Source organism: Macaca thibetana, chromosome X (genome assembly GCF_024542745.1).
Source record: "Macaca thibetana thibetana isolate TM-01 chromosome X, ASM2454274v1, whole genome shotgun sequence".
Lineage (NCBI taxonomy): Eukaryota > Metazoa > Chordata > Mammalia > Primates > Cercopithecidae > Macaca > Macaca thibetana.
The window spans coordinates 106,815,982-107,104,339 of record NC_065598.1 but is presented as its reverse complement, the minus strand read 5'-3'; the positions used below and the strand labels follow the sequence as shown (position 1 = coordinate 107,104,339).

At 39.4% G+C, this 288,358-nt stretch overlaps 3 protein-coding genes and 2 pseudogenes across 9 annotated transcripts in view; 3 read left to right on the top strand and 2 right to left on the bottom strand.

Annotated features, from left to right (window-relative positions):
• The window catches only part of SERTM2 (serine rich and transmembrane domain containing 2), a 10,761-nt gene extending 4,184 nt beyond the window's left edge, over positions 1-6,577 (bottom strand). For 2 of the 3 annotated variants that reach the window (XM_050776784.1, XM_050776785.1), the window contains exons 1-4: positions 6,386-6,577; positions 6,126-6,222; positions 3,634-3,689; positions 1-149 (exon numbers count right to left, since the gene is read on the bottom strand). The exon at positions 1-149 is cut by the window's left edge. The gene's annotated coding sequence lies outside the window, so the exon portion shown is untranslated. The remainder of the gene's footprint in view (positions 150-3,633; positions 3,690-6,125; positions 6,223-6,385) is intronic. The other variant, XM_050776783.1, reaches the window with a different exon arrangement.
• Positions 6,578-90,536: 83,959 nt separating this feature from the next.
• On the bottom strand, positions 90,537-91,117 carry LOC126945870 (high mobility group protein B1-like; annotated as a pseudogene).
• Positions 91,118-104,305: 13,188 nt separating this feature from the next.
• Positions 104,306-104,405, top strand: LOC126946995 (uncharacterized; annotated as a pseudogene).
• A 9,083-nt stretch (positions 104,406-113,488) lies between these two features.
• Positions 113,489-238,818, top strand: DCX (doublecortin). Of its 5 annotated transcripts, none has more exons than XM_050776769.1 (7): positions 113,489-113,767; positions 115,324-115,709; positions 124,413-124,753; positions 199,590-199,692; positions 201,693-201,815; positions 219,026-219,120; positions 230,853-238,818. In XM_050776769.1, the coding sequence occupies exons 2-7, from the start codon at positions 115,346-115,348 to the stop codon at positions 230,907-230,909; spliced, it is 1,083 nt and encodes a 360-aa protein (XP_050632726.1). In that variant the 5' UTR covers positions 113,489-113,767; positions 115,324-115,345; the 3' UTR covers positions 230,910-238,818. The 5 variants fall into 5 exon arrangements, with proteins under 5 accessions (XP_050632726.1, XP_050632724.1, XP_050632725.1 ...); XM_050776767.1 differs by having other exon boundaries at positions 201,693-201,830; XM_050776768.1 differs by having other exon boundaries at positions 113,490-113,601.
• A 23,765-nt stretch (positions 238,819-262,583) lies between these two features.
• Positions 262,584-287,739, top strand: CAPN6 (calpain 6). Its single transcript, XM_050776764.1, has 13 exons — positions 262,584-262,771; positions 269,164-269,343; positions 278,476-278,607; positions 279,682-279,890; positions 280,399-280,591; positions 281,146-281,339; positions 281,607-281,684; positions 281,790-281,976; positions 283,800-283,922; positions 284,080-284,282; positions 284,860-284,981; positions 285,348-285,484; positions 286,094-287,739. Exons 2-13 carry the CDS (start codon positions 269,179-269,181, stop codon positions 286,274-286,276), a joined length of 1,926 nt encoding a protein of 641 aa, XP_050632721.1. The 5' UTR covers positions 262,584-262,771; positions 269,164-269,178; the 3' UTR covers positions 286,277-287,739.
• Positions 287,740-288,358: the final 619 nt, after the last annotated feature.

Below are 288,358 nucleotides of genomic sequence, written 5' to 3'. Positions count from 1 at the left end.
CTTTGTTGACATCCCTCACTGTAGGCTGGACGGAAAGTGTTGTGAGACCTGGTAATTCTCAGGTAAGAGAGGTCTCAGAGACGCTGACAGCAGTAGGCCCAGGCTCAGGAGATTTGGCTCTTCAGATTCTCCAACAGATATTGATTTTCCTGAAAATCGAAAACAAAAATAAAGATTCGGTTATCTCTAAGAAAAACAAATGGCAATGTATTTTGAAATAAAAATAAATTGATAAATTGCAAAATGGTTTACTATATGCAAACTGATTTTAGAATGCTTTTTCTTCTGTGTAGAAGATAGCTTTTAAAAGGTTAAAGAAAAAAAATCAGATCACTAAACGGCAGCTAATAACTAACCTAGATTAGAACAATGTTTTCTAAACCGACTGATCATAAGATTTACTTGGGGGTACTTATTAATATACAGATCCTGGGCCCAAATCTAGACTTCCTGAATCATAATCTCCACAGTAGGGGCCTGGGCACCACTCTAGAGATTCAGACTTTATTGGTCTGGGACGAGACCGAAGCACTACTATTTAAAAAAAAAATAGCCACCCATATTCAAAGTTCATGTTTAGAATGCCAAGTTAAATCATTTTGGAAGACTGCAGCAGTAAATAGTTGACCCTATTTACATGGTGGAATGCTTTTGCCAACAAAAAGAAGGTTCTATCTTTACCAATGATGAAGGATGCATTTATTTGCTTGGAATAGGCCCACCCTCTCAATTCCTTCTGGGTCTACAAACATTGGGGAAAAATGTCTATTTTTACCCCACATATCTAAATAAGAGAGATAGAAGAAAAGCAATAAAGTCTTTTCCAAGTAACTTCGAAGTGCAGCCAGGACTAAGAACCATTGATCTAGTTGAACCAGGAAAGCCTAGCACTGAAACGAAGGAATCCTAATTTTAAGGAATTGTTTTTCAATCTCCAGATCCCAGTGACAATTGTTACTTTAATGAATCAGGGGAATGTTCAGGAATGCAGGCTTCCCCTAATTTTGTTTTTGGTGTATCTCTCTCATTTAGATCTGTAGGGTGGAAATAGACATTTCCCCCCAATAGTTGTACACCAGAAGGAATTGAGAGAGTATGCCTATTCTGAGCAAATAAATGCATTGCATGCTTTATCATTGGTAAAGCTAGAACTTTCTTTTTATTGGCAAAAACATTCCACTGTGTAAATAGGTTCAAACTATTTACTGCTGAAGCCTTCCAAAATGATTTAACTTACCATTCTAAACATGAATTTTGAATGTGGGTGGCTAAAATAAATGATATAAATAACCATCACCTGTCACACTTCTATGTACTATAGTAGATTGCTAACAGTGTAGCCTAGTTTTGTCTGTTGTTAACATACCCAAGGAGAGTTCGTAGAACTAGCTCCAACAGTCACATTATTTTTCCTATCATCTTGAATTTTGCCCCCAGCCTGAGAACACTTCAGCTTAAAGTTTGTATTCCCTAGCCCACGTTACTATACTTTCCATAATCCATATTTTTCTTAGTCTACCTACTTACTGTTCCTATTGCCCACACTTGATTCATAAGAAACAAGAACAGAGAGAGAGAGAGAGAGAGAATATCTTTCCACTGTATTTGGAGCAGTGGTCTAGGAAACATTTTTCTATCCTTGCAAGTACAGCTATTTTGATTTTTGATTAGCTGGGATCAAGGCCCAGGAATATGCATACTAAACACAAGCTTTTCAAGTGTTTCTTTGCATACTGAGCTTTGAGAGTTAATTATTGTTTTTTCTCTCTAGATAGCCCAGCTAAAGAATACAGCTAATCTATCTTATTGGTTGTTTGGAGGCTCTACTTTTAAAAGCATTTAAAACAATGTTATGGGTTGAATAGTGTCACCCCCCCAAAAATGGTGAAATCCTAACCCCCAGTAACTGTGAATGTAACCTTATTTGGAAATAAGACCTTGTAGATGTAATCAAGTCAATATATTAGGTTGGCCCTAATCTAATGACTGGTGTCCTCACAAGAAGAGGAGAAGACAGAGGCATACAAGGAGAAGATAGAGGTAGAGATTAGAGTGATGTATCTACCAGCCAAGGAATGCTGAAGATTGCCAGCAAATACCAGAGGCTCGAAGTGGCAAGGAAGGAGTCTACCCTACAGATTTCAGAGAGTGCATGGCCCTACTGATACCATGATTCCAGACTTCTATACTCCAGGCCTGAAAGAATAAATTTCTGTTGTTTTAAGCCACCTAGCTTATATAATTTTTTTATGGCAGTTTTAGGAAGCAAATACATAGAGTAATCACCCTGAAACCCTAGTGTTTTGGAACCTTTGGGGTAATGTTTCTCAGAGTGGTCAAGGGAAGTCCCTTAACCAGAATCACCTACAGGGTGTTTATTATGAATAAAAACATGGACTCTTTCCCAGAGCCTTCCCTTGTTTCTTAGATTAGAATCTCTGGGGACAGTATCCTGGAATCAATGTTTGAAACAAGTTACCCACTTGTTTCTAAGCACATTCTTCAGGGAATGCTTTTCAGTCCTTGCTGTACTTTAGTATTACTTAGTATGCTTTTTGAAAATATATATAACTGGGTCTTTTCTTCAGGGTTTCTGATTCAGTAGCTCTGTATGGGGCATGAACATCTGTATTGCTTAAAAGCTCCACAGGTGATTTTGATATGCAGCCAGGGCTGAAAAACATCAGTCTACAAATAGAACAGAGCACTTCAAATCAGGACTCTAACAGTCCCAGACAGCCCACACAGCTCAACTGCTTCACTACATATTCAAGTGCTTCACGTATAGGTTGTCAGTCTGACTGGCCTTCCTCCTCACCACTTCTCCCAGCAGCTCCTTTTCTTAAGAATGGTAGTAACCTAGAGATAAGAGCTTAATGGATTTTTCATCCATGTATCTCCTAAGTTACTTTTTTACCTGCCTTCCAGAAAAGAAGGGTAAGGAAAAATGAACACTCACTGCTAGTGCAAGCCAAGTGGGAGAAACCTCTGTACTATCATAGTATCTTTATACTCCCTTTGAACCCCAAGTACACAGAATCAGGTAAGTCATACTCTTTGGTTTATGGTACATTGTCATCATTGGTAAATTTGAGCACTTTTTTATTCACTTATTTAATAATATATTGAACACTCATGGACAAACATCTGTGGGCAAACATCTAGCAACTTTAAGATTGAGAATGACTAATAATTTACATGACATATACCTATGCTCTTCCCATCTCATCCTCTTACCTATCCTTCTCCAGAAATAACCAATAACCAATATTCTGAAATTTGTGACTCATTACCTTCCTTTTATTTACACACACACACACACACACACACACCCCCCTATGCCTAAACAATGTTAGTATTATTTGTTTTGAACTTTATAAAAAGAATGCCAAACTGTGTGTAATCTTCAACTTGCTATTTTATTCTATATTTTATTACTATATGCTTTATTTATAACTAGTCTAGTGGAATGTAAAAGGAAAAAGAAATAAAATGTGGAAGTCCCCATGTTGCCTTTGGATTTTACTCCATTCTCCTTAGCTTGACATTTAAGGCTGTCAATGCTCTGGCCCTGGCTTACCTTAATTCCTTCCATTACCCTCTTTCCAATAAAACTGTAATGTTCACTCTTACCTACTTCCCTGCTTCCATATTTTTGTTTGACCAGTTTCTTCTATCTTCACACATCTCTGGGTGAGGAAATAATACAATTCTTTAAGATTCAGTTCATGAAGCTGATCTTGACTTTCCACCCTAACCCTAATTTCCGCAATGCTTTGTATTTCTCCTAGAGGAATTAAATTTGACAAATATTGCAGATATCTATTTGATATGTTTTCTTCTAAATTCTAGTTTACAAAATTCTTGAGGATCATTTTCAGCAGTCTATCCCTTATACAGCTTTGCTTGCAGTAGCTGCTCAAGAATTATTGAATAAATGCATGGGTATGATGAAGAAATGTACCTAATATTTAGAGTTCGAAGAGAAGCATGGTCTTATCTCTGATCCGATTGCTAATATAGCTTGAAGAAGAACATAAATTTCTCTTTTCTTTTTATTCCTTTCCTCCACTCTTCAATTTCTTACTGGAGAATAATTCCAGATTATAATCCAGAGTTAAGAAATTATCACCTTGTTAGAAACTCTGTTGATGAAGTGCTATTTCACTTACAAGATTTTAAAGGAAAACTATATGGGATGGGTTAAATTTTAAATTTAAGTTTTAGAAAGTTCACTTGTGTCTACAGATAATTTTCAATAATAATTGATAGTTCATTTTCTGCCTCCTATGCAATTGACCCTGAATCTTCCTTAGGTCTGAATACTTATTCAATATTTATTAGAATTCTAAGAAGCTTGGAGAAGCTTAGAGAACAATGATCTCAGCTACAGTTGTCAATTTCTTTAAACATTTCCTTTGAAATTTTGGAAAACTAACTAATCACATATTTCTTAAAACCTCTATAGTCTTCAGGAGACCAAACAGTCTGGTCAATTCAGGGAGGTTTATCGATTTAATTCCTTAAGGACTTTGAAATGAATAAATACAATGTTTAGATATTGGGAAATCCTCTTTTTCGTTACTCTGCTCCTATATCTGTGACTACTTCTCATAAAAGCTTTTCAAACAGGATTGTCATGGCTCTCTTTGCTAACTAATTAATGAGTTGCACAGATAATATGATTGCTCTGTTAAAAGCTCTGCACCATTTGGAAAGAAAAACAACCATGCAATTTCAAAAAGAATTCAAATTCTATTAATTCTGAAGGATATGATTTTTTGTGGAAAGAATTATTTTAGTATCCTGCAGTTCTTTCTGGAAAGCTCATACAATAAAAATCAGTTTCTAGTCTTTGTAAAAGTGATTGAAAGCTGTTGAGGGATAAGGAGGAGGGTGAGGAATGGAAAAGGGGGTAAGGAATTCGGGAAAGAAAGAAAGGAAGATAGAGGAAGAGGGAAGGGAGAGAGGAGGAAAAGAAAGAAATGTGAGAAATGAGTAAAGACTATGAGGGATGTGGGATGGAGACAAGATGGGGCAGGAAATGAGTGATTATGGGGGGGGTGAAGGAAGGGAAGGAGGTAATATTGAGAAAGAATGGAGGAAAAAAAGAGGACGAGAAGTTTGGGGGAAAGGGAAAAGAGGAAGTGTTTAATTTAATAACTGGCCAATGTCCAATATTAACTTGTGCCTCTGGTTTACTTCAATTCTAATGTAAATCAAAATACTCACAAGCGACATAAATGCACCTTTGGTTTTCTGATTGTATATTTTGTCATTCATTTGGTAAATAAAATCTTAGTAAAAAAAAAAAGTCTTCTGTTTTTAGTGTAAACATTGAAATGTCAAATTCTCACTAATTTTTGACATTAGCATAGTATATATAACCTCACAGGAGCAAAATAACATACACTCCTAGATCATGAATTTTGCTCCCCAGAATGATAAGGGAATAGCTGTTTGCATCAATCAAACCCGAGAGCAATTCCTTGAGTGAAACTTATTTGTAACAAGAGTAACCAAGTTCTGCACAGGTCTCCAAAATCAGATTAACATTTCTTTGGTAAACATTTATTGAGTGCCAATCAAGTTCCAGACACTTTTTTAGGTGCTGGAGATATAAAATAAGAGTACCCTGATCTCTATTTGGTTCTCAGGGTGCTCCTAGTAGTTACTTTTATTTTCTTTAACATGATAAGGTTCTGGGAACACCCCACTGGTAATTTTACATTTTTCTACATGACACCTGCCTATATAATTCCAGAGCTGAAATCTCACCAAGTACTTAAGGAAAATGTTCAGTGGAACAATTCAGAAAAGAAATTAAAAACTATGAACTGCTATCAGCTTTTAAGAGTTAATACATTCTATCTATATTTATCTTCCTAGCTGGGGAGAAAAAACTAAGAGAGATAAGTGTATCGAGTTCCACATCACCCTATGAAAAAACGATTCCAGCAGCAAATGCTTCTTCAGTGGCTGGAGCCATTAAGTAATAAGCTTGCTCAAGTAGGAGTTGCTGTATCTTCTGCAGCAGATGGTGCCTATTTGTCACACCTGCCGATAAATAAAATAATGCCTCTCACCTCACCGGGAATAACATCATATTTCCAAATATCTCTTACCTCTCCTGGCCCACAGTATGAATATGATGGGTCACTTAAGTATCCCTTTTGAAGCTTTCACCAACAGGTAAGTTGTTCAGGAACATCCCTGGAACAGCTGGAAAATAGAACGAAAGCCTTGTTTTGCCAAAGAAGCAGGACTATGTTCATGCAAAGTATGGTTTCTCTTTCATCTTCCTAAAGAGTAATCCCTTTGCAGAAAAACAGAAAAACACCTTCTATTACTTAAAATGTTACTTAAAATGCCAGTTACCACTTACAGCTTCAGAGTGCAGCTTCAGATGCCTGCTCCTTATAAGCTCTGAAAAGCAAAGAGAAGTCTGTTTGGATGTGTGTGTGCCCTCTGGAACATTTGAATGAAAGCAGCCTGAATTAGTCTAAGTCCCCAGTTCCTCTTTCGCAGGCAACAGTTTAGAGTATGCGGGAAAGGTAGTGATTCAGCTCTGCTCTGTCTCAGCGGTGTGGAGAGGGAGGAGATAAGAGAGGCTGAGAAGCAAAGTTTGTATAAGCTTTCTACTTTAACCCCTTCGAGGCTTCCTCATAAATCTGTAAGACTAGCTGAGGCTCCCTATCTTTATAAAAGCTGCTTCATATGTCATTTAAGAGGATCAAATCTCTAGCTAAATTCAGGAGGTTTTTCATCCTAGGTCTTACAGTAATACATGCTTAGAATTGAAACCAAACATTCCAGGATGTGATAGTGCTTAAATAATTCCATCTTTACAAATAGAATATTTGCATGTTATATTTCTAGGTTTGAAAAGGATTTTTTAGGCACCAACTTAATATATTTGATTTAAATATTTTGTGGAAATTTAACATCAGCCTTATTTTTTGGTTGGGGTTCTAAGATTAAAGTAGAACATTTTCTAAGTAGTCATATCTAGCCAGGGTATATATTCCACTATAAGTTATTCATCCATTTGTAGTCAAAGGCCCTTATCATCTTTTATATATTGTGGCAGGAGGAAGGAGATTAACATTTCTTGAGTGCCTACTCTATATTAAACATTTAACATAAAGAACTTAATTTAATCCTCACAACAGCCCTGTGATTTGGGTATTATGATCCTCATTTTACAAATGGGGAACCTGAGACTTAGAGAGAAAGTATATCATGTAGTTTAGTAAGCCTAGAGCTAGCACTGGAAAACAAGGCCATGTGATCCCAAAATCTCTGCTCTTTTCTCTGTAGCAGTGTTTCTTAACCTTTGTCGATCTTGGATTCCTTTGAGAGTCTAAGGAAAGCTACAGACCTTCCCCTTCCTCAGAAATAGGGATAAAATTTCTGTGCTCCACGGCCTCCAGGTTAAGAACAGCTGAATGTCCCCATGTTACTTCTCCAATATTATACCATCATTAGTGCATTGTTCATCCAACAACACATGATCGTAAACAATTTTTATTATGGTATCAATAATCACAATAGTATTAGTTATAGTGTCATGCCAATCTTTAAGAAATTACTGCAGTGATTTTCACTTTATTCCCAAATTCTCCTTAACAATTCTCGTATATTACGTCTTTCCATTTCCCTCATTCCAGTGGTTAAAATGAGTTGAGGCTGTCCTTGAAATCCTTGCCTTACCAGCATATTCCAGTACCTTCTTTCTCAAACTGAGGAATATGCTGGCACTTCTCAAACTAGAGTAGTATGCTCAAGGAAGTACAGGATAAACATAGTGTATTTTCCTAGATGATTAAATTTACTTGAATATTTAGACAAGGAGAACATAGATAGTTTAAGTGATAATTTTAAACATAGCTTATATGATAATAAACATATAGAATAGAATGCAAATTTATGCATTTTATGATCAAGCATGAGATTTCAGAGAAATTTTGCACTTGTGGTAGGGCCTTTTTGGGTCACCCAGACTTCCCCAGGGATACGTGTTGACTCTCCTCTGCCATTCGGGACTTTTGGATGAAAAAGTTCAAAGATCATGGTGTAGTAGAAAGATGAGGGACTTTGAAATCATAATGACCTGGGTTTTCACCTTAGCTTTGATCTATATTTTCTGGATTACCTTAAGAAGGTCAATTAATTTCTCTGAGGCTCAGTTTTCACCTATAAAAGAGGGAAAATTATAAAAAGGGTGTTAGATGAGAAAATCTCTCTAAAGCATATGCTACAGATGTTCAACAAATCTTAATGTTGTTGCTTCAAATTGGTAGATATCAATAGATGATGAGGCTATGTGAATCTAACCAGAGGTTTCACCATGGATAATTTACCTTTTCTTACCTAATTAGAAAAAATAAGCCTTATTTAACATAATATTAAATTCGAGTTTCCAGGAAGACATGATAAATGACCAACAATAGTTGGGAATTCCAAAGCCAGGCCATCATATACAAAATTTACAATGGAAATGCTCCAGAAGAGGTTCCAAGAAATAAAAGGGAGTCAGATTGTGAAAGGGAGTGGGAAGGGAAATTTGTGAAAATGTTTCTTTACCCAGAGCTGTTGCTAGGCCAAGACTCCACTTCACCTTCCAAAACGAGTAGAAGCCTAGTGGGTATTTCACTGGATCACTCACAGAGCTTGACATTTATTCCCTGTGGTAGAAGGGGAGCGAATTGGAACTGTACTCCTTTCTGAGAAAGCTAATGGGGCCCTTGGCAGGAGAACAGGATTGACTGTGTTGAGATTGGCCTTCATTCCCAGAGTTTGTTAGGGCAGGTATGTTTGATTTTTTCCTAGGAACCAAATGGGGGTCATGCAAGAAAGAGAGCCAGGGTAGGGTCATCCTGAACCCTTTTCAATATGGCCATCTGCAGGGGAGAAAGGACCCCATCAACAGGAAGCTGAAGACAATTTCTGGATTCCCAGAGGCTGAGGAAAGAGTTGTTAACTACCAACCTAAACAAAAATGCATCAACCCAGGCCTCCCAAATTACAGGAGAGGGGTCTTCTGTGATGGAGGTCTTTGAAGAACCCACAGAAGAGCCAAAGACCCAGAGAGTGGGAAGCCATTCCACCAAGGAAGAAATGACCAATCCCTTACCTCTCTTCCCTACTCCTATTTCCACCCTGGTGAGGATCCAAATAGAAACTGGCAAGTGGAGAGAGAAAGAAGAAAATCTATCACTCTTCCTTTTCCAAAGGCATTTAGCCACCACTACAGGTCTTAGCATGGGCTTAGTGGGAAACAAAGCCTCACCATTGAGTGAAGATTGAGAAAGTTGAGTAATATGTTGGATGGAATACATTCTAATTACTAAATCAAGGTTGTGTTTTGTGACTTAGAGTGACCTATGGACGGTCTATTTTTGAAGAAGTGAGCAGAAAATCATGTGCTCTATCCAAACTTCCATCTATGGCTAGGAAAAGGTTACCTCAATGGGGTACATTTTATTGGAACATGGGGAGACAAAATAAAGTTGTGTTTTGATTCTATGATAAATAATACTGTAGAAAATACTGGTTGTACTAACTAATTCATCCCTTCAACAAGCATGTGATTCCTTTCATGCGTCAGACATTGTGCTAGGAATAGGACATACAGTGAAATAAAACATAGTTCTTGCACTCAAATTACTTATGATATATGGCAGGGGTCAGCAAATTTTTCTCTAAAGAGCCAGATAATAAATATTTTAGGCATTAAGGGACACATACAATCTCAATTGCATATTCTACTTATTTTTGTAACTAACCTTTTAAAAATGCAAAAACCATTCTTAGTTTGAAGGCTGTACTAAAAGAGGCCATGGGTCAGATTTGGCCTGTGCACTCTAATTGCTGGCTCCTAAATGATCGAAGTAACAAATTTTTATAAACCACCAATTAGCATACATTTATTATGATTGAAGATGTGTTTAGGGCACTTGGGGGAGGAGACACAGAAGAGCATTTGCTAATTCTGACTGGGAAATCAGGGTTTCCAGGAAGAGGCAGTGTTGATTTGAAACCTGAAGGATGAGTAAGAATTAATCAGAGTTAGAGGAGGTGAGTGGTAAGCTACCTGTACAGAGGCACCAAAGCTTGAGAGCTTGGTTTACTTAAGAAACTACAAAAAGGGAAAACTGAACCTTAGAGAGGTTAAGTATTTTTCTGAAGGTCACACAACTAGTAAGTGATGGAGCCTAACCTCTTAACTCAGGTATGTCTGACTCCAAACCTGTCCTGTTAGCCACTGTTATCATATTCCTGCCCTAGTATTGAAGCTATGTCTAAGGTCTACTTCTAGTATCTACAAATCAGCAGCTCTGCTTGGCTCATTTCTAATTTCCCTGGGGGTAAAAATGACAAAGTTCTAAAAGGGCTTGCAGACCATATTTTTAAATAAGACAGTGAATCAATAATGTTGGGTTGTCTAAATTAGAACTTGAATTTTCCTTTTCAAAAATAACCCCCTGCCCCAATAAAACCTAGTGCACATTGTTCAAATAATCTGCTTGTTTCATCCTTGCAGAAGAGTTTTTTTTTTTCTTTTTTTTCTTTTTTTCCTGGTAGCTAAGCTCTGGCACTGCTATAATGTAATTTCTTACCTTCTCATTATAGATGCAGACATTTATAAGGAATGGCAACATCTGGCTTAGACTATATCCTATGATTGATCCAAATACTGTTCCCATCTTCATCATTCACATTGATGACCTTGGGCAAGTGAGTTCACTCAGCACGGATGAACCTGTCAATGTTGTGTACATTGCTTGGTGGATTTTTACTGAGGTAGTATAGTTTAGAAAGCTAGATTAACCATGTAGCAACTACTCTCTGAACAATACTGCCATTAAAGATTGCCATGTACTCTTGGAGTCAGCAAGAATAGGGATTGAAATGAGGAGAAACAGGGAATGAGAATAGCCCAACTCGCTGTTGCTGGACTTCCAGTGGTCAGTGGTTCTTAACCATAGTTGTACTTTTCACTCAGGGGGCTCTTTCAAAACACAGAGTATTGGCCCTATCCCAGACCTTCTGCAGAGCTGAGGCCTGAGAATATGTATTTTTAACAAGCTCCTCAGTTTAAGAATCTTAAGAACCACTACCCTGAGGGAACAAATAGACAGGTATCTAATGAACTGACTGTACTAAATAACATACCAGACACTCTTGGACTATGCACAGAAATTCTACTTAAGAAATAAATATACACAAGCCAGGCACGGTGGCTCATGCCTGTAATCCCAGCACTTTGGGAGGCTGAGGTGGGTGGATCATCTGAGGTCAGGAGTTCAAGACCAGCCTGGTCAACACTGTGAAACCTTGTCTTTACTGAAAATACAAAAATTAGCTGGGCGTGGTGGTGCACGCCTGTAGTCCCAGCTACTGGAGGCTGAGGCAGGAGAATCGCTTGAACCCAGGAGGTGGAGGTTGCAGAGAGCTGAGAGTGAAACTCTGTTAAACAAAAAAAAAAAAGGAAAAAAAAAGCATATATTCAAGTTTATTGTTCTAATGTTTCAGTGTGTTACACTGTAAAATGGGTTTTTATTGCCAAATCAGTTTGATGCTATCACAGCAATGAGTATGATGTTATTTAGTGCTCTACTTTCAGAAGAAATAGAAAAAAAAAAGCAAAGTGAGAGTTTAAGTTGTAATTGAAATAAGTTTATGTATTTCAATGAGTTAATGATGGAATACAGATTATATGCATGTATTGCCTCTACATCCCAAGATAGCAAAGGAATACAAAAGATATAATTTCACAACAATGAAGAAAATGGGAAAGAGACCATTGATAAATGAACGTTGGATGAAAGCTAAAAAGTAGATGAAGGAGTGGTAATTGATGAAGCAGAACAGGAGACGCCACAGTTTAGAATACTTTAAGTGTGTTGATAGAATGAGAGGAAGTCAGCCTTCCCTGCATAAACGCTAGGGTTGACAAAGAAACCAGGTGAGATATAAGGCAGAAGGGGGAGGATGAAGCCATTTTTACACAGCTAATACTCCCACTGTCCTCCTCAATCTGGTGTACAGAATGCCCTGTAGCCGGCTATATCCTCCATGAGCGCCAAAATATTAGTGTTATTCTTGAAAGAAATTGAGAGATCCAAGAGAAAAATCATCTGTATTTCTGCATTTAGGCAACCCCTGAACAAAATGGCCAACTCCCTACCTATGTATATGAAGCTTCCAATCACTTTTTATTGCACCATTCTTCTACGTAAACAAAATATCAATGATTAGCAAATATTTGAAGAAAACTTCCAACATGAAACAGAATGGTAAACAAACAGAAAAAAAAGAAAAGACAGTTAAGACAGAAAAAAAGAAAAGAGAGACAAAACACTAGAATTAGTATACTTAGATTCAATAAAACATTGCATTCATATAACACAAATAGGATATTTGAAAATATATATTAAGAGGGCAAGAGGGACCTCTTGGAAATAAAAATAGGAGTGCAGAGATCAAATTCAAAGGAAGAGTTGGAAGACAGACTTGAGGAAATATTTAAAAAAAGTAGAACAGAAAGACTAAGAAAGGAAGATAAGACAGAAGGTAATCCTGGAGATCTAACATTTGACTAATAGAAATTTAAGAGAGAGAGAAGAGCTGGGCGCGGTGGCTCAAGCCTGTAATCCCAGCACTTTGGGAGGCCGAGACGGGCAGATCACGAGGTCAGGAGATCGAGACCATCCTGGCTAACACGATGAAACCCCCGTCTCTACTAAAAATACAAAAAACTAGCCGGGCGAGGTGGTGGGCGCCTGTAGTCCCAGCTACTCGGGAGGCTGAGGCAGGAGAATGGCGTAAACCCGGAAGGCGGAGCTTGCAGTGAGCTGAGATCCGGCCACTGCACTCCAGCCTGGGCTACAGAGCGAGACTCCGTCTCAAAAAAAAAAAAAAAAAAAAAAAAAGAGAGAAGAAAGGAGAAGGAATTATCAAAGAAACAATACAAGATCATTTTCATGTGAAATGTACATTCATGCGAAAGTACAATTCATGTGACTTGTACATTCATGTGAAATTTCAGAATACAAAGTATAGAGATAACCTAAAGCTTCCAGAGAGAAAAGCAAGCAAACTACAAAGAGATGAAAATGATATTGACATCAGATTTCTCATCGTCAGTCTCACAGGAGACAACATTGGAGCAATACCTTCACAGTTCTGAAGGAAAATGACTTTCTTCAGCACAACATTCTAAAATCAGTTAAACTATCAGTCAAGTGTGAGAATAAAATAAAAGCATTTTCAGATACAAGATGACTCCTGTAATTACTCTGCAACAAATACTTTTAAAGGAAATTGAAGATTTAGTCCAGTGAAAAAGAGGAAATAAACCAAGAAAGAGGAAGACATGAATTCTTGAAAAGAGCACATCCAACCGCGGGAAGCAGTGACGTCGCAGAATGGTAGCTTTAGAGTAAGTCTAAAGAGCAACTGGCCTACAATAGAGCCTGAGGTTGGAGGCCATGGGAAGTGAATTTCCAGGAAAAAAAGGGGCTTCACCTGTTATGACGAAGACTTTGAAAAGAAACGAACAAACTGAGCATATGACACAGGCAAATAGTGTGGGGTGGGGGGAAAGCTATTAGAATGTCCAGGAAATTTAAAACCTGTACAAAGAAGAAAACATAATTTAATTATTATCCCTGAAGTGAACACTATTGACATGGTCACAAAAGTGTAAACACTGGTGACTATTTTTAACTTTTAAGCTAACTGTAGTTATAGAAATAATGCAATAGAAAAGTACAAATGAAGAAAGTTGGGAGGTAAAAGGAAGAGAAGAGAGCTGAAGGAACATGTAATAAACATTCTACATCCAAGAAATTAAAATTTAAAATAACTGATAGAGGAGTCAACATAACTATATAATTATATTAGATGAATGGAAGAAGGGAGAAGAAATTATTTCAGTAAGACCCAGTGGTCTAGGCATTTTATGTAGAGGTAGTAACTATAAGAAGAAACAGCTTTAAACAAGTTAAAGGTGTTGCCCCTGGAGAGCAAGCATATGCACTGTGACATGATGGAGCAGAAGTGTTGTTTTCCATTATAAGTCCTCCTGTATTTTATTATGTTTTGATACTGTGTGTGTATTACTTCAATAAATAATTTGTAACTGTTTAAGAAATTGATCTATTAGGTTTTGTCAGGTTTTTGTCCAATGAAGATGGTTACCATGGATAATGGAATTTAGATCAGAAGAAATCAAGCAATAAGCACTTGTTGAACACTTGTTATGTGCCAAGAACCCTGCCAGGTTCTAAAGGGAGCTCCAAGGCTGTTTAAGACACAGTCTCTGTCCACAAAATACTTTTAAAACTCTAGTTTGGCAAAGCAAACTAATACAAGAACAATTAGAGAATTAAAATACATGGTAAAAGGCTGAACCGTTAGAATGCTAAATTATGCCCAGTAGAAAATATGACAGCGAGAAAATGAAATGAGTTTGGATTGAAATTAGGGAAGGCTTTGGGTAGAGCTAGGGCTTGTTTTTGGCATAAAATGATGGAAAAGATAGGAATAGGTCACGAAAGGAAGAAGCCTTAGAGGAATAAAAGGCAACATGAGCAATGTTGGCCTGGAGAAGAATTTTTTCTACTTAGTTATGTATTATTAGGTAGAAACTTTTATCCTCTCTAATATCACAGAAAAGGTCTTTCTCTTTAAATCTTCCTAATGTAACAACTTTCTCTGAGTGGATTATTTTTTCTTGCTGACAGTGCAGTAAATTTTCTGTCACTTTGCAGAATGGGAACTGCCATTTACTAAATGAGCTCTTCTCTTTTCTGTGCTCCCTTGGTGCCAAGTCTTAATAGTAAGACAGATGGGTTTCCCCCATCGTGCTGCTGCTTCCCATCTCAGGCTGATGAATATGAGACTGAGAGCCTGACCCCTTCATTGTCAAGTAATGTAAAAGCCTTCATCCTTATTTATTGCCATACTTTAATTACTAAGGGGAAGTATCAATTAAGGGACAAAGATTTTAAAAAATCATTTCAACAAAACCAGGATGTCTGAGCAAATTAAAATCTTTTTGCCTTTGTATTTTCTCTTCTTTGGTAGTGGAGGGGAAAAGGTAGTGGGATATTTGGTGTTGTTTAGGTTAAATTTAATTAATAGGAACTCAGAGTAGAATGTTCCATGGAAGAATGCACATGTCAAACACCATGTCATCATAGGAGGTTATCAATTCAAATATTTGGGCTCAATTCAGTGAAAAATTTAGCCAAGTTATTAGACTTTACTGGTCATTCGAGAAACCTTTTATAGATATGAGGGAGTCTGAGCATCACTTTTGAGTGGTTTCCTGGTACTAAACCTGAAGATTTAGAAAGTCATTGACTCCGTAACCCATTTGAGAGAAGGGGTTTGCTCCCCATATATTGTAATGTAATGTGGAAACATCAAGAATATGCCTTGTCCCCAATCCACATTAAAATATTTCTGACTTGTTTCTAACTGCCTGAAATCTAAAATGTTATTCATTCATTCATTCATTCATTCATTCATTCATTCATTCACTGGTGGTAGGATTTTGCATCTCTATAGAGCCTCAGCTAAATTATATCTGCTCCCAGGTCGGATTTTATAGCTTCAATCAGCTTCTAACGTGTTAATATGAATCAGTTTGTCTGATTGTGTGTGTGTGTGTGTGTAATGATTGTTTTCAGGATAACATAAATGTTTTTCTTTTGTTTAAATTTTTAGTTATGAATTCTATAATGTAATTTGCATGTATGAAATCTATTGTATACATGAGAGCATATGCAACATAATGCTTATTGTTTAAAGAATAATAATGAAATGAATACTCATTTACCCAACTACCCAGACTAAAAAAACAGAATTAACCCAAATCCTTGAAGCATCTGGATGTCCCTTCCTCGTCTCCAGAAGTAACTACTACTCTAAATTTTGTGTTTGTCATTCCCTTCCTCTTTTTCATGTGTGTATCTCTAAACAATGTTGCTTAGGGTTTATGCATGTTTTGGATCTTTACATACATGGATCCACACTGTGTATATTTTTCTGAAACTCTTCTCAACATTATGTTTGAGATTCATCCATGTTGACATGTAAGGCTATAATTCATCTGTTTTAATGCCTAACTATTCTATTGTACAGATATACTATAATTTATCCATTCTATCAGATGCTTACTTTGGGTGAGAAGGCTTTTTAACAAGATAATACATGCTTATGATTAAAAAAAACCTGAATCAACATGTAAATATATAAAGAGAACATCCTCTCCACTCTTCCCCCTCACCTCTACAGAAGTAACCACTGTTAATAGTTTAGTCTCTAGATTTTCTCTATGAACATACAAGTATATTTGTGTAGATATAAAAATAGGATTACACACACATTGTTCTACAGTTTTTTCATTCAACCACATTATATGGACAGCTTTCTATGTCATGACATATATATTTATCTTGTTTTTTAAAATGTTTTTCATTCATTCCTTAGCATTTATGTACCTTAATTGATTTAATAAATATCCTCTTGATGAACACTAGGTTGCTCATCAATAGTAAAATAAATTGCTATTATAATAAGGTTGCAATGTTTGTCCTTATACATATAGATGTCTGCACAGAAAAGTAGAATTATTGGGTTGAAGATATTCAAGTTTAAAAATTTTATTGATACAACCAATTGCCTTCCGAAAAGGGGTCACTAATTTACACTGTATGGGAACAATCCTTTTCCTCATGCTCCCTCCGGTGATGGATAAGAGCTGACTCAATGCTTTTTGTTTCTGATTATAAGAAGACAATATTTCATTTATAGATACATTTGGAAAAAACAAAAAAGATTACTAAGGAATAACCAAAATAGCTTTTATTCCCATTAATCAGCAAGAACTATCATTACTCTTTTGGTGTAGTTAATTTCTACTCTTTTTTCTTTTGTATATTGACAACCTTTAACATTCAAGGGAGATATGTCCTGAGACATTGACAACTCCCCAAAGTCTTGAATATGTCTACAACATATTTCCTTCACAAAACACAGTTTCTGCACTGACTGTATTCCTCTCACTGAAGTTTTCTAATCACTTCTACTTATCTCCATATATAACATACAGTGAACTTGTTTATATCAAAGATCCATGCCATCATCAAATCCAAACAACTCTACTTTGTTATTTATTTAAAACTTCCATCACTGGAAATTGTATTTGTTTTTTTTAAGGCTACTTTACAAAAAATGGAAAATCATGCCTGTTTGTTTTCATTCTATTTTTTTCATTCATTTGTCTTTGAATGCTCACATGTTTTCTGGTATAATATGACACTATAATTCTAAGTTATTCCAGATTTCTCTATTCTTTCATGTATTTGGGATACATTTTTCAAAATTCCTAGGCCTGAGGTAATAGAACTATTATTTATTGCCCTAATAACCTCTCAGAATATATGAGTCATCCCTGTGTCATCTAATACAAAAATAGATTTTTAAAGTGCCAAGTATTTTTTTCATTTTTAGGATTGGGTCTACTGTGCAAAACTGATCATGTTACTTTTCTAACTTAATTGTCCTTTTTAAATGTTTTCACCAAAATGGTATCATACTAGACATATTATTATATAATTTGCTTTTTCATTTGATAATTCCTGTAGTCATCTTTTCTATTTAATATATATTTACCTCATTTTTTAAGTAGGTAGATAGTATTCTATAAAATGATGTCTCATAATTTACTCAAGTATTACCCTATTGATGAACATTTAGTTAGTTTTTTTTTGTTTTTCTGTTCTTTGCTTACTGTAAACAATACTCTTTGGGTTTCCAACTTGTTTCCGGTCATCTGCGACTTTACTGGTTTAAGCACTGAAAGTCGCATTCTGAGGAAATTCTTCAGTCTTGGGAAAACTGGGACAGCTGGTCACTCTACTCTAACATCTTCCTACATCTGTTTTTATCACCTGGCAATTTGTATCTGTCACATCCATTCCCAGAAGTGGGATTGTCAGGTCACCTGACTGCTTTCCTACATGACACTTTTTGTAGGAAGTCCTATTGCAATGCGACTCAGGTAATTTATAGAGTGGGAGATGTGGAGAGGGAGTCACAAAGTAGAGATCTGGTCCATATTAGAAGCCATAAGTAAAGTATTTTAGCATTATGCCATTTGAGCAGAAGAGGAGAGAATCATAGAAAGGGCATGAAGATTGCTGAATGGGTAAAGAAAAACGCAGAAGGGCCCAAAGACAAATTTCACCTTTGTATTTTTACCTAGAATCAGTCCTGCTATGTAGACCCTCTATGCAGTTTAAGGACATAGCACTGAGTTGAAAATTTGGAAACCTGTCTTGTTTAATATGGTTGTGTCTCAATTTTTAAAATTCACATAGGAAGGATTAAAGATTTGCCCCTTTCTTATAACTTGGGTGTGTTAGAAGGCTAAGTTCCAGTGTTTATAAAAGTACCATGAACTACTTAAATTATAAGGGTTATACAAATAGGAAATACTTGTCCCAGTATCCACAGATATCTTCTTGACTTGTTCACAGATGCTGGGTTATATTAGCATCACTTAATTAATATTGAGCAAACAAGGTTTCAATAGGCCTATTTAATAGATATACGTACAGCTTCTTCTGCCATCTGAGGTAGTGCATTTCAGAGATAAGATTCTCAATAGTGGCTGAGTGCCATGGCTCATATTTGTAATCTCAACACTTTGGGAGGCTGAGGCAGGAGAATGGTTTGAGACCAGGAGTTTGAGACCAGCCTGGACAAAATAGCAAGACCCTATCTCTACAAAAATAAAATAAAGTAAATTAGCCGGGCTTGGTGGCATGTGCCTGTAGTTCCACCTACATGGGGGCTGAGGTGGGAGGACCCCTTGAGTCCAGGAGTTCAAGGCTGCAGTGAATCATGATCATGTCACTGTATTACAGCCTGGGAGATGAGCAAGACCCCAACTCAAAAAGAAAAAAAAAAAGAAAGATTCTCAATATTGTTTGCTTTTAGTTAGGCAGCAATTAAGGAAGAAAGAACATGTGCTTTCCAGGACCTTGTACTCATCCGTCACTTTTAAAATAGTTTCAAGGAGATTTGTTAGGTAGTGCTGGCTGAATTACTGGGTTTCCTTTGATTATTGCCAACGTATTTCCTGTAAGTCCTGAAGAGGGAGCGGGTAAGGGTTAGAGAGAAACAGTCCAGGGCTATTTATTTCTTATAATCTTCTTAGATCAACTCTTTAGAAATTGTTAGCTTTGGAATACCAGAAAAGAACAGCAAATAATTCACCAAACTGTTGTGTAATAACCAAAGACTAAAAAAGTGTCTTTGAGTTACCTATTTGACAATGAGGTAGAACTACAAAAGGCCTTGCAAACTAAAGTCCCAAACCACAGGACAGTCTCTATGGTAAGGGGTCAGGTAGCCTAGTAAAAATAAAAATTTAGGGACTCTGAATTTGGGACCTATTTCTGCTGAGCAACTGTGGCACCTCAGCCACTGGACACCAGTTTCTCATCTGTTAGATGTACTTAATACAGGTTGAGCATCCCGAATCTGAAAATCCAAAATCTGAAATGCTTCAGAATCCAAAACTTTTAGATTGCCAACCTGATACCATAAGTGGAAAATTCTACACATGCATACTTAAAACTTTATTTCATGCACAAAATTATTTAAAATACTGCATAAAATTACCCACAGGTTATGTGCATAAGGTATATATGAAACCTAAATGAATTTCATGCTTATATTTCGTTCCCATCCTCAGGATATCTTGTTATATATGTGACTATTCCAAGTACAATAAAATCCAAAATCAGATACATTTCTGCTCCCACCCATTTCAGATAAGTAATACTTAACCTGTATCATTGTGTCTGGAGATGCGGTATCAGATGGGAGTGCAGGCCACAGAACCAAAATGCACGGTTCTGAATCTTGGCTGTGTCACTGATTTGCTGTGTTACTTGGACAAGTAAATTAATCCTCAACTACAGCTTGCTTGCTTTCTCTCTCTCTCTTTCTTTCTTTCTTTCTTTCTTTCTTTCTTTCTTTCTTTCTTTCTTTCTTTTTCTTTTCTTTCACAGGGTCTCAATACATTGCCTAGGCTGGTCTTGAACTCCTGGGTTCAAGTAATTCTGCTTTTTCAGCTTCCCAAAACACTGCGATTACAGGCACGGTCCACCACACTCAGTTATTTCCCTTTTTCTCCCCTTGAGAATTAGTTTCTTAATCTGTCAAATATAGTTAATAATGGTATTGGCTCCCAAGGATTGTTGAAGGATCATTATGAGATAATTAATGAGAAGTGCTTAGAACTGTGTCTTGCACCTTTTTCCATCAACATAGGTGAAGCTTGAAATCACAGGGTCAGGATTCAGCCAGCCTGTATCCAAATCCTGATTCTGCCAATAAATGACCTTGGAAAATTATTTTACCTCTCGGTGCCTCAGTATTTTCATTTATAAAATTGGAATAGTAATTGTAATAGCCTAAGAGGGTTATTTCCTGAAACAATCCATGTAAAGGCTTAGAACAGTGCAGGGCACACAGTATTTAATAATAATTATTATTATTACCTAAGAGTCTTGATGTAGGCCAAGCTTATATTTAGGGCTTTTCTTTTTCTGACCTCACTCATCCCTACTCTTTGGTGTTAGCCTTTTTCTATGGCCCAATATCTTCATCACTGTTTCTTTTTTCCTTTTGTTTATAACAAAACCTGTTTCCAGATTCTTCTTTAATGCTCCATAAAAGTTTGATTGTCATTGAGGCTTTCAATTTAGCTGATCTGCAAGCTGGAACTAAAGGGAATTTCAGATTTCAGATTGAGGATGAAGACTGTGAAGCTTTTAGAAGGAAATTACACCACTTGGAATTTAACCTCATAGGCACTGTTTAGTATTCCATAGTTATTAGATAAAAACATGAACTATTAATTCATGCAAAAATCCAAAACTATCAAGTATATGCCAAACACTCAAGGGACAAGACTCTTCATTACCCACCAGCCTTTGCTGACAACTCATAATCATGGATTACAGATACTATTAAATTCATGCTTCCTGTGTGCTGAGCTCTTCATCATTTCAGTGTTCCATTACGATAATCCAATGTGGTAGACAACTCCATTTTACAGTTTAAAAAAATAGATAAATACTTCAAGAATCTTAAGTAATTTGTACCAACTTCACATAGTGAGCTTCCACAAATGATAAAGCCAAGATTTAAGCTCAGATTTATCAAATTTCAAACACCCCAATCTTTTTACTTCACCACATTAAAAGAGTTTTTATTCTCAGAACACAGTGTCACTGAGTACAAATCACTTTGGGAACTCAGAGGCTTGTCTGGTAGCCTGGCTGAAGAAGAAGCAGAGACTGCTAAACATTTTTCTTATTATTGCATCTCCCCATACAGTCTCTTCTGCTATTCAGCCAAGAGGACTGTAGTGGTGAATACCTTGATATTCATTTTAGAACTTATGTTCCCAACGTCCCAACTGAGCCCAGATATTAGACTAAACTGATTCAAAGTGCTTATTTTAGAAGTTTGATGTTTGCAAGGATATGTCTGAAATAATGAAAGAAGGGAATCCAGTTGATGACTGGGTAGGTTGCTCTTCCCTTGAGCCCTACCAGACTGAAATAAGAGCCAGATCAAGATGGTGTTCCTCCCAACAACTGTGTGTTGGAAATATGTGGCTACTCATCTAACTTCACTTCTATGTTTGAGCCCAGACACCAGTTGATTATGAAGCTAGCTGATAAGATGGGAAAAGCTATGCTCCACACATTTTCCTAAAATCCCTTCTTTTCCATGAAGATAGGAAGAACAGATTTTGAGGAATAGGTAATAGACATAAGCATATATTTTAGTGGTGGTTGGCTAATGTTTTCTAAGGAGTATACTGGAAACTTTCCATAATACTTTTTTTAGATTTCAGAGGTACATCTTAAGGAGGGCTTTCTGTGCTTGCAATACAAACACTCCATTGGATGAAGCACAGATAGCCTTTTTTTTCAAACAGGATCTCACTCTGTTACTCCAGGCTGTAGTGCAGTGGCATGATATTGACTCACTGCAATCTCCACCTCCAAGATTCAAGTGATTCTCCTGCCTCAGCCTCCTGAGTAGCTGGGACTACAGGCATGCACCACCACTCCTGACTAATTTTTGTATTTGTAGTAGAGACGGGATTTTGCCATTTTGGCCAGACTGGTCTCCAATTCCTGACCTCAAGTGATCCGCCCACCTCGGCCTCCCAAAGTTCTGGGATTACAGGCATGAACCACTGTACCTGGCCTACTCTTTTGTTAAATATAATACTGGTTCGTGGTGTATTAAGTCTTTGGAGGACTTTTTGACTCAATCAATGCATGTTTTATCTGTGGTGAATAAGAAAAAAGAATGACTGTTTACCTTTTCCCCAAATAATATAATGGGATGAGGACCACTTTGAACAAAGAGACATGAGGGCTGGGAGATTCTATGTTTTGAACAAAAATGAACTAACATCTGCCCCCAGACCACAAATTGTTCACAATATAGTGGAAGAGACAATTATATAAACAGTCTTCATACAAAACAGAATGAAATGCATGCTAGACAGATTTACCAGTGCTAAGCAAAGTGCTGTGAAAATATAGAGGAAAGTTAAGTTAGTTCTGCCTGAAGAAATTAGGGATGGCTTCACACAAGAGTTAGCTATTCATGTGGGCCTTGGAAAATGAGTCCAGTTTGGTAAAGAAGATGCAGGAAGAATATTCCAGGCTGAGGGAATCTCATAATCAAAGGTACAAATATGTGGAAGCAAATGCCACCTTTTGTTTGTTTTTTCCCTTTGACAATAGTGAGATACAGCTATGTGGTTGGAGTATATAGTATGTGCAGTCACCTGGGCAGGCTGGTGAATCTGAGTGTGGAAGTGGGAGTTAAGTACTGAACTGCAGTGATGCTTACAACTCTATTCCTGGACTTTGCTTTGGAACCTACTGGGGGGGAACATGCTGGAGTAGTTGGTGATCCTCCTGTTTCCAGAATTGGCTCTTACACTTGGAAAAGTTGGGAATTAGGGGGCCAGCAGTTATCTTATGTAATATCTAGTTTTGCCATAGAATAAACTCTTGCTTATGCAGGAAATCATTAGTCAATTGAATATACAAATGGATCTAAAATTAAGTTTTATCTCATTATTTCAATTTCTTCCCTTACCTGACTCTTTCTGTAACTGTTTAAATGATAAATGCATTGGTCTTTTATTTACAGTGCATCCCTCTACACATTTCAGGTGAAGGTAAAGGACCGAATGATGTCCCTGAGGGTAAATAAGGATTCTGGAAACCCACAAAATGAATATGATAGTTTACTAATGAATTAAAGGGCCTAGGTGCAGTATCCAACACATTTCTATGTCAGACAGACAAGAAGCACAGCTCAAATAATACCTCTGATCATCTTCCAAACAGTTTAGGAGACATGACAATTATCCCTGTACATGGATTATGTGTAAGATTCTTTAAATATTTTTTCTTGGTATAAAACTTAATGTTAAGATTTGTTAATAAAGCTAAAGTGTTTTTTTAGATTGGCTGAATTTATTAGTGCCAATAATTAGTACTTAAATATTTCAAAGTATGTTACTTGCGGAGTATTTAAATGAAGGGGCTACTTACTTATAGCAGTGTTGTAGTTTGGACTAAAATACATGTCAAATATATAGACAGATGTATTCATTGTTTTTCTAACATGCTAATATAATTGAACTCATTCTTTACGATCCAAAAAAAGCAATGAATGAGAATTTAGGCAATTTTTCTTGTAAATTGTAAATAGTAAATAGTGGAGACCTATCTTACTTGGGGGTTGGGTTCTTAGCTCAGTTGATAAGGCAAAAATCACTGTGGCAGAGACTACTAATTGCCTACCCAATATCTACTTTTCTCTTCCTCATTAATGGCAGGACCTGACCCTGTTGTGTGTGTGTGTGTGTGGTTTTTTTTTTTTTTTTTTCTGGATAGTAATGTGCTTATCAAAATCTATATTTCTGAGCTAGAAATGGTTAATGGAATCTAAGTGGACCTTATTAGGAGGGACTTGCAGGAAAGCTATTGAAAATTGAACAGAATGCTGGTGAATGCCCTTATTGCCCGCTACCCCTCATATTTCCTGCTTGGAATGCAAAATTGATGACTAGAGCTCTAGCAGCCATCATGGACCATGAAGTGACTTTGAGGATGGCAGTTAGCACTAAGGATGGTGAAGCAGAAAGATAGGAACTTGAGTCTCTGATAACATTTGAAACCATTACATCATCCCTGTACTTACTTCATATGAGGGAATAAGTTCTTATTTTTCAAATGTTGTGGTTGGGTCTCTGTTATTAGTGACCAAATGCATCTCCTGATATAATTGTGTATAATCAAAATTACATTCAAAAATAATTTAGGAAGGTGCCATGTTAGAGAGCAACATATCTCCCAATAAGTCAGTTTTCCCTTCAGTATTGGAACACCTTACTATTTCTATGTTTGAGCACTGGATTTACATATAACACTGTCACATGATACTGGAAAATACTTGAAAAAACAAGAGTCATATTTTTCATACCTCCATTCACTCTGGGTGCAGGCACATTGAATGGGATAGGATAGGTTGCCAAATTTAGTAAACAAAATGAAACGGGAAGCCCAGTTAAACTTGAATATTGGATAAACAACCAATACTTTTTTAGTATAAAAATGTAATAATTATATTTTAAATTTTTTTGATTTTTTTAATCTGAAATTCAAATTAACTTTGTGTCCTATATTTTATTTAACAACTCTAGATGGGGGAAAGAATCGCCAATGCTGTTTAAATGATCATTTTTCTCTCTCTATTTTTGTTATTTCTTCCTTTCTTCTTCTTCTTTCTATTTCATATCATATAGTTAAATTTGTGTAAGTTAAAAATGTATCTAAGGCTCAGCCAATTAAGTTCCAATGCAGATGAAGGGAGAAAATGCCAGAATACAAAAATTTTGATTCCTTTTTATGTAATTTTCAAAACAAGGCAAAATTATTCAATGCATCTTTTAGGAAATCACACATAGGCAGCAAAAATTATAAACAAAAGTGAGGGAATAATTAGCATAATATACAGGGTTGTAGTTACCCCTGGGAATTTAGAGTTGCTATAGAGGGTACACCAAGGACCTCTAAGGTATTGATAATATACTACTTTTTAACCTGAGTGATAGATACAGAAATGGTTGCTTTATTTTTTACTATTAATCTTTAAACTATAGGCAGGCTTAATCTTTCTTTGTAAATGACATATTTCACAGTAAAAAAAAAAAACTATGCTTTTATAACCACACTTAATCTTATGCTAATAGTTATTCCCTGTTTGTGGACTATCTGCCCAAGTTCAGTCTTTGACTGAGACACATTTTTTTTTCTAACTAAATGAAAATGAAAATTTAAAATTATCTTTATTGCTATTTAATGTTTAAATCAAACTTTTGTCTTCTTGTTCAGGTGTGTTTGCCAATTCATAGATGGGCAAGTTTTCATAAATAGATATTCTTGTTTTACGTAAAGTAGCAATATAAATCACCTAATGTGCCTTATATTTAACACATAATAGCTGTGTGACAGGCACCAACTGGATAGATGCCATTTGTTAAGTGGCTGTGATGTATATCAATCTCTGCGGTTAAATCAGAGGTGGCTTATGCAAAATTGCATTTGCACCATTCAACCTTGAAATTGGCCATTAGGCACAGGAAGTAATATATCAAACTTCAGTGATTACATCACATTTAGGGGAAAACATAAACAGTATCCAACAGACAGACCTAGAAGATTAAGTCCTTGACTCGATCTTTTAGTGGGATCAGATAAAATGTACTTTACTTTAGGCTGAGGCCTCAGGAAGTATACTCTAGGAGCATAATAATGAAGCCTTCTATGTGAGCAGATCACTCAACTGCTCGAAACGCCAGTTTCCTCTTCTGTAAATATAAAGGACTTAATGAAGTGATATCTAAAGTCACTTTGATGCCAGCATGTTTGGTTCCATAACTGTAATAACACTTTCCATTTATCAAAGTTTCTTGGCATATGATATTTCATTTGACTTCCCACTAACTCTCTGAGGTAGTTAGGGCAAGGTATTGTTATCCCCAGTTTAAGGATGAGAAAACCAAGGCTCAGAGGGTGTGGTGACCCCAAGGCATACAATTTAATTGAATACATTTACCAAGAGGACAAAATACAGGTTCCAGAGACAGATTTTATATTGAAAGTATTGTATAACACTTGATATATAACAGAAGTAATATTGCAAAACTGTAGGGCAAGCTTGGAATATTTAATAAACACTGCTGAAACAAAAGATTGTCCATATGGAAAAAGTGAAATTAGATCTCTACTTCACACTCTATACAGTGATCAATTCCAGATGGTTTAGGGGCTTAAGTGTAATAGACAAAACTTTTAGAATAAAGTATAGGAGAATATTTTTGTAATCTTGCAGCAGGGAATGATTTCATCCACAAAGCAAAATATGTAAACTATAAAAAGGAAAATATTAACAAATATCATAAAAACCAAGTGAATGGATTAAGAAATGAAGGCTTAAGTGTATTAATTGAAGTTTATACAACTAATATAAAAACTAAAAGCTATAATAGAAATTTCAAGGGGAGAAAAAAGAGAGGTAGGATTAATGAGTTAGGGTCTTGGTCACCTCATGAGAGAGGATGAGGGAGCCAAATCTATCATCTTTTTTAGTGGGAAGTCTCAGTACAGATTAAAATTGATAAACTGAGAACTAGAGGCTCTAGTTAATCAAAAGTATGAAAAAACAGAAAATTCAAATGTCTAAAGGGATTTTTCTGGGAGCAAGGGGCAGGAAGGGAGCATTTTACTTGTCATTTTGTACCATTCTGTAGTGCTTAAATTTTTATTTCCTATGTATTTCCCATATACTTTTTTAAAAATTTAATTAAATGAGCAGGAAGAACAAATATGACAAAGTTGGATGCTTTGACCTCATTTTCTAACCAGAACTTTCTATGTTACATGAGAGGATCAGGTTGGCAGGTCAAATCTTAACCATTGCATCTGTTAAGTCTCTGGACAGTTGATTGCATTTTTGAAATAAGGCAGAACCAGGTTGGAAAGTGTTTAAATCTTTCTGTCAAGTCTTCTCTGTTTACATGATTCATAGGGAACAGATGGCCCAGCTGTCTGTATTTAACAGAAGTGGGTGGTTCATGGTTTGCAATCAATGAAGCAATAATTACAATTTTGAGTAAACTAGTCCCCAGAAAATGTTGTTTTAATTTGTGAATGAGATGGAGGCACAAAGAGAAGGTAGGCTGATTGGAATGTAATTGCAACATATTTAGGAAAGGGTCTTTAAAATAGAAACAGCTAAAAACCTCACTAAACCCTCTCACCAATATACTGGGAAAATGAACTTTGTCTTTGAGTACTATCAGACCACAACCTAACCAAGGTAACAGTGAGGCTGTTACTTTGTTCGAAACTCACAGATTCCCTTCCCTCAAGGCCCAGGAAACATTATTGCTGCTTAGAGTGTACTGGAGTTGGCTGATTTTGAGATTTGGGGAGAAGACCTTTACTTCTACCACCCAGTACCCCTAAGCACATTGAAATCTTGTTATTTGAATACTGTTAACCCACTCCCTCCTGAGAGTGCTTCTCAGAAATGAGAATGAGGATGTTTTGTGCCTCTCTTAAATAAATGGTGGATAAATGTAGAAAAGGTAGGAGTTGTAAGAATTAAAAGCACTGACGAAAATAAATTATTCTCACTTTGAAAGCTTTGGAACATATAAATACATTTACACCATTCTTAAGGGTGTCTTTTATTTATTGAGTGTTTAAAATGTCTTATCAGCAGGTTAATAGCAGTTTTAAAGTGTAGGTTACCAGCTGCTAATGCATGCTTAATGACCCATTTTGTTCACTATAGAGCTGCATATTTCAGCTGTGTATTTACGATTGTAGCAAATTTGTTCACTTAAGTTGGCCACAGCTTGGTAGGAGGGTCAGCCTTCCACAGGATGGGAAATGGTGGGAGATGGAATTATGTAAGTTTCTATTTTTTGGGGAGCTCATCATCTTAGGCTAACACTTGGGAGCTTGTGGAAAGGCCCTGTTTACAGGGAGGTAACAGATTTTCTCAAGGGAAGAGATCTTAGTCCATGAACTGTAGACTTGGAAGAGGACTAACTCCTGGATTGCACTGAAGCGCCTTAGCTAGGCACTGCCTGCCACTTCTTCCATATACCCTGTACTCAAGCTACATTGGACTATCAGTGGCTCTTGAGAACTTTTACTACACTCCTGGGGGTGTTTAAAAGTGTACGGTGGTAGTTTTGGTTATCATAAGTTTGGCGCTCCAGCTCTTAAGTAGGCAGTGTTATTTTTATTTTTTAAAATTTTTAAAATTATTTTTGAGATGGAGTCTTGCCGTCACCCAGGCTGGAGTGCAGTGGTGTGATCTCGGCTCACTGCAACCTCTGCCTCCCGGGTTCAAGTGATTCTCCTACCTCAGCCTCCTGAGTAGATGAGATTACAGGTGCGTGCCACCATGCCCGGATAATTTTTGTATTTTTAGTAGAGATAGGGTTTCACCATGTTGGTCAGGCTGGTCTCCAACTCCTGACCTCGTGATCCGCCTGCTTTGGTCTCCCATAGTGCTGGGATTACAGGCATGAGCCATTTATTTTTTTAAAAAAAATTTATTTGTATACAATTTACACATTGTATAATTCAATGGTTTTTAGTAAAGGTCTTGCTTTTTCTACCTCCATATCTCTGCTCAACCTCTGCCTCTGATCTTTCCATCTATAACCCTCTTTCCTCTCTTATACACCTGAAAAAATGAGACTAATTCTAATATTTCCAATTCAGACATCATCATTTTGATGCTTTCCTGGTTACCTCAAACAGATTTAACTTCTATAAGGCAGAAGTCCGCAAACTTTTTCTGTAAAGGGCCAGGGAATTACTACTTTTGGTTTTGCAAGCCATAGTCTCTCTTGCAACAACTCTGCCATTGTAGTGCAAAAGTGGCTACAGACAGCAAGTGAATGAATGGGTGTGGCTGTATTCCTTTATTCACCAAAACAGGTAGCCAGTAGTTTGCAAACCTCCGCACTAATCACTTTGTTCATACGTTAATTACATCACTCAAAACATTATAATGCATTCAGTAATATATGTACTTGCCTCTTTCATGAGATAGGAATGTCTTTTTCATCAATGTAACCACAGTGATTAATATAGTGCCTGGAACATAGTGGGTGATCAATCTACACTGGTTGGTTGAATAAACACTGGTGCAGAGAGCACTGGAAGAAATACTTTTAGATTGCTATCAAGGTAATCAAACCTTCTGGCTATTTTACATATAACTGACTTTGTATAAGAATGCATTCATCAGAACAAATCCTGAGTTTCAGCCTCAAATCTTAAGCCCCTTGATTTGACCAACTCTCAAGAAGCTTTGTAATACTAGCTCATTGAAAGAAATCACAACCAGGATACTGCCTGACACCTAGAAGGCATTTGTTATGCCCAGACCGTTTATTCCCCGAAGAAGACCACCAGAGTCCAGAGTCAAAGCTAAACAGCAAGGATCTTTATTACAGGTTCGAACCTGGAGCTCTCACTTGCTCGTGAAACGAGACGGGCAGGAGAGCTCCCCCACTGAGCTCCGAACAATGTTATATAGTCTAAGGAAAGTAGGCATAGAATCATTATACAAATTAGAGGTATGATTGGCTGGAGTTTGAACAAAGCGATTTGGCAAACTATGATTGGTTCCCGCCATTTCTGATATTTCAGTACAACCCTTGAGGCGGAAGAGCAGTTTTACACAAAGGCAGTTAATTATATTGCGTCAGGTTGCACAACCAGTTTATGGCTATCTTGCTTAAACACACCTTGTGACCTGGCTATCTTACTTAAACATTCCTTGTGACCTGGCCTCAGAAAGAAAAACATGTACTTACAGAACTTATGAAACCTCTGGTACGTGCAGAGATTAGAAAGCAGAACAAAGAGTTTAGCAACATCGGGGGGAGGAAGGGAGGGTACGCATTTTTGTATCTTTGTGTCCTTTCATTTCCCCCTCCCATAAGTAACTGGATGTCCAATCTTGGATTTCCAGAGTCTTATAATGTAGCCTCACTTTCTGGATGCAGGAGAGGCTGGTGATGGCTACGGAGGACCATTAGTTGGATGGTATCAAACCTTTCTCAGACAAATTGTAAAATTTTATTTACCACACAGGGGCCTATAGTGAATAGAAGTAGTAAAGACATTAGGGGGCCTAAAAGGGGTGCCAGAAGGGAAAACATTGAAGAGCTCCACCAATTGTTAGCGGCTGTAGTGAATTGTTGCTTTTTCATTTCTAAGCTTAGTTTGTGTAGGTGTTGGACCCTTTCCTCAACTAACCCTGACTCATTTATATAGAAACAGCATTCTTCTTTGAGGAACATACAGGTACCTCCTTTCTCAGCCGTGAGTAAGTCTAAGGCTCTGCGGTTTTGAAGGGTGACCTGTGCTAGGGAGGTGAGCTGCCGCTGAAGGGAGGCTAGGGAATAGGCGGAGTCTTCCATAGCAACAGAGAATTGTTGTAACAGCTTGTCGTTTTCTATCATGGAGTGTTGTAGGGCCCCTCCTGCTAACCCCGCTGCGACGACAGAGGTGGTTAAGGATATTCTGGCAATTAGTGGTAGAAAAACTGCTCGTCTATGTCGCACAGTTTTAGTTGGGGCGGTCCCTGCCCAGCCTATGAACTCTGCCGGGGTTAGCAGTGTCAGTCGGGGAACTAGGGTAACAGGGATACACAACTGTCCGTCAGAGATGCTTTTGGACAGAGTTTTTAACAGAGTCATATTACACCAGAAGAACACACCAGGGGGAGCATATATGGGACTATTAGGGTATGTAGCCGATTGGTTACAGAGGCTGTTGCTAAATGCCGAATAACAATAGGGGTATTTCTCTTGGTATGGGTCACGGTACAGGGCCACATCAGGTATCGTGACTATTGATGAGTTAAAACCTGTATAGTTTGTGGGAGGGGAGGATAGAGGAACAGCCGTTAATGGTGGTCTTCCTAGGGTTGCACACATAAAGCAAGAGGACAGGTCGCCTAAACTGGTGAGGCTGGCGAATGCTAGCCCTTCCTGTAGTAGGGTTAGCCAGGAGAAGGGCTGCAAGTCTTGTGATAGCTTGGTTTCTTGCCTGTGGATTTGTGTATGGATTAAGGGTTGAATCTGGAGTAGACTTCTCCACAGATATAAATGGCTACTGGGCCAGGTACTAGTTGATGAGTAATATACTCCCCCATGTTGTGGGGTTGTCCACCGAGAGTCCCATGGGTCTCTAATTATCCAAGTGTAAGTGACGGGAGACTCAGTTTTGTAAAAATACCACCCTTGTTGTTCTCTCCAGTATCAGACAGAGTGCGTCTTACAGTAGCTATATGGGCAACCTGCACTCTGGTGCCACCAATAATTTTTACAATTATATTCAGTTTGATCATATTCAAAACAGATCATGGGTATTGCTGGTTGGGCAATCTGGAACCTAGTGAAATTGAGGTAAACTATAGTATTACACCCTGAGGGGGGGCAGTCTGCGCTAGCTAGCAGTTTACCCACTTGGGGGGTTTCCCCGGGGTGAGTTTTGTTCTCATAGAGCCAGAACCTCCAGACATAGGGATTAGACGGTGCAGCAGTGAGAAGAGTCAGATGCATAAGGCATAAAAGCATAGGTAAGCTAGACATGGTTACGGTTATGGGGATGACAGCGCAGGGTTAGCTTTAAGGGATTGTTCTTAGCTTTGTCTACAGTCCATGTAACCGGTGCTCCAGACGGCCCGAGAAGGTCGGATGCTGGGTCCACTGGTTTGACGTGTGTGTAGTGGATCCACGAAGCGATGCCTTCTACCTTGAGAGGGGTGGGAGTAGTCAGGAGTACTTGCAGTGGTCCTTTCCACCTGGGTTGAAGAGTTTCTTGCCGGTGGTGCTTGACTAGGACTCAGTCTCCCGGCTGGAACGGATGAGGCGTCGGCGGAGGTCCTGCCTCGTACAGTTCTCGTAGTCTGGGCCAAATTTCCTGGTGAATTTTCTGTAAGGCTTGTAAGGAGAACAAGAGCTCAGAGACATTTTCAGTTTCAGGTTTGAGTAAGTCATCTTTTAGACTGGGGACCAGGGGTGGGGGTCTGCCATACATGATTTCATATGGTGTGAGGCCCAGTCTGTAAGGGGTATTTCGGGCCCGGAACAGAGCGTAGGGGAGAAGTACTACCCAATTAGCGCCAGTCTCCATGGTCAATTTAGTTAAGGTCTCCTTCAGAGTCCGATTCATCCTTTCTACCTGTCCTGAGCTTTGGGGCCTATAAGCACAATGTAATTTCCAATTTGCCCCAAGAATGGAAGCCAAATCCTGACTTACCTTAGCAACGAAGGCTGGTCCATTGTCTGACCCTATTTGGATGGGAAAGCCATACCTGGGGAGGATTTCTTCCAAAATTTTCTTTGCTACAACCTGAGCAGTTTCTCTCTTAGTTGGGAACGCTTCTGTCCATCCTGAAAAAGTATCTACAAAGACAAGTAAGTACTGATACCCATATTTTCCAGGCTTTATCTCAGTAAAGTCTATTTCCCAATAGATACCAGGCCTAGTTCCTCTACACCTGATTCCTGCAGCGGTCTGGGTTTGGGGGCAAGCGTTGTTCAGTTGGCAGGCTTTGCAATTTGTTGTGACATCGCTGGCCAGTTCAGCTATGCGTCTGATTCTGAACTTGGCGTGCCTGATTAAGTCTATCATTCGCCGGGCACCCAGGTGGGTTGTCCGGTGGATATGTTCCAACACCTGCCGTCCTAATTTTTCTGGTAGGATGGTTTGGTCATTTATATCAGTCCACCACCCATTTTGAACCTGTTTTAGGGGAAGCGTGTCCATCCATTCGTGATCCTGTTCGGTATAGTCGGGAAAACATGGCAAATTTCGCAGGCCAGGATCAGGGAGCTGGTGCGCGAGGAGCTGACTGGGAGCTTTTGCTATGCTCTTTGCGGTTTGGTCAGCTAAGAAGTTGCCTCGAGCAATTGGCGTAGTTGGTTTCTGATGCCCAGGGCAATGTATAATAGCCAATTTCTTTGGTTTCCACAAAGCAGTTAATAGAGCTAGGATCTCTTGCTTGTTTTTTATTTCTTTGCCTTCAGCTGTTAATAGTCCCCTCTCTCTGTAGATGGCCCCATGTATGTGCGCAGTAGCGAAAGCATAGTGGCTATCCGTGTATACTGTTAGTTTTTTCTCTGCCCCTAGGGTGAGGGCCTGTGTGAGTGCTATCAACTCGGCTCTTTGGGCCGATGTCCCTGGAGGCAAGGGTTCCGCCCAGATTACCTCAGTCTCTGACGTTACAGCTGCTCCTGCATACCGCTGGCCTTGGTGGACGTAGCTGCTGCCATCAGTGAACCAGATGAGTTCTGTGTCGGGGAGCGGACGATCTTGCAGGTCCTCCCGCACCCCATGCACCTGAGCCAGTATCTCAGTGCACTCATGGGACGGGGCGTCCAAGTCTGGATTTGGCAGCAGTGAAGCAGGGTTTAAAGAGGTTGGGGGCAGAAAAGTTATTCTGAGGGGGTTTAACAGCAGTCCTTGATAGTGGGTGAGCCAGGCGTTACTCATCCATCGGTCCGGCGGCTGCCGGAGGACGCCTTCAATGGCATGCGGGGTTATAACGCGCAACTCTTGCCCCATGATAAGTTTATCAGCGTCTCGGACCATTAGGGCGGTCGCCGCAATTATCCGGAGGCAGGGTGGCCAGCCAGCAGCCACTGAATCTAATTTTTTTGACAAATAGGCAACTGGCCTCTGCCAGGGGCCTAGGTACTGTGTTAACACGGCTTTTGCAACACCCTTACTTTCATCCACGTATAAGTGGAAGGGCTTGGAGACATCAGGGAGCCCCAGCGTGGGGGCTGATAACAAGGCAGTTTTGATTTGCTGAAAGGCCAGCTCAGCCTCTTCTGTCCAATTGAAGGGCTGCCGTTCCTTTGTTGCCTGGTATAGGGGCTTGGCTAACTCAGCAAATCCAGGTATCCATAACCTACAGAACCCTGCCTACCCCAGGAATTCTCTCACTTGCCGTGTTGACTGGGGTCTAGGGATGCGTAGGACTGTTTCCTTTCGGGCTTTGGTTAGCCAGCGTTGCCCCCCTTTTAATAGGTACCCCAGATAAGTTACCTCCGACTTGCAGATCTGAGCCTTTGTTGCTGAGGCTCAGTAGCCTAGCTCCCCCAGAGTCTTCAGGAGGTCCTCAGTCCCTTGAACACAAGTTTCTGGGGACCTGGCCGCTATTAAGAGATCATCAACATATTGCAAAAGAGTTATTTCAGGGTGTTGCCGCCGGTACTCACCCAGATCTTCATGAAGGGCTTCATCGAACAGGGTTGGCGAGTTCTTGAACCCTTGTGGCAGTCTGGTCCATGTTAGCTGACCGTTGATGCCCCTCTCAGGATCCGTCCATTGAAATGCAAAGAGTTCTTGACTTTTGGGAGCCAGAGGAAGGCTGAAGAAAGCGTCTTTTAGATCAAGAACGGTATACCACTGTTTTTCGGGATGTAAGGCACTCAGAAGGGTGTATGGATTGGGCACAGTGGGATGTATGTCCATGACCCTTTTATTAACTTCTCTTAAATCCTGTACTGGCCTGTAGTCCGTACTGTTGGGTTTACGAACAGGTAACAGTGGAGTATTCCAGGATGAGTGGCAAGCCCGTAGGACTCCCTGTCTAGGATTCGGTGGATATGGGGCATAATTCCTTCTCTTGCCTCCAGGGGCATAGGATATTGCCGAACCCGAACCGGGTCCGTCCCTGGCTTAACTTCCACAAATATGGCAGGTCGATGTTTAGCTAGCCCCAAGCCCCCAGTTTCTGCCCATGCTTCAGGGAAACGCTGGAGCCAAGAGTCAATTTCCTGATCGGGGGGCTTTTGCTCTTGATGGAGTCGGTACTCATCTTCTAAGGTGACAGTCAGGATAGATATTGGCCTGTTTTGGGAATCAGTTATCTTGGGCCCTTCTGGCTCAAAGTGGATTTGGGCCCCCATCTTTGTCAGCAAGTCCCTCCCTAGTAGAGGGCAGGGGCTCTCTGGGATGACTAGGAAGGAATGGGAGACTTTTCCCATTCCTAAGTCTACAGTCCTCTGGGTTGTCCAGGGGTATTTTTTAATGCCTGTGGCCCCGTGCACCCATGATGTTTTCTTAGACATTTTTCCAATTGGTTTGGTTAGGACTGAGCGTTCCGCCCCAGTATCGACCAAAAAGCGAACTGGGGACCCCTCCACTTGCAAAGTTACCCTGGGTTTGGGGAGGGGGTCCGAACCCCGTCCTCCCTAGTCAGAGTCCTGGGTAACGAGTACGGAGGTAGGGTTAGCTGGTCTCTGTTTCTTTGGGCAGTCTTTAATCCAGTGACCACGTTCCTTGCAATAAGCACACTGATCTTTTTCTAATCCTTGCCTAGGGCCTTGCTTTTTCTGCTTTCTGTTTTGGCCATTTCCTGCCTGGGGGAAAGCTGCTACTAAGACTTTGGTCATTTCTTTGGTTGCCTTGAACTGTTTTTCTTCTGGAGTATCCCTATTATTATAAACTCGCTGGGCCATCTGAAGGAGGTCCTGAATCTGCTTTCCCTCTAAACCTTCTAATTTCTGGAGTTTTCTTTTAATATCTGGTGTTGCCTGGTTTACAAAGGACATTACTACCGCTGCCTGATTTTCCGGTGCTTCCGGGTCCATAGGGGTAAACTGTCTGAAGGCTTCTATTAATCTCTCTAAATACACAGCGGGGCTTTCTGTCTTACCTTGTAACACAGAATATACTTTAGCCAAATTGGTGGGCTTGCGAGCTGCAGCCCGGAGATCTGCCATTAGAGTCTGGCGATAAATGAGCAGTCGTCCCCTACCTTCTGCCGTGTTGTAGTCCCATCTGGGCTGGGTCAAAGGAAAAGCCGCGTTAATGAGGTCAGGATTTGCAGTTGGCTGGCCGTCATCTCCTGGAACCAGCTTTCTGGCCTCAACTTGGATTCTTTCCCACTCCTCCGTGGTGAACAGGATTTGGAGGAGCTGTTGACAGTCATCCCAGGTCGGCTGGTGAGTAAACATGACACTGTCTAACAACGAGGTTAGATCTTTGGGATTATCTGAGAACCGAGCATTTTGGGACTTCCAATTGTATAAATCACTGGTGGAAAAAGGCCAATACATGAGACGGGAGAGCCCGGTATCATTGAGCGATCCTATTTCTCTGAGAGGCAGGGCTACAGTGGAGTCAGGGAGTCGGGAAGCTTGGTCCCGCTGTACGCGGCCTCGTGTTCGGCCGGCCGGCCCCCCCAGGTTACTTTCGCTCTCGGCTGCTTCCGCTTCTCGGTTTCCCTCTACGGAAGCACCACCCTGGGGGACTGGGTCCTGCGGGATAAGGTGCGGATATGGTGGGGGAAATGTGGGTTCAAACGTTAGGGGGTCCTGGCTGTCTGGCAGCACAGGGGCCGAGGGAGCAGAGGGAGTCCTTTGTCTTGTAGGTCGCGTTACTAGGACCTTGCAAGGCTCAAGGATGAATGGAGTTATCCAGGGCGGTGGGTCTTCCACAAGATTTTGCCACACTAGAATATAAGGAATTTGATCAGGATGTCCTGACTGCCCTGGCAGGAAAATCTTAGTTTTTACCTTAGTAATAATAGAGAGACAGAAAGTTCCTTCGGAGGGCCACCCTACGCCGAAAGAGGGCCATTCCGAATGGCAGAAAGTAACTAGCTTTCCTTTCTTTAGCTCTACACTTAAGTTATGCCCCCGACCCTTCACATCCTTAAAATTGGTAACAAGGAGTGAGAGCGGCATGCTCTGGTTGTTGCCCATCTTTGGACTGCTCCTACAAAGAGAAGGGGGGATGAAAATGATTGTGAAGCAGAGGGGAGTATCTAACAGGTCCGGTCCTGGAAGGGGAAGAAAAGGTTTTATGTTTCGTTTTGGGCTTACACTTAACACTTAACAATAACGGACAGACAGTGATAGTGATGAGCATTCGTGAGCGTGTGTCGGACTTCCGACCTGAGTCAGACGGGGCAACCAAGGATGGAGGCCCCCAGATGGGCACTGGGGAACGTCTCCCACCAGTCCCGAGTGGCTGTCTTCTAGCGCATCCGCCAAGACCGTGCCACTTACAGAACAGACCAATACAGATTACAGATTACGGATTTCGCGAAATTTCAGGGAGACAGACAGAGACAAAGACAGAGACAGTGACAAAGCCGGCTTACCTACAGATTAAGATCTGTTGACTTGGGGGTCTGGTGGGCTTGGGGGAAATCCCGGACGAGCCCCCATTTGTTATGCCCAGACCGTTTATTCCCCGAAGAAGACCACCAGAGTCCAGAGTCAAAGCTAAACAGCAAGGATCTTTATTACAGGTTCGAACCTGGAGCTCTCACTTGCTCGTGAAACGAGACGGGCAGGAGAGCTCCCCCACTGAGCTCCGAACAATGTTATATAGTCTAAGGAAAGTAGGCATAGAATCATTATACAAATTAGAGGTATGATTGGCTGGAGTTTGAACAAAGCGATTTGGCAAACTATGATTGGTTCCCGCCATTTCTGATATTTCAGTACAACCCTTGAGGCGGAAGAGCAGTTTTACACAAAGGCAGTTAATTATATTGCGTCAGGTTGCACAACCAGTTTATGGCTATCTTGCTTAAACACACCTTGTGACCTGGCTATCTTACTTAAACATTCCTTGTGACCTGGCCTCAGAAAGAAAAACATGTACTTACAGAACTTATGAAACCTCTGGTACGTGCAGAGATTAGAAAGCAGAACAAAGAGTTTAGCAACATCGGGGGGAGGAAGGGAGGGTACGCATTTTTGTATCTTTTTGTCCTTTCAATTCAATAAAAGTTTGTGGAATTGTATTTCAGTAATAGAAACTATCTTTGTTGGGATCTTTGCTACAGACAAATAAAATATATAACAAGTTTAAGTGTCTTCCCATCTCCCACCTACCACCTCTGGAAAGAAAAAAAGGAAGGAAGGAAGGAAGAGAGAGAATGAGAAAGAGAAGAGGAAGGAAAGAAAAAAGGAAAGAAGAAAGGAAGGAAAGAAAGAAAAGAAAGAGAAAAGAAGGAAGGAAGGAAGGAGAGAAGGAGAAAAAAGAAAGGAGGGAGAAAAAAAGACAGACCTAGACTGGAAGATAGCAAACATTTTCATAGCATACTAAAACTGGGGTACTAATTCATAAGAAATAGAGTCCTAGTTATGTTAAGAAAGAAAGCGCATTTCTCATAACCAGTGAAGGGTCTATTTTATTGCAGACATTTTAGAGGGTGAACAAGCCTACGGGCTTGAGTGGAAAATCATCAGTATGCCCTATCCCCTTTGTGACCAATGCTTATCCTTGAGAAAGTCTACCCAGGACACTGCAGACCAGCAGGAAAGAGAAAAGGAGAAAAAACGTTGACATTAGTGGATCCTTTGAGACTGTGAAATTTATAGGTTCAAAGTGAGAGTTGATGGGTCTTGAGGTTTGATTATTTCTATTGGGATAAATAACTGAGAGGGGAAAGTAGCAAGTAGAGGAGACTGGGACAAAGAAGGAGGAAAGGATTGAGGACTGTGGGAAGGGAATGGAAAGAGAGAAAGTTGAGGAATGAGGGAGGTCCATGTGGAAAACTCTCCAAAGTCCCAGAGAGCATCCAGTTGGGGTCACCCTACCCTGCTTCTGAGGCCTAGAACGTAAGGTTCATTCCTTGTGTAGTAGGAGACACTGAGGTAGCTAGTCCAATATCACAATGTCTAATTTCAGACACTGGCAACCAAATTTAGATGGCTTTGGACAAATAACTGCTTAAACTTTCCTGAGATCCAGTTAATAGTTTCTCCAAGGAAAGGCACGGAAATCTCGCTTTTTTCCCAGCCAGATATGATAGTATAGGAGCCTCCTCTTTGTGGACTATTAGATACAATATTGACTAGAACAACATCTGTACCTTGGAGTAGTTTATAGTATGATAAGGGAGATGGACCTGCACATAGGATGTTCCATTATAATGTGGTAGATATATATATATGATAAGACACGTAGAGGTAGAACAAAGGGTGGTAGAGCAGATGACATTCAAGGCAGATCTTGAAACATGGACACTCAGCTCTCTACGAAGAGAAGCAGAGTGAAGGCATTCTAGGCAGAAGGAACAAACAAGGCATAAAAGTCATAAAATACAAAGGGTAATTTAGGCTTTTCCAATAGCATGATATGGCTGAAACTATAGAGTAGGAGGGAATGGGAAGAAAGAGAAGGAGGAGGAGAAGCAGGAGAGGAACCAAGAGATAAGACTGGAGTCAAGTGACAAAGAGCCTTGCTAAGTGGTTTGGCTGTTCTCTTTTAGATAAGGCATAGAGAAAAGCAAGCTGACTGTTTTTATAGGAAAGCACTGTGTTTTGTTTTGTTTGTTCGTTTTTTACATTTAAAAAAATTCAAATTTGAATGCATTTAAGCAGCGTTTACTCTTCAATTGGCCACTAAACCCACCATTCAAAAATTGTCTTGCATCTCAAACTTCACACATTTGCATGACTTAACTTGCCTCTAGAGGCAGTTAAGTTTGTGATTTCCTGCTTAGAATAGGGAAACACGGAAGTAGTGATGGAAAATTGGTACTTTTATAAAATATTTCTAATGATAGTGGGAAGAGCATAGGGAATGATGGAGGTAGAAACTATTCAGTCAGAATGCTATTGCAGTAGTTTAAACAAGAGATAACAAGGAGTCTGTCAATAGATGAATGGACAAACAAGATGTGGTCTATCAACACAGTTGAATACTATTCAGTAACAGAAAGGAATGAAGTAATAATTCATGCTCCAACATGGATGAGCATTGAAAACATGCTAAGTGAAAAAAGCTAGCCACGAAAGACCACATATTATATTATACCATGTATATGAAGTATCTGGAAAGGCAAATTCACAGACATAAAGCAGATTAGTGGTTACCAAGGCTTTGGATAGGAAAGAATGGGGAGTGATTGCTAAGGGGCATGGGGAAAATATTCTAAAATCAGACTGTGGGGATGGTGTCACACCTCTGTAAATATACTAGAAACCATTGTATGTGCACTATTTAAGTGCATTAATTTTATGATATGCAAATTATATTTTAATAAAACTGTGATTTAAAGAAAAAGATAATGTAGACCTGAATTATGGCACCAGAAGTGGAGGTGAAGAGGCCAGGAGGCTGGATGTGTTCCAGAGACACTCAAAGACATGTGAATGATGCAGATGCAGTGCTTGAATTCAGGTGAAGGCAGTCTAAAACAGCCAGAGCATAGACAGAAGTAAAGCAGTAAAACGAGCCTGGCATACAATAATTGCTCAAGATATGTTAACTCTTAATATTATTATTCTCTCTTGTAACCAGGGTTTTCTCCAGAACTTTCTGGACATGGTGCTGCTTTCCATCTTTACCATATTGAGCGTGTTAGAAAGAGCACTGGACTTCAAATGAGAAAACTTGAATTTTAGATCTTGATTTACTACATGCTGTATAACTTTGGGCAAGTCAATTTATTTCTCTGGACCTCAGTTTCTTCATCAGCAAATTGGGGGAGTTGATTAGAACTGTAGTTTTAAAATTGTGCTACCCACTTTCACTACTGTTATTCAGCATACTACTAGAAGTCCTTGCTAGTGCAATCAGACAAGAGAAAGAAAGGAAGGGTGTCTAAATTGAAAAGGAAGAAAAATTATCTTTGTTTGGAGACGATAGGATCTTATACTTGGAAAAACCTAAAGGCTCCACCAAAAAACTATTAGAACTGATACAACAAATTCAGTAAAGTTGCAGAATACTAAATCAACATAAAAAAATCAGTAGCATTTCTATATGCCTATAGCAAACAATCTGAAAAAGAAATATAAAAGTAATCCCATTTACAATAGCCACATGTAAAATTAAAGACCTAGGAATTAACCAAAGAAGTGAAAGATCTTCTCTAATGAAAACTATAAAACACTGACAAAGTAAACTGAAGAGGACAACCAAAAATGGAAAGATTTTCCATGTTCGTGGATTGGAAGAATCAATGTCATTAAAATATTCATACTACTGAAAGCAGTCTATAAAATGAATGCAAGCCCTATCAAAATACCAATGACATTCTTCACAGAAATAGGAAAACAATCCTAAAATTTTTATGGAACCACAAAAGCCCCAGAAAAGCCAAAGCTACCCTCAGCAAAAATAACAAAACTGGAGGAATCACATTACCTAATGCCAAATTATACTATAGAGCTATAGTAACCAAAACAGCACGGTACTTGCATAAAAACAGACACATAGACCAATGGAACAGAAGAGAGAACCCACAAATAAATCCATATATCTAAAGTGAACTCATTTTCAACAAAGTTGTCAAGAACATACATTGGAGAAAAGACAGTCTATTCATAAATGGTGCTAGGAAAACTGGATGTCCATAAGCAGAAGAATAAAATTGAATCCCCATCTCTCATCATAAACAAAAATCAAATCAAAATAGATTAAAGACTTAAATCTAAGACCTTAAAGTATGAATCTACTACAAGAAAACTTTGGGGAAGATCTCCAGGACGTTGGTTTGGGCAAAAACTTCTTGAGCAATATCCCACGAGCACAGGTAACCAAAGTAAAAATGGACAAATGGGATCATATCAGGTTAAAAAGTTTCTGCACAGCAAAGGAAACAATATAAAAAAAATGAAGAGACAACCCACATAATGCAAAAATGTATTTACAAACTATCCATTTGACAAGGGATTAATAACAGAATATATAAGGAGCTCAAACAATTCAAGAGGAGAAAATCTAATAATACAATTTAAAAATGGGCAAACGATGTTAATAGACATTTCTCAAAAGAAGACATACAAATGGCAGACAGGCAGATGAAAAGGAGAGTATATATCTGTGGATTAAGACTGATAATGTGATAGTGTAATGGTAGTAAATATACGGAGATTATGGAATTGCTCAGTGCCTATATTGCTTCAATCTTTTCTATCCAGGAAAATGATGGCTAGGTTTTAAAAAGTAGAAAAGCATTAGTATGATGGAACTAAAGACCAAGAGAGGGATGGAAATTATTAGAGCAAGACTCTTGGTTTGACAGAGGTCTCTATCAAGGTGCTGAGAAAAATTATGCATAGCTCATTGGTGTGATGAATAGAAATGGTATGTCCTTTGAAGCCACTGGTCTGGCTTTGAATCTTAGCAAATTTCTAGCTGTGTGACCTTTGGCCAATCATTGAAATGCTATGAGCCTCAAGTTTCCTCATCTGTAAAATGGGGATAGTACATATCTCACAGAATTGTTGCAAAGACAAAATTCTTCTAGATGAGGCTAAGGCGGTGGTTTTCAACCTTGGCTATGCCTCAAAAATCATAGGAAAAACTATTTTTTAATATGTAAATACACATGCCCTATTTCCAGGAACTCTTAGTAGATCTGGGATAGGACTTGCTTATCTAGATTTTTTAAAAATGTATTCCTTGGGTAATTCTGGTTTGTAGACATTGTTGAGAACCAATTGAGTAGATATTCTGGACAGGTTAGACAGCAGGGTAGGTGTCAATGAAGAGATAAAAATAGCAATTATTAATGAATAGCACACATCACTGTTAAAGATATTAAGCAGCCAAATCCATCAGAATTAAAGATCTTTTCAAAATTTTCAGGCAGCCTGCTTCAGAAGTTTTGGAATCTTTCAGCTCATTAACTTTCTCTTTCTCTTGGGTCTTATTTGGCTGTTTTGTCATTCAGCGTGATGGTGATACTGAGCAGTAGGTATACCACCCCTGCAAACTGCATATTGTCTTTGTGTGAGAGGAGGAGGGCAAAGCTGGTGATGAGGTGGAAACCCCAAGGGAAAAAGCTTAGAATAAAAAATGTGCTTCCAAAGCTCAAGCAGAGCCAAGTATCTGTAAATCAGTCACTGCCCGGTCAGGTGGAACCTCACTGCAGGATCTGTTGCTTGTCATCTGCAATAAATTTGCTTGTGAAGCAATGCACGCCCTTCTCACAAGGGTGTGTCGGCCCAAGACTGAATTTCACCAACTGTTAAATTAAGAGGGCAAAAAACCATACCATCTACCTGGTCGACTGAAGCTGACGGATATCAAGGGGTTCTCTCTCTTTCTGCATTAGTTTAGAGCATCCCAAATTTTAAACTCCATTTTAATGCTCATCTTCTCACTCACCTATATCTACTACCTTCTCAGTAAGAAAACTCCACGGCAGAAAGCATCAGGGGCCTTTGTCAGACTGCCTTGTGGGTATAAAACAAAGAGAGAAATTTTCCTCCAGGGAGATGCAAACTAGGAATTTCCACAGAGACCCAATAAACAACTTTCAAACCTCTGATTCTCACTGTCATTTAAAACCTAATGCTTCAAGGCCTCATACCTCTGAGTGTGTAGGCTTTTTGAAGTTGTGACCATACTTCCTATCATAAGTGACTTTACAACTAGAATGTAGCCAAAACAGTGTGGGCAAAACAATACGGACATCATGAGACCCTTTCCCTCTCCCAAACCTTTCTTCCAAAAACGTTCATCAAATGACTTAGTTTAAAATTTTCCCAATATTAGAAATTAATTTGGAGGAAACTGATCTTCTTTTAAAATTCAGAGTCCCATGATTACTCAAGAATTTTCAATCATCCCTACCTTACCTTTGAATTAGTTCAATCAGATTGACTTCCTCCTCATATTTAGGTGAATCTGCACCTTAAAGAACATATATTTTATGATGAGCAGGAAGAATAGAAGCTGAACTTTTAAAAATGGGGGATGGAAAAGATTTTGGTGGAAAGAAATAAAAGAAAGGCCAACTAGAGAGCAGAACTGGGGAGATGAGAACAAGGAGGCTGAGAGCACAATTCTAAATTTTAAAAGAAACAAATGCAATTCTTTTCAGGGTTCACATCAAGCTCTGACCAATACTTATTATCCTTTGGATTCATGAATTATTTTTAATTATTATAAGCAGCAAATAGAGGAAATCATTTCATTAGAGTGTCTCAAATATTCATAAGACCATCAGAGGTTTCCTCTAAGGTTGAAATACAAGGCTGCTATTAGCTTTCCTTGCCTTTGACTTACTCATTCTACCACTTCCACATGACTGTACCCACATCCAATACCCAGGTTGCTTTACTAAGCAACACTTGGCTGGCACAAGGGATCTGTTGCTATTTGGCTTTCTCTCCCATGCCCTTTTGTTTCTGAGGTTTTCCATGCTTGGTAATGAGAGATTTGTGGAGGGGAGATTTCCTATTTAGGGCTTTATCCCCCAAACTCCATTTAAATACTCAAGTGTCCTAAAGCCCATTTCTCTTGATTTAGAAAATAGACTAAATAAAGAGCAGAGAATGAAGGAGTCGGTGCTACACATCAGTTTATCCTAAATGGTTTTGCTGTAGGGCTTCCTACAGACTGAGGAACGAACTAAGATCCACATGGCCTGCCAAAAGCCCCTGCAATGCACTTGATCCTCTGGTTCTAAGAGAAATTGCTCTGTGCTTTTTCAGGCTGTTACAATGTTGGATGCTGTGATTCCCAGTTTGTTCCCAGTGGCTTCAGTGATGATTTTCCTAAGCTCAAGCTTTGAGAAGACTAGCAGTAGGCAGAGTGTTTTACCAGCCATCAACCCAACACAACTGCCCTAGAACCAGATGCCGCCAGAGATCAGACTGTCCTTAAGGGGTCTGGAGATGGACACAGCAGGGATGTGCATATACAGTTCTGACTCTTCCCTAGCTGTTTCTAATAAGTGAAACCTAAGAGCAGAATAGACACCAACAGAAAAACATGATGCAACGTTGCTACACTCGTTTCTCACAAAACAGTTATCCCAAGCAACCTGCATGTTTTCTGTTTAAACACCTAAGAAGGGCTTTACATTGCAAAATGTCAAATGTATTTTAAAAGCAATTTTATTTATTCATATATCCAACCAGGGAAATTGTAGTCCCCATTTTATTGTGTGAGAATTTCCATTTAAATCTAGTTTCTTTAAAGAGGGTACTCTACATTCAAGCAAATGCCCGACTGACTCTAATCATGCAAACCGAGAGGTTACAGCCTATTTCATATGTATTTGATTATAAATACCACTGGATGTAGGACCCTCACATATTTCTATATGGTGTTATAATGATGATCGACACTTACTAAGTTCTGACAATGTGTTGGGCACATTTCTAAGCGCTTTATATGAATTAATTTATTCAGTTTTCACAAGAATCCTTTGAAGTAGGTACTACAGTATTATGATCTTCATTTATCAAACAAGAAGACTGAGTGACAGAGATTCAAGTAACTTGTCTAAGGTTAAATCTGGTGGTAGAACTGGAAACTGAAAGCAGGTAGTTTAGCTCTAGAGCCAATACTCTTTATCTCTATGCCATGGAGCATACTGTGGCACCAACCACGCAGTAGGCACTTAAGAAATAAAAGTCGTGGTTTTAAAGAAATGAAACTAATTTTGGAACAAACAAACATGAGCCAATGTTTTTAATGCTCTAGAGTTATGGCATCAAGAGGCTATACTGATTCCTATAATGCTATCATAAATAATCCCTTATACTTGTGTTATATTCCCCACTTCAAGAGAGTTTTTCTTGCAATTTTCACGTAAAAAAATCATGTAAAAAATCCTGTAACATACAATGACTATTGTTCTTCCCATCTGAGAAATAAAGCAGGTGAAACCAGGCAGATTAAATGACTTGCCCTAGCATCCCATGTTCATGGATTAGAAGACTTAACATGGCTATAATGGCAATATTCCTCAAAGCAACCTACAGATTTAAAACAATCTCTATCAAAATTGTAGCTGCTTTATTTTTGCAGAAGTTGAGAAGCTGATTACAAAATTCATATGGAAACGCAAGGAAATCAGAAGAGTCAACATAGTCTTGAAAATGAAGAACAAAGTTTGAAGACTTATACCTCGATTTCAAAACTTACTACAAAGCAATAGTAATCAGGACAGTGAGTTCTGGCATAGGATATAGATATAGACACATATACAATCAATGGAACAGAATTGAGAACTGAGAAATAAAAACTTACATTTTTGGTTAACTGATTTTTCTCAAGAATGCCAAGACAATTCAATGGGGGAAAAATCATCTTTTTAACTAACGGTACTGGGACTACTAGAATATCCACATACAAATGATTAAAGTTGAACCCCAACCTGTCACTATACATAAAAATTAACTCAAAATGGATGACAGACCTAAATGTACAGGCTAAAACTACACAACTGTTAGAAGAAAGCATAGATGCACATCTTCTTGATCTTGGATTAGAAGTTTCTTAGATATGACACCAAAAGCACAAGAAATCAAAGAAGAAATAAATAATGGGATGTTCTCATAATTAAAAACATTCATGCTTCAAAGGAAACAATCAAGAAAGTGAAAAGACAACTGACAGAATGATAGAAAATATTTGCAAATCACATATTTTACAAGGGACTTGTGGAATCTAAACAAAAAAAAAGTCTCATAAAATAGACAGTATAACAGTGGTTACCAGAGACTGGGGAGGGGATAAGGAAGGGAAAAATGGAGAAGGGTTGGCGAATGAGTACAAAGTTACTATTAGACATGAAGAATAGGTTCTGGTGTTCTGTTGCACAGTAGAGTAACTATGGTGGATAGTTATACTCTTTATTGCATGCTACAAAATAGCTAGAAAATAGGTTTTTTTAATGTTCTCACCACAAATAAATGATAAATAAATCATGTGATGAATATGCTATTTGATTTGATCATTTTACAACAGATATGTGTATTGAAACATCAAATTGTACCCCATAAATAACTATGATTATAATGTATCCATTAGAATGTTTAAAGAAATTGACCAATGTCACAGAGGTAATGCATAGCAGAGATGGGACTTTTATTCAGCACAGCTCTCTTCTAACCTGCATTTTGAATCTCTATTAGTCATTCTAAAATCACAGCTTTTGTTGTGACTTTCCTCTGATTAAAATCCTCTGGGGTACTTCTCATCAAATAGAAACTCCTCATGATGATATTCAGCCTTATTTTACCTTGCAATCTTAATTTCCACTAATAATTTATTTCTTAAACGTTAACTGAACACCTCCCATGGACATCTCGACTTGCTAGGACTGAAGATTAAAAGTTTGGGTACCTGTCCTTAATTTTAAAGTACTACTTTAAAGTTAAAGTACTAGTTGGGATAACCCCCCATCAAATAACTATAATACAAGCTAAAATTGATAAGTGTCACATGAACTAGAGTAATATTAGTGGTGTGGTAAGTTTTAAACATGAGACAGCTTTTAGTTAGTGTTTGAGCATATTTGTAGGTGCACGGGGTTGGTAGAGGGAAGGATTTGTGCAGAGGAAGTAGCATTTGAATTGAGCCTTGATAAAGAAAGGACTCACCATCTAGAAAAACACACAGACACAGGCAGTAGAATATAGGCATATCTTGTTTTATTGAATTTCACTTTATTGCACTTTACAGATACTGCATTTTAAATAAATTGAAGGTTTGTGGCAACCCTGCATTGAGCAATGCAATCAGCACCATTTTTCCAACACCATGCGTTCACTTTGTGTCTCTGTGGCACATTTTGGTAATTCTCACAATATTTCAAACTTTTTCATTATTCTTGTATCTGTTATGGTGATCAGTGATCAATGATCTTTGATGTTATGGATTGCAATTGTTTTGGGGCACCACAAGCCACACCCAGATAAGATGGTAAACTTAATAGATAAATGTATGTGTTCTGACTGCTTCACCATCCAGCCATTCCCCCATCTATCTCCCTCTTTTCAGGCCTTCCTGTTCCCTGAGAAACAGCAATACTGAAATTAGGCCAACTAATTACCCTATCTATGATGGCCTCTATGCGTTCAAGTGAAAAGAAGTCTTACATCTCTCACTCGAAATCAAAAGCTAGAAATAACCTTAGTGAGAAAGGCACATTGAAAGGTGATATAGGCCAAAATCTATGCCTCTTGTGCCAAATAGCCGAGTTGTGAATGCAGTGGAAAAGTTCTCAGAGGAAATTAGACGTGCCACTCCAGTAAACACATGAATGACAAGAAAGCTAAATATCTTGATATGGTTTGGCTGTGTCCCCACCCAAATCTTATCTTGAATTTTAACTCCCATAATTCCCACGTGTCATGGGAGGAACTCAATGGGAGGTAATTGAATCATGGGGGTGGGCCTTTCCCATGCTGTTCTCGTGATAGTGAATAAGTCTCATGAGATCTGATGGCTTTATAAAGGAGAGTTCCCTGCACATGCTCTTTTTTTAAATTGTTCTTTCAAGGATTTTTAAAAACAGTTTTACTTTTTTTTTTAATTTTCATTTTTTTTATTTTACTTTAAGTTCTGGGATACATGTGCAGAATGTGCCATGGTGGTTTGCTGCACTTATCAACCCATCATCTAGGTTTTAAGCCCCACATGCATTAGGTATTTGTCCTAATGCTCTCCCTCTCCTTGCCCCTACCCCCTGACAGTCCCTGATGTGTGACGCTCCCCACCCCGTGTCCATGTGTTCTAATTGTTCAACTCCCACTTACAAGTGAGAACATGCAGTGTTTGGTCTTCTGTTTCTGTGTTAGTTTGCTGAAAATGATGGCTTCCTGCTTCATCCATGTCCCTGCAAAGGACATGTACTCATTATTTTTTATGGCCACATAGTATTCCACGGTGTATATGTGCCACATTTCCTTTATCCAGTCTATCATTGATGGGCATTTGAGTTGGTTCCAAGTCTTTGCTATTGTAAATAGTGCTGCAATAAACATACGTGCCCTGCACATGTTCTTATTGCCTGCCACCATGTAAGAAGTGACTTTGCTCCTCCTTTGCCTTCTGCCATAATTGTGAGGCCTCTCCAGCCATGTGGAACTATGAGTCAATTAAGTCTCTTTCCTTTATAAATTACTTAGTCTCTGGTATGTCTTTATTAACAGCATGAGAACAGACTATCACAAGCCTCATTGCTGATATAGAGAAAATTTTGGTGGTCTTGATAGAAGACCAAACAACCCACAACACTCCTTTAAGCCAAAGCCTAATCCAGAGCAAGCCTCTAATTCTTCAAGGCTGAGACAGGAGGGAAAACTGCAGAAGAAATGTTGGAAGCTAGCAGAGGTTGGTTCATGAAGTTCAAGGAAAGAAGCCACCTCCACAACAGAAAAGTGCAAGATGAAGCAGCAAGTGCTGATAGAGAAGCTGCAACATGTTACCCAGAAGGTCTAGCTAAGATGATTGATGAAGGTGGTTAGATTAAACAACAGATTTTCAGTGGAGATAAAACAGCCTTCTAATGGAAGAACATGCCATCTAGGACTTTCATAGCTAGAGAGGAGAAATCAATGCCTGGCTTCAAAGGAAAGGCTAATTTTTGTTACAGCCTAATGCAGCTGGTGAATTTAAGTTTGAAGTAAATGCTCACTTACTATTCCAAAAATCCTATAAGAATTATGCTAAATCGATTCTGCCTGTGCTCTATAAATGAACCAACAAAGCCTGGGTAACAGTACATCTGTTTACAGCATGGCTTACTATTTTAAGCCATTGTTGAGATCTACTGCTCAGAACATTCTTTCAAAATATTATTGCTTGTTGACAATGCATCTAGTCACTTAAATGCTCTGATGGAGATGTACAAAAAGATTAATGTTGTTTTCATGCCTGCTAACACAGTATCCATTCTGCAGCACATGGATCCAGGAGTAATTTTGACTTTTAAGTCTTATTAAGAAATACATTTCATAAGGCCATAGCTGCCATATGCAGTGATTTCTCTGATGGATCTAGGCAAAGTAAATTGAAAGTCTTCTGGAAAAAATTCACCATTCTAGATATCATTAAGAATGTCCATGGCTCATGGGAGGAGGTCAAAATATCAACATTAACAGGAGTTTGGAAGAAGTTAATTCCAACCCTCATGGATGACTTTGAAGGGTTCAAGGTTTCAGGTGAGGAAGTAACTGCAGATGTGGTGGAAATGGCAAGAAAACTAGAATTAGAATTTGAGTATGAAGATGTGACTGAATTTCTGCAATCTTACGATTAAACTTTGATAAATGAGGAGTTGCTTCTCATGGATAAACAAAGTAGTTTCTTGAGATGGAATCTAATCCCAGTGTAGATTTACTGGAATGACCACAAAAAATTTAGAATATTTCATAAAGTTAGTTGGTAAAACAGTGGCAGGATTTGAGAGGATTGACTCAAATTTTTTATCAGTATGTAACATTTTACATATTTATATGGGTACATGTGATATTTTGCTACATGCATAGAATGTGTAATAATCAAATCAGGGCATTTGGAGTATCCATCACCTTGAGTATTTATCATTTCTATGTGTTGGGTACAGTTCAAGTTCTCTTCTGTAGCTACTTTGAAATATACAATAAATTGTTGTTAAATATAGTCACACTACTCTATCATCAAACAGTTGACTCTAATTTTGAAAGAACTTCTACTGTAGATAAAATGTTGTCAAACAGCATTGCATGCTACAGAGAAATCCTTTGTAAAGGGAAGTGTCAATTGATGCAGAAAACTTCACTCTTGCCTTATTTTAAGAAATTGCCACAGCCACTCCAACTTTCAGCAACCACCACACCGATGAGTCAGCAGCCATCAACATTGAGGCAAGACCTTCCACCAGCAAATGATTATGACTCTCTGAAGGCTTAGACTATTATTAGCAATAAAGTATTTTTAAATTAAAGTATGTATATATTTTAGACATAATGCTATTGCACACAGTAGACTACAGTATAATGTAAACATAATTTCTATATGCACTTGGAAACCAATACTGCATGATTTACTTTACTCTAATATTTGCTTTATTGTGGTCGTCCAGAACTAAATCTACAAAGTCTGCAAGGTACACCTGTACAGGGTATGTTTCAGAAGTGGCAAGTTGTCTTTATAGGCAGGAGTAGAGTGGACAGAAGGAGGAGTGATGTGAGATAGAATGGAAAAGTAATGGAGGTAGATTATGGAAGACTTCGATCACCAACAAAAGGTATTTGGACTATATTCTGACATGGTATGAAGGCAAAAGACCATGGATTTTGGAAACAAATGTACCTGAGTTCAAATCCTGGCTGAGTCACTAAACAGGCCAGTGACTTCCAGTAAATTATGTTCCTAATTTCCAAAATGGGAATAAGGATATTTATTGTATTTGGGTTGTTGTGAAAACTAAATGTGATAACTAGCTATTAGGTGTTGGGAGAACCATTGATAGATTTAGGGGAAGGATAGAAGAGGTGATTAAAACTATGTTTTAGAAAGGTTCCTTTATTAGCAAGGGGAATAGGGAGGAGCTGGGTAATGAAATAAGTCAGGAAGGCTGCTATAGTTCAGATAAGAGATTATATACTGATTCTCAAAAGGTAGCTATAAAAGAATCCCTTACACTGATGAAAATCTAAACAAGGATGGTGATATACAAAGACCTTCCATAAGATGAATCAACCAAGATATTTGACTGATAAGCTGCATGAAAAAAGGGGAAAAAAGAGTTAAAGAGGACCTTGGGCTTTCTAACTTAAATGAATAAGAATTTTATTTCTACTGACAGAGCTTGGAAAGTCAGAAAGCAGAACAGTCTTGGAATAAAGGTGAATGAGCTAGATTTTGGACGTCTCTGAGGAAATATTAACTTGATTGAGGGTGAGGGTGAATAGGAATTTTGAAAGCCATGGGAGACTGGAGATGCTAAAGCAGTTTAGAAAGCTGTCAAGCTCTGGGTCTTAGGACAGCCTAAAAGGCCCGGAAAAGGTGCAGAAAGGCAAGTGGGTATTTTTCAGAAACCATGTGGCATGTTTGAAAATTTGCCTTAGGCAGGCCAGAACTATTCCCAAGGGAAGAGCAGGCACTGTGGAATTCTCTTCCTCTTTCTTCTTCTTCTCCTCTTTCATTCTGTATTACATAGGCCCTATTAACCAGAAGTGAGAATTCCAACTAATACTACAGTATTACACCTCAGCTACACTGGAGGATTAATAGGCTTTTTTAATGGGCTGATTTGGAACCTGAGAATTAATGTATAGCATTAAATCTATGGGAAAATGTGTTTTGAGTTCCAAATCACTAAATCTTTGGAACACATCTCATTTGTAAGCTGAAGACTGCCTGTATTAAAATCATAGTTATAATTCCTCTTGTTCCACTGGATTCAGCCTTTTCAGAAAGCTAGATAGTATTTAAAGCACATAGGAAAACGATCTGTTTTGTGTGGAAGGTCCAATATCAGCTTAATCAGATGGTTGGCTGCTCGTCCATCTGCTTTAAGGGCCCTAGCCATCCACAGCTCTTGAAGGCATTATGCAAATGAGCTTCTTAACAGGTGTTAGCCGTTTCATTCATAGCCCCTTGGCTCCCATCTAGAAAGAAACTTCTGGGTCACAAATTATCTCTGTTTCTCTGAGCCTCTAGCTACTGCCTTCTTCTAGCAAAAGCCAGTTGGTAGAGGAATTCTTTGGTTTAGTTGCCATTCTGCAAGCCTGGGAACATGCTGGGCACAGGCATTCAGTGCCCTTTCAGAAACCTTCTGTACCCTGATATATGGAATGTCTTTTTAATGCCCTCTTACTGGCTGTTTGTAGTTTCCTACAGTCCTGCCTTGTCAATTAGCCAGCTGGCAAGTGTCTCTAATCTCTCCATGTCCTTTCTTCTGAACATTAGCTTTCTGTGCCACCTGAGAAGCTAATTGACAGTTAACTGGTGGTGGGGATCACAGTAATGTTCAAGGACGAAACAGCATTGGACTGATGTTACTGAACCAGGGCCTTTCCTCTTGGAGAGCAGCCATTGTACTAGAAATACTTGTTAACTGGTTTCCCATTTTTTTCTCCTACTTCCATATTCTAAATACATTTCTTGGGGGCAGGGGCAAAATAATACCAGACTTGTTTGACTGTAGGAATAAAAACTTCAAGGACAGCAGTAGAAATCACACTAAAGTTAAAATGATATTGTGTCAAACAGCAACTGACCAAGGATTATTGAGACTCTGAGATCCCTATGCTTCCAAGGAAATAAACAAAAAACATAAGGACCAGACCACTGCCAAAGCTCCAAGCAGAACTGATTGCTCCTTTCTCCATCAACCCAAAGTAATTTGTGGCATTGAATTATAGTAACCCTGTAACTACATATCCAATAACCAATTTCCTCTACTAGATTATAGTCTTAATACTTCATTCAGTCACTCTTCCTATGAGAAAATTATCCAGAGATCTGATGTGAAAACTTGAATCAATCACAGATTCACAGATTATAGAAATCAGAAAATTTTATATATCTATATAAAACTGCTTTCTGAAAAAAAATCAGAAATGTGAACAAAGTTTTATGTATAAGGATAATATAGTATTATTTATTAATGGTAATATGATTTGGATGTTTGTCCCTCTAAACCTCATGTTGAAATGTAATCTCCAGTGTTGGAGGTAGGGCCTGGTGGGAGCTGTTTGGATCATGGGAGTGGATTCCTCATGAATGGCTTAGCGGCATCCCCTTGGTGATGAGTGATTTCTCACTCTGAGTTCACACAGTATCTGATTATTTAAAGGAGTCTGGGACCACCCTGTTTGCTCTCTCTCACTCTCACTCTTGCCATATGATGCAATTATTCCCCGTTTGCCTTCTGCCATGATTATAAGCTTCCTGAGGCCTCACCAGAAGCCAAGCAGATGCTGGCACCATGCTTCCTGTACAGCCTGTAGAACTGTGAGCCAAATAAACCTTTTTTGTTTATAAATTACCCAGCCTCAGATATTTCTTTATAGTGATGCAAGAATGGACTAATACAGAAAATTGGTACTGAGGAGTGGGGCATTGCTACAAAGATACCTAAATATGTGGAAGCAACTTTGGAAATGGGCAATGGGCAGAGGATGGCAGAGTATGGACAGATTAAAAGAAGACAGGAAGATGAGGGAAAGTTTGGAACATCTTAGAGACTGATTAAATGGTTGTGACCAAATGCTGATAGAAATATGGACAGTGATGGTCAGACTGACAAGGTCTCATATGGAAATGAGGAAATTTTTGGGAACTAGAGTCAAGGTTACCCCAGTTATGCCCTAGCAAAGAGCTTTGGAACTGGGTAATGGGCAAAGGTTGGAAGAGGGCTGCATTGTGTTAATGCCACAGGAATCTATAGAAGTTTGAACTTAAAAGTGATGACCTAGTTTATCTGATGGAATAAATTTCTAAATGTTCAAGAGAGGGCCTAGTTGCTTCTTACAGCCTATGATCAGATACAGGAGCAAACAAATGACTTAAAATAGGAACATATACTTAAAAGGGAAGTAGAACATAAAAGTTTGGAAAATTTGCCTCCTGGTCCTGTGGTAGAGGAAGAATTCAAGTGGGCTGTGGAGCAACCACTTGCTAGAGAGATCAGTGTGACTAAAAGGGAGCCAAGTGCTAATATCCAAGACAATGGGAAAAAGACTTCAAAATCATGTCAGAAATCTTGGCCTCAGCCCTTCCCATCACAGGCCCAGAAGCCTAGGAGGAAAGAATGGTTTCAGGGGTAAGGTCTAGGGCCCTGATGACCTATGCAGCCTGAGGAGGTTACTCCTCAAATCTCGGCTTTTCCAGCTCCAGCCTCAGCTCGAAGGTGCCCAGGTATAGCTCAGGCCACCACTCCAGAAGGTGCAAGCCAGAAGCCTTGGTGGCTTCCATGTAGTGTTAAGCCTGTAGATATGTGGATTGCAAGAGTAAATGAGGCTTGGCAGCTTCCCCCTAGATTTCAGAGGATGTATAAGAAAGCCTGGGTGCCCAAACAGAAGCCTGCTACAGGGGTGGAATCCCCACAGGGAACCTCTACTAAGGCAGTACAGAAGGGAAATATGGAGTTGGAGCACCCACACAACCTCACAACTGGAGCACAGCCTAGTGGAGCTGTGGGAAGGGGACTACTGCCTTCCCAGACTCAAGAATAGTAGATTCACCAGCAGCTTGCATCCTGAGCCTGGAAAAGCCACAGGGACTCAACTTCAACCCGTAAGAGCAGCCGTGGAGGTTAAGCCCCACAAAGCCACAGGGGTGGAACTGCCCAAGTTCTTGGGAGCCCACCTCTTGCATCAGTGTGGCCTGGGTGTGTGACATGAAATCAAAGGAGATTATTTTGAAGCTTTAAGGTTTAGTGACCTTCCTGCTGGCTTTCAGACTTGCATGGGGCTTATAGCCCCTTTCTTTTGGCTGATTTCTCCCTTTTAGAATGGTAATGTTTACCTAATACCTGTATCACCATGTATCTTGGGAATAAATAACTTGTTTTGATTTTATAGGCTCATAAATGGAAGCAGATGAGTCTCACATGAGAGGACTTTGGGCTTGATGTTGAAATGTTTTGAGGACTATTGTCAGGGGATGATTGTATTTTGCAATGTGAGAAGAACATACGATTTAGGGGCAAAAATGATATGGTTTGGATGCTTGTATCCTCCAAATTTAATGTTGAAATGTAATCCCCAATGTTGGAAGTGGGGCCTGGTGGGAGTTGATTTGATCATGGGGGCAGATCTCTCATGAATGGCTTAGTACCACCCCCTTGGTGACAAGTGAGTTCTTGCTTTTAGTTCATGTGAGATCTGGTTATTTAAAAGAATCTGGGACCTTCCCCTGTGCTCTGTCTCATACCTGCTTTCACGATGGGATGTACCTGCTCCTCCTTTGCCTTCCATTATAATTGTAGTCTTCCTGAGGCCTCACCAAGAGCAGATGCTGGCACCATACTTCCTGTACAGCCTGCAGAACCATGAGCCAATTAAATCTCTATTCTTTATAAATTACCCAGCCTCAGATATTTCTTTATAGTGAGGCAAGAATGAACTAATACAAGTGCTGATAAACTAGAAGCCATTTGAATGCCCAGCAATGGGGGAATTATTAAATGAGCTAAGTTATAGATACAAGGTGGAAAATTATACTGCCATTAAGAAGCACTATTTGAGAGTGGATAATGATATGGAAAATGTCCATGAAATACAAAGCAAGATATACAACTACAAACAGAGTATGATCCCTGTTTGAGGAAACACACACACACACACACACACACACACACACACACACACACACAGAGAGAGAGAGAGAGAGAGAGAGAGAGAGAGAGAGAGAATGAGAGAGAGAGAAAGAGAGAGAAATTTCTAACCATTAGGGATAGGTGATCAGGTTCCTGAAGATTCATTTTCTTTCTTGATACTTTTTTATGTTTTTTAAGTTTTCCACTGTGGACAGGTATTACATATGTTCTACAAAATGCACTAAATATCATATGAAACATCAATGGTATATATAATAGAAATGGAAAAGACTCCCTCTATACTAACCTTTTTTTCCATTATGTTCTTATAGTTTTGAATTTTCTTTTTTGTTGTTGGTCCTTATATTAGTCTGTTCTCTTGCTGCTAATAAAGACATACCCAAGACTGGGTAATTTATAAAGAAAAAGAGGTTTAATGGATTCACAGTTCCACTGGCTGGGGAGGCCTCACAATCATGGTGCAAGGTGAAGAAGGAACAAAGGCACGTCTTACATAGTGGCAGGCAAGAGTGCATGTGCAGGGGATCTGCCCTTCATGAAACCATCAGTTCTTGTGGCTTATTCTCAAGACTTATTCACTATCAGGACAACAGCATGGGAAAAACCTGCCCCCATGATTCAATTACCTCCCGTGGTGTCTCTCCCATGACATATGGGGATTATGGGAGCTACAATTCAATATGAGATTTAGGTGAGGACACAGCCAAACCATATCAGTCGTATTTACTCAATCCATGAGAGACAAGGAAGATTTGCCAAAGCTTTTATAAAATTAACAGAGTCAATTAATGGGATAATACATAACGTTGGTGAGGAATGTTTAAAAGAATGAGATCTGTGGAGAAGATAACCCACAGGGATGGAATATGACCAGTTAGCAACTGGAAGATGTACAATGGGAAGACTTGTTTCCCACTGAAGACTAAATAACAGAAGATTAAATTGCAGCTAGGGGAATTTAGGATAGAGACATTGCAAATATTATTGGTAGTAAAGACTGTTAAACTTTCAAGTGGGTCACTAAGAAATGACTAGATAATCAGCTGTGTGAAGTGATTTTAAGTCTAGATTTATTTACAGGTGGGGGATAGACAAAATGACTTCATGTAATTTTTTCTAGCCATAAAATACTATGACTTTATGCTAGATCAGGGTATAGAAATGATGGTAACAGCTTTTTTTTTTTTTTTTTTCTTTAGAGACAGAGTCTTGCTCTGTCACCCTGGCTGAAGTGGCAAGCTCATACCTTGCCACAGCCTTGAACTCCTAGGCTCAAGGGATCCTCCCTCCTCAGCCTCCCAAGTAGCTGGGACTACAGGTGCATGGCATCATGCTTGTCTGTTTATTTTTATTTTTGTAGAGACATGGTCTTGCTATGTGGCTCAGACTGGTCTCAAACTCCTGGCCTGAAGTGATCCTCCAGCCTTAGCCTCTCAAAGCATTGGGATTACAGGCAGGAGCCACCACTCCTAGCCTGGTAACATATTTTAAAAGGGAGAATGAGCATTTAGAAGTGATTGGGAGCCTGTAATCCCAGCACTTTGGGAGGCTGAGGTGGGCAAATCACCTGAGGTTGGGAGTTCAAGACCAGCTTGGCCAAAATGGTGAAACCCTGTCTTTACTAAAAATACAAAAATTATCCAGTCCGTGGTGGCACACACCTGTAATACCAGCTACTCGGGAGGCCGAGGCAGGAGAATCACTTGAACCTGGGAGGCGGAGGTTGCGGTGAGCCGAGATCATGCTATTGCACTCCAGCTTTGGCGACAAAGTGAAACTCTGTCTCCAAAAAACAAAACAAACAAAAAAGTGATTGGGAGCTGGTAGTCATTTGTATTTTTATCTCTACCTTCTGGCATGTCAATTGGTAAGAGATTTGGATATAATCAGGGCTCAATCAAGCATAATTTTTGACCACAATGCAACGAATAAATCTCAAAAATTTCAGATTAGGCTTTTACTAGCTCTTAAAATATACCATCCCCAAGGAATTCTAAGTGCCAGCATCCTTCAAACAGTAACTCTTGGAACTAGAGCTCTGGGAGGTTGGCTCAGGCCCAGGGACCCATTTAGCTGATGTTGTATTCTGAAATCACTCTGCAGAGCTTCTAAGTGCCAGATCTCAGACAACTCAACGAGTTGACTCTGCAAAGCTAACAGGAACCCAGGAAGCCCATTGGCAGCACTGTTAGTTATTACTGTTTTTCAGCTAGGGAATTGTTACCATTACAAATCTCTATGCTCCAGAAAAAAAAAAAAAAAAAACAGGGAGCCCAAAGGGACTGCTTATCTTTGAGCAGAGAAACTCAAAAGTATGAGGCTAAGTAACCTCCTGGATGTAACATCAGGAGCAATGTGAAAGTCCTCCTTACTTCTGAAGAAATTCTGGCTTAGATTAATGGATACCTGAAATGTCTTTAGTAGAAAAACGCCATTTTTCTACAATCACAGATAAATATTGCTATGCAAACACTCTCGGGTGAGGAAATAAGTTAATGGCATAACTCATCCATACTGAGGTGAATGTACAGGCAGAAAACTTTAATGGGAAGATATCTGAAGTAGTGGGTATGCACAGAAGCAGTGAGAGGCACTGGGATGGCATGGCGGAATTACCCCCTCTCCAACTTTGGCCCCAGGGCAGCATTATCAGAATCCAAGTGCATGTGTTGGTATGTATGGGTACTCCTGTGTGAGTGCACATGGGCCCAGGCCTATTATATTTAAAGATTGTGAAGAAATATTAACACCTGCTGAGCACCCGAGAGTGCTAGACACTGTACACCTATTATCTCACTCCATCCTTACAAAGTAGTTATTATTCCCATTGTCAGAAAACTGATGCACAGAGAGGTTAAATTGCTTGCTCAAGATTTTAGAACATGATGAAATCTGGAAATAAAATCAGTTTGGGGATGGAGAGTGGCCTAGGCTTCTACCTAGATTAACAACATCTCTATATGAGATCACAGAACTAGTCATTGAGTTAATGTGTGTATTTGAAGTGTTAATTTGTTAAATATAATAATTTTTGAATAGTTCATACTGTTTTTGGCTTATTCTATAATTTCCTTTTTTTTTTTTTTTTTTTGATTATGCCAAGAGCCTTCATAAAATGGAACTGGACTGAGCTTCCCTGAGCTCTCAGAGGTCTTGTCTCTATTGCTTCAGAGTAGCCACCACCTGGTCAATAAATGATGTCTCTATAACACACATCTGCTCTTGTCATTCACTTACTTAAACCCCTTCATCGGCAATCATTTTAATCTGTTTAAAGGACAAAGTCCTTAACATTTTCTTTACTAATCTGACTCTACGTGAACAGCCTGCCATATTACTTCATACATCCTCTGAGAGCCTTGCTGAACTTCTGGTTGGCTATACCCTAAATGTGTTGTGCTGACGATTTTGGTTCCTCTGCCTGGAATCTCTCTGTCTACTTTTCCACCTAGATAACTGCCACTCCTTCTCTAAAATCATTGTTTAAGGTGCCAGGATGAGGTAAGGATGGGGATGTGGGATGCACGTTAGAGGCAGCAATGTAATATTTAACTACATGTAGTCATAACTACTCTGAAAAATGTATTAAACACCCCAAAGTACATGATACATTGTTTTGTTTGAAAATGTATTAAACACCTCATAGTACATGATACAACTTTGTACCTAAATACGTAGGTAAAAAATATGTATAATTAAACACTAGAATCATATTCAGAGCAGTGTGGTGAGATGCCAAAACTGCAAAAGTAAGGAACTAAGATCCTGTGGGACAATCACAAATGCATTTCTGCTGTCTCACACTCACATAATTCTGCACTCACTAAGTCTTCTTGGTAGTCTGAATTATTAAAATTCTTCCTCTTTTTTTCTCTTTTCAATGTGGATGCACCCCTGTAATGTTACTTCACTATAGCCAAAAACTCTGTGAAACTTTTTCTGACTCCCTGTGGCAGTATCAGCTTCGTAGAATTATATTCATGTCTCTACTACAGCACTAGTTTGTCTAGCTGTAATTAAAGTATCTGTTCTTTCAAATAGACTGTGAACTTCTCAACAGTGTGACCCATATCATCTTTATTACTCTACTCATAGCACTGAGGATAATTCTTAGTAAAGATGAGGCCAAAGCTTCTCTAAGAATATCTGTGGATCAATATCAGAATTACCTAGGAAACCTCTTAAGATGCAAATTCATTAAGAGAAATAACAATTTTTATTTAAGGTTCAGATTCAGCATTTCTTGGGTTAGCTCCTGGAATTCCTATTTTCAAAGCACTTCACAGGCACATCCACATTTATATATGGAAGCAAATATAAATGTGGCCTCTTGTGATGCCTTCTCTGTTCACTCCCTGTCTGTCCTCCATAGATGTGGCCTTTCCTGTTGTAATAGGATGAGATCTGAAGAGGCATCAGAACTGAAATGCAGAGAAGTGTTGCAGGCACTGGAATGAAACAGCTGTGAAGGAACTGGAAGGAGAGCTTGAATTTTGCACAGAGGTTTTGTATCCTAGTCTGTGCACTTGAGTTGAGGTTGCTCCACAAGTTGTAAATTGGAAGTAGTGGACATTGTGGTTGACTCCCTAGGACTCATTTTCTTCCTCTCCTATTGAATTGCAGCAATGCAAGTTGGAGAATTGATTTCAGCTCAAAGGGTGAGCCTGGTTGGTCTGAGGATAAATTTATATCATTTTCCAGCTATGGTTCAGATACTCAACCTGCCTGAAATTCAAGGAGAAGTATATTGGAAGCTTTGCGGGAACTGTCTTTGGTTTTAGGAGAAAGGCTCTTCCCTCGGTTGTAAGCAAGAAAACATACAGCTCTGATTGTTGTTGTCTATCATGACCACGAGGAGATTCTAGCTTTAGAAAGCAATGAATGCTCTAGATAACAGAGTATAGTGACAAAAAAAGAATCTGGACCAGGCGCAGCGGCTCACACCTGTAATCCTAACACTTTGGGAGACTGAGGTAGGAGGATCACTTGACCCCAGAAGTTCGAGACCAGACTGGGCAACATAGTGAAACTCTGTCTCTACAAAAAATAAATAAATAAATAAATAAATAAATAAATAAATAAATAAAAAATTAACTGGGTGCTGTGGCCCATGCCTGTAGTTCCAGCTACTTGGGAGGCTGAGGTGGGAGGATTGTTTGGGCCCTGGAGATCTAGGCAGAAGTGAGCCATGATCATGCCACAGCACTCCAGACTGGGTGACAGAGTGAGACCCTGTCAAAAAAACAAAACAAAACAAAACAACAACAACAACAACAAAAGAATCTGGGTCCTTCATGGCTTTTTTTATTGGTAAAATACACAGAACATACATTTTATCATCGTAACCATTTTTAAGTGTACAGTTTAGTGGTATTAAGTATTCATATTCTTGTGCAACCATCACTACCATCCATCTCCAGAACTTTATCTTTCTCAACTGAAAGTCTGTCCTCATTAAATAATACCTCTGATATTTCCCACTCCCCTAGCCTCTGGCAACCACCATTTTGTTTTCTGTTTTTATGAATTTGACTACACGATGCACTTCATATAAAAGAAATCAGGCCGGGCGTGGTGGCTCATGCCTGTAATCCCAGAACTTTGGGAGGCTGAGGTGGGTGGATCACCTGAGGTCAGGAGTTCAAGACCAGCCTGGCCAACATGGTGAAACCCCGTCTTTACTAACAATACAAAAAAATTAGCTGAGTGTGCACACACCTGTAATCCCAGCTACTTGAAAGGCTGAGGCAGAAGAATCGCTTGAACCCAGGAGGCAGAGGTTGCAGTGAGCCAAGATCATGCCATTGCACTCCAGCCTGGGCGACAAAAGCGAAACTCTATCTCAAAAAAATAAAAAAAGTTAAACAAATCATACAATATTCGCCCTTTTGTTACTGGCTTATTTTATTTAGCACACTGTCTTCAAGGTTCATTCATGATGTAGTGTGTGTCAAAATGCCCTTCCTTTTTATGGCTAAATAATATTCCATTTTGTGAATATACAACATTTTGTTTATCCCTTCATCTGTTGATGGACACTCAGGTTGCTTCCACCTTTTGGCTATTGTGAATAATGCTGCTATGAACATATATGTATAAATATCTGTTTAAGTCCTTGCTTGCGATTCTTTAGAAGTATTTACAAGGAAGGGGAACATCACACACTGAGGCCTGTTGTGGGGTAGGGGTAAGGGGGAGGGGGTAGGGATAGCATTAGGACATATACCTAATGTAAAAGACGAGTTAATGGGTACAGCACACCAACATGGCACATGTATACATATGTAACAAACTTGCACGTTGTACACATGTACCCTAGAACTTAAAGTATAATAAAAAATTAAAAACTAAATAAATTAAAAAATAAAAAGCAATCAGGAAGAGTAAAAAAAAAAGAAGTATATACAAGAAAGAGGAGTTGCTGGGTAATATGATAATTCTATTTTTAATTTTTTCTACAGAGGCCGTACCACTTTATATGCCAGCCAAGAATGCACAAGGGTTCCAATTTGTCTGCATCCTTGCCAACACTAGTTATTTTCTGTTTTTATTTTTATTTTTTTCTTTTTTTAATAGTGGCCATCCTAATGGTTGTGAGGTGGTATCTCATTATGGCTTTGATGTGCATTTTCCTAATGACTAGTAATGTTGAGTATCTTATCGTGTGTTTATTGGTTATTTGTATATTTTTTTGAGAAATGTTTCTTCAATTTCCTTGATCATTTAGATACTCTTTCCTGTTCTTTAATGTTATGCTATGTTTTACATTATTAGAGATAGGGTCTCACTCTGTCACCAGGCTATAGTGCAATGTTACAATCATAGCTCACTGCATCCTCAGATTCCTTGGCTCAAGGGATCATCCTACCTCAGCCTCCTGAATAGCTAGGACTACAGGGTCATGCCACCATGCCCAGCTAAATTTTGTCCACTTTTAAAATAAAGTTGTTTGGTGTTGAGTTGTCCTCGATGATAGTTTTAAATGTTTGAATCAACCAACAACAAAGTCTCCTCTAACTTTGTACCCCCAATGTGTAATCCAGTAAACTACCTATGGTAGACAGAATAATGGCCCACCAAAGATGTTCATGTCCTAATCTTTGAAATCTGTGAATATATTCTCTTACATGGCAAAAGGGACTTTGAAGATGTGATTAAGTTAAGGATCCTGTTATATGAAGATTATCCTGGATTATCCTGGAGGGCCCAATCAAATTACAAAAGTCTTTATAACAGGAAAGCAGTAGAGTCAAGAGTTACAGAGAGCTACAACAATGAAAGCAAAGGTCAGTGTGATACATGTCCATGAGCCAAGGACTGTGGGAAGCCTCTAGAAGCTGAAAATGGAAGGGAATGGAATTTTCCCTAGAGCCTTCTGAGGGAAGGCAGCTCTGCCAACACTTTGATTTTACTCCGGAAAGATTTATTTAAGATTTATGACCTCTGGAACTGTAAGATAACAAATTTGTGTTGTTTTAAGTATTAAGGTTTGTGGTAATTTGTTACAGCAGCAATAGGAAACAAATACGCTACCTTATTGTTTAAGCCAGTTTGAGTTGAGTTTTCTGTTATTTACAGCGAAGAACATCTTAATTGACAGAAAAAATAAACCAATAATATAAGGTAGCCAATCCCAGACTTTTAATGAATTCTAACTACATAGCAACCATGTTCAGGAAGGTTGATAATAGGCAGTCATTGCATGACAGGAGACAGGCTGGGAAAAGAATTTCCGATGTACGTTATGGTTAAAGAACAACTGGAATAGCACTTAATAAATGTTTGATTAATGAATGATATTTTTGTTTAGTTTAAATATTGGTGTTTATAATTTCCTCTCTGGTTTAATGATTCTGTGGTACTGACTGACAGGGCTGTGTATTTCTCACCAGGCTTGGCTTGCATGTATGTTGGAGGATGAATATACATAGGAGTTGATTGTTGCCCCAGAGACTTGTCTTAGAAACTTAGGCTATTTGCAGACTCCATCTTGCCTCCCTCAGGGACCTTTTCCTTCTCCGTTATTTTTGTTAAATAGCTAGGCTGAGCTAAGCACCCAAACAACAGATCTTTCTCATTAGGACCCAGAGGAAAGAGGTTTGGACTACTCACCTTAGACCCTTCTGTCCCTAGGCCCTAAACCACCAATGAAACATAAGTTCCCTAGGCCAGGGTCTTGATTCCATCCTGGATGAGCAGAGCTCTTGCCTTAAAACAAAAAAATCAAAATTAATAGGCTTGTTTTCCTTCCTCTCTTGATGTTTAGAGTTGATGTTAAAACTAGGTTTCCTGTTGTTACTTTCAGATAGGAGTGTGGGGAATTACAGAGCAGTGCTGAAAAGATCATTAAAGACCCTGAAGATTGCTTTAAAGTGAAAATAACACTTCCTGGAAATCATATAAGCAAGTGCTGAGAATATAAGTAAAGCTGTTTCCTGGAATAAAATTTCCATTAATCAGATATCCCTTTCCCCAGGATGAGCTCCAAACAACTAGAGATACAATCATCTTTCTTTCTAAGCTAGCTGATGATCTAAGTTGTGGATTACTCAGAAACTTGGCATCTCCTCAACCTCTCCATGGGCTGCTGGATTTTTGGACTTTTCACAGCAGGTCAGTATCCCCAGTAAAGCTAAAATATCATCCTCAACAACTACCACCCAGATCTCAAGAACAGTGAGAAATTGGATGTTTATGTGAAAACAGGTCTCCAATTAACTGCTTGACTCCAAGTTTCAGGGCTTGAAAGGTGAATCAGCCTCTGGAAGCAGGTCTGTCCCATCTCACGTCCTTCACAAATTAACTTCAGGCACAGAACTTAACTTTCAGCCTGTGCTTCGGAGGAAGACAAGTCTGGGTTCAAGTCTTGGCTCTCTCATAATACTAGCTTAAGGTAGTTTTGAGGTTGTTTAAACATTCCAAGCCTCAATTTCATCATCTGCAAGAGGGGGATTACAGGATCGTTCTGAGCATGAAATGAGATTATATGTATATAAGTGCTCCGTAAATGTTAAAGGAATTGGAAAATGTTTGTATTGGCCACTTGGGGGTCAAGTTCTCGGCCTATGATACTCTAGAGTTGGCTGATAAAATCATCATTCCTGGCTGGACCCTTGCAGTAAACTCTTGATAATCATCTCAAACTGCAACTTAAATTCTACCATGAGAGTACACAGCCCTTGCTCTGTTGTATTATGTCTGTTTGAGACAAAATACCACAGAAATATTCATTGTCTGAAAAAATGAGTTTCATTCAGTTCCACCAGGTGTGACTTATGATAGTTTATCTTAGGGAGCAGGCAGCTTCTTTGCAGCAAAGTAAGCATTAGGCCTAACAGGTATCAGGTAACTATTGAATGTACAGAATCACTAATCCTACTGCCCAATTTGAGGAAACAGACATTCCATTTCAATTGTTTTATCTCTTATGCCAGTGACCCCCAGGGCTAACTCAGCCAGTCAGGTGGAGTAAACCCACCTGGCTAAACAGGTGGTCCCTTCCTCTCCCACTGTTCCATTTGTTGTGTCATATTAACTTCTTTTCTTGGGAATATTAAGGCTCAAGGGGAATATAAATCTATTCCTGCTTGAACTGTAAACTATGGAAAGTAAGGTCGAGGTCTATTTCATTCCAGTTCCAGAGTGGTATATTAACATCAGTTTCCTAATCCAAAAGAGGCATTTGAGTTCATTTAAATGATTAATACAACCTCCAAGAGTACCTAATGTTCACCTGGAGAATGATATTAAGTTAAAAAGGAATTGGTCTCCTTACCATCATTCAATAGGAGGGCACAATGGACCTTAAATAAATTTCAGACCTCAGTAATTGTGCCTTTCTAGCATCACTTGTCCTTAACTTGGTAATGAGAAAAAAATATTTATACATATACAGTTGACCCTTGAACAACACAAGAGTTAAGGGTGCCAACTCCCTGCACAGCCAAAATCCGTGTATAACTTTTGACTCCCCCAGAACTTACCTATGAATAGTCTGCTCTTGACTGGAAGCCTTACTGATAACATAAACAGTCAACTAATACACATATTTTATGTGTCATATACTGTATTCTTACAATAAAGTAAGCTATGGAAAAGAAAATGTTACTAAGAAAATCATAAGGAAGAGAAAGTATATTTACTGTTCATTAAGTAGAAGTGGATCATCATAAAGGTCTTCATCCTCTTCACCTTGTTACTGAGTAGGCTGAGGAGGAGGAGAAAGAAGAGGGGTTGGTCTTGCTGTCTCAGGGATGGCAGAGACAGAAGAGGCAGAAGAGGTGGAAGGGGAGGGAGGAGAGGCAGGAACACTCAGGATAACTTTTGTTGAAAAAATTGCACAGATAAACAGACCCGTGCAGTTCAACCTCATGTCAAGGGTCAACTGTACATATATGAGACTTAGGTGAGCCAAAAATCATAGCAAGAAGAGAAACCCACAAAACCCTCCTATATTTGGATATAGTTTTGGCTGTTTGTAATAGAGACCTAAATTGACAATGGCTTTAACAAGTAGAAGGTGATTTCTCTCTCGCATTACAGTCTGCAGGTAGGTAATCTAGGGCTGCATGAGGTTGTCTAGGAATACAGATGTTTCATATCCTGTGGTTCAATCAATCTCAGGGTATTTCCTTTGTCCATGGGGATCAAAATGGTTCTCCACAATGTCTCAAAACCAAGCAGTGGGGTAAAGGAAGCAGGAGATATTCTCTTCCTTTAAGAGTTAGATCAGGGGTGCTTCAAATCTCTTCCAGCTGCATCCCATTGGCAATAGCTTAATCATATGACCAGAACTAGCTGCAAGAAAGGTTGCAGAATGTGCTCTTTGCCTAGGTGGTCATGTGTCCAGCCAATAATCCTTTTACTTTGGAAGAAGAGGAGAATGGATATTAGATAACAATGAACACTTCTGAGCAAATGGCCATGTCATCACTAATGTCCTCATGACGTGTAAAAGGAAAAAAATAATATGTTAAAAATGTTTTCATGTATTTGGTTTTTCAGGAGAAAAGCATAAACCTGCTTGCCTTCTAACCACACACATTCCTAGGCAGTATTTCTGATTATAAGCACCTCGAGACAGCATTTATAGCCAGTAAGACAGTGCTGACATTCAGCCGGTCTGTCCCACCAAGGCTGTTTCTGTTCAATTCTTGAAATCCTTTCCATACTGGTTGGTAAGTAGCTACTGCTTCAAGATCCCCACCATCCCCTCTGACCCTGCTCTATACTTTCCATGATCCAGCAACTAAAGACTTAGGGCGTGGCTCAGCAAGTGGCTTTGGAAACTGCTCCAGGACTAAGCTATTGCCCATTCTAATTAGTTAATGCAGGCCAATACAGGTGTTAACCTATTTTGACTATCACCCTGCACTAAAGATGAAGGGATGCTCCAGCAGGAAGTTAACTCCAGATTTTTCAGTTGCTTGATCATGCACACCTGAGACCTAGTATTAGCAACTATCCCACAAACCTGGCCATGGCTGACATTGTGTCTTGGTTTCTCTACCCCTAAAATGTGAGAGGTTTCCTTTGTAATTATGTCAGGAAACTGGCAAGAAAAGGAAACAGTGACATCATTAACGAGATGTACCAGTAAGGAATTTCATCCTGACCCTAGTCAAAGGGAAATTCAAGAGAGACCATTTCATAAAAGGGATTGGAGGAATCATCAAAACGAGGTTTGAAAATACAGAGTCTGGACTAGAGCTGGCAAAAAGAAGAGGTAGTTTTCTACAATAAAATATCATGAAAATGAGAAAGCTATATGGAGTCTCTCAGCAGCAATACTGGCTTCTTAAAAGACGAATTACAAATGACCACATTCTCCTTATTCAGAGAGAGAGAGGCCTGGTGATTGGCCTCTTCTCAGTTATTTCCTAGAGGAACACCAAACACAGAGTATGTGTGGAGATTCAAAATAATGTCATAAAGCTAATCAAAGTGCACACCCCAATGTGCACTTTGCTCCATCAATAATCAGTCTGCCTTCATATTCTGAAGGAAGCACAAGAAAATCAGGCTCAGGCAAGTTCCTTAACTCTCTGAGCCTTGAAGGTTTTCATTTGTAAAACAAAGGTTTTGCCTGCCTATCATGGCAGTTGTGAGGCTTACAGTGAGAAAATGCACATATGTATCCTGTGGCCTTGGTACATGGATAGTTGCTTAGAAATTTTGAGTTCTCTCACCATCAGCTCTTGGATATTTCTAGGTCACAGGTTATTAATAAAAGTAAGAATTTAAGCTCAGCACAGACTCCTACGTGATTTCTCCTTCTCAGTCTTTCTGAAAGAAAGCATTAAAATTAGCAAAGCTTCTACCCTATGAAACCCAACCCCAGATCATTCCACCTCACCTGCCATCTCTGATCCTTCCACAGGACTGTAGAGCTCTGCTCGAGATAGCCACATCAGTATGCCCATTGGTGCCATGTGATCTTCAAATTTAACTGACTCAACACAGAAACACCCTTTGATGTGTCCCACCTCCTCAGCAGTCTCTTATTCATCACCTTTCAACCTTTGTTAGTCTCTGCCTCACCACCATCCTCTCTCTATCATAGACCATCTCTTATCCTAGTCACTAAGAAAACTGATATTGCCTACAGGTATATCTGTATTCCTCCTTTATCTCTTTGCATCCTGATTTGACAGGAGAGGAATTCTGACTCCTGCCCACATTTAATCATCCCACCCCTACATGAATCCCATTCCTGTAAACACTGGGAACCATGTTCCATCGCTGATCTATTCTCTCTCTCTTTTTTTTTTTTTTTTTTTTGGTAATTTCGGCCACTAATTTTCTGCTAGCTTCTTCTCATCAGCATTATAAACATGTTTAAATATCTACTATCTTTTCAAAAAACTTCACAATCAGCACTTTGTTCCACTCTAGCCCCTGCCTTTATTTTTCCTTTACAGACAACCTTCTGGAAAGAAGCTCCTATTCATCTTTCAGCCATTTTATCTTCTGCTCCCAACACTCACTTTCCAAAGTCACCAATGGATTCCTTGTGTTAGATCCAAAGGGCAATTTTACTTTTTAAGATTTATTTATTTATTCTTTCCCTACTTTGTGATAAAGAAAAGGGATAGAAAAGTAGGTACTCTTACTATCTTCATTTTATAGATGAGGAAGCTGAGGCTCAGCAAAGTTAAGAAATGTACCCAGGGTCTAGTAGGTATTCAAGGTAAAACAGCTAGCAAGTAGAGAGCCAGGACTTGAACCTAGGTCTATCTCGTGGTATACACCTCATAGATTACCACTTCTCAGTCTCCTTTGCTGGTTCCTCTTCATCATTTGGCTGTTCTAGACCTCAATTCTCAGAAATTATGTTTCTCTATACTTACTCCCTTAGTCATCTCATCCAATCTCATGACTTTTTTTTTTTATTTTTAAAATGTTACTTTAAGTTTAGGGGTAGAGATGCAGGTTTATTACATCGGTAAACTTGTGTCATGGGGGTTTGTTTTACAGATTATTTCATCACCCAGGTATTAAGCCCAGTACCCATTAGTTATTTTTCCTGATCCTCTCCCTCCTCCCAACCTCTTCCCTCTGATAGAACTCAGTGTGTGTGTTTTCCACTCTGTGTGTCTATGTATTCTCATCATTTAGCTCTCACTTATAAGTGAGAACATTTGGTTTTCTGTTCCTGCATTAGTTTGCTAAGGATAGTGGCCTCCAGCTCCATCCATGTCTCTGCAAAGGACATGATCTCGTTCTTTCTTATGGCTGCATAGTATTCCGTGATGTATATGTATGACGTTTTCTTCAGTCTATCATTGATGGGCATTTAGGTTGATTCCATGTCTTTGCTATTGTGAATAGTGCTGCAATGAACATACGTGTGCATGTGTCTTTATAATAGAACAATTTATATTCATTTGGGTATATACCCAATAATGGGATTGCTGGGTATCATGATAGTTCTGTATTTAGGTCTTTGAGGAATCACCACAGTGTCTTCCACAATGGTTAAACAAATTCACACTCCCACCAACAGTGTTTAAGCACTCTTTTTTTTCTCCACAACCTCGCCAGCATCTGTTATATTTTGACTTTTTGAAAGTAGCCATTCTGACTGGTGTTAGATGGTATCTAATTGTGATTTTGATTTGCATTTCTCTAATAATTGATGATATTGAACATTTTTCATATGCCTGTTGATGCATATATGTCTTCTTTTGAAAAGTGTCTGTTTATGTCCTTTGCCCACTTTTTAATGAGGTTGTTTTTCTCTTGTAAATTTGCTTAAGTTCCTTATAGATGCTGGATATTACACCTTTTTCAGATGCATAGTTTTCAAAAGTTTTCTCCTATTCTGTATGTTGTCTGTTTACTCTGTTGATAGTTTCTTTTGCTGTTCAAAAGCGCTTAAATTCAATTAGATCCCATTTGTCAATTTTTCCTTTCGTTGTGATTGCTTTTGGCCTCTTCATCATAAAATTTTTGCCTGTGCCTATGTCCTGAATAGTATTGCCTAGGTTGTCTTCCAGCGTTTTTATAGTTTTGGGTTTTACATTTAAGTTTTTAATCCATCCTGAGTTAATTTTCGTATGTGGTGTAAGGAGGGGGGCCAGTTTTAATCTTCTGCATATGACTAGCCAGTCATCCCAGTACCATTTATCAAATAAGGAATCCTTTTCCCATTGCTTGTTTTTGCAATCTCATGACTTTAAATATTGTGATGCATTACCTACAAAGATGGCCACTGACAACCCCTCCCATTGTTGTATGTGCACCTTGTTCCTTCTGACAGGTGGTGAAGTCCATTTCTCCTCCTCCTTGAATCTTGGCTGGCCTTGTAACTTGCTTTGAACCATAGAATATGTGGAAATACAGTGAAATTAGAAGGTGCCAATTCTGAGACTAAGCATTAAGAGGCCTAGCAGCTTCTGCTTTTGCTTTCTTGGGAGCCAAGTCCCATGTATGAAGCTTGTGGTACATAAGTAAATGATGAGAGACCATATGGAGAGAAAGAGATGCCACATGAAGGAGAACTGGGGCACCCCATAAGATAGCCAGCACCAAGGCCCCAGACATGCATGTACCAGCTGTAGCTGAGCTTCCAGATAATTGCAGCTACACAAGCCACAAGAAACACACAAAATCATGACAAATAATAATTTATTGTCACTTTAAGCTACTAAGTCTTAGGGTGTCTTTTAACAGAGCAGTAGATAAAAACAAATGCCGTCAACATGCTGATGACTTTCAAGTTTATATCTCCAGTTTCAACTTCTCCCCTGAACTTTAGACTTACATATTCAACTGCTTACTAGATAGCTAAGAAGCATCTAATAGGTCTAACAAATACTCAATTTTTGGCAATGGTTTTATTGAGATATAGGTCGTACATATACCATACAATTCACCCATTTACAGTGTACAATTCAATAGTTTTTAGTATATTCATGGAGATGTAGTGCAGACCTTTGATTCCCACCTCACCACCCCCAAAAACTCTACCCCTATTCTTATTTGCTTTGCTACGTGTTTTTAAGCCCCAAATCTAGGAATCACCATTGGTTCCTCTCTTTATGTCCTACTCCTCATCTGACCCATTAGCAAGTTTTGACACACTTGTCTTTCAAACATATCACAAATCTAACTATCTCCTTTCACTTCCACCACTCTCGTCTTAGTTATGCCAACATCTCTTCTTTCCAGATTTACTGCAGTAGCCTCCTAATTAGTCTTCCTAACTCTCTTTCTAACTGATCATCCACTCAAGTGACACTCAGTCAAGTTTTCCACAAAACAGAATGATGATTAAAATACATAGATCTTGTCACACTCCTGCTCAAAACCCTTCATTGACTTCCATCATGGAATAGATTCCAAACCGCTCACCATAGCCCACTAGACCCACCCTTACTCATGCTGTTCCAGACACATTGGTCTTCCTTTTTTTACCTTCAAGCCATCAAACTTATTCCTGCCTCAGGGCCTTTTCACTAATTCCTCTACCTGGAACGCTTTCCTCAAACTTTCACATGGCTTCTTCCTTCCTTAATCAGGCCTCTGCACAAATGTCACCTTCTCAGAAAGGCTTTCAGTGACCATGTTATCTAAAATAAAAGTCCTCCCCCTTCCAAACAAAGTCACTTTTTATGGCCTTACCCTGATTTATATTTTTTTCTAGCACTTGTCTCTCTCTGACATTTATCCTACATTCAGTTGTCTATGTGTTTGTCATTTGTTTCCCCTATTGTGGCAGCTATGGAAATGCTCTTCTCAGATCTTCTTCAAATGAACACCTGGCAGGGAACGTGGAAACTTCACTAGCCTCTCAGAGCTTATTTCTTCATCCGTAAAGTGGGATAATCTAGCTCCTGTCCAGATTGCATAATTATGGTGAGGACAAGTCATATATTCTAAAACCTTTATGTAAATTTATTTTGTTAATTTTACAAAACTTTATACAAAGATAAGATTGTTTTTAAAGATCCATTACAGCCTGAGAATGCTGATCCATTCTTTGAACTGCTTTTTAAAATTCTGAGGCTACCTTTGATATGAGGATGCCCTCTGTTGTTCTCCTGTATATCTGATTCACAGTAAATATGAGACATGGTCTATATCATCATTCTATACAAGACTATCAGAGTAGGAATGATACTCAGAGAACACATAGTCTCATTTTAAAGATGAGAGAGCTAAGCACAGACATAATGATAAAGTGCCTAAAAGCAGTCAAACCAGGACCAGAAACCAGTATTCTTGACTCCAAGTTCAGTGTGCTTTAGTCAGAATGGCAATATACAAGTATGGAAATACTATTGAATCTGACTTAAATGTCCAAGTTGACTTCATTTTCTTGCCTTAACACTTGTTATTCCTCCCAATTTAATTATTCACATTAACAGAATTACTCTTGGTATCTACCCAGTCTCCCAAGACGGAAACCCTAAAGTCAGTTTTAATTCTGTTCTCTCCTTTATGCACCACATTTTGTTATGTGGTCTCATTAATTCTACCTTCTAAATCTCTTTCACCCTCTTCTCCATGTGGGCTGTCATCCCCTAAGCCTTCATCTTTTTAGGTCTGTTTTATTTCAATAGCCTCCTAAGTGTTTTGGCATCCTCCAGGCCCACTCACCCTTTTTTCATTCAATATCATTCTTGCTTAAAATTTTTATAATATTCCAGGGGTTAGGCTAGATATGGAGAATGAAAAGATGAAGTGGACATAGTGTGTGCTCTATAGGAACTAGAAATCTAACGGAGAGATGTAAACATGTAAATATTGATTTCTTATTACTCCAAAATATCATCAAAACAAACTGTTGACTAAACAAAGCTGAGTTTATTCTCTTTGCAGTAAGGGGTGGCACTACCTCAACAGACTTTAGTAGTATCTACACATGGTGAGGGTGGATTTGGGATATTTAAGAGTTTTGAAGTCTGGTTTAAGGCAGATCTTTCAATGGGAAGAGGGCATTGTTATAATTGATTAAGAATCATGACACAGTAGTTTAAGATTGGTATATCCAGCACATAAGGATTTTGAGGAGTGGAGTTCAAAGAATCCTTGCTTATAACTATTGCTTGATGTTCCTGATGAGTTGATCGTTTTTTCAGTAAGTCCCTGGAATAAAGTTGATTTACAACTTTCAGTTTCCTACGCAAAAGTTTCCTGGAATAGTAGAGTTATGTTGATGAAGACAGTAGAATAGTAAAATCATGTTGATTTAAGCATAAGACTGTGTGGTGGTAGATAGTTTCACTTCTTAAAAGTACAGCAATACATTATAGATACATGTGTGGAGTGCTGTGGGAGCATGAAGGAGGGGGTGGTCAATGATTCCTAAAGTCAGAGTGAGGAAGAATTAGAAAAGACTTTATGGACTTGAACTGTATCTTAAAAGGTAAATAATATTCCATTTATGGATATATCACATTTTGTCTATCCATTCATCAATTAATAAACATTTGGGTTGTTTCCACTTTGGGGCTACTACAAATAATGCTTCTATGAATACTCACATATACATTACACTTTTTTGTGAACATGTGTTTTCATTTCTCTTGGGTATACAGCTAGGAGTAAAATTGCTGGGTCATATGGTAACTCTATGCATAACTTTTTGAGGAACTGCCTAACTATTTTCCAAAGAGGCTGAACCATTTATATTTCTACCAACAATGTATAAGGGTTTAAATTTCTCCACATCCTTGTCAATGCTGGCTATTTTCTGTTTTGTTTGTTTGTTTGATTATAGCTATCCTAGTGGTGTGAAATTGTATCTCGTTGCGGTTTTGACTTGCATTTCCCTAATGACTAGTGATGTTGAACATCGTTTCATGTGCTTATTGGACATTTCCATATATTCTTTGAAGAACTGTGTTGTAAATACTTTGCCCATTTTTAATTGGGTTATTTGTATTTTTATTGTTGAGCTATAAAATTTCATTACTTTGGATACAATTTCCTTATCAGATATATGACTTGCAAATATTTCTCCCACTCTGGCTTGTATTTTCACTGTCTTGATGGTATTCTTTAAGCACAAACGTTTTACCTTTTCTTATTGAGGTGAAAGTCACATAACATAAAATCAATCATTTTAAAGTGAACAATTCAGTGGCATTTAGTGAATTTAAAATGTTGGGCAACCACAACCTCTGGTAACAAAATATTTTTATCATCTCCAAAGGAAACACTGTACCCATTAAGTAGTTGTTCTCCACTCCTCCTTTCCTCTAGCCCCTGGCATCTACCATTCTTTGTTCTGTCTGTGGATTACCTATTTTTGACAATTCAGATAAACGGAATGATACAATATGTGACCTTTTATATCTGGTTTCTTTTACTTACTATAATGTTTTTCAAGTTCTTTTACATTGTAGCATGTATCAATATTTCATGCCTTTAGATGGCCAAATAAATAGGGAAGTGTGTATCCTCTACCTTTGTCCTACTTTTTCAAAAATGTTTTGGGTATTTGGGGCCCCTTGCAATTCCATACTAATTTTAAAATTTGCTTTTCCATTTCTATGAAAAGGCCGTTGGAATTTTGATAGAGATTGCATGGAATCTGTAGATTCCTTTGGTAGTATTGCCATCTTAACAATATTAAGTCTTCCAATCCTTGAAAACAGGGTGTGTTTCCATTTCATTAGGTCTTTAATTTATTCTAGCAATGTTTTAGTTTTCAGTGTATAAGTCTTTTATCTCCTCGATTAAATTTATTCTTAAATATTTTATTCTTTTAATGCTATTGTAAGTAAAATTGTTTTCTTAACTTCCTTTTCATTGCCGGGGTATAGAAATACACTTGATTTTTTGTTTGTTTGTTTGCAGATCTTTTAACCTGTAACTTTACTGAATTTGGTTAACGCTCTTGTAGGTTTTTTGGTGGATTCTTTCAGATTTTCTATATATGGGATCATGTCATCTGCAAATAGAGATAGTTTTACTTTTCCCTTTCCAATTTGGATGCCTTTTATTTATTTTCTTGCCTGATTTATCTGACTAGAATTTCTAGTACAATGTTGAATAGTAGTGGTAAAAGCAGGCATCTTTGTCTTGCTCCTGATTTTAAGAGACTATTTTCAGTCTTTCATCATTGAGGAGGATGCTAGCTGTGGGTTTTTCATAAATGCCCTTTAGCATGCTGAGGAAGTTCTCTTCTACTCTTAATTTGTTGAAAGTTTTTATCAAAAAAGGGTGGCTAGACTTTGTCAAATGTTTTTCCTGCCTTAATTGAAATTATCATGTGTTTTTTTCCTTCTTTCTTTTAATGTAATACGTTACATTGATTAATTTTCTTATACTAAACAACCCTTTTGTTCCTGGGATAAATCCCACTTGCTCATGATGTGTAGTCCTCTTCATATGCCATTGAATTCAGTTTGATAGAATTTTATTGAGAATGTTTATACCTGTATTCACATGAGATAGTTGTAGTTTTCTTTTCCTGTGATGCCTTCATGTGGCTTTGGTATCAAGGGAAAACTGACTTCATAGAATATTCCCTTTTCTTCTGTTTCTTGGGAGAGTTTGAGAAAAAATTGGTATTAATTCTTCTTTATATGTTTAGTAGATTTCACCAGTGAAACCGTCTCGTCCTGGACTTTTCTTTTTTGGGAGTTTTTTTTTTTTTTTTTTTTAACTATTGATTCAAACTTTGTAATTGTTATAGGTGTGTTCAGATTTTCTATTTCTTTCTGAGTCTGTTTAGGTAATTTGTGTGTTTCTCAGAATTTATCCATTTTATCTAGGTTATCTAATTTGTTGCTGTACCAAACAAATTTTGATGAAGTCCAGTTTTTCTACTTTTTTCTTTTGTTGCTTATGCTTTCATTGTCATATTTAAGAAACCGTTGACTAACTCTAGGTAATAAAGAATTATGTTTATCATGTTTCCTAGGTTTTCCTATAAGACTTTTATAGTTTAACACCTACATTTAGGTCTATAATCCATTTTCAGTTAATTTTTGTATTAATATATGGTATGAGATAAGGGTTGAGATGTATTGTTTGTTTATTTCTGTATATGGATATACAATTGTTCCAGCATCACTTTTTTAAAATAATAGGAGTCTGATGCTCATTAGTTCCCCAAACTTGGTACAAACTTTAGCATCAGGGTGAGGATATTGCAGGGTGAGTTTTAGTTTGGTGTCGGTTTGACTGAGAGGGAAGTACAGCTATCTGGTAAAGGTTTTGCTTGTTGGGCAATTCAGAACAAGGAAGGACATACTGACATCTCTTTCATGTCTCAGACCTAAGGCAGGATGCAGCAGGTCGGCATTTGTGTTCATGGTAGTCATTTCAAGTGCTCATGCTGTACTCCAGCTGCCTGACATTTATCTAACATGCAGCAACTGAGTGGAGCTGACTTTTTAAATATTTATTTATTTATTTTTTAGACAGAGTCTTACTCTGTTGCCCAGGCTGGAATGCAGTGGCATGATCTTGACTCACTGTAACCTCTGCCTCCTGGGTTCAAGCAATTCGTGTGCCTCAGCCTCTTGAGTAGCTGGGACTATGGGTGCATGCCACCACACCTGGCTAATTTTTTGTATTTTAGTAGAGACGGAGTTTCGTCATGTTGCCCTGGCTGGTGTCGAACTGCTAAGCTCAATCCACCCGCCTTGGCCTCACAAAGTATTAGGATTATAGGCGTGAGCCACTGTGCCCTGCCCTAACTGACATTTTTTTTTTTCCTCTCTCATTTCCTTCTCTCAGGACTCTACCCTCTGCTTCCCAAAGTAGCTTCAGATAATCTGGGAGATTGGTTTTTGGTGGGGGGTGGGTAGTAGTAGTAGTACTAATAGTAGTAGCAGATAACAAGATGGAATCTGGAGAAATAAAGAAGATGTACTTGGCAGGAGGAGAAGAGGAGGAAGGAATAGTGGAACTAGAAAGCAGCTGGAATGACCAGGAAGGGTATCCAAAAACCCAGCCATGAGGCTTTAGTTTTTGCAGAAAGGAGACAGAGAGAACTTTAGTAGTGCACCAGCTGGCTGCTACAACATTCAAGCTGGGGAAAAGTCAGAGGGATGGGGCAGGGAAGACTGAGCACTCAGATGTATTAATAGAAGGGAAACAAGAGGAAAAAGGCAATTTCCATCTCACTGTAGAAAAAATTCAAGAAGAATGAACATAGGTGGGAAACAGCTTCTTCCTCTTCTTAGGCAAACACTGCTCACACTCTCTTGGGGCCCAATTTCTATTCTTAGGCCTTGCTAGAAGATCAAAGCCACTCTGATACTCTTGCTTTAATGTAATGGTTGAGAAAAATAGAATTTTGCCCTGCCCAGATAACGTGTACAGTTTATTAGGAACTGTGACAGGCCCGTGGAGATGATTAATTGGAGAAGAGGGTCTGTTTCCTTTGCATCATTCAAACTGCACTCTAGGGGGCAGTGTGGTGTAGTCGAAAGATCACAAGCTTTGTAGCCTGACAGACAAGGGTCCAAATCTAGGTTCTGCCATTTTACTCCTCGTGCACCTTTGGATGAGTTACTTAACCTGTCCGAGTTCTGATTTTTCTCTCTCCAAAAAAGCAGATTATGTGTACCTCATAGAGTTTTTCAGGGAATTAAATGAGAGAATGTCAGTAAAGCCCCTTGTACAATGTCTGGTACATATACTAGGAACTCAGTATGTGCCAGTTTCTCCCCCAGTGTCTTATCACTGACTGCATCGTAGGCACAAACTGAAGCTGTCTCCTGTTTTTAAAGACTTTGACCCCAAAGTTCTACTTTTAGTACTTTTATTAAATTTTGAAGTTGTATTAAAAAGAAACAATCCAAAGAACAGAAAACATTTTGTGGTTAAGGATGTTCACTGGGTTTGTTCATAGTAAAACAAAGAAAAAATATTCTGAGCCCCCCAAATGTAAGCAAATGTTATTTATTTAAAAAGACTTCCAGAAATAAAAATAAATTAAAAATGATATCCATGAGGATGTTTAATAACACAGTGATATGTTTACATTCTACTATTAAGGTAACAAAATTTATACATACAATTCTATATACAACTATCTTAATTGTTGAAAAAAATGTATCGAAACAATATTGAGATGAAAAACACCAAAATATTAATGATGGTTGATCTACCTTTGGGAAGAGGATTATGAGTTACTTTTTTAAAAACTTTCCTACCATGCACAAAACATGACTTTCATACTGAAAAAAACAAAATTTAATTTAACCACATACCAATTTTTTTTTTTTTGAGATGGAGTCTTGCTCTGTCACCCAGGCTGGAGTGCAGTGCACAATCTCAGCTCACTGCAACCTCCGCTTCCCAGGTTCAAGCGATTCTCCTGCCTCAGCCTTCTGAGTAGCTGGGATTACAGGTGCATGCTACCACACCCGGCTAATTTTTGTATTTTTAGTAGAGGTGGGGTTTCACTATGTCTGCTAGGCTGGTCTCGGACTCCTGACCTCAAGTGATCCACCCACCTAGGCCTCCCAAAGTGCTGGGGGTACAGGTGTGAACCACCATGCCCGGCCACCGCAGACCAATTTTTAAGAGGCTCTTGAGGAATACTCTACAGCAACAAGAATGATCTACAACTATATGCAACAATATGATACATAGAGAATACCTCAATTTCTATAAAGTACAAACACAAGCAAAATAAATCTATGCTGTTAGTCATGGGGATAGTGATAACCCAGGGCAGGGGGTGGGTACTAGCTTTTACATCTGGCCTTATTTTGCACAATGTTATATTTGTGAAATTCACTGTGAGTGTGGGTTGGGGGTGGGGAGCAGTGACTAAAAAGGGGCACAAGAGGGCTTGTGGGATCTAGTAGTGCTCTGTTTCATGATCTGAGTGCCAGATATGCTTAGTCTGTGAAAATTTAGCATCCTTATTAATGGTGAAATTTTCTATATGTATGTTATACTTCAATAAAAAATAAAAAATAGGATAGATAGATGATAGATACATAGATTATGAGCAGATGACAGAGATATAGATAAACAGATAGATTACAGATATACATAGATAGATAGCTATAGATAGATATACATACATACATAGATGATAATATACTGAATGAATGCACATCATCATTTGTTTCTTAGCTGGAGAGCCATCTTTAGAACAAAAAGACAAACTTGTTTTGACCACAAGATGGCAGCATTAGTTGCTTGGGAATCAAATTCCAGGGTGCTTCAGCACAAACATTTCAAGAACCAATTATGCAGTGGGTACATATGGACATAAAGACGGGAACAATAGACACTGGGGACTATAAGCGGGGAGGAAAAGGTTGAAAAATGACCTATTGGTTCCTGTGTTCACAACTTGGATGATGGGTTCAATCGTACTGTACTCCAAACCTCAGCATCATGCAATACATCCATGTAACAAACATGCACATGTAGCCCCCAAATCGAAAATAAAAGTTGAAAAAAAAAAGCAACATATATTTGTGTTAGTAGAAGATAATTTAGAGATTTTATACTCTGACCTTCTTTAATTTTCCAGATTAAAAAAAAATGCCATAGAAAGACTAGTTGCCCAAGGACGCACTGCTAGTTAGAAGATAACCTAGGCTGAAAACCCGGATTTCTGGGCTTGCTCTGCCACACTTAAAAACTCCTATTTTCAGCTATGGTTCCTTTCTATCCCACTGTGGAAGAGGAAGTTTATTAAGAAGAAGCACTCCTCCTTTTATAACTCCAGAAAACAGAAGTGTCAAACGGAATAGAAAATTCATGAGCAGAATTGGCAGTACTGACAGGCTGTAGCATGAAATTTCCTTATATGGACTTTTAAAAACATCACATGGCCAATTCTGCCTGAGCTCACTTAAGCTTCTACTTCCTTAGATGTAAAAGATAGACCCTGTGACCTCTCTGGGTTTTGTTTGTTCTCTCTCTCTCTCTCCTTCTCTCTCTTTCTTGTTTTGGGTTCATCCATATTTCATCATATAATTTTGCTTTTTATTTTCTTCTAAGGCAAGAAGCCAGTTCTGTTGAGTACTGAAGCCAGTTCTCAAAAAATTGAGTGCCAGCTATGCACAAAGAAGGCATAGCACTGTCACCAGAGACCCTCGAAGATCAGAATCGCAAGGTGAGAAGGTCAAACTTAGCTTGATGTTTCCCTTTCCTCTGCTCTCTTTTGTAAAATTGCAATGCAGGAATTTTAATCTAAATCTTTTCTAAAGAACAGCTAAGCATTCCCTGGCATCACTTATATTTCATAAATGGCCAAGGTCATTCCTGACACCTAATAAGAAAACATGATTGTCAACTACTCTGCAGCCCACTGAGTCCAGACTCCAGCTACTCCCACTCTTACCCTTAGTCTTACTTCTTGTCACCGACAAGCATAAAGGACACTGGCAGAAAAGCTTCTCAGAGGGAAAACACAGGTTACCAGAACTCTTGGTGGCTGAGAGAAAAGTTCTGGTTGATTTATTTTTCTGGGTAACCAAAAAAGGCTTCATTGTTTCAACTTTTGTGCTGAAAATCTTCTGTGTGCTCCTACTATGTTAGGAAGTAAGAGAACCTGGAGAACATAGTTGGAGCAGATGATTTCATGGATTTAGTCATTGTCTTGCACATCAATTACCATGTTCAAGGGATGAACATGGTAACTGAAATACAAGAGCTTTGGAAGTAGTCCAGTCCTTCATTTTACAAATTAGGGAACTGAGGCCCTGAGAAGGAAGTGAACTAGCCAAGGTAAGGTCACATGAGTCATAAAGCTGGGAAGGCAGAGAACTAGCTCCAGTGTGAGCTTATATCTTCTAAAATTGGGAAGGAAAATAACCCCACTTAATTTGAAGGTCCTGGCTTGCTTAAATAGAAGTCATAAGTTTCCCTGTTCATCTAGTTCTTCTCTAAGTACCAGCCAGAATCCTACTGACAAAGTAAAAGATTGAAGTAGTTTTCTGAACCATTTGGACTGAAACCCCATTGCATAGCTATAGCCTTTAAATATATGTGGTGTGGCTATAAAGCAGTGTGACCAGTTTCCACAAACCACAGAATAAAACTGGGCACACTACTATATATTCATACTTTATGCTTTGGATTTTCCATGAATACAGGGGACAGGAAATCCAGAAATAGCCCCCAAACTTATTTTGAAACCAGTTTCTACCTCCACCTTCAACAAACCTTTTGCAAAAGGCCACGAAGGAGAAGCACGTTGACTTAGTCATGACATCACATCTGCTATCTTTTCTCTTGTGCGTATTTCATTATTTACTGGTACTAATACCAAGGCAAGTGTCAAAATGGACAAATGAAAGCAGGGGTAATAAGGAGATGAAAAATGAAAAACAGTCTGTATCTCAAAGAAAGATGGTGAAATAAACATGCACAAGATAAAAGATAAGATAAGAAGAAATGTGATGGTATGGGTAAGTCAATTTTGTTTCTCCTTAGTAGCCTTTTGTAAAAGAGCCTCAAGTGATTTGTGTGCATATTGAAGTTTGTGAGGCACAGATGTAGTAAAAATAACTCTGGATTCAGACTTGGAAAACCAGGTTTCTTTCCTTGCTTCTGCCACTTTGTGGTTTAATAAATTTATCCAAGTGACTTCCTTTCCCTGAGCTTCAGTTTTCTCATGAGTAAAATGAAAGATTCAACCAGAAGGCTTCTGAAGGTATTTAAGCCCCAAAGTTCTAGGATTCTAATTAGCAGTGAACACTTGACCTTGGATGCTTCCTTGCAAATATGAATAGCTCAACTTCCTTCAGATTAATGAAGTTTATGATTGAAAACCAGGTGGTAAAACATTGGTTTGTTGGATATTTCCAATTCCTCCTTTCAGATTGCCTCAACTCCACTGGCCCTTCCAGGCATTCTGAGATGAGGTGTTCATGATTGTCACCATTCCAGTTTTGCAAAGTGAGCCCGCATGAAACTACAGGAGAGGGTAGCTGTGCTGATGGTGGGAAGAAACCAACATCTGAGGCTTTCCCCCCAGAGCTAGATTGAACAAAGGTAAATTCTCAAGGTAAAGAGAAATACAGACAAGTTCAGAAACTGATCCCAGTTCACCTGGCACTTCCTCTTCACAGGATCACTTAAGAATAAAGCATTAATTTTACCCTCAGTGTTGATTTTCCTCTTTCTGTTCTTCCATCTCTGAAATCAGGTCAAGTTGGCCCTACCACCATTTAACCATGGCAACAAGTTCCCATGTTTGGCCATGGCCTTATTTTTGTTTGCTTGTTTGTTTTTAAAATTATTTTATTTTAAATTTTGTGGGTACATAGTAGATATATAGATTTATAGGGTATATGAGTTTTTTGATACAGGCATGCAATGTGAAATAAGCACATCATGGAGAATAGGGTAGCCACAGATCCCACTTTTTGATGGAAGGAGTGACAATGAATTTGTGGCCATTTAAAAAAAAACCTCTATATTATCCAGGAGATAAATAGCACTGAAGGAACTCTCTTTATTCAATGCTAGATTGAAACATGTATACTGCCAGGGATTCCTTTTTCCCATCTAGCTTGGGGTTCACACAAGAAAGCAAGCTCAGCTCACATCATATCTTAGTTCACTGGATCTTAAAATTTTGGCCAAAAAGGAGAAAATAAGTGAGAACATAGAAAAAAAGTGTGCACACTCTCTCTCTGTCTCTCAATCTCTCTTTTTAAACGCCCTTTCCCCCTCTTTCTCTTTCTTGTTTTTCTAAGATCTAGATGAGCTAAACCACCCACTCTCTGTCTCCTTTCCCCTGAGCTGCACCCTGATCCCGCTCAAATTTTCAAGAGCTGTGGAATGGTGTCTTCCTGCACCAACCCACTGGGATCAGAAGGAATCAAAAGAGCAAACTATGCAGAAAAGAAGGGATCCAAGAGAGCCAAAAGAAAGCAAGGGTTTGTTTGCCTTAGACCAGTTCTATTTATATTTCCTATACTCCACCCTAGCAGGGTGGTCTAATTGTGTGGCTCTATGGACTCCAGAACTAAGCTTTATTTTTGATCCACACCAGAGCTCCTACTCTGAGCAGGAGGAGAGAATTTCAGTCCCGCATTTCTCTCCCTTTCCAGAGTTACTATGTGTGCCACTTAGCTAATATTTATTACTTACTCTGTGCCAAGCACTGTGCCAAATACTTTATAGCCATTATCCCATTTAAGCCTCACAGCAACTTTATGAGGTACATAAAATTATTCCTGATTACAGGTGAGAAAACCAAGACATGGTGAGCTGAAATAACTTGTTCTGGCTCACACTGTTAGTATAAAGTAGAACTTAGTTCAGAACCGACGCAATCTGACCACAAAGCCTGTGGCAATCTCTCTGTATTTATCTCAGCTGAGCAAGAGGGACAATAGTATTTATCATAAAGCTATAAGAACAGTATATTTATAGTCAATAAGACTTTTGTTTAAGGGCTGCATGCAACTAACTGGTAAAAATAACCAGTATCGATAAAAGTAGATTTTTAAGAGAGGCTGGGTAATTATAATAATGACAGTTAACATTAACCAAAAGCTTAAAATGTGCCAGGAGCTAATGAAATATTTTATTAACATATATTAATAAAATTAATTAATTAATTAACATATATTAATTTGTTAAATACAACAACCTAGGTCGGTAGTATCATTATTATATTTGATAATTGAGTAATATAGAGCATAGAGAAGGTAAGTAACTTGCCCACAATCAAACTCAAAGTAAAAGACACAGCAAGGATTTAAACACAGGCAGCTAAACTTGGAAGTAAATGCTCTTATATTATGCAATACTGCCTCCCTTGATTGCATCTGCTCTTGAAAGTTGAAATTATAGACACTATTAATCTTTCTGGGAAGATGAAGGTATATAGCCTACCCTAGAAGTACATAGTATTAAACACCTAAGAACTATTTTGGTCAAGGTCTTGCATCCTCACTGACAAGAGTTTTGTTTTATTTTGCTTTTTTATTAGTCTAGTAACAGTACTCGGCATGTAGCGGATGCTCAATAAACAATTTCATGATGGTATTATTTTATTCACTTAATCATATTCTATGAGGTTCAGGATCATGTGAACCAGCAAGCTAAATCAAAACAAATCATTTCTTTTCTGCTTAAATATGGTGAACATCATCAGTGCATGAGGCTGTGTACTTAGCATTCGTGGAGACACAAGATATAAAATCAGTCATTGATAGCTCCCCAAAAGACCTCATCTTATTATTTCTTGTATGTTTGCAGCACTACTCTTTTCCTCTAGGAAGATTATCTTTTTATATCTGATCTCCTAATTCTGGAGTTCTTAAGTTGTCACAAATTAGGTTTCTTTTCTTTTCTTTTCTTTTTTTTTTTTTTTTTTTTGAGACAGAGTTTCACTGTTATCACCCAGGCTAGAGTACAGTGGTGCAATCTTGGCTCATTGCAACCTCCGCCTCCCGGATTTGAGCGATTTTCTTGCCTCAGCCTCCCGAGTAGCTGGGACTACAGGCATGTGCCACTACGCCCGGCTATTTTTTGTATTTTTAGTAGAGATGGGGTTTCACCATTTTGGCCAGGCTGGTGTCCAACTTCTGACCTCAGGTGATCTACCCGCCTCGGCCTCCCAAAGTGTTGGGATTACAGGCGTGAGCCACCATGTCTGGCCCAGTTTTTTTTTGTTTGTTTTGTTTTCTTTACTCCTATCCCCACCACTTTTTAAGGTATGTTCCCTCCTATGTAGATGGCTCTCTGCCTTGTCATATTCCACAGACCATGCCTGGGGAGTTGCAGCTGCCAACCAGTTTGTTACAGGAGTGAGGACAGAAACCTAACATGGCTGCAGCTTGCCTTTTCTTTCATATGGTACTTTCAATGCCTATCACATCCAGTACAAATCTTTCTGATTTTTCAGTTCATTTATATCTGGCCCCACCCTAATTCACCAACCCCATTTCTCCCTGCTCCTATATAAAGATCTTCTGTCAGGCAGGCAGGCCTCTGTCACCAGAAATTACTTCATGCTCATTTCTACCCTCTTGTGATTGTTCACTCAATTTTTCCTTCTTCCTGCTACCATTAGCACTTGTACCAACTCAAGCTAACACTTGGTGGTATTCTTGTAATAAGCACTCATTATTTCATGTATCAACTTGGAGTTCCCAACTATATTGTCAATGCCGCTAAAACTCATGCTATCCTGCTGTAGCACCCTTGGTTCCTTTATGTCACCAACATCTACTATCCTCTCAAGCCTAGCATTTCATTTAAGTCAGCTGGTGTCTTTGGTGTAAGGTGTCTACTCCAGACTTACAAAATTGTTAATGAAAGGAAAGCATCACATATAGATTAAAAGAGAGGAAGGGTCTCAAATTAATAATCTAAACTCCTATGTCAAGTACCTAAAATAAGAACCAAATAAGCCTAGATTAAGCAAAAAGAAAGAAATAATGAAGAGGAGAAAAAAATGAAATTGGAAAAAAAATGGAAAAAAAGAAAAAAACAAAACCAATAGCTGGTCCTTTAGAAAGATAAATAAGATGGACAAATGTGTACCAAGACTGACAAAAAAGAGAAAACATACAGATTACTAATATCAAGAATGAAATAGAAGATATCACTATAGACCCTGCGGAAATCGAAAGGATAATAAGGGAATAGTATGAAAAATTCTAGCACATAAATTTGGCCACTCAGACTAAATGGACCACTTTCCTGGAAAACATAAAGTACCACAGTTTGCCTAATACAAAATATATCATTTGAATAATCCCATAACTAGTAATAATATTGAATTATTATTTTTATAACTCCAAAAAAACTTCCAAACCCAGAAAGTTTTACAGGAGAATTATACCAAATTTTAAAGAAGAATTAACACATTTCCACATAATCTCTTCCAGAAAATAAAAGGAGTATTTTCCAATTCATTTTGCAAAAGTAAAACTACCCTGGTAACAAAATAAAACAAAGATTGTTTTTAAAAAAGAGAAAAGAAACAGAAAGAAAGAGGAAAAGGAAGAAAACTACAGACCATTATCTTTCATGAATATAGATGTAAAAGTCCTTTAAAATATTAACAAATAAGGCTGGGCACGATGGTTCATGCCTATAATTCTAACACATTGGGAGGCTGAGGCAGTTGGATCCCTTGTACTCAGGAGACAGCCTGACCAACATGGTGAAATTCTCTCTTTAGAGGAAAAAATATGAAAACTATCCAGGCATGGTGGCATGTGTCTGTAGTCCAGCTCCTCCAGAGGCTGAGGTGGGAGGATCACTTGACCCCAGGAGGTTGAGGCTGCAGTAAGCTGTGATCATGCCACTGCACTCCAGTCTGGGCAACAGAGCGAGACCCTGTCTCGAAAAACGAATGAACAAACAAACAAAGTTAACAAATAAAATTCAGCAATGTAGAGAAAGAATTATACATCATGATCAGTGGGATTTACTCATGTTGTGATCATATGGGTAAACATAAAAGCCAGTATTATTGAACATTTTTGGTTTGTAACTCCTATTTTTTCCCTATGTGATTTAAAAAGCAAGTAAATAAAATGATAATTATAAATCTATCTTAATGGGCACACAATTGTATAAAGATGCAATTTGTGACAATAACAACATAAAGGGGGCATGGAGCTATAAAGCAGCAGTGTGTGTGTGTGGTTTTAGATAAAGTCTCACTCTGTCGCCCAGGCTGGAGTACAATGGTATGATCAAAGCTCACTGTAGCCTGGAACTCCTGGGCTCAAGTGACCCTTCTGCCTCAGCCTCCCAAGTAACTGGGTTTATAGGCATGAGCCACCATGCCCAGCTTTTTATTTTTTGTAGAACGGGGTCTCCCTATGTTGCCCAAGCTGGTTTCAAATTCCTAGGCTCGAGTGATGTTCCTCACCAGCATTCCAAAGACAGCAGCTTTTTTAATACTACTGAAACTTAAGTTTTTGTTAATTCAAATCTGATTGCTATAGTTAAGGGGTTAATTGCAATCCCCAGAGTGACTACAACAAAACAACTTAAAAACATAGGGAAAAAGGAACAAGAAGGGAATCATAACACTAGGGGGAAAAAAACAGTGAATCACACACAAAAAAAGGCAGTAATGGAAGCACTGAAGAAAAAAAGTTATAAGAAATGTAAAAGACAAAGCAAAATTACAGAAGTAAGCCTTTCCTTGTCAGTGGTTACTATAAATGTTAAGGGCTTAACTCTGCAACTAAAAGATAAAATTGATAGAATGGATAAAAAACATGATCCTGTCTACATATGCTGTGTACAAGAGACTCACTTTAGATCCAAAAATTACTAATACATGCAACAGCTTGTATGTGTTATTTGTGCAGATAAATGTGGGAATACTTGAAGTGTGCCTCGTCTTCTACCCCTCCTCACAAGACACCCAAATAACTTAAGCAGTCTCCCCACAAGGCTTTCACCCCACTCAACTCCACCCTATTCGCATTTAGATCTTGCATTTATGCTAGTCTACCTACCTACCTAGCAGGGATCAAAGCCATATCTCAAGGCTAGAATCTATGAATAGATTTCAGGTTTTAATATGAGGAAGAGACAGGGATAGGATTTGGAGTACTGGGGAAGGAGGAGTAGGGCAAAAGGACCTTTGCTACACCTATGATAAAACATACAATACACAGCCTGGGAAATAAAAAAAGGGCTCCTGGAATATGGTTGTACTTGTTTTTTCCTTTCTTTTCTTTTCTTTCTTTCTTTCTTTCTTTTTTTTTTTTTTGCACTTGCCCACACAGCTTTACAAATACATCAAGGAATAGGCACCTGGCTCTTTTTTCTAGTCTAGAAATGCTGATTCTTGTTTTCTGAGAAATGAGTGACTTTCTCTTCTCGTAAACAATAAAGCAAAGCTCTGCAAATTATCTGAAAGACAGCAAGGTTCTCCCTTGATTAATTTTCTTATTTCCCCTTGTTCTTCTTCCAAATGTGGAAAGCATGTGGTGTGCTTCAGTTTCAAATGAGAGCTGCTGGCTTGGATTCATGAAAGATTTTTCTTGTTACTTATTTTTTGCTTGAAGGAGAGGATTTCAGTTAAATTTTTTCCAATATTTTATTATGAAATTTCAAAAGATATAGAAAATTTGAAAGAATTTTACAGTGAACATTTGTCTACCTATCACCTAGATTCTACAATATTCCATTGTATGGATGTACCACAGTTTATCACTTATTGAAGGATATTTGTGTTGTTTCCAACTTTTGGCAATTTTTCTTGTTACTTATTTCTTGTTTGAAGGAGAGGATTTTAGTTAAGTTTTTTCCAATATTTTTCCAATTTTCCAATTTTTGGCAATTATTAATAGATGCCCAGAGTTTTTATGTATTATTATTTAGTATTTTATTCCAACTTTAAAAAAGCAAACTCTGCAATGATTAGTATATTAGTATCATCCATTACTTAGATTTTCAGCATTATTCCTAAAACTACATAAAAAATACAAATGGAAAAATGTAAGTCATAATTATTTAACAAAACAGCACTTCATCACAAAAGCTTGTAAAATTGCAAGAATGTCATTTTAAAATACTGGCACTTTAAGATAATGATAATCTCAAAACCCACAAAATTGTCAAATTTCCCTAAACTGCTAAGCAGAGAAGAAGCTGACTCTAATTAATAAGTTTAAAGAAAAATCAAATTTCATACTGAGATGCAAAGCTTAAATGTCTTCTTTCCTCACATCTATTTGATTTATAAAGAGGTAAACCGCACTATAGGAAAATATACCCTATTTTAAATCTGACATTGTCATTTTAAAAGCTGGCCCAATTAATTAGAAATACTTTTAATGGAGAGTCTCAAGTTTCCTGAGCAATCCATATTTAGAGAAATGGGAAAAGACCTTTACAGCCAGCACTCTCAGTCTTCACTGGAAGTAGCATCAACAAAAAAGTATTCAGTATGGTGGTCTTGTATTTTAAGTTCATGCTTTTGGGAATACATTCTCCGTTCTTCTTCAATGTAGGAACTGCAAAATATAACTACCATTACATGGTAATGGGAGTGAAAGAATATAGAGTCCTCATGTAAAAATTAAAACATACTTTTCTATTAGTCCTTCAAAAATAGACTTTCAAAATGTTTGATTCTCATAACCCCTTGCTATGAGTAGCTTGGTTACTCTTCACTTTGTAAATATAAGTGGGTTATATGAAGTTTGTTATCAACTGATCAAGATTTGGGGATTCAGTTATGGATGAAAACGGTCTCAATTTAACTTTTATTACTCCCATGATGAGAAGCAGGGTGTCTAGATAAAACCTTTTTATCAGCTAACTATATGAAAAGATAAACACTGTAATCATTCATGTGATACAAAATGGGCAAAAGCAAAAGGCTAGCTTCCCCCCCCCCGAAAGAAAAATTTCAGGCCTATGAAAAGGAAAGACAACAATATTAATTTTTAAAATTATATTTACTTAGAAGCATTTAGAATGTCAAACAAAACAGCTGCAACTTTTTGCAATTAAAAATTAGTATTTAGTAAACAAAACAACAGTTATTTTGTATAAGCTGCATCAGAGAGAACTGAAGATGAAAACACTGTCATCCCATATATAACTAATTTGTGCTGTGCACCAACATAAACCTGCTTTAAATTTCCATGCCAATTTGCAACCACTGTGCTGTAACAGGCAAGATTAGTGACTATTGAACATACCACCAGGATAGGGCTAGCTAACTACACATTTGGTAGTGTGCTAACTATACAAAAAAAGACACTGTATAGTTGTTAAATCTTATACAATATTACATTTCAATTTTTTTTTTAATTTAAAAGGAGTGAATTGTATACAGGGAGGTTAAATGCTTTGCAGACAAGAAAGAAAAAACTGCACTAGAACCAGCTTATTCATCATCATCTTCCTCCTCAACAATCATCCTCTTCATCTTCCTCCTCTTCATTCTTTTTCTTGCTTTTCTCAGCCCCGACGGCTTTCCTTTTTGCTGCATCAGGCTTTCCTTTAGCTCCGTGTGCAGTGAAATCCTTGTCATATTTTTCCTTCAGCTTTGCAGTCTTCCTTTCATATGGCTGCTTATCATCTGCAGCAGTGTTATTCCATATCTCTCCCAGTTTCTTTGCAACGTCACTAATGGATAGACTGCGATGTTATTTTTGATTTTTGGGCGGTACTCAGAACCGAACAAGACAAAGGCTCGAGAAGGCCTCTTGAGTGCATTGGGATCCTTGAACTTTTTTGTTTCCCTTTCAGTAGGGATTTAGGTTTCATTTCTGTTTTGTAACGGGCCTCACCGACTTTGCCACGTCTTCAAATTTTCCTTTCTTTTTTGCAGACAGGTTTCCACCTCTCTGAGCACTTCTTAGAAAACTCTGAGAAACTGACTGAATCTTCTGGGTGCTACTTTTTGTGCTCCTTCCTGGCAAGTTTGCACAAAGAATGCATATGATGACATTTTGCCTTTCAGCTTCTTAGGCTCTCCTTTGCCCATGTTTAGTTATTATTTCATCAGCAAGGCACAGAGTCGCCCAGTGCCCATCCAGCTCTCACTTGCCTAGGTGCTGTCTCTATGAAGCCAAATGTACTGCAATCCCATCTTATTTTTAACATCCCAAATTATTTAATATTTTTGTGGTGGGATTTTTAAAAATCAGTGGCTGTCTAGAATTCTACATAGATTAATTTATTTGTTCACTATGGAAGATTATATCTTCCAAGGATAGAGGTGACCATATCTCTTATCCCATATCCCACATGCTCTTTTGCAGTGTGACCTTGCCACTCCCCTATCAAGAGGTGCAGTCTAATTCTTTTCCCCTTGAATTTGGGCTGGCCTTAGTGACTTGTATTAATCAATAGAATGTGGTAGAAGTGACACTGAATGGATTCTGAGGCTAGGTCAGATACTGAGGCACAAAAGGCAATACAGCTTCCACCTGGTTCTCTTGGAATGCTCACTTCTGAACATTCCCATTTGTAGGTACTATGGTCAACAGTCTTCACTAAGCAGTCTTTGAGTTATCCCAGTTCATATGCCAGATATGTGAGTGAAGATGCTACCAGAGGCTTCCAGCCCACCAGATTTGAGTCATCCCCAGCTATTCAAGACATTCCAGCCACGGTCTCAGATACTATACAGCAGAGACAAGTCATTCTTGCTGCTTACTTAGGTTGTTGTGTGAACAGAAGTTTTCATTTCTCTGGAGTAAATACCCAGGAATGTGTTTAAAAAGAAAATTTCAACAAATTAGCGTAAAGATCTAATTGGATTTTGTTAGCAATTCACGAATTAGGGATCTTCTTCTATTTTTTTTTTTTTAAAGACAGGGTCTTGCTCTGTCGCCCAAGCTAGAGTGCAGTGGTGTGATGTCGGCTTACTGCAGCCCAGGTTCAAGTGATTCTCATGCCTTAGCCTCCGGAGTAGCTGGGATTACAGGAACATGCCGCCACACCTGGTTAGTTTTTGAATTTTTAGTGGAGCTGGGGTTTCACCATGTTGGCCAGACTGATCTCGAACTCCTGACCTCAAGTGATCTGCCCGCCTTGGCCTCCCAAAGTGCTAGGATTACAGGCGTGAACTACTGCACCCGGCCAAGGCAACATCTAATCTACAAGATAGAAAGGCACTCCACTGGGCACGGCAGAACAGTTGGTTTTTATAAGTTAGTTTAAGCAGAAACAAGAAAACTGATATCATAGTGTGAAAAGCAGATTGGTTAACATCAGGTTACTTCAGGTAACATTCCTTATAGGGTTAAAGCAGGGAAGGCTTCCTTATCATACCTGCTCAGGTTGACTGGGCCCCTTGGGATTGGTTGCTGTGAATCTCTTGTTCTTTTCAAAACTGGCCAGAGTTAAGTTCAGTTTGGTTACATGGCACTTAGTACAAGTGACTCAATTCTGCTTTGATCTGGTCTGTTGGGCCTAGTGCAGGAGCTCAGTCCAAAACAATGGCCTCCCTTAAATTCTATTTAACAAGTAGGATTACTCATTCATATGGCAAGTGTGCATTTAATTTTAAAAAAATGCCAAATTGGCCGGGTGCAGTGGCTCACGCCTGTAATCCCAGCACTTTGGGAGGCCGAGGTGGGCAGATCACGAGGTCAAGAGATCGAGACCATCCCGGCCAACATGGTGAAACCCCGTCTCTGCTAAAAATACAAAAATTAGCTGGGCGTGGTGGTGCACGCCTGTAGTCCCAGCTACTCGGGAGGCTAAGGCAGGAGAATCACGTGAACACAGCAGGCAGAGTTTGCAGTGAGCCGAGTTCGCACCACTGCATTCCAGCCTGGCGACAGAGTGAGACTCCGTCTCAAAAAAAAAAAAAAAAAAAGAAAATTAAAAAAAAAATGCCAAATTGTTTCCCAGGGTGGCTGTACAGTTCTATATTCCCACCAGTAATATATGAGAGGTCCTGTTGCTTTCAGTCTTCATCAGCACTTGGAATTGTCATTATTTTTAACTTTAGCCATTCTGATAGCATTCAGTGATAGCTCATTGTGACTTTATTTGCATTTTGCTAATTGAGAATAATGCTGAAAATATTTTCATGTGCTTATTTTCCATCCATATATCTGCTTTAGTAAAATGTTTAAGATTTTACCTACTTTTAATTGGTTGTTTCAGACTGACTTTTAAAAATTCAAATCTGATAATGTCCAACATCCCCCCTGCCCCCAACATGACATGTATTCTTCATTTTCTTTCCCATTCTGTTTTTCTTTTTGATGTGCATTCACTGAGTTTTGAGAAATGCATATACCCATGTAAACCAAACCCCTATGAAGTGATACAACATGATCATCACCCTATAACGTCCCCTCCTATTCCCCCTTTCCAGCTATTTTCTGCCCCCAACCCTCTCAAATGTAATTCATGTTCTAAATTTTTCCGCTGTAGATTTTTCCTGATTTAGAAATGTATATACATGAAATCATACAAAATGTACTCTTTTGTGTAAGACTTCTTAGCATAATGTTTTTGAGATTCATCCATCTTGCATGTATTAATAATGCATCCCTTTTTCTTGCTGAGTGGTATTCCATTGTATAAGTAAATCATAGTTTGTTTACCCATTATTCTGTTGATGAATACCTGAGCTGTCTCCACTTCGGGCTATTATGAATAAAGCTGATATGAACAATCATATTCAAGTCTTTTTCTGGGCATATGTTGTCATTTATCTTGGCTAAATACCTAGGAGGTGAATTGATGGATCACAAGATAGCTGTGTACATAAATTTATAAAAAACTGCCACAATTTTTCCAAAGTGTAGAAAAGTACTTCTATCATTCAAGATGCCTTTGGAATCTCTGACTCATGGGTTTCCTAGGAATAGAAGTGCCCTTTATTCTGGAAATTGTGGAGGTGGGATGATTCCCACCCCCTTCCTGTATCAGAATTGATTCAAGAATATGTGTGCCTCTCCTAGCAGCTCTGTTCTCACAGCTGTCAGCCCTGGTCAGGGAAAGGCGGGGATGTTTAATTATAATGTTCCTGACAGTTTCTGAGCAGACAGCCCAGTGCCTGCTGTGCCAACAGCTGAGCTTCGCCTGAAGCTGCCATGCTGAAGACTCACGTACCCGTATCTGGCTTTTCCTCTGTAGGCTTGCTTAATGGCAAACAAATCTCATGTTTCCACTTGCTCAGTGCTGGTCAGGTGCAGGTTGCAGGCACACTCCAGCTTAAGAGGCTTGCATTACTTTCCTCATCCTACCATTGGGTTAGCTGCCAGTGCATGATACAGCCCAGTAGAGCCCAAACTACCTAAGAATTCAGTCCTCGACATAACCCAGACTCTCAGAGTTCATCAGATTTGAACATACAGCCACTCACTGGTTCTACCGAAGTCCCTCTGGGATCCATTTATGTGTCTTCTGACTTGTTTCTCCTGTGGTTAATTAGGAGATCAGGGAAACAAAGATTCACTGAGAGATGGGGCACTCCCATATTTCCCTTTCCATAAATGCTCTTTACTTCTCCCCTGTATTAGACCGTTCTCACGCTGCTAATAAAGACATACCTAAGACTGGATAATTTATAAAGGAAAGAGGTTTAATGGACTCAGGGTCCAGCATGGCTGGGGAGGCCCAAGGAACTTACAGTCATGGCGGAAGGGGAAGCAAACACGTCCTTTTTCACATGACAGTAGCAAGGAGAAGTGCAGAGCAAAAGGGTGGAAAGCCCGTTATAAAACCATCAGATCTCGTGGGAACTCACTATCACGAAAACAGCACTGAGTGGGGACTGCCCCCATGATTCAATTACCTCCTACCGGGTCCCTCCCATGACACGTGGGGATTATGGGAACTACAATTCAAGGTGAGATTTCAGTGGGGACACAGAGCCAAACCATATGAGGGTGATTTAGAAATGTATATACATGAAATCATACAAAATGTACTCTTTTGTGTAAGGCTTCTTAGCGTAGTGTTTTTGAGATTCATCCATCTTGCACATATGAGGGTGATATGGTTTGGCTACGTGTCCCCATCCAAATCTCTTATGGCACTGAACACTTTCTACCTTGTATTACTATTATTTGAAGTTTTTTCTTTAGTTCATATCGTCCCAGAAATTGGAAGTGATTTGTAAGGGTAAATCAAATATAAACACACATCATATATTTAAAATGGAATTTTAAAAAAGCAAGGGTGGGGACATAAAATGGAGCCAGGAATGCTAATTTTGTGCATTTCTTAACCATCCTAATAAATAGTGAGAGCCATAACAGAAGGAATGCGTTTTATTCCTCTTTGTATTAATTGCAAGGCCCAACATATTCTTTTTTTAAAAATAGCTTTATTGAGATATAACTCACACACCACAAAATTCACGCACTTAAGTTTAAAATTCAACAGTTTTCAGTATATTCAGAGTTGTGCAATCATCATCACAATCCATTTTAGAACATTTTTACCACCCCAAAAGAAACCAGGTACCCATTAGCATAATTCCCTGTATCACCCTACCTCCAGCCCCAGGCAACCATTAACCTCCTTTCTGTCTCTATGGATTTGCCTATTCTGGACATTTCATAAAAATTGACTCATACAATATGTGGCATTTTGTGTCTGGCCTCCTTCACTTAGCATAATATTTTACAGTTCATCTATGTTGTAGCATGCATCAGTACTTGATTTTCTATGTCTACATAATATTCCATTTTATGGATATATCACATATTGTTTATCCATTCATCTATTGATGGGCATTGGGTTGTTTACAATTTTTGACTATTAATAATGCTGCAATGTACATGTGTGTACAAATTTTTCTGTGCACATTTGTTTTCATTTTTCTTAGGTATATACCTCAGTGTGGAATTTCTTGATCATATGGTAACCCTGTTTAATCACCTGAGGAACTGCCAGACTGTTTTCCAAATGCACCATTCCCACTACCAGTGTATGAGGGTTCCAATTTTTCCACATCCTAGCCAAAACTTTTTATTATCTGTCTTTTCTATTCTTTCTTTTTAGTGAGTGTGAAGTAGTATCTGATTTTGGCTTTCACTTCAATTTCCCTAAAGACTAATGGTGTTAATCATCTTTTCAGGTGCTTATTGGCCATTCCTATATCTTATTGGGAGAACTATTTATTTAGGTTATTTGCTTATTTAAAATTTTTTTTTTAAATTTTTCAGTTTCAAGAGTTCTTTATATTTTCTGGATACAAGCCTTTCATTGGCGACATGATTTGCCAATATTTTCCTCCATTCTGTGGATTATCTTTTCATTTTCTTCATGGTATCATTTGAGGCACAAAAATTTCTCATTGTGATCAAGTCCAAGGTATCTATTTTTGTTATATGGGCTTTTGATACGTGTAAGGTATTTTGCTTAGCCAAAGGTCATGAAGGTTTCTCGGCCCTTTCTTGCACAGACTGGACAAACAAATGTTTATTTACAACAACAGCACTATTTGTTCAGCACTTGATTTAAGCTTGGCGTCATGTTGTGCACTTGCCAGAGGGTACTGATGTCAATAACAGCAACAATAATAGCTAAATTTATTGAGCTCTTATTTGAATGATTTCATTTAATCCTCACAACTAATCTTTGAGGTAAATATGAATATCTCCAATTTACAGATAGGGAAACTGAGGATCAAAAATATTATCTTCATGTGATGCACAGAATTGTTGTAGCCATCTTCTGACTATGAAAGAAAGCACTGATGTCAAGTTGTGGAAGACAGAAGAGAAATATGGAAAGGACCAGCTACCAAATTAAAAGCCAAAATAACATAATCAGTCACAACATTAATAGCTGATATTTATTGAGGACTTTACGAGTATTATCTGTTATCTTATTTAATGATCATAACACTTCCTTGTAAAAAAAAAAAAAAAAAAAACTGTATCATGGGGATCCCCACCATGTGGCTCAGATATGTTAAGTATTGTGGCAAACTTTGTTGGTTTCTTTCACTAATTTCTCACTAACAGAACCTCATTTTTTTTCACCTTCCTCTCATCAGCTGTAATCTTCTGGAGAGACTGAATTTTCTCCCATTCTAAGGAGGTGAATCATGATCAAGTTTACTCAATCAGTGGTCTCATTCCTTTTGCCAATAATTGGCTAAGGCATGGAAATGGAAGAAATCCTGGCTAATGACCTGAAAGGAAGTCTGCTGAGCGGCTTCTAGGAAAGATTTTCATGGAGAATAAAAGCACATTTGTTGGAAGAAATGTCCTTGCTTTTGTTTAAAATGGTTGGTTCGGCCGGGCGCGTTGGCTCAAGCCTGTAATCCCAGCACTTTGGGAGGCCAAGACGGGTGGATCACGAGGTCAGGAGATCGAGACCATCCTGGCTAACACGGTGAAACCCCATCTCTACTAAAAAAATACAAAAAACTAGCCGAGCGAGGTGGCGGGCGCCTGTAGTCCCAGCTACTCGGGAGGCTGAGGCAGGAGAATGGCATAAATCCAGGAGGCAGAGCTTGCAGTGAGCTGAGATCCGGCCACTGCACTCCAGCCTGTGCGACAGAGCGAGACTCCATCTCAAAAAATAAAAATAAAAAATAATAAAATAAAATGGTTGGTTCTACACATAATGCCTAGAACATGTGTTATTTTGTAGCTCATGTGAGCAGGCACTGCTGATAAACTGGGGAAGAGAGAAGGGATATGTGAAAAGCAGTGGATCCCTGAAGAGCCACTGAATTAAAAATCTTGGAATTGCCCTACTTAGAGGCTTATTGTTTAAGCCACTCTTAGTTGTCCTTTCTGTCCCTGGCAGCTAAATTCATCCTGACTGATCTAAATACTTAGGTCGTAAATGGCTGAGTCAGGAATCAAATCAAGGTCTGTCGGACTCCAAAACGTATGAGCTTAATCCTTATACTAAAGTGTCTCTGTTCAAATGGGTGAATTTTCAATGCAGGACTAAGAGCCTGTGATGTTATATCACATACAATTCTATAGGGTGGAAATAATTTCATATTAGTAAATATGACATTTATGAGTTTGTCAACTGAAGAATGATGAAGTTGTCAAATTTGGAAAGGAGAGGTAATATTCTTTTTTCGGAGATGAGAAGTGGGCACCACTCCCAAGCACCACACCTAAACATCACAAAAGTATGATATCTCTCACCTGTTCTCCTAAGGGCTCATTTATTTCTCTAAAAACTCATTTAAATTTTTTTCAAGAAATGCCCTTTCTCCTTCTAAGAAGTCATTTATTCTCTCAGAAATGCCCCTCTGCTCCTCCCCATCCTTTATTAAGATGCTATACAAGCCTCCAATTCTAACCTCCTTCTTGAGTCACATTTCTTTGTGAACTCCCATGTGGATGTAATTAAATTTGTTATTTTCTCTTGCTGATATGTGTGTTGTCAGTTTAATTTTCAGGCCCCCAAACACTGAAATTAGAGGGTAGGGGAAAAGGTTTTTCTCTCCAACACCAGCCATCATAATGTGAGACAAACCAAATTAGCTAAAGTAGAGAAATCACATAGAGATGCTCGGTTATGGAGGGCAACTGAGGCCCCCAGCTGACAGCCAGCATCAACTGCCAGACATGCTCTGAGTGGACTAGACTAGAGATGATTCCAGTCCCTGGCCTGTGAGTATTCCAGCTGAGGCCCAGACATTATAGAGCAAAGACAAGTTATTTTCACTGTGTCTTGTTCAAATTTCCTTTCTTTCTTTCTTTCTTTCTTTCTTTCTTTCTTTCTTTCTTTCTTTCTTTCTTTCTTTCTTTCTTTCTTTCTTTCTTTCTTTCCTTCCTTCCTTCCTTCCTCTTCCTTCCTTCCTTCCTTCCTTCCTTCCTTCCTTCCTTTCTCTTTCTTTCTCTTTCTTTCTCTTTCTGTTTCCTTCTTTCCTTCTTTCTTCCTCTCCTCTCCTCTCCTCTCCTCTCCTCTCCTCTCCTTTCCTTTCTTTTCTTTTTCGAGACGGAGTCTTGCTGTGTCACCCAGACTGGAGTGTAATGGTGCCATCTCAGCTCACTGCAATCTCAGCCTCCCTGGTTCAGGCGATTCTCCTGCCTCAACCTCCCGAGTAGCTGGGATTACAGGTGGGCTCCACCGCACCCGGCTAATTTTTGTATTTTTAGTAGAGACGAGGTTTCACCATGTTGGTCAGGCTGGTCTCAAACTCCTGACCTCGTGATCCGCCTGCTTTGGCCTCCCAAAGTGCTGAGATTACAGGTGTGAGCCACCATGCCTGGCCATCTTGTCCAAATTTCTAACCCACAGGATCCGTGATAATAATGAATGATTGCTTCATGTTTCCAAGCTTTGGAGCAATTAGTTATGCAGCCATAGTAACTGGAATAGGTGACATACACACAAAAATTCAATAACGTGTCTGTAGGGTAATTTTTAAGTACAGGTCTATAAATCATGCCTATTATTAAATATCACCAACTATGGGCTGAGAACTTTATACTCATTATTTCATCTAATTCTTACAAATTGCCTACAGGTTTGGCTCTATTCTTACCCACATTATATAGCTGAGTAAACTGAAGCTCAGTGAGACTAAGTAATTTGCTTGGGGTCATACAGTTAAAGTCTACACTTTTTCCACCACACCACATGGTTTCCTCAGGAAGAACTATATTTTAAATATGCAATAAAAGATGGAATATCTAGGATTTGATTACAGAAATCTTACTCAAATTTCTGATGTTTATCCCTCTCAACTTCTATAAGGCTACTTTCACAAAGTGCCTGTAATTATTTCATTAGCTTCCAGATGGTTTCCCTGCTTTCAGGTTTTCAAGGTACAAAATCTTCCCATAGCCTGTACCACACTGAGATTCCTAAAACACTGGTAGTTTGGGTCTGTCTCTTATTGCTATCCTTGATGTAATAGCTTCATTAAAAATTCTTCATTTTTTCTGAAAGACTGAAGCACAAAGGCCATCTCTTCAAAGAGCAAGATCTGCCATTTCTTCTTTATTTGTCTTCTCATTTCTGTATTCCCCCTTGCACAGAGCCTGGCACATAGGAGAAGCTCAGAAACTATTTGATAGAATGAAATCTCTTGAGTACACTATTGTGTGGATCAGTTTTCTGCTTTCTTTCACTTTATGAACCACTTCCACTTTGCTTCATAAAAGGATATTTTAGACCAGAGATGATCCCTGGAACTAACTATAGATGAGCAGGTACTTTCTAGAAGTTGTTTCCTGGGAATTGACTTAGGCCAGTGACCACAGACACCCCTCATGCTCTTCTAAATGGCTGGAAAAGCTACATAAGTATTCATATCCCCTTTGTTGAGGTAAAATGAAAATGTTATGTTTTTCTTGGTTCAAGTAAAATTTATGGGTAACACACTTCACTGCTCTTACACTTGCAAAATTTTCTCCCAGATGGTAGATAGGTTATATCTCATTTTAAAAATTAGTTCTTACTTATATAAATAATACATAAATTATTAAGCATTATTCCCTTAACATCATTACTTTCCACAAATTATTTTTCTTCTTGCTGAAGTATATTCTCTAACAATTCTTTCTGAGGGTTTCTGTGGGTGGTAAGTTTTCTGGGTTCTTATATATCCAAAATGTCTTAATTTCTCCCTCCTACTTATATAATAGTTTGGCTCAGTATTAAATTCAAGTTTCAGCATTATTTTAACTCAACAGTTTGAAGATATTGCTGCATTGCTTTCCTGCATGTGATTTTGATAATGGAAAATGTGATGTCAAACAGATTCTTGTTCCACTGTAGGTGGTCTTTATTTTCTCTCTGAATGCTTTTAGTATTTTCATGTTATACTTGATGCTCTAAAATTTCATTGTGGTGTGTCTAATTTTAAGTCTTTTTAAAAAAATTACTTTTCTTGTTTTCATAAGTCATCCTGCTTGGCAATCAGAGGGTCCTTTCAATCTGAGGATTAATGATTTTGTGTCTGAAGAGGTTTTTCTTTTTGGCTATTCTTCAACTATTTCTCCCCACTCATTTTCTCCAATTTTATTCAATGGAACTCTTTTAGAAAAATGTGAAAATGTCTTGATTGGTCCTTCATGCCTCTAATTTCATCTATTATTTACTTTTAAAAGTCTCTTAAGTTTTCATATTTGCCTATTATTGTATTCATAATTGCTTGATCTTTCATTGATGTGATATCTTTTCTTATCATTTTGAGCTTATTATTGTATATTCGTGTTCTTAGGACTGTTACTGTAGTGAAAGTCTTTTAATTTGTTGAGTCTTTTTGTCTACATTTCATAGGATTTTCTTTGTCTAAATGTTTGGCAAGTCTCTTATTATATGCTTCTCTTTGTAGTTGAGATATCATATTAGACTGCTTCCCCTGGCTATGCAATCTATTTCAGAGAATAGGGGAAACAGACAGAGGTACTATTTTCAGTGAGAGTGAGTGAGATGGAGAACATGCCATAAGGAAGGGTAACTTGATGACTATATGTGCTTTGCTATTTCTCATAAATATTGTTATTTTCTTAGCCATTGCCCGTCATCATCACCCAAGGCACTACCCTGTCTCACAGCCTTAAGCTCCTGTACTTATTGCTTTCCCCTGAAGACAGATTCCTCTGTTACTGCTTGCTGGTCCATGTGGTGGGTAGAGGGATAAAAAGGGGCTGAGTTTTTTGGCTTTTCTTCCTGTTATACAAAGTGGCTGCCTCTAAGACCACTGCTTGGTTCTAGGTTTCACCTTTTGGTCTGGAGAACTCTTGGGATTATTTCACCATCTATAAGAATACTCTCCCATGTGTGCCCTGTGCTGTAGTTCCTTCTTCAATCAGAGCCTATCTACTTCCCGTCCTTCAGATTCTTCACAGTTTTTGACCCACCAACAGTGATTTAAAGCATGCCTATATTTAACATTTTTTCCTTTGTATTAGGTATAAGAGAGCCAATGAAAAAACTATAAATAACAGGGGTTCAATATATGTATAAGCTTATTTTTCTATGCCTTAAAAAACATTCGTAAGGAAGTTTTCCAGGGCTGATGTGGTTGTATTGTAATCACCAGGCTCCAGTTTATCTTGTTGCTCTGCCATTCTCAATACCTGGCGCCCACTTCCTGGTACAAGATGGCTGCTTGGGAACAAATTTTGTCATTCAAATTTTAACCAGCAGGAAGGAGAAGAGGATGAAAACATATGTGTTTTCGTTTTCTATGAATATTTCCTGTAAGTTGTACGAGATACTTCTATATTCTAAGTCTGATAAATATATCCTTTATATGTATCATAACTACTACTAGGTACTTTGCATCTGAGTCTAAAGTCCACATTGTTAAGTTTGTTCCACAATGCCAGTGGTTCTCAACATTGGCTGTACTTTAGAATCACCAGGGTAGCTTTGAAAAATAGTAATGCTTGAGACCACACCAGATCAATGAAACTACACCAGATCAATGAAATCATAGTTAAAAGTATGTTGTAAAAGCATCTCATCTGATTCTATTGTGAAGCCTAGGTTAAGTACTACTGAGCTACGCTTTACAAATTGCTTCTCTTTTTGACTACCAAGCTGTATGTCCTTCTGCCACACATTTTTCTGAGTAATTAATTGCTTACACTGTTTTACAAGTCTGTGTAATTTTTAAATTATTTTGAAGTACAGAAAAGTACCTTATTTCATATTTGCTTCAAGTTAAGAAAAAAAACTAAGAAATATATCAGACATTAAAAATGTTACAGATTTGAAAATTAATTTATGTAATAAACCATATTAACAGAATAAAGAAGAAAATTATATGATTGTATCAATGGATATGGAAAAAGCATTTGACAAAATTCAATGCCCATTCATAATTTTAAAAAAATTCCTCAGAAAACCCTAGAAATAAAGGGGAACTTGCTCAATTTGATACAGAACATCTACAAAAGAGCCTCTTACGGCTAACATCATACTAAAATGGTAAAGATTGAATGCTTTCTAGGTAAGATTAGAAACAAGTTAAGGAAGTCCATTCTCACCACTGCTACTCAATATAGTACTAGAGGTTTTAGCCAGTGTGATGGGGCAAGAAACAGAAACAAAAGGCATTGAGATTAGAAAGGGAGAAATAAAGCTATCTCTATTTAAAGATGGTATGGTGATCCATATAGAAAATCCCAAGGTAATGACAAAAAACTCCTGAAACTAATAAGTGAATTCAGCAGGGTGGGAAGATACAAGATCAGCATACACACATCAATTACATTTTTAGGTACTAATAGTGAACATAAGGAATGCAAAATTTAAACTACAATACAATACACAATCCTTTAAAAATGAGATATTTAATGAAAGTCCAACAAAACATGTATAGGACATGCATGCTAAAAATTACAAAATACTAAGGAAAGAAATCCAACCTAAATGAATGATGAGGAATATATTGTATATGGATGAGAAGATTCAATACAGTCAATTATCCCCAAATTGGTATATTGGTTTAACACAATTTCTATCAAAAATCCCAGCAAGAGTTTTTTTAGATATAGACAAGAGTATTATAAAATTTGTATGGAAACTCAAAAGACCTGGAATAGTCAACACAATTCTTAAGAATAAGAATAAAATGAGAGGAATCAGTACACCCAATTTCAAGAATTATTATGTAGTGACAGTAATCAAGACTTCAATATTGAAGGAGGCATAGATACATAAATCCATGGAATAGAATAGAGAACTCAGAAATAGACTCACACCAATATATCAAATTGATTTTTGACAAAGGTGCAAAAGCAACTCAATGGAAGATATTCTTTCCAACAAATGGCTCTAGAGCAAAACATATGAACAAAAAATATGAACAAAAAATGACATGTGAACAAAAAATTACAAAAATATGAACAAAAAATGACACATGAACAAAAAATATCACCAAAAAATGAACCACAACCTAAACCTCACACATTATACAAAAATTAACTCAAAATGGATCATAAGAATTAGGTAAAACATACGTTTATAAAAATTTTAGAATATAATATAAGAGAAAACTTTAGGACCTAGGCTTCATGAAGGGTTCTTAGGCATGACAACAAAACCACAATCCGTAAAGGAAAGAAATGAATAAATTAACAGCTTCTCCTCTGTGAAAGACCATGTGAAGAGGATGAAAAAATAGGCTATAGACTGAGAGAACCTGTTTGCAAACAACATATCTGACAAAGGACTGATATGAAAAATATATAGTGAATTCTCAAAACTCAAAATCAGAAAAAATAAACAGTCCTATTAGAAAATGGGTAAAAGGTCTGTTTGCTTCGGCAGCACATATACTAAAATTGGAACGATACGGACAGGATTAGCATGACCCCTGCACCAGAAAATGGGTAAAAGGGACAGAGTCATTTCATCAAAGAAAATATATAATTAACAAATAAGCACATGAAAATATGTTTAACATAATTAGACATTAGAAAAATGCAAACTTAAATCACAAAAAGATATTACTGCACATCTATTAGAATGGATAAAGAAAAAAATGACAGGTGATGCTAGTGAGGAGGCAGAGAAACTGAATCTCTCATACATTTCTGGTGGGAATGTAAAATCTCACAGCCACTCTGGAAAACAGCTTGTCAGTTTCTTATAAAACTATATATTGCAATTACCGTATGACCCAGTAATTGCAATCTTAGGCTTTTCATTTCCAGAGAAGTGAAAACTTATAGTTGCACAGAAACTTGCATACGATTGTTCACATAGCTTTATTTGTAGTAGCCCAAAACTGAAAACAACCAAAATGTCCCTCAATAGGTGAGTGTGTAAACAAACAGTGGTATATCCTTACCATTAAATACTATTCAACAATAAAAAGGTGTACATTTATGATACATGTAACAACTGGGATTTGTCTCAAGAACATTATGGTGAGTGAGGAAAAGCTAATCTCAAGAGGTTACATATTGTATGACTTCATTTACATAGCTTTCTCAAAATGATAAAGTTACAGAGCTGGAAAACAGATTAGTGGTGTCCAGGAGTTAGGAATGATGAAGGGATGGAGTATTGGGTGTGACTAATAAGAGGTAGCAATAGCAATCCTTGTGGTGATGGTATAGTTCTATATTTTGATTGTGGTAGCAGCTCCACTTAATATATACACAAAATAAAATGACATAGAATTAAATATATTTTGCCAATATCAAACTCCTGATTTTGATATTGTACTACAGTTTACTAATTTGCAACCATTGGGGGAAATTGAGTGAAGGGTACATGGGCTTCTGTACTATTTTTCCACCTTTTGTAAATCTATAATTATTTAAAAATAAAAAATAAAAAAATGTACAGAGAAAACTAGATGGACCACCCATATACCTACCACTGAGTTTTACCCAATCATAAAAATTTGCCATATTTAAACACCTCATTTTTAAATTAACATGCAATAAAATTGACTTTTTGGTGTATAGTTGGGTGAATGTTAACATATGTACAGATTTGTGTTAACAACACAATTAGAATTTGTGTGAACCACAATTAGAATCAAATACACTTTTGTCACCCCTCAAATCTCCTTTGCGCTATCCTTTTATAGTCACACCTTCACCCCACACCTAACCCCTGGCACACACTGCTATGTTCTTTGTCTCTATTTTTTGTCTTTCTAGAATGCCATATTAATGGTATCCTACACTATGCAGTCTATTTAGACTGACATCTTTTACTTAGCATAAGAATTTGAGAGTTATCCAAGTTGTTGTGTTTACCAGTAGTTTATTGATGTTATTGCTGAGTAGCAATTTATTGTGTGGATGTAGCTCAGAGTGTTTATCCATTTATTTGAGCGGTTGAAGGATACTTAGACTGTTTTTACTTTTTTGCAGATTATGAATAGAGTTGCTCCAAACATTTATGTATAAATTTTTATAGTTTTTCTATCGAGATACAATTCACACACCATAAAATCTGCTCCTTTAAAATGCACAATTTAGTGGGTTTGAGTATGTTTATAAGGTTGTGCAGCCATCTCTAACTACTATATAATTGCAGAACATTCCAACAAACAACCCCCGAAAAACCCATACCCATTAGCAGTCACTTCTTTCTCCCTACCACCAGTCCAAGACAACCACTAATGTACTTTTTGTCTCTTTAGATTTGCCTGTTTTGGACATTTCATATAAATAGAGTCATATAATGTGCGGCCTTTTGTGCCTGGCTTCATTCACTTAGCATAATGTTTTCAAGGCTCATCCACATTGTAGTATGTATCAGTAGTTTATTCCTTTTTATGGCTAAGTAATATTTCATTGTATGGATACACCATAATTTGTTTATCTGTTCATCAGTTGATGGACAGTTGTTTCTACTTTTTGGCTATTATGCATAATGCTGCTATGAACATTTAAGTACAATTTTTATGTGGACAGATGTTTGTGTTTCTCTTGATTATGCAGAATCAAATGTAGAATTGCTGAGTTATGTCGTAACTCTGTGTTTAATTTTTTGAGAAACTGCCAAAACATTTTCCAAAGTGGCTGTGTTAATTTATATTGTCACTAGTAATCAGGGTTCAATTTCTGCACATCCCCTTCAATGCTTGTTATTGTCTATATATATTTTTTTAATTCGTCATCCTGGTAGCTGTGAAATAATGTCTGACTATGGTTTTGATTTGCATTACCCTGATGGTTAATGGAATTGAGCATCTTTTCATGTGCTTAATGGCCACTTGTATATCATCTTTAGAGAAATATCTATTCAAATCCTTTGCCCATTTTCAAAATGGGTTGTTTGTCATTTTATTGTTGAGTTGCAAGAGCTCTTTTACATTCTGGAGAGAAGTCCTTTATTAAATATATAATTTGCCAATATTTTCTTCTATTACATATGTTGTCTTCTTCATTTATTCATGGTATCCTTTGATACTCAAAAGCTTTAAACTTTGATAAAATCCAATTCATATTTTCTTTAGTTGTTTGTGCTTTAGGTATTATATCTAAAGATACCATTGCCTAATCCAAGGTCAGTTACAAAGATTTATACCCCTGTTTTCTTCTAAGAGTTTTAGTTTTTAGTTCTTACATTTAGGCCTTTGACTCATTTTGAGTTAATTTGTTCATATGGTTGTTGTGGCATTTATAACTTTCTTTCTCCACTACATACTCCATATTTGCTAGGGATTTTTGTTTTTATTTTGCTTGTCTGTTTGGGTTTTTTGTCTGTTTGTTTATTTACCCTGTAGCATCATCCCAATTTTTATTTCAAGAAAAACTGAGCCTTTGATAGTTTGCCGGTATTGGATTGCTCTAACTTTCAAGTGATGGAAATACCATTCCCTTTGGAATTAAAAACCAAAACCACACCAAGTCCAAAGTTGCAGGGAGTGAAGCAACTTTTTGTGAGTGGGTCATTAGGTATAATAATGATTGATACCATCTCTATTTCCATTCTTTGATAGCCTGGCTGTAAGAGAAATATAGGTAGCTAGTTCAGAGCACAACTATATCCATAGAACAGTACTTCAACTTCACAAGGTGTAGCCTCCCAGTTAAGGCCATAAACTGATTCAGTGTTAGGTAATGCACCATTCAATAAGGCTAGCTGCTTCTGAGAGATGGCATCCATGGTAAGACCTGTGAAACCCATGAATATGAGGCTACTGTCTCTCTTTTTTGGCTGACAAATGAATTATTTAATTAGAACGAATGTTGCAAAGATACTGTGATGATGAATAAGATAGTCAGTAAATCCACGGATGGTGGTATGGCAGAAGCCTTGTGGATAGCCAATGTGAGCATGTATAAAAAATAGTTGTCTATTCCATTGAGGGCAAACATCTGCCTCCCAAATGACAGTTGTAATTATACTGTTACCAGGTAGGCATATGGTTATACTGGGTTATGGTTCCAAATTAGCAGTTCAGCAGTGGTCTCTGCTAGAGGCAGACTGGGCACTCAGCAGGGCTGGAGCCAGACTAGCTTTTTGATAAGAGGAACCTCATGTTGTTTAGCTATATGTATCTTCCACCCTTATCATCATGGACGTTTTATTCGTCAGCCATATTAACCAAGCTCTGATGTAGCTAGGCAAGGACATCTACAGATAAAACGTCTACTTTCTCAAAAAATTTTAGGACATGCGAAGTCCTGATTTTATATATCAGTTCTATTTGAAAAGGAAATGCTGCTGTGCATGTTCAACTTTATGTGCTGGCAGATCAAATAAAACCCATATACGATGGGAAGCTTGGGTTCCAGGGTCATTCTGTTTCCCATGGTCAGGCATTAAATTCTTGCCTAGAGCACACAAGAAAATCAAGAGCTACTTTACAATATAAGAGGCTTTTCTTCAAAACCTTTGAGGGATGGGGAGGGGGTTACACAAATTATTCTCCTATTAGGACTTGCCACCATCTCTATATAACAACCTGAGCTGCTATAGATATTTTTGAGCACCACTGGATCTGTTGGATAACATGAACCTTACAGGTTCGATCAGTATTATGTCCATTGGGATGGTATGATGATCAAGGTGCCTAGATTAAGCTAGAGATCCAGAAAGCTGGTGAACTGCTGAAATAAGACAATAAGCATGTACTGATGTCAGAGGGTATACTTAGGATATATACTAAGGGTAAACAGATGAAAGCTACTTGTTTTCTGTTTTATGGTTATTGGGATAGAGAAAATGTCCGATTGGTAACTGTACATGAGGTTCTAAGAGCTGTGTTTATTTGGTGAGGTAAACATATCCTCTATGTTGGATCAGGGCATCCTAATGGTATAGCTGCTATTAAGGGTTTGTTTGTTCAACAATTAAAGTCCTACATGATCTGAGTTCAGTGAACCACTTATCAATAGGACTGATAGGAGGACGATAGCTAGGATGACTTCATATGAAATTGTTTGGACTACTGCTCATAGTGCTATACACACACACACACACACACACACATATATATGTGATACCTACAATTTTACATATATATTTTTATATATAGCTGTATTCCAGCCATTCTTGCATTTCTATAAAGAAATTCCCAAGACTGGATAATTTATAAAGAAAAGAGGTTTAATTAGCTCATGGTTTTGTAGGCTGTACAGGAAGCATAGCTCCAACGTTAGCTTCTGGGGAGGCCTCAGGAAGCTTATCGTCATGGCAAAAGGCAAAGTGGGAGCAGGCACTTCACATGGCAAAAGCCGGAGCAAGAGCAAGAGAACAAGAGAGCGAGAGAATAAGAGAGCGAGCGTGCGAGAGAGAACATGCATGCATGAGTGTGTTGGAGGGGAGGTGCCACACACTTTTAAATGATCAAATCTCTAGAGAACTTACTATCAGGAAGACAGCACCAAGTCATGGGGGATCCAACCCCATGATCCAAATACCTCCCACCAGGTCCAGCATTGGGGATTACAATTCAACATGAGACTGGACAGAGACAAAAATCCAAACTATATCAACATCTATGTGTCATATATAGATATCAGGACACTAACTTTCTGTCAGATATCTAAGTTTCAAATATCTTTCTCAGTTTATTATTTATTTTTTAATGTTTAAATGCTGTCTTTTGCCTTTAGAAGCTGTAAATTTTTATGAAATCAATTTATCAATATTTTCATATAAGATCTCTGCTTTCTGTGTCTTAAATTCTTTTCTACCATAAGGATTTAAAGGAAACCTTTTTTGCTTCATTCTAATAATTTTAAAGTTTTGTTATTTATTCAGGTCTTTAAAACATCTGGAGATTATTTTTATGTATAGTGTGAGGGGAGTATCTAATTTGTTTTTTTTAATATGAAAGTTAATTGACTTAATGCTATCTATTGAATACTCTATGAGTTCCTTACTTTATACAGTTCAACAAATACCCAAACCTATTGTGTGTTAGATATTGTTCTAGGCACTTAAAATGCAATATTCAAAATATAGACAAAAGTAGTCCTATTGGTAATGTGAATTACATATACCATTAAAGCTGTTAGAATATTTCTACCCTGTTGAAGCTTATATTATACCTTGAGGAAATATGTAATTAATAAGTATATTATATAGTATGTTGGAGATGATAAATGTTATGGAAAAATAAAGAGAGTAAAAATTTTTGAACTGTTAGGTTGAGAGGGAAGGTTGTAACTTTAAATCAGGTAGTCTAGGTAGGCCTTGTTGAGAAGTCAACCTTTGGGTGAAGACTTGAAAGAAGTGAGGTAGTTGGCATATGAATATTCGGGGGATAATAAAAGTTAATACTTATACATACTATATGCCAGAGTCTGTTCTAAGCACTATACATATATTTGCTCATTTAATCCTCGTAACAACTGAGAATGCTACTGTTATTATCATCACCTTCGTGTGACAGATGGGTGAAGTGAAGCACAGAGGGTTAAGTACCTCACCCAAGGTCCCTAGCTAATAATTAGTAGAATCAGAATTTGAACCTAGGCAGCCTGGCTCTAGAGTCCATGCTTTCAGCATTACCTTATGATATAGCAAGTTCCTGTTTATGCTGATATCTGTTTTAATTAATCTTTTTCTGTCCTATAGGCCAACACCACACTATCTTCATTACTATAGCTTTATAACAAATTTTTTGTGGGCAGATATTGGCTTCTGATTTTTCTTTTCTACAATGATCTTGGCTACTCTTAGAGTTTTATATTCTTCCACAAAAATTTTGAAGTAATTTTTTGAGTTTCACAAAAATTCTTGTTAGGGCTTTTATTGTAATTTCTTCATATGTATAGATTCTTGGGGAGGACTGTTATCTTACATCATTGCATCTTGTTATCCATGAGCCTGGTCTGACTTTACATTTATTAACAGCTTCTGTTATGTTCTTTGATAGTTTTATGATCTTCTCAATAAAGGCCCTATGCATAAACAATCTTGTAATATGTTCCAACCTCACTTCCTGTTTGCTTACTCTGTCCCACACTGTATCCTACTCTTTGTGCTTCTGATTGGTAACATAAACTAATAATTTTTTGGTTTTTTTTTTTTTTTTTTTTTTTTTTTTGTGTGTGTGTGTGTGTGTGAGAGAGAGAGAGAGAGAGAGAGAGAGAGAGAGAGAGAGATGGAAGAGAGATTTCTCGACCCTGCTCTTTAAGCTGAGTTTGATTAACCCAGACTGCAGGATATCAAGAAAGATCTAAGCCTTTCTTCATGATTTTTGCAAGATGCTTAGTCTTGTGCTATCTCTTTTCCTCAATGAGTCATCAAGCCCCTCAGGGGCAGTGATGGATGTTTCCTTCAGTGTCTTGCCTGTGGTACAGGACACATGGTAAGTAACCAAAAGGTCTTATTGCTACATTTCCAACATGGAGTTGCTATTCTTTTTCTTAAATCATTTCGCTCCATTGAGCCCTCAACCGTGACTTTCCCTTGACTTTCAAAGTTGCCTTCCATATTTAAAGATGTACTTTTCCCCTGGACTCACATCTGAGACCTTCTCTTTTGCCAGTGGCCTGTTTCCTCTGAAGAAGTGAGAAAGAAGGTCTTGGTAAGTAGCTAAGAGTTCTTTGAGAAGAAATATCTTTGTGAGATGATCTAGTCCAATTTTTGCAAAAGTTTTTTTTTATCCCTGCAGAACATTAGTGCATGTTCTGGGGCAACCAAAATGTTCTGAGCTTTAAAAAATAAGTGGAAGCCCTGTATACCAAGTTGTTTTCTTTTTGAGACACATTTTATAGTTTATATTAAGGGCCCTGACAAGTTTTATGATAAGCAAAACTATCTTTGTTTAGCACATCACTTTTCAAACATTTTTGCCCACAGAATTTTTTTTCCTGTTTTTAAGGAACACCTCTTAATGCCCACATATCTCAAACAAGGTAATATTGATCCTGCCTCTCCCTCTGCTCTCTGGTATATATAAAGCAAACAAAGTCATTTATCTAAGGCTGGCTCATAAAGACATTTTTCAGCTTCCACAGTAGCATTGCAAAGCCTGTATTATGAGGAAATTTCCTCTAAAATACATTTCAAATGGTTCGTGTTTAAGTTTTATTATCCCATCCATTGTTGTATCTTCACTAGAAATAAAATGATTTTGAGTTCTGATGCAAAATTAATTGCTACATATTTACTGAATGCTTATGATGTGCAGGAAAGAATTTTTAAGACATTAACCTTGTTGGAATTTCCATATTTTCCTGTCCTTATTCCTTGATTTTTCTTTGCCTCTAGCCTGAATAATGCTGATTTTTCATGACGTTGCCACAAGGTAAGGTAAGGTAACGACACATGGAGGAAAACAGGGCAGAGACATGCATTCCCCTGAGGTACTTGTATGGTAACCAAGAAATCAGCAGCAAGTTGTTGGGGGGACTTAACTAGGTAGGTTGCACATTTGAGGCTGTCCACTCAACTAACAGACAGCTCCAGGCTTTGCTGAGTCAACATCTTTCACAGAAGAGAGACAATCATATTTTTTATCCTACTTGACTGCAGCTTACAATAAAACACATGCAAAGAAAGTGCTTAAATACAAAAGATCAACAGCACTATATAAAAGGAAGTGTTAATTATACTAGGAATCAGATATAAAATAATTACTGAGCATGGTATTAGCTCTGAGTTTCCTGGAAACCAAGCAAAAATAGAACCATGATAGTTCAAGGCTGCTACATATTGATGCATGTAGCCTCAATTGTGAAGATAGTAGCATCTCCCTACCCCATTCAACCTCTCACCTTTCTCTTTTGTTTTATAGTTCGGCCTGATCTAATTAGTTCAATTTGGATGCTTCCTTGAGATTTTTGTAACGTATTTTATATAAAGCAATCAGTTAGTGACAAATAAGCAGTTTGAGGAGAAATCTGTTAATATTTATTTTGTAGCCATCAGATTTACTTCACATAGAAAGGTCTTTGGGTTGGGTTTGAACTTCCAAACTGTCAAAGGTAAATGCCACATTAACCTTTCATTAACCAAATTCTTACAATAGGCTAAAAGGTTTGGGGTGTCGTTTTTACTTCTATCTTCCACAATATTCTAGAATTATTTTCCCTTGTTTTGTTCCTATCCTACTTCCTCTTAGTCTACTTTGTTGACTTCATTTAAAAAAAAAAAAAAAAAACCAAAAAAGCAGTTGTTGGACACTTGAGCTAAACTGCCTTAAAGAATCTGCAGATTTTATTTATTTTTTTTTTTCCACTCAAGAGGGTAAAAAGAAGAGAGCTACAATTTCTAAGCCTGGATTGGCTGTCTGAGTCTGGCCCCCAGGCAGATTAGGCCAAGGTTTTGGCCAAGTGAAATTGCCAGTTTTCTAAAAGAAAGGGCTAGCACATTGCTCATTAGAGCATTCTGATTTTGTCTGCGCAATCTTTTTGCTACCCTGCAATTTCCTGTTGGTTATAAATGAAACCTTTTTAGCTGTTAATGCAGCTTGTGAATTTTTTTAAAAGCATGTAATTAATCATAGGAGGTTGGGGGGATTCACCAAGCCTGAGTTACATGGGAGAAGCTAGACAAGGCACTAGGACCTAGAAGGCATCTATCCACCCTGGCAGGAATTTCTTGCTTGGAGCTCAGACAACAAAGGCATAGAGAGATTGGTTTTCTTTCTCTCAGCATCTCCACCCAACCAGCAGAAAACCGGTGAGTGGGGCTTTTAAGTGATTTTCAAGCAGAATGTAACAGATGTCAAACGGGAAAAGCACAAGGCAAAGCCTGCTCTCTCTGTCTCTGTCTCCTCTTCTCCTTTTTTGCCTTATTCTATCCGATTTTTTCCCTAAGCTTCTACCTGGGATTTTCCTTTGGAAAAGTGAGTTTGACGTTCCTTTGTTTTCATTGTGATGTTAATTTAGAATAATACTACCTCTGATCCTAAAGCAAAGCAAAGCCTTACTGGCATGCCTGGGGAAATGTTTGCTACTTGCCTTGAGGAGGTGGGGTCTCTTACCACTGCAGGTTGTCTGACAGAGACAATGCTGAGCTCAGCATAGGTCATGGTGACATTGGAAAAAAGGGGGAATTCAGCCTGGCAAACCCACTGGGCATCAGTCTTTCTTATTTCCTGTCCTCCTGGTCCCTTGCAAATATATTGATGTGGCAGTGTGTAGCAGCTGAGCCCTGCTTGCTTTGTGAGTCCTTTTATCTCCATCTGTGAGATGCATGTTAATAGTTTGGCTCTTAGGATGTCACTACATTTGCTAGCATTTGGGGCTTCAGTTGTATTGGGCTTCATATTTTGATTGTTTGGGGTTCTTGGTGGGGGAGGGGGTTCAACAGAAGGGAGAAAAGCAAAACCTGACAAATGACCATCTTTTCCTCAGCTAATGCACCTGGGCAACATACAAGTTTGGGGTGAATTGCCTTCTGTGAGGGTAAAATGTCACTTCAATTAGGGTAGAGACCCAGAACAATGAAAGGTGTGCTTCCTTCTAAAGGTCCCATATGCTGTTCGGAGACTCATTTGTGAATCTTTCAACAATTAAATTATTCCATTAAGAGGTGTTGCTGCATCGGTGGGGAGGGGGTGGAGCAACTGGGGAAAAAAAATAAAAAAGGATTTTGTGAACAAATGATACCGGGGGAAGACAGAGCTAATAACTTGTTAAATAACTTATTTTTCTAATCCTTTTTTCCCCCTAGCTTATTTCTTATGAATGTCGGATAGCTGCACCAGCTTGGTGGGGAAAGGGTTTGATGAATAGCACAAAGACACTGGCTGTTCCCTGGAGGCTGTCCCTTTAAAGGAGAATCTTAGTTTATTCTGGGGGGATGGGATGCACACATTAGAGTAGGAAAGAGGGCTTGGAATAAAATGAAAACACTCCCCCTTCATAGTCATTGTACTGAAATGCAAAGACTGCTTCCTAAGCTGGAGATGCTAACCTTGGCTAGCTCCTTCTGTTCTCTTCAAGGGGAATTTTGTCAGGCTATGGATTCATTTACAACTGTTAGTCATGTGGGCATGTGTGAGGAAACAGATGCCAGTTTTAATGTATTTAGCCCGAAGTTACAATTTGATAGGAGCCACTGTCAGTAAGTCTCAGGATTTTCAGCTATTTCAAAATCTCCCCCTCTCCTCTGTCTGGAACAGTGCCAAGAGTGCCTCCCTCTCTATCTCTTGCTCCCAACCCCCACAACCACCAGCACCCCCGCCCAGCCCCTCCTTCTTCTCTATTAAGATCAATATTCCTGCAGGTCAGGGGCAAGCAGCAGATGGGTCACAGGCTTTTTTCAACCAGTTCTTTTCACAAGCAGCAGATTGCAGATCTGGATCTGGCTAATATTTGAAATCCCTTCTTTTTTCCCTCTCCTGGTCCCTTTTTGTTTTTCCCTCTCTTCACCCCCATCCCTTTCTCCAACGCTCAGGTCTCTGAGGTTCCACCAAAATATGGAACTTGATTTTGGACACTTTGACGAAAGAGATAAGACATCCAGGAACATGCGAGGCTCCCGGATGAATGGGTTGCCTAGCCCCACTCACAGCGCCCACTGTAGCTTCTACCGAACCAGAACCTTGCAGGCACTGAGTAATGAGAAGAAAGCCAAGAAGGTACGTTTCTACCGCAATGGGGACCGCTACTTCAAGGGGATTGTGTACGCTGTGTCCTCTGACCGTTTTCGCAGCTTTGACGCCTTGCTGGCTGACCTGACACGATCTCTGTCTGACAACATCAACCTGCCTCAGGGAGTGCGTTACATTTACACCATTGATGGATCCAGGAAGATCGGAAGCATGGATGAACTGGAGGAAGGTAATTTAAATAGTGGGTGGTGGCCCTTGGTGGGAGGTGGCATCATTGATTATGGTTACATTCTTGGGTTGCTTTGAAAAAAATTAGGCAATGTATTTTTCAAAACACCGGGTTGATTGATGCTCAAATTTCTAATGCTATAGACATCAACAGAGCCATTAGTAATCACCCTTCAGTCTCTGCTGAGGTTGAAGTGTGAGTGGTGGTGATCATGCATTGTGCTTATCTGCCAGGGTATAAAAAGGAAAATCTTAATTGTAGCATTTACTCTAGATTTTGTTCATAATTAACTCTGAGTAGCACTATTGAGGCAGAACATGAAATCATTACGGTTATAACAAGGAAGGACATTTGGTTGGGTTAACAGAGAAAATATTATGCCCAAATTTTCTTTGAACTGCTGAGAAATTATTTGTGAATTGCAACTCATTGGAAATAAGCACCTTAAGAGCAGAATTTCCTGGACATATTCACAGAGAATTATTCTTTTAGGTAAGTGGTTGCTGCTCAGCTGTTGCTTCTAAAAAGCCTACTTTAGGGTGTGTCCCTAAGGCTGAGGTCATTGGGAGAAATACCAAAGAAAGCTGTAGGTATGTCTGGTATTTTAATAAAGACCATTCCTAATAGAATAGGAATTGACTTACTATACCTAAATCCCCTTATAACTTCTCTAGATTTTTGTATGGCAACTAAATTTTCTACGTAGATTGCCAAAAATCCCAACAACCTGTGTACCCACCTCAAAATAGGGAAAATCCCACCTCTTACCGGAACTTACCCAGCCATAGAGTCTTCTTCATGGTCATTTAGAAAATAGATCTTGGATCACATTTTTTAACGTTCTATATTATCAAATCAATTATACTGAGGATGCTTCCCTATTTTTAAATTGGTGGATGTAACACATGTGATCAATTTGACCTAATACAGTGCTTTAAAGAACAGCCTGAAGGAGTGGTGATAATTAATGTGTTCTTCCTCAAGCCCCTTCCCCATTATCCAGCCCACTCTCCTCACTCCTTTCTTTCCCTGAGCAAAGGTGAGTTTAAAGCAGGCAGATCTCTAGAGTAACCAAATTATGAAATAACTATCAAGGAAGGAGAAATAGCACCTTAAAGGATTTGATGTGGGAAAAACCTGCTTCTGCTTCACTGCTTCTAAGTTTCTTATGTTCCCAGACAAAGGAGAATGAGGGTTTCCTTTGTACAAGATCCTACTTCTCTCAAATAGCTGCTGTTGCCCAAGTAGTCAGGCAAAATGATTGGGACTAGTTACTTATAAGAGACAGCATCCATATGGTTGCTGCATCTCAGTCTCAGGTTCAAATTCGAGTTTCTTTCTCTCTTTCTTTCTTTCTTCCTTTCTTTCTTTGACAGAGTTTCGCTCTTGTTGCCCAGGTTAGAGTGCAATGGCATGATCTCGGTTCACCACAACCTCTGCCTCCCGGGTTCAAGCGATTCTCCTGCCTCAGCCTCCCGAGAAGCTGAGATTACAGGCATGTGCCGCCATGCCTGGCTAATTTTGTATTTTTAGTAGAGATGGGGTTTCTCCATGTTGGTCAGGCTGGCCTCGAACTCCTGACCTCAGGATCCACTCGCCTTGGCCTCCCAAAGTGCTGAGATTACAGGCGTGAGCCACCGTGCCCGGCTGAGATTTTTCTACGTAGATGACCTTGAAAAGCAATGTGCAGGAAGCTTAGATTATTTCATCGTGTGCTCAACGGACAGGCAGAGGTTAATCCTAGGCCCTTCCTGACCATCAAAGGATTGACCATCCTAGTGCTTGTCTTAAAATAAAGGAGAGTCACGGCAACCTCGGCAACCTCGAAGGGTTTGAAGCTAGGTCGAGGGAGCTGTCCAACAGAGTAATTGTTAGGGTGTCTGTCTTTTGTCACTGTAAAATCCACATCTCAGTCAAATTTCAGGGATTTCTCCATAAAAACTTTCACAGACAAAGCACCCTGTATCACCCAATATGTCCTCATGTCCATGGACTGTGATATTCTAAAGACCACAATAGACATTAGGAAAGAGTACTGAACCAAGTGACATTGTATTCAGACCAAGTATTAGAATATTCCTGTGTCTGATATAAGAGAGGTGATATGCACAAAATTTTCCCCCAAATCCATTTTTTACTATTGATTTTTCTCCCAAGATATGTGTGTGTGTGTGTGTGTGTGTGTGTGTGTGTGTGTATTGGTGTATTACGAGAGGGCTGGTGATAGTCTCTGTTCAACATAGGTAGGCAATAAATGTAATTTTGAAAAGACTGCAGCTTTCTATTGCCTTGATTCCCTTTGAGTCATATTAGATTGAACTCCTCTTATCTGTCACTCCCGGGTGCAGTGGTACTTCTTGGTGAATTCCCGGACTATGTGAAGTGTGAATAGGGCTCAGTTGCATTTGTTCACATGTCATCTACAACTACAAGGCACAGTGGACCTCAATACCCTTCTAGTCCTGGGTACTGCCTATTCAGTCAAGAAAATTCAGGGCTATCTCTGGGATAGTGTTAAGAAATGTGATCAATTTTCCCACTGACACAGAGCCAAATGGGAAAGGGCACTGGGATGAGGAGGATGAAGACAATGTGTCTTTTTCTCTCCTATTTTATATTTTAGAACTGCCCATCTGGGAATGGAGGACAGAAGTCCTTTGACTTTGTTCCCCTTCACAAGAGGTTGAACAAAAGATCAAAAAGTCATACACATTGCTTTCAGTTAGACTTCCCGGCGTGAAATATCAGGATATTGAGTTCTAGTCTTAGAAACAGCAGATTATAATGAAAAAAAGAAGTCTTTGGACTCCGATTTGGTTCAAATCCAGGATCTGTCAGTGCTAGCCTGTAAGACCTTGAGGAAACCATCTAGATTCCCTAAGCCTCAGTTTGTCATCTGTAAAGTGGGAATAATGGCTTTGAGGATTAAACAAGACAGTGGATATAAAGTGCATATTACTCTGCCTGGCACACAGTAGTGCTTAATAAAAGGTAGTTATTATTGTTTGAATTATCCTAGTTTATAGCTGGTTTAGCTACATGATCATAGACTTGTCCTTATCATTAATGTGACTCATGTTAATTATTTTTAAAATAACTCTTTAAAAAAACAAAGAACTGTATTAAGGTATAATTTGCATAACATAAAATTTACCCATTCAAGCGTACAATGATTTTTAGAAGATTTATCAAGTGGTGCAACCATCATCATAACATAATTTTGGACCATTTTCATTTCCTCAAAAAGAAACCCTATTCCAATTAGTTGTCACTGAATATTTTCTTCAATCTCTCCAGCTCTAGACAATGATTAATCTACTTTCTGTCTCCACACTTTTGCCTATTCTGGGCACTTCATATAAATTGAATCAAATACTATGTGGTCTTTTGTGCTTCTTTCACTTAGAATAATGTTTTCAAATTTTATCTGTGTTGTCCATGTATTGGCACTTCATTCCTTTTTGTTGAAGAATAATATTTCATTGTATATGTAGACCACCACATTTGTGTATCTCTTGTGAGTAATATTTTTAACTGTAAAATGGGACTAGTAACACCTGCCTTCTCTATCCATCAGGGTGGTTGTAAAGTTAAACTTAAATAATAGATATGGAAACACATTGACAAGGTAAAATTATAGCTACAGGTACTATTATTATTAATGATGTAAAGACACTAATAATGGAAATAATAATAATAATGATTATGACAATGATGTTAGTAAGGGGTTGTAATGATCAGTGGTTCCTAAACCTGGCTGCCTTTCAAAATCTTTCAGAGCTTTAGAAAAATATTACATTCCTGGGCCACACCCAAGATCTATTGAATCAGAATCCCCAGGGGTAGGGACCCAGTGTTTGTGTTTTTACAAATCTCCTCACATGATTTTTATGAGCACTTAGACTTGGGAAGTATTAGACTGGATGATCTTGATGGTTCCATTCACCTCACTAAAGTGGTAGGAGTTTTGAGACATGCAGAAATCTGTTTTTATTTTTTTCTTTTTACATCTTAAAGGAATAATAGAGCATAGAACTCACTGTGTTTTCAAATGGCCACATTATTACATCTTTAGCCTAAAAATACATGAAAGTTTAAAATGATTGGTTAATAATCACTCTGGCCTATGGCACTCCTTTGTCTAGTGTCTCTAGTCTGCAGTTTTCTGCTAGATACAGAAAGTATCAAGGGCAGCATTTTGGATCAAAGGTTATTGATGTCAGTTTTCCCACAGTCCTTGGGTACACCGAGGGTCTTAGTGAAGTCATGTAGGATGTGGTCCTCATTAGCTGTATCCCAAGGAGGTCAATGAATAAAATCCACTGGTGGATTTTCCTTTTGTCATGTCTTTTTTTTTTTTTTTTTTTTTTTTTTTTTTTTTTTAAGAATCTTTCTCTTTCCCTTTATGGCTGGTCCAATTCTTTTCCCATTTTCTTGTATGTAAGTATCCAGATCAACTTTGGGGGTATCATTTATGACTAGCCAGTTTTTCTGAACTCAAATTGAGACAAGTTCAAGAGTTATTACACAGACCACGGGACAGAATATTTACAATTGGAACAGTCTTAGAAAATCTGAGCTGTGTAGTCACACTGGCTATGATCCAGTTATTTTACCATAGCTCATATGTTTCAATGAGATGAATCCACCTTCTCACTAATTTAATCTCTAACTACTAAAGCAAATACATTGTCAAACACAAGAATTTTAAGATACCTGGGAGGGATGCATTGCTAATAGATATGATAATATAATCAAATGTCATTTAATATTTTAATATAATACAGTAAAGTGTCATTTAATATATTCCTTCTTGAGTCAGGAAATCCTGGAGAAGAGGAGAAAACCCAGGCAGAAGTGCTTTTGTGCTGAGAAGATACAAATATATATATAATGCTTTTGAAAATGGAGCCTTCTTGAAGAGAAGGGAGGTAGACATTAGATCATCTCGAGCCCACAGCTTGTTTCATTTTTGCCCTTTCAGCTGTGCTTCCATGATTTCACTCCTTACCCCCTCACCCTAAAGCAGGTTTTTAGTTCCAGCCAATTTGCACCCTGCTTGGCTCTGAAGCCAGCTTTCCCTCTAGGCCCCCAACTGGTAGGAAATAGCCCTTGGAAGCTGTGGCAGGATGGGAACCCAGCTGTGTAAAGGTGCGACACACCTCATCCAGCTCCAAGTGCCAGGCAGCAGGATGTGCAGGAGGCACTGAGTGCTGGCAGCAGACATTGAAAATGTTGGCAAAATCAGAACAAGGAAGTCTTAGTCTAGTAAAGAAGCACATTTGATGTCTTTCTAGCATAGAAGTGGAGAGTCCTTGGAGGTGGGCAGCTATTTTCTTAACATTTAATTATCCTAACAGCTTTGTTTTCTCAAGCCTGTTTGAGATGGAAAAGAGAAGAAGATTCCTTCTTATGGACTCTTGGACCTAGAAGGGACTCAGGTGTCACCTAGTGCATTATCTTTGCTTTAGAGATGGCAAAGCTGAGACTCAGACAGATTAAGTGATTTCCCTAAGGTCACACAGCTTTTAAGTGCCTAGTTGAGATTTGAATCCAGGTCTGTGTGACTCCTGAGTCATCACTCTTGACGATGATAAATATCCTGCCCTCAGTGGGCCTCTGCTGTGGCAGCAGCGGCTTTGCTGGGTGTTAGCATAAATCTCCTATATTTGGCATTTGCCACAACTGGAAGCCTCCTCCCGACCAGCAGGAAATCTTATCCTTGAATCACAGGTCCCCAGCAGTGCTCATGTCGTATTGTAATCGCAGTTCAGTTCCTAGATGGTTGCCCTTGATACCTTCTCTTGTTTTTTCTCTTCAGCTTCTATTCCTCTTTTTAGTCTCTTTCTCTCAGGAATTTCTTCCTCTTTTTCCTCTTTGCTCTTTCCTTCTTGTTCTCTCCTCTATTCCATAAGATTAGGGGCTTAGTAATAATAGAAATTTATCAAGTGCTTACTATGCTCCAGATTCTGGGATCAGCGTTTTATTTTTATTTTATTTTATTTTATTTTGAGACGGAGTCTCACTGTCTCTGTCACCCAGGGTAGAGTGCAGTGGTGTGATCTTGGCTCACTGCAACCTCTGCCTCCCTGGTTCAAGCGATTCTCCTGCCTCAGCCTCCACAGTATCTGGGATTACAGGCATGTGCCACCATGCCTAGCTAATTTTTGTGTTTTTAGTAGAAATGGGGTTTCACCATGTTGCCAAGGCTGGTCTTGAACTTCTGATCTCAAGCGATCCACCTGCCTCAGCCTCCCAAAGTGCCAGGATGACAGGCATGTGCTGCCGTGCCTGGCCATGGGTTGAGCAGTTTTTATCCATCATCTGATTTATGCCCCACAACAACCCCACAAGGCAGGTGTTCTTATTATCACCCTTGCTTTGGAAAGAAGAAACTGAAGGGAAGGGAGGTTAGAGTGCACAACTAGGAAGTGTTGGGGACCCCATTCTGACTGACATCACATCAGCTGCGCTTTTTCCATTACTCCATATTCAGCCCAACGAGAGAGTGGAGTGACTAAAATGTACCACTGGAAGGTGCTCAACATAGATTTGGCTGAGGGCTGGGCCCTCTGGAAAGTTCTTGGGTGCTATATGATACTTTAACTGTCAGTCATCATGTTCATTTTCATCTGGAGATGGTTAATCATACTCATACTTCAGAGGCTTAAGAGGTTTAAGAGATGGGAGCAAAAAAGTCCAAAGTCCTAATAGGGCTACACAGCTGACTCTCCAGAGGAGACTGGATGAGTGAAATCATAAATATATAGCTTCACATTTCCACACCACCAGTTGTCTGACAGTTTTAAAGTACATGACAAGTTATGGAAAACATCTGACTCAAAGGCAGTGACCTCCTGCAAGGTGGCAATGAATCTGGTGAACTGCTAAGTGAAGAGACCGTTTCTAGGGTTATGGGAGTTATTGGCTGTGAATATATGGAGACACTAAAAAGGCCCCTTCCTTCATCCTTTTAAGTCAAAAATTAAAGACCCCAGCCTGTAATCACTTGGGTTCGGTTGAATTAACCAGCAAGGGAGTCAGAGAAATCAGAGCTTCTCTTGGCTGGGGTATTGACCATCTCATCCTGGGTGTCCATGTATGCACCAAGTGAGTAAGGGTGCCTATCCTCACTTAAAATCATCCCTTTGTCCCCTTGTCAAGATAGAACTCTGGGACTGAGGGCAGCTTTGGAAGCCACTTTGCTTATGTTGGATGCCACTTACCCTCCCCCTCCACACACACACACACACACACACACACACACACACACACACACACACACAAATGTCCTCAAAGGTACCCGAGAGATTTTGACTGAAACTTCTCTTAGCATTACTGAGAAATTTATTCATTAACATGTCTTAAAGGATTTGGTGCTATGGCAAAGCAATAAATATTTGCAAAGGGAGTGAATTATCCGCCTGGTGTTTCTGAATGCAGTTCTCCTGCTGAGACCAAAGGAGAGCCATCAGACTATAATTGTGTTTAATGCTTTCTGTGCACTGGCTAGGGTTTATTTATTTATTTAGGGTTATTACCGAAAACTTAAGCCTGATTAAATCACACTGTTTCTGCAGCTCAACCTCTCAATGAACTTCTAGATACCTTGAGGCTAATGTGTTTTACTCAATGAATTCAACCTTTTCCAATATTCTCTCTCCCAGGATGAGCCTATCTCTCTTCCTATTTTCTTTAGCTCATAGTCCCAGGTGTCCAATCCCTTCCTCTTGCCTCTGATCCCTGCATTTCTTTGGCTATATTAGTCATTTCCTGTAGCCCAAGGTAAATGTGAAAATTACACTAGATCCTTCCAATCCATAAATCAGGCTGTATAATGTATTCTCACTTCTTTACCTCATTACTTGTGGCAGCCAAGGGTGAGCACTGGTGAAGATGACCCTGAATACACAGATCTTATGTGCATCCTTTGAGAGGATGGAAAGATGAAGGGTGAGTGGTAGAAACAGGAGAGTATTTTTCAAGGAAGAGCTAGGGTGTTTATATGTACAGGTTGTTATTTAGACAGTTTCCCTACCTAGTGTAGTGTAAGGGGTAGAGGACACACTTATACACACATATAAACATTCAACATATGCACACACATTTCACATTTCAATATTCCATACTTGGCCATATACTCTGTGCAAAGGACGATCTGGTTTCTTATCAAGTATGTATGTATGCCTGATATACAAGGTTACTTGGTTCATTTTAACTTGGCATAAAAATGTTTTAAATTTGAAAGTTTTCCTTGGTTCATAATATAACAAAGGGATGGGACTTTGAGTCCAAAAATAGGACAGGGATTTTAAGAAATAGAGATGTTAAAAATGCTCCAGCAATGCCCCTGAAAGCTAAACATCCTAGAAACTAACATAAATGTTTAAATTCCAAAAAAACCATATCAAACTTGGAACTCCACTTGTTATATTAAATTTAGACATGCTCTTTGTCCTTAGAACCCTTAGCTTTACAGAGTTCTTCAACTAGGTGTGCCATTATATTGAAGGATGTTTTGAGAATTACTCTTGAATTTGGATGAGCCAAGTTTTTAGCCCAATTAGGAATTGCACGTTAGTTTGGTTAATATCACCATTTATTGAAAAGTTCCAATCCAGTGTCAGTGTGTATTTGTTTAGTTAGAATAATCCATATATCTGCTATTAAACTAATCACCTAATCACTTATTTCTTGCCTTAGGGGAAAGCTATGTCTGTTCCTCAGACAACTTCTTTAAAAAGGTGGAGTACACCAAGAATGTCAATCCCAACTGGTCTGTCAACGTAAAAACATCTGCCAATATGAAAGCCCCCCAGTCCTTGGCTAGCAGCAACAGTGCGCAGGCCAGGGAGAACAAGGACTTTGTGCGCCCCAAGCTGGTTACCATCATCCGCAGTGGGGTGAAGCCTCGGAAAGCTGTGCGTGTGCTTCTGAACAAGAAGACAGCCCACTCTTTTGAGCAAGTTCTCACTGATATCACGGAAGCCATCAAACTGGAGACCGGGGTTGTCAAAAAACTCTACACTCTGGATGGAAAACAGGTAGGTACTTTTTCAAAGTACTTTTCTCATTTTTTTCTAAATTCTTACATGATCATGTTATACCTAAAATATCATTTCTTGTAGATGGACTCTTCCTCCACATCTCATCATCACAACCTGATATTATGTGTTTCATTTGGAGAAAATGTATTTTCAGCAGGCAAAACAATGAATCAGGAATCTGAGGCTCTGAAATTCAATCTGCTTCTGATTTACCTTGCAGAATGGTCACTTAGCCTCACCTTCTTTATCTGCTATGAAAGATGTGTTAGAATCTAGGTTCTATGAATTCTTATGGATATGAATTTAGCTATTATATGATGCATTCTTTATTGTTCAATACACGTGACTGAAATGATATTTGCCCATTCATTACTTTTTAGATACCCTCACATTGGTGCTCAGCAACAATTTTGATAAACGGAAGTTGAAGTGACTTTCATATGCTCTGAAAGAAGTCAGATACGGGGAAAGTACTGAAGCCTCTGGCTCGTTGTCTTTGCCTCACACTAAACCATACTTATTCTCTTTCTCTTTTCCATATGACATAGCTGTCTTAATTTGGTTCCACTGATGGTTTGTGTGAGAAAGGGACTATTTCAGGATCCTAAAATTAGCCCAAGAAAGATGCTGCCATCTGTTCCCCCTCCAAATCAGGTTCTTCATGTCATTGGTTATACTACTAAAGTACCACCTATATTAATATCTGGGAAAGAATGCAGCCAGGCGTCTCCATCAGACAGATGCACCATTCTCTTGAGCATAGGGAGCTGTAAATATACAACAAAAATATTCCAAGGGAATTGGAACAGTGGCTGGTTCTGTTGGCTCTAAAGAGAATCCTGGTCTCCCATCAGAAAAGACAAGTGTGGATTAGTATCAGTCCATATATTCTACCTCTTAAAATGCCTTTGGTGTTTAAACAACTATATAGATTCTAAAAAGGTGGATTCACTATATATCAAAGTTACTGATGAGTGTTCAAATGCAGACCTGTGCCTCCTCCTATAATTTCTGATAATAATGTGTGCTCCAAGATTTTAAGTTTCAGGGAAAACCCACCCATGTACTGTGTACTTTGCAATTTTGAGAAATATGTGGCCTTTGTTTCCCATCATTTTGTGATCTGAGAGCTACCTGGATGCATTGGTTATACCTGACTTGTGTTTGTTGTACCAAAGCAATGGGTTTGTCTGTGATGTTGGGAAAATCTCCAATTCCCAAGCATTTCTCTAAGAGTGTCTAACTTCTAAGCACCATGTATGTATGTAATAAACAGGAGCTGTCTAAGTATAGGCCTGATTGCCAAAATCTCATCTCAGAGAAATAGGACATGTAAAGTTTGGAATCATTGGATCACAGAGTTGAGAATGACTTTAGAAGCCATGACATTTAATATTCCACCTAAGGCATAGATATCCTCTACAATCACTCTATAAGACTATAAGGCAGCTGATTTCACTGTTCAACGGCTGTGATTTTTAGAGTTTCTTTATATTAGGCATAAATCTAATTCCTTGTGCCTTCAGCCTTGTGAAGTAATATAGGAATATGCAAATCAAAAACATAAGACTGGGATTAAGAAGATTTGGACTCTAGTCTTGATATTGTCACTTAACCACTTAACTGTCCTGAACCTCACACTCCTCCTCTGTACAAAAGGACTGATCACACCTGCCCTGACCATGCTCACAGGGCTTTTATGAGGATCGAATCAAATAATGGATATGAAAGCACTTTGTAAATTGACACATGGAGATATATATATATATGCAATATATGCATACAATTCATCATTAAATGAGATTTTTGGCAATTTTTGTATGTTAATAAATGTTAGCTCTCTTACTCCCACTTTATTTATTTATTTATTTACTTTTGGAGACAGAGTCTCACTCTGTCACCCAGGCTGGAGTGCAGTGGTGTGAATTCGGCTCACTGCAACCTCTGCCTCCCGGGTTCAAGCAATTCTCCTGCCTCAGCCTCCCAAGTAGCTGGGACTACAGATACATGCTGCAACACCCGACTAATTTTTTGTATTTTAGTAGAAACGGGGTTTCACTGTGTTGCCCAGGCTGATCTCGAACTCCCAAGCTAAGGCAATCTGCCCACTTTGGCCTTCCAAAGTGCTAGGATTATAGACATGAGCCACCACGCCTAGCCTCTTCTCCCTACTTTATCTCTATCATTCTTATTATAAATTTCCAATATTTGTGAATATACACCATGCTTTGGCATTCTGCTTTTGTTCCAAATAACACATAAAGGGACACCTCCATCTTCTAGGGAAGCAAGCTCCAGTCCAGTGATGCACAGGGTTTTGTCCTTCAGCAGGTCATGCAGAGTGGCAAACTGTCTCAAACTCCTTTAAGCATCAGTTCCCTTTCTTTGGGGAACACATTACAAAATGCCAGTATATGATATGACATTTATATAGAGAAATAGAGTGATGCCCAGTGGATCTGAACAATGCCCTTTCAGGCATCTGTACCTCTGTATATACGTTCCCTTTCTTTAAAACGTCTTCCTCTGCCCACCCTGACCCCTGGAGGTCATCTTATAAGACCTGGTTCAAATGTCACTTTATTTTTGAAAATTTCTGTCTCTACTAAGGAGGGTAAAAGCAATCCTAACCTTTTTTTTAAATTAATGCTCAGCTCCTGGTATATTATGGATGCTCTATAAATGTTTGTTGATTGAATGAACTGACATAAACAGATTCTCTCATGGCCCAGGTAGATGTTTTGAGGACCCTTCTTCTTTCAATTCCCCGGACATTATCCTTAGGTCTTTCAGAAGAGATAGGGGGCTTCCAAAGGAGTGCATATTCCACCCAGGTGATTTCTAACTGGTGGTTTACTTGGAAGTCACTGAGGGCAGGCATTTAAAGCATTTCCCTAAATACAGTCTAAGGAGAAATGTCTCCATGTCCTCACCTCAAAAAGCTCTCCAAAAAGAATTCTGTGGGCAAATAAGGTTGTAAAATGCTGCAAATTGTGTGCCATTCTTAGAGATTCACAGTACTCACTGGCACATTGAATGCTCTGAGAAGTTCTACAGCAAGGAAATCCATCCCAATCCTACTTAACCACAAACATTTTTAATGAAACATACACACACACAAACCCACACATACATATATGTATATGTATGTATACACACACACACACACACACACACACACACAGCGTGCACTAGAAAATGTTGTTTACATAGGCCGGATGCGGTGGCTCATGCCTACAATCCCAGCACTTTGGGAGGCCGAGGCAGGCGGATCACGAGGTCAGGAGATCGAGACCATCCTGGCTAACACAGTGAAGCCCCGTATCTACTAAAAATACAAAAAATTAGCCGGGTGTGGTGGCAGGCGCCTGTAGTCCCAGCTACTTGGGAGGCTGAGGCAGGAGAATGGCGTGAACCCGGGAGGTGGAGCTGGCAGTGAGCAGAGATGGTGCCACTGCACTCCAGCCTGGGCGACAGAGCGAGACTCCACCTAAAAAAAAAAAAAAAAAAAAAAAAAAAAGAAAATGTTGTTTACATAAAACACTGATGATTAGGAACTAACTACCATAACTTTAATGGTAAGATTGGTAGGCACAGGGTAACCACAAATTAAACATTGTTGTTTTGTTACAGAAAGGACATTAAATAAAATTTGGGGGTACATGGACAAACCTACTAATTACAAAATAGATGCTGGGTATAGTGAAAGTTGTTGCCAAATTCAAAATTTTGGAGCTCAGCTCATTTCCCAGGTCTGGTGATGACAGCTCTAATGTTAACACCTGTCAATTACTTTGATTATTAGTGGGTATTCATACGCTTGCGAATATAATCCTTTTCGTGGAGACCGAAGTCACATGTATTGCAATAGCTTGACTTGCTTGGATGAGATTCCAATGCCTGTTTTTGGCTACACATGACACAAGGCACTTAGTTGAAAAGAACAAAGTATGGTTAAGGCTATTTGTTATGGAGTGATTTGTTCGTGAAATCAAGCCGTCGCTTGATTTCAGTGTTTACTATAACTGGATTCCAAATCGACCAAACCAAGTGGTTTTCCCTCTTCATATAAATAATATCAGCTAAAAGAGCCCAGTTGGTTATTGCAAATTTATTGTTGCTTCTGTAGTTGTGTGTACCATTTGACTGATTGGCTTACACTGATTGACAAGCAATCTGCAGACATGGCTCCTTTCTTTCTGTTTTTATTTTGTTTGGATGTGTCTTTTAGAGCCCTTGATCTTTTTAGCTTATATTTGATGTTATGGAAGATTGGTTTACTGACCTCTTGCCTCTGAGATATTTGTGGTCTGTGTAGACAGGAAAGCCAACCACTACTAGTAGGAAGACACCCCAATTGATTCCTCACCTCAATAAGAAGTTATTAATTGTATAAGAAGTAGTTGGTAGGGCTCTGGCCACTCCCAGGGATTAAAATAGATTTCTAAGAGGTCAAAGAGGACATGATAGAGGATTGGATGATGATGCATATGAGTTCACTTGCAGGTGAAAAGTGTTCTTTTGATTCCTTGGCAGCTGGAGTGGTTGTAGAGTGTTGACAAAATTATCCAATTACTAATTTCCATAACTAAAGTACACATTGATTTTCATGCATAAAAGTCATGGATATATAAAAACTAGGACCCAAATTTCTGGTTCACATGATAGTAGTAGTTTAATAGATACATGTTCTGGCCTGAAAATTAATTGCAGAGCTTTAATAATAGACTTTCAGCTTTTTGGCCTAATACACAGGGGTGCAGCTGGTCTTCACATCGTCCATTTTCATGCTACACTGATTGACATCTCTAGATTCAGTTTTGTCCACACCCAGAATCTGTGCAAGAAAAGATTCACTATTGCTTCAATATACATGCCTAAGGCATAAGTATGGCCTTTAGTGCTCGTTCTAGCTTTGTTAGGCCAATTTTCAATTGGATGGATTTATTTTATGTTTTTGTCTGTACCTTTATAGCACCGACTACTTGGACCTGGGATTACAGGTCTCAGAATAACAGAGGAGAAGTTTAAGCCAATTCCAAGATTATCCATAGCCTTGGAAACTAGTACAGGGGTTTTAAGGAAATGGTTGATGCATAATACACAGATGAGAGCATGAAGGATGTTTCAATTGCTGGTTAGTATTCTAGGAAAGACTTGCCCTTTCCACGTTGCCACACAAAAGAACTGGGTGCTGTAAGCACAAAGGCAATTGCAGGAAACACAGGAAGACAGATTGGATTTAACCTTGGAAACGTTGAATGCACTTACCAAGGTAGGCGTGTTTTTCGTTTGCCTACATAGCCAGTTTTTCTCTCCCCTGTTATCTCTGCTTTCCCCAGTAATATCTGATCTTATTTATACTCCCTGGCCTCCAGCTCTCTCAGAGTCAACCTCTCTCTCTTCTCCTAATGTTATGACCCTGTCAGTCAACATTGGGCTCATTAGAAAAGGCCACGTGGGCATAAATTATGCACCAAGAGGGAGGTCATTTATCATCGGCCTTCACTTAAGAAGATCAAGGCTGGAAAGTTGATGTTTTTATTACCAAAATTCTCCTTCCCCAACCTTTCAGAGGTTCCTAGAGAAAGGCTTTGGGAGGATTGGCTTGAGCATGAAGTGTAATAGAACAAAGGTGGAAAGCCAGGCTGGGCTCTGTGAAGGGAGACAGTTTGCAAACTACCATCTCATACATGGTGGTAGATTTCACACTTTAAAAGAGTGGCCAAACATTGAATATACTGCCCTTCTGGAAAGAAAGGACTAAGTGTAGCCTGGTGATCAGTTATTTCTTCAGTAATTTATCCTCTTAGAGTTTTATTATCGTTGAGATGCTCCTGGCTCTGAGCAGTGATAGAGGTGTGACTTGGCCAATTCAATCAAAAGCTTTGGCATAGAATTCCAGTCTCTTGTACTGACTAGTCTGTCACTGTCTAGCATTCAGCAAGTGGAAAGAGCCCTAGGCTGGGATTCAGAGGCCTGAGTTTTAGTCTTCACTCTGTTCTTCCCTAGCTATGTAATGTGGAGCCAATCACATCTCTTTTGGGGCCTTAATTTTTTAAGGAGGCTTAGTATATGACCTGGAAGAGTCCTTCTAGTTCCACAGTAACAGAGTATTCATCTCATAGAGTTGGTTCTGTCTAGATATGTTTTCACTCTTCTGAATGTACTCCACCTCTCTGTGCTCCTAAAGATTGTCAATGTGATGTAGTAATTACCTTGGTGGATACATTGCTTTCCAGGATGGCCTCTAAATGGTATTTGCATAATTCTTATATTCAGATCTTTCTTGCTGCCTGCAATGACATCACCAAAGAATATTTTCAAACTTGTAATTTTCATTTGACCCCCTTTTCTTCACATTGTGGATGGCATAAGGAGCAAAGGGCAGAGGACTCACAAAACAAAGCAAGACAAAAGCCAGCCTGCTAAAATTGTGGCAAGTGTTTGATGGTGCCATTATTAAGCTATTTCTATCGCAGTGGTGCTATTTTCAGTGCTGGGGAAGGATTATTGCTAATGGGGGTGGTTAGCACTGGCGCTAAATGCATTGCTATTTCTTGAGTAGACTGAAGAGATTCATCAAGTGGGGATTGATCTATCCAGGGATGCAGGCTGTTCCATTTAAAACTGTTGAAGCAACAGTCATTTTGTTCTTAGTTCTTTATTTTCATCTGTTTCATTATTGTCATTCCCTCAAAGTGGGAGAAAAAGCATTGTCTCCAAAAACAGTTTTTAAAAACAGCTTTATTGAAATATAATCCCCATATTACATACCTCACTCATTTTAAGTATAAAATTCAACAGCTTTTAGTATATTCACAGAGGTCTGCATCCATCACCACAATCAATTTTAGAATATTTTCATTATCCCTAAAAGAAACGCTGTGCCCTTTAGACATTGCCCTCTAGTTCTCTGATTCCACTTCCCCATCCCTAAACAATCACTTATCTACTTTTTGCTCTAAGGATTGTCCTATTCATGACATTTAATAATAATGGAATCATGTGGCCTTTTGTGCCTGGCTTGCTTGACTTAGCATAATGTTTTCAGGGTTCATCCATATTGTAGCATATATTGGTACTTCATTTCTTTTATGGGTGAATAACATTCTATTGTATGAACTTACCACACTGTATTTACTCATCTATCTATTAATGGACATTTGGGTTGTTTCTATCTTTTGGCTATTGTGATAATGCTACTATGAACATTCATGTACAGATTTTTATATAGATATATGTCTTCATTTATCTAGGGTAAATATCTCAAAATTGTATTGCTGGGCTGTATAGTGTGTTTAAAATTTTAAGAAACTGTCAAATGGTTTTCCAAAGTGGCTGCACCATTTTCCATCCCTATTTGCAATGTATGAGAGTTCCAGTTTCTTCACATCCTCACCAACACTTGTTATCATTTTTTTTATTAGATCCATCCTAGTGGGTTTGAAGTGGTATCTAATTGTGGTTTTTCTTGATTTGTTTGCATTTCCCTAGTGACTAATGATGTCACACATATTTTCACATGCTTATTGGACAATTGTATATCTTCTTTGGAAAAATGTCTATTCAGATCATTTGCCCATTCTTTAATTGAATTATTAGGCTTCTTATTAATGAGTTGTAAGAGTTCTCTATGTATTCTGGATACAAGTCCTTTGTCACATATGTGATTTGTAAGTATTTTCTGCCAGTCTGTAGCATGTCTTCATTTTCTTAATGGTTTTTTTAGTTTTTCAAGAGAAAAAAGTTTTCATTTTGATGAAGTCTGACTTATTAATTTTTCTTTTATGCATTATACCTTGGTGTCATATCTAAGAAATCTTTACCTAACCCAACGTCTCAAAAATTTTCTCCCATGTGTTCTTCTAGAAGTTTTATATTTTTAGCTCTTAGATTTAAATCTCTGATTCATTTTGTGTTAAATTTTGTGTACAGGTTAAGAGTCAAGGTTCTTTTGAGGGAGGGGCACATAGATATCTGATTTTTCTAGCACTATTTGTTGAAAAGAAAAGATAAGGCAGTTTTCTTAATTTAAACTAAATATGAGCAGTGGTTCATATAGCCAAGCCCTCTAAAGGTTTTTATAATTTTTAAGAACTGTAGGTGTGAACTAATGGAACACAGGAGCTTCTCCTATACAGATGTTGTGGAACAGTACTCTACTCAACAATACTCTAAAATACAAGTACTCTACAATACTCTAAGGCTGTATTAGTAAGGCTGGCTTAGTCTCATTTCGTAGGGAAAAAAGGGGGCTTGATAGGAGAGGCTAAAATGGGCTATTGTTCCTTGACAGTGCCCCTGCCATGTTCTAGACTCCTAGAGTTCCCACCCAGAACTATCTGAACTTCCCTGTCGCATATCCTATACCCTTCTGGTGATGCTAAACAGGACTGGGGGAGGGGAGTAAGGAGATGTCCAAAATTGTTGGGGTTATTTTCTTTTGTAACATCTTGAGATATAATTCACATATCACATATTTCCCTTATTCAAAGTGTATAGTTCAATGATTTTAATATGCTCACAGATGTGTGTGACCATCACCAAAGTCAATTTTAGAATATTTTTATTACCTCTCCTACCCTCTATCCTCCACAGCCCTAAGCAACCACCAATCTACTTCATAGTTCTATACATTTGCCTTTTCTGAACATTTTGTATAAATGAATCACATTTTATGATTCATACATATATGCTAAGTGACTAGCTTCTTTCACTTAACATAATATTTTCAAGTGTCATCCATGTTCTGTCATGTATCTATCTGTACTTTGTTCTTTTTTATCGCTGAATAATACTCCATTGTATGGATATACCACATTTTATTTATCCATTCATTTGTTGATGAACATTTGGGTTGCTCCATGTTTTGCCTATTAATAATGCTGCTATAAACATTTGTGCATGATTTAGGTATAGACATATATCTTCATTTCTCTTGAATATATATCTAGTAATAGAATTGCTGGGTGTTGAGGTTTCTTGATGTCCTATCCCCTAACCACCAAACTCATGTTTCTAAAACATGTACCCAAAGGCATGCTCCAAACAAAGAAATTCACAGTCTTTTCATTTCTATGTAGATATTTGTCCCCCAGAGTTCTTGCCTAAACAGTATAGAAGGAAACGTGAGGGTTTCTTTATTAACTTTTCTTAAAGCTAGAACAAATCCTAAGAAGCTATTTTGTTCTTTTTATCTGAGTCCTACCTTGGCCCTCCTAACTTTCCAGAATCAAAGATGCATTCTAAACAGTTGGGACCTTCAATCCAGTGGGTCACAGATTCTCCTCCGAACCACCAAAGTTTCTTATTTTGAAAAAGGAGCAGAAAAAGGAGCTTCTAGAATTCCAGTCTTATTAATTTTTCCTAGATTTAGAATACTTTCATAATCGATACCACATATTTTACCCTCTTCAGGTCTTGTGATGTTAGCTCATGAGATAAAAAGCAACTTGGGTGTAGGGAGCCACAGCAGGTCTTCATCGTTAGCCCAGTTGTCATCGACTAGGACAATTTGCTGTCCAGGGGACACTTGGTAGATATATTTTTGGTTGTCACAACTAGGGAAAGGGTGCTGCTGACATCTAGTTGGTATAGGCCAGGGATGCTGCTGAACATCTTACACTGCACAGAACAGCACTTCCCCCCACAAAATACAAGTGATCTGGTCCCAAATGTCTACAGTAGTTGAGAAACCCTGCATTACAGGTAAGGTGCTGGGCAGACACAGCAGAAGATGAAGCTGAAAAGAAGGCAAAGGCAATATTTAGCAATGACCTTGTAAACTGTGTTAAGGAACTTGTATTAGTCCATTTTCACACTGCTATAATGAACTATCTGAGACTGGGTAATTTATGAAAAAAAAAAAAAAAAAAAAAGAGGTTTAATTGACACACAGCTCCACAGGCTTAATAGGAAGCATGACTGGGAGGCCTCAGGAAACTAACAATCATGACAGAAGGTGAAAAGGAAGCAAGGACCTTCTTCACATGGTGGCAGGAGAGAGAGAGAGAGAGCAAAGGGGAAGTGCCAAACACTTTTAAACCGTCAGATCTCATGAGATCTCACTCACTATCATGAGAAAAGCATGGGAAAAATCTGTCCCCATGATTCACTCACCTCCCACCAAGTCCTTCTTCCAATATTGGGAACTACAATTCAACATGAAATTTGGGTTGGGGCACAGAGCCAAACCATATCAGAACTTGATTGTTACCATGTGTTAACAGAAGCCAGTAAAGGATTCTTTTTTCTTTTTTGGCAGGGTATCACTGTTGCCCAGGCTGGAATGCAGTGGTATGATTTTGGCTCACAGCAGCCTCATCCTCCTGGGCTCAAGCGATTTTCCCACCTCAGCCTCAGCTTCTTGAGTAGCTGGGACTACAGGCATGGACCACCACATATAGCTAATTTTTGTATTTTTTGTAGAGACAGGATCTCACCATGTCGGCCAGGCTGTCTCAAACTCCTGAGCTCAAGTGATCTGCCTGCCTCAGCCTCCCAAAGTGCTGGGATTACAGGTGTTAGCCACTGTGCCAGACCCCACTGAAGGATTTTAAGCAGGGGAATTATATTATCAGATATGCAGTTTGAGTAGGTCACTATTGTTTTGGATTTCAGGAAGACAAAACTAGTAAAGAGTCCAGATAGAGGCTGTGTGGTAGTACAGGCAGGAGAATAGAAGGATCTAAATCGAGGCAGCAGTAGTGGAAATAAAAAAGGAGAAAACAAAGCCAATAAATATTTGTGAGGTAGAAACTGGAGAACTTAGTGATTAATTGAATTTGAGGGTGTATTAATTGTCTATTGCTGTGTAATAAGTTACCACAAACATAGCAGCTCAGAACAACATTCATCTATTATGTCACAGTTCTATAGGTCAGAGTTAAAGGCTTAACTAGATTCTCTGCTTAGGGTCTCACAAGGGTGAAGTCAAGGTGTCAGATAAGATAGGCTTTATTTCTGGAGGCTCTGGGGATGAGTCTAGTTCCATGCTTGTTCAGGTTTGGGGCAGATTTCAATTCCCATGTCCTTCTTAGATGTCAGCTGAGAAATGTTTTCAGCTTCTAAAGGTTACCCACATTCTTCTCACATGTCCCCTTCCATTTTCAAGCCAACAACATACATCAGATTGTTCTCATGCTTAGAATCTCTCTGACTTCCTTTTCTGCCACTAGCCAGAGCAAATTTTCTGCTTTTAATGGGGTCATGTGATTAAATTGGTCCCAACTGGATAATCTCCCCTTTGATTAACCCAAAGTTAACTAATTAAGTAACATTAATTACATATAAAAAAGCCCTTTTTGCCATGAAACATAACATAATCATGGGAATGGCAACTCATAATTAAAATTCAAAGAGAGGAGAATATACAAAGGCAAGAGTCATTGGGGGGTCATTCTTAGAATTCTGCCTACCACAAGTGAGGGAATTGGAGGACTCAGGTGACTCTGAGGTTTATGGTTCAGTTATGTGGGTGGATGGTGGGGCCACTCACTGATGTAGGGAAAACCAGGGCAAGAAGTAGGGTTATTTATTTATTTATTGACAGGATCTTGTTCTATCACCCCGGCTGGAGTGCAGTGGCATGATCCTTGCTCACTGCTGCTTCAAACTCCGAGGCTCAAGTGATCCTTCCACTTTAGCCTCCCAAGTAACTGGGACAACAAGCGTGTCTCACCACACCTGGCTATGGGGTTTAGACGCATTGAACTTGGGGTCCTTTGCTACATCTAAGTGGAGAATCCAGAAGGTAGCGATAGATATGGATCTGGAAATCAAGAGAAAGGTCTGGGCTAGAGATTCAGGCTTGGGAGTAATCTTCAAACAATGGTAGTTAAAATCAGGTTACCAAGGGTGCATGTGAGAAACTGTCCAAGGAAAAGGCCCTGTAGACGTTTGCATTAAATGGGTGGGTAGGCATAAGAGCCTGGGAATTACTAGAGAGAACCATGGAGAACTAGATGAAGATGTATCCAGAGAACACTAAAAGGCAGGTGCGGGCAGCTGTGTCAAATGTAGCAGACAGGGTCTGTTTCAGATAAAGATTTAGGATAGTAAATCAATAAAATCCAGCTGATTTGAATAGTCCTTATTGCTGGGAACAGAAAGCAAAATTCTCCAGCAGACCAGAGGGCAAGCCTTGGCTCATAAAGACTCTCAGAGGTGACTAGGCAGATGGAGCTATGACTGGCTATTGGATCTGTCTCTTGGCAGCTTCCCATGCTCCAGATCTATCAAAACTTGTCTGTCCAGTGTCCCATTTTCTCTTTGCTAGCTCTTGTGTTATATGTAGTTGGTTGCTAAAATGTCCCGTGTAACTTACTTATGTCATGTATATGTTATAACATATAGAGCTAGCCCTTAGTCCAATTGTGCTCTTGTCTTATCACTTAAAGCCCTAACTCAGATAGATCAGACATTTTCTGAGTCTGATTTTCTCAGAGCCTTCATCATAGTTCATGGATTTAGTTGGTAAGGCTCTAACAAATCAATCCTCACTATGTTAGCGCCTATCAATTTAGACCACATTTCTCAAATTACGCTACATGTAACACTGGTCTGATCAAATATTGTGGTCAAATAAGTTTACTAACATTGTATAGTATAGTCTTCTCTTGGAAAAAAGACTCCAAGAATCCCTCTACAAAGAAACCTGCTTGTGTTTAGACCAGTATTCCCCAAACTTGTTTGAACACCAAACCTTAAAAATAAATCTATGACCATATGGTAGAATGTACTTTGGGAACCACTAGTCTTTGCCTCAGGTATTTATTTGCATTTTAATTAGAGAATCTTGAAGAGGAAAAACCTTCAAGGCTGAAAGGAATAATTAAATTGAAAGAAAACAGGCACCACTGCATTTTGATAGGGCTTATAAACTAAAACAAGAAGGGCTTTGTAGATAGAGTACCAACAATCACTGCAAAGGTAACACCTATTCACCCATGGTAAGGGCAGGACTTTAGAGCATCCATCTCTGAAATAAACTATAGAAGGAAAAGGAGAAATTGAACAAAAGGGGCAAATTTTCTAGAAGATGTTTGAATAGTCCCCCAAAGTTGTAAGAAGTTAGGAAAATCCTATTGGTTATAGGCATTAAAGTCTGGCTTCTCTAGCCTTAGTGGTAAAGAGGCAGTAAATATCAATTGCCAGGTTTAGAACCTTCACAATAGATTTAGTCCTATACAAACAAGCACTCCTTCCACTCACCACACCATGCTGCAGAGTCTCACTGGAGGAATCAGTCAGGTTTACTAATTAGACTTTAACTTCCATAAGTAGTGTTTACTATTTAAATAGACTGCATACTTTCTATTTCACCAAGCCCATACTTGTCCAGCTGGCAATAATTTGGAAGACCCTAAGGGTCTGAATGGCTCGCACAGCACGATAATATCCCTTAAGAGAGGTTTTGAGCCAGAGACCAGCACCTCTCTAAGTCTCTTTGTGTCTGCATACACACACTTGTGCCCCTGTTTCTTTTAAGTATTGGCTGTCTCATCTGATGAAGTCGTATATAAATATTTATATGTCAGAACATTTCTGGTCTTACTCACCGGAGACATTACAGCCTTGATAAAAAGCCTCCCTCTGGCAGTATTTGCCTCCACAGTTTATTTAATATGGCAGTTGATAGGTGAACTTCCTCTTGCTGTTTGCAAAGAGAATGGAGCCTTGCCTTGCTTGGAGTTTCAAGTGTTTGACTTGTCTCCTGCTGGGAATCGATGTTTGTGCTTTCCCAGATTTCTCTGATTAAAAGAAGTGTGAGTTCTCTAGCAGGTCATCCTACCCTTTAGATTTTGGATTTTTAGGAATATTTGATAAACTTAGGAATACATTATGCTTTTGGTGGGCCCTCGGCACTTTTGCCTTTGTGGATCTCTTCCTCCAGTAAAAAACAAACTACCATTGTGCTGATATAAAGATGAATATATTAATATTACATTTTACAGCATTTTTACCAACGAAAAAGTTTATGTTTCTGGTTTTCAAAGAAATTAAACCCTTTTCATGGGTACATAACAGTGCTGTGGGCCCTAGGCACTTTGCCTACTATACTTAACAGATAATCAACCCTGGATATACAGAGCTATCTGATTTCTGGGCTGGCATTGTGAGGTCACATGGATTAAGCAATGAATAAGAATGGTATGACTCACTGAAGGTTTAGTCTAAGAATGCGGTAGCTTCTTGGATGTACCAACTACTAATTGAGATGTACCAAGGAGGTCCCCTCCACTTCCTTTGTTCTAACACATTTTACCCACTCTACAGAGCATGGTAATAAAATGCTGTCAATAGGCATTTTTTTCTGGCTTGGTGGACTCAGAGTTGGGAATAGAAATCTGCCTCCTCAGCATCTTCCAGGAGAGGCTTCTGAGAATGATGAATGGTGTCATTCATTTTCAGGCTGAAACTGTTTCTGTCATTTAGCCTGTGGTCCTACAGAAGGCAGCTGAGTGAAGGTGGAGTGGAAGTTGATTAGCAATGAAATGGATTACTGCAGTTCATCCAGAGAAAAGAGGGTAGGGCTGGTTTTAATCCATGTCTATATTAGTGGTAGTTAATTTAGGCAGCTCTATGTCAACCCCAACCATAATCTTCCTTAGCAACAGCCACCCTACCCTGGAGTAGGGTTCTGAATCTGACCACTGCTATCACATTGACTGCTGAAGAGTTTGTCTCCTAACAATTTACCAATAAGCCCTATCTGGAAGCTGGTAGTGGTTGGGATTAAACATGGACTGATGTAAATAGAAGATAAGAATTTAGAGGGGACACTCTCATGGGGTTTTGCTTTACATTGCCACCTTGCTTGTAGATATTTTTCTGGCTTGGTCCGGGGCTAGCACTTGGACTTCAGAGGAAATAACTGTTACTGAGCAAGCTAAAAAAATTCACACACACATTTCCACTCAGCTTAACAGTGCTGGCTCTGGTTGAGTTCACCGAGCGGTATGGAGGTTGTCTTCTCCACAGGGACCTTGCTGAGACCTGAGGTCAGACAGCAATCATTCTCCTTCCCATCTTGCCAAGCAAAAAAAAAAAAAAAAAATTGTTTAAATCAATCAATAGGTTCCCATACCCCCAGCTGGATGTGGCTTTCAAGGATGACAGTATCTGCTCCATACTGCTCTTGCCCTTGTCAAGTCCCAGGCTGAAACAGAACAGAATGACGTGGGGTAGCTAGTTTGTGTATGTAACACATACAGCATAAACACGAAATAGATCCTGGAAATCTTCATACAAAAGGCAGAGCTAGTGAGAGATAGAAAACAAGAGTAATCAGATTGAAATATAATTAGAAAGAATTAAGGCTGATGGGAGTTTGCAGTCTCCAGGAAACTTCCCTTTGGAATACAAAGGAGAACCTGATTTTCCTTCCTTCCTTCCTTCCTTCCTTCCTTCCTTCCTTCCTTCCTTCCTTCCTTCCTTCCTCCCTCCCTCCCCCCTCCCTCCCCCCGTCCTTCCTTCCTTCCTTCCTTCCTTCCTTCCTTCCTCCCTCCCTCCCCCCTCACTCCCCCTTCCTTCCTTCCTTCCTTCCTTCCTTCCTTCCTTCCTTCCTTCCTTCCTTCCTTCCTTCCTCCCTCCCTCGCTCCCTCCCCCCTCCCTCCCCTGTCCTTCCTTCCTTCCTCCCTCCCTCCCCCCTCACTCCCCCTCCCTCCCTTCCTTCCTTCCTTCCTTCCTTCCTTCCTTCCTTCCTTCCTTCCTTCCTTCCTCCCTCCCTCCCTCTCTCTCTCTCTTTCTCTCTTTCTCTTTCTTTCTTTCCTTTCTTTCTTTCCTTTCTTTTTTTCCTTTCTTTCTTTCCCTTCCTTCCTTCCTTCCTTCCTTCCTTCCTTCCTTCCTTCCTTTCTTCCTTCCTTCCTTCCTTCCTTCCTTCCTTCCTTCCTTCCTTTCTTTCTTTCTTTCTTTCTTTCTTTCTTTTTCTTTCTTTCTTTCTTTCTTTCTTTCTTTTTTTTTCTTTCTTCTTTTTTGACAGATTCTCTATTGCCTAGGCTGGAGTGCAGTGGCACGATTCTGGCTCACTGCAATCCCTGCCTCCCAGGTTCAAGCAATTCTCCTGCCTCAGCCTCCCAAGTATCTGGGATTACAGGTGCCCACCACCACACCTGGCTAATTTTTGTATTTTTAGTAGAGACAGGGTTTCACCATACTGGCCAGGCTGGTCTCAAACCCCTGACCTCAGGTGATCTGCCCACCTCGGCCTTCCAAAGTGCTGGAATTACAGGCATGAGCCCCCATACCCGGCCAAGAACTTGATTTTCCATTAGTCAAAATACAATAGATCAGAGGTCAGCAAACTATAGGTTTTTTAAAAGGGACAAAAAATATACAACAGAGAAAATGTAGGACCACAAAACCCAACATATTTATTATATGGGCTTTTTTGGTCAGAGTTCTCCTGTGAAACAGGACCAATAGGATGTATATAAAGAGATTTATTTTATGAAATTGGCTCCCACAGTTTGTGAGGGCTGGCAAATCCAGGGCAGGCTAGCAGGCTGGAGACGCAGGAAGAGTTGATGTTTTAATCTGGAGTTCAAAGACACTGCCCTTTCCAGGGCATTTGCCAACCCCCGCAACACAGGAAAAAATTGTGGAAAAGAGCTTTGGTCAAGGGACCCAGAGACTCCTGCTTTGCCACTAAAGAGCTCGATAATCTACGAGAAACCATCACCTCTCTCTGGATCTCAGTTTCTGCTTTGGTAGAATATATTCCCAAAAGTTTCTTCCACAACGCAAACATTCTGTGCACTTCAGTCCTCCCTGTACATAAAGTTCCATGATAACATAACTCAAATTTCAAACATTCCAAATAGCCAATCTTAAGCTGCTTCCTGGCAATGTCTAGAAATAATTCCATGCTGGCAAGAGTCCCAGACATCAGTAAATTTTAATTATCTATTATACAAAGAATAAACAAAATACCCAATAGTTCCAATTTTTAGTGACTTTCTTAATAGTAGGTTCCATTAATAGCCTAATGTGATGGTCCTTTATAATCATTAAACTGCAATGCATCCGTTATTTGCAGAGTATTGTACTAGTACTTTGGGAGACTCTATAGGAATCAGAAAATAAAGTATCTAGTTTTGAGTTGCTTATAATCTAGTCAAGACGACAAGCTCCATACTTAGAGTAAAGTCTTATATCTTTAGAGTAACATATAAACAACTGTCAGGGGCAGAGGAATTATCATGTTCATAGATATATCCTCAGGACCTAAAACAGTGCCTGGAACATGGTATATGCTCAATATATATATTGAATGAATGAATGAATGGAGAGCGATTTAATAAGTAGTAAGTACTAAAAGAATGCATACACACTTAGATTAGGGCCGGGTGGAGGCTAATTCATGAAGGCCTTCTAATGGAGGAGAAGATATAGTGAGCTCAATACAGGAAGGCAATAGTCCAAGGGCAATATTTCTGAAATGTTGTATTTCTATAGATAAAGGTATAAAGGCTAAAGTCAGGGTTAATAACCATACAGATTTAGACATTTGGTAAACTAAAGGCAGCTTGAAACAAGGGTCTAAGCTTTGAAGTAGAAAGACATGGGTTAGGGTTTATCATCTATCTTAGAAGTGATTTAGTTGTTGACTTTCAGCAGTTATTTAACCCCTCTGTGTCTCAGTTACCTCATCCTTAAAATTGAAATGGCATCTATACTCAGAATATCAGAACCGTAAGAGACCTTAGTCCTCATCCAATCAAGTGGGTCTCAGTTTTGGCTGTCCACTACAAACCTTGGGGGAACTTTTAGAAGTTTCAATGCCTAGACCTGACTCCAGACTAATTATATCAAAATCCTCTGGAGTTGAGACCCAGGCACCAGTGTCAGTATTTTTTAAATCTCCTTAGGCAAGTCAATGTTCAGCCAAGATTGAGAACTACTGTTCTACTCTAACCCTCTCATTTTATAGATGAATAAGGTACAGAACAGATTAAGGGACCTTGCCTAACCTACCTCACAGGGCCATAAAGGACAATATTAGGTCATATAACTTCAGCACTGCAGACATCAAAATACCTGTGAAGGTGCTCTGAGTGACATAACCATTATTCATTTGTAAAGGATGATCGTGCCAACAGAATCAGAAAATACTAATTGGTAATCAGGCAAAGCATCCCCTCTGTCAATAAATTATACTAGTAGGAAAATGGATAAAACCTTTATTCTTTATTCTTTATTCATTTCCCAGGTCTCCTTGAATTAACAAATGAGTAAGTGCTCCATTTTAAAAGCTAGGATATGGATTATTGGATTAAAATTTTGGAAAATGAAGATGTCCTGAAAATTTATATTTTTTACCAAGAAGAAACATAAACATCTTGCACGAGGACACAAATCTATAGCAGGGAGTGCTGTTAGTCTAGTTCTAGCATATTTCTAGCCTACATCATCTGTTTGGGGCATAATCATGTCTGGAAGAAAAGGAATGAGGTTTGGGAATTTTAGCATGGTATCAGGCATTTTTGCTTAGGAAGGCCTTCATTTGCTCCTGGCTTGGGAGTCTTTGGCTTGCACTCAGCTTGTAGATGCCACATTTTGTAGAGGATGGAAACCAAGAGTAATTTTCATTCAAGATTCATGTCCCCATTCCCACCCTTTCCTTATTTAATCGGATGCACTCTCTGTGATTCATCCTTCTATACAAAAGTTGTTGAGTGTTAAGTGCATTTTCTGTTCTCCTGTTTAGCTCCATATTGTTGAGTTATCCTTTGTCTCAGAGACCATTTGTTGAATGACTCCTAGAAGAAAAAATGAAAAAAAAAATGTGAGATGATTCCCTATGCATGCCCATGGTCACCTCTTTTTGTGCAGTTTTCCAATTCACATACCTTGTTTGAACGTCAGGCATACTGAGAATGCCAGAGAGTTTGTCACTTCATTGTTTTGCAGTTATTTTTTTATGTGTGTTAGGTCTATCTCCCCAACAGATCCTGTCTTGCACTCTCTTGTATCTTTCCCTTCCCCCAGTTCCAGTATTTAACATGTTGTTTTTACAAAATCAATGCTTGAGCCACTTGTGTAAACAACTTCCAGTTGCTTGAGGCCTTTCAAAACCCTAGTAAAATGCTTCTCTGCTGGGCTCATTTGCCATTCACAGACATTTCTAAAGGATAACACATGACTGTATGTGAGGCGAGGTGGAGAGGTTGCGATAAAAGTATGTTGGGATAGCACTTGTCTAAAGCAATGTTTCCCAAACATGGCTGTGCATCAGAATCACTGGGAACTGAATTGTCAGGGGAGGGACCTGGAAATCTAGAAATTTGAAAGCTCCACAAGCAATTCTGATAACATCCAGGTCTAGAAACCACTGGCCTCAATGCTCTCTAGTGCTTCTCAAACTTTAATTTGTGTACAAGATTTTGCATTTTTAACAAGTTCCTAGGTGATGCTGATACTGTGGGCCAGAAGACCAAAGAAGGCTAGAAGGTAGTGGTCCTCAATGTGTGGTCCATGTGCCAGCAACATCAGCGTCATCTGGGAACTTGTTAGAAATACAAACTCTCAGTTCTCACTCTAGATCTACTGAATTCAAAACGGGTGGGGCCCAGCATTCTGGGTTTCAACAATTCTCGCCAGTAATTCTGACTATTGCCAAAGCGTGAGAACCACTGCTATACATAATATTCAAAATAAGGTACAGGGATGGTGCAGTGGATTTTAAAAATTTCAGTTAAAGTCTCAGTTGTGTCACTCAGCTACCTGTTACTCCCCCTGAACCTTAGTTTTCTCATCTATAAATCCAGGATAGAAATAATATACATTACTTCAACAAGCATTTATTTTGCCAGGCATTTCATTAGGTGCTGGGAATATATTAAGATGAGTAAGATACATTCTCTGCCCTTGAGGAATTCACTGTTTCCTTGCCTAATGCAAAAGGTTATTGCAGATCTTAAATGAGATAGTGCATGTGATAGTGTTCTGTGAACTCTAAGGTATTTTGCAAATGTTAGTTATGTTTCTGACTAAAACAATGAAATATGCCCCTTTTTTCTTACATTTTGTGTTCGTAGTAGTTCTGTGAAGTACTTAGGCCTTAGGAAACATTCCACTGGTAAAGATAAAAGAAGTAAATTGAATAGTAACAAAAGTATTTTAAACTTGTCTTGTATTTCATACTTGTAGGAGTCCTTTCACTTTTATTATCTGTTTGAATTGTCACAACAATCCTATGAGGTAACCTTGATGGATATGATTATCTCTATCTGAGAGATGTAGATTCTAATATTCTAGGAAGTGAAGGGATTCACTCAAGGTCACAGACCGGATCAATAGCAGAGCCAGAACTAGAATCAAGATCTCTCGACTCTTAGGTCAGTGTTCTTTCCCTCATACCATGCTGGCAGATCAAGTAAAAGTAGTTTCAGAGATTCTCCACATGCTAATTAGGTTACTGCAAGCACAGATGTGAAACAAGCTGAAACTTTCAAAAATCTTAAACCTGCCCAGATTTTACTCATCTGCTTGAGTTAAAGCGTATAGCAACTGTCAAAGAGACATAGCTAAACTCCTCTGTTTTGAATTTCTATGTATCAGAAGCCTTATCAAATGCTGGCACGCAGTTGGATTACATGTGCATTTTAAGAATCAAAGGCGGCTGGGCGCGGTGGCTCATGCCTATAATCCCAGCACTTTGGGAGGCCGAGGCAGGCGGATCACGAGGTCAGGAGATCGAGACCATCCTGGCTAACACGGTGAAACCCTGTCTCTACTAAAAAATGCAAAAAATTAGCCGGGCGTGGTGGCGGGTGCCTGTAGTCCCAGCTACTTGGGAGGCTGAGGCAGGAGAATGGCTTGAACCCGGGAGGCAGAGCTTGCAGTGAGCCGATATTGCGCCACTGCACTCCAGCCTGGGTGACAGAGTGAGATTCCGTCTCAAAAAAAAAAAAAAAAAAAAAAAAAAAAAAAAAAAAAAAAATCAAAGGCTTGCTTTAGATAGCTACATTAGAAAACCAGAGTAATATTCTTGCATTATCGATAGATAGCCCTTTAGAATGGATTAGAAATAAGAACCTATATCTTTAATACAAGCTGAAACTGTAGGCCTCCTCTCCTTTGTTGATTTTTGTTTTACGACACACAGCCTCATTTTCAGAGTAAGTCAGTGTTGAGGAATTTCAACTTTGGACAACTATAGTTACTGGGCGTTACGTCTTAATAGAGACATTTCCAATTTGCAAGTAAATGCTGGAGGAATGACATATTCTGCTTGGACACAAAAGACTAAGAGAGAAAATATGCTTGTTTTCTAAATAGGATTTCTTTGAAATAGATTCTGAGTAGAGTTGTTTTCTTCACAGAATAGGCAGAACAAATGGCTGCCTTCTTAAATCTTCAGGGCAATTCTGCACTCTTTCCTGTCAGCCTCCCCACCTCCTCCCATTAAAGTCTTACACCTATACCATTATGTACAGATAATTCTCTGTCATCCCAAATTCTGTTTAATGTCTCAATTGATATATATTCCTTTGGGGTTCTCTGTGTCATGGACTATGCTTCACTGGTACTTTCATTCAACATTATGTCCTGTCTAATCCTTTGCACTGTATTTTGGATTCCCCCATACCTTGATCCAAGAAACAAATGCCACAGAAATAATTCAACCTTGTTAAGTTTAGCTAAAATAAATATAAACTGAAAACACAAGGACATCATATTGGCAGAGTAGAGTTTGGAATACAGGAAAGAGGAAAAAAAGAGAAATTATATTCCAAGCAGAAACCTAGCAGAATTCTTTCCAAAACATCATTTCTACCATTTAAAAAATTTTAAGAAACAAAATGTTGATTGGTAAAAACATCTTTGATTGGGAGTCAAAATACCTAGGTTTTAGTCATAGCTCTATCATTAAGTTGCTGTTCAACCCATGCCAGTCACTTAACCTCTTGGGGTGTCAGTATCCGCATCTATGAAATGGAGGAAGTATCCTTGCTTTACCTAAATGACAGGTGTTAAAATATAATTTTCAGAAAAAAGGTAAAATCATAACACACAAATATAAAAATGAATATGTGTTAAAATTTTTATTTAACTCATAATAAATGAGAGAATCAGGCTGATGTTATAAACCAGTTCAAAAGAGAATGTATAATATTATTAATATAATAATATTCCCCAAATTGACCTACTGATTCAATGAAATTCCTATCAAAATACTGACTGACTTTGCAGAAATTGATAAACTAATCCTAAAATTCATTTGGAAATTCAAGGGATCCAGAATAGCAAAAACAATATTGAAAAAAAGAGCAATAAAGTAGAACTTATGCTTCCTAATTTCAAACTTACTACAAGTTTACAGTTATCAAAACAGTGTGGTACTGACATAAAGATAGACACATAAATCAAAGGAATAAAATTGAGAGTTCAAAAATAAACTCTTACATTTACGACCAATTGATTCTCAAAAATGTCAATATAATTCAATAGGGAAAAAATAGTATTTTCAGCAAACAGTGCTGGAACAACTGGATATCCACATGGACAAGAATGAAGTTAAATCCCCACGTCACACCATATACAAAAATTAACTCAAAATGGATCAAAGACCCAAATGTAAGCTATGAAATTCTTAATATGTATAAATCTTGAATTTAGATTAGGCAATGGTTTCTTAGATATGATACCAAAAACACAAGCAACCAAAGGAAAAATAGACAAATTGGACTTCATAAGAACTAAAAACTTCTGTGCTGCACATGATACATCAATAAAGTGGAAAGACAACTCAAAATGGAAGAAAATATTTGAAAATCATATATCTGACTAGGGACTTGTACCTAGAATATATACATAGAACTCTTACAAATCAATAATAAAAAGATAATAGCCCTATTTTAAAATGTGCAAAGCCTTAAATAGATATTTCTCCAAGGAGCACATACATGAAGAGATGCTCAACATAATTAGCCATAAGGTAAATGCAAATCGAAACTACAATGCGATACAACTTTACACCCTTAGGGTGGCAATAATAAAAAAGAGAATAATAAGCATTGGCAAGGAAGTTAAAAAAAAAGAAACCTCATACACTGGTGGTGGGAATATAAAATGGTGCAGCCACTTTGGAAGCAGTCTGTTATTTCCTTGAATGATTAAACAGTCACCATATGACCCAGCAATTCTACTCCAGAGAAATAAAAATGTATGTCTACAGAAAAACTTGCATGCAGATGTTCAAAACAGCATTATTCATAATAGCAAAAAGGTGAAAACAAACTAAATTCCCATCAATGAACGAATGGATAAGGAAAATGTGCTATATTCATGCAATGCAATATTATTCAGGCATAAAAAAATCAAGTAATGACATGCTATAACATGAATGAACAATAAAAACATTATGATAGGTGAAGGAAACCAGACACAAAAGACTATATATTGTATGATTCTATTTATATTAAATGTCCAGAATAGACAAATACATAGAAACAGAAAGTAGGTTTGTGGGTGCCTAGGGTTGGGAGGTTTGGGGAGAAATAGGGATTGACAGCTAATGGGCACAGGGGTTTTCGTTGGGGGTGATGAGAATGTTCTGAAATTGGTTGCAGTGATAGTTGCACAACTCTGTGTATGTACCAAAAACCATTTAATTGTACACTTAAAATCGGTGAATTGCATGGTATACAAATTATGTCTCAATAAAGCTGTTACTTAAAAGAAATACATTTCTAAAAATATTCAAATTCAGTAATATAGTTTATGCATGAATTATAATGTGTGCTTATGAACTAAAACTTCCATTTGTGCTGCTATAACAAACTACCTTAAACTAGGTAATTTATAAAAAGCAGACATTTGTTTTTTCACATTTCTAGAGGCAAGAAAGCTCAAGATCAAGGTGCTGGCAGGTTTGCTTATCTGGTGAGGGATGAATTTCCCAGAAGGGAGGAACACTGTCCTCACATGGCAGAAGGCAGAAGGGCAAGAGAGCCTAATGCTATGTGAAGCCTCTTCAAGGGCCTTAGTCCCATTCACAAAGGAGGAGCCTTCATGGCTTAATCACCTCTTAAAAGCTCCACCTATTAATAATATCACATTAGCAACCCCTGAATTTTGGAGGGAACACATTCATATCCTAGCAGCAGTCAGTTCAAAGCACATAGGAGTGCTTTGACCTTGTTTCAGGGCAATGGACTTACAGACAGAGATAAAATGGATGCTTACTAAACAGACAACTGTGGGTATAGTTGTGAGGCAAGCTACTAATGGCCCCTGAAGAGAATCTCCATGCCCATATACAGAAATTTGGTCTCTACCTAGCTGCACATATTAGAAAGTTGGGAGTTGTTTGTCTGTTAGCGAAGATTGGTAAGGAGGTGTGAAGAATATTATTTGATGATGTGAAAGTAAACTTTATGTCAAAGAGACACCATAAACCAGCATTTTGCAGTGTGTTGTTAATGGGCCACCTACATCAGAATTCATGTGGGTAGCTTGTTAAAAATGCAGATTTCCTGAGCCTCGCCCTAGACCTGCTAAATTAGATTTGCTAGAGGATACGACTCAGGACTTTGCATGTTAAGCAGCTAGCCAGGTAATTCACATAGATGCTAATGCTTGAAAACCACTAAGCTAATCCTTTACCTTCTGCGATATTGTGAGATTCTCAACACTAGCTGCATATTCTGAACACCTGTGAAGTTTTAAAACTAAAGATGGTTGGCCCCTCCCCAGATCAGTTACATTAAACTTTTTATATACATGTTCAATGCTTTTGCTTGACTTCTATGCTCCTTGATTCCTTGATCCCTGCCTGACTCTAGCCCATTGTCTCATCTCAACCATTGATTTTGGAGACTCTACCACATCAGGCTTGCTCCTGTGCTTGGCCCCTACGTTTTGTCCTGGGCCTTTCTTTGGTTTCCTGGTCCTGCCTTCTCACTGCTGCCCAAGTCTTACACACTGCTAAGAAAGAAAAGATTCTATGAGGTGTTCAAGATTAGGTAAGTCCTTTGGGCTCTTTGTGCCTTAGTTCCCACAGTTATATTATGAAGATAAGTGTCCCTAGTAGAAGGAGAGAGAGAGAGAGAAGGAGAAGGAGAACAGGAGGAGAAGGGAGGAAGTTAGAAGGAGAAAGGGAGGAAGAGGAAAGGAAGGAAGTGGACCAATCATTGACAATGTATATTGAAGATTGAACATGTGTTCCATTGTCAAAGAATAAAAGCCATGTGCACCATCCAGAGTATTTGACATCTCTGGGAAGCATTCCCACTCCTCCTTCAACCCTCTCATTTTCACACCTAGGATTGGTGGATAGAGCAGATGCAGGTGACAGAAAGCTGAACCCAAGCAGTCTGATTGGGAAATTGATTCTCAACAGGAAGGGGCTCCAATCTCTGCTTATCTTTTCTCACTCAAATGTAGCGTTAGACCCCAAGACAAAGCTCAGATTGATGCAGTCCCCACCCCACCCTTCTCCTGGCTTCTTTTCTGTAAGTAATGCTTTCAATGTTTGGAGTCTGGCAGCTGCAAGGCCTGGTTGCTAGGTAACAATTTCTCAGCACAAAGAACCTTCAGCTGGGAAGGTCAGGTCTGTCAGTGTGAAACAGCTGTAAAGAATTTTTATTTGTCTCCTCTTGTTTTGGTTAATCACAGGGCAGGGAACCAAAATCAAACTTTCCATAGAAATGAGAGATACTGGAGGGTACCAGTTTAGCTGCTGCTGCTGATTTTTCGCAGCTCTTCAAATCACAGCCTTTTTACGCTGGCTCAATAGAGCCCCAACAAGCCTGTCAGGCTGGAAGTGGAAGCGGGAGGAGGAGGGGTCAGGTGTTTCCTAGCCTCTTTAGTGTCTGAAGCAGGAAGGGCATAGCAAAACCATGAGCTGAGAAGTTAACTCCTTTTCTTCAAATTTACCAGCAATTTCTTGAGATTAGCATTGTCAGATTAAGTGTACGACAGACAGTTAAATTTGTTTTAGATAAGCAATGAGAAATTCAAATTTAACTGGGCATCCTGTATTTTTATTTGGTAAATCTGGCAACCCTACTATGCAATGCACTTGATATGAATTTTGTATGGGATTGTTACCAAAAGAGTAATAGAAATGGGAACAGAGGTTGGACTAAAGAGTGGCTTTCAAAGTGTGCTGCCTTCGTCATCAGCAGCATAAGTATCACCTGGGAATTTGTTAGAACTGCAGATTGTCAGGTTCCACCTCATACCTTCTGAATCGCAAACTCTGGGGGCTGGGCTCTGATGTCTGTTTTAACAAGCCCTCCTGGTAATTCCTGATGCAAATTCATGTTTAAGAACCACTGAGCTAGATAATCTTTAAGGGACCTCTCAGCTCTTATTTTCATTGGTTCTGCTTACTGATCAGCAAGCCCCAGTGGTCAGCTAGTTATTTGAAATGGCATATTCTCCTCATTCCTACCTTCCTCAGGGACTTATTCAGAATTAGTTCTTTTTGGGCTCTATATCATAGCACAGAAGTTTCCCTTATAGTTTCACCTTCATTTGATTTTGTAGCCTCTCATTTTCATACAGCAAGGACTTCTAAGGTCCACTTTGCAGCAGGCTGGTGCCAAGGTGAAGGTTTCTGCAAGAATCAGCAAAGACTCTGACTACTGCATGCATGCTTCATCTTACCACTAGACAAAGGACTCTGTCTGGGGTGTGTTACTACACAGGAATAACTGGCTAAGGACACACCTCAATCTGCTTAAGTTGTTTTGAACCACAGCTGCCTTCAGTTCTAATTTTTCCTTAAAAAACTGATATTTTCAATAGCCCCTCCCCTGGCTCATTCCTCATTCTTCCTATAAAATGGTAAGAACCCCACCCTATTGTCTTCCTAAATATCAGTTTACTAAAGAGAGTAAAGCAGAATCAAGAGGAGAAACTTAGGGAGCTAATAAACTTCGGAGCTTGTTTCTCTCAATAGCTGGCATCTGATAGTGTTGTCCATGGTGCTGAATGTGGTTGTTGCTCCTAAACTTGGAAATCTTCGTAGGAAATGTAGGCAAAGGAAGGGAAGCTGAATTGTTGTGGTAGTCTGTCATTTGCTTATTTCATTTCCCAATGGAGAAAACCTAATGAATTTGATAATCACATCATGCCACTTAGTCAAGATGACCAGGGCAATTATGTTGTTTAATATGCCAGTGCCTTTCTCTTGTGCTTTTCTAGTGGAGGAGCAGAGAAAGGTGCTCCTAGCTTGGGTAACTGATTTTATTCTGACATAGAGAGCTTAATGTAAAGTATGTTTTTGCTTAAGAACAATGGAACATCCTCCAAGTACTGCACTGTAAATATGAATGAGAGAGGATAACACTAGGATATAAAGTCAACAATCAAGAGCCTAGAGTAGGACTCACAAATTATCTTAACCATCAAGAAGCCTTAAGCACGAAGAGACTCAAGCATCCTGCCCTAGTACTGTCTAGACTACTCATGGAAATCTCCTTTTAATTTTTAAGAACTGTTTATTTTGAAATAATAATAGATTCACAAGAAGTTGTAAAAATTATGCAAAAAAAGCCACTATGTACCTTTCCCCCAGGTTTCTCCCAATGGTAACATCTTACATAACTATAGTACAGTCTGAAAACTAGGACATTGACATGAGTACAATCCACAGACCTTATTCATATTTCACCAGTGTTACATACATTCTTTTTTGTTTGTGTGTGTTTATGTAGTTGTATGCCTATGTAAAATTTTATCATGTGTAGATTTTTGTGTAGCCATCACCAGGATCAAGAAACAGAACTTCTCAGCTACCCTAAGAATCCCTCGTGCTGCCCCTTTATAGTCACATTCACCCTCCTACCCACCCCACTCCTGCCTTTAACCATTGGCAATCACTTATCTGTTCTCCATCTCATTGATTTTGTTATTTCTAGAGGGTTATATAAATTGAATCATCTAGTATGTCATATTTTGAGATTTTTTTTCATTCGTTATAACTCCCTTGAGGTCTAAGTTGTTTCATGTGTCAATAATTTCTTCCTTTTTATTGCTGAGTAGTATGGTGGCCAATAGCTGAGAAGCCTAACAGGAGATGGTGAGACAACCTATAAGTTAACAATAGCAGCAACTTTTACCACTCCTCCCTAGGACTGGCAGAACAAAGGGTTAGTGTCACCAGAGCTCAGGGTCAGGGTTACCTGGTAGAAGCTGGAATTATGACCGACTCTCCTGTGGGAACTGAATCCATGTGAGAGCTGTAGCCACCACAGGGTATGCTACTTGAGGTGAGGGTGGAGGAAGGTTCTAGTTGAGAAATACCTTGGCTTTTCCCTTCCTACTGCCTGTCATTTTCCCTCCATTGCCTTCCACTGGGTGAACCCAACTGGAAGGCAGATAACCTGGCTGCCCAAGATGAGTAGCCTCCAGCAGTCACCCTGCTGCAAAACTGAGCATATCAGGAGACAGCAAGGAATGGATCTGAGGGCAAACATGCCCAGGATCTGAACAGTAGCATATGTGAATATACAGTTTTACAAGATAATGCCACAGTGTTTTTAAGTATTGTATTAATGCACAACCCCATAAGCAATATAAAAAAATCCCATGGATTAATTTGTTCTCCAGTGCTTGGATCGTCTATGGATAACAGAAAGCTTCTTAAAGCTACTCTAGGCTATGCTCAAATAGGCAAATAGTGGGATCCAGAAAGCTAGAAGGGAATAGCCCAACCATAACATGCCCTTCAGTCCTGCCACAGGACCCTGGTTTGCTTCACTTCCTTTGGGGTTCTCATTATGACATGGGCTCTACTTTAATAACTTCTGGAGTAAGCTCCTGTGCGTCCATAGTGGCATTGTTCCCTACATGGGCACCTACTCTCAGATTTCAGTGTAATTTCATGAACACTACAATTACATGGAGGATCAAAATAGAAAAAGAACAGATTCAGGGAGCCCATAGCTGTTATTTTTAAGGAGCTTGGACTTGTCTAAGAGAGAATAAAATGGAATGCATTTAATTCCAAATCTCTTTAAAGTGTCACATCCAGTTATATACTGTGACTCTAAATAAGTTTGTAAGTTTCCTTGAGCCTCACTTTTATTATCTATAAAAATGGGTACAATAATAACGAATAGGTACTATTTGTTGAGTAGTTACTATATACCAGACACTATCCCTGCTTCAAAGGGTTCTTGTGATAATAAGATATGGCTGTTGTAAAGTACTTCGTGCATAGTAAGCACTCAAAAATGGCATATATTAATATTATTATTGACAACAAATATTTACTCCACTTGTACGGAGACCTATATTTATTTGGACCATGCATGGTGCCTCAGACTCTCTTCTTGGCCAGGAGTTGATTCTGCCTAATGTTAACTCTTGGCATGTCTGATAGATGTGTCCCAAGAGCCACAGTTATTCCTGGAAGCAAGAGTAAACACAACCAATTATTCCTATTTCTTGACTCAACAAACACCATTTTTTTGTGTGTGTACTAGTATTCTTGAATGACAACGAAAGCCATCCCTGAAATATTTGAATCTCTAGGTTGAGAGTCAGGATATCCGCAGACAAAATCTCCTAAAAGCCTGAGCCAGTCGTTGATGGTCAATATTCACACAAATATCTTGTATCTGTTCTGTAGAATCAGGGACCAGGGAAGGGATTTCTTGCAGCTTGAACTTGGTCCCTCTGTTCCTTCATCCCTATATCTAAATGGTGTGCTTAGCCCCTCTGGGGCTAGAAGGATAATGATAAAAGGTCAGCCTTGCTGTATTTTGGCCACAATTCCGGTAGCTGAAAGTGTCAAATCATAGTAGTGATTACACTGGGGACGTTAACTCTATGGGTTTTGCAATAATGGAACATTGACCTCCCTAACAGAAAACTTCATTTCATGTCATTTCATTTCATTTCATTTCATTTCATTTCATTTCATTTCATTTCATTGTGTTATCAGCTTTCCTCTGTTAGAAAGCATCCCTTGATTGCTGACTTCATCATAACCCCAGCCACTCATTTAGCTAAATTGCCAGCTATTTCCCCTCCCTGGTGGAAGAGTATCTGTAAGCCCTCACATGATTAAAATAACCCTGGCAGTCTGATATTCCAACGGAGCCACAAAGCTTGAAGTCTCAGCACCTTGTCTCATCCTCTTCTCACTCCCTTTGCTGCCTGTGGGCTAAATTGAGATTCCAAAGCTTTGAAACTGATTTACCAGCCATTTTTAGGCTTCCTGATAGTGATAAAAGAAGTTCTGTTTTCAGCTGTCACCATACTTCCTCTTAAGACTCGGCTACAGAGTTTACTACTAGATATCCATCTTCTGCCCTGCTCAGAGCATGCTGCTCTCTTCTTGGTGCCAAACAACTAGTATCATCTAGCCTGTGAGGGTAGGCTATTAGTCTGAGTAGCCCAATAGGGGAGACTGAGGAATAAGATGGCTCCATATGATGCTGCCTTACTTAGGAAAAAATGGACGACTCTGATGTACATAAACAGCCACCTCGAATGGGGTGTGGATAATTGCCCAATACAATGGGATTTTCATTAGGAGGAAGGGTAGCATAATGTAGCTTGAGTGAGCTCCAGGCCTGCCCATTCTCTGGTTCTGTGGAGATGTTAATAATCCTGCTTCTGCAAAGTCTGTCAGAGCCGAAGCCGATGATGTAACCGATTTTCCAGCAACCCTTTGTTTGAGCGACTACAGCACAGCTGCAGAACAGAGCGTCAGGGAGCTGAATGTGTTAATGGGAAAAAAAAAGCTCTTCCCCCAGTTCTTTATTCCACAGAGATGTTGTCACTGAGAGCTTTGTGTGTTGGTCAGCATGATGGCTTGTCTTATTGCTGATATTTCTCAAAGTCATGATGGAAAGTGCATTGTTAAGAACACAATAGATACAGATGCTCATACCAAGGTGTGAACCAGCAACATTGAGCTGCTGAGATTTCTAAGCTTTCTCTGTGTTTGGGTCAGAGGCTCCATGGCTTCATTTGAACTCTATAACTGAATAGATTAGACAAATTCTAGGGAAGTGTGTGTGTGTGTTTGTGTGTACACACATATCTATATAATACTATATGTATAAAATACAATGTGCATATAATTAACAAATAGTTTTTAGCTCTTACTCTGTGTATAATGCATAGAAAAGGAAGTGTGGTAGTCAACAGTGTGAGAATGTGGTTCTTAGAATCAAACCACTTTAAGTTATGTTCTGGCTCTTCCAATAATTAGCTATGTGATTTTGGGCAAGTTATTCTCTCTAAGCCTATTTTTTTCTATCTGTCATGGAGATGAAACAGTAGAGAGGATTATATGAGATAATCCATACAACTTGTTTAGTGCTTAACAAATTGTAAGCCCTTAATAAACATTAACTTTATTGCTAATTTACTTATATTATCTTATTTAAATCTCCCAAACAACCTTTTGTGGTAGGTACTATTATGATTCCTATTTTATAGATGAAGAAACTGAGATTTGCACAGGTTACCTTGCCTAAAATTTCACTGATAGCATTGGTTGAGCTGGATCTGGCCTCAAGCTTTTGGACTCCAGAGGTGTTAGCCAAAAGACTCCACTGCCTCAATTACAGAAAGCTGGGGAAGTGGAATTTGCCTATCTCCCTTTAAGGCATTTTCCACCCTGGCTACAACTTGGAATTACCTAGAAAAAAATCAGACGAGAACAGTGATTGCCTCTCAGGGGCAGGGATGGGTGTTTACTGGGAAGATGCATGAGAAAATGTTCTGTATCTTGATAAAGGTTTATATTATACAGGTGTATGTATGTCACAAAGGTAAAAATATCAAATGACATACTTACAATTTATGCATTTCACTGTATATAAAAGTTAACTAATAAAAATAGTGTTAAACAAATATTGAACTCTAATGATATGCCTGCAGAAATGTTTAAGGGTGAGTGTTCTAATATTGGTAACCTATTTTGAAACACATTAAAAGTAAGATGGATTGATACAGGGGTGGATAGAGGGATAGATATGTGATAAAGCAAATATAGCAAATGTTAATTGTAGAATCTAAGTGATGTAGACTTTACTATATGTTTGAAAATGTTCATTTAAAATGTTAGAAAAAAATTGGATCACCTTCTGGAGCTTTTAAAAAATACTGATGCTGGGGATTTCTTCAAAATTTCAGAAATAATTAGCCTGGAGTAGGGCACATGTATGTTTTTATTTTATTTTATTTTATTTTTTAAAAAAAAGCTCCCCAGGTGTACCTGACATCCAGCCAAGGTTGAAAACCATTGCTAGGGTAAGCCCAATTTTGGTGTGTGGACTTCTTAATGAATGATGTACCTTAGATCTTCAAAACAAACACTGGGTTCTCAAAGCCAGTTCCAAACTGAGAGCGTCCTGACAGACTAATTATTTCTGACACTATTGTGAGTGATATGCAAAGAACTGCCCCTCTCCCCACTGACCCCCTACTCCAAGAGAGAATTATACAGCCCAAAATGTCAGTAGTGCCAAGGTTGAGATATCATGCTATAGACAAGTGCTTCTCAAACGTAAAAGTATATATGAGTCACTTAGGAATCTTGTTAAATTACAGCTTTTGATTCAGTAAGTCTTAAGTGAAGTCTAAGATTCTGCATTTCTGACAAGCCCTTAGGTGATGTTCATGCTATCGGTCTATGGAACACTCGCTGAGCAATGGAGACCTGTAACTTCCCTCTTTATCTTTCTACCAAATCATGCCTATCTCAGAGTTCCGTCCTCTCAAGACTCTAAGATTGGCTATTAAAAGAAACTATTAAAGAGTAAAATGGCTGAAAATATATTAATGTGTTTCTTGTAATTAGTGGGGCCATCAAAGCCTTAAGCCAAAGACTAACTTCGATGAAATTTTCAGGAACTAAGCATAGTCAAAAAGATATATATTTTGTCTTTGGGCATGTTTTGGGGAATAGGGCAACATTTTTTTTAGCAGTTTTCCACAAAAGTCAGAGGTACCCAGGCTGGATTTATGGAAATGGTCTTATTTATTTTCATATCCCTGATGCCTAGCACAGTGCCTGGCTCAAAGTAGATGCTCAAAACCTGTTTGTGGAACCAATTGACAAATTGCCCATAGCGCTATAGATAGCTGCTAGAGAGCAAAGCAAAGTTATCTATTGAGGCAGGACTCTGTTGTGGACCCTAAAAGCCAGAAAAGAATGCCCTTCAGCAGATTTCCATTTGAAAGATGCGTACTCTGAGAATGCACCCTCCTCCTCACCCCCTGGATGGCAGCAAGATCAATTAAAATAGCTGCAGTACTGGCTTAATCTGTTGTCAGTGTATCCCTGCCCACTATCTTTGACTCTTGGAAATATGTGCTAATAGATTATGTGATTTGCAGTGTGCCAGTCATAGGGCCACCACTGCTTCTCATGTTCCCTATCATGGTACCTGAAAATGCCCCTTTGGGGACCATCCCCTTGGATAATGCAGATTTTCTAGAGGTCTCTGTTAAAATATATGAGTTACTGTATAGAGAGAAATAAATTGGTTGGTTGCCTAGTGCTGGAGAGAAATGGAAATTGACTGCTAAGGGGTTTCCTTTTGGAGTGATGAAATTGTCCTAAAATTGATTGTGGAGGTGGTTGCACAACTTTGTGAATATGCTAAAATCCATGGAATTGTATGCTTTCCATAAGTGAATTGTATAGTATACGTGATGGTTAATACTGAGGGTCAACTTGATTGGATTGAAGGATGCAAAGTATTGATCCTGGGTGTGTCTGTGAGGGTGTTGCCAAAGGAGATTAACATTTGAGTCAGTGGGCTGGGAAAGGCAGACTCACTCTTAATCTGGGTGGGCACCATCTAATCAGCTGGCAGCATGGCTAGAATATAAAGCAGGCAGAAAAACGTGAAAAGATGAGACTGGCCTAGCCTCCCAGTCTACATCTTTCTCCCATGCTGGATGCTTCCTACCCTTGAACACTGGACTCCAAGTTCTTCAGTTTTGGAGCTCAGACTGGTTCTCCTTGCTCCTCAGCCAAGCAGACAGCCTATTGTGGAAACTTGTGATCATGTGAGTTAATACTTAATGAATACACACACACACACACACACACACACACACACACACACACACATATATATATATATATATCCCCTATTAGTTCTGTCCCTCTAGAGAACCTTGACTAATACAGTATTTGAATTGTATCTCAATAAAATGGTTATAAAATTTATTAATATAAATGTGGTTAAATTAGGGATACAGATTAATTTAAGAGATAACTAGGGAAACCTTGGAATACCACCTGGAAAGTAACAAAGAATGCTCTGACTGACACAGAGAGAGAAATATTGAAACAAGAGATACAGGGCAAGAAATGGAATTCATTCTTCATTTTTTAACTCTCCATAAACTCATTTCTATTCTTTCGAAACCAGTTGCCAATGATCTCAATGTTATTAAGTCGTTCAACATTTGCTTATTTGCTTGGAAAAACAGCCAGGAAATGCTTGAATATAGTGAATAAAGACAGCCAGGTCCCCTAAGATAAAATAATCATGGTGTTATTAATGAAGCATAGGATTGGCACTACCCCAGTATTCTGGAAGCTCGTTAAATTAGATCAGGCCACTCAGACTACTGTTGCTTTCTATAAAGAAGTACAGGACCTGAGGTCTGAGAAAATTGGACTTTTTTCGTTGAAATGGAGACTATGGTTTTGGAAGAGCTGGTGTTAAAACCACAGTTATCTTATAAGCCTTGTGGCCAAAGGCTTCAAAACCACAGAGTGAGAACCCTTGTCTTTCCACATGTGGCTTTCCATGAACCCACTGTAATTTCAGAAGGTGGTATGGCACAATTGGGGGCATAAATTGCAAGCCTACTTCAATAAATTTTTTTTAAAAGCAGAAATGGCAGGCCTAGGACCTAGAACCCCTGTTCCTAGGTCTGAGATCATGCTAGTTGAACACACAAGTAGTATGGTTTCAAACATGGTAAAGAATTCTTCTGCCCCCTAGCCTGTGGCTTGAAATGTTTGGGGAGGAAAAAATAGCATACTTAGCTATTGTCAATGTTTATATCTCATTATGAATTAAGACTCTAAGGAGCAGGTCATGACGGTTTGGCTAATTTTGGGGAAAAGGGCCCACCACTGGGGCAAGATGATGCCAACTAAGAGGTTGGGGGTTAACAAAACAAACTTCATTTTTCTCAGTTTTGCTCTAGACTTCCCCTGGCTGTGACCATGGCCAGCAATTCCTAGACTTGGAAATATAAATTGAGAGGGGGCTATCATTGCTATGCAGAATTATAATGTCTGCCTCTGAGTACACTACTACGCAGCACATTGCTTATAATTTGTCACTCCCTTAGGCCCTACTATTGCTGCAGAAACCCAGGACAAAGGAAAGACTATAGAAAGACAAAGAGGATAGGCATTCAGTTATCAAATACGCATTTTACAGCAGAGCATTATCTCTATTGGATGCCAATTGGAGGTAGTCCAGCATTTAACCAGCGACTGACCTGGGTGTAATAAAACCTCAATTGTCAAGAAAGCATTGTGGAAACTCCTCTGATTGAACTCATCTCACTCTTCAGAGGACAGTGGGTTATTTGCAAGGCATAATGATATCCTGCAATGCCTTTTTTCCTGCTAAGAAGAGATTTTATCATCTCTCTAGATTTCACACCAGGGTCAGTCTTCCTTGGCTCCGTTTCCTTGTGTCTGCAGATCTCAAATAATCAGGGACCATCTTGTTAGGAAAAGGCCAGATGGGCAGGCAGGGAAGTGATTCAGCCCCTGAGGAAATAAAGTGTTCAGTTTGTCTCTGCTCCCCCATGGCACCAGCGAGTAAAGAACCAGACAGACAAAGATGCATAAGGGGTTACCTCCAACTTAGCTCAGACTGCAGAAACCAGGGCCAGATGAGAATTTTTGGAGTTTGGGGAGCAGGAAATTTACATTTTCAATGTAGTGAGCTCACATGGTAAAATCTGATACCGCCCTCTGTGCTCTGCAAATGAACTCAGTCTTCTCCTTGAATTGAGGTCTTGGAGCCACAGAGCCTCACAATACTATTCTCATTCTCCATATCTTACTGGATATTGGAGGCAAAGTGAAATACTGAAGACAAGCATGGATAGTGATACGTGGTCTAATTAAGTGCTCAAAATGAGGAGTGTTGTCACTGCCTTTATATTTCGATTACCTGATAGATATATTTCTCTGGAAGTTATGTGGTAATTTGATTTTAGACTAAGTCACTCCAGAGTCATCTTTTCATTGCCAGAGCCCAGCACAGTGCTTGATATGCAATGTTCATTAAATGTTTCTTAGGGGTAGGCCTGACACCTGGCGTTGACCTCTCCTTGTTCCTCGGGAATATAAGCATTGAGGTCTCGGTGTCATGTCCTCATCAGGCAAGTGCCAAATTTTCCATGGCCTATCTCTATGTCTGTCCTTTGGATTGACCATGCCCTGAGAGCCTGGGTAATGTCTAGATAAAGCAGAAAGGGAAGAAGGAAGCATTGTTTGCCAAGCAACCATGTTTTTGATTGTTCAGAGAGCTGATCCTGTGGTGGGCTCTGGTTGCCTTCCACTTCTTAGCCTTGACCATTAGCCCCATGACTTTAACCCTCAGCTATGTCTCTGGACTGATTACTTTTTACCGTGTTAATGGGTTTCCTGATTACTATCCCTGTTTTCTGACACATGATCTGAAATCAGTCTATGATGTCAGGGGAAGAAGCCTGGCTGTTACTGTTTAATTGCTTTAGTGGTGATGTCAGAGTACAGTCTGGGCTGAGGAATCCCCAACCAACTAGGAAAAGAGGTGTCAGAAAGCAAGGTCAGGTTATCAAGGCCAAGGTTAGACATACACAAATCAACATCTGGGAGAAAAACAGAGACTGGCATTAAGTTTGAAGGCCTGGGCAAGGTTATAAGGATTTATATAATGACATCATGCTAATTATGTATTCAACCAGTGGTTTTCAACCAGGAACAGTTTTGTCCAACAGGGGACATTTAACAATGTCCAGAGACATTTTTATTGTCATGACTGTGGGTATGCTACTGGCACCTAGTGGGTAGAGGCCCAGGATGCTACTAAGCATTCTACAATGCACAGGACAGCCCCTCAACCCCACAGCAAAGAATTACCCAAAAATGTCAATAGTGCCAAGGCTGAGAAACCCAGTGTTAAACAAAGAAGCAAGATACAAATTATAGATCACAATTATACACAATGTAAAGATAAAAAGACGAAAAGAATACACACCACACTTATAATAGTGGATTTGTCCAGGTGGCAGGACTATGCATCTTTTTTTTTTTCTTTTTTTCTTGTTTACAAATGTTCTAATATAACTATATTGCCTTTAAAATTTTAAAATGTTACCAGAGGCTGTTAAGGGTAGTGGGGGACTGGGAGCAGGGGAAGTGGGGATGGTTAATGGGTACAAAAAATAGAATAAATAAGAACTACTATTTGATACCACAATCCTCAATAATAACTTAATTGTACATTTTGAAATAACTTAAAGAGTGCAATTGGATTCTCTGTAACTCAAAGGATAAATGCTTGAGAAGACGGATACCCCATTCTTCAGGATGTGCTTTATTTCACATTGCATGCTTGTATCAGAACATCTCATGTACCCCATAAATATATACACCTACTATGTACCCACAAAGTTTTAAAAAAATTTTTAAAAATTAAAAAGCACCCACAAAAATTTTTAACATAATTTAAAATTAATTTTTAATTACATAAATAATAAGTGAACAGTTCTGCTTATAAAATATTACAGTATCACAAATAAGACTATGCCTGGCATGGTAGCTCATACTTGTAATCCCAGCATTTTGGGAGGTGAAGGCAGGCAGATCACTTGAGCTCAGCAGTTTAAGACCAGCCTGGGCAACATGCAAAACCCTGTCTCTCCAAAATAATAATAATATTAATAATAATAATACAAAAATTAGCTGAGCTTGGTGGTGGGCACCTGCAGTCCCATCTACTTGGGAGGTGGAGGTGGGAGGTTTGCTTCAGCCCAGGAGGTGAAGGCTGCAGTGAGCCTCACAGTGAGATCGCACCATGGCACTCCTGCCTGGGCAACAGAGTGAGACCCCGTCTCAAACAAAACAAAACAAAACACAGATAAATAATACTGAAAATGTCTTTGACCAACCCAGCTTCTCCCACCTCAGTCCACTTCCCAAGGGTAACCACTTTTGTGACTGTGGCCTTTCAGAGCTTATCTATGCATTTACACGTATATTATGTGCAGTCATACAAAATATAAACTATCTCATTCTTTTTAACAACTTGATAGTTATTCTGTAGTTCATCTGTTTTCCTACTGATGAAGATTTAGGTTGCTTCCAGTTTGAGGCTATTACAACAAATGCTATATTGTACACATTTCCTGGAACATGCTTGTAAAGGTGTTCTAAAGTAGGTATGGGAATTAAAAAATGCTGGTTTGTGGAACACACATATTTAAAATTTTATCAGCTACTATCAACTGACTTCCAAAATGGCCACCAATTTAATTTCCTGACATCTTCACCAATACCCAATACTTATCTTTGTTTTTCACATTTGCCAATCAGATAGTTGAGAAATAGTATCTTTTTTATATACTTTGCATTTACCCTGTTACTGATTAAGTTGTGCACCTTTTCATGTATTTGTTGAACCTGTCACATATTCTCTTGTGTGAACAGTGGTGTTCACCTCCTTTACTCACTTTTGTATTATGACTTTCCAATATTTTTAAGAACAAAACAGAAAAGGATCAGTTTCGCATAAAAACAAAGAAGTCAGCCTACCTAGTGTCTTGCGTATCCTCGCTAGGCAGATACTGAGTCCCACCCAGTCCAAAATGATCCTTACTTGCCATTACTAAGAACCTTAGAAAGCAGTTATTATTAGGAAACAAATTAGGCAGTCCTATTTCCACCACTGCACCATGATTCTCTGGCCTGTGTGCCTCCTTTACCGTGCTTGCATCTTCATGCCGAGCAGCCAGCAGGTACTGCCAGTCAGATTCATTCCATTCAAATACAAACCTGATATGTAGTAAGGCATAAAGGACCATGAAAGGCAGCGTGTGAACCTGATGGTATCTGCAGCCCATGCAAATGGCAATTAGTACCATTAAATTTCACTTAATCTTCATTAAGAACATCTGTTGTCTAGCCAATGAGAACACCAAAGATGAGGTTGAGTGATTGTGACCACTGCAAATAGGTAGTTTTATCAGCTAGTTTTTCCCCACCTTGGGCATAAACTGAAAAAAGATGTGATAAGGAAAATGTATAATATGTGATATGTGGTGGCTAAAGAATAAAACTAGATGGAAAGCTTCTTCAAGACTGTTCAGCATTATTTGAAACTAGGAGGTATGTAGGACATGCCCCTTTGTGGTGAAGGAGATGATTAATTCAGTGGTGGTGAGTTGCAGGATCAGAAGAACGGGTTCCAAAAACTCAAACAGAACAAGCCTTTGGCCAGATTGGGTATGGCTAAATCAGACCATACCCAATCTGACATTTCTTATCCCCTCCAGCCCTGTTGGTTGCCCCCATCCCATATACCCTCTTGAACTGTTTTCTTGGGGCCTTGTTCTCTGCTGGAGGACTATGGATTTAAAACACTTTAAATTCCTGCTACCAACATGTTGTCTGTCTGCCTCCCTTCCCCCAACAGATCGGGGGACATCTTCTGCCTGATCACCCTCCCCGTTGGCTTGTGTTCTGTGGTGAAGCAGACAGAGTCAGAACTGTTCACACCAGTTACAGAAGAGGTGTCAGGGAAAGGGCAGTGCTTTCTGCCCCTTAGCCTGAGTTTAGGCAGGTTAGGCTCTTCATGCCCATTTACAAGGTGATGGTCTTTTCTAAGTGAGTGGAAGGTTAGGTGGGAGATAGATAGGTAGATAAATGGCCTATATCATATTCTTTTGTCGTATACACCAAGTACCTCACCTTGAAGCCTTACTACAGTTGTAACTTTACATTTGTTTGGATGACTATTTGGTCAATATCAGTCTCCTCTACCAGCCTGTAAACAACATGAGAACAGGAGCCAAATCTTTTTTTTTTTTTTTTTTTTTTTTTTTTTAACTTTTATTTTGTTCATCAGTGAATTCCCAGCACTTAGCACAGGTCTCTATCAGGTAAGTGCTAATAAATGGCATTTGTTGGCTAAATAAACAAACAGTAGTAGCTCTGATGTTCTTAGGATGGAGGAAAGCCAGATATTTCGGCAGGAGGATGGGGAAAGGCATTTGTGAGAGACAGGGAATCTCTCCATCTCTCTACTTTCACAGGAGAGAGACATCTCACCCTGCGACTCCACAGTTCACCTTTGCATAAGGCTGTCTCCAGCCCCAGGCATCCTCTGAATCTGTCAACAGTGCCTTCTAACCTAGGAAGGTTGGAAATGACTGAGGATGAAACCTGCCTTTGATAGTTTACTATTTTCCCGTGATCTCAAAGCCACTGTCTTCTACAAGACAGATGCTCATTAGCAGGCACAGCGCCATCTCGTCCTTTGGAGACTAGGAGGAAAACTATGCCAATAAGTTGTGGAGTTAGGATGGTGGGGGAACTGAATGGCTTGAGGACTGCATTTCCATTAAATTTGAAACAAAGACACACTAGTGTATTTCTTATATCATAATTGCTCCAGTGATATATTGCCAATATATCACTCTTGAAGAGAACTGACATGCAAGGAGGAGAGGATGAAGAATGAAGGGTGTTGCAAAGATGCTGGAAATGGAAGAAAGTATTTTGAGGAAACTTTGACTCAAGCTCTGATTCAAGAGCATTCTTATGAATTAAAGCAATGATTTTTTTTCTGCATCTTTTTTCATCCATCTCATTTCACCTCTTTTCAAACCTTGCTCTTTTTTCACAGTCTTTCTCTTGATCTCTTATCTGTTGTCCTGAGTTCTTGAAAGGCCTTGTACCTCTGTCCATTGATAGCAAAAATAAGATTCCAACCGAATCCCCAGCCCCTCTCATATGACCCAGGATCCTGATGCAGAAATGAGGAGCAAGCTGAACCCACAAATGCTTTTACCACAGCAGCTTCACAGTTGCTACTAATTGGAATAGCCCTAATTCATGAAAACCAACCAAGAGTTTTCCAGTGAGACCATTGCTAATCCCATAACTCAGGAGCTAGATAAAGCAGTTGGCTTGGGTATCACTAATTTCATTTTCATGCTTATATTTACCATTATTCATTGAGGGACAAGAACAAGTCTGCTATGATAAGGGTAAACCCTAGATTAGCATTGTGCATTGTAGCTGTAAATTTTACTGTAAATGAAATGTACAGATGATTTAAAGCCAGGTATAGAGGAAACAAGAAGCTACAAATGAGCCTTTGATGGAAAATAACTTCGTTATTTGTTTGTTGAGTATTTGGGATTGGTTTATTTTTCCCTTTTTACAGGGATATAGTTCCCAATAGGCCTAATATTCAAATAATGGTAACAGTTTAGGAGTTTAGGTGAAGTTAATAAAGCCAAAAATCAAACTGTTCTGAAGTGAGAGTAAGTGAAGTCTGGCAATTCTCTTCTTTGAAGTATACAACTCTTTAGGGCCAAAGAATAGACTTTATGGGATCATCCAGTCTCATGTCCCATGCAAAACAAAAATTCCTCTTACTAGTGATTCTTTAAACTCTGATTATCTCCAGAGACAGAAAGCTCGTTGTTCCTTATTATTTTTTTAGGTACACATAATATATTAGTTCATTATCACTTTTAGGTAATTAAAGCAATCCAAAAGTATGTAGAGAATATGTAAAAGTTCTCTCTTCTCTCTTTTCCCACTGCCTCTTTCTCTCATTGGAGGTGACCATTGTTAACTGTTTTATGCATATCCTTCTAGCACTTTTCTGTACATTGATATCAGTGGTTCTCAACCAAAGCTATTTTGCCCCTCAAGGGGACATTTGGCAATATATAGAGACACTTGTGGTAATTACAGTTTGGGGTGGGTTGCTACTGGCACCTAGTGGGTAGAAGCCAGGGAGGGATGCTGCTGAACATCTTAAAGTGATCTTCCAACAAAAAAGAATTTTGCAGCCTCCAATGTCAGGAGCACCAAGGTTGAGAAACCCTTATTTACATATAAAGACAGAGAGCTGTATAAATATATCTTTTCTACTTAAATACATAGAATCACATAATCTCTATTTTCCTATAATCTACTTTTGTACCATTTAGAGCTCTTTCTTTGTGGGTGAATATATTTCCACTGCATTCTTTTTAATTTTTAAATTAATTTTTAGTTTTTGTGAGTGCATAGTAGATATATATTTATGGGGTACATGAAATGTTTTGATACAAGTATGCAACGTGTAATAATCACATTATGGAGAATGGAGTATCTATCCTCACAAGCATTTATCCTTTGTGTTACAAACAATCCAATTATACTCTTTTAGTTATTTTTAAATGTACGATTAAATTATTATTGACTGTAGTCACCCTGTTGTGCCATCAAATAGTAAGTCTGACTCGTTCTTTCTATTTTTTTGTACACATTAACCATCCCCATCTCACCCCCACCCCCACTACCCTTCCCAGTCTCAATTTTCATAAAAGTTCTATAGAGATTTTGATTTAGACTGCTTTGAATTTTATATCAAAGTTTAAGGAGAACTGACGTGTTTAAAGTATTTTAAAAATTAAAATATCTTCTATTTTCTTCTGTAAAGATTATATAATTTTCACCAAATAGGTATAATAGATTTATTGTAGACTTATTCCTAGGTCTTTTATAATTTTGCTTGCTGTTGTAACTGTGATACTTTTTCATAGCTTTTATATAATTGAATATTGCTGGAGTACAGAAAACCGATTACTTTTTATGTTGCTCTTGCCTTGTTGAACTATCTTATTGTAGCAATTTTAAAGCTCATTTCTGAGATTTTGTGAGTGGATAATCACGGAGTATGAAGATGTGATAATTTTTTCTTCTGTTTTGGAAAATTTATCCCTCATTTTTTTGTCCTTACAGCAAGATCATTTCTTCAAAGGCTGCATGTTTAATGTTCCTTCTTGTTTTAACTCAAAATCTGTTCTGAAAATTTTCTGTCCCTAGTTCTAATTTGGTTTTCTAGAGTTAAACAGAATAAGGCAAATTCTTCTTCTACAGGATAACTCTTGAAATGTTTGAATATGGTTATCATGTCCTTCCTCACATCTTCTGACTTCCAGGATAAGCAACTGTATTACCTTAAGCATATGGCGTGACTTCCTAGATCCTTTTTTCGCGTTGGTCATCTTTCCCTATATAAACTTCATTTTGTCAATATTCCCCTTAAAACATGGTGTTCTGAGTGAGAGTTCAAATATTGTCTGACGTTGCAGAGTATAGAGAAACTAATTTCATTAATTTGCACACAATGCTTCTATCAATGTAGTCTAAGATTGCAATGTTAGAGCTAAATGATTTAAAATTGTTTGTTGCAATGGAATCTTTTTAGAAATGAAATCTTAGTCAGAACTCCAATTCTGGCCGGGCACGTTGGCTCTCACCTGTAATCCCAGCACTTTTTGAGGCCGAGGAGGGCGGACCACCTGAGGCCAGGAGTTCGAGACCAGCCTGGCCAACATGATGAAACCCCACGTCTACTAAAAATACAAAAAATAGCCAGGTGTGGTGGCGCACACCTGTAGTCCCAGCTACTCAGGAGACTGAGGCAGAAGAATCCCTTGAACCCTGGAGGCAGAACTTGCAGTGAGCCGAGATCACTGCACTCCAGCCTGGCTGACAGAGTGAGACTCCGTCTGCAAAAATAAAAAATAAAAAATAAAAAGAACTCCAATTCCTTTTCTTTTTCTCTTTCTTTCTTTCTTCTTTTTTTTTTTTTTTTTTTTTTTTTGAGACATGCCTTGCTGTGATGCCCAGGCTGGAGTGTGGTGGTACAATCATGGCTCACTGCAGCCTCAACATCCTGGGCTTAAGGGATCCTCCCACCTCAGCCACCTGAGTAACTGGGACTAGAAGCAGGCACCATCATGCTCACGTAATTTTTTATTTTTTATTTTCTTTAGAGACAAAGTCTCACTATGTTGCCCAGGCTGGTCTCAAACTCCTGAGCTCAAGTGATTCCCCCAACCTTGGCCTCCCAAAGTGCTAGGATTACAGGTGTGAGCCCCTGTGCTGGGACAGAACTCCAATTCTTAAAACAGTTAAAAGTAGAATTTCTCTCATTGAAATGAAGAGAGTGAGAGGCTACAGAGCCTTCATCATTTCAACTTCTTTCTTCTCCCCAAAGGTAGCCCAAGAGGAATCCTAAGGAACCAAAGAACATAGTTTGAAACCACAAATTGAGTCCAACTTCTTCAGGGGTGGTGTGGTCCTGAGAGTAAAAATGACTTACCAAGATTACATAGTTACTTAGTGGACTAGATGGACCTAAACTTGGGTTTCCTATTTCCCATTTCAGAGATCTTTTCACTATGTCATGCTATTTCTCCCTATTAACCACTGCACCCACCTTGATGATTCATAATAACCTTGAGCTCAACTAAAATCCTAGAACTACTAGTACTATTTTTGTTCTACCATACACGGTTTAATATTAAAAACCTAAATGTGAAAACTTACAATTATTAAATGTATTACATGTAATCTCTCCCAGAATCCAAAGGGGCATTAAAAATCTTTTGCTTTGGCTCCAAAGTTCTGGTTTTTTAAAACTTTCTTCTGTTATCAACTTTTTATTTATTTATATTTTGTAGAAACAGGAATCTCGTTATATTGCCCAGGCTGGTCTCAAACTCCTGGCCTTAAGTAATCCTCTCATCTCAGTCTCGCAAAATTTAGAAACTTTCTAAATCTTGATTCTGTCATTCAACATCAATCTTTTGATTGATTTTTATTCTTTTGGCAGGACTGTTCAATTAAAGTTTTAATTCTTTGTTATAATTTTCACATTTAACTGCCAGTTTAATTTGCCAACAATTGTATAATCGACTCCTCACTTCAAAAACATCAGACTCATATTTTATTGCATTTTTCCTTCTTTACTTGGAGAACTCCTATTCAACTATTGAAACCCATTTCAAATGTCACTTCCTCTGTGAAGTGCTCCTAAGCTCTTACTCCCTGTCCTTAGAACAAAACCGATAGGTCCCATTTCTGTAATATAACAAAGTTATAATACCTAAATACTTTCTGTACTATGTTGTACATTCCCTAAGGGTCTTATGTATTCTCTGCATCCCCAGGCCCTGAGCCTGGGACAGCAGGTTGGTCTGCTGTGACTGCTTACTGAGAAAGAATGTGAGGTTGAATAAGAGCTCAATGGCAAGAGTGCTGTGAGGGGTTAATGATTTCTGCCATGGACTCTGGAAGGAGATGTTTTGCCAGTCCTAACCCAGGCCATGCCCACTCCTAGATGTCTAGTAAAGTTATCAAAAGAAAAGTTTGCAGGGCATGCCTTCCATCAACCCTTGTTTGTGTATACTGATTATAATTTCTCTTGAGTCCTCAAAAAATATATTCTAATAATCCCTTTTAAAATTTTTATCTGGGTATCGGCATCAAGTTAACTATTGGTTTATATTTCCTGAGATATACTTCTTCCCCTTTGCAAAAATTAGGACAACATTTCCTTGTCTTTAGCCTTCTGGCACCTCTTCCATTTTCCAAGAACTTTCCAGGTGGTGGTGACTCATTTGGAGAAAATGGCCTCTTTCACTCGGACCTTTCAACAGTATTGTTTGTAATGGTCAGGGGCCATGACTAGGAGATCTGTTTCTTGGAAAAAGTATATTTGAATTGGGCAAATCAGAGGCTGAAGTCAGGATGGCCAATAAATGTGTTATTGACAGAAGCCTGGCCTAGAAAGTGAGCCAAGTCTAGGAAGGCAGTTTTCTCTGAACCATGGCCCAATAAGCATTTTGGATGGCCCTCCCTTGTCTCTCTTCCTTTCCCCTTCTCTTGGCTCTATGTTCTTCTCTTTGCTGTACTTCATCTCCTCTGAGCTGAATTTGGATGGCTAAAGTGTAGCCTCAGTACAAAAATGACTAGAAGAATGCACATCTGTCCTTGAATTTCTGATTAGGGCATAGGTCAGTGACTGTTAGTAACAGAGATGATAAGCAAAACAGGAAATAATATCAAGAAATTAAAGATATTAATGAACTTTTACCCATTAAAGACAAATGTTATCTTTAATTAAGAAATTAAAGATGTTAGATTAATAATAGATGTATTTCAGGCTGCATATGTTTGAAAAAGAGAGGATATCAGCTATGTAGACACACACAAAATACCATAAAATGATGATTCATTGGAATTTAAAAAACAATAGTTTTTTTGTGGACTTACCGGTGTCCAGTCCTATGCTAGACTCTGAGTGGATACAAAGACATGATCCTAAATATGTAGCAATAATTTAAAAATATTTTTCTACCTTAATAAGAGAATGACAAACAGGGGTTCAATTTTAAAAAAAAAACTTTTTCTTTAACAAGATTCAGAACCAAAATATGTGAATTTTTTAGAAGGTGAGCCTCCAATTACTAGAAAATGAAATTCATCCAAACTCTTTCAACTATGTGTAGGTTAAACAACCCTTGATCTACTATAAATGTAAAGAAAATGAGACTGAAAAGGCTGCAGCTTGTCTCTTCACTTAGTGCTGTGGGTTGCTTTGTAGAGGTTGCAACAGGCCTGGTCTTCATTGGGATTAGGAAATCTCATTATGCAAGTTCCGTCCAGCTAAGGTTCCTGTCCCTCCGGCGTGAATCCTACCACCTACCTCAGTAAGAGGTACAGCGAGAAGGGGGCTTTGGCCCTCCAACAGATTGTCCTGCTGCTATAAACCATTGAAAGCTAGAATTCTGATCCCAGCAGGCTATGCAAGAGGTGAATTTAAACAGAGGCTGCTTTGCTTGAAGTGGAAAGGTTTGAGTTGAGCTCGTTCCAGGCAATCACACTGGCTGCCATTTTATACAGTCTATTTCTGTCTCCCTGTACACATCCCTCAATTTGCATTCCTGCTGAAACTTGCCACTGGTCTTGCCTTTCTGTGTGGGAGGTGGGATGGATTTGGAGGGTAAAAAGAAAGGCCTTTTTGTGAGGGAGGAGAATACAGGACTTTCACTAGCTGTTCCTCCTAGATGTCTTCAGAGAAACATTTTGTCTCTTGGTCTCTTTGAGAGTTGTTACAGAGACTCTCTTTAACACAGCCATCAGCCTTATTTCTTTATTTCTTTTACTTTTGACAGAGCTTGAACAAACTTAGCTCATTTTTTAAAGGGTAATTGGCATAATGGGAAGATGAACTATAGGGAAATAGAGACAGAATTCTAAAGATGGTTTACATACAGAGGGTGATTTGAAAGGACAATCAAAGGCCCTCGATATATTTCACCAGATTTTAAGGGATATGAGAATGTCAGCTATTAGAGATTTATTCCTTCAGATTCAGTTATGGCCCTTTCTAGGTATCCAAATCTTACCCAGGATTGGGGGAATGCCTAGAGAGAACCATAACTGAACATTCTAGCATGAATTAGCTTATCAAAAATTTGCAGTTGACTCATCCTTTCCCAGTAACCAGTTATTGTTCATTGCCAATATATTGGACTTGGATCTTTTTCTCCATTCTTAAGGGAAATGAACTTAATTGTGTAAGTACACAATCCTTAACAGGCTCAAAAAGTAACTGGTATGAGTCAAAACTTGGAATAGCCAAGCAGTTTCGATGATTGTATAAACAAGGTCCAAAAGTCAAATTTTTTAGACTATTAAATGTAGGTCAGATGCAAGAAGAGAATTAAATTGTAACAGAAGTGACTAAAATGAGAAACTTCCACCAGACTAATGGCTCCTTGAGGACAGGAGGCATGCCATGTTCTTCTCTGGGCCCTTAACAGTTATCATGGTGGCTGAATTATCATGAGCACTCAATGAATGTTACTCAGTAAGTGAATGAATTAAGACAACTTTCTTGAATGAAAGACCAATTCTAGAGTGTATTAATAATGTTGGGGAGTCCTTTATCATATAGATTTTGTAAAATAATAATAAAAAGGATAGTTACTACTATGCCAGGAATGTGGAAAGTGCTTCATAGGGACAGAGAAAAAGACAGGAGATTTCTCTCTTTTTTTCTTTTTGCCAAAACAAGATACACTTTGCCAGCCTTTCTTGTTCTTATCTTATCCAACTTCATTTTCCCTCAGGTCACACATCTTTTGTGATGTGTAACTATAATCTGTATTCATATAGCACTAATGATTTTCAAAGCATTTTATATGCACTGTTTCTTTTTGTTCTATAATTTTAAAAAATTATGAAGCACTCAAAGTAGTATTCACTCCATTTTTCAGGTCAGAAACCTGAGGCACACACCGTTTAAGTCTATGATCACACAGCATTGTGTGACTGAACAAGGACTAGAAGCCAGTCCCTTTCCACAATACTACCTGACTCTCAAAATTCAGGGATGGAGATTTGTTTGAAAAACATCAGTTGGTTCTACTGTCTTCATGGTCATACTTTTTGTTGTTGTTCCAAATTCCTCCTTTATAGCCCTTTCTAGGCATAAGAAGCTGACACTTGAGAAATGGCCAAACCAGACATTATCTCAACTTTGGGGTTTCAATTTGCTCTCTTTTTTTCTTCTTCAATACAGAATTGATGCTTAATTGGCTCTAAAACACCATTGTGTAAAACATCTTTCTACCTCTGCTTAAGCCAGTTGACACAATAGTCTTCTGAAATTTGTTACCCAGAATGCAATGCATCTTCTCTCTCTCTCTTTCTCTCTCTCTCTCTCTCTCTCTCTCTTTCCCTCTTTCCCTGTCTGTCTGCCTCAGCTTTCACTGACAGTCACAGGAGGAGCAACTGTTGCGCTAGCTGATAGTTCATTGAGGTGTTTCTTCCCTGGGGCTGGCACCTTTCTCACAGAGATTCAAAAGGTGGCAGGTCTAGTGTAATTGCCAGCCCAAACCCTATTTGGTGTTCCCGAATGAAATGAGTAGAGCAGTGTTGTACTGAAACCATCGATGAAGTTGGCTCTCAGAGCCTGGGAAGGATGCCAGGACTAGAAGAGCTTGCAAAAACCAGAGGTCTAGGCAGGCTGAGTCATTAATCATACAACAGTTAGCAACTAGGAAATAAGCTTCTATTAGGGATAAAGCAAGGCCAAGGGTCAAAAACTAAATAGCAATGAACAATAGTAACAGCAACAACACACTGGAAAATGAGATAAATTCTGCCTCAGCCCAGAAGCCTGCTGAGATGGAGCTGGTTCTTAGAGTAGTCAGCCTGGGATTCATAGGTGGAAGCAAGAAAGCCATCGTCAGAGGTGGGGAGTGAAGAGTATAATGGCCAGGGCTAACATAAATATCTTGACAGTCATCAAATGCCCTAGACAGGGCTTCTCAACCCTGGCACTATTGACATTTTGGCCCAGATAATTCTTTGTTGTAGGGAGCTGTCCTGTGCATTGTAGGACATTTAGCAGCATTCCAGGCCTCTATATCTTAGATGTCGTGGCACCCCTCCTCCGAGTTGTTACAACCAAAAATGTCTCCAGATATTGTCCAATGTTTTCTGGGAGGAGGATATTGGAGGGAGGCAAATCATCCCTGGTTAAGAACCATTGCAGGCCAGGCACAGTGGCTCACTCCTGTAATCTCCACGCTTTGGGAGGCTGAAGCAGGAGGATTGCATGAACCCAGGAGTTCCAGACCAGCCTGGGCAACATGGCAGAACCCCATCATTACGAAAAATACAAACATTAGCCTGGCCTGGTGGCTTGAGCCTGTATTTCCAGCTACACAGCAGGCTGAAGTAGGGAGGAAGGCTTGAGCCCAGGAGGCAGAGGTTGCAGTGAGATATGCTACTAAGGTAGCAGCTATAGGCATCTGCAATCTCATACTTCCCAAATGTTTTTTCATATCTAGTGCCTGGCTCATCACTTCCATTAGACTGTTGCAAATACTAATAACATTGAACATTTAGAGTTTTCCCCAAATTCCACTTAATTGCAAACTCAGTGGTGGATCTGCTCATGGTTTTCATTTCTGAGCACCTAATAGATGGTTTACATGCTAACTGGAACAAATACTTTTTACTTTTTGCGGTTGAATTCTAAAAGACATTTTATTTCTGTTTTCTTATTGTTTACCTTGAGCTTGTCATTTCTTCTTTTCATTTATTTCCCTACTTCCATTCAATCATATCTGTTACACTGGAAGTATATAGTTGATAAGGTGGAACACCCAGAGGCCAGAAGAGAGAAGAGGGAGACAGGATAGGGAATCTTGACTAAAGTCATTTGGCAAAAACTGGGTCTAAGAACCTCTGCTCTGGAAAGTGGTGAGTGCAAAGAACACTGTATCCTCTTACCTATCTTCCAACTCAGCTTGTTCCCTCATGACCCCACATACTGACTGGTATGGTTTGGCTGTGTCCTCACCCAAATCCCATCTTGAATGGTAGCTCCCATAATTCCCACGTGTTGTGGAAGGGACTCAGTGAGAGATAATTGAATCATGGGGGCGGTTTCCCCCATACTGTTCTCATGGTAGTGAATAAGTCTCACAAGATCTGATGGTTTTATAAGGGGGAAACCCCTTTCACTTGGTTCTCATTACCTCTTCCCTCCCACCACGTAGCTAAGATGTGACTTGCCCCTCCTTGCCTTCTGCTATGATTGTGAGGTCTCCCCAGTCAGGTGAAACTTTCTTTTATAATTGCCCAGTCTCTAGTATGTCTTTATTAGTAGTGTGAGAATGGACTACTACACTGACCCTTTCCTAAAAATGAGAGGAAGAAATGTATATACTTTTCCCCCTTATTGTTGCTCTTGTGGTGGAATTGACTGTGTGTCAGAAGAAGCAGGAGATCACTGAAGAACTATCAGAATAGCTCTGTGGACTAAGACAGGGTACAGAAGAGATAACATGATATAGTGGAAATGGTCCTAGACCAGGAGCTCAAACTCAAGTTCTAGTCCATGTTCTTTTTTTGTAGACATTTGGTCTTTGCAAATCACCTAAATTTGGTTGACCCTCAGTTTCGTTATCCATAAAAAAAACTACCTATTTGCCTACATGGTAACTATATGTTTCAGAGGAGACAATGGGGTAACTGAAGCACAAAATGCGTAAAGGCTTTTACAAATGCAAAATAGTATTATTATTATTGCTTAATCACTATTCACACATCTCTTATATTCTGGGCTATAAGAACAGCTCCTTCCTTTTGCCTACAGTGGCAGATCTACTCTCCAGGACTTCCCCTCCAGATCTCCATTCTACTCTCTATTCCACCCTGCTCTGTGTCCTGGGAAGCTGACTCTTATCAATAGGCTCCCTTGTTTTTTGGATTCCAGTTGTATTTAGCCAATGGGGAGCACTAACAAGGAGAAATGTGAGATTAGGGTATCTATTTCCAAGCACCTTGCCTGAGAGGTTGCTGGGCATCCCTTGACTGAAGGTCATAGCTCTTATCAGGGTGTTCTCTCTATATAATTGTCATTCTCTCTCCTTCCCTCTGAGTTCTGGTTCCTGACATCTCCCCTGTCTCCTTCAGGCCTAAGAGTGGTAACGAACTTCACTATTACTATTCCCAAAATTCTACAGTGCCCACTATGGTTCTTCTTTTTTTTTTTTTTTTTTTTTTTTAAATTTATTTATTATTATTACACTTTAAGTTGTAGGGTACATGTGCATAACGTGCAGGTTTGTTACATATGTATACTTGTGCCTTGTTGGTGTGCTGCACCCATCAACTCGTCATTTACATCAGGTATAACTCCCAATACAATCCCTCCCCCCTCCCCCCTCCCCATGATAGGCCCCGGTGTGTGATGTTCCCCTTCCCGAGTCCAAGTGATCTCATTGTTCAGTTCCCACCTATGAGTGAGAACATGCGGTGTTTGGTTTTCTGTTCTTGTGATAGTTTGCTAAGAATGATGGTTTCCAGCTGCATCCATGTCCCTACAAAGGACACAAACTCATCCTTTTTTATGGCTGCATAGTATTCCATGGTGTATATGTGCCACATTTTCTTAATCCAATCTGTCACTGATGGACATTTGGGTTGATTCCAAGTCTTTGCTATTGTGAATAGTGCCGCAATAAACATACGTGTGCATGTGTCTTTATAGCAGCATAATTTATAATCCTTTGGGTATATACCCAGTAATGGGATGGCTGGGTCATATGGTACATCTAGTTCTAGATCCTTGAGGAATCGCCATACTGTTTTCCATAATGGTTGAACTAGTTTACAATCCCACCAACAGTGTAAAAGTGTTCCTATTTCTCCACATCCTCTCCAGCACCTGTTGTTTCCTGACTTTTTAATGATCGCCATTCTAACTGGTGTGAGATGGTATCTCATTGTGGTTTTGATTTGCATTTCTCTGATGGCCAGTGATGATGAGAGCATTTTTTCATGTGTCTGTTGGCTGTATGAATGTCTTCTTTTGAGAAATGTCTGTTCATATCCTTTGCCCACTTTTGGATGGGGTTGTTTGTTTTTTTCTTGTAAATTTGTTTGAGTTCTTTGTAGGTTCTGGATATTAGCCCTTTGTCAGATGAGTAGATTGCAAAAATTTTCTCGCATTCTGTAGGTTGCCTGTTCACTCTGATGGTAGTTTCTTTTGCTGTGCAGAAGCTCTTTAGTTTAATGAGATCCCATTTGTCAATTTTGGCTTTTGCTGCCATTGCTTTTGGTGTTTTAGACATGAAGTCTTTGCCCATGCCTATGTCCTGAATGGTACTACCTAGGTTTTCCTCTAGGATTTTTATGTTATTAGGTCTAACATTTAAGTCTCTAATCCATCTTGAATTAATTTTCGTATAAGGAGTAAGGAAAGGATCCAGTTTCAGCTTTCTACTTATGGCTAGCCAATTTTCCCAGCACCATTTATTAAATAGGGAATCCTTTCCCCATTTCTTGTTTCTCTCAGGTTTGTCAAAGATCAGATGGCTGTAGATGTGTGGTATTATTTCTGAGGACTCTGTTCTGTTCCATTGGTCTATATCTCTGTTTTGGTACCAGTACCATGCTGTTTTAGTTACTGTAGCCTTGTAGTATAGTTTGAAGTCAGGTAGCGTGATGCCTCCAGCTTTGTTCTTTTGACTTAGGATTGTCTTGGAGATGCGGGCTCTTTTTTGGTTCCATATGAACTTTAAAGCAGTTTTTTCCAATTCTGTGAAGAAACTCGTTGGTAGCTTGATGGGGATGGCATTGAATCTATAAATTACCTTGGGCAGTATGGCCATTTTCATGATATTGATTCTTCCTATCCATGAGCATGGTATGTTCTTCCATTTGTTTGTGTCTTCTTTTATTTCACTGAGCAGTGGTTTGTAGTTCTCCTTGAAGAGGTCCTTTACATCCCTTGTAAGTTGGATTCCTAGGTATTTTATTCTCTTTGAAGCAATTGTGAATGGAAGTTCATTCCTGATTTGGCTCTCTGTTTGTCTGTTACTGGTGTATAAGAATGCTTGTGATTTTTACACATTAATTTTGTATCCTGAGACTTTGCTGAAGTTGCTTATCAGCTTAAGGAGATTTTGGGCTGAGACAATGGGGTTTTCTAAATATACAATCATGTCATCTGCAAACAGGGACAATTTGACTTCTTCTTTTCCTAACTGAATACCCTTGATTTCTTTCTCTTGCCTAATTGCCCTAGCCAGAACTTCCAACACTATGTTGAATAGGAGTGGTGAGAGAGGGCATCCCTGTCTTGTGCCAGTTTTCAAAGGGAATTTTTCCAGTTTTTGCCCATTCAGTATGATATTGGCTGTGGGTTTGTCATAGATAGCTCTTATTATTTTGAGGTACGTTCCATCAATACCGAATTTATTGAGCGTTTTTAGCATGAAGGGCTGTTGAATTTTGTCAAAAGCCTTTTCTGCATCTATTGAGATAACCATGTGGTTCTTGTCTTTGGTTCTTTTTATATGCTGGATTATGTTTATTGATTTGCGAATGTTGAACCAGCCTTGCATCCCAGGGATGAAGCCCACTTGATCATGGTGGATAAGCTTTTTGATGTGTTGCTGAATCCGGTTTGCCAGTACTTTATTGAGGATTTTTGCATCGATGTTCATCAGGGATATTGGTCTAAAATTCTCTTTTTTTGTTGTGTCTCTGCCAGGCTTTGGTATCAGGATGATGTTGGCCTCATCAAATGAGTTAGGGAGGATTCCCTCTTTTTCTATTGATTGGAATAGTTTCAGAAGGAATGGTACCAACTCCTCCTTGTACATCTGGTAGAATTCAGCTGTGAATCCATCTGGTCCTGGACTTTTTTTGGTTGGTAGGCTATTAATTATTGCCTCAATTTCAGAGCCTGCTATTGGTCTGTTCGGGGATTCAACTTCTTCCTGGTTTAGTCTTGGAAGAGTGTAAGTGTCCAGGAAATTATCCATTTCTTCTAGATTTTCCAGTTTATTTGCGTAGAGGTGTTTATAGTATTCTCTGATGGTAGTTTGTATTTCTGTGGGGTCGGTGGTGATATCCCCTTTATCATTTTTAATTGCGTCGATTTGATTCTTCTCTCTTTTCTTCTTTATTAGTCTTGCTAGTGGTCTGTCAATTTTGTTGATCTTTTCAAAAAACCAACTCCTGGATTCATAGATTTTTTGGAGGGTTTTTTGTGTTCCTATCTCCTTCAGTTCTGCTCTGATCTTAGTTATTTCTTGCCTTCTGCTAGCTTTCAAATGTGTTTGCTCTTGCTTCTCTAGTTCTTTTAATTGCGATGTTAGAGTGTCAATTTTAGATCTTTCCTGCTTTCTCTTGTGGGCATTTAGTGCTATAAATTTCCCTCTACACACTGCTTTAAATGTGTCCCAGAGATTCTGGTATGTTGTATCTTTGTTCTCATTGGTTTCAAAGAACATCTTTATTTCTGCCTTCATTTCGTTATGTACCCAGTAGTCATTCAGGAGCAGGTTGTTCAGTTTCCATGTAGTTGAGCGGTTTTGATTGAGTTTCTTAGTCCTGAGTTCTAGTTTGATTGCACTGTGGTCTGAGAGACAGTTTGTTATAATTTCTGTTCTTGTACATTTGCTGAGGAGTGCTTTACTTCCAATTACGTGGTCAATTTTGGAGTAAGTATGATGTGGTGCTGAGAAGAATGTATATTCTGTTGATTTGGGGTGGAGAGTTCTATAGATGTCTATTAGGTCTGCTTGCTGCAGAGATGAGTTCAATTCCTGGATATCCTTGTTAACTTTCTGTCTCGTTGATCTGTCTAATGTTGACAGTGGAGTGTTGAAGTCTCCCATTATTATTGTATGGGAGTCTAAGTCTCTTTGTAAGTCTCTAAGGACTTGCTTTATGAATCTGGGTGCTCCTGTATTGGGTGCATATATATTTAGGATAGTTAGCTCTTCCTGTTGAATTGATCCCTTTACCATTATGTAATGGCCTTCTTTGTCTCTTTTGATCTTTGATGGTTTAAAGTCTGTTTTATCAGAGACTAGTATTGCAACCCCCGCTTTTTTTTGTTCTCCATTTGCTTGGTAAATCTTCCTCCATCCCTTTATTTTGAGCCTATGTATGTCTCTGCATGTGAGATGGGTCTCCTGAATACAGCAGACTGATGGGTCTTGACTCTTTATCCAGTTTGCCAGTCTGTGTCTTTTAATTGGAGCATTTAGTCCATTTACATTTAAGGTTAAGATTGTTATGTGTGAACTTGATCCTGCCATTATGATATTAACTGTTTATTTTGCTCGTTAGTTGATGCAGTTTCTTCCTTGCCTCGATGGTCTTTACGTTTTGGCATGTTTTTGCAATGGCTGGTACCGGTTGTTCCTTTCCATGTTTAGTGCTTCCTTCAGGGTCTCTTGTAAGGCAGGCCTAGTGGTGACAAAATCTCTAAGCATTTGCTTATCTGTAAAGGATTTTATTTCTCCTTCACTTATGAAACTTAGTTTGGCTGGATATGAAATTCTGGGTTTAAAATTCTTTTCTTTAAGAATGTTGAATATTGGCCCCCACTCTCTTCTGGCTTGTAGAGTTTCTGCCGAGAGATCTGCTGTTAGTCTGATGGGCTTCCCTTTGTGGGTAACCCGACCTTTCTCTCTGGCTGCCCTTAAGATTTTTTCCTTCATTTCAACTTTGGTGAATCTGGCAATTATGTGTCTTGGAGTTGCTCTTCTCGAGAAGTATCTTTGTGGCGTTCTCTGTATTTCCTGGATTTGAATGTTGGCCTGCCCTACTAGGTTGGGGAAGTTCTCCTGGATGATATCCTGAAGAGTGTTTTCCAACTTGGTTCCATTTTCCCCCTCACTTTCAGGCACCCCAATCAGACGTAGATTTGGTCTTTTTATATAATCCCATACTTCTTGCAGGCTTTGTTCATTTCTTTTTCTTCTTTTTTCTTTTGGTTTCTCTTCTCACTTCATTTCATTCATTTGATCCTCAATCGCTGATACTCTTTCTTCCAGTTGATCGAGTCGGTTACTGAAGCTTGTGCATTTGTCACGTATTTCTCGTGTCATGGTTTTCATCTCTTTCATTTCGTTTATGACCTTCTCTGCATTAATTACTCTAGCCATCAATTCTTCCACTTTTTTTTCAAGATTTTTAGTTTCTTTGCGCTGGGTACGTAATTCCTCCTTTAGCTCTGAGAAATTTGATGGACTGAAGCCTTCTTCTCTCATCTCGTCAAAGTCATTCTCCATCCAGCTTTGATCCGTTGCTGGCGATGAGCTGCGCTCCTTTGCCAGGGGAGATGTGCTCTTATTTTTTGAATTTCCAGCTTTTCTGCCCTGCTTTTCCCCCATCTTTGTGGTTTTATCTGCCTCTGGTCTTTGATGATGGTGATGTACTGATGGGGTTTTGGTGTAGGTGTCCTTCCTGTTTGATAGTTTTCCTTCTAACAGTCAGGACCCTCAGCTGTAGGTCTGTTGGAGATTGCTTGAGGTCCACTCCAGACCCTGTTTGCCTGGGTATCAGCAGCAGAGGCTGCTGAAGATAGAATATTTCTGAACAGCGAGTGTACCTGTCTGATTCTTGCTTTGGAAGCTTCCTCTCAGGGGTGTACTCCACCCTGTGAGGTGTGGGGTGTCAGACTGCCCCTAGTGGGGGATGTCTCCCAGTTAGGCTGCTCAGGGGTCAGGGACCCACTTGAGCAGGGAGTCTGTCCCTTCTCAGATCTCAACCTCCGTGTTGGGAGATCCACTGCTCTCTTCAAAGCTGTCAGACAGAGTCGTTTGCGTCTGCTGAGTTTTCTGCTGCGTTTGTTATTGTTTACTGTGCCCTGTCCCCAGAGGTGGAGTCTACAGAGACAGGCAGGTTTCCTTGAGCTGCTGTGAGCTCCACCCAGTTTGAGCTTCTCAGCGGCTTTGTTTACCTACTTAAGCCTCAGCAATGGCGGGCGCCCCTCCCCCAGCCTCGCTGCTGCCTTGCCAGTAGATCACAGACTGCTGTGCTAGCAATGAGGGAGGCTCCGTGGGTGTGGGACCCTCCCGGCCAGGTGTGGGATATGATCTCCTGGTGTGCCTGTTTGCTTAAAGCGCAGTATTGGGGTGGGAGTTACCCGATTTTCCAGGTGTTGTGTGTCTCAGTTCCCCTGGCTAGGAAAAGGGATTCCCTTCCCCCTTGCGCTTCCCAGGTGAGGCAATGCCTCCCCCTGCTTCAGCTCTCGCTGGTCGGGCTGCAGCAGCTGACCTGCACCGATCGTCCGGCACTCCCCAGTGAGATGAACCCAGTACCTCAGTTGAAAATGCAGAAATCACCGGTCTTCTGTGTCGCTCGCACTGGGAGTTGGAGACTGGAGCTGTTCCTATTCGGCCATCTTCCACACAGCTCCACTATGGTTCTTCTATACCCTGCCCATACTTTTGTAATCAATCCCCTTTAGTAAACCCCAATCAATTTATCCACTCCAGGAGTGTCAGGTATTTCCTACTGGTACCCTGACTGATGGTTGATGTACCCATGAGAACTCGTCCTTTCTTCTCTCCTAACCTCCTTCTTGAGTAGCAAAATATACACTTACAGAGTAGGGGATATTATGTAAGGAAATGCAATATGTTTATGGTCATTAGTATTCTGTCCAGCCATGTTGAGGTTAGCTCCTAAGTAACAATTTCAGAATATCTATAATCAAGCTGTATGTCCCTTACCAACTGGGCAGTCATGCTTTTTTTTCCTATCCTCAACCAACCACTAAGGAACATTTAGAGGTCATGACTCTCATGCCTACACTCTCCTGAAAAGTTAGCATCCTTCCTAAATTCTAGCAACCTGGGAGGCAATGGATCCGATGCACACTCTAGTTTTTGGTTTGCTGTAAATCAGTTTGCACTCCTTTGCTTCCCTTGGACTCAGTTTGCAGAGAATGAGCTTACATCCTTTTGCTTCCTTTGGACTGGAGTCTCAGGAAGCCTGGGAAGGGGGGTACAGTTAAGCCTCTGGGATTCCACGACAGCTGCCAGCATTCTGGCCCGGGTGTCACTGCTCATTAACTGTGTCCAACCTGGAATGTTTCATAGACTATCAGGGCTAGAAGAGACCTCAGAAATCAACTAGTCTAGGGACTCTTAATTTGGGATCTATAGACAAGCTTCAAAGAAATCCTTAACACCCCTAAACTATATGGAAAACTAGCTATCTATGGGCATATATGCATTTTTTCTAGGGAGAAGACTGACAGCTTTCATCAAATTCTCAAAAGAGCTTGTGACACAAAAAAGACATAGACCTCAAAAGGCTCTAGACCAGCACCTTCTCCTTATAGCAGAAGAAACAGACCCAGAGAGAAAGCAGTGAGCCAGTGTCAAGTTGTAACCTAGAGTGCAGGTAGACAATAACTTCTTTTCCTTTTTTTTTTTTCAAGAAAATTTTCCTTCCCCTACGGGGTTCAAAAGCCATATCCCTCCCATGCTTTGTGTGTAGCAGACACCAGGAAACTGTTAAATGCAACAGATAACTGTAATGGGCCCTACAAGCACACTCTCTTATTTTAATTGACCTTACTAAATAGAACCTAGAGTTGTGTGGGACCCAGAGCCAACCTTAGAGCTTAATGGTGCCAAGGGATCAAGCAGGGTTTTTCCACCCCAGTTCTTTCTGATGAATGGAGTTCTGTCTTGTCGCTGTTTCTCTGAGCCAACTTGTCCCCAGGGCCTTGTGGAAGGGCAGGTGTCAGTCCTGGGCATGTACTCAACAGCCCAACTCCAGCGCCTCTGCAGCTGTTCTCATCCTTGAGAGGCCCCCAGTGGGAGCTGACACAGACTCTTGGAAAAATGGCAAAGGAAAAGTAATGAAAAAACACCCTTGAGCATTGAGGGGCTGCCAGCCTTCCAATCAGGCTGGTATTGCCTACCTCAGGTTATTAAATCACCACCAGCTCCAGGTAAAATAGAGTAGAAAGCCTTATTCCTTCCCATCTCCCCTCCGTGCCCCTCTTTCCCATACCACTGGTATTTTCATGCTACTCAGAGTCTCCTGCTGTTTTTCCTTACCTGGGTCTCCCCTGTCTAGGAAATGCCTTTGCAGTATAACTTAGGTACCTAGTGTGTCAGAATAAATTAGACAATCTTGAGTTCTAGTATCAGCTTTGTCACTAATCAGCAACGTGACCTTGTACAGGTCACTGAACCTTCATGGACCTTGACATTTCATTTATTAAAAATTAGGCGAATCAACCAAATACGGTAATGAAGATAAGGGCACCTGACACATATAAAACAGCAAAAGCTATGTAGGATCATTATGGCCCTTCACCATTCAAAGATAAATTATTTTAAAGGTTGAAAACAATAAATTTGAGGACCAATATCTCAGCTGAGATCTGACAGCCAAGATTTAGTATAACTGGGTTGCCTGGGGGAAATTCTAGAATGGGGAGAGGAGAGTCACCATTGGCTGTGGGGCTAAGAAGATCAGTGGAAAAAAATGAGTTGACAGAACACGATCTATTTGAAGAGTTTCTCATGGTACTTTATAGCCAAAAGACCAATGTAAAGAGCTTCTGAGGACCAGTCACTCTTCACCAGGCAAGAGTGGAGAGCGATTCAGTCAGATCTAGATTAGTCAGTCTCAATATGACTTGCTATAGGAATAGGTAAACTGGCTGCACAGGGGCTGGGAATTCCCAGAAAATGGTACAGGTAGTAGGAAAAGAATATCAATTTTTCCCCCACAATCAGTTAGTCAACACTGTTTCTTAAGGCCCTGGGATGGGTCATATTCTGTAGCTAAGCCCCACAAGGCAAGCCAAAGAAAATCAGTGTCTTCAAGAAATGGATGCTTTGATGGGTGAAAGAGGGAGAAAGGACAAAACTCATCATAGAATGATCCAGGCACTCAAAGAAATGGTCTTTAGTTGGGAAGGGGGTTGACATTGTATTGTTTTTAGGCAAATAATCAAAAAACAAAAAGATCCAGAATTAAGTAAACAAGTCAATTTCATCTCTTATGTCTTACTCTTCCACAAGATGCAGAGGACAGTGATCACTAGTAGTCCAGAGATAGCCTTATTATATTGCAATATCCTTAATTATGAAACTAAGATTTAATTATGGGTTTTAGATTCTTTACTCTTGCTTGTTACTACTGCTAATAATACTTTTTAAATATGTGTGGTTTTTTTTTTTTGTACTTTAACTTAGTAGGGATAGAATGGTGAACAAACAGATGAGGTCTCCACTCTTGTGGAGCCTAGATTCTTATGGTGGTGGTGGTTCTAGTTTATATTGGGCAATAGGTAAGACATCTCCACATAGGTGAAATTTGACTTCTGTTACTGTAATATGTCAGAATAAGTATTCTAAAAGGCCTTTTGGCGACAATATAAGTAAATTCTGAATAAATCTTAATAACCTTTTTTACATTTCTTTTTTAATAGTTTTATTGTTATATTATTCACATAGTATATAATTCACCCATTTAAAGTATATAATTCAATGGTTTTGGTATATTATATTCTTAATGTTTTTAATTTGGTCAAATATGTATAACATAAATTTTGCCATTTTAATGTGTAAAATTAATTTTAATAATTTTATGTGTACAATTCAGTGGCTTTAGTTACATTCACAATATTGTTTGATCAGTATCTAGTTCTAGAACTTTTTAAACCTTTAACACAACAACCAACTGTTACCATTAAGCAATGACTTCTTATTCTTTCCTCCCACTAGCTGCTGGCAACTTCTAATCTACTTTTTGACCCTATGAATTTGTCTCTTCTAGATATTTCATGCAAGTGGATCATACAGTCTTTGTCCTTTTGTGTCTCGTTATTTCACTTAACATAATGTTTTCAAAGTCCATGTTGTAGCATGTATCAGAACTGCATTCTTTTTTGTAGCTTAATAATATTCCATTGTATGGATATACCACATTTTGCTTATCCATTTCATCTGTTGTCTCTTCTAGCTCTGACAGTCTAAGAAACATTCCGGATTGGACACAAAAGCCAAAATTGACAAATGGGTTCTAATTAAACTAAAGAGCTTCTGCACAGCAGAAGAAGCTATCATCAGAGTGAACAGGCAACCTACAGAATGGGAGAAAAATTTTGCAATGTACCCATCTGATAAAGGTCTAATATCCAGAATTTACAAGGAACTTAAACAAATTTACAAGAAAAAAACAACCCCATGAAAAAATGGGCATGGGATATGAACAGATTTGTCAAAATAAGACATTATGTGGCCAGCAAACATACGAAAAAAAGCTCAACATCACTGATCATTAGAGTAATGCAAATTAAAACCACATTGAGATACTATCTCACACCAGTCAGAATGGTGATTATTAAAACGTCAAGAAACAATAGATGCTGGCGAGGCTGTTGAGAAATAGGAACGCTTTTACACTGTTAGTGGGAATGTAAATTAGTTCAACCGTTGTGGAAGACAGCATGGTGATTCCTCGGGGATCTAGAACTAGAAATACCATTTGACCCAGCAATCCCATTACTGGGTATATACCCAAAGGATTGTAAATCATGCTGCCGTAAAGACACATGACTGGAGTGAGATAGTATCTCACTGTGGTTTTGATTTGTATTTCTCTAATGATCAGTGATGATGAGCTTTTTTTCCTATGTTTGTTGGCCATGTAAATGTCTTATTTTGAGAAGTCTGTTCATATCCTTTGCCCACTTTTTCATGATTTTTTTTTCTTGTAAATTTTGTTTAAGTTCCTTGTAAATTCTGGATATGAGACCTTTGTCAGATGGGTACACTGCAAAAATTTTCTCCCATTCTTTAGGTTGCCTGTTCACTCTGATGATAGCTTCTTTTGCTGTGCAGAAACTCTTTAGTTTAATTAGAACTTATTTGTCATTTTTGGCTTCTGTTGCAATTGCTTTTGGCGTTTTTGTCATGAGGTCTTTGTCCGTGCCTATGTCTTGAATGGTATTGCCTAGGTTTTCTTCTAGGGTTCTTATGGTTTTGGGTTTTACATTTAAGTTTTTAATCCATATTGAGTTAATTTTTGTGTAAGATGTAAGGAAGGGGTCCAGTTTCAGTTTTCTGCATATGGCTACTCAGTTTTTCCCAGCACCATTTACTGAACAGGAGTTGCTTTCCCCATTGCTTGTTTTTGTCAGGTTTGTCGAAGATCAGATGGTTGTAGATGTGTGGAGTTATTTCTGAAGTTGCTGTTTTGTTCCATCAGTCTATGTGACTGTTTTGGTACCAGTAACATGCTGTTTCTGTTACTGTAGCCTTTTAGTATAGTTCAAAGTCAGGTAGCATGATGCCTCCAGCTTTGTTCTTTTTGCTTAAGATTGTCTTGGCTATACGGGGTCTTCTTTGATTCCATATGAAATTTAAAGTGTTTTTTTTTTCTAATTCTGTGAAGAATGTCAATGGTAGTTTGATGGGAATTGCATTGAATATATAAATTACTTTGGACAGTATGGCCATTTTCATGATATTGATTTTTCCTATCCATGAGGATGAAATGTTTTTCCATTTGTTTGTGTCCTCTCTTATTTCCTTGAGCAGTGGTTTATAGTTCTCCTTGAAAAGATCCTTCATATCCCTTGTTAGCTATATTCCTAGGTATTTTATTCTTTTTTTGTAGTGATTGTGAGTGGGAGTTCATTCATGATTTTGTTCTCTGCTTGTCTCTTGTTGATATAAAGGAATGCTTGTGATTTTTGCACATTGATTTTGTATCCTGAGATTTTGCTGAAATTGCTTGTTAGTTTAAGGAGCTTTGGGGCTGAGATGATGGGGTTTTCTAAATTTAAAATCATGTCGTCTGCAAACAGATACAATTTTACTTCCTCTCTTCCTACTTCAATACCCTTTATTTATTTCTCTTGCCTGATTGCCCTGGCCAGAACTTCTAATACTATGATGAATAGGAGTGGTAAGAGAGGGCATCCTTGTGTTGTACCAGTTTTCAAAAGAAATGCTTCCAGCTTTTGCCCATTCAATATGATATTGGCTGTGGGTCTTTATAAATAACTCTTACTATTTTGAGATATGTTCCATCAATACCTAGTTTATTGGGAGATTTTAACATGAAGGAATGTTGAATTTTATCAAAGCCTTTTCTGCATCTATTGAGATAATCATGTGGTTTTTGTCTTTGGTTCTGTTTATGTGATGGATTATGTTTATTGATTTGTGTATGTTGAACCAGCCTTGCATCCCAGGATGAAGCCAACTTGTTCGTGATGGATAAGTTTTTTGATGTACTGCTTGATTCAGTTCGCCAGTATTTTTTTTTTTTTTTTTGAGACAGAGTCTCATTTTGTCGCCCAGGTTGGAGTGCAGTGGTGCGATCTCCACTCACTGCAACCTTTGCCTCCCAGATTCAAGCGATTCTCCTGCCTCAGATTCCAGAGTAGCTGGGACTACAGGGGCCCACCACCATGCCTGGCTCATTTTTGTATTTTTAGTAGAGACGGGGTTTCACCATGTTGGCCGGGCTGGTCTCAAACTCCTGATCTCGGGTGATCTGACCACCTTAGCCTCCCAAAGTGCTGGGATTGCAGGCATGAGCCAGCGCTCGCAGTCTGCCAGTATTTTATTGAAAATTTTCACATCTGTGTTCATCAGAGATATTGGCCTGAAGTTTTCTATTTTTGTTGTGTTCCTTCATGGTTTTGGTATCAGGATGATGCTGGCTTCATGAAATGAGGTAGGGAGGAGTCCCTCATTTTCAGTCATTTGGAATAGTTTCAGAAATAATGGTACCAGCTTCTCTTTGTACCTCTTGTAGAATTTGGCTGTGAATCTGTCTGGTCCTGGGCTTTTTTTTTTTTTTTTTTCCCCGGATTGGTAGGCTATTAATTACTGACTCAATTTCACAATTTGTTATTGGTGTATTTGAGGATTCAATTTCTTCCTGGTTTAGTCTTGGGAGGGCGTATGTGTCCAAGAATTTATCCATTTCTTCTGGATTTTCTAGTTTATTTGCGTAGAGGTGTATATAGTATTCTCTGATGGTAGTTTGTATTTCTGTGAGGTCAGAGGTGATATCCCCTTTACCATTTTTATTGTGTCTATTTGTTTCTTCTCTCTTTTCTTTTTTATTAGGCTAGTGAGCGGTCTATCTATTTTGTTAATTTTTAAAAAAACCCAGCTCCTGGATTCATTGATTTTTTTGGGGGGAGGGGGTTTGTGTGCTTATCTCCTTCAGTTCTATTCTGATCTTAGTTATTTCTTGTCTTCTGCTAGCTTTTGGATTAGATTGCTCTTGCCTCTCTAGCTCTTTTAATTGTGATGTTAGGTTGTCAATTTGATATCTTTCTAGATTTCTGATGTGGGCATTTAGTGCTATAAATTTCCCTCTTAACACTGCTTTAGCTGTGTCCCAGGGATTCTGGTACGTTGTCTCTTCGTTCTCTTTGATTTCAAAGAACTTCTTGATTTCTGCCTTAATTTCATTATTTAACCAGGAGTCATTCAGGAGCAGTTTGTTCAATTTCCATGTAATTGTGTGTTTTTGAGTGAGTTTCTTAATCCTGAGTTCTAATTTGATTGCACTGTGGTCTGAGAGACTGTTAGGATTTCAGTTCTTTTGCATTTGCTTAGGAGTGTTTTACTTCCAATTATGTGGTTGATTTTAGAATAAGTGCCATGTGGTGCTGAGAAGAATGTATATTCTGTTGATTTGGGGTGGAGCGTTCTATAGATGTCTTTTAGATCCACTTGATCCAGAGCTGAGTTCAAGTCTGGAATATCGTTTTTAATTTTCTGTCTTGCTGATATGTCTAATATTGACAGTGGGGTGTTAAAGTCTCCCACTATTATTGTGTGGGAGTCTAAGTCTCTTTGTAGGCCTCTAATAACTTGTTTTTTTAATGTGGATTCTCCTGTATTGGGTGTATATATATATATATATATATGCTCTTCTTGTTGAATTGTTCCCTTTACAATTATGTAATGTCCTTCTTTGTCTTTTTTTGATCTTTGTTGGTTTAAAGTCTGTTTTGTCAGACACTGGGTTTGCAACCCCTGCTTTTTTTTCTTTTTTCTTTCCATTTGCTTGGTAAATTTTCCTCCATCCCTTTATTTTGAGCCTGTATGTGTCTTTGTACGTGAGATGCATCTCCTGAATATAGCACACCAGTGGGTCTTGACTCTATCCAATTTTCCAGTCTGTGTCTTTTAACTGGGGTATTTAGTCCATTTAAATGTAAGGTTAGTATTGATATCTGTTAATCTGGTCCTGTCATAATGATGCTATCTGGTTATTTTGCACACTACTTGATGCCGTTTCTTCATAGTGTCATTGGTTTCTATATTTTGGTGTTTTTGGGGTGGCTGGTACCAGATTTTCCTTTCCATATTTAGTGCTTCTTTCAGGAGCTCTTGCAAGGCAAGCCTGGTGGTAATGAAATCCCTCTGCATTTGCTTGTCTGGAAAGGATTTTATTTCTCCTTTGCTTATGAAGCTTAGTTTGACTGGATATGAAATTCTGGGTGGAAAATTCTTTTCTTTAAGAATGTTAAATATTGACCCCCAATCTCTTCTGGCTTGTAGAGTTTCTGCTGAGAGGTCTGCCCTTAGTCTGATGGGCTTCCCTCTGTAGGTGACCTGGCCTTTCTCTCTGGCTGCCCTTAACATTTTTTCCTTCTTTTCGACCTTGGCGAATCTGATGATTATGTGTCTTGGGGTTGTTCTTCTTATGGAGTATCTTAGTAGTGTTCTCTGTATTTCCTGAATTTGCATATTGGCCTGTCTTGCTAGGTTGGGGAAGTTCTCCTGGATAATACCCTGAAGTGTGTTTTTTGGCTTGTTTCCATTCTCCCTGTCTCCTTTATGTACTGCAATCAATAGTAGGTTCAGTCTTTTTGCGAAGTCCCATATTTCTTGGAGGGTTTGTTCATTCCTTTTCATTCTTTTTTCTCTAGTCTTTTCTGCATGCCTTATTTCAGTAAGATGGTCTTCCAACTCTGATATCCTTTCTTCCACTTGGTCAAGTTGGCTATTAATACTTGTGTATGCTTCATGAAGTTCTCGTGCTGTGTTTTTCAGCTCCATCAGGTCTTTATGTCTCTCTCTAAGGTGGCTATTCTAGTTAGCAGCTCCTCTAACCTTTAATCAAAGCTCTTAGCTTCTTTGCATTGGGTTAGAACATACTCCTTTAGCTCAGCGTAGTTTTTTTATTACCCATCTTTTGAAGCCTGCTTCTGTCAATTTGTCCATCTCATCCTCCTTCCAATTCTGTGCCCTTGCAGAGACATTGAGATCATTTGGAGGAGAAGAGGTACTCTGGGCTTTTGGGTTTTCAGCAGTTTTTCATTGATTCTTTCTCATCTTCATGAGTTTGTCTAGTTTCAATCTTTGAGGCTGCTGACCTTTGCATGGGGTTTTTGTGGGAGCTCTTTGGTTGTTGTTGATGCTGTTGTTGTTGCTTTCTGTTTGTTTGTTTTTCTTTCAATGCTCAGATCCCTCTTATGTAGGGTGGCTGTGGTTTGCTGGGGGTTCACTTCAGGCCCTATTCATCTAGTTCACTCCGTGCCTAGAGATGTCACTCAAGGAGGCTGGAGAAACAGCAAAGATGGGTGCTCTTCCTTCTTCTGGTATGTCTGACCTCAAAGGGTACCAACCTGATGCCAGTAGGATCGCTCCTGTATGCGTTTGTCTGACAACCCCTGTTGAAGGGTCTCATCCAGTCGGGTGGCACAGGGAACAGGACCCATTTAATGATGCACTTTGTCCCTTGGTGGAGGGGGTATGCCTCATTGTGGGGAAACCCACTCATCTGGGCTGCCCTGATTCCTCAGAACTACCAGGAAGAAAGACTAAGTCTGCTGGTCTACAGAGACTACAGCCACCCCTACCCCTACGGGTTCAGGCCCACGGAGATCAGAGATCTGCCCCCGAGCCTCTGGCTAGAGTTAATAGAGTTCCTGCAGGGAAGCCCCACCCAGTGAGGAAGTATGAGTCAGGATCAGGCCTGAAGAGGCACTCTGGCCACAGTCTGCCACAGCCAGTGTGCTGGGCTGTTGGGGACACGTCTTGGGACCAAGCAGTACAGCTCCCTGGCTCCAGCAGGGGAAAAGTGTGGCCTGGAGCTATAGAGATGGATGCTGTCCTTCTTCCCCCACCCAGGGAGCTAAAATGTTTGGATTTTACTCTATCTGTGATGGGTAGACTTTCAAGGGTTTTAAACAGAAGAGTGATATTCCTGATTAAAATAGTAAAATACTACTCTGACTGCTTTATGCAAAACAGAATAAGTATTTGTGGGGCATGGGGAGGGCATGCTGCCTAGAGAACAGTTATGAGATTATATTGTAGTATATTTTGGACTAGTACTGTGACCAGGGAGAGGGAGAAAAGTGGGTCCTAATGTAAAATGACTCTCAGGTTTCTGGTTTGGGTAACTGTGTGAATTGTGCCTTTTCTTTAAGATAAGGAAGGCTGAAGGGAGGTAAAATACGGAGGAGAGAAATAAGAGTTTAGTCTTGGGCATATTAAACGTGGGATGCCTATCAGACAAGCAAGTGGAGATATTGAACAGGCAGTTGGATGGATATGCATGTCTAGAGCACAGGGGTAAGAAGGACCTGGAGATATCAATGTGTGAGTATTCAGTATATATATGGCATGTGTCTTAGTTAATTTTCTGTTGCTTATAACAGAATACCTGAAGCTGGGTAATTTATAAAGAAACATAATTTATTTCTTACAGTCCTGGAGGCTGCGAAGTTCAAGGTCAAGAGGCCAAATCTGGTGAGGGTCTTCTTGCTGGTAGGGACTTTCTGTAGAGTTCCAAGGTGGTATAGGGCATCACATGGCAAGGGGACTGAACATGCTAGCTCAGGTCTCACTTTCTCTTCTTATAAAGCCACCAGTTCTCTTCCCATGATAACTCATTAATCCATTAACCCATTCATCCAGAGCCCTCATGACCCAATCACCTCTTAAAAACCCCACCTTTCAATAATGCCACACTGGGGAGTAAGTTTCAACATGAGTTTTGGAAGGCACAAACATTGAAGCCATAGCAGTGTGTAAAGAATTAGAACTGGATATGATCACCTAGTAAAAATATGTAAATAAAAAATAAAAGAGATGTAAGACCTGAGCACTGGGGCTTTCAAATACTGGAAGTCTAAAAAAGGAAAAGAATCTAGCAAAGGATATTGAAGCAGAAGGAAATTCAGAAGACTGTGATCTCACAGAAGCAAAGAAGGAAAAGTATTTAGGAAAAGAACTCAATCAACTTATATCCAGTGTTGCTGATGGGTTAAGATGAGGCCAGAGAAGGACCATTGGATTTGACAACATGGAAGCCATTGTTGGCCTTGATAAGAGCAGCCTTGGTGGAGCAATGGGAATGGAAGCCTGATTGGATTGAGTTGAGAGGAGAATTACAGGTATGAAATAGAACATAAAATATCATAAATGTGAAAGTGTTTCAAAAACAGTAAAAATACCATACAAAGGCAAGTGCCATTGTTATTATTTCAGCACAGATTTTAGGGAAGTTCAGGGCATTGAATAAAGATATCTGTGCCAAAAAAAAAAAAAAAAAGAAAAAAGAAAAAAGAAAAAAAAAAAAAGGCACTGTAGAACCAAGGAGCTTTTTGCGCAGGCAAAAATGTTGTCATAAAAAACCCACAAGAAAGGCTTCAAGATAACCCCAGAAGCATGAGTTTGATTAAAAAAAAAAAAAGTCAGGGTTGTTTCAGAAAGGTTGCTGCAGCTCACCAAGCCAACTCTGTGTCAACCTCTGACTGGAGCTGGTCCAGGGCTGGTAGGTGGGAAATGTTCCAAAATACGAGTAGCAGTAACATTTAGAAAAAGCCTCATCTGTTATGTTTACTGATATTTTATTAACTCATTTTGCAAAACTTCCCTGCCGTTCTTGATAGGCAAGGCACACTGTTGGCAAGACAGAAAAATCAGTGTGGTTTGTGTTTCTTGCCACAGTCTTTCCCTCTTCTTTACTGCTCCGGCCACTCCTCCTCATAGACACTCTCTGCCCTCCTCTTCACCCTGAATTCCACCAATAGACAACTCTATGTTTTGCCTGTGCAGAAGGTTGGCAGGTGAGTCTAGGCAATTGTGCTGTGCACAGCTTTGGAAGATCAGAATGCCTTCCTAAATTTGTTAAGAAAAAGGTACCTACCTTTGTTTTGCAATCACCTCTGCCTCCATCAACCTATATCCCACTCATTCTTCAAGACTCAATTTTTCTCTGTGAAGCCTTCCCTAGTTCATAATTATAATTGTTCTCTTTGTCTTCTGTGCTTCCCTTGCTCTTTGCATCTTTATAATAGTGCTAACAACAGCCTGCCTTGTATTCCAATTATTTGTGTAATCCTGACTTGCTTATTATGTTGTCAACTCTTTGAAGACAGGGCCCTTTATTATACATTTTTGTATCTCTTACAGAGTTCCTTTGCCCTAGTAAGTGCTTAATGTATCAATATTAGTAAAATTTAACTTTTAATGAAAATAGTTTACAAGTTAAAAGTGAGCATCATAGATAATGTGAGCAAGACCTTACTTCTTGAGAAAACATTTCTTTCTGAATAGTTAGGTAAGGGAAATTTAGAATCTACTAGCATTAGGCATGTTCAAAAAGGAACTGCCAGCATCTGTAATATGTGGATGGAGAATCTAATCAAGCTTAAATCAAGTCACACAGCGAAGTTTCTATTTGCAGCTAATAGACTCAAACTGCTCCGACACAGTGATCTGTTGTCTCCATTTCCCCATGTGTACTTTGACATTCAAGCCACTGGACTATCCATATAATCTATTGTTCACACTAATGCACAACCAAGCTGGCTTCCCTTCCCCCAACACCTGCTGTTTTTTTTTTAAGGAAGAGCATTGAGTTAATTGTTCAATGTTAATGTGAGTTGATTTTACTGATTTTGTGCTGGAAGTTGATTAATTATAAAGGTAGGTGTCATGCCTTTGTATTCTCTTTCCTGACTTAAAAATCCAAGTATGATTCATACTGAAGCTGATGTCAGCAAGACCTTTGATCCCCGAGGATGCTGTAATGCTGTAAGTGATATTATGATGATTATTATATTTACTATTTCTGTTGCCCCCTTGTAATGGAAATTATATCTCAAAAAACTAATTTGGAAAATCATACGTCTGTAATGTTAGCTAAGGTGGACTTTGTATCACATTACCTCCATGGAATTTTAAAAAGCAGGTGTTAAGTGAGTGTGAGTTTCATCTGAGAATTATTTCTTATATTCCATTCTTCTTCTCCTCCTCCTCCTTCTTTTCCTTCTTCTTCTTTCTTTTCTTCCTCCTTCTCCTTGTCCTCCTTCTCCACCATATACTTGGTTATTAGTTACAGTAATGAATAGGAGTTTTGTTGTCCATAGATAAAAAATATACTTAAAGAAGATTATTTTTTTCAATCCAGTAAGATGTTCTAATGCATAGCAGGCATTGATTAGGACAAATATAGACTTTCCTGCTTAGGCTATGGATATGCCTTTGAAGTCAGTGCTTTAGGATGATATGTTCTTTCAGGCAACTGAGTTATTTTATCCTGAATTGAAGCAGAACACCTGAATGCTAGTCTCAATTCTGTCATGAGTCAGCTCTGTATCCTTGGGACACTTCGACTCACTGTGCTTTGAGTTCCTCTTATTTAAGATGGAGAGCATTCTATTTTCCCAACACTGTAACAAAGATGGGGGGCTGCTGTATCTCAATAGCCAAGACATTTAGGAAAGCTGGGTATCTACATGCACAAAGTACATTTGTCTGCATTTGGGAGCCAGTAAAATGTGGAATGGGATCACACAAAGACATCTGATGCCGAACAGCTGGATTGTAGCATGACTGTGTTTGAAGCCAGCAACACCATTGTTGAGTCTGTTAGAAGCATAGGGGACTTTGCTTTTCTTAGAAGCTCCCCAAAGGAGGGGTTATCCAAAGGCTTTTCCCAAAGCCTGGGTGAGGGTGGAGAGGCTTGTGGTTGGAGGAGGGTGGGTCATTATAACAGCAACCCCTGGAGCAATATGTAAGGCATTATTGTCCTACAATAGGATATTATGGCATGTGTCTGAGATGGCTGCTTTGGAGCTTTTAGATTTTCTTCTTAGGAAGCAATTTCCACAAATACCTCCAAAATGAATGCTCTGGTGACTTTGCAGGGAAGGTTGCTGTTTGAAGCATTTACTAAATTATTTTTTATAGCTATTAGCTAGTTTCAATTTTCTATTTCTTTTTGAACTAATCTGATTATTTAGACTTTTCTTTTTTTTTCTTTTCTTTCTTTCTTTATTTTTTTTTGATGGACTCTCTCTCTGTCACCGGGCAGGAGTGCAGTAGCGTGATCTCGGCTCACTGCAATCTCTGCTCCCAGGTTCCAGCGATTCTCCTGCCTCAGCTCCCCCGCCCCCGCCCCCCTCCACCAGTAGCTGAGGTTACAGGCTCGCACCACCACGCCTGAATAATTTTTTGTATTTTAGTAGAGACGGGGTTTCACCATGTTGGCCAGGATGATCTTGAACTCCTGACCTCGTGATCCACCTGCCTCAGCCTCCCAAAGTGCTGGGATTACAGGCGTGAGCCACTGCGCCTGGCCTAGACTTTTCTTTAAAAATCATCCATTTCATTTGTTTTCAAACTAATTAGCATAGTTATGTGAAGAATAGTTTCTGAATTCGCATTATTTCTACTTTCTTGTTCCTAAGTTTGTTTATTTGTGTTGCCTTTTAAAGTCTCTAAATGCTACTCTCCGTTGTCTGCCACAATTGATTTCATCTTTCTTATTCCTACTTTTCTGTCTTTGTATATCCTTACAAAGCTGCTGAATGTTCCTGTATCTTACCTTCTTTGAATGCAGTTGAGGCAGAAACAGCCCTAAGTAAATTTTCACTATGTGATAAGCTCTCTACAAGAAACCACAGGAAGATATATTGGAAGGTATAAATTGGGCTGTTAGATTCAGAAACCTGTGATCCAACAGGGAGAACTAAGTGAGTCCTCATGAAAATACAGGCAGGTCTTGAAACAAAGTGCTAAATCCTTGAGACCACTAACAGAGGGACACTCACAGGTGAGGTGTTCCTGACTCATGACCAAAAATAAAGACAGCTAGTCAGGGTCAAAGGCAGCCTCGAATAAGAAGATATGGCAGAGGTCGGCTGGGCACGGTGGCTCACGCCTGTAATCCCAGCACTTTGGGAGGCTAAGGCAGGTGGATCACGAGGTCAGGAGATTGAGACCATCCTGGCTAATGCAGTGAAACCTCGTCTCTACTAAAAATACAAAAAAATTAGCCGGGTGTGGTGGCGGGCGCCTGTAGTCCCAGCTACTCGGGAGGCTGAGTCAGGAGAATGGTGTGAACCTGGGAGGCAGAGCTGGCAGTGAGCCGAGACTGCGCCACTGCACTCCAACCTGGGGGACAGAGCGAGACTCCATCTCAACAACAACAACAACAAAAAAAAAAAAAAAAAAAAAAAGAAGAAGAAGAAGAAGAAGAAGATAAGGCAGAGATCTTCAGGGTCAAGGATGTGGCGGCAGGTAAATAGTTCAGAGATATTTGGTGTATCAGAGTTAAGAACTCTGCGTTTTATTAAGCCTAGGTCCAAGATATTGGTGGGAAGTCTGCAGCTAGGATCAAAACCATGTAGCCTCTGTCACTGGATCCACTACTAGGACAATATGCAGGATGCCTATTGAACTAACAGTGCTAACTAGTGACTAGGGTCATTTGGACATGGTAATAAATAGCTTTCACAGCACCAACAGATACTCCCATCCTAGCACTCATGACACTAAACTGAAATGCTCTATTTCAATGTATCTCACCTCATCAGACTGTGAGCTCCATGAAGTCATGGCCTGAGTCTTATTCATCTTTGTCTCCCCAGTGACTGATCTATATGTAAGTGCTTTGTATTGCCAAGTGGTTAAAAGGAAAGGCTTTGAAGTTAGATAGATCTGTGTTTATTTGGCTTCATTGATTTCCACCTGGAAAACTTACTTACTGTCTCTGGGTCTCAGTTTTCTCAAGTCTAAAATAATAATGACAATAAATACTGACTTCTAGGGTTTCTTGTAAGGGTAAAATGAGATGACAGATTTGGAAGTACTTACCAGAGTGCCTGTCACAGAGTAAGCATTCAATTAGTTTGTAGCTCTGATTGTCATTCTGTGATCGTGGAATGAATGGGTGAAGGACAAGTGGGTTGAAGAAAGGTGTTGGCCAATTTGACGAGGTCAAGACCCAGGACTGGAAAGAGGCTTAATGAGAGTGACCCGCAGTCCTTCGAGTCGCCTTCTCTTCTCTGGGCATCTCTTGGATGATTGAGAGGCTGACACAATAGGGATAATATTTAAGTATATCTCCTTTTGTGTAAGGCTTGCAATCATTTTGTCTGGGAAAACAGGGATTGAGTTAACCTTGGGTGGGGGATTTGTTATTAATATAAATATTTTTCTAATGTAACATATTGCTCTCTGCACCCAGCAAGCTGTTGTTAGTTTGTGAGCACCATCCCTTTGGAAAGCCATTGCTGGCAGCTTGAATGGGAAACTTAGAACAATTAGAGGTTTTGAACACTTTCAAACTAAGAGGTGGGATAAGTATGTTTTGACTCTATGGTTCCTCCAGGGATTTCCCTGATGTGCTGGACTAATTATCAGATGTAATTAGGAAAGCCGAGAAGTGGGGAGACTGCAGGAAGCACCATACTTTCCCAGGGACCCTCATCTCTTTATGCAGAAAAGGGGTTGGGGAGACTGTCTGTCTGTTGTGGAGAAGCAGTAATGCTTAGGATGCTAGCAAGCATGAGGGTCCTGGGAACATGGCTCTACCAGTAGAAACTCAGGCCTATTGGAAACAATTGCTCAGATGAAGCTTTAAGTTTTCCTCTTCTGGTTTCACAGGAAGAAATGGTATTCTGGGCCACTACCAGGTTCTTGGCCAGCTTTTAGCAAAAGTTCAATTTTTGTGTGTCCAAAGCAGTTAAGAAATGATGTCCTTTTAGAACTCATTCAGATGAAGCGGCACATTTCCACTTCTGGGTCAGCTACAGTCAGGCTGCAGAAGATTTTTCTCATCTGCTTTGTCCCAGTCCCTTGCCCTAGAGTTGGGCCAGGAGCTCCCTGTCTTTGAGGCTCTGAGAAAAGATGACATTTGTAGGGCCATCTGCTGGTTGACTTTTCTTCAGAAAAGGGCATTCCATTTGGACATGGTCTCAGTCTTACTCATGACTCAATTGAAACTACCACACTTGAAACATGGATAGACAATGGTACTCAGTGTATCATCACTCACTAGGGATCATGATTCAGACTATGAGTGTGGTACGTGTTTTAAGAAAAAGAAAACTCCTGGGAGCTGCAGATGATGGCCTAGATGGGAAGCTTTTCTCCTTGTCAATGTAGTGTGAGGTTCATTGTCAGGACCGTCATATACCAATCAGTGTTTCTGCTTTCTCCATAGGTAACCTGTCTGCATGATTTCTTTGGTGATGATGATGTGTTTATTGCCTGTGGTCCTGAAAAATTTCGCTATGCTCAGGATGATTTTTCTCTGGATGAAAATGGTAAGCATAACCACTGGGTTTTATTCCTCCATTGTTCTCTCCCCTTCTATCCCTTAGGATTTCCATGGGTGTATACAGGGTGGAAAACATCCATGCCTGATCCTTCAAGGGCTTATAATGTTAGTCTTTCTCCTGTATATTTGGATACATGGGTCGTGACCCATGTAAGACTGAAAGACTGACTGGACGTCCCAGAGTCCCAGGCTCCAAACTCAATAAAACTCACTGTCTGCCCCTATAGTGACCATATTTCTTGAATCATATATCGTGTCACATGGGATAACAGGCACAATCAGACCACAGGAAGGAATATTTTCAGTCAGAACTTGGATATTATACATATCCTTTTTTTTCCCCATTCAACATCCTCCAGCTACTTAGCTCATGATTATGGTTCCAATTTAGAGAGATTTTTCCACAGTATTCTTAGTGTCAAACCCTTTTCATACCACCAGACTTGCTGCCCCATTCGTCTGCCTTGTGATTCAGGATTGTTAATAATAAGAAGGAGCTAATCGTCTTCCCATCTCCCTTGGTTTGAGACCAAGCTCCAGGTATACATTAAAGGTTAATTAGCTCACGCAGCAATAAGGGTAGAATGTGATGCTGATGGAAAGACACATTCAGAGCATATTTCCCATTTAGGAGAAGCAAAGTGTGAAAAAAAATCAAAGGGAATTTTGCTAACATAGACTTTATAAACAACTCAAGTGACAAGAACCCCATAAGAGGTGGCATTTCTGCTGTGTTCCCTTTAGGAAGAGGCAATGACTATAGAAAAGCTAAACAAACCCCAGGTTATGTCCAATTTCCTATACCTTCTGTATCTTCAGCTCTGGACAGTGATCACTAAAGGACACCAAACAAAACAAGAAGTGAAACAAACAAAAAGGGGCTTTCTGCTTAACTCAGTTTCCTAAAATATTCAATTTACCACAAAAGCCCCTCTAATCTTTCTGTTTAATTTATATTTCAATGCACCTTTAAGTAAGAGGCAACAAGAAAGTGTTTAAAGGAAAGACTATATCCTCTACTCTGCTGTTTGATTCCCCTTTTTTGCATCACAGCACAAGGTTGGAAAAACTGTAGCAGAAAGAGCACCAAACTGAAACTCAGGAGACTTGACTTTTATTCCTTGCTTTACTAATTTCTTGTTTTGTGGCCCTAGGCAAGGGGGTTAAGTTTTTTGTACTTTCATCAGCAAAATGAGTATAATAATCCTTCTAATAAGTTAGCACTATTAGTGCCCAAAATGACCATAGAAGGGGATGCTGAGTGCTGCATAGAAAGGGTGTTCTAAAGGTGTCAGACTGAGGCTAGGGCAAATACAAAATGTTTGGCAGACTCTCCCATACACCAGCAATCTTTCTTAAGTTTTGAGTGGCAGAGTCACTGCTGGCCCATTTATTCATTAACCCCCCATAAGGGATTGTAATAATATACATGGGAAATCGAAAAGAACTCGATAAATGCAAGATGGTGGTGGTCATAGTGCTTATTTATATAAAGTGACATGATATCCATCATGTGACTATTACAACATGTGGCAGGTAATAGACAGTAAGTGGTAGCTCTCTACCTCTCCTTCAGATTACTCAATGGATGTTTCATCTGTGTAGCTATAACTTCTGAGCTGTTAATCTCTAGTTCAGGGAAATTAATTAAACATTATATCAATAGGTGCTATTCTGAGACATAGCTAGCTTGTCCATAAATGATTGAGTTGACTATTTAATTGCCTACTTGACCTGTTTTTGGACTCTTGCCCTTGTTTGCATAATTCAGGGGCTTAAACACCTAGTTTAGCCCAGGTGGCTTTTGAAGGTTTCCCTAATGCCTCCCTCCCCAGAACCATGGCTCCTACTAATAATAAGGACCACATTGTAGTCCTGACCCATTTAGGTCCTTTGGCCTGTGGGGGTTATTCCGGTTTCCAGAGGCTGATAACATGCTGAGCCTGTTTTACCCTCTACTAAGCTGTTTGTGTCCTTTGGCCCCAGAATGCCGAGTCATGAAGGGAAACCCATCAGCCACAGCTGGCCCAAAGGCATCCCCAACACCTCAGAAGAGTTCAGCCAAGAGCCCTGGTCCTATGCGCCGAAGCAAGTCTCCAGCTGACTCAGGTAACGACCAAGACGGTGAGTGCTCTTTTCCTAACTGTGCACGCTGATTTCATTTATGGAGGACAATATTGTCTGCATGCAGAGGAATCAGTTCCTCATGAGCACTACTGTGTCTCCATGAAACCCTATTCTGTCAATTCAGGGACTAAAACAGTCAAACTTGTTTGGAGTAATGGAGGCACAGCTACAACCATTACTCCACTCAAATGGATGCAAACCAGAAACCTGGCCCATTGTCTATGCTTGCTGTAATGCTTACTGTCATGGTTGTCATCATTTTCATCATCTTCAACATCATGTGGCAAAAACATATTCAATTGAATAATCAAGTTAACCATAAACCTGAAACTAAAAATCAGAATCAAGAAAAAGAATATAAAAAACAATACCCCAAAGTGTCAACATGGTTGACTCACTTGAGCTTCAAATTTGACTCTGAAGTAATTAGAAGCCAAAACAAAAAGGGAAACAAGTACACTATATATATATGCCATATATATAGGGAGACAACATAAATTGTATAAACCTCACAATAGGAAATTAAAGCATAGACCAGAAAACAGAGAGATTTGCCATAGAAGATTTTATATAGTGGATAGTGAGTTATCTAAAACATGTGCTCTGTTGATCACTGCCAACCCATGAACTATTTGTTACCAGTCAGTCTGTGGCAAGATTAGGAGCTTGTGTCAAATGTAAATAAACTATGCCATTAAGCAAACCATTTAGCTCAGCTGACTTTTTTTCAGAGCCTGATTTTATTGATGAAGACAGCAGTATGTTGATTTGCATTCTGATGTGAACCCTATCTTGTCTTGGACCCACAGTTTGAGTGACATTGACCTAAGAGGCAATGTCTTCCATTCTTTTATACGAATATAAGCAATAAAAGGCCTCAGAAGTCCAAGTTCAGAAGCTTAGGTTTATGCACGATTTGAGGTTCTTCACACTAAGGAAATTATATGTTCCAAAAGACATACATTTGTCATCCCAAGGCTCAGAGTTTATCATGAGAATTCTTGCAGTCTGAGAGCATTGGGAAAACAAAAAGCCCCTTCAGTTTGGGGCATCATGAGCAGCCTGATGGCTTTGAAATGCTTGTGCCAAGATGAATAGCCTGTACTGCCTGCCTCGTGCTGCCAGGAGCATGCATATCACCAGTCATTTTTTTATTCTTGGGTTGAGGAAATTGAGGTATGAAAAGGCAGCCCAGGCTTTTAGTACTTCCATGTCTTTGCACTCCCTATTCCCCCATACCTGGAATGCCATTCCTCTAACCCATCAGCCTTTTTTGCTTGAAAGCTCCTATTCATCCTTCAAGACCTCACATAGAGATAATTGTTCCAGTGTCTGCAATACCATAGCATGCCATTCATATCTTTGGGGTAATATTCACCACACTGTGTTGTAAAGTATGTGTTTACCTGTATACTTCCCCAATTAAATGCTGAGCCCCTCAAAGGTAATGTGGTAGGTTCATTTTCATATCACCAGTGCAGAGCACAGTGCCTGGCCCCTAGTAGATGCTCCAGTAATATTTGTGAATAAATAGATGCACAACAGTACCTATTTTACCCAACATGGTGCTAGAGACCAATCAAGCATTTAGATAATGTTTGCTGGAGAAATAAAAAATACATGTGCCTTGATGCTATCTTGTTCAAATGTACAGAAGAGCACATAAATCTATATCTAAGCAAATTCATATTGTTAAAACTACAAAGACCTAGGTTTTAACACTTGGGCTGACAATAAAGTTGGACAGTTTTTAAGCAGAGACTTGCAAAAAATACACTTTAAAACACTTGATCAAGATTAATGAAGTCTGGCAATAATTGCTTAACTAATCATTTCTTAGAAACAGCAGTAGCTATTTCTGGGATTTCTAACCTGTATTACTTGTATCTTGCTGTGAAACAAATTCATTACCCCAAAACTTAGTGGCTTAAAAAAGCCATTTTTTTTATCTCACAGTTCTGGTGGGCAAGAAATTCTAGAGTGTTTTATCTAGGTGGTTCTGGCTCAGAGTCTCTCATGTGGATATCATTAAAATAATGGTAGGGGCTGCAGTCATCTGAAGGCTCAACTGGGGCTGTAGAATCCACTTACAATATGGTTGTTGGCAAGATCTCCCACCTTAGTTTGTGATCCAAGAGAACGAATAAAGACAAGATGTATTACCTTTTGTGATCTAGTCTCCATAGCCAGCACTGTCACTTCTCCTTTATCATATTCATTGGAAGCAGTCACTAAGTCCAACCTATATTCAAAGAGAGAGGAACCAGACTCTGTTTATTAAAGGAAAGAGTGTTGAAGAATTTGTAGATCTGTTTTTAAACCACCATATAACCCATCAGTTAGAAATTCTCAGGTGGTGTCAGCTTGAAGTAAATAGATTCTCTTTGCAGACTGAATCCAATTGGTTACCCAGCACAGGTGAACACAACTACCTATAACTACACAGTTTAAATATATGTCAAATCACTGATCTCCAGAATGCCACCTACAGAATTTCCCTTCTACAAAATATGCACCTCACTGACTCTAAGGTAGCAGAGATATAATAGGAATACATTAGAATTCAATGAATATTTGTCAAATTGAAGGGAGTTATTACATAATAGACCCCAACCCAGGCTTTGGCAGGCAAGATCTGTTCTTGCTTTTTCATAACTCCTTCACTAAAAAAAAAAAAAAAAAAAAAAAAAAAGAAAGGAAGAAAAAAAAAAGAAACGAGGATTTATTCCAACCCACATGATAAACAGAGTAACTAATTTGGGTGTATGAGGGGAATTTGCTTGACAGATATCAGAATTACAAATAACCTCTGTTTCCTACCACCAATCTAACATTGTGTTCTCAGTTTAAAGAATTGGAATATTCATTTATATTCTGATGTTCATGAACATAAATGAAGTCAAACCCTAGTCTAGACAATCTTTATGGCAATTGCCAGAATGTTTGCGCTCATCTCAGATAATGTATCTAGAGCCTCCTCATGATTCCAACCCTGAAGGGTTGTAACATAACCAAGCCCATTTCATGGGAGTTTGTTCAGAGCCTAGTCCAAGGCATCCATTCAGTGAACATTCCGTAAGGGCAAAGTTGATCTCAGGCAAAACAGTACCTTAGCTAAGGTTTGGATTTGCTATACCCATTTTCCCCTCTCCACTTCCACCTCACTCAGGACCATTCCAAGCTGGGAAGTGGAGATGGGTAAGATATGAAGGAGGAGAGGAAGATGACTCTCTAAGAAGTCCCAGCTACGCCACTTCCTGGCTTTGTGGTTTGAGCAAGATTTTTGCCTTCTCTGAGATGTGATATCATCGTTAGATAATTCAGAATTTGAATCTCTATAGATAAGGATAATTTTCGATTGTTATCAGTTATTTACAATTTACAGAGTTGTAAAATAGCTCCCACAGAAACAAAAGCAGATAACCAGAATGATAAGCTATAGGTAATGCATACTTTTCAGTTGGCATAAATTTCTCCTTACTGACATTTGAGATTTAAAAAGGAACAATTGTTTCATAAAATGTCAAGATTTTTTTAGCTGTTAGCCAGGGACATATACAGGTTAAAATACACTTAACCAAATGATAATAGTGTTAGGTGGGGCAAACAGGCTTTGTTCGTTTCTAGGACATGGTAGTACCACCCTGTTTCCATCCTGTGTTAATCAGTCTTGGATGTGGAACTTGTGAATGGATTTATAAACCTTCATTCAACCCGAGTAACAAAAGGTTATGTAAGATAGACCAATGGAAGATTGTCTTCCTTTGAAGACAAAAGAAAGACCAAAAGTGTTCCTCTTTAGCAGGAATTCTAACCAAATGAAACATTGGCTGGGTTCAGGTTCAGTTTAAGGAATGTTTTGATGTTCTACTTCATTGGAAAATATATAGGTTTGATTCTGGTTTGAACAAGTTTGCTAGATATCTATATCTATATCTATGGGGTCCAATTAATGGTCTGATTAATAGATAGGTTCGTTCTGACTTGAGGTTTAGTAAATTGATGCTATTTCATCCGTAATTTGTGCTATAATTTGATTCTTTATTCCTTAGTCTTTAGACCTTAAGTTGTCCCTTTCCTGTTCTGCCCCATGAATAAATCAAATCCTTCTACTTTATTCCCTTCAAGTTCAATCCTCATTTCTGCCAATATTGAGTTTGCCCCAAATGGAATGTCTGTTGCTAAGCCCTAAACTCAAGTTAAGTAAGGATTTGGTTGTCCATATAATATTTCTGTAAGGAGCTCATTTTCACTGGGCAGAACTGATGCACTCTTAGAATCCAAATCATATTAGCTATGTCTGTCTTTAAATCAGGCCATGGAACTGTGGTAAAAAGATAAAATCTGAGCCCAGGAGGCTTCTATGGGATATTTGAAAAAAGCTTATGCAGTTCCACACTTTGATTAACCCGGGACTTGCCATTTTGATGAGCAAAGGTAAGCCTGGCTTCAGAACTAAAGAAAGACATGTCTCTCTCTGTTTCCATTTCAGCCATTAATGTGTTAATTTTTCCTTTATGTAACTTTGTCCCCAATTGAATTGAATTGAATTAAAAGGACAAAATAGCTAGTTGCTGGGAAGGAATCTTTCTCTTTCTTTCTTTTTTTTAAGGAGCCCCGAAGGAAGCTAATTACCCACCCTGGTAGGCTGAGAGAATTGTAATGTGATAATTAGTTTGCTATTCTTCAACAGTAAGTCATTGTTGTAGCAATCCAATGTTCTCCATTCCCCTTCCCCCAACTCATGTGCACCTATTTCTGAAAGTCCGATCTTTCCCGTTCCCAAACTCATAAGAAAGAAAGCCTTCTCTAACAAAATATACAGCCTTTAGAAGGGGAGGTCAAGGGACACAAAACAGCAGGGTTCATGAGAGACCTGTATCGCAGGATCCTTCTTTTCTGAACCTAGTAGGCTGCTTTGGGTTGCCTAAGATAGAGGGACTTGGCCATTCTGACCTTCCTGAAAGTGACTGTCTAGACCAGCTCTGCTCAACAGAAATAGAATGTGAGTCATAAATGTAAATCATGTATATGATTTTACATTTTCTAGTAGCCACATCTTAAAAAGTTAAAAAATGGGCAAAATTAAGTTTTACGTTTCATTTAATGATACATTCAATATATTATTAACATATAATTAATGTAAGAAATTATACATTCTTTGAAATTGAGTTGTATTTTACACTTACAACATATCTCAGTTCTGACTAGCCACACTTCAAATGTTCAACAGTCATGTGACTATTGGCTACTGTTTTAAACGGCACAAGAATACCTTTCTTCTCTAGCTAAGAGAGATTCATGATAATGGTCTTTTTACATGAATTAGATGCTATGCACTTTGCAAAATATTTCCAAATCTATTACCTCAGTTGTTCCTCATAATTGTAGTATGAATTAAGTTGGAAATGGATAATTATCTCTCTTTTTTCTTTTCTTTTCTTTTTTTTTTTTAGATTGGGGAACTAAGACACAAAGTTTAGGATCTTGGGATCTTCCCAATATCACACACTACTTAGCACCCAAGAGCCAGAACGCCGCTCTCCTGACTTCCCAGCAAGCATTATTTGCAGTGTCCCACTGACATACAGTAGTATATGGGATGTCCTGTCTGGTGAATGCAAAGGTCTATGTTAGATGGTCCCTGCTTCTTGGCTTCCTTTACCCTTCTCCCATCTCCAGGCTAGGGAGGTGGAAAGGCAAGGGGTGGGTTGGTATCTGCGTCATTTTCTTTGTGCTGCTTTGAGCAAAGTCCCACAAGTAATTAGGTGCCTTTCAGTGCTACAGAGCACTGAAACAAGACAGCTTAGACATTCCTTCAGCTCCCCTAGCTCCCCTACTGGCAACTTCAAAGGGAAGTGGTGTCCTTGACAGAGCTGTGGGAAGAGAAAAACTTCCCTGGTTCCTCCCCCAATCTGATTTTTTCTAAAACCTGCTTAGAAAATGATTGGAGCAAGCAGTATGTTGGGTGCCAGTGAGCACCCCATAGTGCATGGTATATGGTGATATCTCCCTTCAACAGGAGTCCTATCAGCCAGCCTTGGCTTGGGACTTGTGTTTACACACAACTGAATGAGCAAAGTACTCCTGTAAAGTATTTAGTAGTGCTAGGTGCTATGAAGAAAAAGGATGTTAAGATGAATTCCCTGCAACTAAGAAATTTATTTGGGTAACCAGTATACATGTAAATTTTAAAAATATATTTACAAATACTTATATAGCTCCTATTATGTGTCAGGCAACTGTTCTAATCGCTTTACATGTATTAACTAATTTAATCTTTACAACAACCTTGTGAGGCAATTACTATTATCCCCATTTTGCAGATGAAGAAACTGAGGCATACAAAAGTTTAGTGACCTGCCCAAGATCACACAGCTAGTAAGATGATAGAACTGGATTTAAACCCAAGCAATCTGACTGCACAGTCCACAATTTTAACCACTGAACCATTAATGCCATGTTAATGGTAATAACTTATTTAAATGCAAAATGCATAATAGATACTGGTAGTAAGTATTATTGGAACTATTGGAGTTCATGGGAGAGAGCTCATTAGGGACTAGAGTGCTAAGAGAGAAATTCCTGGGAGAACTGGAACTTGAAGGAGGGTTATATATAAATTGATAAGGAGATGGATACTTCTGGCTGGCGGGGAAAAATGAACAAAGGGGCAGAGGTGGTGATGAATATGGCTTATCAGGGTACAGGGAGGAGGCTCTTAAATCTACCTCTCCAGCCCCAATCTTCCTTCTGGATGTCAGACCCATAATGCCTACTAAACAATCCTGTGTATATGGCTTATATGTGACAAATACAAGCTATCTAAAAATCAAAAGCATTTCCACCTCCCATCTCTTTGTCTGACAATACAATTATCATCCTTCCCAGGTTCAACACCCTGGTGCTATTTTGACTTCCCACTCATTAATCCTGCATACCCACTGTGTGCTATTGTTATCATTGTTGGACATGTGAACCATCTCCATGTGACGCGTGCAGCAGTCCCTTCCTTTCTCTTATGACCTGATGTCTTTCTTGATTATTTCACAGACTTCTTAGCAATATTTCTGCTTCAAATCTCTGTCCACTTATCCATGTGGTGTGGTGCCACCACATTTCTCATCCTAAAACACCATTTTCATTGTGCTACTTCCCTGCTCCAAAATTTTTAGTGGCTCCACACTGTTCATTGACCAACACACCTTCCCCTGCCGTAATAATGCTGAGAGGGTAAAAAGAGAGAACAGGATAGGGCCAATCATTTTGCTTTGGGGAGCACAGCAGTAAAATGCAAAAACAAAAAAAAAAAAAAGAAGAAGCAAAACAAACAAACATAAAACAGAAATAGTAGGCTTCACCTAAGGAAAGCTTCAGTTATCTGATACTTGACCAACTAGCCAAAGAATTAGCCCTCAGCCTACATAGACTGATATCTCATCTCTTGTGGAATAGGATTTCCTAACTCAGTGCCTATGAATTGAATACTTACTCAATGCTAGTAGTGGTGGTAGTAATATTGATAGAAAGTACAATTTATTGAACCCTTTTCTATGTGGCAGATACTTGGCTAAGCACTTTGTGTATAGTCTGCCATGTAGTCATCAAAACAGCAACAATTGAGATATTATTATTCAAATATTACAGATGGGGAAACTGAGACTCAGAGAGGTTAAGTTAGCCCCAGGATCACAAATCTAGGAAATGGCTAAGCCAGGATTTAAAACTTTGGCTGATTCCAAAGTCTGCGTTCTTTTTACAAATTAAGAACAATGCAGTTTGTCCTAGTCCCTGCACCAGGAAAACCAGCAGTCAGCATTGACAACAGGCTAGCTCCATCAGAAACATGTTCTGTTTCTCAGTAGGAAATAAATGTTGACAGCATTGTCAACCCTGAGAAAACAATTCTGGCACTTCCATCAGCCCCCCTACAGATGTCCTCTTCTTGAGGGAAACTCATCTGTGTCAAAATATTGCAGGATTGGGTATATACATTTGTTTTGTAACAAGGAAGACTCTTACTTCTCCCCCTTATTTAAAGGATTCATAACTTCATGCTGTCCAAGATTCCGTAGGAAATAGATTTAAAATTCAAATTCCATCTTCTGAAGTTACAGTGTCTCACAACCTACAATTGAATTTGGCTTGAGAGCAAACCCTATGATCAAATCATTGAAGAACTATTCCCAGGCTCTCAGTTCTTGCTTCCCTAATGGATGGGTCTAGGGAGAGGGACAAAGGCTTTTCCACTGGGCAGAAACAATTAGCCAAAGCAGTCCACACACCCTGCCCAAGGGCTCTTTGGAATGTATGTGTGAAAACCAAAGGGTCTGTCTCTTGGCCTTCTTCTGAAGTAAGTTGAAACCACCTTGGATCCACTTGGATGGCCTTCCAGGAAAAACTCCCTGTATTTGTAAGGAGAAAACAAGGTATCTTTGGACTGGAATGAATAAAAGCTTAGAGCATCTCAGTATGAGAAAAATGAGGAAGTGGCAGAATTGTGTGTTGAGATCTCCCTCTGCAAGGCATCAGGGAGTTACAGAACACAAGACAGAAAATGAATTACTAGAAGTTCACAGTGGGAGGTATGTGATGTGCTAACTTTAAGGAAATTTTGAAATAGAATCTGTGAGCAAGTCCAGAAGCCACCATCCATTGAGGAGGGGCAGAGTGTATACCATTTACGCAAGTCATACCCTCTCTGAACCCCCATATCCTTGTTAATTAAAAGGAGACTAGTAATACCTGGCCACCATCTCTTAGAGCTATCAGGAGAATAATTTGAGTTCATGTATGGTAAAATGCTCTGAAAATAACTGCAGAAAAACAGTTGAAATTATAAAAGGGGCTCTGAAATTATTATCATAGCTCTTTTGATAAACTGGGGTTGTTTTAAATGAGGAATATTTCAAAATGACATCAAATAAAAACCATGAGGCTTGATTTTGAGTTGGGCTCAAATGTTGGGCTTAGGATGGAAGGAAAAGCCAGGGCTGTGAATGGGCATTAACTTGGTTTGGTCTGTGGTCAAAGGTTGGGAGAAACGTAGATGCCAAGCTGTCCCTTTATTTTCTGTACCATTCTGGTCATGTAAACTTGAGCCCAGGAAGTATAATGACTCATGTAACTTGCTGTCCAGGCAACTCTATAATTGCTACACCTGGGGCCTCTTATGCCCAACTTGTACTCAGTTGCCTCCAAGTTTCCAGGAATCGGTCCAGCCTCCAGACAAGGGAATCCGCAGTTTGGGAGTTTAGCATCAACTCTGCCTGGCTGGTGACCCCACTTTGTCCTTGGCCAAAAACTCACACCAAAAACTAGACTTTCTCATTTTTCTTTGGGAACTAACCTCTCCCTACTCGATCCACACATACAGGCCTTATTACTCATCCCCCAGGAACCCATTTTTCCCTATATATTTAAATCTCCGTAAATCTAGATAAGTCAGCCTAGTTTCCTTACCAACTATCCTGTTTGGCCTTGTGCTGTTCCATTCTGACAGGAAAGGCAGACAGAGCCAAGGAGCTAAAGATGAGTACAAAGACAAGAACAGGCATAATCATTCAGAGGAGCCAGTGAACCAAGACTGCAGGACCAAGCTTGGCAATTGTGCTGCGTAGCTGAAGGGCACCAACTGAGAGGGTTGACAGACAGGGCATAGATACTATCTTCCCGGAGAACTTTGTAACATGAGGGTAGTTACGTGTCATGCTAAATGCTCTGTCTGCTATTGTTTCATGACACTGTGTATGATACCCAACTGGTTCGGTGAATGAAAGAAAGCTCTTGCTAACCACTTTCTAAATCTAAACCAGACCGAATAGGATAGAAGCCCCGAAGATGGGTGTCAGCTCTGGTGTCTGTCTTTTTTCATTACTTTCTCTTTTCTCGGCCACAACTTTCACCCTCCTCATAGGAAGGAATTTCAGAAGCAATTAGGTTTTTTGTTTGTTTGTTTGTTTTGTTTTGTTTTGTTTTTTAAGAGCCTATGTTAGCAAAAACAAAAAAACCATATAGGCTTTGGAATCAAAGAAACTTACATTCAGATCCTGTATTTGCTACCCCTAGCTGGAACATGTGTGTGTGTGTGTGTGTGTGTGTGTGTGTGTGTATGAGAGAGAGAGAGAGAGAGAAAGAAAAAGAAAGAAAGAAAGAAAGAAAGAAAGAAAGAAAGAAAGAAAGAAAGAAAGAAAGAAAGAAAGAGAGTGCCTGACCCATCACAGACACTCAATAAAGAGTAATTTTTATCCTATTTTTGTTGATAAGATTGAAAAGGTGGCCTAGGAGATAGAAAAGTTTTTGATGCCCATGTTGCCAAGGGGAAAAATGGACTATACAAGAGTTGAAAGAGATGAGAGAATTTGGATCATGTATAAATAAAAGGTCAGAACAGTGAGACAATGCTGTGGTTCTGAGAAGGGAAATGAGAAAGAGAGACAAGTTAAAGATGGAGAAGATCCACCAAGGCATTTCCTAATTCCCACTTAGAAATGGAAGCTCAAAGACAAGAGCTAAGGATGGTTAGTAAAGAAGAATAAAGGAAAATGAGGAATATCAAACAGTGGTGCCATTTCCAGCCACTCTTAAAATGAAATGTGGACCTACATGGATTTACCAATCCAAGCACACAAAGTTCATCAGACCCTATTTGTATTATTTCCTGCTGCCTCTTTTACTTGACATTTATGTGAACTGGCTCTAGAATCCATGTCAAATGGCACCTTTCCAGATTTTTGTCCCACAGAATCCATAGACAAAGTGTGCCTTTGGATACATTTTATCTAGTCTGTAAATGTAGGGCCTCCTTCAGCTTGTAATGAATCTACATTTAACTGTGCAAGTCTACATTACTTAATTTCTCTATGTCCACTTTTGGATTTCGTTCTATCAGGGAACTCTGGGAACGTCTGAGAAAGTGTCTGTATTTTTACAACAATGCAGTGAACGGTAGTTAAATTATTAAAAGCTGATTTCCAAAATGCTTGTTGAATGTTGATGACAAAATTAAGTCCTTTATTTATAGACAGCTTAAGATTAATTCTTAATTTTAAAAGGGAGAGGAATGGGTGGAGAATTGGGAACATACATAAATGTACACATATGCAGAGAATATATAGAGAGGCATATATGGAATATGTACTTATGTACTGCCCCTAAAGTTACTGAGAGAAAATGTTTCAGAGGATACTGACAAAAGACCTGGAAGTTGCTGAAGAGCGTATGCATTCAGTTCTGTAACCAATAAATAGAAACTGACTCACATGGACACATGCTTGTGCTTAACAATTTTCCACACTTTGGCAAGACCAGTGGACTCATTTTCAGCTAGATAAGTGTGTAGGTAAAAAAGACAGTTCTAATATTGATGGTGTAGCAACCATCCCTTTATAGCTTGGCTAACAAATACTGGGACACTAGAATCTGTGAAGTATATAGCAATCATGTAAAAAAAAATGCCAGAGGAGAACTTAATGGGGTTGCCCACTACTGTCAGACTTTATGGCTGAGGTCGCAGCTCTTTTGGAAGAGTTCTATTGTGTCAGCTCATATAGGTCTCCAAGATTGCTTCTTACCTTGAGTGCTATGGGTCAGGTCTGCTGGGGAAGCCCTCAGGCACTATAGGTGGTCCATTAACTCTTTCAACTATTAACTCCTTCATTTCTGACAAAGAGTAATTCACTGCTTTTTGACTCCACAGCCTCTTGCCTTTTCCAAAGTGCATTTGTTATTCACAAAAAAGCCTAGTGCCTTGACAAAGTCTAGTGCCCGCATTCTTGGTGCTGTTTGGCACAGGTCGTGTTCTTTGAGTGGTTTATATGGTATGTAAACACAATACTCTATGCTTATCTGGCCTCTAGGTCCCTATCTACCATGGTATTCATTCTCTCCCTCCCCCGTGGCCTTAGTGAACCATCATCACCCCTTACCTGGATTAGTGCAATGTCTTCTAACCAACCTCTTTGCTTCTACCCTACCCCTTCCCACTCTGCCCTCTGTCTTAACCAACCACAGTAGCTGGAGCTTTAAAATGCAAATTTGATATCACTTTCAGCTTAAAATTCTTCTGTGACTCTCCTTCAGAAACCAAATGCAAACTTCTTAATAGGCTACACAAAAAGGCTGCCAGGGGCTGACCCTTATCCTCTGTCTCCAGCCTCATCTCCTGAAACTCCCTGCTGGCACCCTGTGCTTCAGCCATTATGAGTTACTTGCACTTCTGTTATCATAATGTATTCTCTCACACATTCGTGTCTTTGTTCCTGCTGGTGCAATTTTTTTTAACTTTTTTTTTAGGTTCAGGGATACATGTGCAGGTGTGTTATATAGGTAAACTGCATGTCATGGGAGTTTGGTGTGGAGATTATTTTGTTAACCAGGTAATAAGCATAGTACCTAATAGGTAGCTTTCCTGATCCTCTCCCTCCTTCCACCCTCTACCCTCAACTAGGCCTCATTGACTGTTGTTCCCCTCTTTGTGTCCATGTGTTCTCATCATTTAGCTCCCACTTACAAGTATGAAATTAGATATTTGGTTTTCTGTTCCTGTGTTAGTTTGCTAAGGATAATGGCCTCCAGCTTCATCCATGGTACTGCAAAGTACATAATCTTGTTCTTTTTCATGGCTGCATAGTTTTCTGTGGTATATATGCACCACATTTTCATTATCCAGTCTATCATTGATGGGAATTTAGGTTGATTCCATGTCTTTGCTATTGTGAATAGTACTGCAATGATTATACACATGCATGTGTTGTTATGGTAGAATGATTTATATTCCTTGGGGTGTATACCCAATAATAAGATTGCTGGGTCAAATGGTAATTCTGTTTTAAGTTCTTTGAGGAATCACCACACTGCTTTTCAAAATGGTTGAAGTAATTTACATTCCCACTATCAGTGCATAAGCATTCCCTTTTCTCTACAACCTTGCCAGCATGTTATTTTTTGACTTTTTTTTTTTTTTTTTTTTTTTTTTTTTTTTTTTTTTTTTTTTTTTTGAGACCAAGTCTCACTCTGTCACCCAGACTGGAGTATAGTGTCATGATCTCAGCTCACTGCAACCTCCACCTCCCTGGTTCAAGCAATTCTCCTGCCTCAGCCTCCCAAGTAGCTGGGATTACAGGCACATGCCACCACACTCAGCTAATTTTTGTATTTTTAGTAGAGACAGGGTTTCACCACATTGGCCAGGATGGTCTCGAACTCCTGACCTCGTGATCAGCCTGCCTCAGCCTCCCAAAGTGCTGGGATTACAGGCATGAGCCACCATGCCCGGCCAACTTTTTATTAATAGCCATTCTGACTGGTGTGAGATGGTATCTCATTGTGGTTTTGATTTGAGTTTCTCTAATGATTAGTGATGTGGAGCATGTTTTCATATGCTTGTTGGCTACATGAATGTCTTCTTGTGAAAAGTATCTGCCTGTTCATGCCCTTTGCCCACTTTTTAATGGGATTGTTTGTTTGTTTCCTGTAAATTTGCTTAAGTTCCTTATAGATGAGGGATATTAGACCTTCGTAAGATGCATAGTTTGCAAGTATTTTCTACCATTCTGTAGGTTGTCTGTTCACTCTGTTGATAGTTTCTTTCACTGTGCAGAAGCTCTTTAGTTTAATTAGATCCTGTTTGTCAATTTTTGCTTTTTTTTTGAAATTGCTTTTGATATCTTTATTATTAAATCTTTGACAAGTCCTATGTGCTGAATGGTATTGCCTAGGTTGTCTTCCAGGGTTTTTCATTTAAGTCTTTGATCCACCTTGAATTAATTTTTGTACATGGTGTAAGGAAAGGGCCCAGATTCAATCTTCTGCATATTGCTAGCCAGTTATCCCAGCACCATTTATTGAATAGGGAGTCCTTTCCCTATTGCTTATTTTTGTCAACGATCAGATGGTTGTAGGTGTGTGGCCTTATTTCCAGGCTCTCTGTTCTATTCCATTGGTCTGTGTGTCTGTTTTTCTACCAGTACTGTGCTGTTTTGGTTACTGTAGCCCTGTGGTATAGTTTAGTCAGGTAATGTGATGCCTCCAGCTTTGTTCTTTTTGCTTATAGTTGCCTTGGTTATTTGGGCTATTTTTTTGGTTCCATATGAATTTTAAAATAGTTTTTCCTAGTTCTGTGAAGAATGTCATTGGTAGTTTGATAGGAATAACATTGAATCTGTACATTGTTTTGGGCAGTATGGCCATTTTAATGATATTGATTCTTACTATCCATGAGCATAGAATGTTTTTCCATTTGTTTATGTCTTCTCTGATTTCTTTGAGAAGTGTTTTGTAATTCTCATTGTAGAGATCTTTCACCTCCCTAGTTAGCTGTATTCCTAGGTATTTTATTCTGTCTCTAACAAATATGAATGGGATTGCATTCCTGATTTGGCTCTCAGCTTGGCTGTTGTTGGTGTGTAGGAAGGCTAGTGATGTTTGTGCCTTGATTTTGTATCCTGAGACTTTGCCGATATTGTTTATCAGATCATGGAGTTTTGGGGCAGATACTATGGGGTTTTCTAGATATAGAATCATGTCACCTATAGAGATGGTTTGACTTCCTCTCTTCCTATTTGGATGCCTTTTATTTATTTGTCTTGACTGATTGCTCTGGCCAGAATTTCCAATACTATGTTGAATAAGAGTGGTGAGAGAGGGACCAGGCAAAGTGGCTCACGATTGTAATCGCAGCACTTTGGGAGGCTGAGGCAGGAGGATCATGAGGTCAACAGATTGAGATCACCCTGGCCAACATGGTGAAACCCCATCTCTACTAAAAATACAAAAATTAGCTGGGCATGGTGGCGCCTGCCTGTAGTCCTAGCTATTTGGGAGGCTGAGGCAGGAGAATCACTTGAACCTGGGAGGTGGAGGTTGCAGTGAGCCAAGATCGTGCCACTGCACTCCAGCCTGGTGATAGAGCAAGACTCCGTCTCAAAAAACAACAACAATAACAACAACAAAGGGAATGGTGAGAGAGGACATCCTTGTCTTGTGCTGGTTTTCAAGGGGAATGCTTCCAGCTTTTGCCCATTCAGTATGATGTTAACTATGAGTTTGTTGTAGATGACTCTTAACATTTTGAAGTGTGTTCCTTCAATGCCTAGATTATTGAGAGTTGTTAACATGAAAGGATGTTGGCAATTCTAATGCCTAGAACACCCTTCCTATCCTCTCTGCCTATGTGTTGTTATGGTAGAATGATTCTATCTCTGATTCATCGTTTTTTAAGGGCTTTATTGAGATACAATTTACATAACATATAATTTACTAATTTAACATATGCAACTCAGTGGGTTTTAGTTTGGCCATGGAGTTGTACAACCAACATCACTATTTAGTGTCAGAATATCTTTGCCTTCCCCAAAGAAAACTTGTACCCAATAGCAGACTTTCAATCTCCTGCCCTTCCTCCAACCCCTGGAAACTATTAATCTACTCTCTGTCTTTATTGATTTGCCTATTTCAGATTCATCTTTCAAGATTTCTCAGGTGTTGCTCTCTCTTGTTTGTCTTTCAGGCCCCAGATTTCAAAGTCTATTATCTGGATTCCAGTAATACCCTATGCAAGGCTATGTCTTAGCGTTTATTTCACTGAATTCTTGCCTGCCTCCCCCAGGAAGTAACAGTCCTCTCTGAAACCCCAATGTCTAACACTTTGCTTGGCTCATAGGTAGTGCTCCATAGCTACTGGCTAAATGAAAGAACGACAGGGAGGAGGGCTTCTCAATGAGTGGGTGAGAGATGAATGAGGATATAAGCCAGACAGTGAATGCTTAAGTATCCATTTTTCAGCTCACTTGCACTTAAATAAACTTACCAACCACTACACTGATGTCTCTTCCATCTCTACAGTTGATGTGCATGTTCCAGAACCTAGGGAAATATTTCCATAAGTGGTGCAGAAGGAATATATCCTCAGGAAATATTCATGATACAGCAGTTTAAGCTTTACCTATGGGACTAACAGGAACACTCTCAGGCCATCTTTCTGCTTAATGTTTTCAATTTTCAATTTTCTATTTATTCTCTCTCTCCCCACCCCACTCCTTCTCCCTCCCCCTCTCTCTTCCTATCCCCCAGTCTCCACACAACCTCAGGATATTTGCCTTTGTTTTTAAAGCACATTTTAGAATATCTCTGTTTAACAATGTAGGTCTTAAGACTTAAAAAAAATACTTTAGTATGAAATGTCTGAACAAGAATCCACTTTGAAAGCTAATATTCCACATTTCTTTCTTCATGATTGTATATTAAAAAGTTCATTAGCAAGGGAATATAAAACACTTTAACCACACAATAGAATATAAAGATGTTTAAAAAGAAACTCTCTGATTTTCAACATTTTCTTGGCTGGAGCCAAATGGGGGTAAACCCTGACTCTGGCTACCATTTTGGATCTTTATGTGTCTCTATGTCTTTCACCATGTTTCAACTTCCTCCTTCTCTTTTAATATCTTATCATCTTCCATGTCTCTTTTCTCCTCCATTCCTGATCTCTTTGTCACTCTCTCTTTTTTGATTTTCTCCTCTGCCCATTCTGCTGCCTGAGGCTTCTTTTAATGTTTCACCTTCTGTTTGTCCTCCACTTTCTCTTTCATTCTTCCTAACTAGTCTATTTTGTCTTTCTTACATCCTGTTCCTTTCACACATGCAGAATGAGATAGGAAAGGCACAATGGTGGGGCATGAGCAGGAAAAGAGAGTGGGAGAGACTAACAATAGGGCTGTCTTTCACCTACCCCATCATCTGCCACCAAAGGAAATGTGTACTGGTCCAAATTGCCCATATTTTTTCCTCTTTAAGGTAAGGCACATAACCTCTCTGTGCCTCACTTTTGTCCTCTATAAAATTAAAGCAAAATAGTACCTTCCCAGACTACCTCCCAGAGATGTTAGGGGCAAACCTGGGAATGAATACGAAAAATGTTTGAAAAGAAACAGACCCCTGTGATTGGGAAGCACTGAGGAGGAAAGGGTGGGAGGATGATGGCCTTGCACTGCATAGGGATCCAATTAACTGAGGACTGCAGTTCTTGCCCCTTTGAGGAGTGTGTTTCTTTTCATCTTTGTTCTACTCACCACATCACTTGGTTGTCTGTGTACCTTGTTTGAATGTTCTTAGTGTCTTCAGAGGGGAAGGATAACTTGCTCCTTTGTATGCTGTTGATTTTTATCCCTTCCTTTTCTCTTGCCTTGGGCTAGCAAACGGAACCTCCAGCAGCCAGCTCTCTACCCCCAAGTCTAAGCAGTCTCCCATCTCTACGCCCACCAGTCCTGGCAGCCTCCGGAAGCACAAGGTATTATGTCTCTTATACCTTACTAAACCTCTTTGCACTCAGAGATTCCTGAATGGCTCGGTGAAGGTTTTCTCTTCCATTCCAACTCAAAAGCACATTAAGGCCAGAAATTTTCTTCATCTGGCTCCATTAACTTGAAGTTCTGGGAATCCAAGCAGGGAGCAAGCTTCTAGTCATTTTTATTTATTCCTCCAGTTCCTGATTTATTTCCTGCTACATTCTAACACTTCTTCCAAAGGGTTTCCAAAAGGTCTCCAAAGCTAATGAGGTAACCAAACCCTGCTTTGGGACATGGGTGAGCACTTGTCTCCCCAATTCAGAGACATAGCAAAGGGGGTGTTCAGGGCACTTTATGTCACCAGGCACCAGTCAGTGGAAATGACAAAGATAGCAGTCCCAAAAAGTTGCACTGAGTTACCTACTCCATTTAGATTTACTGGACATCAACAAATGAATAGCTCCTACTTTCACTATGTACCCTTTATCACCAGGCAGATTCTGGTGCAGTGTAGGAAGAGAACACATATACACATTGCACTGGCCTTGGCCACCATGTATACCCCTTAAACTATTCCAAATAAATATATCATTAAATAACAGAGCACATAAATTCCCTAGCCCCACTATCCAAACAGATTCTCACCCAAAAATCTCTGTGTAGAAAATATGCAATGGTCACTGCCTTGAATTTCTTATACCTAAGGCAGTGTTGATGTGACTTATTCTCTGAATACCATACTGTGGAGCAACTTCCTCTAGCCTTCTCTAATCTTTTTCCTGCTCACAAGACTGGGTGTGAGATGGTAAAAGGCAAAAAGCCACCAATATGACTAACTGCATCACAGAATCAGAGATGGTCAGAGATGGAAGACACCTTAGATGGAGATAAATTAGTTTTCTTTGATTCTCTAAATAATCTTATGAGGTTTGACATTTTACAGATGAGGAAATTGAGAGCCAAAAGGTTAAGTTACTTACCAGGGTAACATATCTAGCCATAAGAGTGGTACCCAAATCACCACCAGTGGTATGCTGTAGCCAGCTCACACGAGGTGGTGAGAGCTGATTGTGTACATTGCTTCTCAACTCTGTATTGAGTGACATCATATTTGTAACTTGAATTTGGCCATGGTGGGAATATGTACACCATGGACATTAACAAATACTATAAGTCAAGGTTGTTTTTTTCTCACAGTCAGTTGCTAAACAGTTAACAGCACACCACTGCCCGTCATCCATTTTCATTTTCTTTTTTCTATATCAGTCTTTTAATTTCCTGGCTAATCTGGCTACTGCCTGCCCCACAATTTCTAATGTCTGTTCCGTTGCTTTAATGGCCCCTTTAACTTCTGCTATTGAACCTTCCAGAACTTTCTGATTGTCCTGTTGAGCTATTTCATTTCATCAAAGAAGTATTTACTGAACTCTGTGTAACCAGTGTTACCTAGAGATTATGAGATGGATGAAAATAGTTTTTACAGTTGGCTTTTAGTTATTCTTTGCTGAGCAGCAAAGCTTGTAAATATGGACATGCCAAAATGGGAACAGACTACTTCTGTTGTTCCACTGTCCACACAGCACCTCCTATATGCCTTTCTGCTCCTACCTTCCTTTTGGGAGGCATGATTTACCCTAGCACTTTCCATCGGTACCTTCCCTAAAGTGTGAAGGCAGCTTGGACATTTGTTCTGCACACTCGAGTTATTGAGTTTTTCAACTGACATGTTCAGGTCATTTACGCTGAGGACCCATCATCCATAAGCCCACCAAGGTGAGTTGTTTGCATTGTTAAACTATTTTTCCTGGCTGGGCTTGCAGGCACTTATGGCTTGTTTGTTTACTGACTCAATTCTAACCATTGAAGACTAGAACAAGCTCACAGGTGGCTGCATTGTCAGAGCTTCACTGTTTTCTTAACTGTGGAATTTTCAGTGTTTCATTTTATTTTTAAAATTACTCTTTTTAAAGACAGTTAAGCAAGCAAATGTTAAGTAATACATTATACCATTTTCTAGAGCAAGCTTTTAAATAAAGTAAACATTTAAATTTGGTATAATTCTCACTATTTTTAAAGCTCTTTATTTTTATATCGTTTCAAACTTACAGAAGAGTTGCAAAAATAATAAACAACTTATGTATCTCTTTACAGGGATTCACTAGTTGTTTATATTTTGCCTCATCTACTTATTTTTAATGTTCTCCCCCTCTCTCTCTCTCTATATATATATATGTGTGTATATATATATATATAGACACATACACAAATAAATACATATAGTACATGTTATTTTTTCTGAACCATTTGAGATTAACATCATGGGCAAACATTATGCCCCTTTACCCCTCAATATGTCAGTATGTAGTTCCTAAGAACAAGGACTTTTTCTTTCATAACCATAGCGCAATCATCAAAATTAGGAAATTTAACACTGGCACAATACTATTATATACTCTACAGTCCATATTCAAACTTTATCAATTGCTTTAATAATGTTTTTTTTTTCTGGTCCAAAATCCAATCTAGAATCACACGTTGCAAGTTCTCATGTCCCTTTAGTCTTCTTTAATCTGGAAAAGTCCCTGAGACTCTCTATCTCTCAGTACAGTATATTGTAGAAATAAAGGGTACAGGCCAGTTATTTGGTAGAATGCCTTTCAATTTGGGCTTGTCTGATGTTTCCTTGTGATTAGATTCAGATTCTGAATTTGGGGCAGGAATATCATAGGAGTGATGTTGTATTCTCTCAGTGCATCCTATCAAGAAGCAATAGTGTCATGCTTACACCACCAGTAATGAAGATTGAACTGGTTTTTCTGAATAAGATAAAAAGCTTGTGATCCTGTCTCAGTCCCCCTGGATCTCAGGTCCTAGATTCATGCTCCTCCTTTCACACAGCTACCTGAACCTTAGTACCATCAAGTCTCTGGGCAGCAGGTCTGAGCAGATCTCATCTAAACTTCTGTCCAAGTGGACCTGAAAGGTGTGAGTCATGATGCAGACAGGAAGCAGATGGCTGAGGCCATGAGTTTCCTCCTGCACAATTGGAAAAAACTTGAAGTCCCAGCATCCCTTTGGTAACTTTTGATGGCTGTGGCGGGGCCCTAAGCTGTAATCAGCTTCTTGGCTTCTTCTCTTAAGCAGTTCATGGAGAATCTTCTTTAATGCAGCTGCAATGGGGTTAGCCAAAGTCCGCATACTCAAGTGTTACAATGTGGACACGAAGTAAATCCTTGGATAGTTAATGAGAACAACATTTTGCATTTTCATACTGCTTTTTTTTCTATTGCACAGCCATTTTCTCATTTACTCTTATGATATCCCTGTGAAAGAGACAGGGCAGATAGCATTTCCCTTTTACGGATGAGAAAAAAAGAGGTGCAGAGGAAAGACAGTCCCAGTATGATTCAACAAAAATTTATTAAGGATCCCTTTGGAGAAATATGTAGTAAAGATTTTCAAAAAAAAACTAGAAGGATAAGGAAACTCTTTCATTTATTTAATTTTTAAAATTTCAGATCAGTGATTGCACCAATGGCTTGAAATTTAGAGGCATTTTGTATGCAGTTGTCTAGAGACTAGAGGGAAGTATATTCAACATAGTATTTGAAAATATAAATAACGTTATTTAAATATGCACTTTCCTCTGCTTCCAGACTTCTTTTGTCCTCTTGTATGTGCTTGGAGAGGCCCTTTGATGAATAAAGTAGGGTCCTGACCCTTAAATCACAGAATGCAACTTTGGGTAGTATGATCAAGAGCTAACGAAAGGACTGCATGAGCACAAAGGAAGGTGGGAAAGACATCCTACTGGGAGAGAGTGGGAGATGGGGAAAGCTTTTCACAGAGGTAACATTTAAGTGGCTGGTGAAGAGAACAGGCATGCCAGCTTTAAAAAAATCAGTAAGAAACAAAATCACACCATCATAAAATTGCAGGGCACGTTTGGGAAATAGAAAAACCAAACTAGAAGCCAGGTTTCTCAAAACTCCTCCCTGACTTCCTTTGGACTATAAGCTCCTTGGACCAGAGACCAACTTTTTGTTTTCTCTAACACAATAGTATCGCCAGCACAGCTGTATTTGTTACAAACATTTTGTTCTGTAGGGCTCCAAGGGACTAAGCAAATGAATTTCAGGTGCAAATTATTTGTATTGCTAAGCAATATGTGTGTTTCTGTATTTCTACATATCAATCAACAACAACAGAATGTTGAGATAATTCCTTTTCCTGAACACTGTTCTACCCATACAAGAAAATACATTTTGAATATGAAATGATTTAATGGAGATACAGTGTTCAGAAGTTCATAATTAGGCCTAGTTCTATGAATTCTCTCCATCGCCTGCATCTCATGCCATTAATTTGGAGTCTCACAGCAGCTACAAGTGAAATCTCTTCAGGATTCTACCCTCGGGCCTTATCCCCGCTTCCTCTGAGATAAAGTTCTGGAACAATCTTCTCAGATAATTTTTTCCATCAACCAAGCAACTCCACTGAAGTATCTGTTGCATGAATAATGCTAAAGCCCGGTGGTTCAGTGTGCCGGGACTCAAGGTGGCCTCCATATTATTAAAAGGTACTTTTGTACTACCTGAAAAATACCCAGGGAGTTCACTAACTTGGCAATGTGTGTACCATTTCTCTTGCTTTGGGGTAACTACAGAAAAAAATAGAATGATTGCAGTTTATAGAATTTTGGAACTAGAAGGAACCTTAAAGATCTTCCTCAATTTTAAGATCTAGAAGCAAGGACCCTGAAAAGGGAAGTTAAATGGCAAAGGTAGGCCTAGAATCTGAGTCTCCAGACTCTTAATCCTGTGCTTTTTATATTACAGTGTTGTTTCATCATATGCAAGTTTAACTTAATGGAATTCATCAATAGTCATAACACAGTAATAGAGCGAACAACTATAAAACCTTCTCTTACATTTGTATACATCATTACATCCTGAATATCACTACATACCTATATATACACATGTATATATATTTATAATATATATAATAAATTATTATATTTATAATATATATAATAAATATTTTATATTTATTACACTATATACAATATTATAATATATGTGTTATTTAATATATTTTATTATATATAATAAATATATATACATGTATACATGTGTATATATAGGTGTGTAGTGATATTATATACATTATATATATACACACATGCATATTGCTGTATATGGGTGCATACTCAGAAATCACATAAATAGTACTTAATTGTCAATATAAAGGATTTTAAAAGGTACTTTAAAACAATAACAGCTTATTGAGATATAATTCCCATAGTATACAAGTCACTCCTTTAAAGGGTACAGTCTGGTGGTTTTTAAGGTAATTTAGTATACCACTATCTACTTTTAGAACATATTCATCACCCTCAAAATAAACCCCTTACCCGTTAGCAATCGCAGCCCCTTCCCCTTTCATCCAACCCCTGGCAACCAACCACTAATCAATTCTGTTTCTATGGGCTAGCATATTTGATATAGTTCATATAAATTTCCCCCTGAAAACTGCTTTAGCTGCATCCTATAAGTTTTGGTATATTGTGATTTCATTTTCCTTTATCTCAAGGTATTTTCTAATTTTTCTTGTGATTTCTTTTTTGACTCACTGGTTAGTCATCTGTGTGTTATTTAATTTCAACATATATATGAATTTCCTGAATATCTTTCCATTATTGTTTCTAATTTAATTCTACTCGGGCCAAAGAATATAATTTGTATCATTTAAATCCTTTTAAATTTATTGAGAATTGTTTTATGGCCTAGCATATGATCTATCCTGGAGAATGTTCCATGGGAGCTTGAAAAGAATATGTATTCTGCTCTCATTGGATTGAATATTCCATAAATGTGTATTTGTTTATAGTATTATTCAAGTCCTCTAATTACTCGTTGGTCTTCTGTCTAGTTGTCCTATCCACTATTGAAAGTGGGATATTTAAGTCTTCACCTAATATAGTTGAATTGTTTGTTTCTCCTTTCAATTCCGTCAGTTTTTGCTTCGTGTATTTTGGTACTCTGTTAAGATGCATAAATATTTATATTTATGTTTTCTGGATATATTGACTCTTTTTATCATTATAAAATGTTTTTGTCTCTAGTAATAAATTTGTCTTAAAGTCTATTTTTTTTCTGACATCAATACAGCAATTCTAGCTCTCTTTAGTTACTGATTGCATGGCAAATCTTTTTCCATCACTTTACTTTCAACATATTTGTGTGTTTGAATCTAAATTGTTTCTCTTTTAGATAGCATTGAGTTGGATCATGTTTTCTAAAAATCTATTTTGCCAGTCTCTGCCTTTAATTGGATTGCTTTATCTACTTATGTTTAACGTAATTATGGTAAAGCGGGAATTACATCTAACATTTTGCAATTTTCTATATATGTTATATCATTTTTTGTTCATTACTTGATACTTGCCTTTTATGTGTTAAATATATTTCTTAGTGCACCATTTTAATTCCCTTGTTGTATTTTTACTAATTTCATTTTGAATAATATTTTTTAGTGATTGCCCTGAGGATTACAATTTACATTTTAATACACTCTACTTAAGATTAATACAAACTTGATTTAAATTATATATAAAAATTTTGCCATAGCATAGCTCCGTTTCTTTCCCACTCCTTTTTTCTCTTACTGACATACAAATTACATCTTTATACATGATAAGTCCATCAACACAGTCTTGTAATTACTAGTTCTTATAGTTGTCTTTTGAAATAAGCCAGACACAGAAAGAAAAATATGGTATAATCTCACATATATGTGGGATCTAAAAAAAAAAAGGGTCAAATATACAGAGATGGAGAATAAAACAGAGGTTACCAGAAGCCCGGGATAGAAAGGGAAGAAATGAGGTGATATAGGTTAAAGGATACAAAGTAACAGATATATAGGATGAACACATCTAGATATCTTAATGTAAAATATGAGGACTATAGGTAATAAAATTGTATTATTGGGTGAGTAGATTTTAGCTGCTCTTGTCAGCAAAAAAGTAATTATTTCACTATAGTAACCACTATACTATCTATATGTAACCCATAACATTATGTTGCAAACTTCAAATATACACAGTAAAATAAGAAAAGAGTTACAAAAATAAATTTGTACAGTCTTTTGTGTTTACTTATACATTTACTATTTTTTTAATTATGTGGATTTGAATTACTTTCTCATATACTTTAATTTCTCTGTGGATGATTCTCTTTAATATTCTTTTGCAGGACAGGTCTGCTAGCAATGAATTTTGTGTGTCTATTTGGGAATGTTTTAATTTCTCCTTTATTTGTGATGATAATTTTGAATGAATAGGATAGTTTTGTTTGCTTACCTTAAATGCCTTGATCCAGTAAGACTCCCAGCCTTTGCCGAGGGACTCTGTTCCTGTGTTGGGACATGATTTCAACGCTCTGCCAGGCAGTTTACAACTCCATCTTAGCATTCTCTTGCTGCTTGCACAGGGCCTCAGGGTCAGCCAGTGGGGAAAGATTAGGGCCATCTCACTTCTTTTCTAAGAATATACCCAGTCCTGAACTTGTGCCTGGACTTCTAGATTCCCAGGAATATGTCTGAGCTTTTCAAAGATCCTTATAGGCACATAATTCTATGACTTTTTCCTTTCAAGGTTTTCAGCAGCTTGATTTGCCCCAACTTTTGCCCTCTTCCTCCTACGGCTGCGATTTTTAAACAATTGCAACTGATCAATGCCCCCTGAAAAGGCTGTTCACAGCAAGTGTGCTCTGAGTCAGGTTAAAAAAAGAAGAACCTGGCAAATGGGAGTTTCCAGGGAGCTAACCCACAGGTCAAGGAGTGACAATTCTCTGGGAATGAGTTATATGGGGAGCTCCAAACCCCCAACTGCATCCTCTAGTAACTACTAGATTGCTGTTTTTCACGGGTACAGTAGTTGTGACTGTTGGTTTTCAAGGCTACCATGGAGCTGGGGAGAGGGAAAATGGAAATAGGGCAAGTTGAAACACCAAACATCTTAGTATTTTTACAAGATTCATCAGTGTTTTTTCAATACTGTTTGGACTGTTGCAAGCTTTTGATTGATTTTTAGAGCCCTGAAAAAGTTAATTTTGACAGTTTTGCCAGTGTTACTGCATTTGTTGAGGAACAGATTTTCAGAAGGGCTTATGCCACCTCTCTGGAAGTCCAGAACTCAAAAATACTTTTGACTATGTTCACTTTATTCCAGTACTTCAGAATTAATCCCTTCAGAGATACAACTCCATTGTATGCCACTTTGCCTCAATTCCATTTTACATGTATTCGTTGCATTTCTAGTATTTTCTTGACATTGTACATCCTACCTGTTTATCAGTTTTCTAAGAAACTTCTGTTTGGTAGTTTAGAACAGGGATGCCAAATCCTGCCTGTGTCTTGGTTATATTTGCATGGATGACCCACCCCATCTAAATTTTTTTTTTTTTTTTTTTTTGAGACAGAGTCTTGCTTTGTCACCCAGGCTAGAGTGCAGTGGCCGGATCTCAGCTCACTGCAAGCTCCGCCTCCCAGGTTCACGACATTCTCCTGGCTCAGCCTCCCGCGTAGCTGGGACTACAGGCGCCCGCCACCTCGCCCGGCTAGTTTTTTGTATGTTTTAGTAGAGACGGCGTTTCACCATGTTAGCCAGGATGGTGTCGATCTCCTGACCTCGTGATCCGCCCGTCTCGGCCTCCCAAAGTGCTGGGATTACAGGCTTGAGCCACCGCGCCCGGCCTAAATTTTTTTTTTTTTAACGTATTTAAGGGGTTGTAAAAGAGCAAACTCCAAACAAACAATGAGGAATGTGTGACAGAGACCATATGTGACCTGAAAAGAAAACCTAAAATAGTTACTATCTAATCTTTTACAGAAAATTTTGCCAACCCCTGGCTTACAGTGAAGGGATGGTACGTTGACGAGAACTGAGAACCGAGCCTATTTGCTGTAGTTGCCTTTGTTGTGTTTCTTAATCATTCAATATTCCTTTAGGACTCCCAAATTATAGTCTCAGAGCTGGAAGAAACCTTACAGATTGTTCACTGATAAAGAAACCAATATTCAAAAATTTGTTCAATGTTGTAGCATTAATTGGCCAGGGTTCAACCTTGGGTTTCTGAATATGCTTTAATCCTCTTTCCATTATAAGGTGCCTACAAGTTTTCCTGTCACTTCTTTCTCAGCAAAAAGCATTTTCAATGTTAGATAATTTCTCAATGTTACATAAATAAGTCCTTCTCCTCCCCACTCTTGTCTCTCTTCCTCATTTCCACTCTTTTCTCTACCTCAAGGAGAAGCTGTGTTCTCCAATTTTCTTGAACAATCCTCTACTGAAGTTCTTGTCCTTATGATACAAAAGCAGTGGCAAGGCGGTGGGGGTGGGGGTGCCACAGAATTGATTCTATATTTTCCAGTTTTCTTTGGTATCTTATCGACAACATGTATGAAAAAATGTGGTTTTCAAATTGTGTTCCATTTGGGGAAGGTGAGAAAGACAGAACTGGGTGAGATTTTGCCTCCCACACCTCTGGTACAACTAGAACAACTACACTTTTACCTGTTCCATGTATTGGGCTTCCAAGCAAGATTTCATTTGAATAGAGGATTTAAAGGGAGAGAGAGGGAGGAAAGAAGAGAGAGAGAGAGAGAGAGAGAGAGAGTAAAAAACCAGTGATTTAGACCATGGATGGAGTCCAAAAGGAATCACAAGGATTGTCAAATAAAGCCCTTGGAGAATGGGAAAAAGTCAGTGCCATGTCATCTCCGGCCCTCCATCTCCTCAAGACAGACATAAGGCTTGGGGCAGTATTGCAGCCAGGAATCCCAACTCCTGGAAGCAACAGAAAATAAGTTGGAAGTAGGTAAATGTGGTACATTTTCCCAGCTATCATTTATTCAGGGCCTGAAAGTTCTCTGGAAGATTGAAATGAAACTACATATATATTCACAACTGATTTCGACAGGGGTGCAAATGTCAATCAATGGAGGAAAGACAGTCTCTTCAATAATGCTGCTGGAGCAGTTGAATATTCATAGGCAAAAAAAAGTGTGATGGCCAGGTGCAGTGGATCATGTCTGTAATCCCAGCATTTTTGGAGGCCAAAGTGGAGGATCACTTGAGGTCAAGAGTTCGAAACCAGCCTGGCCAACATGGTGAAAATACTAAAAATACACAAATTAACCGGGCATAGTGGTGGGCGCCTGTAATCCCGGCTACTCGGGAGGCTGAGGTAGGAGAATCGCTTGAGCCCAGGAGGCAGAGGTTGCAGTGAGTGGAGATCACACCACTGCACTCCAGCCTGGGTGACAGAGAGTGACTCTGTCAAAAAGGAAAAAAAAAAGAAAAAAAAAGTTTCTTGACCTAAACCTCATATCATATGCAAAAATTAAAAATGGATTATAAGCAAAGAATTCTTAGACTTGACAACAAAAGTAAAATCCATAAAATAAAAACTGATAAATTGGGTAAATTTGACTTCAAAAATTAAAAATGTTTGCTCTGCCAAAGACCATGCAAAAGGTGTGAAGGTGTAAAAAGACAAGATATAGACTGGGAGAAAATATTTGCAACCCAATATCTAATTAAAGGCTTACTTGGAGAATATAAAATAACTGTTAAAACTTAGCAGTAAGAAAAAATCTAATTCAGAAATGAATAAAATCATGAAGAAACATTTAATTGAGGAAGAAATATAGATGAAAACTAAGCACATGAAAGGATGTTAAACATTATTAGCCATCAGGGTAATGCAAATTATAACCACAATGAGATGTCACTGCAAATCCACAAGAATGGCTAAAATGAAAAATGGTAAAAACATCAAATACTGGACATAATGTGGAGAAACTGAACTAGTAATACTTTGCTGGCAGGAGGTGAGACTGTAAATGGTATAGCCACACTGGAAAGCAATATGGCATTCCTTACAAAACTGAAAATGGAATTACCATATGACTCAGCAATTTTAGTCCTGGGTGTCTGTCCCAGAGAAATGAAAATGTATGATCACACAAAAACATGTACAGTACAGGAATGTTTACAGCAGCTTTATTTGCAATAGCCCAAAACTTGAATCATTCAACGTGTGCTTCAACAGGTGAATGGCTAAACAAACTCTGGTACATCTACACCATAGAATACTACTCAGCAATATAAAGGAGCAAATTATTGATACATATAATGGCTTACACAAGTCTCTGAGGAATTATACTGAATGTAAATGGCCAATCACAAATGGTTATATACTGTATGGTTTCATTCATATAATATTCTTGAAATTCCAAAATTACAGAGACAGGAAACAGATTATTTGTTGCCAGGGCTCAGGGAAGAGGGGAAGATTGGATGGAGCTCTAATGGGGTAGCACAAGGGAGCCTTGTGTTGAAGGTACAGTTCTGTATCTTGACTGTGGCGATGGTCACACAAATATACACACATGATAAAATTGCATAGTACTCTATACACACACACATACACACCCCACACACAAATGATTGCATGTTAAACTGCAAGATGGTACCATTAGGGAAAATTGATTGAAGGGTTCACTGGTACAAGGGTACCTCCCTGTACATTTTTTCAACTTCCTATGAATCTATAACTATTACGTTGTAAAAATTAAAGAAAGTATTAATAAAAACAAAACAGCCATTCCAGAGCTCAAGATATCAAGAAAAAGAGAATTAACTTTGTCTCTTCTCTTCTTATAGGACCTGTACCTGCCTCTGTCCTTGGATGACTCGGACTCGCTTGGCGATTCCATGTAAAGGAAGGGAGAGTGCTCAGAGTCCAGAGTACAACTCCAAACCTATCATTGTAGTAGGGTACTTCTGCTCAAGTGTCCAACAGGGCTATTGGTGCTTTCAAGTTTTTATTTTGTTGTTGTTGTTATTTTGAAAAAAACACTCTAATATGTTCGGTTTATTTTCCTGTGATTTCTCCTCTGGGCCACTGATCCACAGTTACCAATTATGAGAGATAGATTGATAACCATCTTTTGGGGCAACCTTCCAGGGATACAAAATGTGCTAGTCCATGGCCTTTCAATGGAAAGCTTAGGTGCCTGCGTTATTTTTGCCCTGTCTCATTTTGCCCATACAGTCTTCCTTCTGTAGAGGGCTGTTTACATACACAGCACTTAAAATGTTTGTGTGGGGGAAAAAACTCATTGGCAGATCCAAGAATGACTTTGTCAAAACACAAGTGCCCCTTTTCTCTGGATCTCGAGAATGGTGAATGACCCTGGAAGGACAGCAAGGCAGCTCCCCAGCCTCACTCTTCACTCCTGATTGAGGCCCGGGTTTGTTGTCCAGCACCAATTCTGGCTGTCAATGGGGAGAAATAACCAGCAACTTATAATTGTGACACCAGATGCTTAGGATCCTGGTGCTGGGTTAGCTAAGAGAATAGGCAGAATTGGAAAATACTGCAGACATTTTGGAAGAGTTTATAAAGCACAGTGAATTCCTGGTCAATCTCTCCACTGAGGCAATTTGGAATCAATAAGCAATTGATAAGAGTTTGGAGTAAGGGACTTCATATACCTGATTCCTCTAGGAGGCTGTCTAACATACCACATGATTACATGAACTGTATGGTATCCATCTATCTCTGTTCTATTGAATGCCTTGTTAACAGCCAACACTGAAAACACTGTGAGAATTTGTTTTCAGGTCTGACACCTTTCAGTCTCTTTTTATAGCAAGAAATCAATATCCTTTTTATAAAAACTCATGTCTGTATTTCAGGAGCAAACTCTTCAGGCTCCTTTTTTATAAACTGGTGATTTTTCTTTTGTCTAAAAAACACATGAAGAAAATTTACCAAAAAAAAGCAGAAGAATAATGTAGTTTAGAAATTATGCTGTCACTGCCAAACAGTAACCTCCAGGAGAAAACAAAATGAATAGCAGAGGCCAATTCAATAGAATCAGTTTTTTGATAGCTTTTTAGCAGTTATGCTTGCATTAATAATTTCAATGTGGACCAGACATTCTAATTATATTTTAAATGAAATGTTACAGCATATTTTAAGCAACTCTTTTTATCTATAATCCTAATATTTCATACTGAAGACACAGAAATCTTTCACTTGTCTTTAACATTAGAAAGGATTTCTCTTTACTAAGGACTGATCATTTGAAACAGTTTTCAGTCTTTTGAGATACAGGTTTATAATACTGCTTTTTTTTTTCTGTAATTGTAGCCCATAATGGCAAAGACAACTAAATTTAAGTGAAGGTCATGCATGCCAATTCTGTGTTTGCTTTTAGCAGATATGAAGATTTCCTTATTTCTTTGTAATTGTGCAGATATTTTGAAAGGCACAGCATTCAAAGCCAAGCTGCTGTTTGGCTACTGAATGGTTTGCAGTTGTTCCTCCACTCTAAGTGGAATGAGCTTGCTGTGTGTGTGTGTGGTGGTGGTGGGAGGGGGTGGTACATGTGTGTATATGTGTGCATCTGCAGTTGCTTCAAAATTAGGAAATACTACAGGACATCCCTGTAATGGATTGGTGGCAACTTGGTGGCACTGCTGATGTGCACTGTGTAGGGGGAACCTAGTGGTGGTAGGGGTAGCTTAGATGCTCCTAGACAAGTTTCAGATGTCTGTAGCTACCAGAAACATTTTTGGTTCAGGAGAAGTGAGATGATGGTACTACTGGTTTCTGGTGAAATTGGTCATTGAAGAACCCCAAATGATGAGGATCTCTTTTTGCCCCTCTCCTTTATTTGTAGACCCATTCAAAACCATTAATAAATTCACTTTACTCAGTCCCTATTTCTTTCTAGAAGCTCAGGGTTTTCTTAGTGCCTCCCAGAACATTTTGTAGTTAATTGGGAAAAAGTGATACTTGGATTAGGGGGTGTGGGCATAAAGAATGGTGGGAGGCCTGATTTTAAACTTCAGGCCAAAGCCCCCCAGTGACTCCACCCATAGTCTCACTTTAGGTCTCATTTAGTCCAACACCTTTATTTTAAGATGAGGAAATGGAGGCTGGTAAAGAGCAGGACCAGAGGAAGAATCCAGATTTCCTTATGCTTGGGCCTCACACTAGCTCTCTGAGCATTTCTTTGATTGCGGTATATGTACTACTAGAAAATACTAAATAGACACATTTTCTTTAGGATAACCTTGGAACCAACAATCTTCAATAACAGTAGTACATTTTCCATCTTACTTTTAATTGAGTATAAGGAAATGTTTCTTTATGGCCATTTTGGAGGGGGCAAGGGATGGGGCTTGGCATAGTCCAAAATTCGTCTCCAATAATTAATTGCATTTTAAACTGGCCCACTTTCAAGGCAAATTTTTTTGTGTGTCTGTAACTGAGCTCCTCCACCCCTGTCATTCACTCCCGATTTTACCCAATCCAATTTTACCACTCAAGTTCTAGTGTGTTAATTTCTGCACAGTCAGCAAAATCAAGTCAGCAAGCATTTGCCACCACTCCCTATACTTCTCCCTCCCTTTTATACACACACACACGCGCACACACACACACACACACAAAATCCATCTCTTGCTTGTTCCTACCTCCTGATTTTTCTTCCCTACAGAAATAGAAATAGGGACAAAGAAGGGGAAAATGTATATATTGGGGCTGGGCTGAACAACTAACTTCATAAGTAGTGTTAACTAGGGGTAATTTGAGAGAAAAGTTCCTTTTCTCTTCACTGTTTTGGAAAGGATAGCCATTAGCATGACTGCTTTGTGTCCTTATGGACTTTAGTATTAGCCTAGATTGAATCATAGTGTTTTCTAGCTGGAAGGAACCTTAAGATCACATCATCTACTCCTCTACTCCAAATTTCTCATTCTTCAGGCCAGGAAACTGAGACACAGAGGTAAAGTAATTTCCCCAAGGTCACACAGCTGGCTGGGGCAAGATTGGGATTAGAACCCACACCTCCTGGCTCTTATTCTAGGGCCTTTTCCCCCTAAGCAGTATTGCCTTCCACTAGGCCCCCGAGAGTTATTTCCCAGGGTCATGTTGCATCTTGGAGCCACATGCTGCTGCCCTGATGTTGGTGGGAAATCCACCCAGCAACCTAATACAACCCCTTTTCCCTGCATTCACATGGTTCCCATCCACATGGGTTGCAGATGTCCTCGAAGAGAGTGAGGCATTGAGGGCCAATAGGAGCAATGGGGTCCCTGGCCTTGTCCATCTGATTCAGGAGATCACTGCTCCATCTTGAGGAGCCCTCTGAATAGGCCCCCCTGAATGCTTGCCTTGCCCAAATGGAATGGAGGAAGACTGATTTTCACTGTCAGTTCACCTTGTGTCATCTCATAATGGTTGGTCTTTCCAGGCTGAGGGAAATGTTTCTTGTTTCCAGAGTAGAGAAAGAAAGAGTGGAACAATAGCTTTGTTCATCCTAACTTTCTGAGATGGCTTTTCAACATTTTAAAAAACTAGTGTGGCTACCATTCACTGGCAATGATTTCTTTTAGAATATGGGAGTGAGATGAGCTAGAGAAAATAACCTGGTCTTGCTGTGGTTGCCCTCATCCACAATGTTCCCAAAGCCATCCTGCTCTGATGAGGACAGTTTCCAAGTATAAGCAAGGGGCTTTGTGACAAAAATGTACCCTGGTTGATGTTAAATATTGGCTCCTGTGTTTGCACCAAAATAGCAAGCTGTGTACTCTATACACTCTTCCCATCTTCTTGTGTACACTGCTACTGTGGCCTTCCACAGCAGAAACCAGGGCAAAAGGGTAAAAAACATGTGGTTTTCCTTGCTGCAAGGCTCTTCCTGGGGATTAAGGGGGTATTTATTAGTGCAGTTTTAGAGTCCTCCTTCTGGGCTTATCCCACTCCTCAGGTACTTCTCTTTCCTTCCTCCTCCTCCTCCCCAGTCACAAGTAACCAAGGAACCTGAAAGTGGATGTGTAGCTATTTGAAGAAGGCAAGGAACCCTGAGATTCTTCTTTGAATCGTCTAGTCCAAGTCCTAGACCAGTGATCGGTGCTTACCTCAAACAAAATTTTGTCTGTGTTCCTAATCCCTTCAATACTCTGGGTACAGATGCTCCCAATCACCCTGCACATTTGATTCTAAATGACTTTTATTTTTTAAAAATCCATATCCCTAGGACAGGAGAACAGGATGCCTATATCCCCAAAATGAGCTCCAGGACACTCATGGGAATGTTCCCAAAGATCAACACACCTCAGAAACATCTGTGCCAAGAGACTTCCCCAGATAGAATCACTGGGACAGTGTGGTTTGAACAACTTATTTTATGGTGGTCCAGTTTGCTATGGAAATAAAGGGCATTGGTTTTTTAAAAGGTGATTGGAACCTGTCCTTGGACACATAGGGCCACTTGGATCCATTTCCAGGCCTTACTCATGTATTGCCTTCAGTGAATCAAGGGCTTTGACTTTAAGTCCCAGATTGGTCTCCTAAGGGAACCATAAGTGTTTTGGAGTTCATCTGGGGTGGAGCATGAGAATGCTGCCCCATCTATCCCTTCAGGAAAAGGTGCCTTCCCTCCCTTTCTCCTAAAGGCTGGTCCCCAGAATTTGTTTTCATCTCTAAAAGTCTAGTATGGTCTTTACACCCAGCCTCTTAGTGTTGCTTTCTGCCTTGTTCCTTTGTTAAGGATCTACGCAGACCTCCCACTTTGGCTTAGCTAGAGTGACATTGGCTATAATTTGACAAGACTAACTTTCTTTTTTTTTTTTTTTTAACAGAGTCTCCCTCTGTCACCTAGGCTGGAGTACAGTGGCACAATCTTGTCTCACTGCAATCTTCACCCTTCACCTCCCAGGTTGAAGTAATTCTCCTGCCTCAGTCTCCCGAGTAGCTGGGATTACAGGCACATGCCACCAAATCTGGCTTTTTAAAAAATTTTCAGTAGAGATGGGGTTTCACCATGTTGGCCAGACTGGTCTTGAACTCCTGGCCTCAAATCATCTGCCCACCTTGGCCTCCGAAAGTGCTGGGATTACAGGCATGAGCCACCATGCCCAGCCAACAAGACTAATTTTTTATCACTTGGTTTATTGGCTTCAACATCTTCTGGAATCAGAGGTGATTTTTTCTTACCTTGGTTGCCTGAGACTAGGGGAGTACAGAATTCCAGTTGGGAATTAAGGCGTCTTTCTGCTCCTGATCAGAAGGGCAGGTTAGTTGGGAGAGGTCAGATGGCACAACAGAAGTCACCTTGTAAGTAAGGCAAAGACTTGAAGGCATTAGCATTTCTCATTACTAGGTCAATAACCTGAGGGAATCAATGGCTTTTTGCCACTCTACCTCTTGTGTGTCTCTTTAACTTTTCTTCCTCTGTCTGGTTTCCTCTATTCTCAGTTTATACTCTATGTTATCATTCTCTCTTTCCACAATATAAACATCCATCCTTTGTCCTGTGCAATTCTCTCTCTCCCCTTATTATATTTATTTGTACTTTTTCCTTCCTCCCTATCGAGACACTGGACATGTGCCTCTTCTTAGCCTGTGATTTTGCCTTGGGACTGCTGATAAATTATTTCTGGATTTAATCAGCCCTGGTCCTACCCCAGTCCAATCAGAAGTATGTTGGTGGGAATCAACCTGATCCTGGCCCTTTCTTCTTCTCCATTCTTAATCCCTCTCCACAGATCTTTACAAGCAGTTTCCTTATAGCTCATGTATCTTTAGGTCTTTGCCTTCCAAGCACTGTACAGAATATTTTGTGTTTCCTTTTTGTCTGCCATTTTGTGGAGCAGTGAAGCGTGCTCAGAGGCATAATCAGCTGAAGAGAAAAATCCAGCCATGGATTTATATCAGCTAAATACTAATAATTGATTTTGTTTGATTTGCCCATAATTTTTAAAGCTGCAATATAATATAATGAGGGACCACAGGTAATTTCTCCTGTCATTTGTTTCAGCTAGATGGGGGTGGGGGAGTAATTGCTTAAAGTTTTACCATTACACATTAAACTCTCTATAAATAATCTTGTTTGGGGCTTGCTGTTGAGTTTTTTTAACTAAACTGGTAGGCAATTGGAGTTGATTTAAATGAAAAGATTATTTAACAAATCTATACTATAAAAAGAGACATTCGCTTAATTGAAATGTATTTTTTCCTTCTATTACTAGAGTCGCCTAAACATTTACTCTTGACACCAACTGTTCATGATACTGAATAGACAGTCCATATAAGAGAAATTAGTGGACCTAAAGAAGCCAGCTTGTAGGTGTTAATTTATTAAACAGAGTGCAAAGCCCTTGGAAATGTCACTGCTTTGCAATACCATATGGAATGCCAAAATTCACAATGACTTTTCTTTATAAGTTATCCGAAAGGGGTTTGAACAAGTAAGAGGTTATGCCAAAATGTCTCCAATGTATGGTCCTGTAATATATTGCAGCTTGAAGCCAATGATCCCTTATGACTTGTATACAACTAATGCATGTTTTGATTGAATTTTGCATTTCCCATGTGTGGTAAGTTCTTTAAAATGTTTTTGATCACCTTTTTGTGCCATTAAACTTGTACAGAAAATGCTTTTATGGCCATTTTCAAAGGGAGAAAGTTTAAAATGGAAACAGCCCACCCTTTCTGCCCTATAGCTGTAGTTAGAATTGAGTAACTGTAGCAAAACAGCTGTAATTGGTGGTTGTAGTGTTAGAGGTGTTAGCTTGCTAGTGACTAGCTTTGGAGAGTAAATGCATGGTATTGTACATCGCATTTCTTAAATAACTCATTTTAACCTCTGAAAAGAATATATTCTTCTTTGTAGTCCTTTTTCCCACCCCCCTTGCCCTCTCCCTGCTCCCAGGTGTCTTACAGTTGTAAATATCTGATTTGAGGCCTAATAATTCTAGCCAAGTAAAGTCAGCAAACAACAAACAAATCAAAATGTGGGGAAAAGGCATTTCTCAACCATCTCTCAGTAGTTATTAATCATTTCTTAAGGAATGGCATTGTGATCAAAGACTCAACTTTACGTAAAAATCAGTGGTAAATTAGGGTTGTATTTGGCCATTTGATTACATTTCAGGATTGAACAGTTTTCAGAATCACACGTAATCCAAAGACAGTAGGTAGTGATGTCTCTTATCCCTGCAGCTGTTTTGAGGTACTTAGAGACCTCAGAAGACTCTGCTTGACGGATGACCAATAATTATTTGAAAAAAAGAAAAAATGAGAGAAATACAATAGATATTTAAGAATTATAGCCACCTATTTAGAATAGTTATAGCCAGAAAAAAAAAACAAGGGCATGAGTTCAAATGCATTACTATCAGTGTCCCAGGCAATACCTAATCTACTCTGAGATTGTGATTCAAAAGCAGTATTTCAAGAGGCATTCTCCTTTTTGGTTTGCTGACCCCACTTGGACTGGTAGGTTTGGTGAGGCCCCCATAAATCAGCTGGAGCAGACCCTTTTCATCTCCTGTGCCTGCAACATCCCTCTTCCCCTACCCCCTCCACAATTCAGTGAGGGCTTTCTTGGGTCAGAGGACTTCAAGGTTGTCTAGAGAAGTTCGCCATGTGTGTAAGGTGCTGTGAACTGTGAGTGCTGAAGATTCGCAGCATTCAATACCAGGCAGCCAAAGAGCTGCTCTTGCAATCATTTTGGCTCTCAAGCTCTGTTCTTCATCGCATTCTCATTTCTGTGTACATTTGCAAGATGTGTGTAATGTCATTTTCCAAAAATAAAATTTGATTTCAATATTTCTGACTGACATTCTTTTTTTAAAAAACAAAAACAAAAACAAAAAACATTGAACCAATAATCATATAACCGCAAAATGTCCAAGCTGGCAGGAAACTTAGACATTATTTTGTCCAACCTCTTAATTTTATACATGAGGAAGCTGAGAGTTAATGTATGGTAGAAACACCATAATTATCGGTACAGCACATTTACAAAAAATAAGATCTCAGATCTCCCTCTAGAGTTGAACAGGAATAAAGTGACCTCCTTTTATGCATAAGATGCTTTGGCTAATGTCAGCCTGTGTCATCAGGTGGTGACTTCTAGTACCAAGTTTTCAGAGGCCCAAGAAAGACTCCATGTCTTCCAAAATACCTCTACCTGTTGCTTGCAATTTCTTTAACAGTGTGGCTATTCTTCTTCACACTGTTCTACACTCTCTACTCTTCACACTGTTCTACACTCTCTGCGAGAAGAAACACATAACTATCATATTTACCCTCAGACACAAATGACTGTTGTTTCTCAGTTCAGGTTTTAATGGGATAAAGAACACAAAGCACTGGGTTTGGGAAGAGGTTGACGGAGAGGGAAGGAGAAAAGGACGTGAAAAACAGGAGGCTGAGGCTGGGTGCGGTGGCTCACACCTGTAATCCCAGCACTTTGGGAGGCCAAGGCAAGCAGATCATCTGATGTCAGGAGTTTGAGACCAGCCTGGCCATCATGGTGAAACCCCATCTCTACTAAAAATACAAAAATTAGCTGGGTGTGGTGGCGCACACCTGTAATCTCAGCTACTTGGGAGGCTGAGGCAGGAGAATCACTTGAACCCGGGAGGCAGAGGTTGCAGTGAGCCGAGTCGGTGCCACTGCACACCAGCCCGGGTGACAGAGCGAGACTCCATCTCAAAACAAACAAAAAAACAAACAAACACAAGAGGCTGAGATTCTAAGAAACAGTTTGAGCAACATCACAATTATGTGAGGGCCAACTCTGCAGCTCTCAGCTGACCTGTGTTCAGAGAAGCAATGATGTCAGCTTCCCCTAGGCACTCCCAAGGACCAAGATGATTATGGATTCTTCATCTAAGCAGTATTTTACCAACTGGCTCCATGACCATCACACTGGTGGAGACAAAGAAAGTAGATGGAAATGGGACTTCTTGGTGTTTCTAATCCAAAGAAAAGTTGGATACAACAATCAGACTGGCTAGGCCTCTTGCTGACAGATTTATCCCCATTACCATCAGGTTCTCCTTGTCCCTGATTATTCATGATGTCCTTTTCATCCACCTTGGTCTATCCTGAAGTCCCCTGCAAGTAAAATCTTTCTAAAAGATCATTTTGGTCACAAAAGGACAAATACCATAAGATTCTGCTCATATGAAGTAACTAATATAGTGAAAATCATAAAAGCAGAAAGTAGAAAGGTGGTTACCAAGAGCTTGGGGAGGGTAAAGGGAGAAGTAGTATTTAGTGAGTATAGAGTTTTAGTGTTGCAGGATGGAAAAGTTCTAGAGATCTGTTGCACAACAATGTGAATATACTTGACACAACTGAACTGTACACTTAAAAATGGTGAAGATGGTAAATTTAATGTTATGTTTTTTACTACAATAAAAATCATTGCGATTGTCTCATTTCTCTGATCATTAAACCAAGTCCAACTCCTCTTCATGGTTTTCATTAAGACATCTCTACAGCACTATGTTCTAGGTACCCTGCCAATTGCTAGGCTTTGGACCTAGGCCTCCAGGACTTCCAGCCTAGTGAAGACAGACCTGTAAATACATGAGTCCAGTGCAAAGGAGCAAGTGCTGTGGGAACACCAGTGATAGAATAATGATTGCTCCAGGATGATGAGGTTCAGAAAAACTTCATGGAGCTGGCAGCATTTGAAGACAGATTAAGAGTTTTCCAGGTGGGCAGTGAGCAATCTAAATAGAGGCAATAGCATGAAAGGTGTCCCAAAAAGCAAGAGTCTCTCCGAGAACTGATGATTACCTGAGGTGGCAAAGTTACAGAGCCAATACGCATGGTTCTGGCAGGAAAACACAAGTGCAGTAGTCTGAGAATTACAATTTGGGTGGTTTAGATCAGTGGTTCCCAAATGCTGGTACAGCAGCCAATGGTAGTCTGTAATAAAGTTTTCACCAGGCTGTGGTATAAAGAGAAAACTAAGGACAATGTAGTATGCTTTTTTCATAGAAGTAAATGTACTTCATTTAAATAACTATCTTTAGTTTTGAGATCATAACATTTTACTTTTGGTTATTAAAAATGTCCTTCCTTATATGAAGTTTTGGTCATGGTAGAAGATAGGTATGTATTTGTTTTTGAATGTCCTAACTAGGCAAAATTTAAAGTGACTAATCCTAGGAGGGGCCTCAAATAAAATCTATATTTCTTTATTTTCTTTTTTTAATTCTCATAATCTGTGAGGTTAATAAGTTTAGCAAGCACTGGTTTAGACTAAAAGAAATGGGGAAATGGAGAAACCACTAGGGGTTGAGTTATAAGAAAAAAGGTGTTTGGTATTTGAAGGAAGTTCCTCCTGAAAGCATTCAGTTCTCTCTCCATCTCCCTTTTCTCTTCCCTCAGCTTTGCCTCTTCCCTTCTTCAGCCTCTCTTCCTTTGTCCTCCCCTGGTCCACACAGTGTGAGCAGTGCTTCAGCTCCACCTAGGAACTTGTCAGAAATGCACATCCTTGACCACACACACCACTGCCCCACCCACATATACTGGATCAGAAACTCTGCGGGTAGGGTTCAGCAATTCTCATGTTAACAAGCTCTCCATGAGGCATCTGAGACCCTCTCTAGTTTGATAACCCCCTGCTCTTGTGAATTCCACTTCCTTTTCAGTGAGGACTCAGTGAGAATTTAAGCAGCATATATGATCTCTTTTGCCATTTGGGTTAGAGTTTGCATCTCTCCCAGGAGAAAAAAAAGATGCAAGAGATTGTTTATTTCAGTAAGGTCTCTATATACTTAGTTTCTGTAGAGAAAGACAGCCTTTTCAAGCTTGAGAAGAAACTTGTACCAGTAAAGACACTCTGGAAAGGGTCTTCACAGCTGTTGCAAGCTGTCCAGATAGAGACAAAACCAGATTCCGAATTAAGGACAGAGCAGTGGTGGTAGAGAGGAGGAATAAGAGTGAAAAGTTGTCCATATAGAATTGTCAGAATCTGATGTACAGATTGGATGTAGGGAGGAAATGGGAAGAAGAGAAAGCCCTGACTTGAGCAACTCGGTCTGAGCGTCCCCTGTTCCCAGACCTGGGCCTCTGCTCTGGACAGCCCAGTAGCTTCTCATGCACCTCCTCCCCTGACTTCAGCTGTCGCTATGCAATGCTCATTCACACTTCACTCTTGCTGACAGAGCCTACCCTTCTTTCCCTGCCTAGAAAAATACCCTCTGAATGCCCTTCCACATTCTCTCCACCTGTCTAAATCTCAGATGTTGCCATAAACCTACCAGCAATGGAACTTAGGGCATATTTATAAGAAAAACAAACCCAAACATGGAGAAAAACTGGCAACTTTCTATCCTGAACTTTCCAGGGCAGTCCTGATCTTATGTAAATTATGTAATTTTTTTCTTTTCCAAATAAAGATGACTTGTTAAGCATATAACTATATATATAATTTATATAAATACACAAATCAGAAAACACCCCTTTTCAGGCCACGCATCCACACTGAGGGCTTGGAAAATAGGATTCCTTTCAGGGAGAGGCTTTCTCCAGGTTTCCTTGTCAGCTTGTTTGGAACCCCTCTCCTGGATTCCATTGCCAGTGTGGGGCAGGTGTTGCACCCTCCATTTCTAATATCCCCTTTTCGATACCCAAGAAGGTCTTTCAGATCATCTGATTATATCAAGCTTGAATGCTTCAGAGAGAGAAAGGCTGGACTAAGCAGATAATTTAATTTCTCTTTGAATCCCAGAGGTGCTGATTCTCTCCAGTCAAGAAGACTTGGCTTGATTTGTTGTAATCCCTCTTCCTTTTCCCCACTGGCACAGCCCCGGATGATTTAAAAAATATTTACCCTAATGGAGAGAGGGGTAAGTCCCAGAATTCTGAATTAGGTATCACTATTTACTATCCTTGGTAATGAACAAGTGCATATAGAATTGCAGAATTTCAAAGGTGGAAGGGCCTTTATCAATCACTTACCTAACGTTTCACAAAGTTCTCTGGGGATGTGAGTCACTTCAGGTACTTGCTACAAATACAACTTCAGGGACCCCATCCCAGTTCCACTTCATTAGAGTCTCCAGGACAATGGCCTGGGAAGCTGCATATTTAACAAGAGCCTCAGTGAATCTTTCATCTGCGAAGCTTACAGAGCTTTCCAAACTTTGTTGTGGATAGAATCACGTGGGGATCTTGCCAAAATGCAGAGTCTGATTTGGAGATTTGGTGTGGGGCCCAGACTCTGTGTTTTTAACAAGCTGCCCACTGGTACTTCATGCCCCTGGTCTGTGGACCACACTTTAAAATAGCAAAACACTAAGTTCAAGTTCCTCATTGTTCATAAAAAGAGTAAACTGAGACCCAGGGAAGGAAAGGAAGTTTCTCACATTCAGACCCTTGGTCAGAGGCAGAGATGGGCTTCCATGGGCCAGTACTGTTTCCATATGACCAGGCAGCCCATCACCAGCAGGCGTTAAAAGCAATCCAGCTGCAATGGTACTGTTTCTAATCAAAGGCTAATTGGAAAAAAATGATGCTTCCTGAAAGAGAAGCAGCCTTGGCTTGTCTCAGTAATGAGTGGGCACACTGGCAGAAAAAAAAAAAAAAAAAAAAAAAAAAGACAAAGGGTGGGGGGAGGGAACAGAATTTATGTTTCGTTTTAATTGAAGAAATGAGACTAAGGTCCCCTTACAAGGGGCCGGCAGGGGGTGGGGAGCGTGTAGGGACATGTCCTCCTACCTCATTCAGGAGAAAAACATAAACTAAACAAACAAAATCTATCCCCCAAAGCATTAAGGAAGTGCTATGATAGAGGTTTTGTAAGGAGCTGAGAGAGCCCAGAGGAGGGGCAGTCTAACTGCTAGGGTGGGGTGATGAAGGCTGCTAGATATTGGACTTGGTATAATAAAGCATGATGAAGAATGAGCTAAGAATTATCCTGCCTAGAATAAATCTTTATTTTAATGCTTCCCTTCAAGCACAAGCTTCACTGAGGAGGTGAAACTTGAGCTGAGGCTTAAATAAGTTGGAGTTTGTTAGGCAAAGAGGGGAGGCGCAGAGGGGAAGAGGGAAGAATAAGAGCCTTCCAGTCAGAAAAACCATATGAACAAAGTTAAAGAGGTATGATCCATGCCCAACGTGTCTGCAGATCAGAAAGGCTTCTAGTGAGGTAGAAGAGCCTAAGATGTAGAGTGTGGGGGAGTGAATGGCATGTAGACAATGTTGGAAAGGCAAAATAGGATTCATTTTTTGACGCATATGCGACATACTATGTGCCAGGTGCTGTGCTAGGCTCTAGGAGATAAATAGACATTGCCCTTCACCTCACAGAGCTCCAAATATAGCTAAGGTAGACTGTAATTATACACAGTATGCCCAGTGCTGTGACATGAAGCAGCATAGAATGGCCCCATGGCACACCTAATTCAACCTGAGGGATGTTAAGAAAGCCTTCCCAGAGGAAGTGACATATTAAGTGAACTTTTTTTTTTTTTTGAGACGGAGTCTCGCTTTGTTGCCCAGGCTGGAGTGCAGTGGCGCCATCTCGGCTCACTGCAAGCTCCGCCTCCCGGGTTCACGCCATTCTCCTGCCTCAGCCTCCGAGTAGCTGGGACTACACGCGCCTGCCACCAAGCCCGGCTAATTTTTTGTATTTTTAGTAGAGACGGGGTTTCACCGTGTTAGCCAGGATGGTCTCGATCTCCTGACCTCGTGATCCGCCTGCCTCGGCGTCCCAAAGTGCTGGGATTACAGGCATGAGCCACCGCGCCCAGCCCATATTAACTGAACTTAAAGGTGAGTAAAAGTTAGCTGTTCCAGATAAGGGTAAATGAATATGTGAAGGCCCTGAAAAAAGCAGGACTGTTTGTTGAAGCAACTGAAAGTCCAATGTGGTTGAAGTATGGAGTGTTATGGTGGAGAGGTGGTGAGAGATGACATGAGAGAGAAAGACAGAGGCCACAACATGGGGTCTTTTAGCCACATTAAGAAGCTTGAATTTCCCCCGAAGAGCACTCAGTGAGTCATTAAAGAGTTTTAAGCAGGAGAGTGTGATGAGCAGATAAAAGTTGTAAATAGATCACTCTTGCTGCAACCTTGTGGAGACTGGACCAGAGGGACACAAGAACAAGAGATAAGTCATGCATTTGGGGCTGGTGTCATGATGGACTTTGGTTGGGCATGCTTTGCTCTGGCTGAAAAGTCCAGACCCAGTGGAAGGACTTACCAATAGTTGAGCTCTCCTGTGGTGTGCCAGGCACCACACAAACTTTCTCCTGAACAAACTTCACCAAACCCCAGCAGAATGGGGTGGGGTTATCCTCATGTTTTCAGACAGGAAATGGGAGCTTGGAGAGGTGAAGTGATCTGTCAACTGTTGAACAGCAAGAAAGTGATGGTCTGACAGTCTTTACAGTAGACCAACTTGCCTCTGCAAAAATTTTGATATGTCTAAGTCCTGCCATTATGGCTCCCATAAAATTAGAGTTTAGCCTGTAATCCCAGCACTTTGGGAGGCTGAGACGGGCGGATCACAAGGTCAGGAGATCGAGACCATCCTGGCTAATATGGTGAAACCCCGTCTCTACTAAAAAATACAAAAAACTAGCTGGGTGAGGTGGCGGGCCCTGTAGTCCCAGCTACTGGGGAGGCTGAGGCAGGAGAATGGTGTGAACCCGGGAGGCGGAGCTTACAGTGAGCTGAGATCCGGTCACTGCACTCCAGCCTGGGCAACAGAGCGAGACTCCGTCTCAAAAAAAAAAATTAGAGTTTAGCCTCTTCCCTAACTGGAACAGCAAAGGGGTTACAAATAGATTTGAGGCTGCTATCTGAAGATTCTGTTGTCTGAAAAGGTAGATTGCATACGTATGGAGAAAGCAACAAGAAAGTTGTAGGCGTTAAAGAGGTTACTTAGAAAGGGGTCCGTTCTCTGTAGAAGCAGCTTGGAGCTAATAGTGTAAAGAAAAAGTGGTGCCCCAAAAGCTTTGGAGGGGCTCTGGAGGAGCATCACCAGTGGGGCTGGAACTCAAGAACATTGATTCCAAAGGACTTGGAGAAATCATCTAATCTGGGCCCTGGCATATGAGCATCATTCTTGCTGGATTTGTTCTTCATTTTAGCACATTTTTCCTGTCTTTAAAAATGTGGGCTAGTGCATGTTCTCACTAATTAGTGGGAGTTGAACAATGAGAACAAATGGACACAGAGAAGAGAATATCACACACCCGGGCCTGTCGGGGGCAGTGGGGGTCAAGGGAGGGAGAGCATTAGGAGAAATACCTAATGTAAATGACGAGTTGATGGGTGCAGCAAACCAACACGGCACATGTATACTTATGTAACAAAACTGCACGTTGTGCACATGTACCCCAGAAGTTAAAGTATAATTTAAAAAAATGTGAGCTGGTGTTGGTGTTTCCACTATACACAAAAAAGTAAGCGTGAGAGATAATGCATGTGATAATTAGTTTGGTTTCACTGATTTCACAGTTCCACAATGTATACACATTTCAAAACTTATTATACACCATAAATATATACAACTTGTATTTTACCAATTAAAACTATTTTAAATGTAGGCTAGAGCACCATAAGACACAATCAACAGACTGAACAGGTAACCTATGGAATGAGAGAAATATTTATGAACCATATATTAGATAAGGGATTAATATCCAGAACATATAAAGAATTCTGAAATCCAGTAACAAAACAAATAATCTTATCACAAATGGGCAAACAACTTGAACAGACGTTTCTCCAAAGTAGATATAAAAATGGCCAACAAGTACATGAAAAGATGTTCAACATCCATAGTCATTAGGAAAATGCAAATCAAAAACCAAATGAGATATTAGCTTATATCCATTAGGAAAGCTATTATCAAAAAAAGTGTTTGATAGCACAATAGAGTGACTATAGTCAATAATAACTGTACATTTAAAAGTAACTAAGAGTATAATTCTATTGTTTGTAACACAAAGGATAAATGCTTGAGGAGATGGATACCCTATTTACCCTGATGTGATTATTATGCATTGCATGCATGCATCAAAACATCTCATGTACCCCGTAAATATATATACCTACTATGTACCTACAAAAATTAAAATTAAAAATTTAAAAACAACAGAAAATAGGAAATGTTGATAAGCATATAGAGAAATTGGAACCTTTGTGCACTGTTGGTGGGAATGTAAAATGGTGCAGCTGCTATAGAAAATAGTATGGTGGTTCCTCAAGAAATCAAAAATAGAATTAGCATATGATTCAGCAATCTCACTTCTGGGTATACATCCTAAAGAACTGAAAGTAAGATCTCAAAGAGATATTTGTACCACCATGCTTATTGCAACATTATTCACAATAGCCAAAAGGTGGAATCAATCCAAGTGTTTATTGACAGATGAATGGGTAAACAAAATGTAATATATACATGCAATGGAATATTATTCAGCCTTTTAAAGGAAGGAATTTCTGACACATGCCTCAACATGGACGAAACTTGAGGTCATTATGCTAAGTGAAATAAGCCGGTCACAAAAAGACAAATACTATATATTCTATATATATAAGGTATTTAAAGTAGTAAAACTCATAGAAACAGAAAGTAGAGTGGCAGCTACCAGAGGCAGAGGGGAGGGGAAAATGTGGAGTTATTTAATGAATACAGTGTTTCAGTTTTGCAAAACGAAAAAGTTCTGCAGATCTGTTTCACAATAACGTGAATACACTTAACATTACTGAACTGTATACTTAAAAAGTTAAGACAGTAAATTTTATCTTATGTGTATTTTATCACCATTAAATTAAAAATTTATTTAAAATTGTAGGCTAGGATCAATGTTCCTGGAAATCCCTTTTCTCTCCAGAAGCCTCAGGCCCCCTCTCCCTTAAGTTTTCCTGAGCTCTCCCCCTAAGCCTCCTGCAGAAAGCTTTTTCAGTCAATGGGAAGAGTGAGAATGATTCTCTAACCAGGCTCCTTCAAACCTCCTTCCTCACTCTCTAGCCTGCAGGGCCCCTCCTTCTTTGCTTATATCCAATGGATATTCTTAGTTTATTTTGCGTGTGTTCATGGAATGTGCGTTCTCAGAGGTACTGGATGAAGGCTGTCAATGAGAAGGAGAAAGGTGTGGACAGCTTGTTCCAGCTCTGTAAGTTATAAGGAGCTCTGTGCTTGTCTGGCAATAGCATAGCTTTGTAGATTTTAGGCAAGCCTGTGCTTCCTCTGAAACGTTCTTTCACTGCAGGTACAAAAACACATAAACCGCGATCCAAAAAAAACCTGTCCACTCGTGAATGGTGCTTTGTAAGCCAGTTAATGTATAACACTTTAGAAAGCTGGGCAGGGAGCATGTTTGCTTTTCCAACAGGAACCACATCAGGGGTGTCAGATGCCAATAATCCCAGGATTCTGTGGTCACAGGCTTTGAATCTGCAGCCAAACTTTGGCATCCAGACGTGGAGGCCAGTAATTTCCAACCTTTTCACCACCAAGGATCCCTTTTATTATTTTTCCCCCTGTAGCCCCCACATTTGGAAAAATTTTTATCTAGCAAAGCTGCATTTATTATGGAATAATTCATTTTCCCAATTTTTTACTCACTCAGGGCTTCTGATCCACATGAGCTAACCACACCAAAGCTAATATAATTTCAGTCAAAAGCAAAGAAACATGATATTGTACTTAGCTCTCTGTGGCTTTGTCTTGGCTGAATGTACAATTTCTATGATTTTTTTAATATTGAAAAATAGCTTAAGGGTATCATTTCCTGCCTTTAGAGACCCCCAGATTGAGACCTGCCAGCAGAAGGTAGTGGGACATTGACAGGATGACTGTCAGCTTAAGAAGCTCCAGAGCCCGTGAACCACAAGTAGAAGAGAATCTGTTGATCAGGAGGCCTCCCTGTTTCATTTCACTAACTTCAGTTTATTTCTCGTCTGTAAACGGAATGGTGAAATAAATGGTTCCCAAAACAAGAATAACAAATGTTTACCAAGCACCTGGGTAAACAGTTTTTATTCTTGTTTTGGGTAACATCTCTTTCATCCTGGTACAGTGACAAGACAACTCTCAGACATAGGGATCTGCCTCCCCCAAGGCTGATCCAAATATTCTCCCCAAATCTCAGGTATACTCCCTATGGATCAGGGATCTTGTATGAGAAGGTGTCTTAGAGGCTCATCTAAGCCAAATGTCTCCTACCACACTGAATACAAATGGAAATGTCTACTTGTCTTTTTATGCTACTAGACTGGAAGCCCCTTGAAATTGAGGATCTTGTCTGATTATTCTTGGCACCTCTGCATACCACAAGTGCAGGATGGTGCCTGACAATCAACAAGTGCTAGTGAAATACATGACAGTGAGTTCATCAAATGAATAGTTGAATTACTGGGAACAGAAACTAGACTGTGATGTGAGCTTGTTGAGGGAAGACAGCGTCTTATTTGTGTCTGGGTTTCCAGTGTCCCACAAAGCGTGACCACTCAACAAGTGCCTGAGTGAATGAATAAATGGATGAGTCATTATCAAAGAGTTGGCTGTATACCCAGGGGTGACCCATAGAACAGCTATTACAGGCACACGAGTCAGAAGCAACAGGTAAAACTCTTTCCTCACCATTTATTTTTGTAAGTTGTCATCCAGCAGTGCTCTGTCTCTGGCTAATAGTTGGCCACCATATCTCCTTCTGCAAGAGTCCGTGTAACTCCCTCTTTTATCCCTACCTCACCACCCTCCCACCTTGCCATTGTTTGCATACATAAGTCCACACGCACTAGTCCTATAAAACAACATGGGTTGGAACCCTGGCACCCCATTTTGGGAAAGTTGCTGACCCCTGCTCTAAAAGAAGCTCAGAAAGGCCTGACAATGAATGCAGCCTAGACATGTCTCTCTCTGTGGTGTCACTGGATGCGATTTAAGCAGAGGCATTCCTGCAGTTGTTACACCCAGGCAAGTGTGGGGAATGAAACAGTTGTCTGTGACTGATTTAAACTGTGGTTTTTGACAACTGTGCCCGGGATTGAAGTGTCCCATCTGTTAATTTTAGTGTTAAAGGGAGGTGTGAACATGGCTCCAATAGCAGCAGCTACAATTCTATGAGGTCCATGACAACTCAAGAAAAGTTTCTATCCCCAAACCAAGCTGGGCATTTTCTCTGCATCTAAATGCTGTTTAATTAATACAATTATTTCTGGTAGGATCCTGGAATACAGGAACAAGATAGGGAGAATATGGAGGGGGCAGTGAGGGGAATGGAGGGAAGCCTCTTTTCAAATATTTAAGAAACAAGCAAGACTATCTTTAAGCAAAGGTCATGAAAAGGTCCCCGTCTCAAATTCCTGTCCCTACCCTATCCTCACCCCATCACCATCCCCCTTTAAGCCTAAAGTCTCATGGCAACCCTTGTTTCTAGCAAAGGCATTGCAAGCTCCCATTCTAATTTGAACATTATTAAGACATTATCAAACCATTAACGTTTACTGTGAATTTGTCTAATCAGGTTTGTGCTAGTAACATGATGGAGCCCTAAGAAAAAGTGACATGGTTTGGTTGGAGGAAGGAAAGAGAACTAGTTAGTGAGAGAAAAAGATCCTTCCTAAAGAAGGTGGTTCTGGGTGAGACTCTGCCGGTGACAGAAAGTGAGGGCGCTGTGTGCAGAAGGGCAAGATGGAGCTATTGAAATCCAAAGAGAAGGGAGGGTGGACAATGGAGGTGAAGGAACCCTAGGCACACAATTTCGTCATTGGTGGGCCCTTGTTCACGATTTCCATTTCAGAGGATCTTGGCACGAAAGAAGTTTCAATTATATTACCCACCCCCAGTGGCAGCCTTCCCAGCTGCCCCAGTCAACTAATCCATGACTGTCTCTACAGCTATATTTGTCTAGGCAGGCTCTTGTGTCTACACATACCAGCTTGCAGAACTCACGTAAACTCCTAACTCCTCTACATTTAGGCTCTACCCAGTCTGATCTCCCACTATTTGCCAACATGAACTCTTAAGCCCGGCCCCACCAGTCTTCTTCACTGTTCTTCCCTGAAGGCAATGCCAACACACACTACATTTCCCTGACTCGAGACCTTAAGATCTATAGATCGCTCTACCCTATACCCCAAATACCTGCTTTGTCTAAAAGCACTATTATCCTTTCAGGCCCAGCTCAAGTCTCTCCTATTCCATAAAAATTTCCCCTGGAAACCCTCCAGAGGAGCCTTTTTATCTGGGTAAAATTGTCATACCAATCTTGGAAGTATTTGTGGATGCCCCATTACAGAGACTGTCCATCTCTTTTGGATGGGGTATCTCAGGATTAGAAGCTTATAGAGAGGGAGAAAAGTAATGAAGGAAGCAAGGAAGTAGCTCACTAAGAATATCTCCAGATCCCAAACTTGGGTCCGCCCAGCTAACCATGGCGGTATGGCACAATGAAAGTAACCAGGCTTTGTCATCATCAGAAAACTTTGGTTTGAATCTATTTTGCCACTGAGACATCCATCTTACTATTGTGAAAGCTAAGCAAGACAATATATAGGAAGCACATTGTACATGATGGGTGTTCAGTCTAAATTAGCCAAATCAGAAGTGCTAAGGAAGAGTTTGCTTCCTGTGCTTGGAATATCAGCTTATTTGATGGCGGTGTGCCTGTGTTAATTCTTTAAACCTGTCACTCCCAGTGCATTCCAGCAGTCCAAAACTCCCATCACTCTTTAACCCTTTCCTTTGGTACCCGCTTAAAGGATCCAAGATTTATCCAGACATCAGGGTAAGAGCAAACCTCAGGGTGGGAGTAGACCTCTTATGTACATGAAGTGGGTGTCAGGTCTACACTCTCTGGGGTTTTGTTTTCTCACTGTCTGGGGAATGTAATGTGTTCTATTATCTTTTCCCACTCCCATCCCTTAGCTACTCCTCACTACCTTTCGTATTATCAAAGCCTTCAAGGTTCAGTTCAATTCTTTCATCTCATGAATCCTCTGCCCATGATATATCATTTGTAATACATCTTGCAAATATTCACACTTAACTCTACTACAAACTGGGTTGTACAGAATGGGAATGTTTCACTTCTGTTTCTCTTTCCTCCCACAAGGAGAATGGAAGCCATCTGAGAGCTAGGGACAATTACGTCTTTTTTCTTTTCTGCATCCTTGCGTTCCTTCAGGAAGTAAGCACTATGCTAAGCACTAGGGATACAGAGATCAACTTGACATAGTCTCTGCCCTCAAAATGAGACAAACACCTCAAATAAAGATTTAAAAGGAGTGCTGTGCCATTTGAGGTTGCTGGCCAGGGGAGGGTATTCAAGGTAGAGAAAAGGGCATATGGAAAGGTCTAGAGAAAGAAAAAGGCATGCCATGTTCTGGGGATGATTAGAGTGCAGTATAGTGGGAGCTTGACCACATGACAGGAAATAAGGCTGGAAGTGGAGTAAGGCCACCTCTAAAGGGCCTGGAAGCAACGTGGAGCCAAGGGAGGTTTCTCTATCAAAGCAGTTATCACATTTTATATCAACTACTGGTTCACTTTTCAGTTTACCTTACAACAGTGGTTCTCAACTGGGTGTGTTTTTGCCTACCAGGAGACATTGGCCATGTGTGTAGACATTTTTGGTTGTCACAACTTGGAGGAAGGATGTTACTGCCTTCTAGGGGTACAGGCCAGGGATGTTGCTAAACACTGTACAATGCACAGAACAGCCCCCACCCCAACACACATAACAAAGAATTATTCAATCCCCAATGTCAACAGTACTGTGGTTAAGCAACCCTGTCCTACAAGAACACTTTTTGTTCCTTGAGGGCAGGAACTGTGTCTCCAAGGCCGAGCAGGTTCTTAGATATTGTGAGTGCTTGAGTGATTAATAAATATTGAGTGAATGAAAGGGTGGCTGATGTAAGATCCTTTTCAGGGAAAAGTATGTGTCTAAATAAGTACTGCTCTGTTTAGTTACCCTCTTTCTCAACACATGTCCTGTATGTCTCTCTCCACCTATTAGAATATAGCTCCATGGGGGCAGAGACTCTAGCTTGTCCACTGTTGTCTCACTAGCAATGAGGTGAATGACTAGCAAATATTAGGTGCTCATAAATGTTTTTTGAATGAATGAATGATAGACTTGAAGGTTAAGCTTGGGGAAGCCAGGATTTGAAGTAGGTGGGACTTGTCCTTCTTCCCTGTTATGATGCAGAAAGGGGAGACTGACCTCTCTGAAAATCTTCTGTACTGAATTCCCCAAAACCCATGGGGTGGCAGAGAGTGATGTCTTTTGGACCATGACTTCTAATTTTTAGATGTTTAATTGTGGCGTGTTTTGGTATGGATTTCTTTGAGTTTATTCTGTTTCAGGTCACTAAGCTTCTTGAATTTTTAGGTTTATGTCATGACAAATTTGGAAAATTCATAGCCAGTACCTCTTCAAATATATTTTAGCCCCACACTCCTTACTTGTTTCTTCCAGAACTCCAATGATACACATGTTAGCACTTTTGTTATTGTCTTACAGCTAGCTCCCTGGGTCCCTGTTCACTTTTTTTCGGTCATTTTCTCTTTTTTTTTTTTTTCATGTTGGGTAAACGTTACAAACCTATCTTCAAGTTCACTGATTATACCCTCTGCTATCTCTACCATTGAGCCCATTCAGTGAGTATTTTTTATTTCAGTTATTGTGTTTTTAAGTTCTATAATTTCCCTTTGGTTCTTGTTAACATTTTCTATTTCTTTGCTGAGATTATCCAGTTTTTCCTTTGTTTCCAGAGAATTAGTAATTGCTTGTTGAAACCAACTAGCCCTGCCTCACATCACCTTGTTCAGTCTCTTTGCTGCTAGCTGGTAGTGGAGACTCAGCTCACTGCTAAGCTGAACCTGCTCTGATGGGGGAATAAGAGGACTAACTGTTTCTGCCAGGCAGGGGATAGAATATCAGCTCTCCACTCAGCCCCACTGAAACCCCAGAGGAGTGGTATGCAGTTGTGCCATTGATGTTTAGTTGGAATAGAGTGAGTATTGCCAAAAAAGGTTTTCTATTGTTAGGTAACCTTTTCCCCAGTCCTGTGGCTACAATGAACAGGCTTTACTTGGAACACTTTTTTTCATCTGTGCTTGTGGGACGTTTCAGGTTGGAGTCTTCTACAACATCCTATCTGAGATATGTGGGAGGAAAAAAGAAAACCCAGGGTATTCAAAGTTGTGTTGTTTCTCAGGTCCTTAGGTGCTTGGGTTGTCTGCCTTCTTCTTCCTATATTTCAGCCTTCTTATGTTTTTTTGTTGTATTATAGCCAGCATTTTTTAGTTGTAAGAGGGAGGACTGGGAATGAGGGTGGGGAATGGGACTCCTCTGTCTCAGCCAGAACTGGATGTCTGAGCCATGCATTTTAACCTTACTTCTTATTTCAGGCATCTGGATCAGGCCAGCCACCACCTGCTAGCAGAGGCTTAGGGATGTGTATGTAATAATCAGACTGGTGGTCAACTGAGATGTCTTACATTTCTGTTCACATGAAAGTTTTCATAGTGCTTTCCTATCCATGATTTTATTTGATCCTCATGACAGCCCAATGAGAAAAGTACTATTGTTATTATCTTCATTTCACACATGAGGAAACTGACACACCCAGAAATTAATTATCTCCAAGGTGTCAAAGCTGGCATTTGAGCCCAGGTCTCCAGGCTATAATTTAGTTCTCCATCCATTGTACACTTTCTGAATGGCCACCAGCCTGATTTGCTTCTCACCAGCCTCTCTTTTGTCAATGGGCACCAGAGTTTTCCAGCATGCCTTCTGCCTCTGGGTTCCACCCTCTCTTGCTCTATATCTGATCTATGGAGCAGCAGTCCAGTCCACCAGTCAGCAGAGATTTACCAATGTCCAGAACTGTGACTACACAGTGAATGGATCCCAAAGAGCCATTTGGGCCTCCGTCATCTCAGTCAATTCAGACTAGCCGGGAGGGGCTGCAAAGGGAGTGATGGTCAGTGTTCTGTAGATGTTGCAGCTGTGGGGATTTAGCAGAAATGTTAACTTGGGCCAGGACCTGTGTAGTCGCATAGTATTCTGTGCTTGGAGGGGCCCCACATCTAGTTTAATGTTCTGCAGTGGCTGTCTTGAAATTCCTAGTACATTTTGAACAAGAGGCCCCACATTTTCATTTTGCACTAGGCCCAGCAAATTATGTAGCTGGTTCTAGCTGGGGCCCATTGTAACCAGGCCTCAGGAAGCAGAGTTTATTCTCTCAGCAAAGAGCAGAGGAACCTGAAAAGTTATGGCCTTGAATGAAGCGTGAAATCTACTCCTTCAAATTTCACACCACACTCTCATTCCATTGCACTCAATCAGGCTCAGCGACCTGTGTTGTTCCCTGGGGAATGATTTCCCTGAGCTGGAAGTCCCACCACCTTGTCTCCAAGTCTTGGCTGAACTACTCAAACCTACAAGATTATTGTAACATCATCTTTCAAAAGAAACTTCTGTCAGATCAGAGAGAATACACTTGATTTATATATATATATAAAATAAAATTTAATGTATATATAAATACATATATTCCCACTACATATTATCTCAGTTTTCATTGAATCATCTTTATATATTGAATTTACATATATACACACATTATATATGTTAAATTTATATATATATCTGTTCCCACTACGTATTATCTCCTTTTTCATTGAATTTTTTAAAGATTATTGTATTTTCACATGCAGTTGTAAGAAATAGTACAAAGAGATTCTGTTTACCCTTTTCTCAACTTTCCCCAATAATATTTTGCAAAACTTTAGTATAATATCACAACTAGGATATTGACACTGATACAATTCACCAGTCTTATTCAGAGTTCTCATTTTACTCATATTCATCTGTGCATATACATTTAGTTCTATATAATTTTAAACACATTAGGTTCATGTATCTACCATCAGAGTCAAGATACTAAAAAGTGCCATCACCTCAAAGATCCTTCATGGTATTGCCCTTTTATAACCACACCCACCTCCCTCCTGCAACACAGCTTCTCCCCACCCCCAAACCCTGGCAAATGCTAATCCGTTCTCCATTTCTAAAACTAGGACATCTGGGCTATTTCCAGTTTTTGTCTATTATGAATATAACCTTTGTTTTTGAACATGTGTTCTTCTCATGAATTCACAGCCACTTAAATGATTAATAAAGCAATATTTGTCAAGAAAAATCTTTTAATCCCCTATTAGTCAATGATTATTTTCAATTTAGGGGCAACATAGTCTAGGGGAAAGCAGGAGGTCTTTGGAGTTGGAAGAATTGCTTTTTAGAAGCAAGGGCTTCACAATTTCCTTCTTGTGTGGCCTTAGCCTGGTTACTTAACATAACCCCGAGCACCCAGCAGGTGCCCCCTCTGATAACCAAGAAAAACACTATCTCTGCTACAGAGTTGTTTCTGTGAAGACTAAATGAGATAGCACAGTAAAGCTCCCAGTACTTTGAGGTTTTCCATACCTATTTAGTCTCTTCTCTTTTGGTACTAACTGAGGAGGGAAAGAGGAGAAGGAGTCTAAGATAGTGAAAAGTCAGAATTGTAAATTTTTAATGTAGTTTTAATACTCCAAAGTATTTATGATAAGGGAAAAATTGGACAGGAATAACCAGGATTTACAAGTAGCTTAATGAGATTTCTAAAGAGCTCTAGGAATGAACTGGGAAAACTCTTAACTAAGTCAAACAAGACTTTTCCCTATCTCTCACTGTCTCTCCCATCATGGATGAGGCTTAATTAATTTAGCAGTTCTTTTTCTTTCAAGATCTGGCTATAACAAGCTATAACCTCTCTTAGTCCGATTTTTCAAAAATCCCAAATTAGTGGATGCCAGATGAATGACATATTATGGGGATTGAAAAAGAGTCCCTTCCCTCCATGTTAGACATTTTTCATATTTCTGTTTGCTTCTAACCCCCTCCCTATCTTTACTTCACCCTCCGGCTTAATTACAACTCAAGGCTGCCTCCTCTCATTTTGTTCTAATTCTATAAGCTTTCCCAGCTCTCAAAGAGTTGTTTATGCATACCTAGCTCTGACAAAGGGATACTATAATACCATCCTCCATGACTTCCACATTTAGGACAGTTTTACTTGGTTTTCTAAGCACGTGTGTGTGTGAGCACACGCGCGTCTATGCACTCGCGTGTGTGGTAGGCTAATTTCAAGTCTCTTGCTAAGTTGCTACTGACTTCCATTCTGAATATCTCTGGAATTCCTTGCCAAGTATTTACTGCACATTTACTTGGTGCCTGGCTCTGTGCTTCACACTGTGGGGAGTATAAAAGTATGGAAGCTAGAGCTGCTGTCCTCAAGGAGTCTGTAGTCTGAAGAAATCCAAGCACACACATGAAACATTGAAGAATGATTAACTAGAACTCTGTGTGATATGATACTGACTCAAAGTGAGATGATTATTCAGAAAGAGTGCAGATCACTCAGGGAGGGAGAAGGCTTCATGGAGAAAGTAAGGTTGGAGAAGCAAGACCTGGGTAGTAAGACCTGGGTAGCAAGATAAGCAATACCTGGGTAGATGGAAGGGTGAGAAAGAGCAGTCACAGCCAGGGATACATCTTGAGTAAAAATATGGTGGTAGGGTTGAATCATGCTGGGAATCCAACCCCCATTAAAAATGAGTACCTGATCTGTGGCTTTGTTCTTAGTTGTTGCCTTGCATTATTTGGCTCCATCCCACATTACACAACACTTCCTGACCTGTGAGTTCTGGATCACCTCAATTCCTGACTTCTTGCCTTGTCTTCTGTCTGTGGCCTTGTCCACTATCACCTGGTACCCTATGCTCAATTCTCTAGGGCTGACCCTTTCTCAGCTACAATTTATGCCTAAGACTTGGATGACATCTGTATCTAAAGTATTACCCTCCACCCAACCTTTTCCAGCCCTGAGTTTCCTACTCTAGCACCAGCCCAGTGGTGGTTATGTTTCTGAAAGTTTTGTCCAGCCCTAAGAAATGGAACACAAAGGCCAGCTAGACTAGTGCCTAGTAGTGGTGAAACCAAGCTTTTGGTGGAGAAAGAGGTTTGATGACCAAGCAAAGGGGTATGGATTTGATACAGCCAAAGATCAGCAACCACTGTAACCATTTATTTCAACTACTAGGGACAGAGGTTTCCTTTGACTAATATTGAGAAACTAGAGCCCTTTTGTTGACAAGGCAAATGAGTTGCTTCCCCTGATTATAAAAAGTTCTGCTGACAGCCAGCGAAGCATATTTTTGTGTTAACCAGGCCAACAGAGAAGATATCCAACTTACTCTCTCCCAAAGTCTTGGTTGAACTCCACCCCAAGGCTATTTGGTTTGGAAGCTGACAGTCCATCCTCTTCCGTGGCTTCTGTTCACACTTTCACTGGCCTCGGAGGATTTCAAGCTAAAAAGAGGTAAGGACTGTAGTTAGCTAGCCAAAACCAAATGACACTACCCCACATGGCTGAGCCATACTACACCAATGTACAGCAACCGCCGCCCCTGCTAACCACTTGGCATACTTGGTGCAGCTGGCTTTTTTTCTCCCTCAGGGAACTCAGTTCTACAATCTAGGGATGGAAAATGCCCAATATAGGGGAAAATATTGGGCTGGGAATGAGGCTGGAGGAAGCAAAAGATCAGAATCCAAGACTTGGGTGAGGGCTGAGATGGAATTAACCAGAAGCTATAGCATCGTGGAGAAAGCAGCCACCAACTTGCTCCACAAATCCTAGGCTACCATATCAAAAGCATCCTTACCGCTATCCCAAGCTTTTAAAGGAGGTCCTTTTAAGATAAGTAAAATGTGCCACATTACCCAGATAATGGAACAAAATAGTAGTACAGACTGAAAACTTCCACAAAGCAAGCACATGACTGATTTTTAACTTATTGAGGATGAGATCATGTTTCTTATTATAGGCTGCCATTATAACTCCAGCAACTAGCATAGTATCTGGTATATAGTAGGAGCTCAGTAAATGCTTATTGAATGAATAAGTAAATCACTGTAATGATAACAATAACAGCAAGTAACATTTTTTGAGCCTCAGTACTATGTCAGGTACTGCTCTAGGTACTTTATATGTATTAATTAGCTCATTTAATCCTCACAACAACCCTCTAAAATAGGCCTGTTTTATTCCTATTTTATAGAGAAGGAAACCAAGGACTGGAAGGGCTGTGCCTTGCCCAAGAATATACAAGTAGCAAGCATCAGAGCTTTAATAAACAGTTATTAAGGGAAGGCAGGAACGCTCTGGCTATCTCTTGATCATTTGTGGTATCTTCGTAAAAATATGGTGGTAGGGTTGAATCATGCTGGGACTCCAACCCCCATTAAAAATGAGTACCTGATCTGTGATCAGGTTCATAATGATCCACCAAGTAGACTATGAGGCAGACCAAGGTGGCAATTCGTATCCTTTATTATTCTTTGTTATTTCCCCTGACTGGGATGCCATCCTCAGTCTCTTCCCTGATTCCTACATATGCACACATCATTATTTGGTTCATATTGGGATCCTACTCATTATTTAAGATCCAGTTCAAATTTCACCTCTTTTATAAAGGCTGCCTTGATTACTCTTATTAAAATAGTTCTCTCCTATTTTGGAACTCATACAACACCCATGGGCCATACCACTCATTTGGTGTTTGAAATCACATAGCATTCTGGTTAAGAGCCAGTCTTCAGAGTCAAACAGAGCCCAATTTAAATCTCAGCTCTGCCAATTTACTAGGTGTGTGGCTGTGGGCATGTTAATTAACCTCTCCATCAAGGAGCATGATCTTTGAACTGGAAAGAGAATTGAAGCCCAAGATAGATGAGGAGATAATAAGGGAGTCCTTAGCTGCCTTCAATGAGTTTCCAGGCCCACACAAATTACATTTGAGGCTGCTGAGAGAATGTGCAGATGTGATCACAGAGCCAGTCTTGGTAACCTTTGAGAAATTATGGCAAAAAGAAGACATGAGGGGTGCAAAGAGGCAGGGAAATATCCCAATTTTTAGTGAAGGTAAGTGGTGGTGGTGTGGGGTGCAAAATATAGATCCTGGAAACTGAAGACCAATGAGCATGGCATTTATCCTTGGCAAAAGTATAGAATGCACTGTTAAGCAGATCATTTGTGAGGCTTTAGAAAGGGAGCCAAATCACTACGGGTAAGCATGGGATGACTAAAAGCAAGTAATGCCTAAGTACATTTCCTTTTTGAAAAGGGTATCTAAAAGGATAGATCACTGGGATACCATAATGTATACCATAGAATAATGTATCTGGATTTCAGCAAGACATTTGAAAAAGTCTTATGATATTTTCATGAAGAAGATGGAAAAGTAGGAGCTGGGTGGTAGCAGGAGTTATATGGATTGTTTCAAGTTTGAACAACCTTATCAAAAGGGGAGGACTCTAAGGTTATGCTGCAGTATTCTGTCCTGGACCCTCTCATTCAATACTTTCATCAGTCTGATTAAATATGCATATAAAACATTCGTTGATATAGATCATGTATTCTCAGCGGGGGTGATATTGCTCCCAAGAGGGCAAAAATTGATTCTTGAAGAGTGAAAAAAATTTCTATTTTACATGAAACAGAGATATACATACAGCAAATAAACAGACAGCATATCTGTGGTATTAAAATTTCATGGAGAGAGATTGGGAAAAATATCTAAAAAGACTCTTTAGTAGTGTGATAATGATAACAAAAGATTGAGAAACATTACTATGAAGAATATGATTTTGTATATGAGGCTCAAGATAAAGAAAGATCTTAAGGAGACAAATTGAAATAAACAAGGCAATGGTTTTTGAGAATGAATACAAAGCCCAGCATCCAAGTAAAATTAAAAGTCAATTTTACAAACCTAGAATCAGGCACATAGTAGTAGTTCATGCCAGAAACAACAGAGGATTTCGATTAAGCTACGGGCTACACACTGAGTAGATTTATGCCCAAAAGACAACTAGAGTGGCAAAAAGTCTGGAAACCATGTCCTATGAGGCATGGTTTAAAAGAACTGAGGATATTTAGCCCAGAGGATGAATGACTTGGGGTGCCATGCTAGATATTTTAGAGGGCTGTCATGTGAAAGAGGAATTAGAAATTGTTTGTGTGAAGCTAATTTTTCCTCAACCTAAGGAAGATCCTTTTAACAGTTAGGAAATGATCAAATATGGAATAAGCTGTTTTGCAGAGGGATGGGTTTTTCAGACTGTCAGGAGGATATTTCTGCACTGAACAAGAGGATAGATGTGGCTTCTAAGGTTCCTTCTAATTCCCAGGTTCTGTGATTCCCTGCTAGATTTATAATTATGAAGGTGGAAAAGATGGCTAAAGAATATGAACCCAGACAAAACAGCCTCCCTTGATTTTAAAACCAAAATTCCACACCAGGGATATTTGCTTGAGGAATATCTCACTGTCTAGCTGATTTGGTTGCCAATATTTAAAGGCCTAATTCTCCTGAGCCCCTGTTTCCTTGTGCCCTACCTCTAGCTCAACTTCCATCTTGGCATAGAAGGTACAGAGGGAGTTGTAAGGAAATGCCAAGAAGGAGATCTCAGAGACCAGAGTTATAGAAATGCTCAGAACTGTTTTATGAAAACATTGGTATGGGCTGAGTGAGTGGAGACAGAACATGCTTCCTTTCCTTGTTGGGCTCTATGTGGCTCACCTGTTATCTCCAACCCCCACTTATCTCTTAGATCTTCAACTAGCCAGCAGGAGGGTTGGTGCAGGAGTAGGGGTAGAAGGTAGTAATTTCAGGTTCAAGGGTTAACAGTACACTGGTCAGGAAAGCTGAGGAATGAGACGATGAGTGTCTTTACAGTTTGTGAAAATGAAACAAACAAAACAACTTGAGAATCATGTTCCTGGAATTGTGTCCAAATGAAAGTCTCAGATTGAAGGGACCAGGACTTTGACTGTGATGTAGTACAGTATTTACAGGGGTCTTGCTTGGCCTTTCAGAGCAAAAACAATTATTTGCTCTCCTTTCACCTAACACTGCTGTGCAGAATCTCCATAGCCTGGTTGCTAGAAATTAGGGTTGTTATAGCTGCTGTGGAATCAACTCCATTCACTTTCCTCCTAACACTCCCTTCTCTCTGTCCTTGGCCAAATGTTACCTGTTGTTCCTCGAAGTGACCTTTTCTTCGTTGCACCCCATTAGCTGCTCTTTCACTGACAGTCACTTGCTGAAGTCCTCATCACTATCACAGATCTGCCTACCAGGGCCATGTCTGTAGCCTAGCCCACATTAAATTTGCCAACACTTCACCATTTTTCTCTGCATGTCCCCTCTCCAGTAATGTGCATGTCTGTGATATTAACCCTGGGACAGAAAAGTAAGAAATCTATCAGAATCCTGGCTGAAATTCCTATTTCTCCTTGAAACCGAAAGAGCTTTCAAACGTGGCTTCCTGAGTTTTTCAGTTTGCTGGTGGGTGGGTCTGGAGTGGGCATCCCGTCTGCACATCTGGTAGAGGCACTTTCCAGATTTTCCTCATGACTCAGGATCAGTTTCTGACTGCTGGGCGGGGCAAAGCCTCCTGAAGTTGCTGCGAGGCACCTCCCCCTGTGAGCAGAGCTTGGTACAGCCCAAATAGTTTTCAGGTTAAGAAAGCCAGAATCTTTGTTCAGCCGCACTGACTGAACAGACTTTTAGTGGGGTTACCTGGCTAACAGCAGCAGCGGCAACAGCAGCAGCAGCAGCAGCAGCGGCGGCAGCAGCAGCAGCAACCGCAGCAGGGCTCCTGGGATAACTCAGGTGAGTAGAGAGGGAATTCACAAACTTACCCTGGAGTTTTATTTCCTGGATAACTTAGCGTCTAAGAAAGATGAAGGAACTTCAACTTTATAGTTAACCAAACTCTACAGCTATATTTTATGGCTTGTCTGGATCAAATATGTGCCTGTTAATAGCAGTTTGAGAACTTCAAAAATAATGGAATTTTTGGTTGGTTATTTTGAGGGGTGTGTGGGGTGATGATTGTGATTGTCTGGCAATGAAACTTTTCTGGGGATATCTGGTCAGTTTTGTGTGTGTGCACACACGCATGCATGTGTATGTGCTTGCCTTCTGCTACCCAAAATACCTGGTAAGTGAGGAAAAACCACAGGGGATGGTGTTGAGGGGGAGAAGTGTGGCTCCTTTCAGGGCCTCCTTCTAGCTTCTGCTGACCCACAACTGTGGGCAAATTATTGAAATGCGGGCAAAATCTTGGAGCCACACTGTATACAAAAGGCCCGTGAGCTCTGGTAGGAGGGTGAGCAGGCTGTGCACTGTTGCACAGGAGAAAGTGGTGGCCAAGTCTATCTTAACTCCCTGTCTGCACAGCCAGTGGTCTTCCTGCCCCGGTGACAGGTTGATCTTGGCTATCCCATTTTCCGCCTCTGGCCTGGCTTTGTTCCCTTCTGATTCCAGCTTTGGTTTAAACTTTGATTTGAAGATGGGGCTCCATCCTCCACCCCCAGGCCAACTACACTGTTCTAGGGTCTTCACTGGACCACTTGGTCAGAGCTGGCTTTGGGTGGGGGACGGGAAAAAGGAGCGGTGCATTGCAATAGAAACAATTGGTTCTGAGGATTTGGAACTGTAAGTTTGCTGAAAAGCACATAGAAAAACTCAACAAATTCTGCTGTCCTGACAATTACTTCTGGCTTCAGGATAAAGCATCCTGGTTTGTATTAATGGTGTATTGAAATTCAGCTAATGCCTCATTTGCTAATCTTTATTGTGAAAGTAAGAACACTTTACAGTCTGAAGTAATAAACAAAAAATTCTTTGTGGACTGCTAATTAACTCTTTTATTCCTCTGGAAGTTTGTGTGTGTGTGAGCATGCTTATGTGCATGTGTGTGCCTGAGTGTGTGTGAATACTTTGTATTCAAATAACGTTCTTTATTTGTCCTTAGACTCCCTAGCAGTCTAGGGAAAAAGTCTAAACACTTATATGGTCAGGAATAGGTTAAAAAGCAGGCTTTCCATATCCTTGGGAGTTTTCAGTTCCTAAATTAAAAGCAGAAAATGCCCCTTTGTGACCCCCAAACAGTGTTTCTTTGATTAGCCTTGATTTGAAATCATCTCACCTTCTGACAGCTTGCAATTCAAAAACAAAACTTCTAAGTGCATTCTTGTGAGAAGAGGATAAAATGAATTTTTAAAAGCAATGTCTTGCTTGACATATTGTGTCTGCCAGTTTGCCCTCCTCCCCACCTTACAACAAATTGTGGTTAAAAAAAAAGTTGAGAGGTCCCAGTTTTAGTGTGGGCTCTGTCACTACATAACCCTTTACCTTACAACAAAAGAAAGAAGTTGTACTAAGTGATTTCTAAGAGTCTTTCCAACATAACGTTCTATAAAATCAGAATTTGATTCTTGAAAGGCTGGAAAAGTAGACATATAGGATGGGCTTATTTGGCCAAAAGAGCAAGTCAGCCAAAAAAGGAGGGGTGAAATAGGGAGGTGTAGAGAATGGTGGAGGGGCGATTTTATATTAATCTTCTAAATGTTGGTGCATGTCTTATTTAAAGCACATGATCAAATTTCATCAGTTTCCCCTAAAGACAAAAGAAATTTAACTTGCTAAAAACAAGTGCTTCCTAATACTACTGCCCTGCTTTAGCCTTATCTTTAACAATTAAAGAGTATGTTCACATACATAATTTCATTACATTCTCCCAATAACACTCTGAAGTAGACAGGACAGCTAACATATTCTCATTGTGCTATGGGGAAACTGAGGGACTGAGATGTTATGTATACTAAATGGTGATATTTTGGATTTGTTTCTGGACCTTGTAACCACCTGTGTTGTTTTTTATCATTTTGAATTGCTTTTTATTTTTCGATAGAATTATTGAACAATGGAATTAAAGAAAATTGTGTCCTCTTTTTTTTCTCCTTTGAATGACTTTGAACAGACTCTTCTCTCTGAGCAGAGTAGGTACATCTTATATAAGGCAGTGGGCTGGATCAGAGGATCTCTGTGGTCCTTTTTCGACCCAGAATATCTAGTTAGAAGTTTGAATCTGAACAGCCATACATAAGTCCCGTGGTTAAATGCGTGCCCGTATATGTAAACTATGACTGCCTGTGTACATGTGAAAAAGCACTGTTCTCTGTATACCATGTGGATGTTGAATTTATATTACTTTTTCCTATCCAAATCCCTTTTCTCTCACCATATCACCCCCAGGTGTGGGGATAAGGGATGTGGATTGTGGGTAAAGTGGTGCCTACCTCATGCCAGGGCAGAATTGGGTCTTCAGTATTAAATTTGTCTGCAAACTTTTATTGATTTGATCTCGATTTTGGCTCCAAGTACAGAACAGGCAGGAAACTGAGGAAAAGGAGAAACTAGCCAGGAACAATGCCTTAGCCATGCCCTCTCTCCCTCTCTCCATTAAGTTCCCTCATGTTCTCTCCCACTCACCTAAATCCAAAGCAGCTTGTGAACTGCAGACAGGATGTATTTTATCAGATATTTTTAGAGCAAAATATGCTTTTTACTCTAAGGCTAATACACAGGGTAAGAAGCAAGAGATTCTGCTTTCACGACTTGCCTAACTTCCTCAAGCTTTCCAGTCCAGCGAGTAGAAAAAAAAATACCTCCCTCTTTAAACTGCAGCCTTGTATTCTACGTGGCAGTCTCCCTCAACTTCCCCTGGCATTTCTCAACTTTCTGCACTCTGGGCCCGCTTCTATCCTTTGCCTTGGCAGACACGGTTGTCCTCATATTCTTTCTCAAAGTGGTGGGTCTGAATTAAAATAATATTGCTTAAGACCATTACCTCAGTGCTAAGCCCCACACTCTGCCTCACCCAACCACTCGTACCACTAGCCCTCAGGCCACAGGGTCCCCCTTCTTAAATGTCCACAAATTGCCTTTGTGAGCTAGAGGCTCTCCATGGTTGATACTCAAATCCCTGGGTTTATACTCAAAGCCCTAATTTTTTTCTTGTCTACCGACTTTCCTAATATGTGATCTTTAATGTAAGGGCTCTCCCATCCCCATCGCCATCGGGTGCAATAGAACAGAAAGGAGGGAGCATTCCCTTCTCTGCACTCATCCGTTCCAACAGAATAAGTTGTTTATGACAAACTCAACTTACAAATGTCTGGGTTTCCAAAAGTTTTCTGATGTTTAAATGATGAACTCTCTGATGTAAAGGGTTCAGATTCTCCCATGATCATCAAACCATGAAAATAAAGAACCTTTTCAATATCTACCATGGCAATAAATTCTAGGCAGAATGCCTCAAAGTTTGGTATCATGTTTGCTTTGGAGGATTTCCTCATTTGAACTAAAAAATCCTTTCTCTAAGAAGGTAGTGACCAAAAGAAGCAGTGTGGTGTGATGGAAAGCTGCACACCGAATCTGGCATTGCACAGAACCTGGGTTTGAGTTAATTCTGCCAGTTTCTAGCTACTGCTTCTCTAAACTGCCATTTCTGCAGATACAAAATGAAGGGCACAGATAATCTCATTAAGCATGACTGCTATGACGAGAACCCGAACTAAAATGTAAAATTCACATTTCAAACAAGAAATTGCCATGCAAACGTTAATTCTCCACATAAGACATTTATCCGTTCAACAAACATTTTCTGAACAATATTTGTGTGCCCAGCTCAATGCTAGGCAATGAGAGGGCTTCAGTGTATATTTTACATTTATGGATCACTTTCTACTTATTCAAAACTACTTTTACACCAACCATCTCATTAGGTACACCCATGGTGTAAGAGGGGGCAGGGCAGATAATCTCATTTTCCTGATGAGAAAACTGAGGCACAACCAAATGGATCACAGTTCTGTTGCCTAGTCAGAAATAAGGGTCACTGTTTTTTTTTTTTTTTTCTTTTTTTTTTTTTTTTGAGACAGAATCTCGCTCTGTCTCCCAGGCTGGAGTGCAATGGCACGATCTCGGCTCACTGCAACCTCCACATGAAGGTCACTTCTACTCCGCAAGTCCGAGAGGACTTGGGACTACAGTTGTACTGTAGTGGAAGGTCAGACTTATAGCCTGCTCTTCTTTATTTACTGTGTGTCTCCAGAACACAAGCACCCCAACCTAAAAGGTATTCTGTCAAGCTGTAAACTATCCATATAAGCTGTACATTCTGCCTCTGAGAGAGTCTACTGGGATCACACGGGCTTTAAAAATCAAACCTGATTTTCCTTTCAATTTATGCTACTTCTGTCTGTACACAGGCCCTCTTTATAACAGGGATTCCTTTTGCAGGATCTTGCCTGCCTTGCCATTTGACCGAGTAGTAAGGAAGACCTTTGAAGGCAGAACAGGAAATACTCATTTATCCAGAATGTCCAGGACTAGGAGGTTCTGGCAAACTAAATATTCTAATTGCCCCAGGCTATTCCACATTTACAGTCCCCAGGCTCTGGCAATTCACCAAACCTTCTAGGGAAAACAAGAGGCGCAGTAGTGTTGGTTGTAAGTTTGAGCATACGAGAAAATTGGGATCCATTTGTGACAGCCTTCAAATAGGAGTCTGGGCAAACATTCAGGTTGGCTCTGATGCTGCATAACTAAAAATTATTATTGATACCATCCATGCTTTCAAATACAATGAAGTACACTTTAATATTTAAAACACGTGAGCAGACAAATCTGATGAAAAAAAGGACATCAGTGTTTTGCAGTGCCCCCACAGCTCTCAATTTTAAAAGCAATTGCCAATAAATAAGGCTATGAAAAAAAATGTGGTTATTCTCAGCTTCTTGTTCCTTGGATTCAGAGAAAGGGTAAGTTTGTTGTACACACATTGCAAGTAACATTGTAATAACACTGCAAACATTTAAATTAAAAATTGTTATGGTTTTCAAATGGGGAAACTTCTTTACCAGTGAGGCATTTCAATGTGATACTGAAAGGACATAAAACGAACTAGTAGAGAGGTCTGATCAATATTTCACTTTTTATAAAATAGCGACTGCCCCACAGACATACCACACAGATACTCCTTAAAGTGCTAACGTATTCTCCTTATTTTTTTAGCAGACATTCTGAAACTTACTCAAGTTTATTTTTGTTTCAACCCTCCTGTGATTATAGAATATAGACAGTTATTTCTAAAATACATTTTGAAATAGTTGACACGATGTAAATTTCACAATCTCCTTCTTATTTACTGTTGAATGCCAGGAGAGGATCATTAAAATCATTACAAATCTATCTTTGTGAATCAAGAAAAAGCGCTGAAAACCCTATTATCACCCCAAGGCTATTGAAAATCAAATTTGCCTTTCAAATTATCTTCCTAAAAACCAGTTGTTAAGAGCACTTGAGTGTGGGGCACTCTGATAGACATTGCTTGAAGAACCACTATATGAATTCTCTGTTTAGCCATGTGAGGTTTTTGTTTTTCCTCCCTTTTTTAAAGAAAAGGAAGCAAGGGTGTATTGCCGTGGGATAACAATCTATAGCCCACCAAATTAGAGTAATTGAATTTCAGAATCTGCCTTTTATCACTGGCAAAGGATTATACATTAGACTTTTAAGAAGAAAGACCATACAATCTTTCTATCTTTCCTTGGCTTTGGAGGCCATCTGCTGAGCCGTTTCTTGCAGTAGTCTGCCTGGCCAATAATAAAAAATGCAAAGCTCTCTAAATGACAAGACGGAAGAAATTGTGTAAAAAGACTTGCTGGAATGGAAAGAGGCTGCTTTTCCCCTCACGCACAAAGTGCGTGACTCTCCAGGGAACCAACTTATTCTGACTATAGTAAAATGATTTTTTCCCTTATCTTCAAGTTGTACTTTGCCTTGAACTACTTCCTGCTGGTGTAAATGGAAGACTTCTCTTTAAATTATAATGAATCACATTTAACTCACAATCTTCACTTTTATTATTGATTTTTTTCCCAATAAGATTAAGACCCATATTGCCCCATTTGACAGATAAAGAAACTGAGAGCCAAAATGGTTAGGTGCCCTACCCAAGGCCCCATACTAATTAGTTGCTGAGCGCGGAACCTTCTTTCTTTGAAAATGGTGACGTTTCCTTTAAATCCAAACTAGAAGTGCCTAGCTCTGGGAAGAAGTCGCTGGGATGACGGCTGTTTGTCTAATCTCAGGTAACCCTTAAAAGACCTGAGAAATTCTTCCTTCAAAAACAACAATTTTCCTCATTCTAGGCATAGTTCAACACTATGGGTCCTCCTCTGAAGCTCTTCAAAAACCAGAAATACCAGGAACTGAAGCAGGAATGCGTCAAAGACAGTAGACTTTTCTGTGATCCAACATTTCTGCCTGAGAATGATTCTCTTTTCTATAACCGACTGCTTCCTGGAAAGGTGGTGTGGAAACGTCCCCAGGTAACTCCCTATTTTACACGTTCTCTCTCCTTGACCTCCTTCATCATACCTCTACTTGATCCACTGTTTCACTTACAAGGTCTACTGTGTAGACCAATTTAGAAGTTAACTTTCTTTCTTTCTTTCTTACTCTTTCTTTCTTTCATTCGTTCTTTTTTTCTCTCTCTCTTTCTTTCTCTCTTTCTTTCTTTTTCTTTCTTTCTTCTTTCTCTCTTTCTTTCTTTCTTTCCTCTCTCTTCAGCTTTATTAAAATATAATTAACAAATAAACATTTTGTATGTTATGGTGTTCAATGTGATGTTTTGATATATGTATACATTGTGAAATAATTACCATAATCAAGTTAACGTATAAAGTTTCTCACATAAAGAAAACTTTATAATGAAAGTTCCGTGGATCTGCGCTCCTGGCTCTAGCTTGGAGTCCTGAATTTTAGTCAAATTTTGACAGATTTACTTAGAAAACACAACAAAGAAAGATATGCTGTACCTTTTTGAGATTAGCTATTTAACCTTAAGCAAATTAATCTAAGATCCAATCAAGGTGTTCTGTGTATCAATAGTTGTTTTATTTTTACTGGTGAGTAGTAATTTATGATATGGATATGCCAAAATTTGTTCATCTACTCACCTACTAAAGGGCATTGGAGTTGGTTCTAGTATTTTTTACTGCTACATATAAAGATGCTATGAATATTTCTGTACAAAAAAGAGAGAGATATGCCATTCTTATTTTCTTTTGGAAGTTCATTTGAGTAAATATGGTAACTCAAAAAGCAGCTATGCTCTTGCCTCTTTACTGAGTTACCTATCATAACAATTTAAATGTAATTTTAGGCCAGTGAGGAGAAAAACTCCTTATACAGTGAGCATAAATGAGATGAATTTTAAAAGGAAAAGATGAATTTTTCATGGGGGCGAGAAGGGTTTTTTGCTGCTCTATGGACACTGTCACCTGTATCATACCACAACTGGACAAGTGGGCTTCAAGTAGAATTGTAGGTCTTTCACCACCTATTAGTAGTAACTATTAATAGCTGTTGTGGTTCTCTGTGCATCATCTGTATGTTGTGTCTCTAAAGCAAGTTTCAGAATCCTTTCACTAGCCCTACATGAGCAGGAGCTCAATGTATAAAACAATAGGATGATGGAGTCTGGAGAATAAATTGCAACCTTGCTATATCTAAAGGGTAAAACTGGATAGAAGGATATTGTACCTAAGCTCCTTCTCAATGTAGGTGATGAGGTATATAGGCATTGTGAAATGCAAGTTCTTGGACCTTCATAATATCCTGAAGACATTCAGGTCCTATTTAATGAGGTTCCTTTCTGTGTGCTATTATGGAACCATCTCAGGCATCATCTCAATGTTTGCTCCTTCAGGTAACCCTTTTACCAACTATCACTTTTAGTTGTAATTTCCACAGCTTAAATTCCTAAATGGAGTTATGCCAAGAGCTACTTCAGTTTATGCACGTTGCTACCATGTGGTGTCAAGATACACCGGTTACATCAAGACTTGTTTTCTACGCAACTCAAAGAACATCTCTTAGTTTTTGCCTATAAAGAATGACAACCATTGAAAGTATGAGACTGGGAGAAGCTCGCTCTGTCTGAAGGAAAATTACACTCCTCCTGCCTTTCTGTGTCTGCAGTTATTGACATTCCAGCGGATCACTTAGCTGGCCTGCAAGAAAAATCCAGGAAATGAGCAGAATTCACTAACCAATACTTTGGTATGCAGACAGGCTTTTTTTTTTTATTTTGCAAAAATACATAGAGAAAATAGAGATACATTTTCTGGGATCCACTCTTATGAATGGATGGTGATAAATGAGGGGCATGCCTCTTTTCTGATGCTTGGATATGAAGGAAAAGATGTCAATACGGCAAAAGTAGCTAAAAACGAAGCAGGAAATTAAGAGAGGTGTACTGGGTAGGTGTCTTTCTGAAATAGGACAGACTTGAACATATTTATAGGCTAAGAAGTAGATGGTAAAGAAGAACAGGTTGAAGACATAGAAGAGAAAAGGGATGATAGGTAGGGGTGAGGTGGAGGAGGTGGGAGGGAATCCGGTGGGCAGCAAAATTGCAAGCCAACATGAAGCCATTCCCCAGATGTGCACCAAGCAGACAGTGTTTCCTGTACTGGCTGTCTTTAGACACATCCTTCCCCCTCTGTCTTGGCTCAGCCCATTGTCCTTTGCCTTCATCCTCCAAATTCTGTGGATTGAATCCTAGATGGATTAGCAGGGAAGGAAAAAGTCTTAACAACCATTGCATTTTGCCTCTAAAGCAAACAATACCCCTTCTAAAGTGAGCGAAAATCAGAGAGAGAGGCTGAACAGTGGGGATGAGTAGGAAAAAGAATCAACAGTCACGACATGCCTACTATGGGCCAGATATTGTGTTTGAGGTACATTATTTTATTTCACCCTTATTTACCAAGGCTTAGCAAAGTAGGCATGTTAAAAGTTACTTTGATGCAATTCTGTTTTCCAAGTTTAAAAAATACCAGCAGATACATGCCCATTATATATCTTTATATAGAAAGAAACTGTGTCTTTAAGAGAAGGTAAGTATTTGCTCAGGGTCAGACTGCTAACAAGCTAGGATTTTCATCCGGGTTTGACTGCAAAGCCTGCATGAGTTTTCACTCTATCCTGCTGTCATATCAGGGAGATAGAGTTAGTTGTTTTGTGTCTCCTGTTTTTACCAAAATAAGTAGCTTCCCTCCAGTCAGTTCTCACATTCTTCTTCATTGTGTTGATGCCACACTTTCATTAATTGTTCCACACTCTCCTGTTTGAGAGCATGTTGTTTGCTTAGTCTTATTAAGCCCAAAGGGAGGGTCACTAGAGAAATATTTACTGAACACCTACTCTATGCCAGCCTTGGTGCAAGACACAGACATGGCCTGTGGTGAGGCACTCCCATTCTAGTTGGGGAGATGGATATTGAGCTATCAAAGAGTTAAAAAAGAAATGAATGTTGGATGTATGAAATGCTATTTTCAGGCGCATGGACAGTAAATCATGTAGAATTTTTGAAGAAGGGGAGTTTACCATAGATTGGAATGGTCGGGGAAGGGGCCTCTTGTGGGGAGTAGGAGAAAAAAACAAGGTTCTGGACCACCATCTGAGCCTCCTCGAAAAGCTGTGGATTCCTTCCCAGCCAGAGTGGAGGCCAAGCCTGTGGTCAAGAACCACGTCAAAGTTCTCTGGCCTCCCATCAGGAAAGCTGAGAGACAGAGCTGGGCCTCTCTGAATTGGCTCAGGAAGACCAGATGAGTCGTTGGCCTCCCCCGCCTCATTGGCAAGGTTGAGATCCTGGTTTGCAGTGAAATTTACAGACATCTTGTCCTTTGGCATGCCATGTAGCTGCACACTTAACTGGGGTTCTTTTCTGAAGTCTCCAAAATGGAAGCAACACGATTAACCTCATATTTTCTGTCTTTTTCCTTTCTCGTGTTGAAGGCTTTTGACTTCATAATCCTCTATGCCTGCAAACACCACTGATAGTTTAACAGACTGACTCCAGTCAAGCTCTGCCCCTTTCTAGCCTGGGCCACCCTCCTATTCTCGGGCAGGATTGAGTTCCCCTCCTCCCACTTGCCACTTCCTTGCTGTGTTTTAAAGAGCCTCTTCAGATGGCAGGAATTCTGAGTGTTTTGCAATTGTTCAATGCCATATCATCTGCCCATGCCCTCCAGAGGAAAGTTCTTAATTTATCCAGCTGTCCATTGGCCTCAGCTGTTGTCCTAGCTTTCTGAGTACACAGGTATATTGCCTGAGACCATGTGCTCCAGGACTTTTCTATCCTCCTGGAGCTCAACATATATAGTCTTCATAAATTATAAGATGTAACTTATACTGAGTTACAGTGTGATCATAAGACTGCCGGTTGGATTTTTAGGCTGAAATCTGCCTGCCAAATTCCCACAGAAAATCTCTTCTCCAGCTCCCTCCAGCCACTCTCCCCTCCTACCCACCTCTGGCTTTTTTCCTTACTGACTCATATCTACCTACAATAGTGTCTTAAAATCAGACACATCTAATCCCTGACTAAAAAGGAGTAAAGCCTCATGGGAATTTGCACTGTCAACTGTGGAGGAAAAAAGGACTCCTGCACAAGATCTGTCAGCTCTCTTGTCAAGTTTTAAGTTCAACATTGCTACCATTGCTGTTGCCTAGTCTTCCCTTCAAGAATACATTCCCCTGGGGCCATTTTACTACATTGTCTGGTTGAGAGTGGGAGGGTGATGAGGCTCTGGATTAAAATTATGGTAGTAGAAATGGAAGGGAAAGGCAGATGAGGGGAGACATTAAAAGCAGAATATACAGGCTTGGGTGATAGATGGCATGTGAGGGAACTGTAAAATAAAGAAACACTTTTCCCTCTGTGCTAATAGAAATTTCCAATCACCAGCTGAATGCAATATCTCAGTATAGTAGTTTTGGCCTAGTCTGTTCAAGAATTTCCTTTTCTTCCCAGAGACTATATCACTCCATGTGAGTAGTCCTAAGTGTTTTCCACTGTTTACACAATTGAAGAGAGTTGAATAGGCCCATAGTCTTTCTCTCCAACTGTCCTATTTATTTTAAATTATGCATTAACAAACTTTAACAGCTTTCTCGAAGTGCAATTTATATATTGTGAAACTCACCTGCTTTAAGTGTACAAAGCAATGATTTTTAATAAATTTAAAGTTGTGCAAACATTACCACAACCCAGTTGTAGAAGAGTTGCATCACTTCAATAAGATCCCTTGTGCACATTTGAAAGAAGTAATCCCTCCACCCTACCCCCACTCCTTTCTGCAGCCAACCACTAATGTACTTTTGGTTTCTATCCAGAACTGCCTATTCTGTACATTTCACTTAAAATGGAATCATGAAAGTAACTGGCTTCTTTTTCTTAGCATAATGTTTTCAAGAGTCACCCACGTTGTAGCACGTATCAGTTTATTCCATCTTATTGCTGAACAGTATTCCATTGCATAGATATACAAATTGTTCCCCAAAAAGCAGTTTGGGATCTATGCCTTGAGTCTCCCAGCAGAATTCTGAAGGTTAAGTGAGAAAATGATTACATAGTGATTGGTGGCCTAGTTTGGAGGTGGAAGTTGGGCCTAAGATCCTATTCTATTCTCCATATTGAGTTTTCCTTGGATGGGTTAGGAAGGAAGAGAATATTTTACTGATAACCAAATCTTCATGCAGAATTGAAACTCCGCATTAGGAAAAGTGGACTCCTTGAGAGGCTAGTGCAACATTGGTCCTCGAGCCTAAGTCCACCTATAAATGCTCCATTTGGGGGATGGTTCAATTTTCTAAGTAAGATAACAGCTACTTGGACTAGCTCACAAAACCCTCCGTTCCTGAGTAGCAGTTGTGTGCAAATTAGCCCCTGAGCCTTCTGGGACTATTCAGACCCTGGACTTATTCATAATGTACCTACCACAGGGCTGGCCTCACTTGTAGGTGTCCACACTCGTACCCCCTCACTACTGCTAGATTGCACGTAGCACTTGGTCAAAAGTGTTTCCACTCTTCTGGCTGCTGGTTTTCTGGGCAGCTTTTCATTTTACTGTGGTTCCTGCGGTTTACCCTGGACCTCCATGTTTATTGTCAGTAAATTTCACCTGTGTAAAAAAAAAATGCTGAATTTGGATGTGGTAGGTGCAAAGGGAGTCACATATAGTGCCTTGTGCAGGGCTACAGGACTTGTAACTGTTTGCCCCCTCCCGCTCAGAGGTCTCTGGGAAGGAGGATGAAGTAAGGACAATGAGAAGTCCCTTAAGACTAAGCTAAGAGAACATACTTCCTAGAGAAGCTGCTTTGCTTAATGGAAGGTTTTGGCTCAGAGGCGGGGTCATGTGGGGACCATTTCAGCTTTACTCTTGGTACTAACTTCCTAGTTGTGTGTTTCTTCCTAAGAAATCATTTTGCCGTGACAAACAGCCCAGTTCAAGGATCACTTCAACTGTGCCAACACAGCTGGGAACCATTAAGGGCTCAGCATCCCTCCTCGCTCCTAAGCCACCCAAATATTGTGAATATGTGTGCTGTGACCTCTCCTCCAACCCCATTCCTACCTCTCCAGCATGGCTCAAGCTGAAATGTCCCATCTGCACTCTGCATCTCAGCTTTGAGTTACAGAAAAGTTTCTCAAGTCTTACATCCTTAACCCCAACAGGAAGATACCCGTGTGTCCAAAACTAGGGAAGAAGTCAACAACCAGTCATTTTGTTGTTTTCAAATTTGTCACCAAATAATAGATTTGCATTGGCTTATTACCATTTACCCTTTCTAAATCCTTGGCTACTTTCTAGTCTTTTAATGCCTCACTTCCTTAAAGAGACAGAAGATATGGCTTAATAAAGGATTTGTTTCCCAGGTTTCATATCACGAAGTTTACATAGAGTAAGAGATTGATTCATATTTAGTGAATTTAAATGAGCAGACTAACACCTATTAGTGATCTTTATCCTGGAACCAAAAGCTAAGAGGTAAGTAAGTTTTCCAAGAGAGTGAAGAGTGTTTAGGTAGGTTTTAAGCAGAGGCATAAAACATTGGGATGAATGACTGAAAGAGGTGGTAGCATCTCTGTCCCTGAGGAGTTGCACAATATCATCCTTTATGTGGTGGCTATTGTTGAGCCTAAAGGCACAGGGATGGATGACTGAGGTCTTGAGTTTTATTCTCTAGCCATATGTGGTTCTGAAAAATAAAAAAACTTTAGGCCTAGGTCTCCTGCTGACTAGCTAGATGATCAGAGTAGCAAGTTATTGCCCCTCTCTGAGCTTGCTTCCTCATGTGAAAAATAAGCTTTACTAGATAGTCTCCAAAATTCATTCCAGTTTTGACATTCTATGACTGTTAACTTGTCATGTTTTAAATCTATTGTTAAATAGCCATCATGTATGAAGAGGGGTAAAGCATACCTGGAGAATGGACCAGTTTATAAGAGGAAATGGAACATGGTGTGGGGGGCGGGGAGGTCCCAAACTTACATTCTCTCATGAATTTGACACAGCTTTTAATATATATATTATATGTACATACATATATATACATAGACACACACATATAATATATAATAATCATATCCATCTTGGGTCTACAAGAGAATAATTACACCATTCCTCAATTTGAAGTCTGTTTATATGTCTTTTTGCTCACTTATGTGACCCTTTATGTCTTCAATAGAAGTTGACATGCCAAAAGTGTTGGCTAAGCCTAGATACCTATTGTGAAATGAAAATGTTATGGAAATTCAAGACACCATAGTGTATCTCCAACCACTAACAACTCTACATAAAACTAGCAAATAATTTGTCTTACTAGTCTAAAAGCACACTTTTTCATATATCAGTGTTCACTTTATTGTTTTTCCATGTTAGGAAACTATGATATATATTATCTAGGTCAAAGAAATTATTTTATACTTTGACATCTTGCTCCAAATAAAATGAAAACACCTGACCTGGGGAGGAAAAACTGTGCTTAGTTTCATTTTAGAAAAGGCAAAAAACAATGAGAAGAAAAAGAACATCAGGGTTTGACTCACCCAACATACCTGCTCTATGTTCAACAAGTGAAAACAAATGCAGTTTGCAACTCATAAAAAATATTTTTTAAGATAGAAAATTCTCCTAAAACAAAAAGTAGTTGTGAGCTACCAGGCATGCATCTAAAAAAAAAAAGACCTGAGAATCCAAAGCTGACAACCCATCTAGCCATCTCCTTTTGGCAGAGGGATGCCCAATTAATCTCCAACTTGGACTTGTCTTTGCCCAGAATGCCTGCCTATTTCTTTCCAGAGTTATTTTGGTTTTTAAAGAATATATGGAATGTTTCATTCTGTAGACCAGACCCTTCATCAAGGAGAATTATGGCCATTAAAAAAAGAGATTTGAGGACCAGAAAAATATAGCTGCCTCTAATACTTTTTAAAAGGATATATGTCTAGATTCCATTTGAGACAAGGATTTATTTCTTCTGCGTAAGCAGAATGTCAAGGTACCGGCCAATGGCCTCCTCGTGAAGCTTTCTCGATCTAGTCAAGAATGCATTGGTATTTCCTGCCTTTGAACTCTGCAAATGCTGGTACTCTGAGTCACCCAATTATGTCTTCAACTATGCAGTGTCATGTATGCCACAATGCCTTTGCCCATGCCTTTCTCTCTACCTGTTATGCCACTCTACCCCTCTCTTGTCCAACTGCCTAATTCTAGTCAACTCCAGTGTTAACACCACTGTGAATCCTATTCTGACTATGATCAGGAGAATTATGGGGATTCTTCCTTTAGACATGAATTATGCTTTGAAAATGACTCTACTGTGCCCTATCACTTTGTGTTATAATTGTATTACTCCCAGGGGAAAGGCACAGTTAATATGTTGGGGGGAAGATACATGCATACATTCCAAACAAATACTGCCCCCACTCTGCCCAGATTCCCTCAGGACCTTCACTGGGAAAGAGGGCCGGTTGAAGTGTTCCTGTGAGTGGTTTATTACCACTTGCTATTAATGCTGCTGTCATCTATATTCATCCAAAAATGTAGAAAAATCTGGTTGCTATGGAGACCACTGTTGCTTTTGCTTTATGTTAGAAAAGGGCTTCCTATAAGGTCTCCTAACTGATTTTCCTAGAGAAGGAGAAGAATTAATGTTAACCTTCATTAGACTTTGTCTCTTTAATACAACCTCCCTTCCAAACACAGGTGCTTCAGAAAATCTCATCCTGGCAAAATAGGATCAGAATGTAACGTACTAATTCCTAGTTATTATTTTTTTTTTGAAAGGTCACTGCTGTGGTGAAAACTCTCCCAAACCCCAATGATAACTATGTCTAAGAGCCCTCACCACCGCATGGCACCCAATCTCGTCACACCCCCTACTTTCATTTCTCCTGCCACTTCCAAACATGGGGCAAGATGATCAACTGTTTTTTGGTTTTCCTTATAATCCCTTCAGCCTTCCCTTCAACCCACTTATGGAAAGCCTACTCATTTTTCAACTCTAACCTTATCTTCTCTATGAAGGCTGTCCTGCCTAGTTCAGCTCACAGTGACTCTTGCGAAACTCTTCCCAGACTCTCATATAACCAATTATTGTATTCATAGGACATCTGTGATGACCCCCGTCTGATTGTGGGCAACATTAGCAACCACCAGCTGACCCAAGGGAGACTGGGGCACAAGCCAATGGTTTCTGCATTTTCCTGTTTGGCTGTTCAGGAGTCTCATTGGACAAAGGTATTATCCCTCCTGTGGGACCTCATTCAGTTTCCACTTTCTTGTCTTCTTTAATAACTTTAGGAAAAAATCAGCTCATAACTTTCTTAGATTGTTGTATTTCTTGAAAGCAGAGATATTAACTAGGTGACTTCCCTCCATTTCATTATAAGAAGTTTTCATTATAAGAAGTTTTGCAAACACAGAAAAGTTGAAAGAATTTTATAGTGAACATTCATATACCCACCTAGATTCTACCATTAACGTTTTACTCTACTTGCTTTGTCATATATGCTCATTGAAATCTTTGGTTATCATTTGCCGTGCATTGACTCAGTATCTCTGCATATTACATTATCTGTACCTACTGGGATATAAAGTCAGTAGAAACCAGGGAGTCACTAATACATATTAATAACAGAAAAGGTGAGAAAGACAGAAGTAGGACTTTGAAAAGGTTCTAATAAATTATTAATAGTACAAAAATTCCTTTAGCATTCAGGTAGAGTTCAAGGCAATGAAGTATTAACTTGACTTGGGACAAAGTTAAAACATTTTCCTCAAAAAAATAATTTTAGAATATTAATGTGTAGCTGTTATATAAAAAAATTCCTAAACATGATTTTATTCAAAATGCAAATTAAATCCATATTCAATAGAATTGATATAAAATCTCTAGAATGGATATTTAAAAAACAAACTACAATGGGCCTTGATTTTGATTGGTTTTGCTTTTTAGAATGCCTTGCATTTTAAACATGCAATCATGAATATGTTTATGTATTCCGCTTCTTAACATCTAGTTTATAGATTATTTGTGGAAAGCATTTAACCACTGACTGGTTGTCCCAGCCACACTGTGTTCTCCTGTGTGCATTTAGACAGGCGTGGTGATATCATCCTCAGCCAAACTGATCTGAGGAAGCAGAAGTTGTGGGTAAAATGCTATACCTAGGATTTTCCAATCCAGACTCAAACCAGGTGTATGTGGCTTGCTTCCTGTTGTCATGTGGATTTGCCAGGAGTAAATTTTCATCTCAGTTTCTGGATGTGGTCTGGTGAATAACACTTGATTAAATGTTCTTGCATTTCCAGACAATTCCTAACCATAAGGAACAGGAGTGGGACCCTCAAAAAACAGATAAATATGCTGGGATATTTCGCTTTCGTTTCTGGCATTTTGGAGAATGGACTGAAGTGGTGATTGATGACTTGTTGCCCACCATTAATGGAGATCTGGTCTTCTCTTTTTCCACCTCCATGAATGAGTTTTGGAATGCTCTGCTGGAAAAAGCTTATGCAAAGTAAGGAGGGGATTGACTAGTCTGCTGTCAGGGTACATGAGGAAAGGAAAGCCGCATTTGTCTTTGGGAGCTCATTCTCTCCAAGCCCAACCCTGGAGTTTAAGTTGGGTAAGATGTCAGTCAGAACTAAGGCATTGTTTTGCACTTGGGCCTGGCTGTCAGAAATCTTAGATGAGAGAGAAATCAGAGGTTCTTGTCTCCATTTAAACTCTTACCTGCTCCCAGGTATCCTTTCCTGCTGCTATCTGCAGATCACATGGCATTATCACTTCTTTTTTTCTTTATCTAATATCTCCCCATAGAAAGAAGTTTTTGCATAGACTGTCCCTGATCAACATAGCCTAAGCCTAGAAATTTCTGAATATAATTTCAAAAAATATCTCATTTCATACCTAGAGAAAAGCCATCTGGTAAAGTCTAGGCAGGGAATGTTCTGACTCTTTAGAGTATTATGTTCTTGACCTGGAAAAACAATTTTACAAAGATAACCTTGCATACTTGCCCTCAGGCTGCTAGGCTGTTATGAGGCCCTGGATGGTTTGACCATCACTGATATTATTGTGGACTTCACGGGCACATTGGCTGAAACTGTTGACATGCAGAAAGGAAGATACACTGAGCTTGTTGAAGAGAAGTACAAGCTATTCGGAGAACTGTACAAAACATTTACCAAAGGCGGTCTGATCTGCTGTTCCATTGAGGTTTGTACTTATGAAAAACAACCACTGTATACTCATTCCTGGCAGAAGAGACTACAAAATTTAGTAGGGAAATTCGCCCTTAACCCAAAGACCCATGAAAAACTATTAATGGTACTTGGAAAGCTAAGATACACATTTTGTCCTGGTGTAGAAGTTGAGGTGTTTTAATTTTTTATCCTTTTGTACCAGTCATTCGACGTGGAACCAATGCAGCATCCAGGCTGGTGTCAGTAGCCTCTGCTAAATTATTCCTCCTGTCTCTGCTTCTAGATCTTGAGGTTATGGCTGCTTGTTCAATAAATGAATCTGCCCCATCAAATTTTGTCAGTTCATATTAATGTACTACAGTGGATAGTCTGAATCTGACTTGTTTGAGTTGTTATATTACATTCTTTATCTCTACTGCTTTTGTTTCAAGTTGGGTGTCAGGATGAAATTTCCATCTGTGTGAGAACTAGCTTCAATCCTACTGGGTTAAGCCAATTAATGAAGAAGGGGGATCAGGACTGGGTCTCCCAGTTTCTGTGCCTTTATATATCTTTCTTTGCTCTCAGTCTCCCAATCAGGAGGAGCAAGAAGTTGAAACTGATTGGGGGCTGCTGAAGGGCCATACCTACACCATGACTGATATTCGCAAAATTCGTCTTGGAGAGAGACTTGTGGAAGTCTTCAGTGCTGAGAAGCTGTATATGATTCGCCTGAGAAACCCCTTGGGAAGACAGGAATGGAGTGGCCCCTGGAGTGAAATGTGAGTTGCATTCCACTTTCACAGCTACATCTCCAAAGCCCTGTAGTTCTCCCAGATCCATCCCTCCAGACTGCTAGTGTGCTCTCAGTGCTCAGTGACATCTGTGGGCTCTTGTCAGGCATGGGGTCTGTGACCCAGCCACAGATGAAATAAAGCAGGACTGATTCTCATGCATTCTGTTTCTCTGGCATCCTGCTTACTACAAGAAGTCAATGGCAAACATAATGGTTTATCTTTTTTTTTTTCTTTCTTTCTATTTGCTTTCAGTTCTGAAGAGTGGCAGCAACTGACTGCAGGAGATCGCAAAAACCTGGGGCTTGTTATGTCTGATGATGGAGAGTTTTGGTGAGGAGCGGTTTCTGCACTAAGGGAATTGGGGCTTCCACATGGAACTACAGTGTTAAGTATTAAATACCATCTTTATCTTTTTCCTGTGCTCCTTCCATTCAGGATGAGCTTGGAGGACTTTTGCCGCAACTTTCACAAACTGAATGTCTGCCGCAATGTGAACAACCCTATTTTTGGCCGAAAGGAGCTGGAATCGGTGTTGGGATGCTGGACTGTGGATGATGATCCCCTGATGAACCGCTCAGGAGGCTGCTATAACAACCGTGATACCTTCCTGCAGAATCCCCAGGTTTGAGTCAATTACTTTATTTGCCTCCAAGTTATCCAGTCAATAGGAACTCAGATCTTGCTTTGGTCATCTCTGGAGTATTTCTTTAGCATCAAGTCTTCCATTTGCAGTTATCGTGTAATATTCATTAACCAGGATCCCTAGGGATTGTCTCAGGTGCTTGTAAACTACAGCAGACTATGCCTTTTTGCAGAGACAGACTTTGGCAGCATTATCAAATCTGAATCACCTCCTCTGGCTGCCTCTCTTCTGGCCATATCGCCTGGTATGGCTCTTTGACAATCCCTGCTTCCTTGTGATGGTCCCACATTGGAGAGAGAAGATCTGCTTTGAGATGTTCTCTCAATTCTTCCTCATTTCGCTTTACTGCCCAGCTGTTCTCTGGGGTGCACATTTACTATATTCTTCCTCTTTATAATGCAGATGACGCTTTTGAACCCCATTATTATGCCTCCATTTTATCATCTAGATCCAGGTCATTTTTCCCAGGATTTGAATCATTGCCCTGTCAATGACTCCATCCCATCCATCTCCCATTACAGTGCTATTCCAGGTGACACAGCAGGGTCAAGTCCAGAGTAAAAAACCCAAACATCTAAAGCCTGAATCTATAATAACCTGGATGGTTTCATCTCAAAATGTGCTGATGAGCTAACTCATAGAAAACAAGAATTCTGCCTATATTGCTGCCTCACTGGACATGGGTGTGTCTTGTCTTTCCATGGATCTCATTGGTCAGGCATTTAGGAGAATGCCGAGACTAGTGGGCTGATTCACCTAACTCATACTGCTCTTCCACCCTTTCCATTTTAATTGTTCCTAAAGAAAAGAAATCTCCTATCTCCCCTGCCACACACCACCTCACCCCCATTTACAGCTCTGGAAATGTTTCAAGTATTAGGCATATATACTAAGCTGGGAAAATGGCTTCACTCTATATGTATGTACAGGATTGAACTTAGGGGCCTTAGTTCTGAATCTGTTTTTTCTTCTTTCCTTCCTCCCTTCCTTCCTTCCTTCCTTCCTTCCTTTCTTCCTTCCTTCTTTCCGTCATTTTAGAGATGGGATCTCACTTTGTTGCCCAGACTGGAGTGCAGTGGCAGGATCACAGTTCACTGCACCCTTGAATTCCTGGGATCAAGGGATCCTTCTGCCTTAGCCTCCCGAATAGCTGTTTCATGTTTCCTTCTAAAGGGAGAGAGGAATGGAGACAGAGACAGAGAGGAAAATCTGATGCCTTTTAGTTTTGTCTCCTAATAGCACCGTGATTCCCCAGATGATGTTTGGAAAGTCTGACACAGGCTTGTAGCTTCCTTAAAGTGGCAGTAGCAAAACATCAATTCTCCAAGGAAGTGGATCCAGCTCTTCCACAGGCCATAAGTCTGGATGGCAATAGGAGGCTAGCCCAGGGTGATGCTGTAGTGTCAGGTTGAGTCAAATGAAAACCCTTTCTGTCTTTATGGATTCCAGACTTTTTCTATAAATGGCATTTAAATACGAAGGGATAATAACAACAACAATAATAATAATACAATAATTTACCAATAACTTATTAGAACAAAGCATATTCTCTTTGGCGTCAAAGGCTAAGAATAAAGTTGTCCCTCAACACATGCTGAATGACATAGAAAGAAGCAAATGTTAATGGTATACACTTAGCAAGTCAATGAATTATCCAAGACCTTGTTGTCTGATCAATATCAAAGCCCAGAAAATAACTCAAGGCTCTGCTTCCCAATGACAAGCTTTCTTCCGTGAAATTTAAGCTGGCTCATCTGAAATGGGAATTCTAACTCACCTCTTTGGTGGCCTCTTTCCCTTAGTACATCTTCACCGTGCCTGAGGATGGGCACAAGGTTATTATGTCACTGCAGCAGAAGGACCTGCGCACTTACCGCCGAATGGGAAGACCTGACAATTACATCATTGGCTTTGAGCTCTTCAAGGTAAAAATTTGGAGCAGAGAGAATGGAGGCAAACAAAGTAAAAATTAAGATGATTTAGGGGTAGGGGAAGAATGAAAGGCCTAGGGATAAAGAAAATGGAGGATACAAAAACCACGATTTGAGTGGAATTGAATATTTTACCCTATTTCATTTCCAGGTGGAGATGAACCGCAAATTCCGCCTCCACCACCTCTACATCCAGGAGCGTGCTGGGACTTCCACCTATATTGACACTCGCACAGTATTTCTGAGCAAGTACCTGAAGAAGGGCAACTATGTGCTTGTCCCAACCATGTTCCAGCATGGTCGCACCAGCGAGTTTCTCCTGAGAATCTTCTCTGAAGTGCCTGTCCAGCTCAGGTTCAGTTTCCTTCGCAAGCCCTCAAACCCCTGTTCTTTGCTTTACCTCCAATCCTGAACCCCTTCACCCATCTCCCCTCTTCAGATGTTCGATGGGACAACTTGTTTAAATCAGACTTGATTCACTGAAATCATGGTGGTAAAAATATTTCTCAAAGAGAGGTTGGGGGAAATTCCCCAGTGAAGGTCTGAACTTTAGAGCTCTGAGCTACCCTTAAAGAGGAACAGGCCTATAGTCTAAGTTCTTCCACATCAAATTTTGTCTTCTGTTTTCTGGCTGATACCCTCTTTTCTTAAGCAGATGGCACTCCTCCCTGCTCTTCTATTATGTTCTGAGTGCTGGGTCACCAAAGCCACCTTTTTGTCCCAGCCCTGCCTACTTTGATCTTTATCTCCTGGCCCTTAAAGAAAGGAGAAAGGAAAGCATGCTCAAAATATATATAAGCCATATCTGAGGAAGAATGGGCTAAGTCATACAATGTCTCATGCTTTTCAGCAATGATGTCTGCTTTGGTGGACTTACTTCATCAAAGGATGTTTATCATATGATGAAAATATTTTATTTTTGATGTTCTAGGGAACTGACTCTGGACATGCCCAAAATGTCCTGCTGGAACTTGGCTCGTGGCTACCCGAAAGTAGTTACTCAGATCACTGTTCATAGTGCTGAGGACCTGGAGAAGAAGTATGCCAATGAAAGTAAGAATGGCAGGAATGTCTGGGAAAGCAAAATTCAGTTGCATTTATAGCACATAAGTTAGAAAATATGATCACAAATTATTTTCTCCAGCAATATTTTCAGTCTAGAGAAGTTGGGAATGGATGGCAATCATGGCAGAGGATGGGATGTCAACTTCAGGCAAGGCCTACAATAGATTCATTTTCATATTCCTATACAAAATATGGAAAAAGAAAGGGAAGTGGGAATAAAAGTGTTGAATCTCAGTCATTCCGGTGCTCAGGTGCTATGCTGAAAGTCCCAGGACTGGCTTACTGAGATACCTTCTTGTCTATCTAGAAAAGGAACTTTAATTGCTGTGTTAAAAACATGTCACTTTGTTCCAGCTGTAAACCCATATTTGGTCATCAAATGTGGAAAGGAGGAAGTCCGTTCTCCTGTCCAGAAGAATACAGTTCATGCCATTTTTGACACCCAGGCCATTTTCTACAGAAGGACCACTGACATTCCTATTATAGTACAGGTAAGAGTGTGTACAGGGGTCCCCAGAAAGGCTCATACTCTGTACCAGATACTAGATGATCCCAAGTACCTTATGTATGTTTAGGATGCAGAACAAGAATTATCATATTTTTTGGTTTCTTTTATACTCAAAAACTCTTCTCACCAAGCATGGACACTGACTTCCTTATTACCATCCATCCTAAATCTCCTCTCTTCCATTTATTTAATTGTGGGCAAAAGTCCACATGCTCACCAGTACACATGTTAACACACGTATCATAAAATCCCATGGAGGGAAGCATATGCCAGTTCAGAGGACCCTCAACATGGCTAGGTCAGGATGAATCACTGCAGTCTGGCAGTTTTTCTGACTTAATACGCCTGACCAGCAGCCTTTAGGTAACCATCCCACAGGTCAAGAACAAACCGGAGATTCCGTTTTCTGGCTTTTCACCTATATTCTTTGAGATATCCTTCCCTCAGCTGATGGGCTTTCAGGAACGGATAGAATGGTCTCTTGGTTTTAAAACAAATCTTTTGAAGCTCAGCATTAGATCTGAATGTCACTGGGCAAAGGTTAATCTCACTGAGGGCTTCTCATCTTCACTCCCTTCATTTGTCTTTCCAGGTCTGGAACAGCCGAAAATTCTGTGATCAGTTCTTGGGGCAGGTTACTCTGGATGCTGACCCCAGCGACTGCCGTGATCTGAAGTCTCTGTACCTGCGTAAGAAGGGTGGTCCAACTGCAAAAGTCAAGCAAGGCCACATCAGTTTCAAGGTTATTTCCAGCGATGATCTCACTGAGCTCTAAATCTCCAATCCCAGAGAATCCTGACAGAGCTTGCCACCCTTTTATTTTCTGTCAGGTGCCAGGTCTTAGTTAAGATTCACAATCTTTAGAAAGAATGAGATTCACAATAATTAACTTTCCTCTCTTCTGATAAATTCCCCATACTTCCCAATCCAAGTAGCATCAGTAGCAACATAACCTATATACCTCCAGCAGCTGGACATGGGGAGGCGACAGTCCTATCTAGACATCATACACCTTTGCCAAGAAAGGATCTCTGAGGCTTCCGGGGGTGAGATTCAAGCAGGACAATAACAAGAGGCTGAACACCCTACAGATGTCTGTGATGTTTTCAGTTGTTCGATATATCTCTCCTGTAGGGCATGTTGAGGAAGGAGGAGGGCTGATCAAGGCCAAGCTGGTCTAGCCTGACATCCTATCTCCTGACTGAACACTATAGACTTCCCAGCAGCATTTCACCCAGCAGCCAGAGCCGGCTTTAAGTCCCCAACCCTTACAGCTACCACTGCCACCACCACCAACCACGACCACCACCACCACCACCACCACTTACCACCATCACCACCTCCGGAAAGTGTAGTCCTGCCCTCAACCAAGTCAGCCCCCACAGTAAATTTTACCTTCATGTTGAGAAAGCTTCCTAGGTGCTTAATCAAGAGCTGGAGTTCAATGAGTCCTAGACAGTGAGAAGGGCCTGAGCTTCAGCTCAATGGAAGCCAGAAGGAAAAGTGGAAGAAGCTGCAGTGGGAGACAAAGCCTCGGTCCCCCACCCATCTACACACACCTACACTCACACACGCGCACATGGGCGCGCACGAACTACCGTTTAGGCAGTCAGTGGGCAAGAGGAAAGATAAGTAAGTACCATACACACCTAAAAGATGAGAGAATTCATCCAGACATAGTACAGCCAGTTTGGGGCCCCTGACTGCAATGTGAAACCTCTCGCTGCTGCTAGGTTTACAAACAAGCCCATTGTCCTGTGCCTCCTAATATCATTTGTACTGAAGACTCCATCTGGGGACTTGAGACTTTGGTCCCAGCCCAGACTCCTCAGACTTTTCTCTCAGTTGGGATGCTTCACTCGCTGGGGGTGTTTGTTTGCCCTCTCATTTTTCAGTACTTCTACAGAATTTTCTCTAGAGTCAGTCACTATGAAATATTCTTCCCTCTATCTTAACCTATCAACGTTCTGCCCTTCCTTCAAAGCCCAGTATAAATGCCACCTCCTCCATGAAGCCTTCCCTAATTCCACCCCAAACCCCCACCTTCAACAATATTTCAACGCTTCTGCAATGATGAAAAAGAAACATAGTTGTAGTACTTAGCCTAGTCCAGCAAGCATTCATTTTTAGCTCGCTCATTTTTTACCATGTTTTCCAGTCTGTTTAACTTCTGCAGTGCCTTCACTACACTGCCTTACATAAACCAAATCACAATAAAGTTCATATTCAATACATTGACCAGTCTTGACTTGAATTGATGGCATGGGATGGATGGCAAGAGTGAACATCTGTTAAGAATTGTTTCAAAGCCACTGGAGGTAGGGGCTGGAGTACTTCACGAAATCTGAGCTCAGGTAAAAGTGTGATGGATTCAAAGGCCCTGGCTACACTCTGATGGTACAGTTCTTTGCATGCTGGGGTAGTTGGAAGAATGAAGAGGGGCCTTTATTTCATATTTAGCAGCTGGGTGCTATTCGGAGTTACTTGAGTTTGAAACTCCTATTTGGGATTGGACTCGAGGCCATAGGTACAGCAGCCAAATCTTTCAAGGGCAGATCTCTCAACAAGACAAAATACCAACTACCCTTTCCCAGCATCTTCCTTAGAGCCAAAGGGATGTGTGAAGACTTCACTCATTTGCTTATACAAACTGCCATCTGCCCATCTTAGGGTGGGTAAAGGGGAAAATTCTTATTTTTCTTTCTGCCATGAAAAAGTGCCTGACCAGGGGAGGGATCTCCAAAGGGATAGCTCAGGAGAACAGTTCTCAAGTCCAGCCCTCACTGTCTGTCCCTATAACATTAACCCAGAACACACTAGAGATTTACATGTTGTAGATTTTTATTAGACATGAAAT

What these genes read in the sequence shown, in the direction of transcription:
- DCX (XM_050776770.1), top strand. Translation starts at nt 114,770, where the DNA reads ATGAAAACACTCCCCCTTCATAGTCATTGTACTGAAATGCAAAGACTG. An exon ending in TTTGATAGGAGCCACTGTCA is followed by an intron (nt 114,991 to 115,323) that starts GTAAGTCTCAGG and finishes TCCAACGCTCAG; the next exon opens with GTCTCTGAGGTTCCACCAAA. An exon ending in TTTTTCTCTGGATGAAAATG is followed by an intron (nt 199,693 to 201,692) that starts GTAAGCATAACC and finishes CTTTGGCCCCAG; the next exon opens with AATGCCGAGTCATGAAGGGA.
- CAPN6 (XM_050776764.1), top strand. Translation starts at nt 269,179, where the DNA reads ATGGGTCCTCCTCTGAAGCTCTTCAAAAACCAGAAATACCAGGAACTG. An exon ending in TGATCTGCTGTTCCATTGAG is followed by an intron (nt 280,592 to 281,145) that starts GTTTGTACTTAT and finishes CTTTGCTCTCAG; the next exon opens with TCTCCCAATCAGGAGGAGCA. An exon ending in TCTGATGATGGAGAGTTTTG is followed by an intron (nt 281,685 to 281,789) that starts GTGAGGAGCGGT and finishes CCTTCCATTCAG; the next exon opens with GATGAGCTTGGAGGACTTTT.